Source organism: Schistocerca serialis, chromosome 1, assembly GCF_023864345.2.
Source record: "Schistocerca serialis cubense isolate TAMUIC-IGC-003099 chromosome 1, iqSchSeri2.2, whole genome shotgun sequence".
NCBI lineage: Eukaryota > Metazoa > Arthropoda > Insecta > Orthoptera > Acrididae > Schistocerca > Schistocerca serialis.
In genome coordinates, this window is record NC_064638.1 from 896,515,515 (window position 1) to 896,803,872 (window position 288,358).

Here is a 288,358-nt window from a genome sequence, read left to right on the forward strand (position 1 = left end):
AGCACTTTCAGAAGCCTGGAAAACAGTGTATATCGCCCAATGTGAGTGCCTGTGAGATTTCGCCTGATTTCATGCAACCCACACAACGTAACTGTCATGCATTTCCATCTTCGTGAGAATCCCCGGCCGCACAGTGCAGAAGCAATGAGGATGTTCCTGTTGCCCACCATACAGCCCGGGCTTGGCTCCCTCAGAGTTTCTTCTCTGGTCACAAGAACCGCTGGATACGAAGACAACATTTTGGCGGGGACAGAAAGCTACAGACCAATCTAGAGAATTGGTAACAAGCACAGGTGGCTGCCTTCTGTGACGAGGTCATTGGAAAGTTGGTACAATACTACGATAAATGTCAAAGTCAGAGCGGCGAATGTGTAGAGGAGTAGTTGTTTGATTTTCACTGTGATTTATATTTCGAGACCGATCGGGACCTACTTGCCAAACAGCTGTCATACAACATCTGTAGAGCTGCGTATCACAAACTAGAGCTAAGCGCCGACTGAAACTGTGATGTGGGCTGTGTGTTCCTCAGAAGCTGCTTCTGGCCAAATAGCGGCTTGAGGAGAATAATTGCATTCTCCAGGGGCAGACATTTACTGCCCTGAGAAAGAGCAGAGCGAGGAGGCGGTGATTTACAACGTTGGAAGCCATAGAACTCCTATAGGGTGGACAGTGCGGGCACGAAGTTACACAGTGGAGAACGAAAAAAATTTTCAGGAGAGTATACCTGGTGAAAAAGTGTCAGGGCCAGATCAAGGCAACGGGAGAAGAGTGCTCTCTCCAATACTACAGCTACACCAAGGTCAATTTCTGTTCATCAGTACATACTTCCACATCCATTTATGAATCTCATTGACAAGTGGAGAGTATTTCTGGTTAAAAATTCTCAACCCAAGTCTTATGCTCACTGGCAGTACTAATTGTATACGTCATTCGTAAACTTATATTCTGGATTTGTCATGATTTGTGTAATAATAAAATTTCTAAGTTCAGTTACCGTAACATTGCTTCAAAATAAGGAAAGATAACATTATTTGTCACATGCTGTAGGATTGTGCCTCGCTTGATGTCAATCTTGTGGAACACGATTCTTCCTATTCCCTTCTTTCCATGAATTCTACCATTCACCTCTTCTTTCCGACAGTAACAGAACTTAGATTGAGGTGCTTTTCCAATCTTAACAGGATACACTATCCTCTCTGTCTCATCCATACAACTTCGTCGCGTGCTGCATCTCGTAAGGAAATGTCTTTATGCTGACGAACAAATCAGAATATTTGGAACCATCTGAAAAAACTGGCATTAATTTATGGACACGTAGTGATATACGAAATCTAATAAAAACTGGTTTCGTAAAAATGCTGTCCTACTGTAAATAAACAGGCCATGTGGTGATGTAATGTGACTAGCAACGTGCCTCCGAAAGCGTGAGGCCTTGTTACCAGGTCACATGCCACACAGATGCGGGAAAGACTGACTCCCAGCTGTTGGACACGGTTCGGATTCAGCAAGTCGTCACTGTAGGACCTAAAATGAAAAGCTGTAAGATTTTTGGTTCAACACGCGCTCGTTTAAGAGTAAAACCATCCCTTAAAGTTATGAGACGCAATCGACTGATGATTGACGGTATCGATAAATCACTGAAAACTGAACATATTTAGCACCATATCTGGCGGTCTGAAAACGCATATTTTCCTCGAAATCGATGAAAGAAAGTTTGTTAATGACATTGTCATTGTGTCAGAAACAGCAAAGAACTTGGAAGAGTTATTGAATGGAATGGACGTTGTCTTGGAGGATATAATGGGAACATCAATAAAAGCGAAACAAGGATAATGGAATGTAATCTGTGATGCCGGAAATGCATATCCTCCTATTTCCATCTATTGTACTATGATTTTTTTCCTTGTTTTGTTACCTCAAGATATGACATTTCTGTGTCTTTATATATTGTCATTGTTTTACTATTTGTATATATATATATATATATATATATATATATATATATATATATATATATATATATATATATAAGGGCAGTTCAATAAGTAATGCAACACATTTTTTTTCTCGGCCAATTTTGGTTGAAAAAACCGGAAATTTCTTGTGGAGTATTTTCAAACATTCCCGCTTCGTCTCGTATAGTTTCATTGACTTCCGACAGGTGGCAGCGCTGTACGGAGCTGTTAAAATGGCGTCTGTAACGGATGTGCGTTGCAAACAACGGGCAGTGATCGAGTTTCTTTTAGTGGAAAACCAGGGCATCTCAGATATTTATAGGCGCTTGCAGAATGTCTACGGTGATCTGGCAGTGGACAAAAGCACGGTGAGTCATTGGGCAAAGCGTGTGTCATCGTCGCCGCGAGGTCAAGCAAGACTGACTGATCTCCCGCGTGCGGGCCGGTCGTGCACAGCTGTGACTTCTGCAATGGCGGAGCGTGCGAACACACTCGTTCGAGATGATCGACGGATCACCATCAAACAACTCAATGCTCAACTTGACATCTCTGTTGGTAGTGCTGTCACAATTGTTCACCAGTTGGGATATTCAAAGGTTTGTCCCCGCTGCGTCCCTCGTTGTCCAACTGAACACCATAAAGAGCAAAGGAGAACCGTCTGTGCGGAATTGCTTGCTCGTCATGTGGCTGAGGGTGACAATTTCTTGTCAAAGATTGTTACAGGCGATGAAACATTGGTTCATCACTTCGAACCTGATACAAAACGGCAATCAATGGAGTGGCGCCACACCCACTCCCCTGCCAAGAAAAAGTTTAAAGCCAGAACTATAGACCTATTCTGTTCGATGTCCTTCCCCATGGTCAAACGATCAACTCTGAAGTGTATTGTGCTACTCTTCAGAAATTGAAGAAACGACTTCAGCGTGTTCGTAGGCACAAAAATCTGAACGAACTTCTCCTTCTTCATGACAACGCAAGACCTCACACAAGTCTTCGCACCTGAGAGGAGCTCACAAAACTTCAGTGGACTGTTCTTCCTCATGCACCCTACAGCCCCGATCTCGCACCGTCGGATTTCCATATGTTTGGCCCAATGAAGGACGCAATCCGTGGGAGGCACTACGCGGATGATGAAGAAGTTATTGATGCCGTACGACGTTGGCTCCAGCATCGACCAGTGGAATGGTACCGTGCAGGCATACAGGCCCTCATTTCAAGGTGGCGTAAGGCCGTAGCATTGAATGGAGATTACGTTGAAAAATAGTGTTGTGTAGCTAAAAGATTGGGGAATAACCTGGTGTACTTCAATGATGAATAAAACAACCCCTGTTTCAGAAAAAAAAATGTGTTGCATTACTTATTGAACTGCCCTCGTATATATATATATATATATATATATATATATATATATATATATATATATACATATATATATATATATATATACATATATATATATATATGCATTTATGTCGATGCGTGATTGGTTTGTTTTGTAAATATTATTTGTATTTTTACGCTGTGTCTTGCCTAGGGAAAACTATGCTATCGAACGAATACATCGATAGGTCGTGTGGAGAATCAAAGGGTTTAGGATCTTTGGTAGTGTTAACTCTGCCACTCTGCCGCATGGAGCGCGGGCAGAGGGGGTCTGGCTGGAGTAGTGCGGTTGAGCAGGTGTGTTGTGTGACGCTCCCGCGAGTTGCCGCGCTTTCGGGGTTTCAAAATGGTTCAAATGGCTCTGAGCACTATGGGACTCAACTGCTGAGGTCATTAGTCCCCTAGAACTTAGAACTAGTTAAACCTAACTAACCTAAAGACATCACAAACATCCATGCCCGAGGCAGGATTCGAACCTGCGACCGTAGCTGTCTTACGGTTCCAGACTGCAGCGCCTTTAACCGCACGGCCACTTCGGCCGGCCTTTTCGGGGTTTGGCAGCATGTAATTGCGCTCGACTTGCTATGATAGTTTCTGACACGGTGTCGCGGACGGGAAGCATTAGCTGGCGCACATCAAGAGCCCGTTTCGCCTGGTGACCGTGTCGAGAAGGAGGCGCGCCAACATCCAGCTTCTGCAACAGCGACGGCCGACAATGAGTGACTGTCGCCACCTCCTCGATCGACGGCTTAAAACCTTCAATCAACCAACAAGGAAGACTGGAAGCACGTAAAGTTTTAGAACTGCATGGCAGACCTCAGCTTTTAAAACTGTTGCATCACAAAAATGCAGCAACTTAGCATGAACCTTTGCTGCTCATTGTCCCAAATGCATTACCAAGTAGGGTCCCTTCCTTTTCTGGAATGAACCCGAGTGTCATTGAAATTCATACGCCAGCATTAAAGTAATATCATTCCATTTCACTGCTTTAATTTCAAAGTTCAGTTAAAGTATTCATAGCTGGCTACAATATTTAGATTACACAAGCAGAAATTAAGTGTGCGAGTTTTGTTAGCATATTTTAGCTTATCTGTGACTGCAACTCAGCTTGGTGCGTACTAAATGTTACTATTGTTAATAGTCCAGAATCATTTAATTCAAGTTCAAAGTTAAATCTCTTATTTCTAAATTGCGTAGATTGAAGTAGCTTTTGAAATGATTGTTGAGGTAGCCCAAGACTAACCTTATTTTATCGAATTTCGTAGTGTTTCAGAAACAAATTTTAGTCACTAAATTAACTTTCAATTTTCCGGTTTTATTAATTCTTTTGCTAAATTAAGTCAGAGTGTAGCGAAATTTATTACTTCTGACAAACTCAGTTTTCACACAACACGTGTCGACCTTCAGTTGCCACGCTTTTAGTGCTAATTATATGTGCAATAACCTTTCTTTTTCAGTTATTATAGTAGTTGTCCATAGGACTGGCGACCGTAATTTTCCCCAAATCTCAAATATCTAATTAACGCCAATTAATTGTTAACGTGACGACCGCACATTTACTTTCTTTATTAATTTTACTCTTTTCTCAAAATTAATTTCCACCAATTTCATTTGCTTTTTTCCTTTCATTTAGATGTAACCCTTTCCTCCCTCTTTACCGACAGATTAACTTCGGTGACGATAGCTTTTCCCAAATTTCCATTAGGTACACGCGGTTTAATTTTTCACTGTCATTAAGGTCGATAAGTGAGGGGGAGGTTACAAGACGAATTTAGTCGGATGAAGCCGAGGATATTAGATTAGGAAGAGAGACACTAAAATTTGGGCAGCAAAATAACTGATGATGGCCGACATACAGGATCTGAAATGTAGACTTGCAATGACAAGGGAAATATTTCTTGAAGAAGAAAAATTTTTTAATATCGATTACAGATTTAAGTGCTAAGAAGCTTTCCTGAAAGTATTTATCTGGAGTATAGCCATGTATGGAAGCGAAACATGGACAAAGAACAGTTTAGACAAGAATCCTTTGAAATGTGCTACAGAAGAATGCTGAAAATTACGTAGGCAGATCACGTAACTAATGAGGAGAGAGTGAATAGAATTGGGGGAGAAAAGAAATTTGTGGCGCAACCTGACTAGAAAAAAGGTTAGTTTGATAGGAAACCTTCTGCAATATGAAGGGATCACTAGTTTAGTATCGGAGGAAAGTGTGGGGGGTAAAAATGGAGAGGGAGACCAAGAACTGAGTACACTGAGCAGATTCGGAAGGATGTAGGTTGCAGTAGTTATTTGGAGGTGAAGAGGCTCGCACTGGATAGACTACCATGGAGAGCTGCATCAAAACAGCCTTCGCACTGAAGATCACCTCAATATATACATATATAAGTACAAGTGCAGTTAACACACACATAATGAAATAACCTTTCCTAACTTCAACGGTCACAAGTACTTAAAACTTGAAAACAGTTTTTAAAGTTCATTTTAAGTAAGGTTCGAGTATCACTGCTTGAAACATTTATTGATTATTATGACACACAATATGGTGTGAACTGTCAAAAAATTACAGAAAATATCCATATTATCCCAAAATATTACGCCACACAGTATAAAATAGCACAAAATCGATGTGAAATCTGTAGTTTACAATTTCACGTGAAATGTAACAAGAACAGTTACCAGATACAGTCGCACCAGATGATATATATATACGTCAGGACAACGTAGACGTACTTGAAAGTGGAAATCTTTCGAAAAAGCTGTCATAATAATCAATAAATGTTTTAAACATTGATACTGGAACCTTACTTAAAATCTCTTTCAAGACATGCATTTCACTGCAAGCCCAGTAATCAAGAGAGTTTTTAAAGTATGATAGCTGAATAAGCCACGGTGCTTTGTTTAAAATAATTTTCTAACGACTCAGAAAAATTTAAACACCAAAACGAGAAAGTACTGATTAGTCGTACTATAAGTTAACAGCAACAGCAGTCACCCATCAGCCGTCATCTGGTCGGGATTACACAGCAACGGCTAATAAAGGACAATGCTTTATTACAAGGGCGTGGAACAGGTATCATTTGATATTACGCTTAGGACTAATTACGGTTTATATTGTGCTGCACACTCAGTGAGCTCTTACTAAACCATAATACCACAGAGGAAACCAGGATGATGTAGACTGATAGGCTGCCTAGAACAAACAAAATAACCTCTTGAAAGAACGTAGTAAGGCAATACTCACCATTCTCTTGTCGACTACCGTGTAAGAATCACAGTGAGACCCAGTGCGACTTCAAATGTACAGCCTATCTGCCGTGCTATTCTTGCAACTGCACCTGACAAGGCGCACCGCTGCAGAAGTAAATCCGTCCACCTTGCCCTGGTTAGCGAACCTTGTCGAAGAATGGTGCCTCCTGACGGGAGACAGCCCTGTTGCCCACAGGATGCTACCAACTGCACTCCACTCTGCAGTAGGGCTCTTCTGGAATGGGCCAAACCCAGAGACAGCTGAACGCTCTTGTTGAGAGCACGGGGCTCACACTGCTCAGGGACCAAAGCACCACCGGCAGCTCCAAGAGCACTGTCGGTAAGGGGCACTACCCGCACCTCCATATCCTCCATCTTCCAGCTGCCACCTGGTGACAGCCATCGAAGATAGTGCACAATTATCTTACTCGCCACATGCTACATCGAAAAACCGTGCGCCACGACTCAGTGGCGCCTTGTCACAGTCCGTGAGGCTTCCCCCATCGGAGGTTCGAGTCCTCTCTCGGGCATGGGCGCGAGTGCTGTCCATAGCGTAAGTTAGGTTAAGTTAGATTAAGTAGTGTGTAGGCTTAAGGACCGCTGACCTCAGCTAGAGAAATTAGCTAGTGCTCAAGGATTTGTCACTGCTTGTATACGCGCTTACTGGACGAAATACATCACCTCCGTAAAAGAAGGCAAGAAGATACTAGCCGCTTTGAAGAGCTGTAACTGGGAAATATCTGGTACAAGCTGTTCATGTGTCTGGCACTGACGTTTGCCATGGCAGTGAAGTGACATGTATTTGCCAATAAGTGACACGAATTGAGAAGAATGGGTCAACGTGGAGACGTGATAGAACGGTACCGTTGACGTTTCTGGACACATCCATGACCTCACCGTGTCTGAGATTTCCCCATTTGTCGGTGTTTCATTGCGAACCGCCCAATGTATCTGTACAGTAATGTGTACCTTTCTCAGCCATGTAACACGGCGTGAGAAAACGACGTCAAAAATTGTAATCGACATCGGACTGGGATAAGCGTCACGCTTTGTCAACGGCTGTAGATTTCTAACCACCAGGAGTTGCTACTGTCAGTGAAAGCTGGAACATCTCAATATATCTACGAGCGAAAATTACTAAAGGAACGACATACAATGCACTTTCGGAGTCAGATTCTTCGCATTGTTCATCGCTCATAGCAGGACAAGTCTTCAGTAGTCCGAAAACACAGAACCTTCTTTCCACTTGACGCAAGGAGTCTAATGTACCGACGGTTCAATGAAGTGTTCAACTTGCAGTGTGTGGTGGGTGTAGCTCAAGTTGGAGGTGTGTATTGTGTATTGTAACTGGGGACCTAGAAACAACGGAGAGGCTTCGTCCCACTGTAGCCCTCAGCGGTTCACAACCTCACAACAGGCCACAGCAGTCCACCCACTCCACCGCCACCTCACACCGAATCCAGGGTTATTGTGCGGTTCGGCTCCCAGTGGAACTCCCCCTCCTCCTGGAACGTCTCATACCAGACGAGTGTAGCCTCAAATGTTTGCAGCCGCGCGGTCTGAGGCGCCTTGTCACAGTCCGTGTGGCTTCCCCCATCGGAGGTTCGAGTCCTCTCTCGGGCATGGGCGCGAGTGCTGTCCATAGCGTAAGTTAGGTTTAGTTAGATTAAGTAGTGTGTAGGCTTAAGGATCGTTGACCTCAGTAGTTTGGTCCCATAAGACCTTACCACAAATTTCCAATTTCCAAATGTTTACGTGGTAATTATGGTGTACGCGTACGTGGAGACAGTGTTTGCGCAGCAATCGCCGACGCAGTGTAACTGAGACGGAATAAGGGGAACCAGTCCGCATTCGCCGAGGCAGATGAAAAATCTGCCTTAAAAACCATTCACAGACTAGCAGGCACACCTCACCTCGACACTAATTCACCGGGCGGATTCGTGCCGGCGACCAGCACACCTTCCCGCTCGGGAAGCAGCGCGTTAGACCGCTCGTCTTGTCGGGCGGGCAAGTTGGAGGTACTTCCGTAATGTTTTCACTGCGAATTTCATACCATTACTTTAATCCACTCATTCCTATTACAGTGAACATAGCCACGATTTTTATTTCAACATCCAAGGTGACCAAATTTAGGATGACTACACTGTGGACTCTCGCGTCTTCCAGGATGACAACAACCATGTTCACAAGGTAGTACACTTACGATTCTGATTTGACGAACAGTCAATTATCTTCCATAGTCTGCAAATCAGTCGATCTTAATCCAATAGAAAATATCTATTTCGAGCAGCGAATGAAGCGTAACAGTCAACATGACAGCAATTTAGAAGCTCTAAGGGATATAACCATCAGTGAGGGGCTTCCTCTTCTAATGTTACTCCAGCTGCAGTTCTGTCAAATACTTCTCTTTATGAGCGTTTCATCGTAGTATGAGAGTCATATAGTTTTGCAGTGGATTAGCTTTGAATCGTCGAATCTCTTCCACCAATAAAGTCCAGTAAGGGATGTATATTGCAGATTTAACTGGATTTAGGAAGTGATGAAAACTTCGATGTTAGAACAATATTTTCCAACACACTGATGGAGCCTTTTAACAGCAGATGTATTTTCCCCAAGCATCTACAAAGATGTTCACACACAAGCTGTTTTCTACCAATATGACTCACAAAACAGCAGGTATTACAGACTTTGCGTCATTATGTTGGTTAAACTGTTACTGACTTCAAGTTCTTTGCACCGCTCAATATGTACCCCATCTTAACAATGTATATTCTTTGGCCTACAGTCAAAAACAATTGGATTTACTGATTTATAGTGAAAAGTTAACGATTTACAGTAAACTGTTAGTGAGATTTTAAAGACAAACTATGATTCATTCTAAATACATTTCTAGATACTGGTCTTTTGACTTTTGTGTGAAAATTCGGTTATGTAGTTACAATGACAATACCTATCGTAAAATCATTAATTACAGCTTGATTTCGCGTTGGCTTTTATTCCTAACATTGAGGTACAGTACAAAATGCGAAAACGGAATTTCCGGTTAAAGTTCTGTATGAAAATTTCGTAGTGTCATAGTGACTGAAAATCAATAGTGTTTACATCAGAATGTTCGAGAATCGTTAGTGAAAAAGTTAATTACACCTGATATAATTGATTTTCCCTTATTGACGTGATACATAAAGTGCACAAGTCGCGTTAAATACATCATATGACTGATAAATCTTCCAAAAGTCTATTTTTTGGTAAATTGAAATTTACGGATTTTGCTAATTATTTGTTTAATTATAGGATAGCTATTTCTCCTAAAATTTCTATGGAAATGTAATAATGCCGCCACCAGAACTAAATAAATTTTGTGGAAATTCACGGCAGTATGTTAATTCACATCAGATTTTCTAACTAATATAACTTTTTGTTAATTACAGTTAAATGATCTGAAATAATGTTATTGACTCGGCATATAAATGAACCACACTGTTTCATTTGCCAATAGAAATGAAGAAAACCATACGTTCTAACTGTCGTCCATTACATATTGTGGATCGGGTAATACACAATCTGCTAAATTTTTAGTGGTATCTAAGCATCCCTTAACTACCCTATAATTAGTCCTATTACAATTTGTAAAGGCGGTATTGCATAGTTTTAGCAGGATGTGTCCTGGATATAGTGAAATTTTTGTGCAGTGAGTTTACATATTACACAGTTCAGTGCACAATGCCTGACGAAAAGTACTTTGTGCTCTAGTTTTTTATACCGTTATCTGTTCCACTCTCATACTTGCTCTATTCACAAAGGAAGCGAAGGAAAAGTTGTTAGTACTCGTTTGCCTATGTACGAGCCTTAAACTTTCTTATTATTTCCTTAACGTGCTTAAACGAGGAGAAAGTTGGTAGTAATAAAATCGTTTTGTAATCAGTAGCAAATGCTGGTTCTCTAAACTTGCTGAACAGTGTTTCGACCGAGCGAGGTGGCGCAGTGGTTAACACACTAGACTCGCATTCGGGAGGACGACGGTTCAATCCCGCGTCCGGCCATCCTGATTTAGGTTTTCCGTGATTTCCCTAAATTGCTCCAGGCAAATTCCGGGATGGTTCCTTTGAAAGGGCACGGCCGGCTTCCTTTCCCGTCCTCTCCTAATGAGATGAGACCGATGACCTCGGAGTTTGGTCTCTTCCCCCAAACAACCCAACCAACAGTGTTTCGCGGAAAGCTCAAATTCCTTTCATAGATTCCCATCGAAGCTCACAAAGCATTTCCGTGGGGCTCTTGCAGCAATAGAACCAACCAGTAACAAATGTAGCTGCATGATTCTAAACTGCTGCGATGTCTGCCTTCAGTCTGACCTGGAGGAGATCAAAAACATCCGTGAAGTGCTTGTGAATCGGTCGTGCAAGCATTGTGCACACACTATCCTTCACAAGCGGGCTGCACGTTCTCAGAACTCACCTAATGGACCGCAGTAGACTGTTCTCCTTCCCTACAACTGGCCCCTCCTTTGCGTTGCGTTTCATGTCGTTTCCAACATTACATTTAGATATGTAACGCGTGACTTACTGAAGCAACATTCCATTAATATTGAATTCGAACATTAGAGGAATGTTTGTTCTAGTGTTCCACATTAAAGAAAGAGGGACAGTCAAATACAAACCAAACACTCGCCACAACGGGACTATGAAATGATTCCATTCAAAAGTAGTCACTACAAGCGTTAAGACATTTTACCCCCTGGGAAACGAGACGATCAATTCCTGTTTCGTAGAACGCAGTGGACTACACCAACTCCTGCTCTTGCTCGTACATCTATAATCGACCTCCACGCATGACACCATGTGAAAATCACATGGTGAAAGATCCGCGTTGTGCGGAGGACGTTGCAGTGTTTCCTAACCAAATGGCAGCATAGCCTTCGTGTGATTGGCAGCATGGGGGCGGACGTTATCGTGCAAAAGGATGATCCCTTCGAACAGGGTACCGACAGCTCGAAGGAGAAACATCAAAGCCAACAGTGAAAACATCTCTACCGTCAAAGAGATCCGAAGGTGTTCGCACAAGAACCAGTAAGGTCATGATGACTGTAGCGTTCCTCTAGCGTGGATCCACTTTGCAGAGAGTGCAACGCACTACAAAGTCAAAACGCCCAGGAATCAACATGTTTCCCGATGATGCGCGCCCCTACACTGCCAGTCCGATGTAGGCTACAGTTCAGCGATTTGGTTGGGAAACCCTGCAACATCGTCCGTACACTCCGGATCGTTCACCGTGTGATTTTCACACCTTTGGCGACCCGAAGAAACACGAGCGTGGACGCTTGTTTCAGTCGCACGAGGAAGTGCAGGAGGGGGTACTGTTGTGGATTCGTAAGCAGCCGACCGCTTTCTGCGAAACAGGAATTGATCATCTCGTGTCCCAGTGGGATGAATGTCTTAATGCATGCGGTTATTACTTTTGAATGGAATAATTTCATGATCCTGTTGTGGAAGGTGATCAGTTTCATTTGACTGTGCCTAATACGAGTGTAATCCCAACAGTAAGGTATATTTTTTTATAAGTACATAGACCTGTTTATTTCTACAGTGGTATACATCAGTCTACAGCTTGAACATTTAGCTATTTTTCGACATAATCACCATTTCTGTCGATGCATTTTTGTAGATGCTGTAGCAGTTTTTGCATGCCCATGTCATACGAGCTCGCCGCCATGCTTTTCGGAAAGTTACGAACCTCTTCTTTCACGTCGTCGTCGGAGCTGAATCGCTTTCCCGGCAAATGTTCTTTTAACCTAGGGCACAGGTGGTAGCCACTGGGCGCCAAATCAGGACTATAGGGTGGGTGGGTGATTATGTTCCACTTAAACTGTTGCAGGAGAGCAACGGTTTGCCGAGCGATGTGTGGCCAAGCTTTGTCATGGAGAATGTGTACGTCCTTGCTCAACATTCCTCTTCTCCGGTTCTGAGTTGCCCGTTTCAGTTTTTTCAGAGTCTCACAGTACCTGTCAGCGTTAATTGTGGTCGCAGCGATTCAGCTCCAACGACGAGGTGAAAGAATAAGTTCATAACTTTCTGAACAGCATGGCGGCGAGCTGGTATGACATGGGAATACAAAAACTACCGCAGCATCTAAAAAATGCATCGACAGAAATGGTGGTTATGTCGAAAAATAGCTAAATGTTCAGGCTGTAAACTGATGTAAACCATTGTAGATATAAACAGGTCGAAGTGCGTATAAAAAATAGGAGACCTTACTTTTGGGATTACCCTCGTAATAGGAATATCTAAGCCTTGTCATTTCATGATATCTTCACTGAGGACGTCTCCACGTCAGACCTCTTGTGAGAATCATGCGAGACGCTTGAGCAATGAAGAAAATGGAGAGGGTGGTGCTCCAGAAGTAGTGTGTGATAAGTTGGATAGCCGAAGAAGTTAAGGTGACTGCTCGTGTAAAGGGGAAAATCCGGGTTTGGATCCCAGTCCGGCACTTACTTTCACTTGTCGTCGAATTATTTCAATGGTATCATGAGGCTGATGTCGGCATTTCTCTTCCAACATAATATGTTTTTGTGGGGTCCTGTAGAAATATTCCACGCCAGTCGAATAGTTGTAGTAGCCGAGACGTGGGTGTGAGAGGTGGCAGGATTTGTAATGGTGCGCACGGCAGCCTTGAATTCAATCTGAACTTCTCAGCGGCGCTACCCAGTGAGGCCGTTGGACCTTGCAGGGAGCACTGTTGTCATTGCGTTGGCCGAGATGGGCAAATAATTGGCCTTGACGTTTCTCCTGCGAGAGTTCCACTAAACATCACTCAGCAGGATGGCATGCAGAGAGTCCGTTTCGCTGTGGTGGTGCGAGGGGCACTGACTGATTTGGCGCTGTGGACGTGTCATTGATGGAGTGGGAAATGTTGGGTTATCCTCCTGTGGAATTACATGTACTTTGGGTCAGCTTTTGTCCTAAGCTGTCTGATTGACCGCTGTTTCACTGATCACCAACGGCATCAAAGTCCTCTCGTTCTCTTCGTGAATCATGCCAGACTGGTGTCCGCCATGGTTCCTGCGCGCTCTGAAGCGACGTGCTACATCTAATGGAACGTGGCGCTCATCGTGATTTGCGGCCGTAGCGCACTGCAGCGGCAGTGCCCGGCTGCATCTCACGCGTCAGTCACACACTTCTTTCTTTACGAAAATGGTTACGAGTAAATTAGCTGTGTGAACTCTGTTAGCGATTGTTCACGAAGAATGTTCTGGACTCGTCAATGGCTTGAACAGTGGGTTACTGGAAGAGGAACACTATGCAATCCTGTATAACGATCTGAGATTCATACTATTCTTGAACCTAACTGAATCTCCATCCCATTTTCGGTTTTAAATAGAATATAGTAAAAGTATAGTGTCTAATGTCAGTAGGCGCATACATAATATCCGTACTCACGATATTGACAAAATGGTACTGAAACAGAGGATGACAGACTAATGGACGAAATACTAAATGTCTTTCTCCAAAGCTGTTTCACAGAAGAAGACTGCACAGTAGTTCCTTCTCTAGATTGTCACACAGATGTCAAGATAGTAGATATCGAAATAGATGACAAAGGGATAGAAAAACAATTAAAATCGCTCAAAAGAGGAAAGACCGCTGGACCTGATGGGATACCAGTTCGATTTTATACAGAGTACGCGAAGGAACTTGCCCCGCTTCTTGCACCGATGTACCGTAGGTCTCTAGAAAAGCGTAGCGTTCCAAAAGATTGGAAAAGGGCACAGGTCATCCGCGTTTACAAGAAGGGAAGTCTAACAGATGTGCAGAACTATAGGCCTGTATCTCTAACGTCGATCAGTTGTAGAATATTGGAACACGTATTATGTTCGAGTATAATGACTTTTCTGGAGACTAGAAATCTACTCTGTAGGAATCAGCATGGGTTTCGAAAAAGACAATCGTGTGAAACCCAGCTCGCGCTATTTGTCCACGTGACTCAGAGGGCCATAGAAACGGGTTCCCAGGTACAGGGTGTTTCAAAAATGACCGGTATATTTGAAACGGCAATAAAAACTAAACGAGCAGCGATAGAAATACACCGTTTGTTGCAATATGCTTGGGACAACAGTACAGTTTCAGGCGGACAAACTTTCGAAATTACAGTAGTTACAATTGTCAACAACAAGTGATGTGAAAGATATAGAAGACAACGCAGCCTGTGGGTGCGCCATTCTGTACGTTGTCTTTCTGCTGTAAGCGTGTGCTGTTCATAACGTGCAAGTGTGCTGTAGACATCATGGTTTATTCCATAGAACAGAGGATTTTTCTGGTGTTGGAATTCCACCGCCTAGAACACAGTGTTGTTGCAACAAGACGAAGTTTTCAACGGAGGTTTAATGTAACCAAAGGACCGAAAAGCGATACAATAAAGGATCTGTTTGAAAAATTTCGACGGACTGGGAACGTGACGGATGAACGTGCTGGAAAGGTAGGGCGACCGCGTACGGCAACCACAGAGGGCAACGCGCAGCTAGTGCAGCAGGTGATCCAACAGCAGCCTCGGGTTTCCGTTCGCCGTGTTGCAGCTGCGGTCCAAATGACGCCAACGTCCACGTATCGTCTCATGCGCCCGAGTTTACACCTCTATCCATACAAAATTCAAACGCGGCAACCCCTCAGCGCCGCTACCATTGCTGCACGAGAGACATTCGCTAACGATATAGTGCACAGGATTGATGACGGCGATATGCATGTGGGCAGCATTTGGTTTACTGACGAAGCTTATTTTTACCTGGACAGCTTCGTCAATAAACAGAACTGGCGCATATGGGGAACCGAAAAGCCCCATGTTGCAGTCCCATCGTCCCTGCATCCTCAAAAAGTACTGGTCTGGGCCGCCATTTCTTCCAAAGGAATCATTGGCCCATTTTTCAGATCACGCTATCTGGACATTCTTCGTGAATTTGTGGCGGTACAAACTGCCTTAGACGACACTGCGAACACCTCGTGGTTTATGCAAGATGGTGCCCGGCCACATCGCACGGCCGACGTCTTTAATTTCCTCAATGAATATTTCGATGATCGTGTGATTGCTTTGGGCTATCCGAAACATACAGGAGGCGGCGTGGATTGGCCTCCCTATTCGCCAGACATGAACCCCTGTGACTTCTTTCTGTGGGGACACTTGAAAGACCAGGTGTACCGCCAGAATCCAGAAACAATTGAACAGCTGAAGCAGTACATCTCATCTGTATGTGAAGCCATTCCGCCAGACACGTTGTCAAAGGTTTCGGGTAATTTCATTCAGAGGCTACGCCATATTATTGCTACGCATGGTGGATGTATGGAAAATATCGTACTATAGAGTTTCCCAGACCGCAGCGCCATCTGTTGTAGAAAATTGTAACTACTGTAATTTCGAAAGTTTGTCTGCCTGAAAATGTACTGTTGTCCCAAGCATATTGCAACAAACGGTGTATTTCTATCGCTGCTCGTTTAGTTTTTTTTGCCGTTTCAAATATACCGGTCATTTTTGAAACACCCTGTAGATGCCGTGTTTCTTGACTTCCGCAAGGCGTTTGTTACAGTTCTCCCGGTAATTTAATAAACAAAGTAAGAGCATATGGACTATCAGACCAATTGTGTGGCTGGATTGAAGAGTTCCTAGATAACAGAACGCAGCATGTCATTCTCAATGGAGAGAAGTCTTCCGAAGTAAGAGTGATTTCAGGTGTGCCGCAGGGGAGTGTCGTAGGAGCGTTGCTATTCACAATATATGTATATAAATGACCTTGTGGGTAACATCGGAAGTTCACTGAGGCTTTTTGCGGTTGATGCTGTAGTATATCGAGAGGTTGTAACAATGTTGTACTGAAATGCAGGAGGATCTGCAACGAATTGACGCATGGTGCAGGGAATAGCAATTGAATCTCAATGTAGACAAGTGTAATGTGCTGCGAATACATAGAAAGAAAGATCCTTTATCATTTAGCTATAATATAGCAGGTCAACAACTGGAAGCAGTTAATTCAATAAATTATCTGGGAGTAGGCATTAGGAGTGATTTAAAATGGAATGACCATATAAAATTAATCCTCGGCAAAGCAGATGCCAGACAGATTCATCGGAAGAATCCTAAGGAAATGCAGTCCGAAAACAAAGGAAGTAGGTTACAGTACACTTGTTCGCCAACTGCTTGAATACTACTCGTGTGGGATCCGTATCACATAGGGTTGATAGAAGAGATAGAGATCCAACAGAGAGCAGCACGCTTCCTTACAAGATCATTTAGTAATCGCGAAAGCGTTACGGAAATGGAAGACTCTGCAAGAGAAACGCTCAGTAGCTCGGTACGGACTATTGTTGAAGTTTCGAAGACATACCTTCACCGAGGAGTCGAACAGTATATTACTCCCTCCTAGCGAAGAGACCATGAGGATAAGATCAGAGGCATACCGACAATCTTCCTTTCTATGAACAATACGAGACTGGAATAGAAGGGAGAACCGATAGAGGTACTCAAGGTACCCTCTTCTCACGAGGTCGGAAAGTGGATCTTATACCTCAATTTTCAAGGACTACGTCTATTTTGCTAGATGCATTGCTGCAGAAAGAAAGGAATGCAATTAGTAGCTCATCATTTGAGTGTTCAACATTTTCACTTTTCCGTTTCTTGGAGAACGCTGACTTCATATCACGTGACCCATAGCTATTCATTCGGAACACATACTTCAAATGATTGATTTCGGAATCCAAGTGGTCCCCGTCAGAAACAGTTTTTGCTCTGAGTACCAGTGTATCGAAAGCTGCTGCTCTGTGTACTAGATGGCGAATACTGTAGGTTTTAAGTTATAAATCAGTGTGCATCGGCTTGCGCTAGTCTAAATGGTCGAGGTATCCACCCGACTTTCGTTGTCTCAAACGTTTAAAAATAATAGTTTTCCCTTTTATGTCTCGATGGTGAACTGGGTGTTTGGGTGCGGACTCTTCATATGTTCATAGAAGTGCTCCAGAGCTTCTACGCTGTGTGAATAGGCGATAAAATGGTGGCCAACATAGCAATAAAATAAAGATGACTAAGGGGAGCCAAATTTAATGCATGTTCCTCGAAATATTGCTCTCTTTTGTGGTGTTGCAATTTTTATGATAATGAGCGTAGATTACATTTGCAGTAGAATGAGATTTTCACTCTGCAGGGGAGTGTGCGCTGTTATGAAACTTCCTGACAGATTAAAATTGTGTGCCGGACCGAGACTCGAACTCGGGACCTTTGCCTTTCACGGGGAAGTGCTCTACCAACCGAGCTACCCAGGCACGACTCACGCCCTGTCCTCACAGCTTTACTTCTGCCATTACCTCGTCTCCTACATTCCAAACTTAACAGAAGCTCTCCTGCGAACCTTGCAGAACTAGCACTCCTGAAAGAAAGGATATTGCGGGGACATGGCTTAGCCACAGCCTAGGGGATGTTTCCAGAATGAGATTTTCACTTTGCAGCGGAGTGTGCGTTGTTATGAAACTTCCTGGCAGATTAAAACTGCTCGCGAATGGCAAAGTTCCCGAGTTAGAGTCTCGGTCCTGCACACAGTTTTAATCTGCCAGGAAGTTTTACACTTGCAGCATGTTGCTAGTACACTTACGTTTACCGCACCTGAAGTGACTATTAACGGAGCCGGTTTCAGAAGGCGCTGTTCCATCATTAGGTGTATGCAATTCGGTGAGTCAGACCTTTGCCCTAGGACGCAGCACAATCTCTTCCAGTATTCATAACGTCAATAAAGACATTTAGATCTCGTCAGTTGTGACGTATTCGGAGTACAACACAGTGGTAAGCAGCTGCCGCGACATCTACAGTCTCAGTATGAAGACAACATAGCTGTCTTCCTAGATCCTCCCACACTTCCTCGCGTATCAAAGACTGACACTGCCTCCTAGCGGGACTGCGTTCTCAGAGTCGAGTAACACGGCAATAAAGCGCCCTGGGTCGCCCACGTTAAGCCGTGCTGATTAATTCCAGCTGTCGGCGGTTCCTCTCAGCTGCCGCGCTTTATGCGACAACACGCCCTTTTGTGTGGTATTGGTCTCAGAGCGCGCCGTTGTCAGCCGTCGTTCTGCTCCGTGCCCGCAGAGCCAGCAGCGGCGCAGCCGATACTGCGAGATCCTCTCAGCTCCAGCCACGGCCGTCAACTTACTTGTAAGGTGTCAGGTAAATCCAACACCTTCAATGAAAACCCTGACATGATAGCAAATCCGACAGTATGTCACATAGTTCCGAATAAATCGTGACATTAAATTAACCAAAGTAATACGATCAACGAGTGAGCAAATGGAATACCACAGACTAACACAAGAACGCCTAAATGCATGTCATACCTTCCCACCGTGAAACAGACGCAGTTCCGAGGGGAGAAACGATAACAGAAGCCGAGAGCAGAATCGTGTAGGCTAGGAGGCCCTACGATAAGGGACGGACACCCACGTCGCCAGTCGACCGCCAGGACCACCCCCGCAACGAAAAATGCCTTGGTTTTAATTATGCCCATCCCAAATTCTGTATCATTTCAGTGGCAGTCATTCACCTATTTCGCGATAATACAAAACGTGCTGTCTTTCTGTGAACTTTTTCAAATGTGTGTGAATTTCTAAGGGACCAAACTGCTTAGGTCATCGGTCCCTAGAGCTATACACTAGTTAAATTAACTTTAACTTATGTTAAGAACAACACACATATCCATGCCCGAGGGAGGACTCGAACCTCCGGCGGGAGTGGGAACTTTTTCGATGTCCTCCGTCAGTCCTATCCGGTAAGGATCCCACACCTTGCAGCAGTATTCTAAAAGAGGGTGGACAAGCGTAATGTAGGCAGTCTCCTTAGTAGGTCTGTTACATTTGCTAAGTGACCTAAGTGTGTTCCTTCCAGTTTGGGTAATTAGGCTAAGAAGAGATTGCCTTCTAGTAGAGGCAATGGAAGGTTTCGTTCCGGGAAAGAGAGGGAAGGTTCAAAAAATGGTTCAAATGGCTCTGAGCACTATGGGACTAACGGCTGTGGTCATCAGTCCCCTAGAACTTAGAACTACTTAAACCTAACTAACCTAAGGACATCACACACATCCATGCCCGAGGCAAGAATCGAACCTGCGACCGTAGCAGTCGCGCGGTTCCGGACTACGCGCCTAGAACCGCGAGACCACCGCGGGCGGCAAGAGAGGGAAGGGCAGAAGAAGGTTCCCGATGCTGGATGATGTCAGCAGGCCACAAAGAGGGTACCAAAGAATAAAGAGGAACGCAGAAGACAGAGAAGCATGGAGGGCTATGTAGTCAAAACCTGTCGCAAGGCAGATAATCCGATAATGATGTCGATGATGATGCAATTGTTGCTCCAAGGTATTTATTGAATTTACGGCCTTTAGATTTGACTCATTTATCGTTTAACCGAAATTTAACGGATTCTTCTTAACACTCATGTGAATGATCTCACATTTTTCGTTATTGTGAGTCACCATACAGATATCTTTCCTAAATCGTTTTGCAATTTGTTTTGATCTTCTGATGACTTTACTAGTCGATAAACGAAAGCGTCATCTGCAAACAACCTAAGCCACCTGCTCAGATTGTCTCCCAAAGCGCTTATATAGATAAGAAACAACAAAGGGCCTATAACACTACCTTGGAGAACGCCAGAAACCACCTCCGTTTTACTCGATGACTTTCGGTCAGTTACTACTAACTGTGACCGCTCTGACAGGAAATCACGAATTCAGTCACATAAGTGAGACGGTATTCCATAAGCACGCATTTTCACTGAAAGCCGCTTTTGTGGTATAGTGTCAAAAGCCTTCCGGAAATCCAGAAATACCGAATCTTTTTGAAACCCCTTGTTAATAGCACTCAACATTTCGTGAGAGTAAAGAGCTCGTTGCATTTCACAAGAACAGATTTTTCTAAATCTGTGTTGACTGTGTCAATAGACTGTTCTCTTCGAGGTAATTCATAATGTTCGAACACTATATATGTTTCAGAATCCTGCTGCGTATCGATGTCAATGATATGGGCCTGTAATTTGCTGGATTACTCCTACTACCTTTCTTGAATATTGGTGTGATCCCTGCAACTTCCCAGATATTTCGTCGAGCGAAAGCTTGTGTATGATTATGGGGCTATTGGATGAGCATACTCTGAAAGGAACCTAATTGGTATACAGTCTGGCCCAGAATATGTCGGCTCCCAGCTGCTTAAGTAACAGAACGTCGGTGAATTTCTTTCCTTACATTAGCCACATCTTTGCCCATGTTTTTTCTTTTAATCCTATAACAGCCAAGGCATGCCACTTTTTGTTTCTGTAAAAAACTAAGAGGGATCTAGTAGAACATAAACTCAATAAACTTGAACGAATCACGACAAGAGGGTGGCGCTGTAATCGCTGAGTTTCTTCCAACTGGTGCCATGACGTTGTGATGATCTTTAGTATAGACGCTTTGTCTTGTAATAAAGAAATGGGTGCTTGAAGCTACAGCCACTCTGGAGTATGTTGAGATGACTGCTCGTTTGCACTTCCTTTGTATGACTGTATTTCGCAGCACATCAAATACGATATATAGTTTGCAGTATGCGGTCAATATTCTTTCCTTGTTCGACTTCACAGTTTTTTATAGAACACACGGTAATAAAGTTCCAATCACTGTTCGGTCGTGTGGGGTTGCAAGTTGCTAACTCCATCGATTTTCCGCTCATTAAATAATTTAATGGGCGTTGGTGTGACTTTAGGCATATTTTTCTTGTCTTTTGTAGATGTATGATCATGCAAAGCCATGTATTCCATTGAAAGTCACTTATATGCGGAAATATGGGAGACATTTTATTGATTTTCTGAAAAAGGTAGTATATTATTCACTACTCACATAATTCTTGATTCTTACGAACTTCTTTTCACTCCTCTTATATTTATTCAACTCTTTGTAAGTATTCAATTAAAAATTACTTTCTCGAACGAATTACATTTCGTTTGAACTATATTTCAAGTAGAGAGAGAGAGAGAGAGAGAGAGAGAGAGAGAGAGAGACAAGAAACTGCCTTCTGCATAATGACCCTTCCTTATTTTTAAATGAAATTTTCAGCTATCCAGGTAAATTCGTGTCGCTACGGACCTTCAAGGCACATGGTTGCAGTCACGGAGACTACTATATTTGACTACCACACTAACTCAAAATTTCAATTTAGTTGTTGTTGCATACAGGATACAAACATATTTGCATTAAATGAATAGTGCCTTTAATGTGTAGCTGACATACACATACCGTGAGTATCTAGAAGAGATGTTTTGTAAGGACTATGGTCTGTTTTTTCTGGGTTTATCTCTTGTTAACCACCATCAGCTTTAATTGTTCCGTTGCGCTGTGAGACAGTTCCTTGTCGAAAATAAAGTCGGATTTTGTTTGTTCACTTACGTGGCATATTTCACATAAAAGGGTAAAGATCAGGCCGTTAAAAAAGGGGTCATTGTCTTGTGTGAACTGTCTGGTTAAAGTTTAAGTTAGTGACGGGTTTAAATATTGAGAGTTTACACTTAATTCTGAAATACGGGACTAAGCGGCGGCGGAGAGAGAGCTGTTCAGTTTTGTGAAACATTATCGTAGTTTGCTAGAGAAACTTTATACCTCTCGTGCAAATGCGTTTCCAATGGACGGTTCCGCACGCAGCCACTGCGTCACGTGACGCCCCAGGCGATCAGTTCTTTCTGCATCGATATAATAGCTAGATCACCCGTACTGAAAACCACACCCGCATGCCCAGAGAGGGTCTGACAGCACGTCAAAATAAATTAGCTATGACAGGATGTTGCACACTGAGAACGAGAATTCACCTGGTATATATTATACAGCGATACAGATAGCCGTACCGTAGGTGCAACCACAACGGAGGGGTATCTGTTGAGAGGCCAGACAAACGTGTGGTTCCTGAAGAGGGGCAGCAGCCTTTTCAGTAGTTGCAAGGGCAACAGTCTGGATGATTGACTGATCTGGCCTTGTAACAATAACCAAAATGGCATTGCCGTGCCGGTACTGCGAACGGCTGAAAGCAAGGGGAAACTACATACGTAATTTTTCCCGAGGGCATGCAGCTTTACTGTATGATTACATGATGATGGCGTCCTCTTGGGTAAAATATTCCGGAGGTAAAATAGTCCCCCATTCGGATCTCCGGGCGGGGACTACTCAAGAGGATGTCGTTATCAGGAGAAAGAAAACTGGCGTTCTACGGATCGGAGCGTGGAATGTCAGATCCCTTAATCGGGCAGGTAGGTTAGAAAATTTAAAAAGGGAAATGGATAGGTTGAAGTTAGATATAGTGGGAATTAGTGAAGTTCGGTGGCAGGAGGAACAAGACTTCTGGTGAGGTGACTAGAGGGTTATAAACACAAAATCAAATAGGGGTAATGCAGGAGTAGGTTTAATAATGAATAGGAAAATAGGAATGCGGGTAAGCTACTACAAACAGCATAGTGAACGCATTATTGTGGCCAAGATAGATACGAAGCCCACACCTACTACAGTAGTACAAGTTTATATGCCAACTAGCTCTGCAGATGACGAAGAAATTGAAGAAATGTATGATGAAATAAAAGAAATTATTCAGATTGTGAAGGGAGACGAAAATTTAATAGTCATGGGTGACTGGAATTCGAGTGTAGGAAAAGGGAGAGAAGGAAACATAGTAGGTGAATATGGGTTGGGGGACAGAAATGAAAGAGGAAGCCGCCTGGTAGAATTTTGCACAGAGCACAACATAATCATAGCTAACACTTGGTTCAAGAATCATGAAAGAAGGTTGTATACATGGAAGAACCCTGGAGATACTAAAAGGTATCAGATAGATTATATAATGGTAAGACAGAGATTTAGGAACCAGGTTTTAAATTGTAAGACATTTCCAGGGGCAGATGTGGACTCTGACCACAATCTATTTGTTATGACCTGTAGATTAAAACTGAAGAAACTGCAAAAAGGTGGGAATTTAAGGAGATGGGACCTGGATAAACTAAAAGAACCAGAGGTTGTACAGAGATTCAGGGAGAGCATAAGGGAGCAATTGACAGGAATGGTGGAAATAAATACAGTAGAAGAAGAATGGGTAGCTTTGAGGGATGAAGTAGTGAAGGCAGCAGAGGATCAAGTAGGTAAAAAGACGAGGGTTAGTAGAAATCCTTGGGTAACAGAAGAAATATTGAATTTAATTGATGAAAGGAGAAAATATAAAAATGCAGTAAGTGAAACAGGCAAAAAGGAATACAAACGTCTCAAAAATGAGATCGACAGGAAGTGCAAAATGGCTAAGCAGGGATGGCTAGAGGACAAATGTAAGGATGTAGAGGCCTAACTCACTAGGGGTAAGATAGATACCGCCTACAGGAAAATTAAAGAGACTTTTGGAGATAAGAGAACGACTTGTATGAATATCAAGAGCTCAGATGGAAATCCAGTTCTAAGCAAAGAAGGGAAAGCAGAAAGGTGGAAGGAGTATATAGAGGGTCTATACAAGGGCGATGTACTTGAGGACAATATTATGGAAATGGAAGAGGATGTAGATGAAGATGAAATGGGAGATATGATACTGCGTGAAGAGTTTGACAGAGCACTGAAAGACCTGAGTCGAAACAAAGCCCCCGGAGTAGACAATATTCCATTGGAACTACTGACGGCCGTGGGAGAGCCAGTCCTGACAAAACTCTACCATCTGGTGAGGAAGATGTATGAGACAGGCGAAGTAACCTCAGACTTCAAGAAGAATATAATAATTCCAATCCCAAAGAAAGCAGGTGTTGACAGATGTGAAAATTACCGAACTATCAGCTTAATAAGTCACAGCTGCAAAATACTAACACGAATTCTTTACAGACGAATGGAAAAACTAGTAGAAGCCAACCTCGGGGAAGATCAGTTTGGATTCCGTAGAAACACTGGAACACGTGAGGCAATACTGACCTTACGACTTATCTTAGAAGAAAGATTAAGGAAAGGCAAACCTACGTTTCTAGCATTTGTAGACTTAGAGAAAGCTTTTGACAATGTTGACTGGAATACTCTCTTTCAAATTCTGAAGGTGGCAGGGGTAAAATACAGGGATCGAAAGGCTATTTACAAGTTGTACAGAAACCTGATGGCAGTTATAAGAGTCGAGGGACATGAAAGGGAAGCAATATTGAGCAAGCAGTAAAGGAAATAAAAGAAAAATTCGGAGCAGGTATTAAAATTCATGGAGAAGAAATAAAAAATTTGAGGTTCGCCGATGACATTGTAATTCTGTCAGAGACAGCAAAGGACTTGGAAGAGCAGTTGAATGGAATGGACAGTGTCTTGAAAGGAGGATATAAGATGAACATCAACAAAAGCAAAACAAGGATAATGGAATGTAGTCTAATTAAGTCGGGTGATGCTGAGGGAATTAGATTAGGAAATGAGATACTTAAAGTAGTAAAGGAGTTTTGCTATTTGGGGAGCAAAATAACTGATGATGGTCGAAGTAGAGAGGATATAAAATGTAGGCTGGCAATGGCAATGAAAGCGTTTCTGAAGAAGAGAAATTTGTTAACATCGAGTATTGATTTAAGTGTCAGGAAGTCATTTCTGAAAGTATTTGTATGGAGTGTAGCCATGTATGGAAGTGAAACATGGACGATAAATAGTTTGGACAAGAAGAGAATAGAAGCTTTCGAAATGTGGTGCTACAGAAGAATGCTGAAGATTAGATGGGTAGATCACATAACTAATGAGGAAGTATTGAATAGGATTGGGGAGAAGAGAAGTTTGTGGCGCAACTTGACCGGAAGAAGGGATCGGTTGGTAGGACATGTTCTGAGGCATCAAGGGATCACCAATTTAGTATTGGAGGGGAGCGTGGAGGGTAAAAATCGTAGAGGGAGACCAAGAGATGAATACACTAAGCACAATTCAGAAGGATGTAGGTTGGAGTAGGTACTGGGAGATGAAAAAGCTTGCACAGGATAGAGTAGCATGGAGAGCTGCATCAAACCAGTCTCAGGACTGAAGACCACAACAACAACAAACATATTATACAAAGAATTCAAAGTTCTCGACTGAGCCACTGGAATGTTTCTGTTTGAATAATTAATGAAATATGCACCAAACGTTTAATTAATGCTAAAAGACATTAAGAATAAATTTTCTCTGTGTAAATAAATCTGTAAAGGAAGGTGAAAAGGTCATGATTTAATAAAGGGGATGTATTTTTGTGCTGTTCCGATAATGTTCCAGAAAAATGCTTATATATCTAAACTTGATTTAAAAAAAAAACTCTCTGTAATACAAGTTGAAGGCAGTAGCTGTAATTTAATTTGGACTACATAAAAGCAAGAGCTGTGATCTCTCTCTCTCTCTCTCTCTCTCTCTCTCTCTCTCTCGTTTTCGATGTCTGTTTCATAAAACGCAAGTGTCTCTCTCTTATATGTAGCTTTTGGTTAAATAATTATGTTAATTTAATTATAATAGCCGTATTTGGACCAAGAAACCTATTTTATTCTTTCATTAATGTCACATCTCAATTTATTAAGTTGTATTTTAGAACTTTTTCAGGCTGCAGCGAAGGAGAGCTACCGACGGATTGTTTGGTGGCCACAATTGAACGTTACTAGTGTTCAATTGACTATTACTTTATCAAACTTTTATTTAGGCGTCCCTGAGAGCTCTTTTACCGATATTTTCTATCCGTATTCGGGCAATGTAATTAAGGAAACGTATTTTTGAGATCGGTCACTGGCCTCTAAACAATGCCGTCGGTCAATGTTCTCATCGGCCTGATGCGAATCTGCTGGATGGCGGAATGGAGTTTATTAAACGAGTAAAAATTTTCTCTCCGTCATTCTATCCTTTTAGGAGCATGACCACCAGCAGGAGTGATTAAGAAGTTTTATAACACTACTATTCTTTTTAAATATCAGTAGTGTAGTGTTGGCAGAAGAGCCAACACTGTTTCTAGAGGAGGCCGAAATGCACGCGTTTAATTACACGCTGACTGGCGTGAGGTCTGAAGCAGGACAATATCTTGAGAATTGCAAATAAAGTACGTAGTTGATGTAATACTTAACTTTAATCCACAATTGTAGAACATCTCTCGTTACTGTACATGCTTCATAATAATTATCAATTGAATACGGCGCCTTGCTAGGTTGTAGCAAATGTAGCTGAAGGCTATGCTAACTATCGTCTCGGCAAATGAGAGCGTATTTGTCAGTGAACCATTGCTATGAACGTCGGCTGTACAACTAGGGCGAGTGCTAGTACGTCTCTAGATCTGCCGTGTGGTGGCGCTCGGTCTGCGATCACTGACAGTGGCGACACGCGGGTCCGACGTATACTAATGGACCGCGGCCGATTTAAAGGCTACCACCTAGCAAGTGTGGTGTCTGGCGGTGACACCACAAGTAGTATTATCTTGGTGCAGCCAACGTGTTGCTCGAACAAAAGATTGTATGATATTTCGTGCCTGTTTTGTTATTTACCATTTGTATCAGGCCGATAATCTGTTTAAATCACTTGTAGCACAAAAGGATTTCTGTGAAATCTCTACTGGCAAAAACACCTAATCACTACTAATTTTTTTTTCCTTTATCTGTTTCTGTTGGATCCTATAGTGTTATAGATCCATATAAACACTATAATTTTTAAAACTTTTATATTTGCTGGTGGTACATCTAGTAATACATACAGATTTTCCTATAAATATAGCAAAATGGCTCTCAACACGGCTGTGCCATCATTGAGGGCTACGTGTTGTCATTGTATTAAATGTGTACGCTATTATATTGTTTTCGGCCTCAAACGCTTTTTGAAAAGCGACGTTTCTTATATGGTACTATATTCCCCAATTTAAATTATCTAATTAAGAAGCGTTTCAAGACACACAATAATTGTCTAGCTACTGCAAAGTAGTGCACTGGAGGAGGACTGTAAAGTTTTGCCTTAGAGTAGAAAATATAATGTAAGAACCGTAATAAAGAGAACGGCAACCACTCAGTGCAGCCAGAGAGTGGGCCAAGTACCATTTGGGGATTAAAAACAGCGATTCGTTCCCAAAATTAATGAAATTCCATGTAAAGCCAAATTTTAATCAATGATATTACACGACTGAGAAGGAAAAATATTCTCTTAACAAGAGGACAGTCACGAATGTCTAGTTTCTTCTCGCCGTAGTCACTGAGTTGCCCCCATCACACTAAAAGCTTTACTAGATGTGACTTGTTTCTGTACTGTGCTTTAGCCGACAGAGTGTTTGAGGTGTCGAGATACGAATGAAGTGGCTCATTGGGCGAAATTGAAGCCAATTCACAGATGGTTTGGACTTATTTCAGATGATTTTGTTCCTGATGTATAAACGACGTCGGCGCGGTAACTACTGTGGCAGCTTGAACTAACAATAGTAAACAATAGACGTGCATTGGATCAGTCAGTTACGAGAATGCAGTATTAAATAATGGACGTGCACCGTAGTGTGGCTACGTTGTTTTGTCTCAACTCACAATTGAGCAACATCTCTGAATCAAGTGCTCAAGACATTGTCCATAAGGTTTTGAAGATGACTCCCGGATAAAAAACGAATCGCGGATCCCTGGCGCTACTTTATTGAAATGATACACACGAACACTTCTTTTCTTGGAAACAAATTTTCACTGGTGACAAGACTTGGCGTTATTAATACGATGAGAGGCACCCACATGCCTTGCTCATACTGTGGCATCAAGCAGTCAGGCCTGCAAGATGAGTGGTTTGCCAAGCGAGTGAATTCTTCCTTAATTTATCGAGTAACATGAATTCTCGTATCTTATTATTTAGTTACAAATTACTCTCCTGTATGAATAATACGCAACGGAAACACGCATCTGACTATCAGTGATTTATAGAACTCTGACTGTACACTACGCACTGGCAATACCACATTTACTTTTTGTCTTTTATTTAACGGCTTTTATTAACACGTGGCCATCCCACTGAATACGAATGGCGCACACATTATAAATTCGGGACATTATGACAACATACAATTCAATGAAAAAGGCCACCAATCTCTTTCTTTTCACTATCTGATTTATTCCTAAACACACAAATTCTACAACCTACAACAATATCACATGAGAAATTCCGCCCAGTGGGCAAGGCTTTACATTAGTGAATCTCTATATTATGGTCTCGTAATTTATTTAAGGCTACAGTGCACTTTCTGGATAGGATGGTGGATCTTTTATTATACCTCACACTTCGACTCTCACAATCATCATCACGAAACTTTCCTCCAGATCGAGCGATACAGAAGGAACAAGCATAACCCACAAATCTTTTGAAACTACCTTGCTACTCCCCCATGCAAACCACACATACCCAAATTACATGACATACACCACACAACAATATGAAATACTACACAAAGAATGGTTACAACATTATCACTTTCAGCTTTCCCACTTCAATCAATATTTATCCCAGTTTCACACGACACTGCCCCACTTTGTAATTCTACTTTCCTACTGTGAACTCTGGAGATATATGCACGTCTTCCTGTGCAATGCAAGCCAAGTGGCGTTGCTGGATAGACGGCCGACTCACCTTGATTCTCTCTCAGAGTTTAAATCTAGCGTCACACGGAATCATATCACACAATTTAATATTAAGCACATACGCGAGTCCTCATCCGATACCATGGACGAGTACGTCTCTTTATCCTTCTGTCTCATACACAGTTTGAGACTCACACAGTACTCACCACGTGGAAGTACTCGTCTCTAATTTCAAGTCCTGCACACGCCATTTCTTAAATATTTCAACTTATGGTACACACGCTATTTCTTAAATATTTCAACTTAATGTACACACGCTAGTAATTCAGCTTAACTTAAGCACACGGAAGTATTTCAACTTAATGCTACACGTGGTTTCATTGTGACCGTTGGTCACTTCCGAAGATTCCTACAATCCCATTAATATTACCTGCCTGGCATTTAATTATCCCCACAAAAGTTCCTGAAATAGAGAAATTAATATTTCAAACTACTCTTAAATATTCCACATGCATACCATGTCTCCATTCTTTCCTCATTACGGAGCACAACTAAAACAGGTCTTAACAGCACAAGATCCAGCGGCAGAGTGCCGAAACATGGCCGTTCTCTAGGTCCTCTCGCACCTGTGTCGAGGTGGGGGAAGCACCTTGCTATCGTATTGGTCAGCCACAATTCAGACGCCCAAAGCTCTGGTAAATTTCATCTCTTTGGTCCCACCAAAGGTGGCCAAAGGATCGACTCAAAGATGATCATATATTCACATTCACTATCTGCGGTTAGCAGACGACCATACATTTATTCATTTCACAGATCTCACCAAACTGGATGTAGGGATTTAATTTGTGGGAGTGCACATGTGATCAATTAAATAAATAAATTGTCATTCTTTCCCATACTGGTATCCGGCTTCGCTGTATTAATTGAAATTGAGTTATTTTACAAAAAAAATGTGTTCTTCTGACAAAAATAATGAAGTATGTTGTACCTATTTTCAATGTCGGGTGGTACTGTACCCTTTCAACGAACCTAACACAAAACGACGCCATGCAGAATTGGTTCTCATCGTTCACCAAGGCCGAAGAATATATATCTTACATTCTAATTTCGTCTAAGACCGAAGAAGGTACGAATGTGACGCGCGATTTGAACAACCCAAAGAAGGACTTTTGCGACAGTTCATATGGGTGAGTGAACGATCTGTGCGTTGTACTCAAGTGAGGGGAGACTATGTGGAACACTTGAAACTTTAAAATCAACTTAACTTCTCTCAGTTTTTTTTATCCCGCCTCGAAACTTTTTGGTCTGATGGGTATATAATTTTTATATTAAATAAATGCAAGTGTATTTTTAAAACAATTTTAGGCACACTTGAAACTCTGTACATTGCTTTACTTTCCAACAAATAATTTTCATCAAAATTAAGGCACTTATGATAATGAGCAGCAAATATCTGAACTCCATTCTCATAAAAATTGGCCACTAGATTCTCTAAGCTCTGCTGACCGGCTGTTTTGATGTCGTGGCATTGATCACCTGTAGGTGTTTGAGCATAGCAACTGGCAGTAATTACTGGGCTAATCTTGCACTGTGCAAGGATATTCAAACTAATGCCTACTCCGGGATCTGTATTCGTGGTACAAAAGCGTAAGGATGACTGCTGGTAGTTTAGACGTCCTTCAAGGTGTTAAAGGGACATAAAAATAGATAGTGACAGTGTGTAAAACAAGAATAAATCAACATAAAGCAAATCATACGGAATTGTCACGTAGTGCAGGTCGTCAGTTGGCAAAGATTCTGATAAAACTACTGAAGTTATGGAAGTTGAACTACGCTGAAAGTTACGTACATATTTTCATGGGGCTGCCAACATATTTCAGCGTCGTCGTAAAACAAAAGCCATCTTCGTTATAAGCTACAATTCTAATAAAATCTGAAGTAAAATATACATAATTAGAAGATTGAAATTAATACATGTTAATCAATGTACAGATCAGTAACTGTTTTTCCGTTTTGAGCTTACTGCAATTTAATGAAAATTTTGCACCAGATTCGTTACCCTTTTATTTATAAAGCATACTGCGTGGTTGTTCTGCAAATTGATTTCATATGTCTCTACAGTTTTCGTTGTTTCATTTTACAAACAGCGTTTTGTTTATAAAGGTGGAGTGGTAGCTACGTACGGCGTTTCTCCACATGTTCTCCAAACAAAGTGTGTTCAAAATGTTGTGTGAAATCTTATGGGACTTAACTGCTAAGGTCATCAGTCCCTAAGCTTACACACTACTTAACCTGAATGATCCTAAGGACATACACACACACACTCATGCCCGAGGGAGGACTCGAACTTCGGCCGGGACCAGCCGCACAGTCCATTACTGCAGCGCCCCAGACCGCTCCGCTAATCCCATGCGGCTATTCTCCAAACCACTGCTTCTTACTTCCGTGCTATTTTTAATCCAAAACAATCAAAAATATACAAACATATTTATCCAATTTGAGGACTAACCACGGAAGAAGATAAATAAGAGAAACGCGTCTGGTGTAAAAATTATCTTTAATTAAATTGTAGTAAGCTCAAGACGGAAAAAAAATCAATAATTACTGATTTTATCAGCTGTTGCGAAAGATGGCCCTGAAAACAAAGCTGTAATGTACAGATGCTTAAACGTACAAACTTACAAACGACGAAATGAAGGTGGGCACAAGGGGCACCGCCTGTAGCAGGTTGAGCGTGGAGCTTTGCTGAGCTGTTTCTGCACGTTGCAACCTGCCCGTACGCAGACAACATAACAAGTAGGCCTGTTCACTTTTTATAGAATCAGGGAGACATCAGGCATTCTACGTTTAGCACAAGACGTCGTATGTACTGCTCATTCAGAATCTTGCCTGGAACTTTCCTCTCCTCTCAATACATTTCAACCTCCTGCAGCTCATGTAGATACCGCTCCTTGTCGGGCTGGTGGGGGTTCTCTACGTTTCTGTCCACGTCAGACGATGCGTGATTGTTGACATATCTGTGCCCAGTGTGATTTTGTTCTGTGTGTTATTTGAAACACCTTCTTGACCGCCTCCGTAGCTGAGTGGTCAGCACGGCTGCGATGTTGTTGACCAGAGTTCGATTCCCGGTACTGCCAGAGATTATTCGTCGGTGGCAGGACTGTTGCACAGTACACACAGCCTCGTAAGGCCACCCAATAGAGCTACGCGATCGGTTAGTAGCGGTTCCTCGGTCAAGAAACCCCGGCATTGCCTGGAAGAGCGGTGTGTTGACCAGACGCCCCTTCATGCCGCGCCTGATGACGCCGTTTACAGAGGATGACACAACTGTCGGTCGCATTCGAATGTTCTCACTAGGGCCGCAACGCGGATCTTTACCTTACCTCTACATTTTTCTTGCTGTCTACATAATGTACTATTTTTGACAGTCACCACACGTGATACTTTGTTTGTACATGTAATATTGTCTTACACTTTGTTCTACAATTTTTCTGTTCCGCAGGCAAGTTTTAATTTAGTTTGAAGTAAAGAGTTTTCAGTGTTGTCAGACGTTAGATCTTGATGTCATACGGATGAAATTACAAGGAAGTCGTATGGCTTGAATGATTCGGAGACCATGAAGGGGAGGTTCAGCCGCCTAGTTAGAAACATTTTTCCTGGCTTCAGCGTCCCCATCTGACGGTTGGATCACCATCAACAGTGTCGCATAGTCTCACTTCACCGAACACTGCGGAGAGTTTTGGAATTTAATACAGGACATTGGCACCAAGGCGATCAGGGAGTTTTCGCCACCGCTGCTCTGCTGCAAAGCGGAATATTGTCAACAGTACGCGACGCACTCAGGCGGTCAGTCATTCAAGTACTAGCCACGCCCGACCGTTCCTTAACTTCGGTGATCTGACAGGTCTGTGGTAACCACCTCGATACGGCTACTGAACTTTTTTTTCATTCTGAATTAACAAAACAGAAAATAGACATAAAGTGTGTTTGTCTTTCTATTCAGTGGACTTTTGCCTCCACTTACGCTTTTCTCCTGGTTACTTTTGAAAGTCTGTCTTCCAACCAACCATTGATAGCAAAACACAAGCAGATACTAAATATGCGAACCAGTGGGCAGGGGTGATACATTTACAGGACGATGGCATCACGCGCTAGCTGGTAAATCATTGGAGCCTGGTGACAATTGTACTGGATGAAACGCTGATTTAAGCGTCTGACACGAAGAGGCGACAGGCGGCGTTCAGTTTCTAACATTCTGCATGGTGTCTGTCTGTTCTAAGTCGTGTCTCCCTTCCAATTTCGCGCAACGACGCTCAGCGTGTTTAGGGAATTAACTAATTTGAACCTGGGACCTGTTGCTGGTAAGGAAACGCCAGACCACACATGACATGTAGAGTTCAGAAGAGTTCAGACTAGCGATGATATAATCAAATACTTATTGATTTCAGCGTCAGCTTCACTGCACTCCCTGTAAAAGAGTACTAACTAAATTTAGTGGAAGGCTTTCCTATTTTTAGTTAGCTGGTAAAATAACGTCGAAAAAGCAGTTAAGTTTACCACTGGAAATTTTATTCTACTCACAAAACATTGTTTATAAATTGCACTATTGATAATAGGAAATATTTTAATACAGGATGATAAAAACCAACTGCGTTCAACAAAAATGTGAACGAATATTCCATGAATGGGTTTCCAAGTGACCTGTGACATGATCTCGGGAAATTCAGCTGGCTCTGTTCCTCCATGAGATCCACATCGCTGTAGACATAAGCGTTCCGGTTGATGCCGTGTTTGACTTCAAGAACGCATATGACCAGTCCCGCAGTGCCGTTTAGTGAAAATATTCGAGCTTACCTAGTAGAGGACTGGACTTGCTATTGGATTCAGGACTTCCATGCATAAAAAACTCAACACGTTGATCTTAACGGAACAAAATCGACAGACGTAAATATAATTTCAAAAGGAGTACTCGAAGGAAGTGTGATAGGACCGTTACTGTGTACAGTTTATACAAATGACACAGTAGAAGGCGTCGGAAGATGTTTAAGACTGTTCGCAGATGATACGGTTGTCTATAAGAAAGTAGCAAGCTAGAAGACAGTATCGATTTGCAGAATGACTTGAGAATATCGATGAATGTTGGAGGGAAGTGGCAGTTGACCTTGAACGTAAATAAATGTAACATATTACACATACACAGGCGAATAAATCCACTATTGTACAGCGACATTATTGACCATAAATTTATGGAAACACTATGTGCCGTAAAATATCTAGGAGTAAAGTATCTGCCTTAAAATATCTATTCCGCCTTAAGTGGAATATTCACTACACAAAACAAATAGTAGGTGAAACTGATGCCAGACAGATTCATATGAAGAATCTTAAGGAAATGAAACTCATCCACGAAGAAAGTGGCTTGCAAACCACTTCATCAATCTGCAACACTTACCAGCCTATGTGAAGAGTTACAGAAAATCCTACGAAGAGAGCTGCGTTTCGTAGCGGGAACGTTTAGTCGGTGTGAGAGCGATGCAGAGATGCTATTTCAGTGGCAGACACTACTAGAAAGGCGTTGTGCATCACAGACATATTTGTTAATGAAATGCAAAGAGAGTCTTTCTGGGAACAATAGGACAACATATTAATTCGTCTCATAGACGTCTCGGGAAGTGAGGTAACTGGAGAGATTAGACCAAATGTAGATAGTTACCGACAATCATTCTCCCCACGTGATATTCGTGAATGGAACACTGATGGAGGAATCAGCTAGTGTAGCAGAAGTACCCTCTGGTAGACTATCAGGTGGTTTGAAGAGGATTTATGTAGGTTGCGGGCTTTCAAAAATAATAAATGATGTGGTGTGGCCCTCACCTACGTACCCTCAGACTCAGAGTTGAAATACTAAAAGTTTTGGCTGGTATCGTTGTCTAGGGGCTGGGATACGCAGTTGCCGCATTACAAGCCAAATACTGCTGAGTATACAGGATACAACGTGAATATACACATGAAACGAAAGGTCGAAGGTTCCTATCATTTGGCAGTTGCGAATTTCGAATTTTCTCTAGAAATTTGTAAATGAAAGATTGCAATTAAATAAATTCTGCAGGTACTATTTTAACGAAGTCGCAATGTACCAACGGTTTCCTTCAGCAGCAGAAGTAGTACTGATGACTCTAAAGAAAATAAATAAATAATGACAAGGGACGAACGATTTTTGCACGTGTTTGACATTTCGCAGAGCAACGAGTCTGAAATCTGAGCCTCATACTCTGCAGATTCCAACGTCGGACAGAGCCGGCAACCTGTTTCCCAGCTAATATTCCGACCACAAACAGACGTGGCGCCCAAGTTAATTATAGCCTCCTCTGTTCGCAAACACGGGAACATGCGTTTCAACGTTTCACCGGAACGTATAACAGGCTCCTCGTGGTCAGACTCCTCAAATATGATTGTACACGTTTCTCAAATTTGTTCGAGAATCATGGTGCAAGAAGGGGTATAAGCTCTCAGAGCTGGTCTCTTGCTAGTCACTAAACTAATTAGCGCTGCACTTTCACATGTAGTGTTTCTAATATTATGTATTGAATGTGTGCATGACTATAAGCCTTAAATCTGTTACTTCACTAGAGTGAGACCGAAAGCTGCTTCGTTGTGCTCATAAGTCGCTGTTAAAGAAGTTTTTCAAACAGAGCCTAATGTGTCAGCAATATCGTACCAGACAAATGAAAACTTTATTTTAGCAGTATCACATTGCTTTGTATTGTATGGCCTGTAGTAATTTTAAAAGAAAATACATAAATAACGTAAAAAATAAAAAAAATCAGTAGCATCCTAAAAATCTATCCAACCTACAGCCCAAAAATATTCCTGCGAATTTACGATGCATATTGCATTCATGACTTCCAGGAATTAATAGAACGTCAAGGTTCTGACACAGGTTTAGTTTTGTCAATGTACACGGCATTCAGTCACATGTTTTCGACGAAAAAATAAAAGAAACTAAGCGTATTTTGTAGCCCTTCACCGAAGATAGACGTTTCTCATAAATTTGAAAATAAAATCAATAATCTAGAGCTGTTTTTATTAGTTTCCATAGAAATACGTGTATTCAGTTGTAAAACTTCCTATTTACGTCTTTATCTCTGCACTCTTCCGCAGCCACTCACTGATTTCTACCTGCATGTATAAGGAAAAAATCTCTCCCGTATTTGCATTCGATGCCGGGAGATTTCAATAGAAGAAGGAATGAATGCACCGATATGCCATCACAATAACCAACCCGGTTTGCCGAGCGCGTTAATGTTCCGCTTCTGGATGTCGGGGAGGCGAACCTGTCCCGGAACAAATCCGATTAACATATGAACGACGAGAGCTGGTGAGCCGGCCGGCCTGGATATGGTTTTTAGGCGGTTTTCCACATCCCACTAGCTGAATACCAAGTTCGTACCCATGTCCCGTCTCTGAGACAAGCTACACATACTTTTAAAAAAGTTTCACACATTTGCACACAGGAATAATTCTTAACTTAGACAGATGGGATACACAAATTCAATTTTGGGGACGAATAAGTCATTACTGAAGTAGCATGTATCTAGGAGGTAGGGTGCTGAACATAAAGAAAACAATCTTTGTTACGAGGGCTCGGAAGTGTAACATAGCAGTGTGTAACGTAGCTATCTCAGTGCGTCAGAAACAGCGTGCTGTAATGGAGTTTCTAATCGCGGGAAACGAGCCTTGAACTGTAACCCATGGAAAAACGTAAGCTGTATACGGTGATGACTTTACCGACATCAGTAATGCGCATTTCGTCCTCGTAATGACGTACCAGTGGTGTTGACCTGATGCTGACCTCAACCTAGCTACATCCGGTTTTGTTAAAGAACGCCTTCGAGCATTTCATTTTGATAGTGATGAAGCAGTGCAAAGGTGAGGTTGCGGTTGTCAAAAAAGTCAAACATTCTACAGTGACGGTATCAGGAAACTGGTCTCTCGTTGGGATGAATGTGTTCATTGCCAGGATGACTATGTTGAGAAATATGTACGTAGACATGGAAAATAAAGCTTTGGAATCTTAATTAAGTTTGTTTTCTACAGAAAGCTGTAACATATTTCACATAAAAATTTCGGAAGCATTACTTTTCAGTATGCCCTCGTATTCCAAAGAGGCCAGATTTAATATCAGCAAAGGTGAGGAATACTTATTCGCCACATAATCCAAGTTTAATATAAACAGTGAAGAACCATTAAGCTCACGGGAATATCCCAATTAAAAATTTAAATTGCAGTTTCTGCAATAGTACAGTGAATTCCTTCTTTGTAAACCAAAACGTCGGCTATTGATGTAATTTTTCGTTCCGTATATTTAGGTCCTAGTTCCATCTAGCTTTGCAGTGCAGAGGAATACAAAGTTAAAGTGATGTACTAGGGGAGATCGGAAAGTATGTTACATATTATTATGGCAGGCAAATTACTGTTACTTAATACTGCACTACACGTCCAGGCGAAACAGTACACGGCACTATTTTTCAACATTTCCACCAAGTGTCTATTAACTAATGTCGGTCCATTCTCCTTATTGTTGAGTTCGTCGACAATAGAGATTGGCTCCTTGGTCACGGCACAATTCGAGAACCGCAATGTGAAAGTGCTTATCACTGGAAAACCTACTATCGCTGCGAATCAGCTTCTCTGGACAAAGTCGTCTGTGATGAATGTCAGTGACCTTATTTCCCGATCATCATCAACCACCTCTTTACGACATTGATCAAAACATTGGCAACATTTCACTATGGTTGGATGTGACGTGGCATTTGGTCAATATAGTGTCAGAATTTTCCGGTGGGTCTGAGTGTAATTTAGACGTTTTCCTGCAAGAATCGTACTGCCCCGCTTACTGCAGTTTTTGAGTACGTTTCCAGTTACCGCCCCATTTCATTCGCACAGTGTGATGCACCTGTTAACAGTGTCTGCGGGGAACCCACATTATGTACTCTCTTCTTATAACTTACCGGTCTTGTTGCACATTCATCTTAGAATTGGAGGATATGTGTCATCTCTTTCTGAAGTTTCCACATTGTTAGAGACGATAAAGAATATAATGGAAATGACGTTTGTTTCTCGTTCCACTCTCTCAAGATCTAAACAAATATGCAGTCTGCCTTCCACGTAGAACTATTAGAGAAGGACATACAATTCGATAATGTGATGCGCCACCCACAATGTCACTTCATAAAGCCATGTTCGGACAGGAGGGTCACCTGTTGTAAATAGAGGCTTTGGTTATGGGTACCACATCAACGAAAGAAACGGTGGACAGTAGATATTATGTATTTTTTAATACACACATAAAAATACGTTTTGCATCATCTCTGTTCCGAGAGCTCTGGAACCTGTACAGAAAATTTGAATAGAGACGAACATAAACACCATTTCCGCCCTTTTTATTGCTCATGAAAACCACACATTGCATGTTGTGCCACTCTACAGCGAGACCTTCGGAGTTATTGGTCCAGATTCCTGTACACACTGGTACCTCTAATACCCAGTAGCACGTACTCTTGCATTGATGCATGCCTGTATTCGTCGTGGCATACTATCCACAAGTTTATCAAGGCACTGTTGGTCCGTATTGTCCTACTCCTCAATGACGATTCGGCTTAGATCACTCAGAGTGGTTGGTGGGTCACGTCGTCGATAAACAGCCTTTTTCAATCCATCCCAGGCATGTTCGATAGGGTTCATGTCTGGAGCACGTGCTGGCCACTCTAGTCGACCGATGTTGTTGGCCGGCCGGTGTGGCCGTGCGGTTCTACGTGCTTCAGTGTGGAACCGCGTGGCCGCTACTGTCGCAAGTTCGAATCCTGCCTCGGGCATGGATGTGTGTGATGTCCTTAGGTTAGTTAGGTTTAAGTAGTTCTAGGTTCTAGGGGACTGATGACCTCAGATGTTAAGTCCCATAGTGCTCAGAGCCATTTGAACCATTGAACCGATATTGTTATCCTGAAGGAAGTCGTTCACAAGATGTGCACGAGGGGGGTGCGAATGGGTCGTCCATGAAGATTAATGCCAATGTGCTGCCGATATGGTTGCACTATCGGTCAGAGGATGACATTCACTTATCGTACAGCCGTTACGGCGCCGTCCATGATCACCAGTGGCCTACGTCGGCCCCACGTAATGCCACCCCAAAACAGCAGGGAACCGCCACCTTGCTGCACTCGCTGGACAGTGCGACTAAAGGTCGGGACACACACGTCCGGGCCGTGTCAGGGCCGAGCATCGGACGAGTGACGGCCGTACTCCGGTCCGTTCCTGCAGGGGCCACACATGACCGGGGCACGTCCGTGTCTGTGTTGTTCCTTGTAGCGACTCGGACGCGGTGAGCTGTGTTTCTGTTTGTGAAAGCTGTAAAACATGTTCACTAATTTTCGTAATAGTGAATTAGGACTTGCTTTAGACGAAGAGGAAAACGAACGAAGGCAAACAAGAAGAAGAAAATTATGGATCCACAGTGCCTGGAAAACAAGACCAGTACAGGGAGAGTTTCGAACACTATTTTCTCACCTCGTAGATGATGAGACTAAGTTTTATGAATATTTTAGGATGACGCAGTACACCTTCTGTGAACTTTTAAAGAAACTAGAACCAAGGCTGAGAAAAAATGACACGTTCTGGAGAGTATCAGTTTCACCCAAAGAACGACTGGCTGTTTCTTTACGGTACACAGAACACAAATAAATAAGAAGTTTTAAGGACAGCATTTTTATTTTATTACTTTAGTAATTGAAAGATAAATACATAAGTTAGTAAATAATACAGTTAAATTTCTACTACCCTAAGAAAAACAAATGAGGACTATTCAGTGAATTAGTTTCTGAAGCTGATGAGGATGCAGGGGAACTTGGAGGATGATGGCTTTGGTTATTTATATACGAATTGTGCGAATCCCTTTGCAGGTCCAAAAGCTGCTGTGTAGGTTCTGTTGACTCGTTTCCCACAGGTGAAGGATATGGTGTTGAAACAGATTTTGCTGAGGAATTGGAGGATGATGGAGTGAATTGATGGACTGATACGTCATTCATGAGTTGCTTCAGTTCAAAGTCTTGTACAATTGAAAAAATCCTACTTTTAGCTTGATGAAACAGTAGTGGATGCAATGATTTTAGGGCTGGTGCTATACCAGCCAAAAAAGCGTCAACTGGGTTTTGTATATCTCTCTGTTTTTCAGCTTTTTTTTCTGCCAAAATGTAAGCCATGAGCTGGCTTGATGCAGATTCTTGTGGTTTAACCTCACGCTGAAATTTTCGTTTCAGTGGTGGTTTCATAAACGTGTTCTTCTTTGAAGTGACGGACGAATGAGCTGAGGGCGTCTGGGAATGCCGAGTGCGCTCTATCAAATTCTCTGTTTCACTATCCTGGGTTTTAATGATCCATTCTTCATCTGCAATGTCTTCTTGTGTAGACAATTTTTCGTTTTCAACAATCGACTGCTCCTCTTGGGAATCTGTATTTGATTCTTGTTTATGCTCATTATTGTCTTGCGTGTAAGGAACATTGGAAACTGTTTCTCGTTCTACCATGTAAGGTAGCAGGAACGTTAAGAGATCTTCATACTTGTATTTATGTTGATGAACAGCAGCTTGTCCTGAAACAGTTTTCATTTTCTGCAAGGTCTTCCTTAGTTGGTCACGAACAGATGCCCATTTTTTTTTTTTTTGCATTCCTCTATTCCACCTGTAGCAAAAATATTTTTAATCGCGTATTTATATTACAATGTTTAAAATGCTGCAAATATTTTATAGATTATACAGTATTTCTCATCTTATACATTCAATTTTTTTCAGGTTCCTTGCTACAGGAGATTCCTTTAAAACTATTTCCTTCAGCTACAAGTTGGGAAAATCCACAGTTGCAGCTATCGTCCATGACACCTCTAGAACAGTTATCGATTTATTGTTAGAAGAGGTGATGCCTGTGCCGAATGAAGAAAAATGGAATGCTATAGCTGAGGAGTTTTGGACAAAATGGCAGTTTCCAAACTGCATTGGATCTTTAGATGGAAAGCACGTAACAATACAGGCTCCAAACAACTCAGGAAGTCTCTATTGGAATTACAAAAAAACATATTCCATTGTGCTTCTTGCTCTGGTTGACCCATGTTATAATTTTATTGCAATAGACGTGGGAGCGTACGGAAAAACTCTGATGGAGGCATTCTAGTAAATTCAAATCTTGGGAAGTCATTGGAAAACAATACGCTTAGCGTCCCAAAGAGTAAAACTTTACCCAGAACTGATGTTGAACTTCCAATGGTAATTGTAGGCGATGAAGCTTTCCCTCTCAAAACATACTTGATGCGACCATATCCTGGCAGGAACTTAACAAATGACAAGGCTATATTTAATTATCGTTTGAGTCGGGCAAGAAGAATATCCGAAAATGCATTCGGTATATTGCAACAGAAATTTCGAATATTTAGAAGAATCCTTCAGGGAGATCCTAATAACCTTACAATGATTGTGACGGCTGCGTGTGTACTGTACAACTTTATTCGAAAAATGGAAGGTTATAGGGTGTCCGAACAGAGGATGGATCAAACGGAAACTGCTGAGGGATCCGGAAGTTCATCAAATCTTCGAAACCTACCTCGAATTCGTGGGAGATCAACAGATGCTGCATTTGCTGTACGAGAACAACTCAAAAAATTCCTGAACTCTCCACAAGGGACTGTGGAATGGCAAGAACATGTCGCCTTGGCGATATAACGATGACATAAACCAAACATCTGTTTGTAAAATAAAAAGTAAATAAATATCTTTCGGGTATTAAAACTTGTATAGTTTTTATCTTACCTTTGGCTTGTAGATCTGTTGCAATTGTCTTCCAAACTCTGTCTTTGTACTCGATATTCCTGTAATTTTCACTTCCCTGATCGTAAAGAACAGGAAACTTACGAACTTCCTCTATTAGTCGTTCCACATCCATGTTTTGTACACAGAACAGTTTTGCGCAGTTGCACAGCTCACAAGACAACCCCACCGTCAGGCCGTGTCCGTCACGTGAAAATTTAAACACGGCGAATCCCGCCCGGCCCGGCCCCGGCCCGTTGACGTTCCCCGTGCACGGCCCGGTCAAGTAGGGCCCGCTGCATTTGTTTTAATGTTGTATTTCGTAGTCCGGGTGACGGCCGATACTCGGACGTGTCTCGGCACGGACACGGTCCTGACATGTGTGTCCCGACCTTAAGGCGTTCAGCCTGACGGGTTGCCTCCAGACACGTCTCCGACGATTGCCTGGTTGAAGGCATATGCGACACTCATCGGTGAAGAGAACGTGATGCCGATTCTGAGCGGTCCATTTGGCATGTTGTTGGGCCCACCTGTACCGCGCTGCATGGTGTCGTGGTTGCAAAGATGGACCACGCCATGGACGTCGGCAGTGTAGTTGCGCATCTTGTAGCCTACTGTTCACAGTTTGAGTCGTGGCTGCACGAAAAGCATTATTCCACATGGTGGCGTTGCTGTCAGGATTCCTCGGAGCCATAATCCATAGGTAGCGGTCATCCACTGCACTGGTATCCCTTTTTGGGCGGCCTGAGCGAGGCATGTCATCTACAGTTTCTGTTTCTCTGTATCTCCTCCATGTCCGAACAACATCGCTTTGGTTCACTCCGAGACGCCTGGACACTTGCCTTGCTGAGAGCCTTTCCTGGCACAAAGTAACAATGCGGACGCGATCGAACCGCGGTATTGACCGTCTAGGCAAGGTTGAACTACAGACAACACGAGCCGTGTACCTCCTTCCTGATGGAATGACTGGAACTAATCGGCTGTCGGACCTCCTCCGTCTAATAGGCGGTGCTCATGCATTGTTGTAAACATCTCTGGGCGGGTTTAGTGACATCTCTGAACAGTCAAAGGGACTGTGTCTGTGAGACAATATCCACAGTCAACGTCTATCTTCAGGAGTTCTGGGAACTGGGGTGATGGAAAACTATTTTCTAATGTGTGTAGTTTGAACGGTTTATACCAGCAGAGTTACACCCTGTCCTTCATCCTATCTGACTTTCAGGAAGATGTTATCATCGTTTCGTAGCAAATTATTGCGTATTTCGGCCGGAACTTAATCACACAATTCGACAGCTACATATCTGTTGTGCACAAACTATGTTGCACATGCTCAGTTGAGGTTGCTTCGTAGCAGTAGTATCGATTTTATTTCCTGTTACATTCACATATGAAATAAGTGAAAACTGCACGTGTGCATGCATCTATATGCGACCTGATCTTTCTTATTTTCGTCATCGTTGCATGACGCAGTCCATGGTGGCATGTGGACTGTCGCACTTTTTTCCAATACTATTGGTTTTCTCAATTTACGCATCGTGGTTTTAGGGAGAACAACGCAGCCTTTATCCCATGATACCCATTACACTACACGAGTATCTCTGTTGCGCTTCCGTATGAAGTTTATCAACCTGTTACGATCTCTAAATAATCATTACCTATATCACGTCTATGTCCCATAACGCAGTTTGTCTCAAAAATACTTTTGCAAACTCTGGGGCTAGGTTCCTTACACTAAAGTAGGAAAAGATATCTGGTAAAAGGGGCCTAAAAATTCACTTGTTCGCCTTCGTTAATGTGAAATACATCTCTTCTACTGAAACAGTATTCATAACTGTTGAGGTACGCATTTTAGAGCCCATGTTTACGGAATTTTTCGCGTTTGGGTTCATACAGTCTCCTTCCAAAAGGTAGAAAGCAAGGAGCTTGCAGTAGAAGAGATTTGTTTCGTGCTACCGAAGTTGAATAAGCTCTCAAGATACGAATTTTAGAGTTCACGTTTACTAGATTTTTTTTCTCGTTTTGATATAAGGGAGCTATCCTCGAAGTTCGTAAAAGTATTTTTGGAACACCCTGTTTGTCGTTTTTTACTGTCACGATACGACGTTAATCAGTAATCTTGTAATAGAATGTTGTCGGCTTTCTTGTTGTCGGCTTTCTTGTTGTCGTTATGTAACCAAAACTGTCATTCTTTACATCAAGTAGAAATTTTGTGCAAGTCTTTCTGCATTTCCTTACGATCGGCCAACGTCGTTAGGCACTAGTAGACTACAGCATTGTCAGTGAACAATGTGATAGTGCTGCTTGCTCTATCGGATAAAAGGAGTATGCATATAGAGAACATCGTATTAGGATTTCTTGCGGTGCCTCCGATGGTACTTTAGTTTCTATTGAGCATTCGCCATTCAGCATACTATACTGGATTCTCTTAGTAAAAATTTCGTCAACATAACTGCACAACTGTGAAGATACTCTATACTAACTTATCTTGGTTATTAGTCGAATAGCATGGTACAGTGGCGGAAGCCTTTCGGAAATCTAGAAAAACAGAATGTAATTGTTCAGTTGCAGTCAAAGACTTCGTATGTGAATAAAGCAAGCTGTGTTTCCCACAAGGGGACTCTCCCGAATCCATGCTGACTCTTCAGTCATCCAGGAACACGATGTTTGGGCTCAGGATATACCCTAGGACTCAGAAATAGACGGACTTTAGTGTTATTGGGGTAGCCGGCCGGAGTGATCGAGCCATTCTAGGCGCCACAGTCTGGAACCGCGCGACCGCTACGGTCGCAGGTTCGAATGCGGCCTCGGGAATGGACGTGTGTATGTCCTTAGGTTAGTTAGGTTTAAGTAGTTCTAAGTTCTAGGGAACTGATGACCATAGATGTTAAGTCCCATAGTGCTCAGAGCCATTTGAACCATTTGTTATTGGGTTATTGTTCTGTAAATCTGTGCATCTCGTTATTTACTGTTCGTGTCGTCTTCGTTAACTCTCATGTAAGCACTAGTGCACTGTACTCTTATTCAGACAAGTAAGACAGTTCTCTACGAAAGAATTTTTGATAAATGTGATCTAGGAACGGGAATAATTTCACAGCAAATTCAATGTAAAATTTAAATTATCTGGAAAAAAAGCATTGACACGGTTGGGACACAGTAGGCACTGAAGACACAATAGGCTCTATGGCATAAAGAATGTTGTACCTGGAAAAAGCCAAATAAAGCCGAAAAGGATAATGTTTTTTATCATCGCACGAATTAACATCCAACGGTACAGAGTGTCTGGAACGCGGATGTAACGTCGCTGAGAACAGAGGTTAGTAAATCAGATGGAGTATTTCCAATATGATTGTTTTAAAAGGAATAAAGCGTTATGTAGCCCATTTCTAAAGAACAGGAATAATAATAACACTAGTACCCTAATACGTAGAAATGTTTGTTTATTTATTTGTTCTTCTTCTATGCTTCCCTATATCAATTATGCAATGGCGATGAAACTTGGGTGATCCCACGAACGTTTCTGTAGGTTTGAGAACCACATACCATCCATAAGGGTGAAGGTGAAAGGGAACGTCTGAAGCAATTTCGACCAAAGTTCCTACACGCATGACTCATCATAGGTATAATTATTTGTACAAAAATATCGTAGTGGTGTTATACATCAACGACCCTTGAAGGTGAGATTGAGAAGACTTGACGAGTAAAAATATTCAATAATGATTGGTATTAGCATCAAATAAATAGTTTTAGGGATCGATGGACTCATTAGCAACAGTCTCTGGTTTTTCACCAGTAGAGTTGGGGCATGATGGAGAGCTGCAAAGAAAGTAACATATCAGCATCTCTAATGCCTGAAAGAACTGCTACCAAAACTGGTTGCTACAAATACCACTTGCATTCTGGAAAAAACAAAAATTGCTGTGACAGTTTGATACTTCTAGTATCCTTCCCACTGAGGGTTTGGGGTGACAGGCGCGACATTAAAGCGTAACGCAAGAACGGCTGAAGCAATTTCAACCAATTTTGGGATATACATGACTCACCACTTTGTAAGGAGTGTGTCAGAACTCTCCATTACATTAAATAATATATCCAACTTAACGCTATTTTTTGCTTTGTGTAAGCACCCAGATATTGATAGTAACAATCTGAGGACGAAACATGGGTGTGAGATTCTAAGCATTATTGTGAGACGAGGTCAGTTTGCGAGAGTGGAACATTAGTGTAGGTCGAGAGCTCGGAGACAGAAGACGTGTCACGCTGCCCTGAAGTCGGTGGTGGCAGATCTTATCACACTCAAGGCCTGATTTCATTTACATAGCCAGGAGAGATTTAGATAGCTTAAATACGCTTGAAGATGGAATTCAAGGTAAAATTCGCAAGCACAGCTCAAAAGCAATTGCAGTATTGGGCTCGTGATTGTTAGACCGAGTTTGCAATAATCCCATGTTTTACTTGTCAGTCAAAGAAGCCTCCTTATCCTCCAAATAATAATAATTATTCTCCACATCTAAATAATATGCTGTGGTTATTAAATGTTAATGTAACTTTGAAGTGGAAATAATTTGTTAATCTGACATTTAGTCACTATTGACACAAATGTCACTGTCATTGGCATTATTAATACTTGTTCATGATGATTCTGAAGTTTTAAGACTTAATTAATGAAATCCCTTCTCAAAACTTTTTTAGTAGTTAACAGGACCCAAGCAAATTCCTTTTTATTAAATTCATTCTTAGTAACAATAAGCTTTAGTCGCTGCAGCTGCATGCTGCTGCGCATTGCTGTAGACTACATGGAAAAAGGCAGTTATCCAAGAAGGTGAGTAGGGCCGAAACAGAAACACTGACACACCACAACATGTCATTTACTCTAGTCCAGAAAATTCCGTTGCACAAGTCAGGTTCTGTGTCTCGTATAAATTCTTTTTCATAAACGCAGTCAGATAGCTTTCCAAATGTAAGTTTCAAGTTTTTCATGTAAGGATCTGTTGAGGGCTTAAATGACAGTGAAACTGACACTCATACAACACGCACAAGGTGTTATGCACGTTAGATTCCGTTTACTGAGGTTGCTTATCGAGTCCAATTTCACAGACAAACATAGGCAATATTGGCGTAGCTGAGCTACAGATATTGGTTGCATGTACTTTACAACATCAATAAAAAATACTATGGGAGTAAGGTACCCGTGCTGTCTCTAGGGATGGAGATGAGAAGGTGTGACACGTAGAAACATCCGAAAACAGTCTTGATATTTCTTTCCTGCAACTAGTTGTCTCGGAATGCTTTAAAAGTACGAAGAGCAATGTGTATCTTACTGGAGTTGTTCAATGCATCAACCACATCGTGAAAATGAACGATGCCGTGAGTCAATAATTCTGTCATCGTGTTTCGGGGCCAAAAATCACCGCACACGGCTGAATACCACGGATGCATTTAATATACTCTCTAGAATGGCGTGGTGTAAAACACCGGACAATACGACAGCTATCAGCGACAGTCAATTTTCTCGAAACGTCAATTAGTTACTAGCGGAATTACATGTTTCCTCAGAATTCAGATAAAACTGGGTGGCAAAATTCGTTTGAAATATGTTCAATAACGTATGTGAAATAAACACACACACTGAAGTGATAAAAGTCATGGGATAACGATATGCGCATATACACATGGCGGCAAAATCGCGTACACAAGTTACAAAAGGGCGCGCACTGGCTGATCTGCCATTTGTACTCAGGTAATTCATGCGAAAAAGTTTCCGACGTGATTATGGCTGTACGACGGAAATTAACAGACTTTGAACGCGGAATGGCAGTTGGAGCTAGACGTATGGGTCATTCCATTTCGGAAATCGTTAGGGAATCCAATATTCCGAGCTCTACGATGTCAAGAGTGTGCCGATAATACCAACTTTCGGGCATTGCCTCTTACCAAGGACAGCGCTGGGGCCGACGGCGTTCACTTAACGACCGAGAGCAGTGGCGTTTGCGTGGAGCTGTCAGTAATAATAACCAAGCAACACAGAGTGAAATAACCATAGAAAACAATGTGCGACGTGCGGCGAACGTACCCATTAGTACATTCCCGTGAAATTCGGCTTTGATGGGCTGTGGCAGCAGACGAATGACACGCTTGCCTTCGCTAGCAGCACGAAATCTCCTGCAGCTCCTCTACTGGCCGTTCACATTGCTGCTCATAGCCTTCAAAAAAGTTCGGTTGCAGCCAGGAATTCACTGCAGGCAACAACAAACAAAAACTGGCACTTAAAGAGCAACAGGTATTGGTAGTAAATTACTAAGCAAGTAGCAGTTACAGAGTAGCACATAACGTCCCAATACTCTCTATGCTATATTTAACCCCTACATTGCGGATTCCGTTGGGGGAACGCTTTCGAGATAAGCCTGAGAAGTCAGGGACATCATTGTACTCGTGAGAGTTCTGTTGAGGAGATAGAGATGGTTCTTTGCGATGTTTTCTTACGAAATGGCGATGTCGAATGTAGCTTGCAGCATTTATCAGGCTACTATGAACCTTTACCCTGAAACAGTTTCTCCCCCCTCGCAAAATTGTGGCGCTTTATCGTGGGCGTCACAACGCGTCTCTGTCCTCTGTCAAAGGTAATGAGCAGCAAAACTAGACAAGTGCCTAACCTACAGGAATGTAGCTGAGCGACGCCTTCAACAAGCGCCGATGTTTCGACATGGCACACACTGTCATTTTCAAGGTACAAATATAGAAAAGGAGAAATTGCTGCCGGCCGTAGTCACCGAGCGGTTCTAGGCGTTGCAGTCTGGAACCGCGCGACCGCTACGGTCGCAGGTTCGAATCCTGCCTCGGGCGTGGATGTGTGTGATGTCCTTAGGTTAGTTAGGTTTAAGTAGTTCTAGGTTCTAGGGGACTGATGACCGCAGCAGTTAAGTCCCATAGTGCTCAGAGCCATTTGAACGATTTTTTGAGAAATTGCTAAAATCTCTCACAATGGTCGTATCATACGTCGGATTGCGGCATCCTGTTATGCAGTATGTAAGTTATCTGGTTATATTTGTGTATTTACTCTCAAATTTTTCTTTGATGGGGGAATTTTATGTAGCCATGCAGATGTCGAAATAAAATTAATGTTAAAAAAATGAAACTCACCAGAGCGTTAGTCGTAATGAGGGCATCAATATTTTGTGGGACTAAAAATCTGATCTGAATGTGGAACCTCTTTCTTCGTTATCTGACTCGAGTGAGCGTTCACGCACACGTCTTGACGCGTGGCAACACCGGCTTAAGTCGCTCGGTTGAGTAATGTCCTCCATAACGACTGGGCAGTTGATCTCGACCTTAAGCACCTGAAAATTTCAGTTTAATTATGCGGTGGGGATACCTCCAAAACATGTTTCTGTTCTACAGAATTTGTTTGGTAGGCACTTTATTGGCGAAACCAGCTCCTTGTACACCACACTCAGTGTACTGTGCTATTTATGGGTTTTTAGATGCCGTTCCGCTAATATATATACTAATAACAAAACTGTAAAACCGTCATGTCTGTACACTGAAAACATTCACCAAAATATTAGTGCACTTGATGTAGCGAGTTGTAACAGAGTACAATAACACTACCTGTAAAAATTCGGTTGTCGCTCTGTCTCTTTGAACACGCTAATCTCCATAACTACTAGACGGAATTTCGTGGTGTTTTGACAGGTAGTTTGAGTTTAGCTTGAAGCAACATGTAGGTTTTATTACACCAAAAACGGATAAAGGAAAAAAGCTATATCTTAATTTAAAGTTTTAGGAGTCTGCTAAACTTAGTACTTCGGATGTTTACCGATCATCACGGAGCAGTGCACCTAAGAACGAACAGATGGCGCTGATATTTTTTTTGCCTCAATGACAAAGTTTCTGTGAGTGACAGAATTAAGTTCCAGAATCCTATGTGTGCGGATACAAAGTAACACTGGATTTTATTCACCAGGCTATACAGATTGCTGATTCCACATGATGTATTAAAGACTTGACGACATTACTTTGCTTCTTTCGACAGGTTTTATTTATATTTGACTTCTTGGCCAGAAAACGAATTTATTAAACTTTCTTTGTGATTTTGGTGCCTACTAATTAGTAATTACATTTTAGTTTACTTTTGTAAAAAAAGTTCTTAGAAAATGGCAAAGTCTCATTATACTAAAACGGTTAAAAGACTGAGGACTATGCGCTCTCAAGATTCCAACGAAGATCGTGAGGCAAGACTTGCTGCAGCTCGAGAACCTCGAGAATATCAGCCTTTAACTCGCTCTTCGGAAATACCTTCCGAAAGAGAGGCGCGTTGTGCTATATCTCATTTCTCACTACACACAATAAACAAATTGTCCAGCCATGTATACTTAGAGCTAAAATAATGTCGACCTATGAAATACATCTACATTTTCCATATTTCGAAGATATAAGTCCCATTAACGGAAAAATGTTACCGATCCTAATTTAGGTTAGAAATTAAAAACTCCATTTTGTGTGTATATTGTGCTACACTAGCTCCTTTGTCTTCTTCATGGAAACACCAATGGACAAAAGAATTAAGAAGGTAGAGTTCGTTTCAGAAAGACTAATACAACTTCCACAAACTATGTCTTCTATGCGACTGATGATATAAACCTGTAGTGGAATTCTATTTAAGCGTCGAACTTGTCGCCAGTTATAAGTTGCCGGTTAATGTGGGTAGCTAGCATTTTGGATCATTACCCAAAGTGCGCAGCGTCTATATAACGATAACACAGTCATAAAATTTGCCGAAAATTTTTGTATTCAACGTTACGGAGCTACACCATACCTGCATGATAGAGCGCTTTTTAATAATGAGCTACTTCAACGTTGGATCGCACGTAAGAGATGTGGCGACCTCGGATTGCATCTTTGGGGGTCTAAAGTCGTCTCATGTCAAGGCATATGAACTTTTTGTGAGATTCTTTGAAAGGCTTCCACCAGCTTTCAATGAAGTGCGAGACTGCGTAGCAACAGCAGCAAATGCAGTATCTTAAGACATAATCACGAGAGTGTAGGTGGAGGGCCCATGGAAGATTTGCGGAAAGTAAGTGAAAACTTTGATTGTAAACATAAAAATTCAACCAAAGTTTCAACCTTGTTTCATGTCGAATACATAGTTTGCTGAAATCGTATGAATCTTCTTCAAATACACTATATATATACACCGTCTCTCATAGAAGTGAAGCACGTAGAAGGAGAGCGATCGAAATGAAACTCCACTGTTTGACCGGGTCTGTGATGCTATTGCAGTGATTACTACAGTAGTATCAAATTTACCAAGAACTTGGCAGTATGAGCCCACGTATCAGTACGACGTTGCACCCACCGTGGCCTCGATGGATGGGCTGGTTTGGCTGGGAAGGATGTCAAAAAGTTGTTGTCTCCTCTCCTGAGGCAAAATGGCCCACAACTGTTGTAAATACTTCTTGATATCGTGGAGGGAGGGAAAGGACGTCCGAGCTGGTGCCAGATATGTTCTTCTGGGGACATATATCTGAGGACTTTTAAAGGGTGTCATATTCGTCGTTGAATGTGGAAATTATTTCACAATTGCAATTTCGGCCTTTGGGCCGTTACCAAGTGGCACTACAAAAGGTTTTTCTCCGGTATATGTCAGACTTCAAAATCCTGCGGGATGTAAACAGTGAGTTAGAACATTGATAGCGATTTATGTGAAGGATGTTAACATTCGTAACAGTTCACATCATTTCACGATGTACAGATCTTCGCACTCGTTTGATGCTACCGTTTCTACAGTGAAAAGGCTTAGTTTTGACACTGAGGATTTTAAAATCTGACATCTGCTGAAACAAAAACTTTAGCAGTATCATTTGATAATGAGACAAAGGCTGAAACTGCGATTGTGAAACTAATAATTTCTGCAATCAACGGCAGATATGATATCCTTTGACATGTTCTACATGATTGTGAACCCCAGCCATGAGAAGGTAAACAGATCCGAGAATCTTGTTGGTTATCGAAATACCTCAGCATTATGCAGGCAGTTCACGGAGAACTTGCTAAGAGTGGACGAGCATTATCCTGTTGAAAAATGGCGCAACCGTACTGTCTCATGAAAGGTAACACATGAGGATACAAGATCGGTGACATACTGTGCCGTCAGAGTTCCTTCAATCTCTCCAGCTGTGACATGAAACAGCTACGGTCGCAGATTCGAATCCTGCCTCGGGCATGGATGTGTGTGATGTTCTTAGGTTAGTTAGGTTTAAGTAGTTCTAAGTTCCAGGGGACTGATGACCTCAGATGTAAAGACCTATAGTGCTCAGAGCCATTTGAACCATTTGTGACCTGAAATCATACTCATCGCCGTAAACAATGTATTCATCAGCAGTCAACGCTTCGCCATCACGGCACCACTCCAAATGCAGCCCTTTGTATTGTGGTGTCAACGGTAGTATATGACTGGCACGGCCATTTCCTCGTCCGGTTTTTCGTGCTCTGTGGTACGTGATGAGTCAAAATGTTTCTGGGAGCCCAATACTCGTTCTCGGATGGCTAGCTCATATGTGAAGGCGTTCTGATATGATTAGTACACAATACGCCGATCATGCCTTTTGACGGTCAACCGGAACTTTGACGATGTGTTTGCCTGCCCTCACGTTCCCAAACAGCCCAACGCTGAGCCACTGTTACATCCGAATGCTCCACAAATCTGGATACTGAACGATTCGACCAGACGGCACGATGGAGAGCCACAACAAAGCCTCCTTCAAAATCTGTCAGGAGCTGATAACGTTGTCTCACACGAGTGAGCGGCATCCTCGTGTCCTTCACAGTGATCATTCAATTTATGAACCTGTTCACGCCCGTTTTACATCCTACCAGGCCTGGTAAAAGCACTAAACACGAACACACTAACTCCAATGAATGATTTACATATCCTTCGGTGATATGTACGTGTACGAAAGTACTTTGATATCCGACCATATCTTCTGGGTGCTTCATTTCTTCTGTCAGACATTGTAATTGTCGACAAAGCTCCACTGACACTGGTAAGAAAGCAGTGCGCAGGCAGCCACTCCTACTTGTGACACGACTTCAGTACGCAAACAAGATATACGTATAGTAACCGCTTATTTGCAGGATCGCTCAGATACAAGCAGCTTTTCAGTGCTAAACGGCTGAGAAGAAAATTCCCTGAGATGGTAAGGAGCGGTGTCCGGCCCAGGTGTGCTTTACGCGGGTCTTTTAATTAGAACGCTATAGCAGAGCGCTCGCATATTAAGTGGGCGCTCTCAGGAGGTGGTTTATAAATCACACGGACAACGCCGCGCCCCTGCTCTTAATTACGTTCTCAGCAAAGCTAGCGGCGGTGGGCGCCTAGGGGGGTGGGTGTGGGTAGGGGGGAGCTGTTGCTGTGCTGGCGCGCGCGGAAACAGCCGGTAGAGATTTTTTATACGCGCCTCACTGTTTACTTAATTACTAGCCGCTCGTGGGGCGAAACAGCAACTGCACACAACACACTCTCAGCAGGTCGCGCCGTAGCAAATGTTTCGCGTGTGGCTCTCTCGTGTGGACAGAATCAGCACTAAATACTCAGCAGGTGGCGGCCGACAGAATAGGGTCAATGTTTAATATTCACCTTCCATTTTATTAGGTTTTAGACCTGTTTCTGAAAGAAAGAGGCAGTTGGGTTTTCACATCAGGTCGACGGCAAAATCACTGGAGACGAAATACAACATCGGATATGAGGAGACTCGTGAAAAGTATCGATAGCATCCTTCACAATGGAAATATTAAAGGCATAGGCCTTATTTGATTTGGAGAAACCGCGAAAGCCTAAATATCTTTCAACATATTTCAGACGTGCATCCAGGATAGTATTATTTCTAAATACGGATCGCCAGATGTCAATTAGCGTTCTATTCCACCCAAATATCACTCGAGCGCCATAACCGTTACCTAATTCGGACCCTTTTTTATGTTTCGTCAGTCGCATCAGAAGGTTTAATTAAAAAGGATTCAAGTTAATTAATTCTCACATGAAGCCTCCTGCCAGATTAAAACTGTGTGCCGGACCGAGACTCGAGCTCAGAGCAAGTGCTCTACCAGCTCAGTTGATAGAGCACTTGCCCGCGAAAGGCAAAGGTCCCGAGTTCGAGTCTCGGTCCGGCACACAGTTTTAATCTACCAGGAAGTTTCATATCAGCGCACACTCCGCTGCAGACTGAAGATTTCATTCTGGAAACATCCCCCAGGCTCTGGTAAAGCCATGTATCCGTAATATCGTTTCTTACAGAAGTGCTAGTTCTGCAAGCATCGCAGGAGAGCTTCTGTGAAGTTTAAAGGGTAGGAGACCGTGATACTGGCGGAACTGAAGCTGTGAGGACGAGTCGTCAGTCATGCTTGGTTAGCTGAGTTGGTATAGCACTTGTCCGTGAAAGGCAGAGATCCCGAGTTCGAGTCTCGATCCGGCACACAGTTTTAATCTGCCAGGAAGTTTCATATCAGCGCACACTCCGCTTCATAGTGAAAGTTTTATTCTGGAATTCTCACATATTAGGCTCCATATGCAATGTATGTCCAGTCCAGTGTACAATACTAACGAAGACATTACTATCCCCAGTGAATAAGAGAAAGATTTACACGCAATAATGAATGTAATGAACAGTCTTCTGAGCACAGAACATCGATTGAGAGTAAACCGAAGAAAGATAAAAGTGATGACGAACAGCCACAATTGGATTACCATTAAAACTGGGGACCACGAGGCTGATGAAGCGAAGAAATTTTGTTACCCTGAAAGCAAAGTATTGCAAGATGTAAGAAGGAGAGAGGACATAAAAGAGCGTCACGGGCAAAGTGGCATACAGGCCGAAAGAAGATTACTAGTGTCAAATACTGGCCTTAATTCGAGGAAGAAATTTCTTACAATGAACATATGGAGTACGGCATTGTGTGGAAAGAAACTATGTACTGTGGGGAAACCAGAGATGAAGAATATCGAAGCCTTCGTGTTGTAGCGCTATAATGAGGCTGAAAATCAAGTGGACTAGTGGGATTAAAAGTGAGAAACTTCGATTAAAAGTGAGAAACTTCTCAACAGAAATGGCGAGGAAAGGATATGTGTGACTGACAAGAAGAAGAGACAGGATGATAGGTCATGTATTAAGACATCACGGAATAACTTCGATGACTGTAAAACAGTAGAAGAAGATAGAAACTTGAATGGATTCAACAAGTAATTGAGGATTTTGGTGTAAGTGCTACTCTGGGATGAACATAGGAGAGGAAGTTGTGGCGGGTAGCATGAAACTAGTTAGATTACTGAAAATACCCTCTGCCTTCCTCCCCTCTTCCCCGCCCGCCACCCCTCCTCGGCCCCTGCCAAAAGATAAAAGTAGACGACGGTTTTAATCAGCCGGGCGACCAGGGTGTGTCAACATTTTCATGCAATAAACATCAGTACGTGCTTCATCTGTCACTTCTTAGCTGAATATGAGATGTATCCCAGATGAACTGTTCTTTAGGTATCCTTAAAGGGAACATATTTTAAATCATCTTCAGTTATGTGTGAGATCGGTTTAATCAGCCGGTATGTCTGTAGCCAGGCATTCAATGCTAAACTCTTAGCATGTGAATTTTCTGCAGGTGGCAGACGGGAATTGAAGGTGAGTGTCATGGAACTGAATCAGTGGTAATCAGTCGTTTAATATACAGGGTGTTTAGAGAAGGAGTCGCACATTGTTACTATTCCCTGGAAGGATCCTTGTCCAATCATATGTTAAGAAACGAGGTAATTGAAGTACATGGGAACATCAGTAAATACCATACGGGCTATTAATAAAACGAGCCCAAATTGCTACAGAAATTGGGCCTTACTACTTATGTCTGTAATATTGGCTGTCTTCGGTTTGGCGTTCATTTGTGGTTTCTATTTGTCCTTATTTGTGTACCTATAAGGAGATGTCACCTACTTGACATCATATTCTGAGAAACGAAAACACACTTGCAAGATATCAGTCCCAAAAATCGATCCCGCGCAAAAATTTGGGTTATGTTTGTGATAGTGCACAGTTATGACCTTCTGAAAGTACAGTTTTCGAACTTTTATGCACACCAGTTGTTTATAACTCGTTCCGCTCAATTGCCGACTGCATCCACCTAATGCCCAGAAGGGGAGAGCGGACACATCTGCCCAACGTGCATAATTCTGCGGCTCTCACTCGTCGCTGACCAATCGAAGCATTATCGCGGGCACAGGCGCGTAGGGTGGGGATGCGACGAAAATTGTCCATTCGGACGCGTGCCGGCCCAATACAAGAAAATCGTAAGCTTGGCGAGGGTACTGCATTGTCTTAACGTAGCCGCAGGATAAAAATGTTCACTTTATTAAACAGGACATGAGAGGTTACGTAACCGTAGCCAATAACAGTCATTGTGAAATACTGCCTTAACAAAAGATGCTGTGTTGAACAGACTTGCTGGTGGTATTTAAAAGAAGTGGGAATATGAAGTGGTAATTTAGTTGGGAGAAATTTAAGCACGCCCTTCTATGATTACTAAATATCTACAGAAGAGAGCTTCCAAATTCGAGACGTGACAGTATTTGATTAGTAGAATCGCTTTGTTGGTGTAGCATTTTCTAGTAAACTAATTCGTTTGTTATGTTCGTTGGCTAGACGCAAAATTATTTTCATGAAACGTACATGAAAGTGTTCATTACGGCTGTGTTGAAAGAGATACACAGTTTCCAGTTATTAACGCTCAGTGCCAAAATGAAAATCGTGGAGCACTGCTTGTTCATAAAGAAGCGTAACTGGAATGAACAGATATAAATGTATGGATAGTCGAGAGTTCTCAAGCATTACAGCCGCCACTGCTTATAAAATATCCATTGGGGAAAATGCGTTTTGATGTGTGCAGCAATCTCCGACGTTTTCACGTAGTAGGTGGCGTGGGATTCCTAAACGTTGCTCTGAGCTGATAAATACGAGGGCAAAATATGGGCCGGCCGTTGTGGCCAAGCGGTTCTAAACGCTTCAGTCTGGAACCGCGCGACCGCTACGGTCGTAGGTTCGAATCCTACCCGGGGCATGGGTGTGTGTGATATCTTTAGGTTAGTTAGGTTTAAGTAGTTCAAAGTTCTAGGCGACTGATGACCTCAGATTTTAAGTCCCATAATGCTCAGAGGCATTTGATCCATTTTTGCAAAAAATGGACAGTTCGCCGCCCAAGAAATGCTGTGTTGCCCAAGAACTATAGTATGACGTATTAAGGATCTGGAGGATCAAGTCAAGAGTGAAGTGAAAGACGCAATTGTTAAAAATCAATGTTCAATGAATTGCGATATCTGGACGGGCAACTATAGAAAGACACTTTATTGTACTATCACGTCGTGTTGTATTGATAAGTCAACGGACAAATGTAAACAAAAAAAGCAGTGTACTTTTAACTACAAGTTTTCCCAATGTTGCTAAGACTGGTGAACATATCATTGCAGATATGTATGAACAAATGGCAGAATTACAGAATAACTAATACTAAGACAGCTACTTTCGTTACAGATCAAGGGATTAACGTCGAAACATGAAGAAAGATCTAGCAGCGCATAAACGTCTTCTATGTGTGGTGTAGTGTGCTAATATAGCACTGAGGCAAACATTCAATGAAATTTTCTTAATGAATGAAATTCCTGTAGTATCTGACCCCATCCTAACCGTACGTAAACTGGTAAGCTTCATGAAATGTTCTGGCTTAGTAGGGAGATTAGAGGAAACCTTATACCAGGATGGAGAAACTAGGTTGAACAATGTGTACGTGATGTTAGACTCATTTCATTTACTGAAAGACCAAATAGAGGGTGTTTTGCGTTATTCAGCCAAATACGAAATGATGACGCCATATCATAACGTCACTATGAAAAGAATAATTTTCAAGGAGGTCACGGACGATCTCAAAGGCGAAAATGAGCTAACACAAAAATTTGTAATGCCGTGGATTTTGAAATGGTTAGATCTCTGCTAAGGTGGAGTAAATGATGTGACAGCGTGCAAACTAAGGGAAAGGACAGACCTCTTTGTAAAATAGGAAGTTTTAAATTAACTACATGGTGTCCGTTCCATGGCAACGTTCTTGCAAACCCTGGTTGAAGCAACTATCAGTTTAGAACGAGGAAAGAAGAGAAAGCTTTCATCAAGACAAGCAGTAAAAGTTAAATACCGTTGATTCGAATGTAATCGAAAATTTCATGCCATTTTCTCAAACCAAATATCTCAAAATTGGCGAACATCCAGCCCCAAATTGAAAAATGAATTGTTGAGAAATATGTAAACATGGCGAGTCAAATGATGTTTCTGTACGCCCGCCAGTAGTGCCTCTAGTGAAAGAAATTATAGTAAGACAGGAATTGTAGTGACTCAGAAAAGAAGTTGTGTAGAGTCGGAATGCGTTAATGATATTCTTTGCATCCATAGCAATACGATAATTGAAACAAGCTAAATTTGCAACGTAAAAAAGGCGGCTGACAACAGCTGATTACCTGAGAGATTGTATACGACATCTAATATAGGTTGAGAAGTGAAAAGTAATGTTTGCACAATTGTGCAGTGGATATCGCAAAGCACGTTTTAAATAATATGAATTATTGTTTAAATATGGTACGAGCGGAGGAACAGAATCAACTGTAGTGCAATATTTTCGGAATATGGGATACATGAACTACGATTTCAGATTAATTTGTCGAACTGTATTGTACATTATTCCTGTTGACTGAGTATTTTTCTTTAATCAAAGGGATTTACCGCTGTGTAATATGTGTATGTATGTGTGCGTATTGTACTGGGGACTTAGAAATGACGGAGAGGCTTCGTCCCGCCGTAGCCCTCAGTGGTTCACAAACCCACAACAGGCCACAGCAGTCCACCCATCCCACCGTCGCCCCATACCCCAAACCCCAAATGTTTGCGTGGTAGAGTAATTATGGTGTACGCCTACGTGGAAACAGTGTTTGTGCAAAAATCGCGTGTATAGTGTAACTGAGGCGGAATAATGGGAACCAGCCCGCATTCGCCGAGGCAGGAGGAAAACCACCTTAAAACCCATCCACCCCGGACCTTGACGCTAAGCCGCCGGGCGGATTCGTGCCGAGGACCAGCACGCCTTCCCGCTTGGGAAGCAGTGCGTTAGACCGTAGGGCTAGCCGGCCGGGTGTTGTGTACTATAGTCGTTCACATTTCCGGCGTAGGGGAAAATTTGGTAGTGCATAACAGGCAACTTTTTCAATAAATTGAAGATTAATTTCAAAGTACAGTTTTGTATGGCGATCATATCCCCAGCCGCTGGTTTAAATGTTTCTTTTTTTTTGTTGTTGTTGTCGTCGCTCTACTGTTGGTACAACAATACAGTATTTGGTTGTTCACATAATTTATTCGTCTTTCTTGAGTTAAAGTATCGTCAGCGCAATTTTCTTTCGGCTTTAGCAAAAGGTCGATCCAGCTTTACGTACGTCTGTTGTTGTGATTTGTGTACATTTACTTGGAACACGCAACACACACAAAATTGCAAAGCTGTGATGGTGAACAGTTAGGTATAAATCGATGACAAATCATGACTATGTGCAGTGAGCAAGTACATTTTCTTCTTCTTCTTCTTCTTCTTCTTTTCTTTTCACCGATTACAGGACTCGTAGACCACGTGCTGCATCAACGATCTGCCTGCATCTTCTTTTATCGCTCGCTATCTGTCTGCATTCTGTAAGCAGTCCGCCCCCGGTAGCTGAGTGACAGCCGGCACGGTAGCTCAGCGTGTTCGGTCAGAGGGCTACGTGCCCTCTGTAATAAAAAAACTGAGTTAATCGATCATCAACGAACTTAAACGGATGTCTTACGACGTCCGCCCCGAGCAGATGCAACGAACAAAAGCGAACAAAATTGTGCCGTCACGGTAGCTCAGCGTAAACATTGGACGGTTGGACAGTGGAGAAACGCTGTGTGGAGTGACGAATCACGGTACATAATGTGGCGATCCGATGGCAGCGTGTGGGTGTGGCGAAGCCCGGTGAACGTCATCTGCCAGCGTGTGTACTGCCAACAGTAAAATTCGGAGGCGGTAGTGTTATGGTGTGATCGTGTTTTCCATGGAGGGGGCTTGCACCCCTTGTTGGTTTGCGTGGCACTGTAACAGCACAGGCCTACTTTTATGTTTTAAGCACATTATTGCTTCCCACTATCGAAGAGCAATTGAGGGATGGCGATTGCATCTTTTAACACGATCGAGCACCTGTTCATAATCCACGACCTGTGGCGGAGTGATTACACGACAATAACCCCCCTGTAATGGACTGGCCTGCACAGAGTCCTGACCTGAATCCTACAGATCACCTTTGGGGTGTTTTGTAACGCCGACTTCGTGCTAGGTCTCACCGACCGACATCGATACCTCTCCTCAGTGCAGCACTCCGTGAAGAAAGAGTTGCCATTCCCCAAGAAACCTTACAGCACCTGATTGAACATATGCCTGTGAGAGTGGAAGCTATCATGAAGTCTACGGGTGGGCCAACAGCATTTTCCATTCCAGCATTACCAATGGAGGCCTCCACAAACTTGTAAGTCATTTTCAGCCAGATGTCCGGATACCATTGATAACATAGTGTAGGGAGGTAGATGCCTAGTTTTCCTTGCTACTGCAAGAAATGACCTGGTGTTACTCCACAATGGTCGTGTCTTCATGTAGTAAAGCGTTTTCAGTCTTCATTCCCCGATTTACCATAAGGTTTCACGATTTCCCTTATAGATTCTGATTCTAAAAATAGCATTGTTACGGGAAAATTTGACCGTTCTACTTTGTAATTACTTGGTTTGAATTCGTTCATAAGGCTCAGTTCTGATTCGTTCGGTCGAAATGTATGTCACGTCTTCCAAAACGTATTCATACATGCCAGCCCAACCGAGCGAGGTGTCGCAGTGGTTAGCACAGTGGACTCGCATTCGGGAGGACGACGGTTCAATCCCGCGTCCGGCCATCCTGATTTGGGTTTTCTGTGATTTCCGTAAATCGCTCCAGGCAAATGCCGAGATGGGTCCTTTGAAAGGGCACGGCCGACCTCCTTCCCCGTCCTTCCCTAATCCAATGAGACCGATGACCTCGCTGTTTGGTCTCTTCCCATAACCAATCCAATCCATGCCATCCAACAACCTGATGTGTCACACACGCATGTTACTTACTACGGGGTGTTGAAAAAGTCTCTTCGCAGTGCTGTATGACTGTTAGCCACACGTGCTCTATGATTGTTCACCTGCCTGGCTTACTTCCCTTCAAGTGGACGAAAATATGTGAGTAAAAATGAATATTCAATAAATTAATAACTTGTATTTCACTGAGTTGCATTTCGGTATATTCACTTTGGCATACAGCACGCGCGGTTAACAATAATACGGCACTGCGGAGAGACTCTTTGAACACCCCGTGGTATATACTAAGGAGCCAAAACATTACGACCACCTGCTTAACAGCTTGTTTGTCCATCTTTGCAGGGATGCGACAGTCTGCTGGTAGATTTGTGGTGGTATGTGGCATTAAATGTCTACGCACAGGTCCTGTAATTCACGTATACAGGGTGTTACAAAAAGGTACGGCCAAACTTTCAGGAAACATTCCTCACACACAAATAAAGAAAAGATGTTATGTGGACATGTGTCCGGAAACGCTTAATTTCCATGTTAGAGCTCATTTTAGTTTCGTCAGTATGTACTGTACTTCCTCGATTCACCGCCAGTTGGCCCAATTGAAGGAAGGTAATGTTGACTTCGGTGCTTGTGTTGGCATGCGAGTCATTGCTCTACAGTACTAGCATTGTTAGTGATGTCTTGATTGGGCCCCATGTTCTTCCACCTACGCTCAATGGAGCACGTTATCATGATTTCATACGGGATACTCTACCTGTGCTGCTAGAACATGTGCCTTTACAAGTACGACACAACATGTGGCTCATGCACGATGGAGCTCCTGCACATTTCAGTCGAAGTGTTCGTACGCTTCTCAACAACACATTCGGTGACCGATGGATTGGTAGAGGCGGACCAATTCCATGGCCTCCACGCTCTTCTGACCTCAACCCTCTTGACTTTCATTTATAGGGGCATTTGAAAGCTCTTGTCTACACAACCCCGGTACCAAATGTAGAGACTGTTCGTGCTCGTATTGTGGACGGCTGTGATACAGTACGCCATTCTCCAGGGCTGCATCAGCGCATCAGGGATTCCATGCGACGGAGGGTGGATGCATGTATCCTCGCTAACGGAGGACATTTTGAACATTTCCTGTAACAAAGTGTTTGAAGTCACGCTGGTACGTTCTGTTGCTGTGTGTTTCCATTCCATGATTAATGTGATTTGAAGAGAAGTAATAAAATGAGCTCTAACATGGAAAGTAAGCGTTTCCGGACACATGTCCACATAACATATTTTCTTTCTTTGTGTGTGTGTTTCCTGAAACTTTGGCCGTACCTTTTTGTAACACCCTGTATAACGAGCCGCTGATTTGCGTACGCGCTGATGGCCCTCGTTAACGACCAGGATGGTTCAAAAATGGCTCTGAGCACTATGGGACTCAACTGCTGTGGTCATTAGTCCCCTAGAACTTAGAACTACTTAAACCTAACTAACCTAAGGACATCACACACATCCATGCCCGAGGCAGGATTCGAACCTGCGACCGTAGCAGTCGCACGGTTCCGGACTGCGCGCCTAGAACAGCGAGACCACCGCGGCCGGCGACCAGGATGGAATCCATAGGATTTAAATCAGGCAGATTTGGTCATAGTGACAATAACGTGACTTCACTACATAGCTCCTAAAAACCACTGTGGCACTGTTCTGGCTCCGAGACACGGACAGTTATATTGCTGAAAGATGACACCGCTGTTGGGGAGACATAAAGAGTGAAGGGATGAAGACGGTTCGTATTGTCAGCGTGTGTTCGATTACTACCACAGGTCCCATGAAAACTCCCACCAGCCTGCGTCCGTGGCGCTCTGCTCGTTTCGAGCCGCCGTTGGCCGAGACGACGGCGTTTGTGGAAACGACAATCGACCAAGTGCAGCAAAAATGTGATTCACTCGAAGAGCCGACACGTTTCCATTGATCAACGGTCCAATCCCGGTGGCCCCACGCCCATTTCATTCGTAATTGACGATTTAGTTGGGTCAGCACGAGAATCCGTGGGGGAGTGGTCTGCTGTGGAGCTTCATGTTCAACAGTGTACGATGAACGGCGTGATCCGAAACACTTATGCACGCACCAGCGTAGTGCTCTTCCGGCGGAAATGCCACAAGTCACTATCTGTCCTGCTTTACAAAGCAGACAAGTCTCTGAACCCTACAGTGTGTGAGGAGTCTTGGACGTGCAATTAATGATCGCCCAGTGGTAATTTCACTATCCTACCTCTTTCTGTAGATGCTCATGATAGTAACATTCGACCAGATTCTCCGTTTCCGAGATACTTCTTCACAGGCTCTGCGCAATAATAATGTGCTCTTCGCCAAAGTCACTTATCTCAATGATCTCAATGGATTTCTTCATTTTCAGCCCATATCTTCGCTAGGGTGATCTCCCCTCCTTGTCTGCTCCGTTTACATACTTTCATTACCGCATCACGTGCGCGAAACGGTGCCCTGAATCGCTTCATGGTTCCTTAGAAAGGACACGGTCAACTCCCTTCCTCATGCTTCCCTAATGCTCTGGGACCGATGACCTCGATGTTTGTTCCTCTCTCCCAAAATTAACCATCGAACCTTAAAAATACGAGGTCAAATTGGTGAAGGTCAAATCGGTGACAATTCAAAAATGCTTCAAATGGCTCTGTGCACTATGGGACTTAACATCTATGGTCATCAGTCCCCTAGAACTTAGAACTACTTAAACCTAACTAACTTGAGGACATCACACACATCAATTCCCGAGGCAGGATTCGAACCTGCGACCGTAGCGGTCACGCGGTTCCAGACTGAAGCGCCTAGAACCGCACCGCCACACCTGCCGGCTGGTGACATTTCCTTGCAAGTCCTCTGCTATTCTCCTCACAGATATAGCGACACTATTCTATATCATCCATTCCGTACGTACCATATTGAGGTTTTATTGGCATCATAAAGGGATTACTGATTCCGTGGAGCGTGTAAAACGTAAATAGTAAAGCTGAGTTACGTGATTCCGTGCGCAAAACGGCAGAGGTATTATTCTGCTACGGTTTACCTATCGCGTTGTTTGACAGGCACGTGCTATGCATGCTGAAGACATCATCTTAGACAAATTTTCATCAGGTTTTTTTAGCAACTTGCAGAATCGGTATCACCCGCAATGCGGTGTACCTGGCACAGTTCTCACACGGCACGTGAACAACAGGTGTTTCGATGAGTAGGTGATATTGTAAGAAGCCTTTGGTCACAAGACCACCATGCAGATTCTGACTCAGCCGGAGCGCTGAAGATCCAAAGTTCACAGCCTACATTTTATAACAATTAGGTCGGATCCACTTAGACTTAATGAAGTACCACTGACCCTGAGAGACCATGGAGTCGAGGCATCAGGTTCGCTTTGGTATCAAACAGTTATTCTCGATTCTTTAAATAATTGAACTCACGTGTACAAAACAGCTTCAAACGTCTGATCACCTTGCAAACGAGTTAACTCGTTACAAATTTTAATTCAAGCATATAACCGATAAAAGGTTTTAGGAAAGGATTCATTTTGCAATTAAATTTTGTGGGAAGACAATAAGTGCATTCATTATGGAACACAGGAGGAATATAATCTGAGTAATTTGCGGTATATTTCTGCCGTAGCAAATGTGTTATGCATTTCCGTGTTTATTACGTAATATCTCCTGAACTATTCGTCGCACAACGGTAAAGTTTTGCGGATACATAAAAGTGATATATTTAAATACTATCTACAAATAGTGTTGCGTTTAGAGGTACACTGAAGGGATGCAGTTGGTTCAGAGCTGTCAGCGTGTCTTCAGTTATTTAAGGGCTCATCTGCACGCGAAAGCGATAATATAATTTTTTCGCGCTGTCAAAGAGATGATGTGAAGCGCTATCGATAAACGAACGTAGTTGCTGTGAAAAAAAAAAAAAAAAAAAAAAAAAAAAAAAAAAAAAAAAAAAAAAAAAACAGGAAGCGTTTTAATAGTGGACTTCAGCTGTGACTCGTCTCACTGTACGGAGAGTGGTGAGGTAATCTGTTTCTGTACAAACGCTATTTATCATTGCTCTGTAACTCCGGACATTTTGTTAAATAGTGAACATTGGCAGATTTAAAGAGGCGCATCGACGTACTCATTGATATTAACGTACTACCAATCAAAAATTATTATTTATATGTGTCTATTTATAACTTATGTGATTTATTGAATATATATTTCATTACTCTGTATGTACTTTTTCATTTTAGTAGTTTTAACAATGACGTAAGCGGCTGCGACATGGCTGAAGTTTGTGTGCAATCTGATGGAAAATTATAAAGTCCTAGTATAAAAGAATCAATTTTAGTGCAAGAAGTCCGATATTTCACACTGTAATGCAAAAATGATTAGCAAAAGCACGACGTTAGCCAACAATGTCATTGTTCGCGCGCCAGACAATAATATTGTTTAATCTTAATACTTTGCTATACTATTGATTATCTGAGCTATATTTTCATCCTCACTCGCAGAAGCAAATTATTAATATTATTTTTAATTACTACACAAGGTCCAATGCAATCGCAGGAGAAAGTATCCCACCAGTATGCATCCGCGACGAGCTGCACGTTTTGAGCCGCAGTTGACCTCGATGTGTTTGTGAAGACGACATTGTGCAGCAAAAATGTGATTCACCCGAACAGCCGACACGTGTCCATCGACTGACGACCCAATTACGATGGTCCCGTGCCCACTGCAGTCGTAACTGACCATGTCGTTGGGTCACCATCTGAACACGTATGGGTGGTCTGATGTGGAACTCATTTTCAACCATGTACAATGAACGGCATGCTCCGAAACACTTGTGGGTGCACCAGCATTCTGCTCTCAGACAGAAATGCCATCTATCCTATTCTGCATACAGACAAGCCTCCGAACCCCAAGTTCTGTGAAGAGCAGCAGACGTCCAACCATTTAACGCGTAATGGTAATTTCACTGTCCTTATCCCTCTTTCTGTAGATGCTCACGACAGTGGCAAGTGACCATTCGACCAGCTTCACCGTTTTCGAGATACTAGTTTACAGACACTGCGTAATAATAATCCGCCCTTTGTCGGAGTCGCTTATCTCAATAATTTCCCCATTTCCAGCTCATATCTTCGCTAGATGGTCCTCCCTTCGTGTCTGTTCCGTTTACATACTTTCGTTACTGCGTTACGTGCCCACAACAGCACCAGGTGCCATTCAGCGTCGCGGTGGGCAGAGGTCATAATGTTTTTTTCTGATAAGTGTAGTGGTAAGGAAGCAATAAAACGTCGTACCTGACGCTGATGTGTGACTGCATGAACAACGAAAATGTAGTAATCGACAAACTTGCTTCCTTTCATCATTTTGTAAGGTGTGTCAACAAGTTTTCATAAAGGCTTGAAATCGTGTCGCTAAGTGCTCTAATTCCCAATGTTGGATGTATATATCCCAGGTATTTGCGCGCCGTCACTTAATTATCTCAAGACAAACACACAGTTTCTAACTATAATATTTGCCTTATTATGTGAAACTTTTAACAAGATATTAAACTTTCAAATGACTAGATGAAGCATTTAAAATTTTTAACTTCTATCAGTTATTAAGAGAGTTATTCAAAAGCAAATTTTCGTTGCCACGGCAAGCCGTTCAAGGCTCATGGATACCGGTTTAGTAATACAGGTATGTGGGCAGAAATTATGAGTGTCATAGTCGTAGAGCCATACAGTTTTAAGGGAAGTAACAACAAGTGATGTTTATCACAAAGTTCTGTGTGACAAATTATTCGCACTACTGGCGAAAGTCGTTCTTGCAGGAAGACAATGGACAGGATTTTTTGCACTTCGTACGACAGTATGTAACACAAACGTTTAATGAGTGATGAATTGGTCGAACAGGTCCAGTAACATGGCCTTTCGCTCACGCGATCTTAAATTCCTTAAGTTTTTGGCTGTTTTGACATTTCAGTGTATCGGCGTATTCACCGATCATCGACGCTGTGCATACGTTATTCGCGCGTATGACTCATGTATGCCACCAATTAATTAGGGCTGGCAGAAGTGTTAGATTGACTTGGTGAGTCTCTGAGAAATAAACAAATTTTAACGACGTTAAGAACTTCCTACAACGTCGGCAGGTAGACGGCTACCATAGGTAGAGTTTCCTACACTTACAATAGTACCTCTTTCCGGTTATACGTTTATAGGTCTATTATCTAGTTGTGACAATTTCTGTCTCTTGTAACAGTATAAGACACTTCTTTTATGAACTTTCATGATATCAACTGATATTATACACACGTATTTCAACCAGTCCACTTCTTAGCGCGCTACCGAGAAAGGATCTTCCAAGAGACTGCTTCCAGTAATTCAGCGTGATCCTTTGCCGTGGAAATTTTTTACATCTAGATCATAGGTAGACATGCGAACTTACTTTTCCTCTTCGAATCCTTGCTGGATATTAACACTTTGCCGTCCAGACGTCTCGTACAAATTTATTCGCTCGGAGCTGGCAGCGCTGATTCGGATTACTTGGCTTGTCGCCGGCCGTTCTTGAGATTATCGGGAGATTTTAAATTGTTGCGTTTTACTAATCACATCGTAACTTCTCGTAAGTACTCAACCCTGATCCCCTACTTTCGGAGATAACCATACATAAATAAATACAAAATTTTCTTTGTTTCATATATTTGTTTATTTGCATTGTCTCTGGGACTTAGAATTTCTCTTTCATATATTATGCAGCTAAACAGTCTCCAAGATGTAACACAACTCCACAAGACTTGCACGTTAAGTTTGTTGCTTTTTTTTGCTTTTGTTTTTTGTTTTTGGAACATACATGGCAGTTTCTTCGTTTTCGTTTATTCGTTTCGGAAATACGTAGGCCTATTAGTTGGTGTTGCTTTACGTGACCGTAAAGTCTATCAACTGGATCATGATGAGACGTACACGATGTAGTGACAATCTCCAAGTTTTGCTCTGCAGCATCATCGTAAATAATTGTACACTTGACAGCAAAAAAAGTGGGTCACGCCTGAATTCCAACCTGTAGGCTGCACCTGAATGTATGCAACCAGCGTAGCATATCTGTGTTGCACATCGTCGCAACCCTCCACAGTACAGTCGTTGTAAGATACACAATGGGTACCGCTAGGGACTACTAGAGAACACCGGTCTTTATGACAGTCCATCCAAATGTAAAGCAACACCACGATAGTACAGAAGTGATCAGACAGTCATTAACGTTTGTAAACTAAACTTAATTACAATAAGTGATATTTCAAACATTACGGGACAACTAATTTTGTCACACAAATCGTTCAGCAATCCTTAGGCACAATTAAATATTTGAGACAGTATATGGATTTATAAAGTTGTATGGCAAGTGGAAACAAATTCTTTGCTATCTAAAATGTTTACCAAACACATGCTGAACGTCGTTCAACGTTCAACGGGGAGTGGTTTCGCATCAACTTAATGTAATACTAAGCTGTTAAAAGAAAACGTGATCAATGGCGGCAAGCACTCTACGGAAATCCCAACATTAACAGCGAATCACAAGTAATATCATTGTTCACATTACTCATCAACAACTACTTGTACACAAAGACCAACGTCTTCGTTCTGGATACGGATGCAAACACAGAACGTAAAGCCATTGTTAACCAAGCAAAGCTTTGTGCCTTATCGAGACTCGATCACTAGGCAGAAAGAGACGTCAAATATTGACGTTTGCACCAGTATCAGTTATAAATTCTCAACTAGAACATAAATGACGATAATGTTTGTACGAAACCAGGAACCCTAACATGACAATTGCCTTCTTGGTAATTAACCTCGAAAGAAGTTGTATATTGTTGCATTATCAAGGAACAAAGGATGCACATGTTTAAAATTGAAATGCCATCATGTAATGCTGATGACAAGGATGCGAACCCAGCACCTAACCGGATTGTAAAATCAGAATGTAGATATCACAGTTTGTCACCAGTAGTGAGGTTGGAACCTTAAATGACGACTGAAGTTGTATTGCCTGATCGGGATTCGAACCCGACGCCTACCGTCGTCGTTGTCTAACCAGGAACAGACGAGAAATGTCCAATGTTAGTCCACCATTAGCGAGATGTGCGCACGTTTAACTAGAAAAAAGGCGACGAAAACGTCTATTCTGACTGAGAGTCGAACGCCGCACACATGGTTATGAAGTTACGTTAATAATCAAATTCTTATTCAGTAGTAGCTAGGGGTAGCGTGCTTAGTTGCAAACCTTAAGGCCTTTCGCATCCCTAGTAACGTGTTGCCTAATATCTGCAATATCATAGTGTTAATTTACAAGTGGATTGACTGCCGTAAAGAGCAATGTTCTCTAGTAGTCGTGTATCATTGAGATGTAAATGAAGTGCTTCAGCAGAAAGTAATTTCCGTCGTGCAGCACGTATTGTTTCAGAGACACTGAGTACATGTTATAAGTGCACAAAACGTGTATTACATACTGCGTATATACTATTATTTTGAGAAGCTGCCGCCAAACCTGTTTACTTTTACATTCCGCTTAGTTGTCGTGGTTGAATACACGTTTTCTTAAGGCTACATCTAATTCAGAGCGCTTACAAGAAAGAATAGTTTCCTGCGTCATGCTATTGATAGCTAGGTGAAATATTTTGTGGTAGCTATGTTTAAAATGAATGTATTTTTGAACTTGTTCGTTAAATATTTGAATGAATCGTCAAATGTGGGTGTGCCTGCACATGTTGTAGCATAATATCTGTAGCTGCGTTAGTTTATACTACAGACTTGGGTAGGTTAGCCGCGGCTCGCGAGCTACGGGCCAGCCAGGTTGTCCAGGCGAGACAGAAGTGAGCGAGCTGGCGGTGGCGTTGGTGGGCCAGCAGCCCGGGACGAGCCAGCACAGCTGCGCCGCATGCCTCTGCCGCTCCGTTTGACGTAAATATGTTTACCTCCTCTCCTGGCATCAGCATAAGAGCGGCAAGCAAAAATACACATCAGGCTGTCTGCCGTAATGGCTCACTGGGAGAGGTCTATTCGGGATAGAGTCGTCGCTCTCATTGAAGAAGGAGGATGTTCCATCAGAGAAGCTGGCAGATGGTATGGCGTACCACATACCACTGCAACGAGATGGCGGAGGATCTGCCTTGAAAGAGGCACCACCAACTGGGCTCAGGCAGGAAGAGAGAGATCCCACAGCAGGAAGACAGGGACCTAGTGTCTAGGAGCAGAGAAAATCCCTTTCTGAACGCGAAGCAGTTGCGGTGGGAGACCAACTTCCCAGGCTCCAGTGACACGATTCGCAGAAGGCTGAGGGACGCTAGACTGCATGCACGATAATCCGCCGTGAAACAAGAGCTCAGCGAAGACAACGTTTTATACCGGCTAGCATTTGCGGAGCTCCACCTGAGGGCGTCGTGGGACAACGTCATTTTCACTGATGAAAAGGTGTTTTCCATCAGTAACGACGGTCCACGAATCGTTTGCAGGCCGCAAGGGACGCGCCATCGACGCAAATATGTAACCACGACGAGAAGAAGTGGCCGGCTGGGGTAGGATTTCTGCGAGAGGGGCGGGAATTCTTCATAGGATAGAAGGAACTTTGGACGGCGTGCAGTATGCCCACATACTGGAAAATATGATGCTTCCGTCAGTGCGAATGCTGTACGCAGGAGGGGACGTCACACTGCAAGAGGACCATTCTCCCATTCACAAGTCTGCATTTGTTCAGCATCGGCTCTCCACGATTGGCGTCAACGTCAAGGACTGGCCGCCACGGGCGGCTGATATGAACCCCATGGAAACCATGTGGGCTGAGGTCGCCGGAACATTAATAGAGAACTGGCCACGAAACCAATCAACTACTGCGGACGCTCTTTGGGACGGCGTCCTGGAAGCCTGGGAGGGAGTTGCTTCTTCAGGCTGTTACGTCCGATGGCTTATACATTCTATGCCAAGACGCATGATAGAATACAAAATAATGAAAGATTCTGGATAAAATATTAGAGTCCTTAAAATGTTTTGTTATGCCTTCTTTTTCGTCATTTTTCCTCATTGGGAGCTAGTGGAAGATCGCGTGGCAACAGAAAAGATGGGTTAGTTTTCCTTTGAGTTGCCTTGGTTTCTTTTGAATATACAGTTTGTTAAATATTCTATTTTGATTTCATTTATACTCTGTCTAGATATTTACAAACTAATCAGCGTGGATGGACTCTGTCACAGTAGTTTTTGTTATTTCAAATACATCTCTCTCTTCCCCTCCATCCATGAATACACCCTCCGTCCTCCACACAATATGCAAACGATTTCATGTTATGTTTACTCGTTGTTAATATCTCCTCTATTCTCTCTCACACTCTCTCTCTCTGACACTGTCGCCGTAAGTGCCCTTCTGTTCCATTCCCCCAAAACTTTATAAACAAATCTAGCGGTTTCCATTGACGCTACATTTTCTCTTTTAATTGCTGCTGTCTTTACTCTCTATCGTTCCTCTCCACACCTAGGAAACCGTATTCTTTGATCTCCCCATCCATATAACCAATTCTTCGTTCTGAAAACAGTCCTTCCTTATGTCTCGGTCCTAAGATAAAACATCTAAGTAAGCAATACTTTGCAGGCATTTCACGCTTATATTTTGCACTTCTGCACTTCTATCCATTCCCAGATCCCGCCCTCCTTCCTGTTACCCGTCCCTTGACATCTGCATCTACATTCTAACGAATACACTGCGATTCAGAATTATGTGCTTGGCAGGGGCTTCCGTGGTCTGTTGGAATAATTTTGTATTGATGTGTAAAACGTGTAGGTTCACATCTCACGTCAGGCGTAGATTTGTAACACACACAAGTAACTCTCTTGCACCCCTAGTAACGCCAGTAAGCTCCGTAGTTCAATATCCGCAGTAAAGATAACATCCGTTCGCTGCCGACAGGGGCAGAGCGGCATTCGTTTGAGCTATGACAGATGGAGAAACCCCGGAAGGCAGAGACTCTGTCACCAGCAATCCGTCGTAAACTAGAAAACGTATTTCATTTAATGAACCAATGGCCATGTAAGTTCACAAGGCTCTTACTTTATTTGAAACTGAGACACTGAAAATTGCGGTGCTGGATTGGGATTCGAATTCGATTTCACTGCGTTCCCCAAGATTGAAACTCTTATAGGCCTCCTCGAAAGGCACTTATCTGGCTTAATATCCTGATCAGCACAAAATATTCATTACTTCATTTCAAGCCCTAGCATGTGCACAGCGAACTACTAGTGAAAAATATTTGCATTTTCAGCGTCTCTTCGTGCGTTGCCAGCTGTAATGTGTTCGCTTCAACTCACAGCCACATGATGAGCTTTTTATCACAACATTAGAAGATCAAACGTTTCCTTACATTTTTCAAGTTCAAACAGTCCTCTCCATCCTACTGGCGAAAACGTATTTGGGTTTGTGTTCGTTGTGATCACCACCGACGATATGTTGTGGATTCAACTTCTAGCCAGCAGAGTATTTTCCATCACATCACTGAAAGTACAAACATGCCACTCCTAGCTATTTGATTGTTAAAGTGTTTTCATGACCAAGTGTGCGGGGTTTGAATTCCATTCAGCACAGAACTTTCCGTCGCCTGACGTCTAGCTAAACATGCGAACATCTCGCTACTGGTGAACCAACAACAGCTATTGATCGTCTGTTCCTGGCTAGAAAACGACGGCGCTAGATGCTGGATTCGAATCCCAGTCAGGCAAAACGAATTCTATCGTCATTTAAGGTTCCAACATCACGCTATTGGTGAAAACATTTGATATTTAACTTCTGATTTTACATACTTCGTTAACAATCCGATTAGGTGCTGGGTTCGCATCCCTGTCACAAGCTTTACATGATGGCATTTCAATTTTAAACATGAGTGAAACCATATTAAACGTCATTGGGGGTAATTCCCAGGAAGGTAACTGTTATGACAGGATTCCCAGTTCAGTACAAACATTTTCGTCGTTTATTTTTAGGATCTGAATTGATAACTGATACTGGTGCAAACGTCTATACTTCACGTCTCTTATGCCTAGTGATCGGGTCTCAATAAGGCACAAACAGAGCTTCACTTAGTTAGCAATGGCTACAGGTGCTGGGTTTGAATCCAGGTCCAGAACGACAACTTTGGTCATGTCATTTAAAGATCAAATTTGTGTACACGTAGCTGTTGATGTGTTACGAGAACAATGATATTACTGGTGATTCGCTGTTAATATTGAGATTTATGTAGAGAGCTTGCTGCCGTAAATCGCGTTTTTTTATTGGTTCGTCCAATATCTGGTTTCCAGAGCCACTCGCCGTTGAGCGACGTTCAGCACGTAGATGGAAAACTTTTTCGAGAGCGAAAAAATTTTTTGCAATTACCATGCAGCTTTGTAACTCCATATATTGTCTCAAGTATTTAGTTTTTACTAAGGATTACTGTACGATATATGTAAAATAATCTGTTTTCTCAGAACTTTTGGAATGTCACTTGTCATAATTAAGATTAGTTTATGAGTGTTACGGGGTGTCTTACCGCTAAGAACGTGTTTTCTAATATGTTTTGTGTGATGGTATTAGTTGACGCTTAGACTGACTGCCATAAAGACGTTTGGTCTCTAGTAGTCACTTGCGGTACCAATTGTGTGTAGTCAAACGACTGTACCCCACGGGGTTTTCGTGTTTAGAGGACCTGCAACACAGATACGTTATGTTGGTTGTATTCACCATTGGCCCACTTTTTTTGCTGTCAAGTGTACATCTATTTCGTCTGTCATGATGAAAGGGCACAGGTACTTATAAAAAGAAAGACCTTGTGGACGTGTGTATCTTATTGTTACCTAAGCAAAACACCAACAGAATGTAAAAGATACTGAAGTGCTGTCGCCGGCCACTGTGCAGTACTATACTCACTACACCACTGTGATGTCGCCGGCCACTGAGCGACACTATGCACACGACGCCATTGTAGTGTCGCCGGTCGTTGACCGCTATTTCACGAACGTCACCACTCTGGTGTCGCCGGACGGCAGAGGGTTAATGTCATTGCATTTCAACAACTGTACTTATCTTCTAAGCAGTGATGAAATATGACCTTGAACACATTGTCAGTGCACATACTCTCATACATCACGTATGCAATACACAAGCAAGGTAGTTAAAATGTTTGTAGCCCTCGAACCAAATGGCTAATTGAATCGAACTCCAGCAGCGATGTAAGCTGAAAATAATGGGGGAATTAAAACAATGATTTATGTGTACGCCTTCTCCAGGCAGACTCTACTTTACTGAAAGTAACCGAACACTGATTGCTGTTATTGTTAACAGTGGCGGAAGTTGTAACTTCTGGTTCGACAAGTGGACAGAAATTTCCAGTACACATTCTAGTTGCTGCAACGCGGCACAATACAAATCAAATAATGATCCGTTATCAGCTACAGAGATGCAAGGGAGAATACGAAGAGCTTACTGCTGCGAGTGGCATTTCAGTAAACTTTGGCCCCACCTTGAATATTAAATGACAACTCCGGCGTTAACACTTATTAATAACTGACATTACGTCTGGGATTTACTTTCTCTGTGTAACTGGAAAAAAACATAATCTGTTATTTACTTTCTCCGTGTAACTGGAAAACCGGAATAAGTAGTGACGTGTATTTTAAAGTGCGTTCTTTCCGTTCCAAACGCGTATAAAAGTGTAACAAAGACAGCTTTGTATATTAAACTGTATCTTATACGACTTACTACCCACAAATCCTGCACTGTTCCGCCAACATGATTATTAGCTTTCAATGCTTCAGTCGTCTTGTCTTATCTCTCTCTCAACGTAGCAGAATTGTTTCGCTTCTTTCGCTACTTTATCATTGGCAATTTTTCCTTCTTTTTATCCTTGAGCAGTATTAAGCGCACATTACACTGTCCATCATCTTACAAGGAGAAAGCATAGTTTTCATCACACCAGAAGCATTATGTAGTCTGCGAACCTTAGCACTGGTATGTGTTCCTGTAGAACTTTAAATTCTCCTACGCAATTTTCTTTGACTTCCTTCACTGCTTGTTACACGTATAATTGAACAAATGTTATACTAACATGCAACACTGCCTCACACTGTTCTTAACACGAAGTTATACTACTCTAAACCGTCCAATTTTATAGCTCCCACTTGTGTTTCATAAACAATTAAATATATGCTTTGGCAGCAATCTTCCAAGGATTCCTGATGTCTTATTGCATCCAGCGATGAGGAAGCTCTTTTCTATGTCCACAAATGCAGCGTGATTTTTCCTCATTTCGTTTTCTAAAGCAAAGTACAATGTCAGAATTGGTTTAATGTTACTTTTGCCATTCTTGAAACAAAACCAGTCTTACGGAGTACGTCTTTAATCAATTTTATTCTGATTACTCTGGTCGGCATACTAATCGTCCGATAGACTAAAAACCTGACAGAGTAATCATTCGATGATTTTCGTACTCATCCGCACATACAGGGTGACAATTACTGAACTACATGAAATAAACTTTTCTTAACTTCTCAACGGTTTGCGTTAGGACTAACTGCAAGGTTGGACGTGAGGCGTGATGAGTATTAGTATGGTTTGGTTTAGTGGCGAAGATCACTTTCATTTGGATGGGCCAATAAGCAAAACTGGCGCATGTTGAGGACTGGGAATCTGCATTTCACTGACGAGAAGTGACTGTGTGATGTGCAACGTACAATCACAGTATAATCGGTGCGATATTCCTCGGTGGGTCTTGGAGAATTTCTCTATTTATCTGCGCCACATCATCGCCAATGATGGCAAGCACGTCGAACATGTCATTACCTAAGTCCTATCATCTGTAGTGACGTTTACACGTTTAATAACGTGTGTTCACACCGTATTTTGTAACTAATTTACTTTTTTTTAACATAGTTCAATAGTTGTCACCCTGTATCCTCTATGCTAACACACGCACTGCTGGCGCACACAGGTTAGTAAAAAAAAATGTCTCTGAGCACTAGGGGGTTTAACATCTGAGATCATCAGTCCCCTAGAACTTAGAACTACTTATACCTAACTAACCTAAGGACATCACACACATCCATGGCCGAGGCAGGATTGGAACCAGCGCCGTAGCAGTCGCGCGGTTCTGGACTGAAGCACCTAGAACCGTTCGGCCGCTCAGGTTAGTACTTCAAGGTGAAATACACATCAGCAGTTCTGTATTACGTATGTTTAATTTTATTAACATATGTACATCGATGAACCATGGACCTTGCTGTTGGTGGGGAGGCTTGTGTGCCTCAGCGATACAGATAGCCGTACCGTAGGTGCAACCACAACGGAGGGGTATCTGTTGAGAGGCCAGACAAATGTGTGGTTCCTGAAGAGGGGCAGCAGCCTTTTCAGTAGTTGCAAGGGCAACAGTCTGGATGATTGACTGACCTGGCCTTGTAACAATAACCAAAACGGCCTTGCTGTGCCGGTACTGCGAACGGCTGAAAGCAAGGGGAAACTACAGCCGTAATTTTTCCCGAGGGCATGCAGCTTTACTGTATGATTACATGATGATGGCGTCCTCTTGGGTAAAATATTCCGGAGGTAAAATAGTCCCCCATTCGGATCTCCGGGCGGGGACTACTCAAGAGGATGTCGTTATCAGGAGAAAGAAAACTGGCTTTCTACGGATCGGAGCGTGGAATGTCAGATCCCTTAATCGGGCAGGTAGGTTAGAAAATTTAAAAAGGGAAATGGATAGGTTGAAGTTAGATATAGTGGGAATTAGTGAAGTTCGGTGGCAGGAGGAGCAAGACTTCTGGTCAGGTGACTACAGGGTTATAAACACAAAATCAAATAGTGGTAATGCAGGAGTAGGTTTAATAATGAATAGGAAAATAGGAATGCGGGTAAGCTACTACAAACAGCATAGTGAACGCATTATTGTGGCCAAGATAGATACGAAGCCCACACCTACTACAGTAGTACAAGTTTATATGCCAACTAGCTCTGCAGATGACGAAGAAATTGAAGAAATGTATGATGAAATAAAAGAAATTATTCAGATTGTGAAGGGAGACGAAAATTTAATAGTCATGGGTGACTGGAATTCGAGTGTAGGAAAAGGGAGAGAAGGAAACATAGTAGGTGAATATGGATTGGGGGACAGAAATGAAAGAGGAAGCCGCCTGGTAGAATTTTGCACAGAGCACAACATAATCATAACTAACACTTGGTTTAAGAATCATGAAAGAAGGTTGTATACATGGAAGAACCCTGGAGATACTAAAAGGTATCAGATAGATTATATAATGGTAAGACAGAGATTTAGGAACCAGGTTTTAAATTGTAAGACATTTCCAGGGGCAGATGTGGACTCTGACCACAATCTATTGGTTATGACCTGTAGATTAAAACTGAAGAAACTGCAAAAAGGTGGGAATTTAAGGAGGTGGGACCTGGATAAACTAAAAGAACCAGAGGTTGTACAGAGATTCAGGGAGAGCATAAGGGAGCAATTGACAGGAATGGGGGAAATAAATACAGTAGAAGAAGAATGGGTAGCTTTGAGGGATGAAGTAGTGAAGGCAGCAGAGGATCAAGTAGGTAAAAAGACGAGGGCTAGTAGAAATCCTTGGGTAACAGAAGAAATATTGAATTTAATTGATGAAAGGAGAAAATATAAAAATGCAGTAAGTGAAACAGGCAAAAAGGAATACAAACGTCTCAAAAATGAGATCGACAGGAAGTGCAAAATGGCTAAGCAGGGATGGCTAGAGGACAAATGTAAGGATGTAGAGGCCTATCTCACTAGGGGTAAGATAGATACCGCCTACAGGAAAATTAAAGACACCTTTGGAGATAAGAGATCGACTTGTATGAATATCAAGAGCTCAGATGGAAACCCAGTTCTAAGCAAAGAAGGGAAAGCAGAAAGGTGGAAGGAGTATATAGAGGGTCTATACAAGGGCAATGTACTTGAGGACAATATTATGGAAATGGAAGAGGATGTAGATGAAGATGAAATGGGAGATATGATACTGCGTGAAGAGTTTGACAGAGCACTGAAAGACCTGAGTCGAAACAAGGCCCCCGGAGTAGACAATATTCCATTGGAACTACTGACGGCCGTGGGAGAGCCAGTCCTGACAAAACTCTACCATCTGGTGAGCAAGATGTATGAAACAGGCGAAATACCCTCAGACTTCAAGAAGAATATAATAATTCCAATCCCAAAGAAAGCAGGTGTTGACAGATGTGAAAATTACCGAACTATCAGCTTAATAAGTCACAGCTGCAAAATACTAACACGAATTCTTTACAGACGAATGGAAAAACTAGTAGAAGCCAACCTCGGGGAAGATCAGTTTGGATTCCGTAGAAACACTGGAACACGTGAAGCAATACTGACCTTACGAGTTATCTTAGAAGAAAGATTAAGGAAAGGCAAACCTACGTTTCTAGCATTTGTAGACTTAGAGAAAGCTTTTGACAATGTTGACTGGAATACTCTCTTTCAAATTCTAAAGGTGGCAGGGGTAAAATACAGGGAGCGAAAGGCTATTTACAATTTGTACAGAAACCAGATGGCAGTTGTAAGGGTCGAGGGACATGAAAGGGAAGCAATGGTTGGGAAGGGAGTAAGACAGGGTTGTAGCCTCTCCCCGATGTTGTTCAATGTGTATATTGAGCAAGCAGTAAAGGAAACAAAAGAAAAATTCGGAGTAGGTATTAAAATTCATGGAGAAGAAGTAAAAACTTTGAGGTTCGCCGATGACATTGTAATTCTGTCAGAGACAGCAAAGGACTTGGAAGAGCAGTTGAATGGAATGGACAGTGTCTTGAAAGGAGGATATAAGATGAACATCAACAAAAGCAAAACAAGGATAATGGAATGTAGTCTAATTAAGTCTGGTGATGCTGAGGGAATTAGATTAGGAAATGAGGCACTTAAAGTAGTAAAGGAGTTTTGCTATTTGGGGAGCAAAATAACTGATGATGGTCGAAGTAGAGAGGATATAAAATGTAGGCTGGCAATGGCAAGGAAAGCGTTTCTGAAGAAGAGAAATTTGTTAACATCCAGTATTGAATTAAGTGTCAGGAAGTCATTTCTGAAAGTATTCGTATGGAGTGTAGCCATGTATGGAAGTGAAACATGGACGATAAATAGTTTGGACAAGAAGAGAATAGAAGCTTTCGAAATGTGGTGCTACAGAAGAATGCTGAAGATTAGATGGGTAGATCACATAACTAATGAGGAAGTATTGAATAGGATTGGGGAGAAGAGAAGTTTGTGGCACAACTTGACCAGAAGAAGGGATCGGTTGGTAGGACATGTTCTGAGGCATCAAGGGATCAGCAATTTAGTATTGGAGGGCAGCGTGGAGGGTAAAAGTCGTAGAGGGAGACCAAGAGATGAATACACTAAGCAGATTCAGAAGGATGTAGGTTGCAGTAGGTACTGGGAGATGAAAAAGCTTGCACAGGATAGAGTAGCATGGAGAGCTGCATCAAACCAGTCTCAGGACTGAAGACCACAACAACAACATGTACATCGATTGCAGCAACAACGAAAATGGGGATTTTCTGTCCATTTACCTTACAATTGTGTAGTCGCAATTTCAGTTCACTGGAGGTTGGTTGTGAAGTGATTGCGCTGTGTGTGTGTGTGTGTGTGTGTGTGTGCGTGAGAGAGAGAGAGAGAGAGAGAGAGAGAGAGAGAGAGAGAGAGAGAGAAAGAGAGAAAGAGAGAGTGTGTGGATGTGTATTTTACCGTACAGATTATTCTAGCATACAGATCTGTTAGTATTATGTTTGAGGGTGAAAACCATTCTCTTAATAGTTAGGGCATCTAAATAAACTCTCATATCTTAACGTAGAAGACTGTGCATATCCATTTATGGAGGGTTTTTGCTTTGATGTGTACACTTGTGTGTGGAATACACACATAAAAATAAATAGAAATGGCGATTATATACTGATAGATACTGCAACTCATGGTCTTGGAGGGTCATGAGGAAGGCGCTCACTTTTTCAGCCGTGGATTTACACGTTATGTTGCCATGTTGGCACATGCAGTGTCGGTGTGTCACACCATTCAATCCACTTCTCAGTTAGTACTGTAAGATATATAATATGTGTGTAACTCAGGTGGTGACAATGTGTAAATACACATCGTATCAGCGTGTTGGACTTCTCAATGTCGCAAAATAACACAGCGCCCAACTAGCGTTGGAGGGTGTACAATACAGAGTCCGCCAGTGGAATGTATACACTCTTTGTTAGGCTCTATCGAGATATCGATATTGTCGTTCGATTTGAGTTACGAGTGCGTTGTAGGGGGTCTTTGGCTCAACAGCATTTAGTATTTTGATCTCGGTATTGAGATAACAAGATGGCTGGAGCACACTTGGCATTCGAAAAACGAAAATGTAATGTGAAGTGGTTTTTCAAGTTTTATAATGCCGTTGAAGCGCAACGTCAGTGGAAGCGGAGTCTGAACCCGCCTCACAATTAAAAGCATCATTGGCAAGTTTGAATTGAATGGAATGATTTGTGATATTCTCAAAGGAAGATCAAGATGACAGCGTACAGCTACGTGTCCTGCTTCGTCGGCTCTCGTGTTGGAAACGTTTACTAATTCTCCAGAGAAGTCTGCTACCCAATGCGCACGTGAAGTATGGGTTGACAGTATAAGTGTACGAAGAATTCTGAAAGCTGCAAAGTAGAATGTTTACATTCCATGATTACTGCACGTGATTAATAATGACGATGCTGAACGCGAATGCAGTTTTACGAATGGTATCAACAACTGATGACGAACAATTTGTAACGTAGGTAGTGTGGAGTGACGAGGCACAATTTAAAATTATTGGAACCGTGAACCGGCATAACAGTGTGTACTGGGAACCTGAAAATCCGCATGTTTATGTGGATAATGCGGTCAGTCTACCAGGGGTTCATGTGTGGTGTGGACTATCATCTATGGGCTTAGTAGGACCCTTTTTCTTTGATGCTACTGTCACTGGAGAAGTGTACCTGGAAATGTTACGCACAACAATTTTGTCAGGTATACGTGCGCTTTATGCAGCTGATGAAGAGGTATTCTACCAACAGGACGGGGCGCCACTACACTGCCACCTAGCCATACGAGCTTTCCTGGATGACAATTTTCCGGGGCACTGGATTGGACGAAGAGCGCCGATTGAATTCCCTCCACCGTCAGCAGATCTAACATCTATGGTCAAACTTTTGAGGAACTGTGAAAGATAACATCTATCGACGTAAGTCAAGCACGCTGTAGGAACTTCGCCAGGAGATTACAGCCACATGTAGAACGATATCCGCTGTAACATTGACTGACGTAGTTGCGGCGACCGCTCGTCGTTCTGTTATGTGTTTAGCTGCAAACGGTGAACGTTTTGGACATGTACAGTAACCATGTGCTAAATTTAAGGTTGTACAACATATATGATCAACTATTAAATGTAAAATAACTAATACTTTTCGTTTCTTAAAGTGTGTATACATTTTCTGGCGGACTCTGTATATCACTAAAATAAGATACTGAAGTGTGCATACACAGACAGTGTAAAAGCAACGTAACACGACCTTAACAGCCCGATAGTAATGTCACTGTTCTTTGATAAATAATTCAAAGCAGATTTCCTGAGTTCCAGCAGTTCCCTTGACTAACACTTTCCGCTATTGTATAAACTGTGCATCGACGTCATTCTTTTATATTGTTCAGGTACCTTACCTTGGCAATTTTTTAACTCTGCTCCACACTACAGCGAATGACAGAATTCATATCATTGGAATAATCTGTTGCAACAAATATCCTCACCCATTTGTTACAACAAGTACCAATACCCAGTGCTCTAACTATAGAGCGCTGTACTGGAATGGACAGCATACTGCCGGAAAGCAGTGGAGCCTTTTCATCCTCTCAATAATGCGAAGTGCAAACAGCAAAAAATAATAGCACTGATGCACTGGAATTATAATTTGGGGGGGGGGGGGGGGGAGTGAGCTGGCACGCCATTGGTTGAGACATTAGTCTACAGGGGCACCGCAGTGATTGGTAGCCAGCACAGTGGTGCAGACGTTATACGGCTGGTCGGCCTCCTACTACCCTCCCTCTCCTTTCCCTGCCTGTCCCTGGGGTACCTAGATGGGTGTCGCTAGTGGCCTTGAATGAGAGATGCACAATTACGTATGCTATACTACGACACCTCTACACTTTTTTGGTGGTGTTCATGCTAACCAGAACATACGCTGATACTCTGCTAGAATTCCCCATGAGAAACCTCTGAAATAATTATTTGGCTTAGTAGCTAATCCTGGAGAAAACCAGGGTGAACTTGATGTCTAACAATAATTTTCGGAGCCTTTTTAGGGGTAGCCCTCCGAGTATTTTAATATAAGGGTCACATGGTGTCGGGTGTCTCGTTGAAGTGAAATTACATTCCGTTTGATTTTTTAACTCCACCTATCTTTGTATCTATATCGGACCGAAAACTTCCGCTCAATAGAGTAAAAGTCGACTGTATGTCCGTTTAGAAATAGTTCCGTTCACTCACGTTGTTGGCTGTTCACAACAATACTGCTCACTTCATCCTTCACCCTCAAGCTTACAAATAACACTGTTCGAGTCTGTCTCGAGATTCCGGTTAGTACTGACACACAGTGGCATGGATGAGTTCACTGATGATACATTGGTCGATACGCACGTCGTGTATGTTGAGTTCTTCCAGTGTTTCATCTGGGGATTAATACATTATTCTGTGTTTTGGCGATTACTGTATCGGAGGTTTTTTCATAGAAAAAAGGTAACTGTAGTAGCAAAGCATATAAATCAAAATTATATTGTTACTGTGTTTCCACCCATCCAAGGCCACGTGATCCTTGTATTAAAATAAACAGAAAATATCCCTGAACTAGTTCCAAAATTCGAATTCACTCAGTATTAAGTGGTTCCAGAAAAACAGACGACGTAGACTCTTTATTTTGCCACAAAGTTTTTGCGTAGCAGTTATCACTGGCGACAGCACTTCGCCCTGGAACATTTCCCAACGTACCTTACTGGGTGATAGAGTGCTGTGTGACAAAAGGAAGCGCGTCGCGACCCATCTGTTGCAGCTGTCGTTGCCGATCCAGCGGAATAATGTGGTGACGTGCCTGCGTTTATCGACAGGTAGAGACGAAAGAGGAAAGAACAGAGGTCGCAAAGGTTCCACCGTAATTCTGCCACAGAGAACCAGACAATTCATGGCGGCGCTTTTTAGTTCTTGTTCTCTTGTGGTGTGTCGCCGGTTTTTGAATATGTTTCATCACGTGCATGCGGAGCAGACAACAGCAGTGGTGTGAAAGGTAAAGAGCAATGCACAGTACTCATCGAAAACACGCTCCTAACTGAAACGATAATGAACTTTTAAGCCCTTCCCTATGTCAGGTGAAGTAAGTGTCCTACAATTTTCAGTAGCAGGTGCATCAGACGACTTACACGTAAAGATAGAGAGTCTTTTAATTTGCTGGGGGGTGGGGGTGGGTTGAGTAGATACATTGGAGAACTTACATTGAAAGTATTGAAGTTATAGTCAGTATTTCACATATAAATATTCGGAATTCCTAGTCAAGCTGGTTATTGAACATTTGAATAATAAGAAGGTTCCTATATGGTAAAGAATCTTGACAGAGTAAGTTGATTATACTTAATGTTCAATTACAATTTTGAAACGGAACCAATTTTCTGGCATGATTCCCCCATAGTGGAAACTGACTAAGTAATTTTAGTGACCATGCATCCACAGGGGCCACGGGGATTTCATTGAAAAGTTTCTGAAGGAAAGAGTTCAATAAGTTTTAACCAGGAATATTCAGCTGAGGGACTGAAGTATAAGGCCACAAAGCATATTCCTAACTGAAAATGAAATTTGTAGGCAAACCACAAGTATCGTAAATTTGAATTGTTTTGCAACGAATTTTCAACATCCTACATTTCACACAAAACATAAAGTACGCACTTTATGCAACGAAATTTTTATTAATGTTTAAGATTATTTTTATTAATGTTAAATAAATTTTCATATATAGCTGGTGGCAATAGTGTTGTTTGTACCGTTGTGTAGTTTCTAATTAATGTGAAACTAGAATGAGAAAATAAGAAACAGATACTAAGTGCCACCCAAACACAATTATGACCTATCCCAACTCGACATTTGATGTTCGCGGTAAAAAAGTATATTTCAGTAACTTTACAATGACGAAGTTATGAATATGTTTGCATGAACTGTTGTTTAGAGTAACAAATTCTTCATTGGAGTCATGTGAGGCCACCATTTTCTTCGAGTCACATCGAAGGAGACCGCAGTTTCTTATTTTTCCCCAGTTAGTAGATGCCTTCCAAAATCTATTGCCCAAATACGTAGGCGGAAGGTAAATATCAACCCTAAAACACAAGCACTTAACAAAACTACTAGATCAGGCTTGAAACATGTACTTAACAAAACTACTAGATTTCATGCCTGAAGTGAACAGAGGATGTACTTAATGAAAATGATGATAACAAACATGTATAGAGAGACATAGTCTTAGCTTCAAAGAAAGGAAACAATTTAGTGCATTGGCAGGACTAATACCAATTGTCGTGGAAGGGTATTACGATCTTCTTAACGTTATTTACAGGATAGGCAACTCCATATGGACGATTACAGTTAATCTCAAATACCAAGAAGTAATAATCAATGGCGTAGTTATTTAACGATACCGAAAATAACACAATGAAGACTTCTTCCTACTTTTCATTGAGAAGGTGAGAGCTTGAATGCTATCGATGTTCAAGGATGTGTCAGTCACAAATGGGTATCACCATATACTTGGGCACATGATTCTAAATCGTTCACAGAGGTATGCTGATTTTCGTTACAATTTGAACCAATATGTGCTGCGGGAAGCTACCGTATATACAAACGTGGCTTAAAAGTGATACTACGTACAAGAAACGAAAGTGATGGGCGTAAAATGCATATATTAACTTAAGAACATGCAGTGATTTAACAATATATATGAAAAAGCGTATTGAAACAACAGATCTCCATTATACAGAGTCCCATGCGCGGCTACACAGATATAATGCCGCAAACACCCAGGCAGTGTAGCCAGTCAAAAATGGTTTTCTGTACTTTGGGAGAAAGTAGCGGACTGACGAAAGGCGCGGTTGTCCGCTTGTGAAATAAGTCGGCGCAAGTAGCCAAAGTGTTTCATTATAAAACATGACTAATACGAATTGATCAAAACTGTAATTTTCAGACTACTAGCGGTACATCACCGTTAAAAATAATAAGTGTCATTTTACCTTGAACGGCAACACAATTCATTCGACTAAGCAATGTAATTAAATAATCATTTGATATTTATTGAAGGTATCACACGCTACCTTTCCAGTCGAAGAAGAGGAATGACTATGATTTCATATTCTCATCATTGGTGGTGGAGAACGCTGTTCGCAAGTATGGATGCGCCATTAATCACTGTCTCTGCAGAGTTGTAGAAATCACGGGAATCTAAACCTGACTGAATGTGTACCTATTCAGCCTGCAAACGTCTCCAATATCTTGACCACTCGAACACCCTCCTAGGGATTCCAGGTCGATTCTGCCGTTTACTTCAGTTGTTACGTAATCGTCCCACACGGTTCTAGCTGGAAGCTGTCACTACCGTGGACGCAAAATAAGCTTAGAATTCTGGACGTGACCTGATAGAGCCTGTCATGCTAACATGTAGACCATAGAGTATTCAAAATGGGAACTGTGACTGCAAAGTACAAGGTCCCAGAAGTAGCACCTGGCTGTAGGGATCAGCCATAATTAGTAACAACAGAGATTTCTAATAACGACTAAGGCACATCGCACAATAACTATTTCCGAAATCTCTCGTTCAGTAAGCTCTACAGTGAGATTATTGATGCGCCAACTACTGTCTTACGATGTAACATCTGCAGTAGCATCTCAGCAGAATATTTCCTGTTCGGCAATAAACAGAAACTAAAATGACACGATAAAACGAACGAGCCCCTTATAGTGGCCTATTTATTTGTAGAAGAGTTTGAGGACACGATACTGGACACGGCAGGCCTCAAACCAACGCTCTACTGTAGAAAGACAAATTTGTGGTGGAGCTTCACGGAAAGGCTGAGTTGCTGCGGGTTTTGAAACATCTGAATTCCATCCAAGCAAGTAGGCAACTTATCGTGGGTTATTGAAAGAGATGACTACCTCCCGTTTATGGGAATTTTCGTTCGTCACAAAGGGGGTGGTACACGTACTATACTGCACACTCATGCTCTCGAATCTATATTTACATGTGAGCAGTTGCCGTCATCGTTCAGAAACCTCTTGTGTCCTTAACTATATTGCTTCCTAAACTTAAGTGTGTTGGGCACACAGCGTCTACTGGATAAATTCACACGCATGAAGAACATCTTGAAAGCGAAAGGATATCCCCAGCAACAGATTCTCAAGGCATTTAACTATGCAGGTACGCGATCAGGAACACGAGGATGGGTCTTTCAACTCTGATTCTGTCTAATAACGTAGCTTCTTCCTCAATGATAAGCCGGAACCTCGAGAAATGCCGTGTCTACTCCTACATCTACACGATTGCTCTGCAGTTCCCAATTAAGTGCCTGGAAGGGGGTTCATCAAACCACGTTCACGCTATTTCTCTACCGTTCCACTGTCGAACAACGCGCGGGAAAACCGAACATTTAAATATTTCCGTATGGCCTCTGATTTTTTTCTTTGTTATGATGATCACGAGGAGAAAGTTGGTGTCTGAAATTTCGTGAGAAGGTCCTCTCGCAATGGAAAAACAGAAAAAAACCCTTATTTTCATTATTGCCACCCTAATTCGCGTATCATATCCGTGGCACCATCTCCCTTATTTGTGATAATACAAAACGAGCTGCCCTTCTTTGAACTTTTACGTCTGTCAGTCCTATCTGATACAGACCCCACACCACACAGCAACGTGGTCTTCCACCCTTCTATGAAATCCGCTACCTCACCGGTCCTCTGAAGAATGACGTATTGCTGCTAAAGATGGAAATTTCCTTGTGAATGTTGTGACAGTTTATAAAGTGTCCAAATAATACGAACCGTTCGATGAGAGATGCATTAAGCACTGCTTATACGTGTACACGCTGGAGCCAGTCACGTTAACATTGACGGAACATTCGATTGAAATGGGTCACTCTGTGGACTGCAGTGACGTGACATGATAATTAAATCAAGACGCTAAGCTGTCGACAGGCGTTGATATACATCAACGTGGACAGTTGAAAATGTGTGCCCCGACCGGAACTCCAACCCGGGATCTCCTGCTTACATGTCAGACGCTCTAACCACCGAGGGCATAGAGGATAGCGCGACTACAGGCATTTATTCCTTACATGATCTCCGTGAGACTCACATTCCCAACTTACTGTCCACACACTACATTCGTAGTGCCCCTGCCCATTACACTCATTACTCGCGGCAGACAATCTTACCGAGTCCCGTAAGAGTTCGGGCAATGCGTGAGCATCCAGCACAGAAGAAGGAGGTCAATGGCCGGTTAGACTTAACTATATGGAGATGGTATCTGTTGTTCCGGACACGTCCGAAGGCACAGATATCATCTTCATGCAGTGACGATAGTTGTTTGCTTCCTCTTGTCGTGACTGTGCTGTCGGTAGTGAAGATACATCGAGTAAGATCTCAACTATCTGAGCGCTGTCTCTACCTGCCACAACAGGCGCACATCTAAATTGCAAGTCTCTTCGCTTCCGACCAGCATCTACGGCAAGGACATGCAAGCGCAGTGTATGCGTGGTGCAGCTTACAATGCTGTTCTTGACACACCACCACCACTGACTCGACGCTGGCCAGCGTTGCTGCCAACACCGCCTCCATCGCAAGAAGCGGCAGAAGCAGGTGCCTGCGCGCCGAAATCTTGCTAGAGACTGCACGCCAGAGAAAACAGCTCCATGCCGCTCCACTCAGACCGCCGTCCGCGCCGATGCTGCACTCAGTCGTCCCAGAGCAGCCACTATGGTCAGTGAGGACTTACTGCCCTCGTCGCCTCTGTTTCTGCCGTCCTTGACAGGGTGCCTCACCTTGCCGAGTTGCTTCAGGAAGCCTGAAATGCAGCGTTGTCGACTACCGAGAGTGCTAAGACGGCTGCACTCCAGCCGGTGCTATGAGCACGTTCCGAACACCGTCGACGCCGGAAGCCAACTACATCAGGAAACCAGCAACCATCGAGCTGTCAGCACAGCTGCTTGCCTGAAGAGCCAACTACCTGAGAAGGCCACAAGACCAGCCTCCTGTGTCAATGACCAGTAGATCGCCAGCTAGGGTGAAATGATGAGCGAGTTGCGGCAAACAAGGAAGCTATCGCAACACGGGGGAACGACTGAGAGAAGCATAATGACGTCGTGGAAGCCGAGAGATACCATCACACTAGCGACAAAGCAGAGTCGGCCACGTCGAAAATCGACCTGTCGTGCCTTGTTTTTGCGTGCGCTTGTCTTTGCCTGAAGGGCGTCCACGGGCGGCTTCTAGGAAGTCTCTGGCGAGCTCGTTCTCTCCCAGACATCCCGCAGAGAAGGCAGGCGGTTCTTAGCTGGAAAGCTCGTAGAGCGTGCGGAGCACCTGTCGGTCCCGTAGTCAGCTGCATCGCAGGAAGAGGGGCCTTTTCCACTGCAGCCTAAAGACAATTATAGTCTACGTGCCTCCGTGGCATGGCAAGCTGCCTGTTTACTTCTCTCCATTAATAGCCAGTGAAAGGCTCAAGCTGTTCTTACGTTTTTGCAGTGCAGCAGTATGTTGCAACTGCAATTTCGACATGTTGTACCAGCCGACTGGTTTGTAAGATGCGCAAACTTGGGTAATGTTCGTTAACTGGGCGCACCTCTGAGAGAAGCCGATACCCGCTAATCATCTGGCTACTTAAATCATTTGATTTCTTGACAAAGTCCAACCTCTCCTGGTAAAACTTGGTTCTTATTACATGCTTGCTGTTTATTGCGTGGGTCCTTTGGTGAGACAAGTGAGTAAGGACATACAATGAGATATTCGGTAAATTTTTGCTACTGTGAAGGGAGAAAAGTTTGATGTGATGTATCATACATTGAAATAATGTTATTTCGTGAGGCATGACAGGCAGATGGTTCTTAACACAACAGCGAATGTTGCCTGACAGTAAGGAATTTATGTACCAAGTTTGAATCAAATAGATGCAGTGATTTAGGACGAGATATTGAACATACATACACTCATACGTACATATGTATACATACTCGCGTATATACATAGATCCATTTTTGTAACATGTATGGATTAATGAATACAATATATTGAGCATTATTTCGGTCTCTTTGCAACCTAAGAAATGGAGAAAACCGAAAATTTAATTAAATAAAGTTTCCACATAGGCACTCGAACCCAAGACCATGGAGTTATCGTTATGCACTCTTTTAGCTACGCCATCCGCTGCCTGAATACTAAGCTAATATAAATGGTTCATCTCTCGCATGATCCGCGCCAAAAATAGTATTTTTTCTAAACGCTTGACAGTCTGGAACTCGAACTTCCGTATCTTTCGTCTGTGGCCGAGCGCTGCATACACCGTAAATGACGGTGATGACGAACAGGTGCTGTCTCCTGGTGAGGTATTAAGTATCACACTTCCCGACAGTGGTTACACCCTACATGCTCATGTAAGTATTTAAATTACCTTTCATTTTCCCACTGAATATTCCCGTTACTGCACGGCTTTAAACTACCGTCCTGTAACAGTTCACGGTGGTGATAACAACTGGTTAAATAATGATACATCCTGTTAACGAATGTTTATAAGAATGACGATGCCGAATTCCCCACAGATTTCGTGTTTAACTATGTACATGATGCGCGGATAGACCGATACACATTCACTATTCCCCTACCATTCCGCGGAAAGTTTCCAAAACATTTTATCAACATCTACAAACTGTTGATGTATTTTGGTGCGACGCGACAGCATACGGCCGTTCCACGCGAAACCAGAACAACGCCTTCCTCTTCTTACACAAAGGTGCGTGAACGGCAGCGCTTGCGTACTGTTGACCGAAACATTTAGACAATGCCTCCAGTAGGTAAAGGCTCTCAGCCAGTGCTGCTCCAGAGAACCAGCGATGCGTTACCGATCCTTGACTACGTCATACCACTATCGATTCTAGTGCTCCGTACAGAAATCGTAGCAAACGACAATTTTATGAAAGGGAAACCTGTGTATACATGTGGCTGATGCGACACAGATGACGGTCTGCTGGTCCTCAGAGAGTAATTTTGGATTTTATGAGATTAGATTAGATTAGATTAATTATTCATTCCATGTACACATAAAAGAGGGAATCCTCCTGGGTGTGGAACATGTCAGATAAACACATTACAAATATGTAATTAGAAAAATTTAGTTTCATTAATTTTAATGATCCTCGAGCACACCTCCATTCATAGACGTATCAATTCATTATGAGTGCAAGGATACCCAAACTACGTATTGGATAGTGACTAGTAACAAGTGTACCCGTGAATGTATTATAGTTAGAATGTCAACCAGCTTTATACAATTGTTTCTCTATTTGAAGTACGAGAAAAAAACTTGCAAACCAGCGACTATTGACTACACATCTGAAGAATTAGAAAAACCCATATAAATTCCGTCTGCTCTCGGGGACCCTATGTCGTAACACGCTGCACACCTGCTGCCTACGGTATCTAACTAAATTCCCTTTACAGACTTTGAGGACTTGTAGTGTGGACACTATAGCATCTCCGTAAGCGTACTGTTCTCTCACTACAAGCAAAATACCACAACACACATTGTTCTCTGACTCCTGCTGCTTGTCGTCTGGGTACACTCACGAGTAGGACTCTAAGAGACGACAACAGCGACAACAGACGTCAGGACATATTCGGTACGTCCTTACCCTGCTGCAGTACACGCGATCACCTACACGCATTACCCGCGCAAGTAGGTCTGCCTCCGATGCCACAACGGTCTCATAAATCATGTGACTCCAGAGGCTGCAGTCTAGCGGGTTCAAGTCAAGGAGAACGTGCAGCCCAAGCTATAGAGCCGTCACGACCTATCAACTGTTGCCAAAATCGTTGGACCAGAGGATATCTGACTGCACGTGAAAAATGAGTTGGTGGCCACGGTGGTGGAATCACGTGTTCTGAGTCATTTGCAGTGGCACATTTATCAAGAGCCCATGAAATACACCGTCAAGGAAACGCAAGTAAGTGCCACACTTGAGAGGTCGCTGAAGGACGTATGGCCCAACCACACGTCCACCCAGGAACTCCGCACAAATCTTCTGACCGAGTCGTTTCTGAAACTCATGACAGCACGCAGCATACAGTTTTTCATCAGCCTACACGTGACTCTTCTGGGACTTGGTGCTCCCCGATACACACGATCGGACAGCGGAGGAGTGGTACTCAAGCGTCAACTTTAGGTTACAATATCTCCGGATGTAATTAACATTTTACAATGCAACAAACGGCACTGATTACGTATTTGTTTATATGTTCAGATGTGCTAACAAAACTAACGGGGTTCCATTTAAAAAAACGTAGGTTTGTGTTAAAAAACATACTTCCGTGCATTTTTTTATGGTTTGTATTAACCAATTACACTAGCCCCTCTCCTCACGTTCGGTCTGTGGAATCGATTCGTCAGTATTTGATGTGGTTTACGAAATATATCCAGCGGTAATGTTAGGTGACTCACCCTGTATATATCATTATCGTTACTGATACTGTGATCTATCGATCAGCAACGTTGACGCTCATTTTGGACAGTCTGGCCGTGGCGACAACACAGAATAGCTGTTCTGAGAAATTCTTGAGCCGAGCGCAAGTGCAGGTATGCAGTTGTATCTAAAATTTGATTGCCGCCAGAAGGGACAGAGCACGGGCGATGCTGGAGTGTGGGGGCCCGTGTGGACGTCGGGACACGTGACCGCTGGGGCAGCACCGAGCGAACAAGGAGCAACACTGGAGACAATACCATGCACGATGCAGAACAGGAAGTACACCACAGAACACAGTAGCCGGTGTCTGCCCGAGAGAGAGCATGATGTGTGGTGTGGTTGCCTCATCAAGCTGAGGGTTACGGGCCTAACTACCAGTTCTGTTGTTCCATAACTGGTGATGATCCGTCAAATTCCGTTTCCTGTAGAGGCAACTGTGTTCACAAGGTGTCGGATTCTCTGCTGTTTGGCTTGACTGTTAGCCTAGACAAGTTCAAGTATGCGAGTGTAGAGTGTGCCTCGAGTATTTTGGTAGGCTGTGCGATCGTGTGTAGGTCATTCGGGTTAACATGCTCCAGGAGCCCCTAAGGCTCCGAGCTGTTAACTTGTTACCCCTTCCGTGATAATTTGGCCAGTCATTACGGCCGTGACTTACTTCAGTGCTAAATTGTTTCACTACTGTTTCTTACGCTTGCTGAAGTTAAATAATTGCTTTATTGGTGTTCGATTCTCGTGGGACACGTTGCTGAAACTTTTGGTGTAAGTGATTGTATCATTATGATATTAAGTTCATTGTGTTCCTTTCACTGTTACAGAACCTGCTTGTACATTATGTCTCATAAGGTGGCTCTGCACGGGGAGTGGCACAAGGGTGCATTTTATTTGGGTGCTGATAAAGAAGACTGACATATGTCTGTTACGAGGGAACCAACGTCACCTTCATGACCAAGTGCCACTCGATGTTTGTCTACCGGGCTGAGTACAGGAGCAGGTACCTTTTCAACCATTCACTTTATTTAATGTTTATTTCATGTGATGTTGTGATGTAAGCTTGAGGTTTTGGTAATTGTGATGTCTGGCCAGATTACTAGAAGTTGTACAACTGTGGAGTGGCTTGGTTCTTAAGGATTGTTACCAAGGTTTTATAAATGCCATTTGTCGTCAGTTTAACTAACTGAATCCTTTTCCTGTATCATGGTTTTGCTAATGGTTTACGCTAAATTTTGGAGTAATTGTCTAGCATTTTTGAATGGTGGTAGGAAGGTACTAGACATCGCAGCAGTGGCTGGTTATTTTATGTTGGCGTTAGGAAGTTTCTTTAAAATTTTGAATGCCACATGCCACCAATTCAGGCCAGCTAAAGATTGTGATTTATAAGGATTCTTTGTCAATTCACTTGGGTCTGTAAATAAGTTTTTCTATTATTTGAAAGGCTAAATGTGAAAGGGCGGAGGCTCATACTTCTTTAACGAATTTTGGTGTCTGTTTTTACTATATATTGATGTTAGGTAGTTCAAGAAACAAAGTACGAAAATATTTACATGTTGACATTCAATAAAGGTTTGTAAGTAAAGATTTTAATGGTAATGCGCAGTGCAATACCTCCTACGAGCCTTTGTATCCTAGCTACCCTGCGCAACCACACTGGGTCCACATCAGTTACTATTATTTATATGTTTTACGTGTTTCATCAAACCAATGTTCCGTGTTATCTAAGTAATCCTTCAATGTATAGAATTTATTACGTAATAAGAACTTGCTAACTGTCTTTTAAAACAACCTTGTTTTATTAGCCTCTCTAAACACGTTGGTCAATTAAATTGGAGTTTTATTCCTTGATATAAAATGCCGTTTCTATTACAACTTCGAACATGGCTGACGTTTGCAGCAACCGTATACACGAATTTGAAAAATATGTAAAAATCAGGCAACCGGTTGCATAGGTTTTCTATATACCTTGACCAGGTTTCGTCACCTCTAAGTGTGACTTCGTCAGAATGTAAGGTAATTACATGAAGAACATATCGCCAAAGATATGTTCTTCATGTAATTACCTTACATTCTGACGAAGTCACACTTAGAGGTGACGAAACCTGGTCAAGGTATATAGAAAACCTATGCAACCGGTTGCCTGATTTTTACATATTTTTCAAAAAGAAGCTGTTTCTAGGTGTATGTCGAGTCTAGCTCTTGTTCCATGGTCATGGACAGATATGTTCTTGCAGTAATTATCAATGTTATTTCTGGCGTGGACAACGGATTAGTAAACCCAGTGTTTAAATGAAACTTCCTGCCAGATTAAAACGGTGTGCCGGACCGAGACTCGAACTCGGGACCTTTGCCCTTCGCGGGCAAGTGGTAGAGCACTTGCCCGCGAAAGGCAAAGGTCCCGAGTTCGAGTCTCGGTCTGGCACACAGTTTTAATCTGGCAGGAAGTTTCATATCAGCGCACACTCCGCTGCAGAGTGAAAATCTCGTTTCAGTGTTTAAATGTTCACAACGTGCCTATTATTATTATTATTCCCATGGCTCTTCACCACAGCTGTAAATCACATTTGTGCATCTGTTTCCAGGAAAAAATTCCATAGCTAAGAACTGAATGACTAAGTGTACATCTGAAGAGCATGTAACCAAGAAGCACTAGGTCTTACAGACTGACGGAAGGCCACTAAGAGCATAACATTGCAGGCGTACAGGCCGTGGTCGATATATAAAACCACTATCTGACGTTTACTCTATTGTTACGGGAGACATCTTCGGAGGTAAAACGGCAGCTGCCATTTATATATCGGCCACTGCCTCACAGGCCTAATGTTTTAAGTAAAATTCAGAATCCGTTAGTTTAGAGTTTCAAAATCTGCGAACAACTGACCCATTCATCTTTTGACGAAGAATGTACCACGTATCATAACTGCATGTCCTATTAAGTTTTCGATATCAATCTACGTTATGTAACAGAGAATACATAACGTAACATAATGGCTCCCATTGCGACGAATTTGAAATTTGGCTCAAAGAAGAATCTAATCTTCCTATGTAAAGTTATAAAAGCATAGCCACAGGCTCAGTGACGCTTCAAATAGCAATGTGTCGACACATACGAGAAAAAGACAAGAGCTTAGAAATTTGTTAGAGGTGTAAGATGGATTAATGAACTCACAATTGTATCAAATTTCTTCACGATGCTGACGAATACCTTCGTGGACGCGTCGTAAGATGTCAAGCACGTCACACTCCACTTTACCCACATTCCACCCTTTCTTTTGATGCTTCTGTCGACTGAGGTCTGATTGGCGACGCCCAGCATTGAAATCGCGAGGTTTTCTCTTGGAAGGCCGAGGAACACGTTTCAGACTCACCGTCGTCCAGAATGGACACGAAAAGGTCTCAGGGAGTGGCATAAGAGCTTCAATGAAACCACCCCCTTCCCTCGAGGCAGCATTGTCACACATTTTGTTGTTGAAAACGACAGTTTGAGATGAGATTAGCAATATGACGACGGTTTTTACACCCTTTGATACTGCCGACATCCCCCAAACGATTCACACCTTCTCTAACGATATCGTCGGCGAGCAGCCGAACAGAATGGGATCGTACCGCTTTGAAGTGAAGTGAGATCACAATTTTTTCTCTGGTGCACACCATTCGACTTAATTTGTAAACGAATCAGAGAAGCCAAGGGTGCTTATGCATTTTCAGGCCCCGACTTCGCGCCCTCCTGTGACGTGATCACGGAGAGTATCAATAAAACGGAAAAATGTTCCATCTAAGAGCACCCAATTGAGTAATACCTTCGGTGCCTCCCACCCGCCTATTTTGTACGCTTTAAAAATGTACTTGTACAGAGTCAACCTGTGACGGAATCCTCGGCACTTGTACAAGATGGTTGGAGGTTGTTTGGGGAGTAGACCGGACAGCGAGGTCTCATCATATTAGGAGGAGAAGGAAGTCGGCCGTATCCTTTCAGAGGAACCATTACGGCATTTGCCTGGAGCGATTGAGGGAAATAACGGAAAACCTAAATCAGGATAGCCGGACGCGGGGTTGATCCGTCGTCGTCCCGAATGCGAGTCCAGTGTGCTAGCCACTGCGCCACCTCGCCCGGTATTGCACAAGACACGCAACCCCTCGACACTGATTCAGTGTGCCTACCAGCAAGTGCAAGAGCAGCAGCGTAGCCTGCCTGCGGATCCTAGGACTTTCTTCACGAGTTGTCTCTTTACTTTTTAAAGTGCTCAATAAACGTGGGCAGGTGCCACTGACGGTATAGTCAGACTGGGTGATATCGGAGGAACCCTTTGCCCTTTCGTTTTCTTCACGCATGTGTTAAGCGCGCGAAACAGAGGGTCTGAAGAAACATAAGCACATTTTGCTGCTTTGTTTCGCGATCAGATTTCGTCGGATAGTTTTTAACGGTACCAAGTGCTTCCACCCTGTACACCAGAGGAAAAATTGTGCTCGCATTGCCCTCTACACGGGCGCGATCTCGTCCAGTGTAGTTTCTGGGCCACGATCTCCTTAAAAAAGGCTCGAATGGTCCGGAAGGTGTCGTGAGTGTCAAAAGTTGTCACAACCATCGTCCTGGTATTGAAAGTTGTCGTTTTTGACAGTGACTTCCATCGCGGAGGCATCAAATGAAGGGATGAAATGTAGGTAAGACGGGGAGTGACGACCTTCGCATCATATGATACGTCCATAATGGAGTTGGGCAGTATTAAGGTGAAACTTGTTGCCAATGTGATGTAATTTACCCTCCTAACATCTCACACAAACTCCTGGGTTGTGGCTCTTTCTTTGCACACGTCGACATCTTGCTGTTCGAAGCCTCGGTGAGATCGAGGTCGTAGGACGCCACGCTTTTGTACCGTTACACAGGAAGGTTGTAGGCATCTTTGACTCAAATTTCAAACTTATGCGTAGCAATGGGAGACAATTTTGGGGTATAAAATCTGTAATTGTGTTGCGAAGTATACTTTCCCATAAGCGACCGTTCACTACGCATCTGATGGATAGTAGAAATCACTGTATTAACCCTAGGACGCCTGATGGGGAGGGTTCGTTGAACCCACAATTTTTTTATGTGCCCTGCTTTTGCCCGAATAACTTTCATACTACATATTCCCTTTGAGTTATTGTTTCTTGGCTATTTTATGAAACGTTAGTGTCAATATAATTTATAGAAAATTCCTGCTTGAAAGGAAAAAACAATAAACTTATTATGGGTCCAACAACCCCCCCCTCCCCCCCATTAGGCTTCCATGCTATAGAAAATTTCCCTTAGTAGGATTTCGTATTTCTCATTTCTACAACAATGCAAGTTAGTTTCTTGTTGGTTGGTATTCTTGATATTCACAACAATCGGTTTACTTTCAGAGGAAGTGACTGTTGATGTCAGTCAGCTGTTATTTATCTTGTATTAAGAAGTTTGCTGGCCCGCTTCTTCCAAACGTGAGTGTGTTCGAAATTCACTGTACGACCTGTCACTTCCAATAGGAAAAAAGAAGAGAGACCTGGCGGCTTTTCAACATGCCACCAGCAGCCCGCCGCCAGCTTGGCGCTCCGCGGCCACCGCAGGTAGTGGCAGGTTCAGCGGGCACGGCGGCCGTAAGACACGCCGATATTGAGCGGTCGCTGCCTCGATTGCTCAAAACAGCGCGGCCCTTAAAAAATTCACCCAGTCCCGGCTGCTGTGAAATGCATGAACCGCGTGGCTGTCGACACGAGGAGAAATGGGGAGGCCGGACTGAGCCGAACCGAACTGACAGCGCGCCCACCGCAGCGCAGCTCGCCGCAAATAACTCTCCTTTGACGGACCCGCTGAATCTCGTGAATGGCGTTATTAGCTGATAAATATTTATATCCCACTCTGCTTTGATCTGGCTTTCTGAGAGGTAGTTTTATCGACGAAGAAGGGACTGCAATCTGACCCTACAGCTGTACCTTATAGCAAAAGAACGCCTTATTTCAGAGGTTACAATCCGCTCTGCCTCTTTGCAGACGTCGGAGAAACCTGAGCGATCCTCTGACTCTCAGAACAATGAGAATCACTTAGCGCTTTCTTGAAGTATAATTCCAGAGACTTCCCAAAGGAAGCTGGTGATAACTGAAGAACCATAGGTGTAATGTCTGTCATTAAATCAGTTACGAAGCTCCGAAACGCTTGGCTCTGTGACAGTCGACGTGCAGATGAGTTTCTAGGACAAAATAATTCGTAAGACACCTCCAAAAAAGCCATAAAGCAACGACAATTTAATACTATTGTAGAAAATTTGGTTACTGTTATTGGTGCGAGAGAAAGTTCGTTATGTATTTCTTTGTATTATCATAAATTATTTGGTCGGTGAGTGTGGGATGCTACAGAGTATCTACTGTATACACGGTCTTCCGAAACTGTTTCTTGTAGTTAACTCAGGACACAGACAAAAAAATATAATACCAATCCCAAAGATAGCGGGTGTTGACATGTGAAAATTACCGAACTATCAGTTTAATAACCCACGGCGGCAAAATACTAACATGAATTCTGTACAGACGAATGGAAAAACTGGTAGAAGCCGACCTCGGGGAAGATCAGTTTGGAATCCGTAGAAATGCTGGAAAACGTGTGGCAATACTAACCCCACTACTCATCTTAGAAAATAGATTAAGGAAAGGCAAACCTACATTTCTAGCATTTGTGGACTTAGAGAAAGTTTTTGACAATGTTGACTGGAATACTCTCTTTCAAATTCTGATGGTGGTACGGGTAAAATACAGGGAGCAAAAGGCTATTTACAATTTGTACAGAAACCAGATGGCAGTCATAAGAGTCGAGGGGCATGAAAGGGAAGCAGTGGTTGGGAAGGGAGTGAGACAGGGTTGTAGCCTATCCCCGACGTTATTCAATCTCTATATTGAGCAAGCAGTAAAGGAAACAAAGAACAAAAAATTCGGAGTAGGAATTAAAATCCATGGAGAAGAAATAAACTTTGATGTTCGCCGATGACATTGTAATTCTGTCAGAGACAGCAAATGACCTGCAAGAGCAGCTGAACGTAATGGACAGTGTCTTGAAAGGAGGATATAAGCTGAACATCAACAAAAGCAAAACGAGGATAATGAAATGTAGTCGAATTAAATCGGGTAATGTTGCGGGAGTTAGGAAATGAGACGCTAAAAGTAGTAAATGAGTTTTGCTATTTGGGGAGCAAAATAACTGATGATGGTCGAAGTACAGAGGATAAAATGTAGACTGGCAATGGCAAGGAAAGCGTTTCTGAAGAAGAGAAATTTATTAACATCGAGTATAGATTTAAATGTCAGGAAGTCGTTTCTCAAAGTATTTGTATGGAGTGTAGCCATGTATGGAAGTGAAACGTGGACAATAAATAGTTTAGAGAAGAAGGGAATAGAAGCTTTAGAAATGTGCTGCCACAGATGCTGCTGAAGATTAGATGGGTAGATCACATAACTAATGAGGAGGTATTGAACAGAATTGCAGAAAAGAGAAATTTGTGTGCACAATTTGAGTAGAAGAAGGGATCGGTTGGTAGGGCATATTCTGAGGCATCAAGGGATCACCAATTTAGTATTGGAGGTCAGAATGGAGGGTAAAAATCTTAGAGGGAGACCAAGAGATTAATACACTAAACAGATTCAGAAGGATATAGGTTGCAATAGGTACTGGGAGATGTAGAACCTTGCACAGGATAGAGTAACATGAGGAGTTGCATCAAACCAGTCTCTGGACTGAAGACCACGAAAACAACATGGTACATATGGTCCTTGACGTCAGTTTCTGGTGCTAGGGACCAATTAGACAGAATGTATTTTAGGATGCTAATTACGGTAGTGTAATTCACACGAACTGCTTGGATGCTCGACCACTGACTGTATGCACGCAATATATCGTCGAACGATTTTCTTTCGTGTCGTTCGAAGATTCCTGGCAGATCTCCAATGCTACCAAAGGCAACGACAGTTCTAGCGACGAGGTTTTCTTCTGTTTCCATAACGGTTTCATGCACCAACTGCTTTGTGGGCCCCACAGACAAAGAAGTCCATACATGTGAGGTCACCTGACCTTTGTGGCCAGGCGACAGAGCCACTTCGGCCGATCAGTCGATTTCCAAAGATGGCTCTCCGATGATTCTTTACAGCAATGCTGAAATGGGCTGGCACCAAATTGTGCTGGAAGTACATCCTTTGCTAACATTCGGTGGTACATCCTACAGCAGTTCTGGCAACACATGTTCCACGAAGATGCCATACCTACCTCTGCGTTCTCAGAGGCGGAATCACCGAGAATGCTGGTCCATAGATTAACAACGAATCGCTGTTGATGAGCAGTCGGGTACTTCCAGAATTCACATGTGCCCATCGTGGGAACTGTGGATATAGATACAGCCGTCACAACTAAACAAAGCCTCGTCTGTGGACAGGACCTCAGCCGGAAACAAAGTGTGTAGGGCGAACTGTTGTGCGAATTGAGTTGGGGAAAACCTTCAGGTGCTAGTTTTGAAAATAAAAAGGATAAAGCTGCTGGACATGTAAGAAATTCCACTCACGTCCATATCTGACGTTATCTATGTGCACAGTACGTCGTGTACTTGCAGATCGAGTGTCTGTAACATGTCGCAGACTCTCGTTTCCCATTTCGGGATTTCGCACGGTTCCTACCTGTATCATGCATACTTGCACGGAAAGTGCCTGTTTTACGTAGGAGGCGATGTAGACATCCGAATGTTTGGCGTCGTGGAACACATCGGCTGGAAAAGGCTACGATACCCTCTCACTGCAGCTCGTCCATTTCCATTCACGGACGCGTATACCAGATGCATGTCAGCCGCTTCATAAACTGCTCCAGGTTCACTGTTGTTGTAACAAGGCAGTAGTGATTGTGACTGGATCAGAGCGTTTACAAGGTATCCACAGTTGTTTCCACAAGGCGGTGATGCTTGCGAATGAATCGGTGTGTGTCTAAGCAGATCTTAGAGCCAGCGACCCAAACAAAGAGCAGTTTTGAATGTCACCATACATTCCCGGTCACGACATCAGCACATCAGATTTTGTCAGCACCACTAATAAAATGTTCCCTAACCTTACAAGCTGACTTAAGAGACCATACGTTGCTTTTCTAAATATATTTGTTTTGATTTTCTCTACCTCCAGCATTAATTTGGACGAATAGTTTCGGAACACGCTGTATTACTAAACGGCTAATACGGGGCGCAGTTACGGTTACAGATTGCCTATGTAGCGGCTGCTTTCAATGTCTGATACAGTTATTGGCGGAATTTAAATACGTAAAATGATGTTATAATTTAGTGACCGAGTGCTACAGCGTTACAGTCAAGTGTTACAGTTAGAAACTGAGTATGCCTTGAGGCAGCGTAAATCGTGAAGCACAAACCGACCTCATTATATTCATTGAGTGCTTGAGAATGAGAACACTTAGCGACTCCCAACACACTTCACAAATAATTTCGTACCTTCACAAAACTTTTTTTCGTCCCACATAATGACGAAATGAATAAAGTTTAACGCTTACTGATTTTGTTTGTTCATGCTGTAAAACTGCAACACTGGTATCACGTTTCAATTTATTATTTATTTGCTACTAACTCTACTCGCAACACATTTTGCAGACCGTACAATATACCACTGAAATTACCTGCAAAATTATATCACTGAACGACATGTGTTATGAGGTATAAGGATTCCGAAGATATAGACTGGAAATTATTTCTCTACAAAACCGAAATTTCGCTATGTCGCGCGTGCTCTAGACCACTGGGTAACTAGAAACAAACAAATGAAAAGTCATATTTCCGCCCGCGAATATCGATCTCGCTGATGTAACAGCTTAAAAATCATCCCTATTAAATTAAGGTGTTTCTCATGTATAGAGGACAAGGAAACGTCTCTTTAAACTGCTAGATGCACGCCCCACAATCGATCTTCTCTCAACTAGACGCAAAATGTGCACAAGCAGCCAACCAAAAAATTTACGTGGGAGGGAAATCATCAGTCACGTGACATAGCCTGCGTTCTACTCTTATACAACCTCTTGTTCTGTATGTGGTTTAAGGCACTGTCTACTAGTGATCGTTAATGGTAAACCTGTAGGTCATCAGAGGACGTCTTTCTCATGTGTGATGAAACATGACACATTCCTCTACAATAACTCTGATTTATGTGATAACCTCCCTCCCCCCCCCCCCCCCCCCCCCCCATCGCATCTTGGGTGTAAAATCAAGACTTCGGCGTCATAACTAAGTTAGCGAGAGGTGCTTATGAGGCGCTGCAGCCCCCGTGTCACTTTGCCCGACGTAAGTGCTGTTTACAGAGGTAATGACGGAATGACCTGTAGTTTTCGCATGTTGGACGCTGCTGCTATGCGTTTACCTGTTTCCTTGTAAGATGTATTCGCCGTTACTAACGATCATTTTATATAGGGCTCATGCATGTACAGTATAATTTCTGAACACTGATCGGATGTGAACAGTGGGCGCCATACATCTCCAGAAAACCGTATTGTACTCGTATTACACAGAGTCAACGTTTTAAGGAAGTAGTTTTTTTTTCGTTTTACAGTTCGAAAAGATAGTTTATAGTAGAGAAATCGGGAAGAAGGATGTATGTCCTAAGCTTGAAATATATTTCATACATTGGAATATTGTTGTTGTTGTTGTTGTTGTGGTCTTCAGTCCAGAAACTGGTTTGATGCAGCTCTCCATTGTACTCTATCCTGTGCAAGCTTCTTCATCTGCCAGTACCTACTGCAACCTACATCCTTCTGAATCTGTTTAGTGTATTCATCTCTTTGTCTCCCTCTACGATTTTTACCCTCCGCGCTGCCCTCCAATACTAAATTGGTGATCCCTTGATGCCTCAGAACATGTCCTACCAACCGATCCCATCTTCTAGTCAAGTTGTGCCAGAAATTTCTCTTCTCCACAATCCTATTCAATACCTCCTTATTATTTATGTGCTCTACCCATCTAATCTTCAGCATCCTTCTGTAGCACCACACTTCGAAAGCTTCTATTCTCTTTTTGTCTAAACTACAGGGTTATTACAAATGATTGAAACGATTTCACAGCTCTACAATAACTTTATTATTTGAGATATTTTCACAATGCTTTGCACACACATACAAAAACTCAAAAAGTTTTTTAGGCATTCACAAATGTTCGATATGTGCCCCTTTAGTGATTCGGCAGACATCAAGCCGATAATCAAGTTCCTCCCACACTCGGCGCAGCATGTCCCCATCAATGAGTCCGAAAGCATCGTTTATGCGAGCTCGCAGTTCTGGCACGTTTCTTGGTAGAGGAGGTTTAAACACTGAATCTTTCACATAAGCCCGCAGAAAGAAATCGCATGGGGTTAAGTCGGGAGAGCGTGGAGGCCATGACATGAATTGCTGATCATGATCTCCACCACGACCGATCCATCGGTTTTCCAATCTCCTGTTTAAGAAATGCCGAACATCATGATGGAAGTGCGGTGGACCTCCATCCTGCTGAAAGATGAAGTCGGCGCAGTCGGTCTCCAGTTGTGGCATGAGCCAATTTTCCAGCATGTGCAGATACACGTGTCCTGTAACGTTTTTTTCGCAGAAGAAAAAGGGGCCGTAAACTTTAAACCGTGAGATTGCACAAAACACGTTAACTTTTGGTGAATTGTGAATTTGCTGCACGAATGCGTGATGATTCTCTACCGCCCAGATTCGCACATTGTGTCTGTTCGCTTCACCATTTAGAAGAAATGTTGCTTCAACACTGAAAACAAGTTTCGCACTGAACGCATCCTCTTCCATGAGCTGTTGCAACCGCGCCGAAAATTCAAAGCGTTTGACTTTGTCATCGGGTGTCAGAGCTTGTGGCAATTGTAAACGGTAAGGCTTCTGCTTTAGCCGTTTCCGTAAGATTTTCCAAACCGTCGGCTGTGGTACGTTTAGCTCCCTGCTTGCTTTATTCGTCGACTTCCGCGGGCTACGCGTGAAACTTGCCCGCACGTGTTCAACCGTTTCTTCGCTCACTGCAGGCCGACCCGTTGATTTCCCCTTCCAGAGGCATCCAGAAGCTTTAAACTGCGCATACCATCGCCGAAAGGAGTTAGCAGTTGGTGGATCTTTGTTGAACTTCGTCCTGAAATGTCGTTGCACTGTTACGACTGACTGATGTGAGTGCATTTCAAGCACGACACACGCTATCTCGGTTCCTGTCGCCATTTTGTCCTACTGCGCTCTCGACCGCTCTGGCGGCAGAAACGTGAAGTGCGGCTTCAGCCGAACAAAACTTTATGAGTTTTTCTACCATCTGTAGTGTGTCGTGACCATATGTCAATGAATGGAGCTACAGTTAATTTATGAAATCGCTTCAATCATTTGTAATAGCCCTGTATTTATCATCCTCGTTTTACTTCCATACACTCCACACTTTCAGAAATGACTTCCTGTCACTTAAATCTATACTCAATGTTAACAAATTTCTTCTCTTCAGAAACGCTTTTCTTGTCATTGCCAGTCTACATTTTATATCTCCTCTACTCCGACCATCCTCAGTTATTTTGCTCCCCAAATAGCAAAACTCATTTACTACCTTAAAAGTCTCATTTCCTAATCTAATTCCCGCTGCATCACCCGATTTAATTCGACTACATTGCATTATTCTCGTTTTGCTTTTGTTGATGTTCATCTTATATCCTCCTCTCAAGACACTGTCCATTCCGTTCAGCTGCTCTTCCAGGTCCTGTGCTGTCCCTGACAACTACAATGTCATCGGTGAACCTCAATGTTTTAATTTTTTCCCCTTGGATTTTAATTCCTACTCCGAATTTTTCTTTTGTTTCCTTTACTGCCTGCTCAATATACAGATTGAATAACATCAGGGATAGGCTACAATCCTGAGGTATAAGGATTCATAAAAGTCGACGTGGTGAAAAACTAACTTTTTCTTAAAACGAAGAGCAAATTATCCGGACGCTACTCTCCAGTGTCTGATAATGACAGCAATTAACAACTTCAAACATAATTTCAAACCCTTTGTAAACATTTTCTCGCTTATAAGCTTAATCTCAAGTATTTCACACATTAAGTTATTCTTGAGGTCATCATATGTTTGATGCTGTTTTATATGTGGGTGTGCGATTCTGCAGAGACTCAGGGCTGAGATGTTTACTGGCTGCGTCTTATCAGTTCGACAGTTGTTAAGAAACATTTTTAATCGCTGTTTTCCTTCATATTTATATCAAGAGAATTACCACTGTAATAAAGGAAATACGGAATTTTTGAGCAGAGTAAGGCAGTTTACGTAACTATCATTCGCGATGAAGTTTGATTTTCAGATTTCTTAAGTTTCCATGCATGTTCAGGGTAGGGTGGAGCTGACTGACACAATTCGGCCTTGAATATAACGCATGTGCAGTAGCTTGACTGGCAAAGAGGTGAAAAGGAGAGAATGCCAATTCGTATGTCAGTAGCAATAGAACCTTTCAGCGTATAACGTCATACTGCCTCAGTTCGTCGTGACAGAAGTGCAACGTTCTATCAAGCGGCGCTTTTATGTAGGTGGCATGGTCAAGTGCCGTCTCAGCGTAGGGTTCGGGCTTGGGGGAAGAAGTTTAAAGACAATTTCAGTGTTTCCGATGAGTAGAATGGAGCTCCGACAGCAGTGCGCACGCCCAAAGCGCACTCCCGAAAACTCGAAGACAGTGAGGGATGCTTTTAAATGTAGTCCTCGACACTTGCAATCCAGCAGTTTCGGATTTCGTGCCTGAGTCGAAGAAGTTTATGTTGACTGCTCAAGGCGATCAAATTTCATCCTTACTAACTTCAGACTGCAGAGAAAGGTAATAGTCCTCGATGCTTGGCGCGCCCATAGACTCTCCCTTCAGGAGTAAGTCGAAGAAATTTATGTTCAATGTTTAATGAGATCAAGTTCCATCCTTAAAAACTTTAGATTCCGGAGACACGTAATCCCATAGACAAGGGAGGCCTAGTTACTTTCTACATCGTCATGACTGACGTACTAGGCGAAAGCCTGATTTCTTGAATAGTTTGTTCATGTCTGACGAAGCCCATTTTCATCTTTCGGGCTTCGTCAACGAACAGAACTGGTCTTTGTGAACCGTAAAGAGCTGCATGAAAAGTCGTTGCGCTCTCTTGCAGTGACAGTTGAGGGTGGATTCGGTGATGTTTGGGAATCTAGGCTCATATTTTCTTGAGAGTGAAGATGGAGACACAGTGATTATTAATTCAGAATATTATGTCATTATATTGTAAAACTTCGTTCAACCTTACTTTAGAGTGCTTGGCATTGACCCGAAGGCCGTATACTTGCATCATGATGGACACAGCATGGCCGTTGCTTGTGTAATGTTAATAACTGTTATCTCTCGTTCTGGACATCGCTTGGCTTGCTTGGTCACCCGATTCTACTGTCTGAGATGTTTTCCTATATCCGGAGACGTATAGTGAATATTCGAGAACTCAAACAAGCCATTGCTGATGAGACTCTGATTATTGTCAGTGACCTAAGGAGTCACGTTTACTAAAGCTTCCGAAAGTGCGTGCAACAGTGTGTTGTTTTAAACTGAGTCAATCTTTCTGACATAATTTTCAAGAAATAAGCTTCTAAGCTTTGCATAGTTAATTACTTCTGTCCGTATGTTTATAGAATATTTCATTATATCTTTTCCTTTTCTATTTCACAACTAATAAAAATCTGAAATGCATTAGAGCACGGCACCTCCAAAAAGTTAGAAGATTAAACATTAATTCCTTCCTGTCATATGAATAGTTTAAGTTGGCTTATTTATTTTACAATTCATTTAGCGAACATCGCCAAGATTATGCGCAGCAATTGATCATCCCACATGCTGTTGTTGTTGTGGTCTTCGGTTAAGAGACTGGTTTGATGCAGCTCTCCATGCTACTGTCTCCTGCGCAAGCTTCTTCATCTCCCACTACCTACTGCAGCCTACATCCATCTGAATCTGCTTACTATATTCACCTCTTGGTGTCCCTCTACAATTTTTACGCTTAACGCTTCCCTCCAATACTAAACTGGTGACCCCTTGATGCCTCAGAACGTGTCCTACCAACAGATCCCTTATTATAGTCAGGTTGTGCTACAAATTCATCTTCTCCCCAATTCTATTCAGTGCCGGCTCGTTAGTTACGTGATCTACCCATCTAATCTTCAGCATTCCTCTCTACCACATTTCGAAATTTTCTCTTCTTGCCTAAACTAGTTATCTTCCATACATGGCTACACTCCATACAAACACTTTCATAAAAGACTTTCTGACACTTACATCTATACTCGATGTTAACAAATTTATCTTCTTCAGAAACGCATTCGTTGCCATAGCTCGTCTACATTTTACATCCTTCCTATTTCGACAGTCATCAGTTATTTTGCTTCCCATATAGCTAAACTCATTTCCTACTTTAAGTGTCTCATTTCCTGATCTAATTCCCTCGCCATCACCTGATTTAATTCAACTACATTCCATTATCCTCGTTTTGCTTTTGTATCCATCTTTCAAGACACTGTCCATTCCGTTCAGCTGCTCTTCCAGGTCCTTTGCTGTCTCTGACTGAATTGCAATGTCGTCGGCATAACTCAGAAATTTTTCTTCTTCTCCATCGATTTTAATTCCTACTCCAAATTTATCTTTTGTTTTCTTTATTGCTTGCTCAGTATACAGATTGAATAACATCTGAGATAGGCTACAACCCTATCACACTCCCTTCTCGACAACTGCTTCCCTTTCTTCCCCTCGAATCTTATAACTGCCATCTGATTTCTGTACAAACTGTAAATAGTCTTTCGCTCCCTGTATTTTGCACCTGCCAGCTTCTGAATTTGGAAGAGAATATGCCAGTCAACATTGTCACAAGCTTTCTCTAACTCTACAAATGCTAGAAACGTAAGTTGTTCAAACAGAAACTGCAAGCTTTCTCTTCAGACAGTTAGCACGTAGAGCACCTCTGGCTGAAAGTCAGAAGAATACTTACCAAAGTTTTGGAAAAAATATACACGTGAAGAACACCAACAATATCATAATGCTCATTAAGAAGCACCGCCTACACAAAAGTTAGTAATTAAACGCTTTTAGACGAGGTGAGATCCGAAATGTGATACAAGAAATCCAAAGATGAAATATTGGATCAGGTCCTGAAGTTATCCTTCACAAGCGCAATCAAAGGATTGTTGCCAAATTCAATTATGTACCGTTGCCAACATAAGTGACATAATAGTCAATACTAGTGGTACTGGAAAGCAACCTGCATTGCTACGCTTTATAAACGTCCCTCATTCAGATGCGATCTTTAATAAATCGTGTACAGAAGTTGCCAGTGAGTTAACTCTTGACCACAGTTTACCGAATATCCCTTGAGCAGAGATATGTTCCCCGTGACTGGAAAAGAGAAATGGGCCATATACTTCTATATATGAAAAAGAAGTAAACATTCACAGACTTAACGGGCGTTGGGAGGAGATCCTGGACATACACATGGACACTTTATACGTACAGTATGTAATAAGTGTAGATATTTCTATTGGTGACTGAGGATGGTGTACTGAACAACATTACATCAGTATTTACACCATTTTTAGACTAATAGTCACTACAAGTCGTATATTTTTAGGTTAGTCATTGCCTCCAGTACATGTGGTAAGAGCAAGCGATTAATGGTTATATCCCGCTGGGCAACAGCTCGGATGTTGAAGTGTAGGTTTGTGGATGGCAAATACTGTAGTTAGTTTATACTGACAGGCATAGTCCACTTAAGGGTGTAGTACAGTTGTGCAGAAAACATCAAGTAATAACGCTTGTGATGCGTTTGTGGCGAGACAATTTAATGCAGATAAAAAACAAGCAACACACTGTTATGTGTACATTTTAAGGTATCAATCATAAAAATATCTGCACTTACACCCATTACATTCATACAGTGTTACACCCTGTTTAACAGATATGATACACGACTATTTGCTGGAAACTTTTACGTTCGCTGACTAGCTGTAGAAGGAAACTCTTGCCAAAAAGTGAAAAAGTTCAGGTTAGCGTAATGTGTTCTGAAGCGTCTAGATATAGGTAACATTCCACAACAGAGGAAAAGTGTAAGGGTAAACGATGATTAGAATAATTTAGATATGGTACAGGACATTAGAATTCAAGGGATTAGCACAAGACAGAAGTATTTTGAGGACGGTAATGTGACAATCGAATGACAGATGATGTTGATTAGATGAAAACGTTGCTAGTCAATTGCAATGTGAACTTAAAGCATAAAGTAGAGCCAAAGTAGAGCCATAGGTTTATTGCTGATCCATATAAGGAAGCTGTGATGCCTGATCCCGTTTGCATCACAAGCAGTATGAAGAATATTCCACACAAAAAATTCTCGCCAACAAATATCGTTAACAAACCGAATGCGTTGAACAAAAATATCTCAAATGATAAGTATTAAAAATGAAGGAAAGATGATGCGGTAATAAGTTGAGCTTTTGATTTCATGGAGAAAATAGTAATCTTATTCCAAAAAGGGATTCCAAAAGGGTTATTTTCTAAATCAGGGGAAAGGACACTCTGGTGCGTGAACGCAAACACGCACGTAAAAGCACTGGCGCTGTTTTACGTGGAGCGGATTACAAAATGGGATTAGCGATTTCATTTTCAGTGTTTTTAGTAGTAGGAAGAAGGAAGGAAGCTTCTCGGTAACGAGCGGCCGAGTCCGTTAAAATATCCGCTAATGAGTAAAGCAAATATATTTATCTCTACTATGAAGCTTTAAGGCTACAGAGCTCTGTTTGTAATTGGCTCAGCATAAACGACAGAGCGAAATGCCAACAACTCTTACAAATTTGGGATAACGCGTCCACAATCGATAGCAAACTATTATGTTATAAAATATTAGGTTGGTGGATAAGTTCGGAGAGTTTTTGTTTTGCATGCTGGTATTACAATTGCTATGGTTTTATTTGTGGATTACAATTTTCTGCTTGCTATTTGAGTTTACATATTTTCATTTTATCATTTGGAGGTACTGAGTGAGGCTTTGGACGCTAGAAAATAAATTACCAAGTGGCGAAATTGGTTCGAAATATTCTGCTGTTTGAGTTGATAGAGAGATGACAGGAGGGGAGGCACCTAGAAACATTTGCGCCGTGTGGGGGGGATAATGCCATTGGACAGAGGACGCCAAGAAAATGGTTTTCTGGTTTCGAGGAGGATCGTTTTGACATTATTAACTATCCGCGTTCAGCAAGACCTTCAGGGTTCGATGAAGATCCTTTAAATGCATTTATCCTCAGTAATTCACGACATTATACTCTAAAACTGGCAGATGTGATTACCTTTCATTATTGCACCGTCGTGCGACATTTGCAAGCAATTGGGAAGGCTCAAAAATCGGGTGATGGGTAGCGCATGCTCTAAACCAAACTCACAAAATCTCCGGGTGGTCTTATGTGCGTTTCTATTTTCTCTCCATCAAAAAATGGTTCAAATGGCTCTGAGCACTATGGGACTTAACATCTGAGGTCATCAGTCCCTTATAACTTAGAACTACTAAAACCTAACTAACCTAAGGACATCACACACATCCATGCCCGTGGCAAGATTCGAACCTGCGACTGTAGCGGTCGCGCGGTTCCAGACTGAAGCGCCTAGAACCGCTCGGCCACACCGGCCGGCTTTCTCTCCATCAATTGGCTCGTGAACAACGCGAGCGACTCCTATGCTGTGGCGTTACTGGTGACGAAAAATGGTGTCTTTATGCTAACATAAGGATAAGAAGGGAATGGTTGAGCCTAAACACGACAGCAGATATATATCTGTTGCATTGGTTTTGTTAACAAAAATCGCCTTTTTGTTGCACTGTAATTTATTTCTCCCAGATGTGTTTAGCCATTTTTAACTCTAAGGCATCTTCAGTGGGATCTAGAACGATACAATTTTGTTTTGACATATATTATTTTTAGATTATAAAACAGTCGCATTTTTCGTAAGTAGGTAATTACTTATAGTTCTTCGTGTTTTTTGGATCTGGTCTGGAGGTCGTATACCACATCATTTACGATACATAAGCTCATTTTTATTTCCTGAACTTTTTAATTTTCATTGTTCATTTTGTTTAATCTTATTTTCTGGTGCACTATTACTCTTCTGCCACTAGTAATAGATGTTAGTTCGAAAACTGTGCTTTTAAGGACGTAAATATTGTGTGTTCGCTATGTGTCTCATCCTGTTTTGTTTGTTTACCTACATGTTGCCAACCTAACGAAATATATGCTGAAAACAAACTTCTATTCATGATGTTTGTATCTGTGTTCATGTGTATGAGAGAGAGAGAGAGAGAGAGAGAGAGAGAGAGAGAGAGAGAGAGAGAGAGAGGGAGAGAGAGAGATTTAAAGAGTGTGAATGTGTATTTGTGTGTGTGTGTGTCTGTGTGTGTGTGTGTGTGATGGGGTGAGGAGGGAGGGGGTTGGTTATTATTCATCGTAAGCTATAGAATGTTGAACATGAATGTAATAGCTGTCAGAGAATGGTTGACAGCTGTGGTGATCAGCTTATTTGAGTTTTAGTCGAAATGCTCTATGGAGAGGTTTGAGGAAAAGTGAGTGGAAAATTGTTGTATGATATTATTATTATTATGATAATGATCCTCTTTTGGAATGTTATTCTGTTATTTATTATATTTGTGTCCCCAATCGTCGAACCCCCACGATCACAAAAACAGGCAGTACTTCGACATATGCTGCATAGGCTCAACACAATGCTACTCGCCAAAGAAAACTACAAAAAAGAACTGAATATAAAAATATTGACAGCCCAAAAAATGGTTACAATAGTAACATAGTCACAAAGCTAAACAACAAAATTAAAAGTGAAATAAAAGCAGAAAGCAGCAAACCACAGATAATAACACAACGGAACCCGTTACCATTACAACTACTCAGAAAATCAGAAAAATATGGAAGAAAACACAAATGGCACACAAGTACATACAAACAGAAACTCGCACATAAAATCATCAACTTTTTCAAATGTCAGAGACTATACTCGTACATGAAATACAAAGATTCTCTGAAAAAATACACTATAGAACTGACAAAAAACAGACATATGCCAGGCAGAAAGCAGGTAAATGTCAGTTACAGTGTACGACTTGTGATGGCAGATACATACGACAAACAGCAAAACATTTCATGTCAGATACAAAGAACACATGAGAGGGTGAAAGTATTGGACAAACCACTCCAAATTTGCAGAACACCTAAGAGAACATAATCACAAAGCCAACCACTAGAGAAGAAGACTCGAAAATAATTAGAGTCAGCAATAAAAAATTCTTCCTAAATCTGCAAGAAAATTATCACATACAGAAATCTAAATCAGAAAAGAAAACCTTGTTGAATGATTGGTACACATGCCAAACAATTCATTATTTACACTAATATATAAAATAAAAGAATAACACTCCAAAAGAGGATTGTCATAATAATAATAATATCACCCAACAACTTTCCAGTCACTTCTCCATGAGCCGCCCCACAGACCATTTAAATCGATATCTCAGTCAGCTGATCACCAAACCTAACAACCACTCTGAGAGCTATTACATTTGTATTCAGCACTCTACAGTTCACATTGAATGAACTCTAACACCCTCCACCCCCACCCCCTTTTCACATACACGCAAAAATACGTATGAACACTCCTTAGCTCTCTCTCTATGTCTGTTACACACATATAAACATCGTGAATAGACGTTAGTTTTCTGCATATACTTCGTTATGTCGGCAACACACAGGTAAACAAACAGGTTGAGACACATAGTGAACTTGCAACACTTACGTCTTTGAAAACACAGTTTTCAAGCAAATATCTATAACTAGTGGCAGAAGAGTAACGATGCACCACAAAAATAAGGGCAAAGAAGATAAACAGTGTGAAGGAAAGAGATCGAAATATAAAATTTTGCTTATGTATTGTAAATGAAGTGGTAGTGCGACCTCCAGACCAGGTAAGAGGAAATGCATATGCCAACCAAAAACGCGATATTAGAAATGAAAGCCCGTTTCCTCAATATATTCTTCATATGTACATATGTACCAACAGAAGATGCAGAATCGGTGGAAAAAGATGTCTTCTATGAGCAACTGAAGCAGGAAATAGCAAGGCTGGCAAAGCATGATGTTAAGGTGGTTGTAGGGGACTTAAGTGCTCAGGTAGGAAAAGATATCGCATGCAGCAAAACAGCTGGTAAGGAGAGTCTGCACGATGTTTATAAAGATAATGGTATCAGACTAACTGACTTTTCCATGATTATTAAAAGCACATGGATGCAAAGAAGGATATAAGGAAAGTTACATGGAACTCCCGAAATGGGATCACAAAAAATCAGATTGATCACATATTCATAGATAGACGACATGCTTCAGATAAATTACAAAGTGGATAGCTGTCGTGGTGCAGATGGAGATAGCAATCATTATTTCGTAACAATCAAATACAGACAGACCAAGAAAGCAATCACACAAAGGTTTGATGATAGTAAGTTAAAAAATGATGAAAAGTACAGTACAACAGTATAAAACTATCTTGACAAATAGACTTATTGAAGCCAAAGAACGGGGAGGAGAGGATATTGAAGAAAATGAGAAACGGTTAAAGGAATAATACATGAGACAGCTAAAACTTTACTAGGTAGAAAGAAGCAATCGACAACCCAGAGCTGGTTTGATGACGACTGTAGGAGGAAGATAGAAGAAAGAAATGAGTCAAGAAAAAGAATGTTGTAGAGGAGGACTAGAGGTACTTTAGAAGAATTCCAGGCGAAGCGAAGGGAACCAGATAAATTTATGTATTCAACTTGAAAAACTATTGTAATTTTTAATTTAGTTGTGTTTTTTTTTTTAAGTTCATTCGAATATAAATTACAGTGCAGCAAGAAAATGCGGTTTATGTTTACAAAACAAATATTTCTGTGCTTGCTGCGGAGGACAGCCTCGTAAACAAACTACACTCCTGGAAATTGAAATAAGAACACCGTGAATTCATTGTCCCAGGAAGGGGAAACTTTATTGACACATTCCTGGGGTCAGATACATCACATGATCACACTGACAGAACCACAGGCACATAGACACAGGCAACAGAGCATGCACAATGTCGGCACTAGTACAGTGTATATCCACCTTTCGCAGCAATGCAGGCTGCTATTCTCCCATGGAGACGATCGTAGCGATCCTGGATGTAGTCCTGTGGAACGGCTTGCCATGCCATTTCCACCTGGCGCCTCAGTTGGACCAGCGTTCGTGCTGGACGTGCAGACCGCGTGAGACGACGCTTCATCCAGTCCCAAACATGCTCAATGGGGGACAGATCCGGAGATCTTGCTGGCCAGGGTAGTTGACTTACACCTTCTAGAGCACGCTGGGTGGCACGGGATACATGCGGACGTGCATTGTCCTGTTGGAACAGCAAGTTCCCTTGCCGGTCTAGGGATGGTAGAACGATGGGTTCGATGACGGTTTGGGTGTACCGTGCACTATTCAGTGTCCCCTCGACGATCACCAGTGGTGTACGGCCAGTGTAGGAGATCGCTCCCCACACCATGATGCCGGGTGTTGGCCCTGTGTGCCTCGGTCGTATGCAGTCCTGATTGTGGCGCTCACCTGCACGGCACCAAACACGCATACGACCATCATTGGCACCAAGGCAGAAGCGACTCTCATCGCTGAAGACGACACGTCTCCATTCGTCGCTCCATTCACGCCTGTCGCGACACCACTGGAGGCGGGCTGCACGATGTTGGGGCGTGAGCGGAAGACGGCCTAACGGTGTGCGGGACCGTAGCCCAGCTTCATGGAGACGGTTGCGAATAGTCCTCGCCGATACCCCAGGAGCAACAGTGTCCCTAATTTGCTGGGAAGTGGCGGTGCGGTCCCCTACGGCACTGCGTAGGATCCTACGGTCTTGGCGTGCATCCGTGCGTCGCTGCGGTCTGGTCCCAGGTCGACGGGCACGTGCACCTTCCGCCGACCACTGGCGGCAACATCGATGTACTGTGGAGACCTCACGCCCCACGTGTTGAGCAATTCGGCGGTACGTCCACCCGGCCTCCCGCATGCCCACTATACGCCCTCGCTCAAAGTCCGTCAGCTGCACATACGGTTCACGTCCACGCTGTCGCGGCATGCTACCAGTGTTAAAGACTGCGATGGAGCTCCGTATGCCACGGCAAACTGGCTGACACTGACGGCGGCGGTGCACAAATGCTGCGCAGCTAGCGCCATTCGACGGCCAACACCGCGGTTCCTGGTGTGTCCGCTGTGCCGTGCGTGTGATCATTGCTTGTACAGCCCTCTCGCAGTGTCCGGAGCAAGTATGGTGGGTCTGACACACCGGTGTCAATGTGTTCTTTTTTCCATTTCCTGGAGTGTAGTTATATCTGTTGTGTTTACTAAGGTTATGAAAAAACACCACGAACTTATGCACCAACAGAATAAAAGAGATGTTATTGAGGCAACCTCATCTGAAACAATATTTTAAAATACAAAGTAACATGGCTAAAATACATGTGCTACCACTGGTATGAAGAACAATATCAGAGGATATAATCGTTTCGAAACATGGAGTCACATGCCTATACACAGAATAGTTGGTACAGTTGAAATACTCTATGATGGGTTGATATGAACAAGCAGCTGCCATGAACAGTGAAAGAGTAGCTCAGATGATACTAATTTCAAGACTGTAGAACCTCGTTTTAGTTAGAAATATCCGAATTTGTGTTATCTTCTCAGTCTAGATTTGAACAGATGTTGGAAGTTCAGTTAGCTAACTAAGTAAATCAATTTTTCTTCCTATTTCTGTCAATAGGGTGCTACTATTTGGGTGAGGGAGTACAATATAAAACATTTGGACTTACCGCTTGATGGTGCTTTTGTGAGACGATATCGTTTTTTACTGTACATTGTTGCTATGAAATGCGGAATTATAGGATATAGTATAATTCAGTCAAGTTTTGTACAATGGATATGTCAGAGACCATTTATTGGAGGTAGTATTGGAACATTATAAAATCAGATGACTTAACATGTCGAGATGAAACGTTCGTAACGATTTTCACGTCTTCGTTTTGACAATGGTAGGAACCAGCAACTCCACCAGCCAATAATCTGCAACCAACGTTGTTTCTACTGCTGACAGTGGTCACTGGACTTGTTCATGGAAATGTTTTGACTTTTAGGCTGGAAGACTTTGTTACGGACTTCTCTATTCACTATGAAGTGAATTGTTGATCTTAGTAGAATTAGCCATCAAAGAAAAATATTTACATTCAGAAAGGTAGTATCGAAACCCCTCCATGAACCATGGACCTTGCCGTTGGTGGGGAGGCATGCGTGCCTCAGAGATACAGATGGCCGTACCATAGGTGCAACCACAATGGAGGGGTATCTGTTGAGATCCCAGACAAACATGTGGTTCTTGAAGAGGGGTAGCAGGTGAATACAGGGTTATAAATACAAAATCAAACAGGGGTTATGCAGGAGTAGGTTTAATAGTGAATAAAAAAATAGTAATACGGGTAAGCTACAACAAACAGCACAGTGAGCGCATTATTGTGGCCAAGATAGACACGAAGCCCACACCTACTACATTAGTACAAGTTTATATGCCAACTAGCACTGCAGATGATGAAAAAATCGATGACATGTATGTTGAGATAAAAGAAATTATTCAGGTAGTGAAGGGAGGCAAAAATTTAATAGCCATGTGTGACTGGAATTCTAGAGTAGGAAGAAGAAGAGAAGGAATCGTAGTAGATGAATATGGAATGGGAGTAAGGAATGAAAGAGGAAGCCGCCTCGTAGAATTTTGCACGGAGCGTAACGTAATCATAGCTAACACGTGGTTCAAGAATCATGAAAGAAGGTTGTATATATGGAAGAAGCCTGAAGATACTGGAAGGACTCGGACAAATTTTGTAATGGTAAGACAGAGATTGAGGAACCAGGTTTTAAATTGGTTGACATTTCCAGGGGAGATGTGGACATGTAGATTAAAACTGGAGAAACTGCAAAAAGGTGGAAATTTATGATGATGGGACATGGATAAAGTGAAAGAACCAAAGGTTAGACAGACACATTAGAGAACGATTGACAAGAATGGGGGGAAGAAACACAGTACAAGACGAATGGGTAGCTTTGAGGGATGAAGTAGTGACAGCAGAAGAAGACCAAGTAGATAAAAAGACGAGGGCTAGTAGAAATCCTTGGGTAACAGAAGAAATATTGAAGTTAATTGATGTAAGGAGAGAATATAAAAATGCAGTAAATGAAGCAGGCAAAAAGGAATACAAACGTCTCAAAAATGAGATCGACAGGAAGTGCAAAGTGGCTAAGCAGGGATGTCTAGAGGGCAAATGTAAAGATGTAGAGGCTTATCTCACTAGGGGTAAGATAGATACTGCCTACAGGAAAATTAAGAGCCCTTTGGAGAAAAGAGAGCCATTTGTCTGTATATCAAGAGCTCAGATGGAAACCCAGTTCTAAGAAAAAAGGGAAAGGAGAAAGGTGGAAGGAGTATATAGAGGGTCTATACAAGGTCGATATACTTGAGGACAATATTATGGAAATGGAAGAGGAGGTAGATGAAGATGAAATGGGAGATACGATGCTGTGTGAAGAGTTAGACAGAGCAATGAAAGACCTGGTTCGAAACAAGACCCCGGGAGTAGACAACATTCCATTAGAACTACTGACGGCCTTGAGAGAGCCAGTGCTGACAAAAAACTACCATCTGGTGAGCAAGATATACGACACAGGCGAAATACCCTCAGACTTTAAGAAGAATATAATAATTCCAATTCCAAAGAAAGCAGGTGTTGACAGATGTGAAAATTACCGATCTATCAGTTTAATAAGTCACAGCTGCAAAATACTAACACGATTTCTTTACAGACGAATGGAAAATCTGGTAGAAGGTGACCTCGGGGAAGATCAGTTTGGATTCCATAGAAATATTGGAACACGTGAGGCAATACTGACCTTACGACTTAGAAGAAAGATTAAGGGAAGGCAAAAATACATTTCTAGCATTTGCAGACTTAGAGAAAACTTTTGACAATGTTGACTGGAATACTCTCTTTCAAAATCCTAAGGGTGGCAGGGGTAAAATACAGGGAGCGAAAGGCTATTTATAATTTGTACAGAAACCAGATGGTAGTTATAAGAGTCGAGAGGCATGAAAGGGAAGAAGTGTTTGGGAAGGGAGTGAGATCGGGTTGTAGCCTCTCCCTGATGTTATTCAATCTGTATATTGAGCAAGCATTAAAGGAAACAAAATAAATATTCGGAGTAGGTATTAAAATCCATGGAGAAGAAATAAAAACTTTAGCGTTCGCTGATGACATTGTAATTCTGTCAGAGACAGCAAAGGACTTGGAAGAGCAGTGGAAGGAAATGGACAGTGTCTTGAAAGAAGGATATAAGATGAACATCAGCAAAAGCAAAACGAGGATAATGGAATGTATTCGAATTAAGTCGGGTGATGCTGAGGGAATCAGATTAGGAAATGAGACACTTAAAGTAGTAAATGAATTTTGGTATTTGGGGAGCAAAATAACTGATGGTGTTCGAAGTAGAGAGGATATAAAATGTAGACAAGCAATGGCAAGGAATGCGTTTCTGAAGAAGAGAAATTTGTTAACATTGAGTATAGATTTAAATGTCAGAGAAGTCTTTTCCTAAAGTATTTGTATGGAGTGTAGCCTTGTATGGAAGTGAAACGTGGACGATAAATTTTTATACAAGTAGAGAATAGAAGCTTCCGAAATGTGGTGTTACAGAAGAATGCTGAATGTTAGATGGGTAGATCACGTAGCTAATGAGGAGGTATTGAATAGGACTGGGGAGAAGAGGAGTTTGTGGCACAACTTGACAAGAAGAAGGGACTGGTTGGTAGGACATGTTCTGAGGCATCAAGGGATCACAAATTTAGCATTGGAGGGCAACATGGAGGGTAAAAATGTAGAGGGAGACCAAGAGATGAATACACTAAGCAGATTCAGAAAGATGTAGGTTGCAGGATACAGTAGCATGGAGAACTGCAACAAATCAGTCTCAGGACTTGTAAAATGTCAGGCAAATCCAACACCTTCCATGAAAACCCTGACATGATAAGCAAATCCAGCAGTATGTCACATAGCTCAGAATAAATCGTGACATTAAATTAACCAAAGTAATACGATCAACGAGTGATCAAATGGAGTACCACAGACTAACACAAGTATGCCTAAATGCATGTCATACCTTCCCACCGTGAAACAGACGCAGTTCCGAGGGGCGAAGCGAGAACAGAAGCCGAGAGGAGAACCGTGTTAAGCTAGAAGGCCCTACGATAAGGAACCCAGGTCGCCAGCCAACCACCAGGCCCACTCCCCCGCCCATGTTAAAAGATAGAGCCCTCCAGAAGAACAGTATAGATCTTACGATAACACTAAAAGGGCCACACCAGCTGCAAGTTTTAGCGTGAGACTCTTACGTGTCTCTGTTACGTTGCAAACGTTAAAAACATTGCCCCACCACGAAAAGTATAACGTTTCTCATTGGATAGACAGAACTTTTGTAGGCGGAGCTTAATGTTAACATTGAGACCTTGATTGGCCAGATGAAAACACAGCCATATAGTTTTTTTTTAAACCAACTTCAGTAAACTGTAGTAAGGAGAAGTTAGGAGAGAGTTGCTTCTGAGACAGCGAGCTGTATGGAGCTGCGCCGCCCGCCACCCCCTGACACTGCCTAACCAACGACAAGGTAATGAACGCACACGATGACGCATAACAGCGCACTCAGAACTGCAGAAGTCTCATCTGTTACACCCCTTCTTACGTAATACTAGTGTCGATCGTCAATTAAATCTCATGGTATTCACATTTGCTACGTGAAGTAAAAATCTGAAACGCGATGATTTTTCTGTTATATATTTATTGAGAAGCCACATCAGCCACTGTAATTTACGACAAGATAGATAAGTAATTAAAGATAATTGAGGGTCACTGTAGACCATTTTGATAGTTTTCTCTTTTATGAAACTTAACTTAAATCTAGATTATAGATGTGATATGGCATAGGTCATGCTTCGATCCATTGTAGTACTTGGAAACCCATTCAGGAAATATTCGTTCACATTTTTGTTGAACGCAGTTGGTTTTTATCTTCCTGTATTAAAACATTTCCTTTTATCAATAGTGCAATTTATAAACAATGTTTTCTGAGTAGAATAAAATTTCCAACTGTAAACTTAACTGCTTTTTCGACGTTGTTTTACCAGCTAACTAAAAATAGGAAACCTTTGAACCCCTTCCACTAAATTTAGTTAGTATTATCTTTTACAGGGAGTGCAATGGAGCTGACGTTGAAATCATTAAGTATTTGGTTATTTCATCGCTAGTCTCAGTGAACATTTCTGAACTCTACATGTCATGTTTGGTCTGGCGTCTCCTTACCAGCAACAGGTCCCAGGTTCAAACTAGTCAATTCCCTAAAAAACACGCTCAGAGCGTCGTTGCGCGAAAGTGGTAGGGAGACACGACTTAGAACAAACAGACACCACGCAGAATGTTAGAGACTGAAGACCACAACAACAACAAAAAAGTATCGAAACATCACAGCTTTATTTATCCACTTCATGTCAGCGGCAGATCTACAGAAGACAAAATTCCCAAAGTGGAGATGAGTGTTAGAAATTTCGTCACGCACTGCCGGTCACTACAGTTGCTAGATCAGGATGTGTAGCCGCTCGGGGTAGCCGCGCGTTCATGGGCGTCTTATCACAGTCCTCGCGGCTCCCTCCATCGGAGTTTCGAGTCCTCCCTCTAGCTTGGGTGTGTGTGTCGTCCTTAATGCAAGTTACATTACGTTAGATTAGGTCGTGTGTAAGCTTAGGGTCCGATGACCTCAGCAATTTGGTCCCATAATACCTTACCACAAATTTCCAACTTTTTTCAGGATTTATATCACACAAAAAAATTTTATTTTTAGTGCGTTTGCAGCATGCAGGAAGAACACATGAATCTGCAGATGTTTTGATAGTATACAGAGCGCGAAATCAACTATAAAGAGCTGCTATCTTCAGCAGAAATAACAGCTCTAACCTCACTGGTTATCGAGCCGCACTTAGCTTGGATGACAGACAGCTGTATGTTATCCTATGCTGCGCCAAATCTGTGTCAGAGTTCCATGACATGCAGTGGCTGACTAGTGGAAGCGTGCGAGTCTATTGGTAGCCCATTACCAGATTCAATAAAAATTTACTGGGTTTGTGACCGCACTATCAACAAAAAAGGTCGCTTGTAATAGGGACCGAAACGTCGGTAGTTGTATATATTGACAATGCGGTCACAAACCCAGAAAAATTTTATTGAATGTGACAATGGCCGCGGAAGCCTATGTTTACTATCACCGGATGCTTCCAGTGAGTGGGAAGTTTGGATGGTTGGCAAGGCGCAGTCGAACCCCCTAACTATCGTGTTAGATCAGGACAGCACAGGAAACACTCGGTCTTGCGATATCTCCTTGAGAGATTGCGTCACGGAGATCTCGAAGGCAGGACACAGCCGCCGGCCTTAAACATGATTGCTGTGAAAATTACGGGGTATGTGAACCAGATGTGATCGTAATTTGTAAGTAATGGCACCACATACCATGATGCTATGTGCTGGATCCTTTTGGTGGCGTATGCACGTCAGCCAACATTCGTCCTCCTCGAAATCTGCACACACGGATGCGTCCATCATGATAATGTTCGCGGGAGATGGACTAGTCTGAAAAGATGATGTGATGCCACTCATTCTCAGAGTGTTTTTGTTGGGCGCACCTCTGGGTGTGGGAGCTGAGATGGCGTTAAGTTCGGACCTCCTGAACCTGTTGATTCCATATCCGCGTAATAGACGGGAGAAACAGTCCGGTTGCAGTATCGTAGAATGATAAAACGATACTGCCACTGGCGAATTCCAACACTTGTTCTTAGACATTTCTGTTCTTACAACACTCAATTCACGATTTCACAAACAAGCAAAATTCAAACGCGGTTCCTGAATGAGACCCGTACTGCGTAATCTTTCATTGTACATAGCATGTAGATGGGGGGGTATTCGTATTTCATTTCTGCGACCTGGATCATATGCTAATCATTTACACATTCAAATGTATTATGCCAGTTTGACGTTTGTTGGACGACGTCTTCACAATGTTATAATCTTATTGGCCAATGAATGAATTACCAGCGATAACTGAAGCGTGAAGAAGAGGAGACTAAGGAGAAGCCGCGCGTGACTATCCGAGGGGTTTGGGCGCTACAGTTAGGGACTGTGGGTCTGGTCCCGGCGGAGGTTCGAATCCTCCCTCGTTCATGGGTGGGTGCGTTTGTCCTTAGGATAATTTAGGTTAAGTAGAGTGTAAGCTTAGGGACTGATGACGTTAGAAGCTAATTCCTATAAGTTTTCACACACACACACACACACACACACACACACACACACACACACACAAACACACACACTAAGGAGAAATAAATAAAATTTTCGGGCGTTCTCTGATCCTAGAGGTGGGCTGTAGAATTAACTCTGTATTTGAATTCAAAATTCAATAATAATGATCTACAGTATATAATCATGTCTGTGTTATCCAAGAACACACTTTTCGTAATATTTTATGTCCTTTGTCTTACATTTTCAACGGCTGGTAGGTAATCTTCAGTTACTGTAATACACACTGCAGTCTTCAGTCAATAGAGTGTTCCATCGGCGACAACAAATTGGATGTTGCGGCTGCCCTGTGCAGAATAACTCTTTTGTTGAACTAAATACAGGGAAGCATCAGCGTTCAGTATGTTATCAATGTTGTAACGATGTGCTCAGTAAAGTTTCCAATATGTATTACGGTAAATGAAGGTGGACGAAAGCCCGTAATGCATATTAGCTTAAATAAAACCACATGAAAAAGTGACTGCTTGCTGTATTTCTTAAAATAATATAATACTCAGCAAGGGAGATTGTTGTTGTTGTTGTTGTTGTGGTCTGCAGTCCAGAAACTGGTTTGGTGCAGCTCTCCATGCTACTCTCTCCTGTGCAAGCTTCTTCGTCTCCCAGTACCTACTGCAACCTACACCCTTCTGAATCTGTTTAGTGTATTCATCTCTTGGCCTCCCTCTACGATTTTTACCCTTCACGCTGCACCCCAATACTAAATTGGTGATCAATTAATGCCCCATAATATGTCCTATCAAGTGATCCCTTCTTCTAGTAAAGTTGTGCCACGAATTTCTCTTCTTCCGAATTCTATTCAATACCTTCTCGTTAGATACGTGATCTACCCATCTAATCATCATTTTTCTGAAGCACCACATTTCGAAAGCTTCTATTCTCTTCTTGTCTAAACTATTTATCGTCCACTTTTCTCTTCCATACATGGCTACACTCCATACAAATACTTTCAGAAACGACTTCCTGACACTTAAATCTGTACTCGATGTTAACAAATTTCTCTTCTTCAGAAACGTTTTCCTTGCCATTGCCAGTCTACATTTTATATCCTCTCTACTTCGATCATCATCAGTTATTTTGCTCCCCAAATAGTAAAACTCCTTTACTACTTTAAGTGTCTCATTTCCCAATCTAATTCCCTCAGCATCACCCGACTTAATTCGACTACATTCCATTATCCTCGTTTTGCTTTTGCTGATGTTCATCTTATACCCTCCTTTCAAGACACTGTCATTCCGTTCAATTGCTTTTCCAAGTCCTTTGCTGTCTCTGACAGAATTACAATGTCATCGGCCAACCTTAAAGTTTTTATTTCTTCTCCATGGATTTTAATACCCACTCCGAATCTTTCTTATGTTTCCTTTCCTGCTTGCTCAATATATAGATTGAATAACATCAGGGAGAGGCCACAACCCTGTCTCACTCCCTCATCAACCACTGCTTCCCTTTCATGCCCCTCGACTCTTATAACTGCCATCTGGTTTCTGCACAATTTATAAATAGCCTTTCGATCCCTGTATTTTACCGCTGCCACCTTCAGAATTCGAAAGAGAGTATTCCAATCAACATCGTCAAAAGCTTTCTCTAAGTCTACAAATGCTATTAATGTCGGTTTGCCTTTCCTTAATCTATTTTCTAAGATACTTCGTAGGGTCAGTATTGCCTCACGTGTTCCAACATTTCTACGAAATCGACACTGATCTTCCCCGAGGTCGGCTTTTACCAGTTTTGCATTCGTCTGTAAAGAATTCGTGTTAGTATTTTGCAGCCGCGGCTTATTAAACTGATAGTTCGCTAATTTTCACATCTGTCAACACCTGCTTTCTTTGGGATTGTAATTATTACATTCTTCCTGAAGTCTGAGGGTATTTCGCCTGTCTCATACATCTTGCTCACCAGATGGTAGAGGTTTGTCAGGGCTGGCTCTCCCAAGACTACCAGTAGTTCTAATGTAATGTTGTCTACTCCCGGGGCCTTCTTTCGACTTATGTCTTTCATTGCTCTGTCAAAGTCTTCACGCAGTATGATATCTCTCATTTCATCTTCATCTACCTCCTATTCCATATCCATAATGTTGTCCTCAAGAACATCGCCCTTGTATAGACCCTCTATATACACCTTCCACCTTTCTGCTTTCCCTTCTTTGCTTAGAACTGGGTTCCCATCTGAGCTCTTGATATTCATGCAAGTGGTTCTCTACTCTTCAAAGCTCTCTTCAATTTTCCTGTAGGCAGTATCTATCTTACCCCTAGTGAGATAAGGCTCTACATCTTTACATTTGTACTCTAACCATCCCTGCTTAGACATTTTGCACATGCTGTCGATCTTATTTTCGAGACGTTTGTATTCCTTTTTTGCTTGCTTCGTTTACTGCATTTTTATTTTTTCTCCTTTCATCAATTAAATCCAATATCTCTTCTGTTGCCCAAGGGGTTCTATTAGCCCTCGTTTTTTTACCTACTAGATCCTCTGCTGCTTTCACTGTTTCATCTCTGAAAGCTACTCATTCATCTTCTACTGTATTTCTTTACCCCATTCTTCTCAATCGTTCCCTAATGCTCTGCCTGAAACTACAACCTTTGGTTCTTTCAAATTATCCAGGTCCCATATCCTTAAATTCTCTTCTTTTTGCAGTTTCTTCAGTTTTAATCGACAGTTCAAAACCAATAGATTGTGGTCAGAGTCCACATCTGCCCCAGGAAATGTCTTTCAGTTTAAAATCTGGTTCCTAAATCTCTGTCTTACCATTATATAAACTATCTGACACCTTCCATTATCTTCAGGCTTCTTCCATGTATACAACCTTCTTTGATGATTCTTGAACCAAGTGTTAAGTATGATTAAGTTATGCTCTGTGCAAAATTCTACCAGGCAGCTTCCTCTTTCATTCCATACTCCCATTCCACATTCACATATTACGTTTCCTTCTCTTCCTTTTCGTAATATCGAATTCCAGTCACCCATGACAATTAAATTTTCGTCTTTCTTCATTATCTGAATAATTTATTTTATCTCATCATATATTTCATTAATTTCTTCGGCATCTGCAGAACTAGTTGGCATATAAACTTGTACTACTGTGGTAGGCGTGGGCGTCGTATCTATCTTGGCCACAATAATGTGTTCACTATGCTGTTTGTGGTAGCTTACCCGCATTCCTATTTTTTATTCATTATTAAACCTACTCCTGCATTACACCTATTTGATTCTGTATTTATAACCCTGTATTCACCTGACCAGAAGTCTTGTTCCACCTGCCACCGAACTTCACTAATTCCCATTATATCTAACTTTAACCTATCCATTTCCCTTTTTAAATTTTCTAACCTACCTGCCCAATTAAGGCATCTGACATTCCACGCTCCGACCCGTAGAACGCGAGTTTTCTTTCTCCTGATAACAACGTCCTCTTGAGTAATCCCCGCCCGGAGTTTCGAATGGGGGACTATTTTACCTCCGTAATATTTTACCGAAGATTTCGCCATCATCATTTAACCATACGGCTGTAGTTTCTCCTTGCTTTCAGCCGTTCGCAGTACCAGCACAGCAAGGCCGTTTTGATTAGCGTTACAAGGCCAGATCAGTCAATCATCCAGACTGTTGCCCCTGCAACTCCTGAAAAGGCTGCTGCCCCTCTTCAGGAACCACACGTTTGTTTTGCCTCTCAACAGATACCCCTCCGTTGTGGTTGCACCTACAGTACGGCCATCTGTATCGCTGAGGCAGGCATGCCTCCCCACCAACGGCAAGGTCCATGGTTCAGGGGGGGGGGGGGGGGGATTGGAGGGGGGGGGGAGGGGCAACGGAGCTTGTCAACCACTAAAATGGAAAAATTACCGTAACATATTTTTGACAGAGCTGTTCAGTGCACTTCCTAATTTGATTTCATGAACAGTTCCTGAATCGATGCTGGTACGAGTACTTTGTGGTCATGATCACGGACATCTTGTTGACGGGCAGGGTGCCTTGCCCTTCTGATGTAGGTTCCTCGTCGTTTCGCTACCGTCAATATTGTAGTAGTTTCTTAAAACGGCCGCGGCCGTTTTCAATCTCACACTTGTCTAATATCTAGTGTCAACGGGACCTTAACAGCCAACTTTCCTTAGCTCTCCACCTACATTTGATCGAGCAGGTGCATGATGTTGTTAGGTCGCTAAATTATGTGATTTTGTTGAGTCACATCACGAACGATGAACGCTCAGATACTGCTTCAGTTTTTGGACATGTTCTTAACTTCTCATCTGGTCGTTGAATAAATATCGTGTTAAAACAATATCTATGATCAGTCACTGAACACTATCATGAAGAAAAGTGTTGGGAAGCCCTGTGGCTTACACTGTGTACGAGAAATCACATGAGTTGTTCAAATGGTTCAAACGGCTCTGAGCACTACGGGACTTAACATCTGAGGTCATCAGTCCCCTAGAACGTAGAACTACTTAAACCTAACTAACTTAAGGACATCACACAAATCCATGCCCGAGGCAGGATTCGAACCTGCGGCCGTAGCGGTCGCGCGGTTCCAAACTGAAGCGCCTAGAACCGCTCGGTTACAGCGGCCGGCATGAGTTGTTATCGTTATTAAAAAGAAGTCTTTTATACTGTTGATGATAATTGCACGAAAACGCAATTCCACCAGAATTTTTCGATTACAGTCAAACATTAGTATGCCATGACGTCAGCAAGTGCTGTTATTTTAAATTTTGGTTGTAGAAATTGAGTTCGCCAGAACACGATGTATACATTCTGCCCGTTTAGGAACTTCAGAAAAATGATGTACCTACACAAAAATTAGAAAATGTTTTAAACGTGTAAATTTGTGAGTTTTCTTCGAAATTTTTTGTTTACACGCCTATAGCAGCGGTGTTAACGGCTCTCAGTCGGGAATGACGATGTTACACAAAGGTCAGAGGATACCTGCTGGCGCAGAGCGGCAGAAATTTGGCGTACCAGAGCTACAACAAAACGACATCGATTTATGCTCGGGATTCTGTGTCACGGCGCGCTGACAATGACTGCACACAAAAAATTTTCAATTTTGTTTATTTACTTAACAGGTCTCGTGGGACGATGGAGCCAGAGTTAGTTGTTCATGGGACGAGTCACTACGTAGTTTACAGAAAACGCATTAGAAAACTTGGAAACAAACGCATAAATTTTTACCTGTTGTACAGTGAAAAGTTCCCAATTACAGCGACGAAGGCTAATACGCGATAAGAGTATGGCACAAGGAAGCATTTAAACTTAGATTTGAGTACCTGTGCTTTATCACTCAGGTTTCTTCAGTTCTTCTACAACGCTATTGGAAAAGAAGCCTGCTGAGTAGTGCACATTTTTTATGAATTGCTTAAGGAAGTGCTGTCTAAGTGCACAAACACATCCATCTGGTCTTAAGTGAATGAATGTATGAATGTTGTTGTTTATTCTGAAAGATTCAGTACTGACAGAGACAAAGCCCATAATGGAATATGTGTACAGAGCAGCGTCATGTGTCCGAAAACCTGAACAACGGCCTACACGAAGGTAGCAGACTAACAACGCTGATCAGTGTGACCGCCATTTCCTTTCCAAACAAGATAAACTTCCCATCCAACCCCCCTCAGATTTAGTGGTAAGATGACCCAGCGGATAACCATAAATAACTGAACACAGATCAAGCAAGAAAACAGGAAGAAGGCGTACTGAACTGTAAAAAAAAGCAAAATAGAAATAGTGAATGGTCCGAGCTAACGAAATGAAATATTCATCAAACAACAGCAACCACAACGTCGGGTTAAGTAGTCACGGTGTAGGACGACGAAGCGGACGAGTGTTGTTCAAGACTCCCTCCCGTCATTTTTTTTTTCCACAACGTTACGAATTTTCCGTCCGGTCATTGAAATGTTTGTTCTCTTTCTGTAGTATTGACAACTGTCATACTATACATTATTTATACATTGAAGCGCCAAAGATACCGGTGTAGGCATGCTTATTCAAATACAGATATATGTAAACAAGCATAATACGGCACTGCGGGCGTTGTAAGGCAAGTGTCTGGGGCAGTTGTTACATCGGTTACTGCTGCTACAATGGCAGGTTATCAAGATTTAAGTGAGTTTGAACGTGGTGTTATAATCGGCGCAGGAGCGATGGGACACAGCATCTCCGAGGTACCGATGAAATGGGGATTTACCCATACGACCATTTCACGAGTGTAAACGAAAACCTCCGACATTTCTGCGGCTGGAAAAAGAATCCTTCAACAACGGGACCAACGCGACTGAAGAGTATCGTTCAACGTGACAGAAGTGCAACTCTTCCGCAAATTGCTGCGGATTTCAATAGGGTGGGGTATGAACAACTGTCAGAGTGCGAACCATTCAACGAAACATAATCGATATAGTGTACCCTTGATAACTGAAGGACGTAAGGCTTTTCACGTCCCCTTGGCCCGTCGACATCGACACCGACGTTGGACCAGTCATGACTGGAAACATGTTGCCTCGTCGGAAGAGTCGTGTTTCAAATTGTACCTAGCGGATGAACGTTTACGGGTATGGAGACAGCCTCATCAACCTATGGACCCTGCATGTCAGCAGGAGACCGTTCAAGCTGATTGAGGCTTCGTAATGGTGTGGGACGTGTGCCGTTGGAGTGGTAAGGGTCCCTTGATACGTCTTCATACGACTCTGACAAGTGACACATACGTAAGCATCCTGTCAGATCACCTGCATCCATTCATGTCCATTATGCATTACGACGGACTTGGGCATTTCCAGTAGGACAATGCGAAACCCCACACGTCAGAACTGGGTCCAGGAGCATTCTTCGTAGTTTAAAAACTTCTGCTGGCCACCAAACTCCCCAAAAATGGACATTACTGAGCATATCTGGGGTGCCTTACAACGTGCTGTTCAGAAGAGATCTCCATCCCTCGTACTCTTACGGATTTATGGACAGTCCTGCAGGATTCATGGTGTCAGTTCCTTCCAGCACTGCTTCAGACATTAGTCGACTCCATGCCACGTCTTGTTGCAGCACCTCTGCACGATCGCGGTTGCCCTAGACGATACTGGGAGTGTGTACCATTTTCTTTGACTCTTGAGTGTAGAATATGAGTCATCTCATAAGTATACATTACCGTCTTAAGTAAACGTGATGAACAGTGAGAACATCCGAGATACCACATAGACGTCTCACGGAAATGAAAACGACAGATAAACGGGTGTGAACTATTTACAAAAAGGAATTCAAGAACCCAAACTTCCAACACGAAACGCAATTTCAAAAACGTTAAAAACATATGTTTCGACAGAGCACTGAGAAACTGTGTGATTATGAAACGGTTGCTTTCATTTGTTGCAGTTTATGTGACAAGCTTTTATGTTTCCATGATTTCCTTGGGAGCGATCACACTTTCATTTATAGGAACACCTAAATCGGGCAAGGAGGCATATCTCACTCACTTACCAGGTCTACAAATTAGGTGCGTCGGTAAGAGACTCCTACCATATGACATACATACTGTCACTAATGCCGTGTATGACACACCAGACGTGTTTTCCGGTGTAGGGTTCTGCTGACTTGTCATCTTGTCCTCAAGCGTTTGTGGTACCCATTCTAAAACCACTTCTTTTCGGTTGTTAATATAGTAGTTGTGCAGAATCATCGGTTCCTTCCTTACACCTCGCTGTTGCAGACGGACTTTACACCGCGACATAAACAAAAATTTGAATAGAGTGAACAGCGGGGAGGGTGGAAAGAAATAAGTGGCACAAGGAAGGTTTGAACAAGGTTCGGTTGATTGACATCTTGAACAGCTACCCACGACATCATCGTTGCTTTAGATTGCTCTATATTGCACTTCTTGTCCTTGGACCCTTCAGTGTTTCTATTTTGCTTTTTTTTTCGTAGTTCTGTACACCTTTTTCCTGTTTTCATACTTGATCAGTGTTCAGTTTTTTACATGCTGCCCACTGGGCCCTCCTAACACCAAACCTGAGGGGTGGGTGGTGGTGGTGGTGGGTGGGGGGGGGGGGGGGTGCGATTGGCAGTTTCCCTTGTAAGATTATTGTTGGTGAGAGCGAACTGTTGCATAAAACATTCTCGAGCTTCTTGCCACTTCAACTCAGGATAAAACATCGAACTTTTGATCACCTCCATCGTCTTCGTCAGCAGCAACTGTCTGTCTAAACTGCTGCTGACAGGCTTATTTGTACAGCGTCTTTAATTATAGAATCTTAGTATGTAGGAGCCTGGGGCAAAGCTTCTGTTAAGTCAAATAAGATTTTGTGTTTGTTTGTAAGACACTGCTCGCCAACTACAGATAACTGCAGTTCTCGGCCTCTCAATTCACAGCTCTACAAACAAACACGAAATATTTTTTGACGAAAGAAACGTTTGGTCTACATACTTGGACTATGTAATTAAAGAAGCTGTAGAAATAAGAGTGTGTGTGACAGCGGATCTACTCTTAGCGATGGATATAAACGAGATGTCGATGCAGACAATGTGCAGAGACATTTGTCGCAATATTTGCTCTACTGCGGGAGCCGTGAGATCACCAGTACAGAGTTTGACACCATCTGCGACAGCATCACGTAATTACCGAGCAATCGCAAGACGTCAGAAGGCTATACAAGGCCACCGTAGCAGCAGTGTAGACAGTTGCTTCTGAGGAAGCCTATAGAAGTATTCTTCGAAAGCTCGAGATTTTTTCCTGAATAGACGCGGAAAAACGTCCGCGAATGTCTCGTACAATATTTTTGGTTAGTTCACAGAGTTGGCTCAAAGTATACCACTGGTCGAGATAATAGTGCGAATGTAACCAATGTAGCAAGTGTTCACACTTCAGTTTCAGAGGGATCGTAGTTCGTTCATATAGTGATGTTTCCAACAAAGGCTTCCATCTACCCTCAGTTCTGAAAATTTAAAATGGTCGCCTTGATATTTGACCACCTTGGTGTTATAAATATTTACATTTACAAGCATTTATTGTCCGAAACTGAATGCACTGCGTTTTGTTGAAATTCATTAATCTGTTCTCTGAAGGCCTCTATCTGATGTTGGTCACTGTGTTACTAGGTACTTCATTTATATTATGTTTCACGCCTTTTGCAGTAACACTTGTGTCAACTGCTAAGACAAAACTATTCAAGTCGTCTTTCATGTTTAGTGGCGGATCATTGATATGTGTCAAAATCGACAGGTAGTGTGTTGAAACAAATCAGTGGCGGTAAACTTTGAGTATTAGTCAATCATTTTGACTTCAGTGTTGACGTAAATGAATTCGAATAGGTACAGGGAAATGTTTGTTTAGTTTATTGCTTTGGCTCATAACAAATCTACACAGAAATTTAAGATGATCTCAAAGCGCCAAGCGTTTTTGGATTTCAGATCTTCTGGAACATCAATTTATTGAAAATAGGTTTTTATATACCTTGAAACATTCTAAATTTAACCTGCCTCAGAAAAAGTTTTGAAAATTTATTTATTTGTCTTAGCAGAGTAGAAACTGCATTCAGTCAATATTAAAGCAAGGACTGTAACTGAAGAAGTGGAAAACAATTTAAAGGTAGGTTATCTGAAATTAAATTCGTTTTACCAGGTATTAAGCTAAATGACATCGCCAGATGTTCACACATTCTTGAAGAATTATTACAAACGATTCTTTCAGCAGAATATATCATTCAGTTTACAAGATTCATTTAGCCGTGAAACAAATGGTCAAGGAAATACATTCGTATTTCATATTTCTTTCACTAGCCATTACTAACCGAAGTGTATTTGTTAACTGTAATAAATATTAATTTCTTAAAGTTTACTACGTTTTGCGACTGAAGTGTTCATGGAACGCATTAATAGGGAATTTTCGGGACGGTGTATTGAGTTTAGTAATTCCTTTCACTGATTACTACATTCTCCAGATGTAACCTCTGTGGACATTTATATTTGGGGCTGCTTGAAAGACCGCATTAAGTTATGTTTGAAGAATGATTATACACAAGAATTGTTAGCTACTATTCATACAGAAGTCTTACAGTTTGTGTTCAATACAGAATTTCAACGCAGTACAGTTCCAGTATCGCACTATTATATAAACATTATGCAAAATCTTTTGTAAACCATGCAAGGAAATTGTGAAGGGGCTGCAGAACATCAACGTGGGAAGAATTACAAAGTATAATCACAAGAATCGATTACAAATAAACTGCTGTTCTTACATTATATTAATTATCTAACATTTTATTTGAATTACGAGACATAATTAATCTTTTATGCGCATGCTACAAGCACTGGCACTAACCGCTGTATCAATCCATCCTTCGGTTCGGTGATCAAAAGAACAAGACGATATACATCCTGTAAGTGAATTAAGTTTAATAAGCCACAGCTGCAAAATACTAACGTGAATTCTTTACAGATGAATGGAAAAACTGATAGAAGCCAACCTCGGGGAAGACCCATTGGGACTCCGTAGAAATATTGGAACACGTGAGGGAATACTGACCCTACTACTTATCTTAGAAGAAAGATTAAGGAAAGACAAACCTACGTTTCTAGCATTTGTAGACTTAGAGAAAGCTTTTGACAATGTTGATTGGAATACTCTCTTTAAAATTATGAAGGTGGCAGGGGTAAAATATAGGGAGCGAAAGGCTATTTACAATTTGTACAGAAACCAGATGGCAGTCATAAGAGTCGAGGGACATGAAAGGGAAGCAGTGGTTGGGAAGGGAGTGAGACAGGGTTGTAGCCTATCCCCGATGTTATTCAATCTGTATATTGAGCAAGCAATAAAGGAAACAAAAGAAAAGTTCGGAGAAGGTATTAAAATCCATGGAGAAGAAATAAAGACTTTGCTGTTCGCCGATGACATTGTAATTCTGTCAGACACAGGAAAGGACTTGGAAGAGCAGTTGAACGGAATGGACAGTGTCTTGAAAGGAGGGTATAAGATGAACATCAACAAAAGCAAAACGAGGATAATGGAATGTAGTCTAATTAAGTCGGTTGATGCTGAGGGAATTAGATTAGGAAATGAGGCACTTAAAGTAGTAAAGGAGTTTTGCTATTTGGGGAGCAAAATAACTGATGATGATCGAAGTAGAGAGGATATAAAATGTAGACTGGCAATGAGAAGGAAAGCGTTTCTGAAGAAGAGAAATTTGTTAACATCGAGTATAGATTTAAATGTCAGGAAGTCGTTACTGAAAGTATTTGTATGAAGTGTAGCCATGTATGGAAGTGAAACGTGGACGATAACCAGTTTAGACAAGAAGAGAATAGAAGCTTTCGAAATGTGGTGCTACACAAGAATGCTGAAGATTAGATGGGTAGATCACATAACTAATGAAGAGGTATTGAATAGAGTTGGGGAGAAGAGGAGCTTGTGGCACAACTTAACTAGAAGAAGGGATCGGTTGGTAGGACATGTCCTGAGACATCGAGGGATCACCAGTTTAGTATTGGAGGGCAGCGGGGAGGGTAAAAATCGTAGAGGGAGACCAAGAGATGAATACACTAAGCAGATTCAGAAGGATGTAGGCTGCAGTAGGTACCGGGAGATGAAGAAGCTTGCACAGGATAGAGTAGCATGGAGAGCTGCATCAAACCAGTCTCAGGACTGAAGACCACAACAACAACAACAAATGAATTCCTTCTATCTTCACCTGTTTGGGCAATTGTGCTATTTATGAACATGATAAATGCTACATTTGTGTCAAGCATCGAAGTACTACAAGCTGCGCAGCAAAATACCGTCACTATAGTAGCTGATAAGTCCAAATACTGCCTTGTTATAGCAAGTTAGACTGGTCTGAAACTGTGGTGCATAATATTTTCTGGAATTTTAAGGTTTTAAATAACTTTTGGCTCTGCTGATGTATTAACGAATGCACTATTTTTTGGGGATGGGGAAGTATTGGTAACAATAAAGGGCCTTTAACGAATATCTTTATTATGACACGAGCAATAAAGAGGGTAATACGTCTCTTATGCACTATCTGACCTTACAACCATTTTTATTTTCATGTTTACGCTCTGTTATGAATGAAGCTGTGAAATCAGAACAGTGTAACATTCCCACTGTGTTTAGAGGATATGTTAATCGCCAAAAGGAGCTGACACTATTACTAGACTTGTCAAATCTAGATAACTACTGTTTAGTAAGCCATCTATACCCTTTCACGTTCTGAGAAGAAAAGACAGATGTTTAAAAAAGTAGATTAAGCGATTCACAAGGGCATAAAATAGAATAATAAGAATATTTTGAAAATTGGTAACTGAAATATTCAAGGATAAAACTGGGAGAATTAAGAACTAAAACAACCTTTTAGTCTAAATTCGTCTAAGATCTATACATACAGAAAAGAAATCGAGACTCATGTTTCCTGGAATGGTGGAATTCTTCCAGCAAGATTAAATTCTACAGAGTGTATCTAACAAGGACAGCAGTGTACACACTAGCAGAAGTTGAAAAAGAAAGTGAACTCATTAACAAAATTTGCTAAAGATATTAATATTGCATAGTGGTCTCGACGCAAGAGTGAAAAAAACCGCGTTTTCTTGCGATACTTTGTGAACATACGAGTACTATCAACGAAAATGTAAAAAGACTAACAAATTTAGAGACTTAATGTTTTAAGTCTCTAAATTTGTTAGTGAAAACATAGTTTAACACCACATGGAATGCTACTATATGAGAACTTTGCTATCTCAAAATTCTCACTCTGTAACAGATTGAACAATAGCAAATCATAAAACACGTAATTCCATAATAGAGGCTACAGACATTATGAACCAGAAACAAACTATTTCTTTACTAGTAGCAGCCTGTTCACTCCATTCAAGATAATTAAAAATGAATTGAGAGTAAAGACCGAAGGAAAAGGAATAACTGGGATCAAGGTATCAGAAGAAGAAAGCATAAAACGTTGAATCACAGAATTTTGAAGTGACACAAAAGATAAATGGTGCTCCATCTATGAAATTCTGATACAAGCAGAACCTGAAACTTCGTTAGACTTATATGGCAACAAAAGAAATATCTGAGAATTTGGGACGATGAAATTGCTGCATATATGAGAATAGTGTGAGAAGTTTTCCAAAGTTACTCAGCAATTGGATTATTGAAGACAAAATATTATACGAAAGCTGGAGAACCACAATAAAAAGAGCAGCTATAAAAGTTGAGAAAAAAGGATTGATTTTATTTGTAGAATAGAAGAACATCTATCGATGACTGGCACAAAAGCATAGAAAATATTAAAACACTTAAGTGAATTTAATAAGTCTAGTAGAAACATTTACGTGTTTAATAAAGAAACATGTAATTTTTTTCCAAAATTCAAAGTCAATAACTGAAGAGAGTCCTGAAATTTCGAAATCAAACAATGATTTGCTTTCAAATATGTCTGAGGAGGAATTAAGCAGAGAACTGAAATTCACAAAAAATAATAAAGCATCAGGTGGAGACTGTCTTCATACTGAGCTGTTTAATATGCTGATTATAGCCGAAAATTAAAATTTCTTAGAGTGTTCAACAAAACGTGGGCAGACTGTGGTGTTGAGACACCTTTGCAGTAGACTATAGTCATACCTATTATCAGTACAGGAAACACTGAAGACTGAAAATTACAGATATATGAGGTGTATAAACAGAAGATGGAATTTTTGTAGCAGAGTGATTACTGAACTTACAAGGAATCCTTTTAGTGTGAGGTTGCAAAAGGCCAACGATGTTTACTGCATTCGACGCAAGTACAATATTGGCTGCTGACGTCAACAGGGGGCGGGACTGGGGGTATCCAAGAGTAAGCACAGCATGAGGCTACGGAGCGCATTTTAACTCCTTAGTCGACGAATACCCGCAACAGTAATACAATGGTAGCGGTGTTGATGCAAAGCAGAGAAACTTCAATGATAAACAAAGCAGACACTGCATTATATCTACAACAGCAGTTGCCGAAATTGACATTTCGTCAGAAAGGAACAACAAGTAATTTCGCAGAGTGAGAAAGAAGTGACAGAAGAAATATTAATGTTTCTGCAAGATGAGTCGTGGAACGTGTGCAGACAATGCATATGATGTGTACAATGATGACGATGTGTGCTTAACAAGTGAAAAAATGAAATGAACAGATTTGTAATAAATCCGCACTGCAGCATGAACGTTTACCGAAACTATGGACATTCAAGGGAAGACAAGGCGCGCATGTTACAGAAACTGGTGTTCGCGCCTTTCATGGATGTTCGGTAAATTTACGGGATGCGCAATATAGTGATCTACTACGTGATGCACCTCAAACTGCATGCGACACAGATACAGTGATTTCAAGGGAAGTAGTGGATAGTTACCTAATTTCAAACAGTACTGGCAGACGTAAGATAACGAAACCTGAACACAAAGCATCAACCTGACGATGCACAGAAAACTGCGGAATCGATCCGAAAATTTATAGATGAGATAAACTGACTTTCCCATCACTGAGTAAGAAATTTGTTTGCAACTCGACCAGTCGGTATTTGAAGGGTAACTGCATATGAAAGCAACCGAGGAAATTAGAGGTTCCAAGAGATTTATATCAAGATCAACTAACATCAGTACCCTAACGTATTCGCTTATAATCATGCTGACTGTTAATCCGAATGGTAAATTGGCTGATTTAGTGTGCGGCGAGAAGTTGGAGGTGCTCTGCTCCTTACGATACTTTCTCGTGTGCGTGATCCTGCAATTGCAGCAAGCAAGACTGGGAAAATGCTCGAAAGAGGCTACAGCTATGGTATGAGCACTACTTTGAACAATAGCTGGTCAAAATAACTTGCTTTTGCTTGGTTACTGATGTGTGCTCCTTTGGAGCAAACTATCCCTCCTGAAAAGTATATGACATTGGAGATCATAGCACCTGGAACCACTGGACAAATTTAGCCTCTGGATGTTTTTTTTTCCGCGTCTGTGACACGTATTATCACACTGTCTGCAGCTACTCCTTAAAGCATAGCCAGTTTCACGAAAAGCTCCACGACAGACTTTTTCGCTTTCGGTTGCATTTGCATGCCACACATTCCATCAGTTCTCATCAGCCCGTTACACGAATATTATTCTATACAAATTCTTTAAGAGTGAATACCTAGCTGAACGTCCTGCGCGGTTTGTAGCTTCCAAGGAGTTCACCTCCGATCTTGATGGTGCGAACCTTTTCATTCGGCATTCATGGCGCAAGTTAATGGTTTGTTTTCAACATTTCTTGAATGTTGCCGGTGTCCATTTTGTGAAGTGTAATACGTACATCCCATAGACGGTTGATATTTGCACCTCCCGCACGGTCATCTTTCGCCGCCCTCCTGACACACATTGTGAGTCATTAGCAGTTAATATTTCTTGTGTCAATATAATACTTTCAAATGAGCCCTACTAAAGATTAAACTTACGACATCCCACTCAATGGATTCCTTGTCAGAACTCACGAACAAAACTGTTGGGTGAATAACATAATGGTTTTAGGAGAGGTCTTGTGCCAATGAGAATTTTGCACTATAAATTTTAACTGAAAAGCGTAAAAAATTAATAAAAAAACGTCTATTGTGTTCATAAATTATAATAAATTATTTGTCTGTACCAGAAATTCAGAAGACTTCACCTGAACGTTCATAAAGCCACATAACACACAAAATTCACTACCATTATGTAAATTTACAGTATCATTCCTGGTCCCAGAGAATATGCCTTAAAATAATAAGCGAAACCCGTCTGGAACAAATAAAATACATTGCAGTAAGAAAAGGTGGTTTTTATTTCCAAAAGGAATAGAAGAAAATTTATAAATAATTTCGCAGTTGTATGTCTAATCAGTTCATTCAATAAATTAATAAACTGCATATAGAAATTAAGATATCCACGAATTAGGCACAGAACCGTCAGAATATAAATCAATCAACTGTTATATAAGACAGTGTTACTCTGTATAACAAATTTTATTTAACACCAATAACAGTGTAATTAATGGTGACATTTAGCTTCTCCGCAGTAACACCTCAGATACCATCGATGGAAAAAAATCGCAGCACCAAGAAGGAGTTGTTCTAGATAAACGAAAGTTGTAGGAATGTTTCTATATGACAGTGTTACTCTATATAACAAATTTTATTTAACACCCATAACAGTGTAATTAATGGTGACATTTAGCTTCTCCGCAGTAACACCTCAGATACCATCGATGGAAAAAAATCGCAGCACCAAGGAGGAGTTGTGCTAGATAAACGAAAGTTGTAGGAATGTTTCTACATCCGAAATATGACGTCTGTTCAAATTTCACGCATGTCGGGTAACAGCGTTTCTAATAACGTCACTACGAGGGTGCAAACCAGGTTTGCTTTAAATACACGCTCTATCGGTCGTGAGCGCTTGTTACCAATGCGACTGGACACGGTGAGTTGATGTTAGTCAGAAATACCTTTAAGGCCACAAACACGCCGTCATCAACATCTCGCTGAGTTTGAACAAGGTCGTGTAATAGGGCCACTAGAAGATGGGTGATCCTTCTGCGATACTGCAGAAAGACTTGGCCACTGTGGACGATTGCTGGCAGTGGTTGTCACGGGAACGTACGGTCCCAAGAAGAGCGCGCTTTGGACGGCCACGTGGAGCGAACGAGAGGGAAGAACGTCGTGTTCAGCGTATGGTTCTGGCTCATCGTACAGCATCTGCAGCAACAATTTGAGCAGCAGTTTTCACCGTAGTGGCACTCTTACGAAAAGGTTACTTCAAGAACAGCTCCCAGGCAGGAGACCTGTAGCGTGCATCCCACTGACCCCAAACAACAACCATTTAAGACTTCAGTGGTGTCAAGCGAGGGATCATTGGAGGGAAAGGTGGAATTCTGTGGTGTTTTCTGATGAAAGCTGGATCTGCCTCGGTGCCACTGGCGGCCGTGTGTTGGTTAGAAGGAGGCCAGCTCACGACCTGCACCCAACCTGTCTGAATGCTTATGGTCTGGGGTGCGATTTCGTTTGACAGCGGGAACTCTATCAGTTGTGTAGAAATGCATGATCAACATTCCAGGGGGTGTTTTCTAACAGGATAACGCTAGCTCACATACCATATTGTAACCCAACATACTCTACTAAGTGTTGACATGTTGCCTCGGCCTGCTCGTTCACCAGATCTGTCTCCAATCGAGCACACATGGGACGTCATCATTCGACAACTACTGCGTCATCCACAAAGGATATTAGCCAAACCTGTATTTTCTAATCTAGTGCTACAGGCATGGAACTCCGTCCCACGAATTGACACCCAGCACCTCAACGACACATGCATGCTGTTTGTATGATTGCATTCAACATTCTACCGAGTACTCTGATTATTAATGTATCCCCATTTACATTGACTCACGCTTACACTTTCTATGATCTTGCAATGCTAATCACGAAAAAACCGTATGTTAGAAAAATGTATTCCAGAAATTTCATTACTCTACATTAATTATTTTTTGGCGTTGCGATTTTTTATTCGTCAGTGCATATGCAGATGGTCAGTCTCTATTTGGTAATATACGGACCACCGTCAAAATTTTACAGAAAAACGTTGTAATTTAATGTCCCAATAACAAAACGTAAGGTCAAGGTCTTGAAAGAAAATTGCCTATCACAGACTAAAATTGTATGGACAGTTCATTAATAGGTTAAACCATTTCTTTTAATAATAATTTGGCGACACATATTATCCAAATACATACATAATCCAAAACTGCAGTAGTGCATTTGGAATAATTACTCACGTTTTCAAAGGAACAAAAGTCCAAAACCACGTAATGTGTATATTAACTCCTCAAAGATGCTCAGCAAGACCAGCCTCCTGTTTTGGAAGCGAATCATGTACGAGACAAAAACAAGAGAGGAAACGTTTAAGAGCCAATGAAAGGAAATATCTGAGGGATACTTTTGGATCTACGTCTACATCTGCATGAACTCTGCATTTCACAATTAAGTGCCTGCCAGAGAGTATATCGAAAAACCTTTGAGCTACTTATCAACCGTTCCATTCTCGAACAAGTCGCTGGAAAAACGAACACTTCACAAAATTTTTACGTCTTATCTCTGATTTCTCTTATTTTATTATGATGATCATTTCTTCCTATATAGGTGTACGCCAACAAAATATTTTCACATTCTGAGAAGAAAGTTGGTGAGTGAAATTTCCCCAGATGTCCTGCCTGAGCGAAAAACGCCTTTGTTTTGATTACTGCCACAGCAATGCCTGTATCATATCAGTGGTATCTATCCCATATTTCACGATAATACTAAATGTCCTGCCCTTCTTTGAAATTTTCCGATGTCCTCCGTCAATCCTACCTGATGCGGATCCCATACCGCACAACCATACTCCAGAGAAGTTAGACAAGAGTAGTGTAACCAATCTCTTCAGTGGACCCGGTGCATTTTCTATGTGTTCTGTCAGTAAATTGCAGTCTTTGATTTGGTTTCCCCACAAGGTTATCTGCGGGATCCTTCCAATTTAACTAATTGTAATCCCTAAGCATTTAGCTGAGTTTACAGCTTTCAGATTTGTATGATTTACTGTGTAACTGAAATTTAATGGATTCTTTTTAGCGTTCATGCGTTTGACTTCATATTTTTCATGACTTACAGGCAATTTCCACTTTTTGCACCATACAGACATCGTGTCTAAATCATTTTTCAATTCGTTTTGATCATCTGACGACTGTGCATGACGGTAAGTGACAACATCACCCCCCAAAAAATCTAAGAGGGCTTCTCAGATTGTCTCCTAAATGGTTTACGTAGATCAGGAACAGCAGAGGGCCTATAACATTTTCTTGGGGTTGCTAGATATTACTTCTGACTTACTCGATGACTTTTCGTCAGTTATTACGAACTGTGAACTTTTCTGACAAGAAATCACGAATGCAGTCACACAACTAAGACTATACTCCGTAACTACGAAGTTTAATGAGAAGTCTCTTCTGAGGAACGTTGTGAACTCCATCTGGAAATTTTAAAAAATGGAATAAATTTGACGTTCCATGTCAATAGCACTCGTTACTTTGTGGGAGTAAAGTGTTAGTTGTATTTCGCAAGAACATATTTCCTGAATCCATGTTGGCTTTTAGTCAATAAATAGCTTTCTTCGAGGTAATTCATAATGATCGAGTACAATGTGTATTCCAAAATCCTACTGCAAATCGACATTAGTGATAAGGGTCTGCCATTTAAAGGATTACTCTTTTTTCCTTTCTTGAGTACTGGTGTGACTTACGCAACTTTCCAGTCTTTGGGTACGGATCTTTCTACGATCCAGCGGTTGTATATGACTGCTGAGTATGCAGCTATTGTATCAGCATACTTTGAAAGGAATATGGCTGGTATACAAACTGTACCGGAATCCTTGCCTTCCTTTACTGTTTTAAGCTCCTACATGTAAGTTGCTCATGTTGACAGCCGTTCTTGGTTCGAATTATGGAGTATTTAATTCGTCTTCTTTTATGAATAAAATTCGGGAAACCATGTTTAGTAAACCTGTTCAGTGGCACTTTCAACAGTAACATCACCATTGTTATCACATAGTGGAGTTACTGATTGCGACATTCCACTGGTATACTTTACACACGATCAGAATCTCTTTGGGTTTTCTGCCAGATTTAGAGACACTGTTTCGTTGCGGAAACTATTTAAAGCCTCTCACATTGAAATTCGCGCTAAATTTCGACTTCTGAAAATCTTCGCCGGTCTTGAATGTTTAGCGTTCTTTTAAATTTGGCATGATTTTTTCGTTGCTTCTGCAATAGCGTTTTGGCCTGTCCAGTGTGCCTCAGGAGATCGGTACCATCCCTTACTATTTGTTTGGTATATATCTCTCAATTACCGTCAATACTATTTCTTTCGATTCAAGCCACATCTAGTCTACACTTATATAATGAGTTTGGAAGAAGTGGAGAAAAACTCTTAGAAAAGTGTCAAGCGAATTTTTATATGATTTTCTTTAAATAGATCCGTTTTGCTTTATTTTTGGTGGGCATGGGTGTTACGATATTCAGTCCAGCTACAACAACCTTGTGGTCTCTAATCCCTGTGTCTGTCATGATGCTCCCTATCTGTTCAGGATTATTTGTTGCTGGGAAGTCAAGTACGTTTTGCAACCATTTATACTTCGAGCCGTCCCCTGAACTAATTGTTCAAAATAATTTTCTGAGAAGGCATTAAATACAATTTATGACGACATTTCATGCCTACCACCGTCTGACAACATATATTTTCGCCAACATATGGAGGATGGATTGAAGTCACCACCAACTGTTGTATGAGTGGTTTATCTCTTTAAAATGACACTCAAGTTACCTTTGAATTGTTCAGCAACAGTACCATCTGAGTTGGCGATCGGTAAAAGAAGCCAATTATTAATTTGTTCCGATTGTTAAATATAATCTCTACCCATACTAACTCACAGGAAGTAGCTACTTAAATTGCACTACAAGGTAAACTTCTCCCGACAGCAATAAATACTCCACGACCAACTGTATTTAATCTGTCCTTCAAAAACATGGTCAGGTTCTGCTTAAAAATTTCGTTGAACTTTATATATGTAGACAATAAATTTATTTAAAGTATAGTGAAGGAAAATCCTGGAAATTCTACGTTATAGGTGCTATCGGTAAAACTGGCTTCTTCATGTTAGAAGAATGAAACATCACAGATTGCCATTATAAATTCTGAATTCATACTGAGAGGAAAGAGATCAATGAGTTGGACATGTATCAAATGAAATGGGACTGTAACAGGAAACTATGCCTTTCAATTGGAAGAACAATGATGATGATGGGGATTCATGAAACATTAATCAAAACATTATTTTCAAAGAAATCTAAGCAGAATGGTCTATAACTAACAACATACATAATTATTACACTATACATTTGTATTTCGAAACTGTTCTCTGACATAATATTTCAAAATAGTGATTCTATAACTCATTTCCAAATACACAGATTAAATTAATTTCTCATTTTTAGTGATCTGTGGCTATAATAACGCATACTGTAGATGTAACTTATTTTAAGGTGTTTCGTTGATTGATATATCTGTTTTCATCGTGTGAACAGAGATTAATTGGCAAATTACTCAAAAATACGTTTTTCTTATTAATGCCAAATTTCAAATGTTGTATCCTTTACTCACCAGATAGGATTCTTGACTCCCAGCTATGTCTGACACTATAGTACCAACACGGGGCGTCTCTTTCGTCATTTAATGACTATCGAGACCCTCCTGCTCATTCTTACATACGCTAGATTTCTTGTAGCATGTAGTATTAATTGCAACCGATGGAGAACAGCTTTATCAACTTTGTGCAGCCTGCAAGCACTACTACAGGAAGGGCACGAAATATCTCTATCTTTCTTTGTATTTTGCAATAGTTAATGTGAATAAAAGTTATTCTTTTACGTTTATGAAGTTATAGCTAGGTTTTTCATAGCAATAAAATATTGTCAAGTTCATCTGTTAGCTGTAGTGTATAAAAATCAGAAGAGTGAACTATGACGCCATCTGTATCTTTACACATTTAATTTTCTATTATCGTTGGGTCTAAAGAATTCCATCGTAGAACATGGTTCTATGCAGAATACAGCAAGGAATATCCGACGATGTCCTTCCTTCTCTTTTAATGGTACCATTGCAAGAGAATTATGAGCTGTCGAATACATCAAGTGTTGGAAACGAAACAGACAATTTACTTGTTGCAGTTTCTCCGTGTGCAGTTTCATCAGTGTATACGCTTTTCATTATTAAAATATTAACGACAAACAGGACGGTAATAATTCAGATGGTAATAACTTCAATTTCTAAACTGATACTGTCAATGCACCTTTTACCTCTGGAAGTACTGGACCGAAGGAATTTCTTGAATCTGATTGCCACTGGAAGAAGAAAAAGGTTCTGCAGATACTGCCAGAATATAATCAGTCAAAAGTAAGGGTAATTGTGTGGACTTCACTTACTACCGCTCGGAAAGGCTAGTGACCACATGATTACTGTAATTAGCTCTGAAATGAACTACTGTTTTCACTTTTGTGCCGACAGCTGCTGTCCACGAGTTACTTTGCAATTACAAGTTCCCGACCAACTTTTTTTAACGCATTGATAAAACCTATTACTGAAGACATAACTTTCCAGTCAAATATGTATACAACAAAGAAAGAAAAGAATCTAAAACCGGAAGAGTTAGTTTGCTTCATGGGAATCAGTTTTCTTATAGGTAGTAAAAGCCTGCTATCGTGGAAGCACTATTGGATAACAAGTTCAAATTTAGATTTAAATGTAGTGGCAAACGCGATTTCTAGAAACAGATCTGATGAAATTTGAAAACTTTTATATTCAAATAACAACACTCCAGTTTCCACAAAACAATAAATACCAAGTCTATAAATTACATCCTATCATCAGCTTACTAAAGAGAAGATTTTCTTTGCTGTATAGTACAACACGACAAATTAGTCTAGATGAATCAGTAAGCTTATGCACAGGAAGAAGCACGTTAATACAGAACAATAATATGAAACCCATAAAACGACGCTACACACATGCATTATACTTGAGCAGAAAGGCAGGATGTTAACTTTTCTTGTTTAAGAGGGTAACGGTGAAGAAAGTTAAGATATCAGACATTTGTTCTTTGATGTACGTGTAAACAAAGCATTCTCTGGAAAGGTAAGGCATTTTTTAAAAGTATTTGCTAAAAATCAAAATTGATACATAGACCGAGTCTGCTTCATTTACTTCGCTGTATCAGCATAAAAAAGTGTGATTAACAAAGCTAAATATTTTTGAATTTGATTAACATTTTGGAAAACATTCAACAGCATATCTAAACTATTTTTTTATAAGTTTATGCTGTCCAAGTGACAAAAACCTCTTTTTTCCTGTGCTCTGGCAGGTATAAAGTTTTGATTTTGTGAACTAAGATGCTGGTTGACATATATACAAAAGAATTTGCTAAGGACAGTAGTAGGTAATATGTCTAATTCTTTGATTGTGACTGTGCAGCATGTTATGGAGTCCACGCAAGTAGTAATTCACGGAAAACGCTTTTGAACTTGACCTTGACTTAAGTAGTAACTAAAATAATGTGTCATGTGGTATGGTAATGAACAAAATATGTGATGTTTCTTATTTTAATGTAGTCCATATCTGATGACATCCGCATTTGCAAGTAATAATATGTTTCACTGCGACAGGTGTACAGGTTGCTCTAAAATGATCGTTACAACTTTGATCATATATGTTTCAGAAATGCGGATGGTATAAATGTGCAATATGTAGCACAATGTTCACACACGCACACACACACACACACACACACACACACACACACACACACACACCCTTTCTTTCTTTTATTTTTGCATCTTAGTTACTGACGCAAATGGCACTCCTCCCCCCCCTCCCTCCCCAATCCCCCACAGGTAGTACAGAGTGAAATATGGTTGATGCAGATGTTCTGTGGTAGTTTTGTCTAAACAGTCACACAAGATTTTTTCGTAGTGCAATATGTAGATCCCTGTAGTCAGTATAGTCCATTCTCTAACGCTAAATGAAAACTGGAGACAGTATTCTCAAATGCCAATGACTGCACTTCTAATTACTCATTCTTCTCCTTTCCTTTTAATATACTAAGGAAGACCTGTTATTTCTGCAGGCTTACGGGCTTTAGTTAGCTTGTGCACGGCAGGTATCTTAGGAGGGGCAGAATGTTACAAAATTGTTCGATACTGTAAGCTGTCTCCTTGTAGGCACAGAACAGGCAAATGGCAGCTCCACAGCAGGAGTGCGGGAGAGGGTTGACTGCATTTCATAGAAACGGCATTGTGTGAGGAGCTAAAAGTAGTTCCTTTTGGCTCTATGAAATCTGAAGGCCACGTTAAAACACAGAGATTCAGACCATGGGACCAACCAGTGGACGCTACAGTGCCACGCAGGATTCTTTTTTTTTTGTAAATCCAAGTAAGAGGTTCTATGATTGGCTCAAAGTAATTATTTCGGTAGAAAGCACATTGTGCTACGTATGCCCATGCCCATATATAATGCTTTTGGTTGGACGTGGCTGGAAATGTGTCATACAGGGGAAAGATTTTCTGCTTTCTCTCTCGCACCACACCATTATCTGTCAACCAATTCAAAATCTGCTAGGGTTGGAAATTGTTAAACTTGTGGTGGACATACAATACGCTAGAAGAGAGCCATTTGCGCGTTGTTCTCTTCCAGACGCTCGCCTTGCCCTTCTACACGGCGGTATCACTGCATTTTAACGCCTCCATTAGGAAGGCGAGGCGCGGCCGACAACATCTGTTAGCGGGTGCTCACTTTCGAGGAACACAGGTAGACCTGCAGAAAGGCAGAACTCGGAAGATATGCTGCAGTTGGTTGGCGATATCCTGACACTGTCAGAACGAGCTAAGTTTAGTAGAGTGAAGCAGAGAAGAGACCAGCGGGAGAGAAATCGAAGAGAACACACTTTCACTAGGGACATAGAAGAGCAGACTTGCTCCATGTCATGGCAGAGAAATGCTGAGAGGAATACCTCGGACTTAGAGCAAAGTACAGAGGCCGATCTGCACTCTGAATTTCTAGCCACTACTGCAGCCATCTTCTACATTCACATCATTTAAGTGATAAGCATAAGCCATCTATGAATCCACTGTGGCGAGGGGGGAAGGGGGGAGCACGAAGCTAGTTAATATGCTCATTGTACAGATTTAACATTCGCATTCACATTTTTGCTGTCATTGGCCTACCCGTGACGTAGTTTGATATTATGCTTTCATGTATCCACAGTATAGTTTGTATTTGCAATCTCATGTCCAGTTATTAAACGTTTATATGCTTGGTATAGTGGGTAAATCATTTTTTTCGTGTTTTAGGGCAATAAAGCAAATTGTTATAATGACTACTAGTTTCCTTTTGTAGTCTGATAAATCCTTAATTAATATATCATTGTGAGGTGTGGTATCCATATTTTCATGCTTAATTGAGTCACCCCTAGTAATTTTCTTTTAACAAGACGTTAGGAATCGTATGACATTATATTTCTTAAATTTGATGCTCATAAGGGGAGGTTCCCTCCCCTGTATTTAACTGAGGATCGGATCTGTAGTGCCTTAGCCGGCCGGGGTGGCCGAGCGGTTCTAGGCGCAACCGCTACGATCGCAGGTTCGAATCCTGACTTGGGCATGGATATGAGTAATGTCCTTAGATTAGTTAGGTTTAAGTAGTTCTAAGTTCTAGGGGACTGATGACCTCAGAAGTCCCATAGTGCTCAGAGCCATTTGAACCTTTTTTTTTTTGTAGTGTCTTAGGGGTATGTGAAACAGCTCAACTGACATCATGCAGAGACCAAATGTAACATCCAGGTCGATGGGAACTTCCGGACACACTACAGAAGCACACCATGTAACATCTGATCATCAGAGAGTGCTACACGAGGTTCAAGGCATCGGGACGTGTTATGGACGTGTTCTGGGTGTTTGTGCATGCGTGCCAAATACACTAGTCAAGCATATTGAGACCTGCATCTGCCACCAATCACTGAGACTGAAGCTTCATGCCTGCGAGGTGCAGCTGGTGCCTACGCTTCGACAGGCCAAAGCACTAAGCATTTGAAACTTGGATTCTCAGTCGTACTATCCATGACCCAGACTATCTGAAAAAGGTGATGTTCAAAGATGAAGCTTGATTACATTTGTCAGGATAAGTAAACAGCACAGTATGAGAATCAGGGGTATTGAAAATTTCCACGTTTGTGTGGAAGCTACGTGCAACAGTATAAAAGTAAACATGTAGTATGGACTGCTTCGTGGCTGGTCTTCAATACGGAACTGGAACAGATTGCATTTCTACATATCGAAGAACTGCTACGTGACATCTTGGTGCAGCAGCAAGGTGCTCCATCACACTGGGCGCCTATCCTTAGGAAGGCTTTGCAGGGCACATTTCCAGGTCACTGGATTAACAGAGGAGGATCAGGGCCCTGGCCCGCAACGTTCCCAAACACAATCACACTACAATTTTTTCTTTGAGGCATTGTTAACGATACAGTGTACCAGACTCCAGTGCGGGACCTACAGGTACTGCCAACTCTCATCAGTGCAGCAATTGCTCGCGTTAGTGAACCGTGGACCTTGCCGTTGGTGGGAAGCCTTGGGCGCCTCAGCGATACAGATAGCCATACCTTAGATGCAACCATAACGGAGGCGTATCTGTTGAGAGGCCAGACAAACATGTCGTTCCTGAAGAGGGGCAGCAGCCTTTTGAGTAATAACAGGGGCAACAGTCGGGATGATTGATTGATCTCGCCTTGTAACATTAATCAAAACGGCCTTGCTGTGCTGGTACTGCGAGGCTGTAAACAAGAGTAAACTTCTTTTCTTTTTTTGGTCATCAGTCTTCTGACTTGTTTGATGCTGTGCTAACCTCTTCATCTCAGAGTAGCACTTGGAACCTACGTCCTCAATTATTTGCTGGATGTATTCCACTCTCTCTACACATTTTTTGCCCTCGGGCAGCTGCTATTACCATGGAAGTCATTCCCTCATGTTTTAACAGATGTCCTATCATCCTGTCCCTTCTCCTTATCTGTTTTCCACATGTTCCTTTGCTCTCCGACTCTGCGCAGAACATCCTCATTCCTTACCTTATCAGCACAGCTAATTTTCAACATTCGTCTGTAGGACCACATCTCAAATGCTTCGATTCTCGTCTGTTCCGGTTTTATCACGGTGATGTTTCACTTCCATACATACAGTTCAGGTCTACATACCAACGTCGCAAGCCGGAGATGAAGAGATAGAGAAAGTGAACGATATTGAGAGGGTCATACAGTATGTTGAGGGCGATGAAATTCTAATAGTCATGGGAGACTAGCATGCTGTTGTAGGGGTAGGAGTGGAAGAAAAGGTTACAGTAGAATATGGGCTTGGGACAAGGACTGAGAGAGGAGAAGGACTAATTGAGTTCTGTAACAAGTTCCAGCCAGTAATAGCGAATACTCTGCTCAAGAATCACAAGAGGAGGAGGTATACTTGGAAAAGGCCGGGTGATACGGGAAGGTCTGAGCTAGATTACTTCATGGTCAGACAGTGATTCCGAAATCACATACTAGATTGCAAGGTGTACCCAGGAGCACATATAGACAGATCACAATATAGTAGAGACGAAGAGTAGGCTGAAGTCCAAGACATTAATCAGGAAGAATCAATACCAAAGAAGTGGGATATGGAAGTACTAAGGAATGACGAGATATGGTTGAAATTCTCTAAGGCTATAGATACAGCAGTAAGGAATAGCTCAGTAGACAGTACAGTTGAAGAGGAATGGACATCTCTAAAAAGGGCCATCACAGAAGTTGGGAGGGAAAACATAGGTACAAAGAAGGTAGCTGCGAAGAAACCATGGGTAACAGAAGAAATACTTAAATTGAGCGATGTTGCCTTCTGCATTATCATGTCGTTGATCATTGCCGAATCTTCCGCCTTGGGAACAGTTTGCCACCCCTAGGACATGGGAGTCCCCTGAACCCCTATCCACTCCTCCTACCTCTTTGACAACGCAGTTGGTAGAATGAGGGTAATTTCTTATGCGGGAAGTCTTTGGCAGCCAATGCTGATTATACATCAAAATTTAAGAAGCTGCGGGATTCGAACTCGAGACAGAAGACGTTTTTGATTACGATTGAAAGACGCTACCGCTAGACCCCTAGAAACTACAACCGCAATTTTTGCCGAGGGCATGCAATGATGATGGCGTCCTCTTGAGTAAAATACTCCGGAGGTAAAATATTCTCCGATTCGGGCCTCCGTGTGGAAACTACTCAGGTGGATGTCGTTATCATGAGACAGAAAACTGGCGTTCTACGGATCGGAGAGTGGAACGGCAGATCACTTAATCGAGCATATAGGTTAGAAAATTTATAAAGGGAAATGGAATGGTAAAAGCTACTGTAGATATAGTGGGAATTAGTGAAGTTTGGTGTCTATAGGGTTATAAATACAAAATCAAATTGGGGTAATGCAGGAGTAGGTTTAATAATGAAAAAGAAAACAGGAGTGCGGGTAAGCTAATACGAACAGGATAGTTCAAATGGTTCAAATGGCTCTGAGCACTATGGAACTTAATATCTGAGGTCATCAGTCCTCTAGAACTTAGAACTACTTAAACTGGACTAACCTAAGGACATCACACATATCCATGTCCGAGGCAGGATTCGAACCTGCGACTGTAGCGGTGGTGTGGTTCCAGACTGAAGCACCTAGAACCGCTCGGACACCCCGGCCGGCCTAAACAGAATAGTGAATGCGTTATTGTAGCCAAGATAGACACGGAGCCCACGGCTATCACAGAGTTTATATGCCAACTAGCCTCGCAGATGAATGTATGATGAGATAAAAGAAATTATTCAGATAGTGAAGGGAGATGAAAATTTAATACTCATGGGGGACTGGAAACCGATAGCAGGAAAAGGAAGAGAAAGAAAAGTAGTTGGAAAATATGGAATGAGGGTAAGAAATGAAAGAGGAAGCCGCTTGGTAGAATTTAGCAAAAAACATATCTTAATCATAACTAACAGTTCAAGAATCATGAAAGAAGATTGTTACGTGGAAGAGGCCTGGAGACACTGTAAGGTTTCAGATACATTATATAATTGTAAGACAGAGATTTAGAGCCCAGTTTTTAAATTGTAAGACATTTCCAGGGGCAGATGTCGACTCTGACCACAATTTATTGGTTATGAACTGTAGATTAAAACTGAAGAAACTGCAAAAAGGTAGAAATTTAAGGAGGTGGGACATGGATAAACTCAAAGAACCAAAGGTTTTAAAGAGTTTCAGAGAGACCATTAGGGAACGGTTGAGAATAACGGGGGAAAGAAACACAATAGAAGACGAATGGGTAACTTTGAGTGATTAAATAGTGAAGGCAGCAGAGGACCAAGTAGGTAAAATGAGGAGGGCTAGTAGAAATCCTTGGGTACCAGGAGAGATATTGAATTTAATGGATGAAAGGAGAAAATATAAAAATCCAATAAATGAAGCAGACAAAAAGGAGTACAAACGTCTCAAAAATGAGATCGACAGGAAGCGCAAAATGGCTAAGCACGGATGGCTAGACGACAAATGTAAGGATGTAGAGACATATATCACTAGGTTGGTTGGTTGGTTTGGGGAAGGAAACCAGACAGCGTGGTCATCGGTCTCATCGGATTAGGGAAGGATGGGGAAGGAAGTCGGCCGTGCCCTTTCAGAGGAACCATCCCGGCATTTGCCTGGAGTGATTTAGGGAAATCACGGAAAACCTAAATCAGGAGGGCCGGACGCGAGATTGAACCGTCGTCCTTCCGAATGCGAGTCCAGTGTCTAACCACTGCGCCACCTCGCTCGGTATATAACTAGGGATAAGATAGATACTCCCTACATGAAAATTAGAGAGCTTTGGAGAAAAGAGAACCATTTGTATCAATATCAAGAGCTCAGATAGAAAACCAGTTCTAAACAAAGAAGGGAAGGCAGAAAGTTGGAAGGAATATATAGAGGGTCTATACAAAGGCGATGTACTTGAGGGCAATATTATTGAAATGAAGAGGACGTAGATGAAGATGAGATGGGAGATACGATACTGTGGGAAGAATTTGACAGAGCAATGAAACACCTAATTCGAAACAAGGCCCCGGGAGTAGACAACATTCCATTAGGGCTACTGATAGCCTTGACAAAACTTTACCAACTGGTGAGCAAGATATAAGAGACAGGCGAAATACCCTCAGACTTAAAGAAGGCTACAGTAATTCCAATCCCTGAGACAGCAAGAGTTTATAAGTATGAAAAATACCGAACTATCAGTTTAATAAGTCACGACTACAAAGTACTAGCACGAATTCTTTACAGACGAATGTGAAATACTGGTAGAGGCAGACCTCGCCGAAGATCAGTTTTGATTCCCTAGAAATGTGGGAACACGTGAGGCAATACTGTACCTACGAATTTATCATAAAGCTTTTGTCGTTGTTGGCTGGAATGCTCTCTTTCAAATTCTGAAGGTGGCAGAGGTCAAATACAGGGAGCGAAAGGCTATTTACAATTTGTACAGAAGCACGTATGTTGAGCAAGCAGTAAAGCAAATAAAAGAAAAATTTTGAGGAGGAATTAAAATCCAGGAAGAAGAAATAAAAACTTTGAGATTTTCCGACGACATTGTAATTCTATAAGAGACGGCAAAGGGCCTGGAAGAGGATCTGAACGAAACGGACAATGTCTTGAAATGAGGATATAAGATGAACATCAACAAAAGTAAACTGAGGAAGTGGAATGTATTCGAATTAAATGAGGGGATGGTGAGCTAGTTAAATTAGGAAATCAGACACTGTAAGTAGTAGATGGGTTTTGCTATTTGGGGAGCATAATAACTGAGAGGATATAAAATGTAGACTGCCAATGGCAAGGAAAGCGTTTCTGAAGAAGAGGTGTTTGCTAACATCGAGTATAGATTTAAGTGTCAAGAAGTCTTTTCTGAAAGTATTTGTATGGAGTGTAGAGGTTTGCTAACACAGGAAGCCTTTTCTGAAAGTATTTTTATGGAGTGTAGCTATGAATGGAAGTGAAACATGGACGATAAATAGTTTAGACAAGAAGAGATTAGAAGCTTTCGAAATGTGGTGCTACAGAAGAATGCTGAAGATTAAATGGGTAGATCACGTAACTAATCAGGAGGTACTGAATAAAAATTTGGAATAGCCGGAATTTGTGGCACAACTTGACTTGAAGAAGGGATCGGTTGATAGGACACGTTCTGAGGCATCAAGAGGTCAAAAATTTAGTTCTGGAGGGAAGCACGGCGGGTAAAATTAGCAGAGGGAGTTAAGGCATGAATACACTAAACAGATTCAGAAGAATGTAGTTTGCAGTAGTTACTCGGAGATGACGAAGCTTGCACAGGACAGAGTAGCATTGAGAGCTGCATCAAACTAGTCTCAGGCCTGAAGACCTCAACAACAACAACAACAATCAGGACATGGCAGGTCAAGCATGAGGGGAAACGGAATACCAACAGACAGGGTGCACACTTTGAACTATGTTAAACGGCTAAATGTTAGCTCAGTGTGAACATTAATACCAGAAACGTCACCTTTATGCCTATCCCCATTTCTAAAAGTAAGTGATGAAATTTTTAAAGGTAATTTTTGGATATCCTTATACTGAAGTATGTTCATCTGAGCTGAAACTGTTGCCATGCCGCAACCCAAGAATTAAGCAGTGTCCGGTTCCTCTACCTGCGCGCCGTAATGCTTCATTATAACACCAAACACACTTGTAGAAAGTGTCTCGCTGTGGAGAAGCCGTTTTTATAGTGGGCAAAACGACAGTGCATTGTTATACTGGAGCTGCAGCCGCACAGAAATCGCCCACTGGAACGGCGCCAGAAAACTTCCTGGGCGCAGCACAGTCATACGGCTAGCGCAGATCGCCAGTAAAAGCTTGGCCGGCGCCTGCGCCCGCACGTTGGGGGACCGTGTATTTCCAAACAATGCGGCGGACGCACAATACTGTAGAGGCGGCGCCGATGCCGCGATATTCGGTTCCAGGCGCTCGCTCGCCCTTCTGTACGGCGGCGTCGCAGCATTTTAAGGCTTCCATTAGGAGGCGAGGCGCAGCCGGCACAACTTGCTGTTAGCGGGTGCTCGCTTTCGAGGAACACCGGTAGGCCCGCAGGCAGCCAGAGCGAATGAAGCAGCAAGTGGCGACGCGGCGCCCGGAACAGAAAGCAGAAGTAAAACGGGGGAGGCGGACGCGCAGAGTGGTCGCTACCGCTGTTGCCTCCAGGCCGCAAGCGTTCTCGGAGACGCTCAATTTTTCTCTTACTCGGGCGTTGGAAAAAGCGGGAATGCTGCTTTCCCGCTAATGTTTTTTGTACAAGCCGTGCTTCATTCCTCCTCCTTATGTATTAAGGTAGGTAGCTTGCCATATTCGTGTTAAGTAAATTCCATGCCATGATTCGCAGGTAGTCCCTCAAGTGAATTGTTAACTTGGATAATTTATGCCCACACCAAAAAAATTAGGATCGAAATTTGTTAACTTTCGTTTGCTTGCATTAAGAACATACTTCTTAAAGAGGTTATCATGTGTTAATAGGATCCAGAATACGAAAAATTTAAAAATACAGTGAAACTGACTAGATTACATGATTTTAAAAAGGTGAACACAAAGTACTCCACCCCCCTTTCCCTGCCAATTGGCCGGCCGTTGTGGCCGAGCGGTTCTAGGCGTTTCAGTCTGGAACCGCGCGACCGCTACGGTCGAAGGTTCGAATCTTGCCTCGGTCATGGATGTGTGTGAAGTCCTTAGGTTAGTTAGGTTTAAGTAGTTCTATGTTCTAGGGGACTGATGACCTCAGATGTTAAGTCCCATAGTGCTCAGAGCCGTTTGAACCAACCTGCCAATTGGTATTGCCAGGGTTAAGCCGTCTCTTCGAAAGTTCTTTCAATTGGTCGCCATTTCTCTGACTTGGGCAGTATTAACCTACCTCAGTAATCCTAACAGGGAAAGAGCACCTACAGTTTAATATGGAATCAGAACAATGTGTTGTTCGTGGCGTATGTTCACTCACTGACTGGTGAAAGCTTGCATAAAGCCAAACGGAAAAGTTGTGGCTTCTAACTGGGAGTTGATCCTGATACCTCATGTTCTCGAGTCTCGCACTTTACCACTAGATCACTGTGCAATGAAATTAAAACTTCGCAGCCCGTTTCTATTTACATTCAACCGGCCAGTCACGCCTCCTAGATCAGGCTTCCTATTCCGGCGAGAGAACGTGTGTGGCAGTTTGAAGGCAGATACACTCCAAGGTTCCCTCGGATGGCATGAACCAGTGGAAGAGAGTTCACAGGAGGGCTGCCATTGCACTCAGCTTCGCCTCACATTTGCACCACCACCATGTCACGCTGTCTGTGTGGTAGGAGGGGGAAGAGGAGCAAACTGCAAACGCCCCACATTTAAATGGCAGTTCAGTCGCACTGCATACGACTTGGTTTTGTATTTCACATTTATCAACAGCACGGATCACAAACAAAACAAATTTTCAGTGTTATTTACATATTTTTGGCGTGCTGAAGACACAATACAAATTTTATTTGTTATTTCCTGTCGGTATATGTTGCACAGTCAGTTGCGCTGATTTCCGCGCTCAGGTTGCCACGTAATAGTGACTTATTTAGAGTCATAATCGAAAAAAAAGGTCTTTCACGCTTTTGTAGCCTCATTACGGAGACATGGGAGCTCTACCTGAGGAAAGCAATGTAGACGTCCTGGACAGTTTTAACGTTGAAAGATATGTCATTAAAACGGGAATTACATAGCAGGTTAACAAAATAGATCTGTACTTACACTGGGGCGATTTCAACTGAAAAGCCAAACTTTCTCGAAAACAGCTCAATGACAGACATAAGATTAGCACAGTCCTCAAAATGTTCAGGAAACAATCTCTGTGACTGTTTAAAGGCCACAATGAATTGTGCAAAGTTCGTGTTTTCTTTAATGACAGTGAGCTTAGGGAACTGGTCTATGTTTGTCAGCATGTATCCCGTCTACAACTTGACTTTCTCTTCAAATGCATCCCCATCAAGTCACAAAGAACTTTCTCGCCTAGCAATGTCTCACTGCAGTCAAACGCATGGCATCCTATCTATTCAGGATTTCTTACTGTTTCTTCTTGGTTCTAGCACAAGTTGTATGTTACCGTAGCACATTCCTACTGATCTTAGAATTTGTAAAGTCTCTTAGAATTTTAAGTTGTTGATATTTCTTCCACAATCTTATGAACTTATCTTTATTTTTCTCAAATCTCACGTTCATTATGGAGCACAACGTTACGATTACCCCTCTGGTACCGTTTGCTTACCTCTGTCCAAAATGATTGTCATCTAAGCGTTCGTCAGTTTTCTCTTACATTCTTCTGTGCTGTATTCTTGTCAGCAACTTGGATGTGTAATAGGTATCGCACTTATCAGCTCTTGCTGCCTTCATAATTATAGGGTCATATCTTTCCAAACGTCTGACAGTATAAGCCAGTCTCGGAGATTCTATACACTAACTTCTACAATAGTTTGTTTGTAAGTTTCCCCCGTAATTTAAGAAATTCCGATAGAAATCTATAACTTCTATTGTATTTAATCTCAAATCGTATTAAAATATTTTAAATTGTAACTCTAATACTGCATACCCTGTGTCTTCCGTATCTACCTCTATCACGTCATCAGCCAAATCATCACCTTCACAGTGTTCTCAGTGATGGACAGAACAGAAGCCTTTTATATCTATAATTCCATGAGCGAGACGACTGTTTGATGATAACGTTTCAGAGTAGACACACAGCCAACTCCTACTAGAATCAGAAATATGCGAGTAGGGGGTTAACGAGAAGGGGCCGTTGCGCTGCAGGAGCAGGAAGTTGGGGATTTGGATCAAACGGGAAGCGTATCCCGAGAGCCGAAGCGATAAGCCAACCGCTCTAGAGAAATGGAGAATCCAGGTGTAATGTCCTGTGCTGCTGGAAGTTATTATTGCCTTCCTATCCCTTTCCCATTACCTTTCCATTCCTTTCGCCTAAATTATTCATATACACGTATATCCGCCAGACCGGACACCGCTCATACATAAACTGAGAAAGTGGTATAGGCGTGCGTATTCATATACAGAGATATGTAAACAGGCAGAATACGTCTCTGCGTTCGGCAATGCCTATATAAGACAAGTCTGTGGTGCAGTGTGAGTATGAAAGTGGTGTTATAGTCGGCGCACGAGCGATGGAACACACCATCTCCGAGGTAGCGATGAAGTGGGGATATTCCCGTACGACCATTTCACGAGTATACAGTGAATATCAAGAATCCGGTAACGATCAAGTTTCCCGCATCGCTGCGACCGGAAAAAATCCTACAACATCAGGACCGACGACGAGTGAAGAGAATCGTTCAACGTAACAGAAGAGCAACCCTTCCGCAAATTGATTCAGATTTGAATGCCATCAACGAACGTCATCGTACGAACCATTCAATGAAACATCATCGATATAGGCTTTCGGAACCCAAGACCCACTCGTGCACCCTTGACAACTGCACGACACAAAGTTTTACGCCTCGCCTGGGCCCGTCAACACCGACAATGGGCTGTTATGGCATGCTGCCTGGTCGGACGAGTCTCGTTTCAAATTGTATCGAGCAGGTGGACGTGTACGGGTATGAAGACAACCTCATGAATCCATGGACCCTGCATGTCAGCAGGGGACTGTTCAAGCTGGTGGAAGCTTTGTAATGGTGTGAGCCGCGTGGAACTAGCGTGATATGGGAACCCTGAAACGTCTAGATACCACTCTGACATGTGACACATATGTAAGCATCCTGTCTGATCACCTGCATCCGTTCATGTCCACTGTGCATTCCGATGGACTTGGGCAATTCCAGGAGGACAATGCGACACCCCAAACGTCCAGAATTGCTACATAGTGGCTCCAGGAACAATCTTCTGACTTTAAATACTTCCGCTGGCCATCAAAATTCCCAGACACGAACATTATTGAGCAAATCTTGGATGCCTTGCAACGTGCTGTTCAGAAGAGATTTCCCCCCCCCCCCCCCGTACTCTTACGGATTTATGGACAGACCTACTGGATTCATGGTGTCAGTTCCTTCCAGCACTACTTCAGACATTAGTCGAATCTATGTCACGTGATGTAGCGGCCCTTCTGCACGCTCGCGGGGGCCCTACATGGTATTAGGCAGGTGTACCTGTTTCGTTGGCTCTTCAGTGTGTAAATGCATGATTGTTCTTTTTAGAGATGTCCACTGCTCCTCCACTGAATTCTCTGCTGTGGTATTGGTTACCGCAGTATCCAGTCTTTTGCGAACTGCAAACACACCTCGTCCTTCCTTAATGTAGTCATATCTTGAGATAATTTTATAGTGCTGAATTAAAAACGTGGCATCTCTGTTCGTATTAATAACGTCAAATGGCTGCATACAGCACTGGAATATGTGTGCCGTATAATATCAACATAATTTATCTTAAAATTACTAAGTGTATGGTTACCAATCGTTTGGGGAACAACTTGTTTTGTATATTTCCTGTCAAAATTAGTGCTTGGGGAATGTTATGTTTACAAAGTCACTGAATCAGTTACGTAAAAAAATGGAAATTGCAGAATTTAGCCTCTTCTTGGACAAGTTTATGCGGACGACCGTGGCTATTAGGAACGTGCTGGGTGCCACATGGTTCCAGAAAAAGGATTTGGTCTATGATTTGTCCTTTTAGGGTGGGCCTCTGCGATCACTGTGGCCGAGTTAACCGAGCAACTTTGTCAGATGATGGGGGAGCAATTGAAACTCTCATCAACAGTACGCAGACTAGTGGCTACGCTTAATCATTATGAAACTATGACAACTGATTTCATGTTTTAAACAAAAGAGAGAGGAAGGAACGAGGTACTGAATGAACTGCAGGAAACGACTATGCACGTAGGTGTCGTTATTTTCTTTTTTAATTTAATTTAATCGTATGGTGATTTTATACGATATACAGTTGATATACAGTTATGACCTGTAGATTAAAACTGAAGAAACTGCAAAAAGGTGGGAATTTAAGGAGATGGGACCTGGATAAACTGACTAAACCAGAGGTTGTAGAGAGTTTCAGGGAGAGCATAAGGGAACAATTGACAGGAATGGGGGAAAGAAATACAGTAGAAGAAGAATGGGTAGCTTTGAGGGATGAAGTAGTGAAGGCAGCAGAGGATCAAGTAGGTAAAAAGACGAGGGATAGTAGAAATCCTTGGGTAACAGAAAAAAATATTGAATTTAATAGGTAAAAGGAGAAAACATAAAAATGCAGTAAATGAAGCAGGCAAAAAGGAATACAAACGTCTCAAAAATGAGATCGACAGGAAGTGCAAAATGGCTAAGCAAGGATGGCTAGAGGGCAAATGTAAGGATGTAGAGGCTTATCTCACTAGGGGTAAGATAGATACTGCCTACAGGAAAATTAAAGAGACCTTTGGAGATAAGAGAACGACTTGTATGAATATCAAGAGCTCAGATGGAAACCCAGTTCTAAGCAAAGAAGGGAAAGCAGAAAGGTGGAAGGAGTATATAGAGGGTCTATACAAGGGCGATGTACTTGAGGACAACATTATGGAAATGGAAGAGGATGTAGAAGAAGATGAAATGGGAGATACGATACTGCGTGAAGATTTGACAGAGCACTAAAAGACCTGAGTCGAAACAAGGCCCCCGGAGTAGACAACATTCCACTAGAATATAATAATTCCAATCCCAAAGAAAGCAGGTGTTGACAGATGTGAAAATTACCGAACTATCAGTTTAATAAGTCACAGCTGCAAAATACTAACACGAATTCTTTACAGACGAATGGAAAAACTAGTAGAAGCCAACATCGGGGAAGATCAGTTTGAATTCCGTAGATACACTGAAACACGTGAGGCAGTACTGACCTTACGACTTATCTTAGAAGAAAGATTAAGGAAAGGCAAACCTACGTTTCTAGCATTTGTAGACTTAGAGAAAGCTTTTGACAATGTTGAATACTCTCTTTCAAATTCTAAAGGTGGCAGGGGTAAAATACAGAGAGCGAAAGGCTATTTACAATTTGTACATAAACCAGATGGCAGTTGTAAGAGTCGAGGGACATGAAAGGAAATCAGTGGTTGGGAAGGGAGTGAGACAGGGTTGTAGCCTCTCCCCGATGTCATTCAATCTATATATTGAACAAGCAGTAAAGGAAACAAAAGAAAAATTCAGAGTGGGTATTAAGATCCATGGAGAAGAAATAAAAACTTTGGGGTTCGCCGATGACATTGTAATTCTGTCAGAGACAGCAAAGGACTTGGAAGAGCAGTTGAATGGAATGGACAGTGTTTTGAAAGGAGGATATAAGATGAACATCAATAAAAGCAAAACGAGGATAATGGAATGTAGTCGAATTAAGTCGGGTGATGCTGAGGGAATTAGATTAGGAAATGAGACACTTAAAGTAGTAAAGAAGTTTTGCTATTTGGGGAGCAAAATGACTGATGATAATCGAAGTAGAGAGGATATAAAATGTAGACTGGCAATGGCAAGGAAAGCGTTTCTGAGGAAGAGAAATTTGTTAACATCGAGTATAGATTTAAGTGTCAGGAAGTCATTTCTGAGAGTATTTGTATGGAGTGTAGCCATGTATGGAAGTGAAACATGGACGATAAATAGTTTGGACAAGAAGAGAATAGAAGATTTCGAAATGTGGTGCTACAGAAGAATGCTGAAGATTAGATGGGTAGATCACATAACTAATGAGGAAGTATTGAATAGGATTGGGGAGAAGAGAAGTTTGTGGCACAACTTGACCAGAAGAAGGGATCGGTTGGTAGGACATGTTCTGAGGCATCAAGGGATCACCAATTTAGTATTGGAGGGCAGCGTGGAGGGTAAAAATCGTAGAGGGAGACCAAGAGATGAATACAGTAAGCAGATTCAGAAGGATGTAGGCTGCAGTAGGTACTGGGAGATGAAGAAGCTTGCACAGGATAGAGTAGCATGGAGAGCTGCATCAAACCAGTCTCTGGACTGAAGACCACAACAACAACAACAGTTGATATAAGGCAAATGATTTTATACTATAAACATATAAAACAAGATTGTCTGTGTTTTTCAACCAGTTAATTAAGCTGGGTGTGAGAGTGAACAAGTCTTTGGGAATTTCAGGGTATGAATGAAGTGGACAGCGATGGACTAAATGTTCAATTGTCTGCTCTTCTTGATTACATTCACACATTGGTTAAATGGTCCAATCCTATTTGTACCGCGGCCGAGCGGTTCTAGGCGCTACAATCTGGAACTGCGCGACCGCTACGGTCTCAGGTTCGAATCCTGCCCCGGGCGTGGATGTGTGTGATGTCCTTAGGTTTGTTCGGTTTAAGTAGTTCTAAGTCTAGGGGACTGATGACCTCAGAAGTTGAGTCCCATAGTGCTCAGAGCCATTTGAACCATTTGAACCCATTTGTGTCTGACGTAGTGAAACAACCATGTCCAGTCCTTAACCTGCTAAGGCGGCACCAAACTTTCCTAGGTAGGTCAAAACCTTTTGGCTTCTTTGTGGGATCAAGGTGATGGGCTCTTGTTCCCAATGTTTTTGTTGACCGTTCATGCTTCCAGCTTTCATTTAGATCAAAACCATCCTCGATGAGTTGTCCTGCAGTAACACTTTCTGGTCTTCTTGATCGTAATCGTTGCTGTGGCGGATGGCAGAATTCCTGGTGCAGTGGTATAGAAGGTGCTGCAGAGATTTTCTTGGCCTCCATTAGTAGAGCTTGTTTCCGCCTTAAGTGAGGTGGAGGGATGTGGCTCAGTACATGTAACCAGTGGCATGGGGTTGATTTGATGGAATCAGTTATGCAGCGCATTGTGTTGTTAAGTTTTGCGTTTGTCTTCTTCACATGTATACTTTCCAACCAGACAGGCGCAGAGCACTCGGCAGCAGAGTACACAAGACTAATGCCAGTTAAACGCAGCCAGTCAGCAGAGGTTCCCCAGGTGGTACCACTGAGCTTGTGTAGTATGTTGTTCCTTGCAGCAACTTTATGAGAAAGCATGGTGATGTGCTCTTTGTGGCTCAGGGTTCTATCTAGAGTGATTCCGAGATATTTTCGGAAAGTATTGTACCTCAACGTTTGTCCATTGAGCAGAACCCTTGGTTTGTAGTTCGCAGCACGATTCACTAGATGGAAAAAAGAGACTTCAGTTTTTGATGTGGTTGGGATAAATCTCTACGTCTTAAAGAAAGTTGACATCTTCTCCAGATCCTCCGTAAGAATTCGTTCACCATATTCGAAATTACTGCTCTGTGCTACCAGTGCGATGTCATCACCATAGATGAATTTAGTTGATATTGTGGTTGGTAAATCATTAATGTACACTACTGGCCTTTAAAATTGCTACACCAAGAAGAAATGCAGATGATATACGGGTATTCATTGGGCAAATATATTATACTAGTACTGACATGTGATTACATTTTCACGCAGTTTGGGTGCATAGATCCTGAGAAATCAGTACCCTGAACAATCATCTCTGGACGTAATAACGCCCTTGATAAGCCTGGGCATTGAGTCAAACTGAACTTGGATGGCGTGTACTGGTACAGCTACCCATGCAGCTTCAACGCGATACCACAGTTCATCAAGAGTAGTGACTGGTGTACTGTCACGAGCCAGTTGCACCGCCACCACTGACCAGACGTTTTCAGTTGGTGAGAGATCTGGAGAATGTGCTGGCCAGGGCAGCAGTCGAACATTTTCTGTATCCAGAAAGGCCCGTACAGGACCTGCAACATGCGGACGTGCATTATCCTGCTGAAATTTAGGGTTTCGCAGGGATCGAATGAATGGTAGGGCCACGGGTCATAACACATCTGAAATGTAACGTCCACTGTTCAAAGTGCCGTCAAACCGAACAAGACGTGACCGAGGCGTGTAACCAATGGCACCCCATACCATCACGCCGGTTGATACGCCTGTATGGCAATGACAAATCCGCGCTTCCTATGTGCATTCACCGCGTTGTCGTCAAACACGGATGAGACCATCGTGATGCTGTAAACAGAACCTGGATTCATCCGAAAAAATGATGTTTTGCCATTCGTGCACCCAGGTTCGTCGTTGGGTACACCATCGCCCCCGTCCCTGTCTGCGATGCAGAGTCAAGGGTAACCGCAGCCATGGCCTCCGAGGTGATAGTCCATGCTGCTGGAAACTTCGTAGAACTGTTCGTTCAGATGTTTGTTGTCTTGCAAACGTTCCCATCTGTTGACTCAGGGATCGAAACGTGGCTGCACGATCCGTTAAGGCCATGCGGATAAGATGCCTGCCTATTCGACTGCTAGTGATACGAGGCCTTTGTGATCCAGCACGGCGTTTCCTATTACCCTCCTGAACCCTCCGATTCCATATTCTGCTAACAGTCATTGGATCTGGACCAACGCGAGCAGCAATATCGCGATACGATAAACCGCAATCGCGATAGGCTACAATCCGACCTTTATCAAAGTCGGAAACGTGATGGTACGCATTTCTCCTCCCTACACGAGGCATCACAACAACGTTTCACCAGGCAACGCCGGTCAACTGCTGTTTGTGTATGAGAAATCGGTTGGAAACTTTCCTCATGTCAGCTCGTTGTAGGTGTCGCCACCGGCGCCAACCTTGTGTGAATGCTCTGAAAAGCTAATCATTTGCATATCACAGCATCTTCTTTCTGTCGGCTAAATTTCGCGTCTGTAGCCCGTCATCTTCCTGGTGTAGCAATTTTAATGGCCAGTAGTGTATAAATTGAATAGTGATGGGGCTAAAAAAGATCCCTGTGGTAGTCCATTATTTAGTTTCAGTTTGTGACTTTTAGAGCTGCCTAGAAACACTTCAAATTGATTTCACTAAGCGTGTTGAATATTAGATCCACAAGAATAGGTGTTGTTGTTATAGTTCAATTCTTTTATCTTGGCGGCTCGCGCATGCCCGCCCAGACGCGGGAGATTGCTGCGTTGCCAGTTGCACACGACGCACGCGCCAAGAGAAGCAGCGTAATAGTATAGCATAGTTCGCAAGCTTACGTTTAGGGGGGAGCGCGCAGTTCATGAAGTAAAGCCACCACGGCCGCATTAACCCTTTCGCTGCTACAGAGACGTGCTCCGCGCATTCCGCGCTGTGCGCGATTTTGTCACTCCACTGCTCGCCTTTGCTGACACATGATGTTCCGACTGGTTTGACACCCTTATCATTCGATTCCACAAAAACTATTTGGTCCAAAAATTAGATTTTTACACACTTTATTGACTGATACCTTCCCCCATAAATGACTTAATTTTGTTTCGATGTTCAACGCAGTTATTATGCAGCATTAAATATTGTAAACCATTGCACGAAATTTTGAAGAGTTTGCAGAGGTAAAAGTCCATAGAGTATACTCTCCGTATGGCCGATTTTAGTTGCCACAATGTTGCAAATGAAATGTTGACAAGATACCTAAATTTCATATAAAATTTACTGTATAACAATATCTCATTTAATTTAAGTACCACATAGGTGTCGTATTTAATATTGAGAAATATTCCATCTTTCGCGACTGTAACAAAAGTTTTATTTACACCGTGAACGTTTGGCTTTATTTTAAAGCACTTCAATCAATCAAAAGGAAGTAGACAAAATACATTAAACAAAACTGTGTACTTACAAAAACACTAGAACTTGAATATACCGTCTATCAGTGAAGTGCTCTGAGCTATGTCAAATATAATTTTTGTGTGTGGCACACACAAACAGCATTTATTTGCTGAAACACTGATCAGCTGACACAAACGTTGACTATAGTGTTACCGCAGCACAGAACTACGAAAGGTGACTTGGCAATGGAGGAGACAAAATACTGTCCACTGAAGATGCTTCAAAAGAGAGAAACGCGTCTGGTCTAAATAAGTCGCTTATTACAGTTGCAGAAGAGGAATATATTTCAATACCATTGGTAAAACTGCAGCTGTGGAACAAAAACAAGAAAGAGAACATGAGTACCCTTGTGTATGTGCCATACCTTTCATTTATTGACGTGCTTTAAAATAAAGCCAAATGCGCCCGGTGTAAATAAAACTTTTATTGCAGTCGTGAAAGACGGAATATTTCTCAATATTACATACGACACCTACGTGGTACTTAAATTAAATGAGATATTGCTATACAGTAAATTTTATATGAAATTTAGGTATCTTGTCCACATTTCAAAAATGGCTCTGAGCACTATGGGACTTAACATCTATGGTCATCAGTCCCCTAGAACTTAGAACTACTTAAACCTAACTAACCTAAGGACATCACACAACACCCAGCCATCATGAGGCAGAGAAAATCCCTGACCCCGCCGGGAATCGAACCCGGGAACTGTCCACATTTCATTCTCAACATTGTGGCAAGTAAAATCGACCATACGGAAAGTATACGCTATGGACTTTTACCTCTGCAGACTGCGTTGAACATCGAAACAAAATTAAGTCATTTATAGGGGGAAGGTATCAATCAAGAAGGCGTGTAAAAATCAAATTTTTGGGCCAAATAGTTTTTGTGAAATCGAATGATAAGTGTGTCAAAGCAGTGGGAACACCGTGTGTCTGCACAGGCGAGCAGTGCAGTGATGACAAAATCGCGCACAGCGCGGAATGCGGGGAGCACGTGTCTACAGCAGCGAAAAGGTTAATGAAGAGACAATGCACTAGAAATTTCAAAAAAATTGCATTCAAACGAATAAAATTCGTGAATTAAGACACTTCGATACTGTTTCTAAATAAAGAAAATATTATGTACCGCACAAGGTTTAAACTCGTCACTTTTTGTTTACCAACCCAACCCCTTAACCGTTACGCTAATGCAGCTCGTTGTACGTTAGAACTCCACGAGATACAATACAACTCCACGAGGACTCTAACAACACGTCACGCAAAATACTGACAAACACTGTTGGTATGACTATGAATTACTCACATTTCGAAGTACAATAGGAAATAAACAATTACCGCTGTTCTTTACTGCGAAAAAGCGGTTCGTGAGATTGATACAAACACCTTTCCTTGCTATCGCCTGAATTAGGAGTCTTATGGCTTGTTTGGTTTAATTAATTAATAGAATATGAAGCAACTGGTACAAAGAATGCTTTTTCCAAACTTTCTATAAAAGAAAGTCTTCTATCAAGACATTGCTTTTGTTCTATTACTTTATTTATGACTGAACATTTCTGAAACTGAAGACACTCGTCCATGCTCTGCTCTGCAGTCGAGATCTGGCAAAGTCGTTCTCTGTTCATTGGCTGACTGTGTTTTGTGACGTCAGATGCGCAGAACGAATCTAAACTCGGCCGCCAACATAAATGACGCGCACTTTAGTGATTTGTTATCAGTGTTATACTTGCGTAATGTTTGGATGGTACCAAATGTAAGAAGTGGATGCCATCAGTTAAGTGGGCAAGAAAGAGGTACGAGAAGTGGAAAGCAGAATATGAAGAGTGCAGTTTGATAGTTTAAGACATCCATCAGCAGGCAAGTCGAATTACCTCGAGACCATAAGACGTCTGTACTATCTAGTGACATTAAACAATCAGAAACAGCTGTGCAGCTGGTAGGTTGTAGATACTTTCTTTTAACTGAAGGAGAAGGAGGATAATGGAAAGGAAACGGAAGGAACTGTTGATGTCAGCTGCACTGGGACTCTTTGTGAAATCAACGGCGATGAGCGGAAATATGAGCTTGACAGGGACTTGAACCCAGCACCTCCTGCTTACTAGGCAGCTGCGTCAACAGCTGCACCTCTCAGACACAGTGTTTATGACAACTGCGCGGACTATTCCTGGCACGTCTCTCGGCCGACCCACATTTCCATCCAGCTCAACCTATCCACGGTCCCTCTCAATGTCCTCCATGCTCGCTACTTTCAGATTCCAGATTCCCGCAGGAGGTCGAACGTAACTGTGCTCCGCACTGAAGATGGTGGAATCATTGACCATCAAGGAGAATCAACTATAGGAATGCATGGTGTTTATTATTTTGGACAAGTTCGAAAGAACAGACACTACGTGGAGTCCACAGCTGTGATACATTTGATAAAATTGAATGTGGAGGGGGAGAAAGTGAAGAAAAGGAAGAAACTATTGATGTCAATTCCTTTGCGACTCTGTGGTATCTGTGGCGACTTGAGGCAGACCGGGACTCGTACCTAGGATCCTGGGATCTCCTGCTTAGCAGGAAGTTGCGTTAAAGACTGTGCCATCCAGGCAAACTGTTTATCGCAGTTTTGCACACTATCGCGGTACCTGTGATCGTCTTTGATTAAGAATCACAACTTCAGTCTCTTGTTCGAGCCCTGCCACCGATCATTAGCAATGGTGGCCGAAGAATTCGGGCGTAAGAAGTCACTATCATTCAGTTAACGGCCTTGTCAAACAGGGACAAAGAGCGGAAAGAGGTTCAGGGCACTGTCCTGCCCTTTTGGTTGCAAACTGCCCAAAAATGTTCTAATGTGTGTGAAATCTTAACTGCTAAGATCATCAGTCCGTAAGCTTACACACTACTTAACCTAAACTATCCTAAGGACAAACACACACACCCATGCCCGAGGGAGGACTCGAACCTACGCCGGGAACAGCCGCGCAGGCCATGCTGCAGCGCCCAAGACCGCTCACTTAATCCCGCGCGGCTGCAAACTGCCCCTAAAAGCGGAAGAATCAGCGACGATCAACGGCATAAGGATACAGAATATAATAGAAAACACTGCCTTAAAGGCCTAATGAGTATCCACAGAACATGTGACCTCTAATTGAACAAGTGTCATGATCATTGGCAAAAGATTCCAGACTAGCTCCCATTCGGATCTTCAGGGGGAGACTGGCAAGATGGAGGTGACCACGAGAAAAAGATTCAATAAATAGGAAAAGGATAACGTTCTGCGTGTCGGGGCTTGGAATGTCAGAAGTATGAATGTGGCAGGGAAGCTAGAAAATCTGAAAATGGAAATTCTAAGGCTGACTCTAGATATAATTGGGGCCAGTGAAGTGAAATGGAAAGAAGACAATGGTTTCTGGTCAGATGTGTATAGGCAAATATCATCAGCAGCAGAAAATGGTGTAACAGGAGTAGGATTCGTTATGAATAGGAAGGTAGGGCAGAGAGAGAGAGAGAGAGAGAGAGAGAGAGAGAGAGAGAGTAATAGCACAGAGAGAGAGAGAGAGAGTTGCTGTGAACGGTTCTGTGAAAGAATGGTTCTGATCAGAATCGACAGAAAACCAACACCGGCAACTATAATTCAGGTATACATGCCGACGTCGCTAGCGGTAGATGAAGAGATAGAGAGAGTAAATGAGGACAAAGAACGCGTCGTTCAGTATGTAAAGGGAGACGAAACTCTGTTGGTTATTGGGGATTGGAATGCGGTTGTAGGGGAAGGAGCTGAAGAAAATGTTATGGGAGAATGTGGGTTTTGTACTAGAGGAGAAATACTAATCGGGTTCTACAATATATTTCAGCTAGTTATAGCGAATACTTTGTTCAAGAATTACTAGAGGAGGAGGTAGACTTGGAAAAGGTGGGGAGATAAGGAAATATTACTGTTAGCTTATATCATGGTCAGGCAGATATACAGAAACCACATACTGGATTTTAAGGCATATCAGGAGCACATACAGACTCAAATCACATTTTAGTAGTGATGAAGAGTATGCTGAGGTTTAAGACATTAGTCAGGAAGAATCAATACTAGTCAAGAAAAATCAGTGCCCAAAGAAGTGGGGTACAGAATTACTAGGGAACGAGGATGTGAGCTTGAATTTCTCTGAGGCTACAGACAAATCTTACCACAGGGAATAGCTCAGTAGGAGCTTCAGGTACATCTCTAATAAGCTGAAAAAAGAACCATAGCTACAAAGAAGGTAACTGCGAAGAAACCATGGGTAGCGCAAGAAATACTCCAACTTGTTGATGCAAGAAGGAAGTACAAAAACGTTCAGGAAAATTCAGGTATACAGACGTACAAGTCACGTAGGAATGATGTCAACAGGACGTACAGGGAACGTAAGGCGAAACACCAGCAAGAAAAATATGAAGAAATCGAAAAAGAAATTACTGTCGGAATCACTGACTCAGCATAGAGTCAGTGGAGTTGGACAATTATGTTCCACCTCCTGCGGGAGTCTGAAAGTAGCGAGCATGAAGGTCACGGACAGGAACTGCAGGTAGATGGCGCTGGGTGCGAATGTCGGTCGGGTGACAGGCGTGCCAAGATAGTCTGAGCAATTGCGGTAAACGCTGTGTCCGGGTGTACAGTGGTTATCGCAACTGTCCTGAAAGTAGGAGATCTGTGTTCGAATCCCGCTCTGACACAAATTTTCACTCGTCGCCACTGATTCTGCATAAAGTTCCGATATATCTGACATCAACATTTCCTTTCCTTTCCTTCCCATCCGTTCCAGCTTCAGTTAATGATATGTATCAAAGCTATGGATTCCACGTGGTGTTTGTTCTTTCAGACACGCCCAAAAGAAAAGATACCACGCATTCATATAAAATTTATTTGTATTTCTATTTGACAGAGGCAGGTTGGACAAATGCAGCTGGTATTACTCTTGAACACGTTACGGTCTAAGCTTCCTGGTGTCGTTATGTGCTTTTGCCTGTCTTTGAACATAGGTAGGTTGATGTTCTCCCGTTGTGGATGTGGCGTTTGTTGTTGTCCAGTCTCCGCGGCCCTAAGTGACGACAAAGGAGTGTTACGCACAAAGGCCTACCTCTGCAGGACGTTTCCGTATCTCGTTTGTATTGGTACCATAGTGGCAGGTACTGTGTTCAATCCTTGTCTGGAAACCCACCCTACCGGTCGCGCCTGTCTGGGTCCGGAACGATTTTCCGGTCAGTGGGCTCATACTGAAGCACGAAGGCTAGGGTAGCTTTCCAAGATGGCGCGAGGCAGCGGAAGAGATACTACTATTTGGATGTTGATGATGTTTGGTTTGTGGGGCTCTCAACTGCGCGGTAGTCACCGCCCATACAAAGTCACAATTTTTACATAGTGCAATTTTTACGCAGTCCAGTCTTGCCACTGTCACTAATGATGATGATGATGATGAAATGATGAGGACAACACAAGAACCCAGTCCCTGGGCAGAGAAAATCCCCAACCACACCGGGAATTTAGTCCTGGAGCCCGTGATCTAGAGGCAGCAACGCCAGTTGCGGTCTATTATTTGGAGCGCCATTCGTAACATGGACTGGGGCTGAGACCGTGGTTGCTGGGGACAGCAATAGTTAAGTGTATTAAAATGTATCTTTCACCAAGGGGAAAAAGGTGAGCACTAATGCCTGAGAGCCGCAAGAAGTTACCTATAATCAGAAAGCAACTTACCGAAATAGCGTGTCGGGCAATGGGTAATGCTGGCCATCCCTTATATCACAAATCGGAAAACTAAAAAGTTCGTTTCGCTGTATTAAGGACCCCACGAAGCAGTAGAAACGATCTCACCTGTTAACATGAAACTGAAACTCCTAACACACTGCACAGTAGTGTACACAGGGTGTATTCGTTGATTTAAAGGGACGCCAGAGATTCTGCCTCCATTATCTGTAATAACTTACGAACAGGGAAGGGGCACCGCTGAAATGAAAAGAATGAAAGGTAAGATGAGGCAAGTGAAACAGGATACGCTTATCGTTATTCCAACTCACCCAAATGCCTAAGGTCACGAGGTATCTTTGAGCTGAAGATAGAAGAGTTTCATGAATTTTTATTTTTTCTTATTGATCATTAGGGGTCTGGGTGATTGTACATTGTTGTTTTTTTTCTGTTTTCAGAAATATCAAATGATAGATGGCGCTACTATTATGAAAAAGGATCTCTAGTGACGTTTTATTTAGCATGAGGGCACTTTTGAGTGAAATTCTTATTTACGCTGTGGTTAATGGTAGTGGAAACTTAGAGTATTTGGTCGTGTGGGGAACATACGATATGTTAGTTATTTTGCGATGGGTGTACGTTTGGTTGATGTGAAAATAGTTGTCCAATCTGCGCTGGCTTGTGATAAGTACGTTGCAAGTGAGTACGAGTGAGTGTATGTATGCGCGTTTGCTATGGACATATAGTTTTAAGGCCGAAGAATCTTTATAACATGTGTCTGAAAGGCAGTGGCTTTCAGAATGAGAATATTCTATTTATCGGGAACGTAACTTTACATAAATGGAATTATATGGTTTTCGTTTTTAATCAATCGTATGATAGATGCACACTTCTTCAGCCGCATTGACATTTACTCTGAGTCACATACGGCCCAAAGCATTCATATTTGCATCGGGCCGCCACACTAAAAGTGATGTTTACCCTGAGCACACTAAGAGCTCACGTAGGACGACTGAAGGTGTAAATAAATGTACTTACTACAGTGCCTCTGTTGCATTCAACTATTAAACAGGAATTAGGAGGCCAAATTCGTCGAAGGAAGGAAGAATGTAAGGAACTAAACGGAGCCTATTGCCAGAGAGGCGAGTTCCGGGCAGAGACCGCCGCAGCCAACGACTTGCGCCTGACACAGCACCCCCAGCCTACATCCATGAGGCTATGATTGCGACCACGGACACTCACCAACCTTCGAGCAGCTACCACATAACAGAGGAATGCAACACGAGTCCTTTCCGATGATAAGCTCCAGACAGCAGTGGTTACGAGCACTGCGACCAGCCAGCGACTATCGGACAGTTGGGCTGTGCTATGACGCTCGGCCTGTGTCAGACGCTCCCATGAAGACGAAGTACCCGTGTCGTAGCCGCCACACCAGTCACAGCACCTCGAACTTCGACTGTCGTGTGACCACCCAGCACTAGGCAGCTCAGCACGCGTCTACTCGCCGCAGTTCAGCAGCATTCACATGTTCCGCGTCTCAAACTGAGGTACAACCAGCTGTGAGCCACTGGGTCCTAATATAGCCGGCCGTAGCCGTCCATCCTCCGGTGGAGGGTTCACAGCGTCTGGTTCCTCTGCTATCTTCTCTGTGACAGCGGCAGGTGTCGCGTCTGGGCCTGCACACGTGGTGGTTATGGTACTCGAGACGTTGGCGGGGCCCTGACAATGTGTCAGCGGGCACGAGCTACCGCTGTGACGTCGACATGCAAGGAAAAGCCATGGCGGCGTATTTTCCGCACTCGTCGAAGACACCAAAGATCTACAATATTACTTGAAGAGCTGTATTTTCAAGTAATATTATAAATTTCGTCTACGGTTGCTGCATTATCGGCCATGTTCAAAATTGTAACACCAAAGATCAGCACCCATGACCATGAAGATTGAGTATAATAAGTACTAAAGGGCCTTCTTATCGACGTGCTGCCTTCTTCTGCTGCACCTACACCGATTCCGGTAGTGGATCACCTGCGTACACCAAGCCGTCCCGTCTATTTATCACATAACCGTCACATCATTATTTTTATAATCGACGTTGTTTTAACGTAATAATATCAGAAAAAATGCTCTAGTTATTTGCATGATTCTAAGTGAGGTGGCCTAGTGCTTAGGGTAGTGGATTCTCACTCTGGAGAACGGTTGTTCAGTTTCTCACTTATTACCCATCCACCTTACAGTTTTCTTTGCTTTCCCTAAATCCCTTAAGGAAAAGTTCTGGTCGAGAGGCACGAAAAATGGATGAAGTTTAGAACTTTCTATTTGTTAAAATGAGGGTTTTACGACGTTATTTTGCATACAATAGAGTACAAATAAATGTCGTTTGATTAGGGCCTCCCGTCGGGTTGACCGTTCGCCGGGTGCCGTGAAAACAATATTTTCATCTCATAACAAATTAGAAATAGCGGATGTGCCTCGCTGTGCGTCCTAGTTTAGGCGAAGCGTACTACAAACTCTTTACTATTTCTGAAATCCTTAATAAATGGAAATTCTTAAATTGTAATTAATTTGGGCAGCTGTCACGATAGTGTTTTGAAAAAAATCTTGAAAACAAAAAATTGCGACTATTTGAAAAATATGTCGATCACTTGGCATGTTTATTTAAGGTCATATGTTTAAAAATATAATTAAAATTGAGATAGAAAAGCTCTTTCTGGGTTCCCTAAATTTAATTATCTTTTATTTAAGAAAATCAAGTGAATCGGTTAATCTTTCGAGGCTCGAGAGCACTTCGCACGCTGAAAAATATTATTTTCAGAAAAACGCGTTTAAAGTTACAGTAACAAAAAATGTTTCAAAACGTACGTTTAACCTCGTGTCCGAGTACCATAGAGGCATCCTTGTTCTTCCTCAGACAATCTCTGGGTCAGAATAAGGTGCTTTTTCAATCCTCGTTCTTTTAATAGACTGAGATATTTCTTGCTCCGCTTCGGCCACACATTTCTTGTCAGGTAACAACTCGAAGTTGTTGCTATTCGTCCCCATGGCGATTCCTAACCGTTCATAGTCTTCAGAATAGATGAGTGACCTTCGCTGACTATATTGCAGCTATATATGCTGCTATTTCAACAGTTTTTGCCGCAGAGTGAAGATGTATCGTTTTTAGTTTCCAAATGCACACGCTGAAGCGCTCTTTGTCATTTTTCGTATTGGCATCAATGCACCTTTTAACCAAATCTTCATTGGACAGAAATCCGTATTTCGTTTTGGACCTATTTCATTGAGTGCCTATAATTGTGTATATTTCGATCAGTGGACAATTCTGTTTAGCATGCTTAACTTCTACTATACTTTCACAAACAAAATGTCCTTTTGTAGGCGTAATCTATATTCTTCAGGGATGGAAATTACGTAAAACTAAATACATTTTTTCATGGGTTTCTATCAGAACCTCCCATTCAGGCAAATACCTTTGAGTGGTTCTTTGAAAACGACTCAAATCATATGTGTAGCATCACTCCTTCCCCAACAATTCTACCTCCTGGTCCGACCATTAGCTCTGCAATTCAACCCTACCAAGGCGCTGGCAACTTTTGTAGGATGACCATACTTCTTTTCTGCACCATGATATCTATTCGATTAACTAAAACACTAAAATATTTTGGACTAACCCTCAACCATAAACTAATGTGGGAGCTGCATTTATTAATCATCCAAAAAAAAAGACCACAGTGGACAAAAACGACTAAAACTGTTGTATATCTCCACAATGTTCCACACCAAAGACTCAATCAGACCCATCGTCTCTTATACCAAAGTCACCTGGATTTCCTCTCCATTACAATTTCAATTATTCCCTCCAAATCCTCGAACGCTATTCACTACGCCTCGTCTTCTACATCCTTCTACTCTCTCCCTGTGGCATCCTGTATGAACTTATTAAATTCCCCTCTCTACTGTTCTACATGGGACATTTTCGGATACCTTACCCACCCCACAAACTTGACACCACCCACCCAATCATTTCACGAAATAAGGCCGTTTCGAGTTTGTAGTGTGTTGTTTTACGGATTTCGTCAGCTCGACGATGATAGCAATTCAGTGACCTTTATTTCATAGAAATACAAGGCATGACATTAAGCTGAGATCTTACTATCCCCATTTATTGCCAAAGATTATCTACCCACACGTGTGACTGGCTAACTGCGTTTTCAAAAATTCAAGTAAGATTCATGGATTATGTATTTCTTTTGGATAACTCACACGTATATGAATTACACAAACCTAGGTGTAACAGTACCGCACTGCGATCATTACGCAACACTGGATTACATCTGCCCGTATTTAAAACAGACACTTTTTAAACAGTTGTAGTAGGCCTTTAAGAGCATTACTTTTCCTGTTATAAGTATAATACTTGATCCAAAAGGCGAGCGTAAGAAGATGCTCTTCACTTCGCAAAAGTCAGAGATTCCATCAAAATTTAGTTATCCTAATCGATAGAATTATTTTTTTACTTTATCCTCAATAACTGAGCTCTGATTTTCTGAGTAATAGCTTGCTACCAAAATTTCTAATCGCCTTCTATGAGACTACCTATGATTGGGACGTCATTAAGCGTACGTTATCTTAAAATACATCACTGACTTTGATATTTTCCCAGAAGCACATATCTATCCTTCTGATAAACTGCAAAACTTTTGTTTTCTTTTCGATTCAAAATCTTATAAAGTTAAATCCACAATATTGTGTAACATTGCAAACAACTTATGTAAAATGAAAATTGTAAAGATAGCGAAGCTCCTTTTACTTACAATTTCGCGATTAAAGGGAGCAAAGGTAGTTCCCACTCCTTAATGTCATGAATGGTAGCTATTTCTCAACAGCTGTTAAGATTTTTAACAAGATGATTAATATTTTTCTATTATGTCTTGTACCAAGTTTAATCTCTAGCTGGAATCAGGAATATTTACTTTCGTGTTACTATCGATTTATGTGAGTAGTTCTTCTCCTAAAGAAAATATTAAATAACTAGCTGATAAACCCGACATTTCTGGGTACTCATTTTGTCAGTATTGTATTATAAACTAAAACTTTGTTTGTAGTGTGATTTCGATGATAGCGAAGAAATTTCCTTTCCATGTATTCGTACAACACCTTTGAAATTATGAAATAGTCGTACAAAAAAAAAAATACGCATACAAGTGTTTAAGTATAGTATTCATTGTTTTTCTGCACTTTGTGTGATTTTGTATACGTTTCTACGGCAAAGTCTCTTCATGGTTCTATAGACGGCTGTTGTTTTTGCCTGCTGCCGTTTCAGCTTTGTCGTCGAAAGATGTCAAAAGCGCTTCCGCCGGCCATCAGAGATTTCATTAAGCTGACTCGACTGTATGATTGTCTTAGTAGTAAAAAATAAATCTGTTAAAACATGTTACATGATAGGGCAGTTTTTACGCATCTCAGTTTTTATGACGTCATATCTCACGAACTATGTTTCATATAGCGACATACAACACAGGGCAAATAAAAGTGGCCCGGAGATTAGAGTTCCAGGGTACAAAGAAACACGGCAGAGGAAAGGAAATACAATACTAGCATGACTATAACAAATGTTGAAAGTGACCACCATTCATCTCTTGAACTTTTGGGCCCTTGTCAGCGAGTTGCTGAAGGCAGATCGAAGTTAGACTGCTGGAATTGCTACAGTGCCATCCGAAGGGTTCTGCTTCAGTCACTGGAGGTTATGAGGGTTGCTGCAACACACTTTAGAGTTGAGGCCTCCGCACACAAAGTAATCACACACTGACAGCTCAGGTGGCCCGAGTGGCCAGTTAGGGCCGTGAGCAGACCGACCTCCGCTAACAGCTCTGCCAGGCGTGAAGGCTTGCTAAATGTACTCCAAGCTTCGACTGGCTGTATGGGCAGTTGCTCCAAACTGTTAAAAGCAACGGTAGCTGTTTTCCTCCTCCGTTAATGCTGCCGAAAATCGTATCCACTCGTATCGACCATTTTTATTTGCCCCACCCTGTATTTGGGTAGGCACATTCAGAGGCATATGTGGAAACTGTCTGCAAAACCTGTTGCAAATATAGTAGCAAAGATGCAATAAATTTAAGTGTCATGTACAATGCGGCATCTTTTCCCGCATCGCAGTATTTCTGACGTCATATCTTCTGAACTATGTGTGGTACCATGATATAGTTTCTAGATGCAGTTAGCAGCATGTATGGATACTTTCTGCGAAATTCATAGCGAACGCAGTGAGTAGCACAGAAGTAATAAATTTAAACATGATGCGTGATGTGTCAGATTTTCACGCGTCTCAGTTTTTATGATGTTATATCTCCTGAACTATGTGTGGTCTGTAAAATTTGTCGCGAATTCCGTTATTAGGGGAGAAGTAGTGAACTATTACATGATGCCTCGCACGGTACTTTTACTGCATGAAAAGCATCTTGTTATAGGGGTTGTCAAGGAGAAAAATTTTCGCAAAAGTTTGATATTGTGTGTAAAGTTTGTTGCAATGTGCTCTCATTCTCAAATGTTGAATGAATAAAGTCTGGGGATACACGGGTCGCGAGCTATGCTTCCTTTTCACCACTTACTCACACCCCCTTGATAGGTTAATTGGTTATTATGCCTGCAGTTGTTGTCAGCTGACACTAAGGTACGCGTCTACTTAGTTGAAAAACACACACAATCACATTTTTTATAATACATATGGATTCACTGAACAATTACAAGCATAGACATTACATCTGAGAACTATCTCAGTTTAGGTTTAATCAGACCTTTAAATTCAGTGAAAGTGTTCTTTAATTTTGTATTAATGTAGAGCAAACTAATCCTTCACGTTACCTTCTATCTCTATTACATGCTTTCAAATTAATCACTTTTATTCTTTTAATATTCAGTTAGTATTACTTGTTTCTTGTGCGTGTAACAGTCTCTTTTATTAATGACTTTCAGTTTAAAATCACTCATAGTTGTAACATCTTTCTTACAGATAAAAATTTCTCAGGTTTGAAGACAGGGTTGAAAGAATTAAACGGCCACTTCTTTCTCGAGCATTCACTGCTCACTGATGTCAATAACCAGTTATTGAGACTGTACCTTCAAACCATCAGTTAATGGGATAACCTCTTCCGTACAAAAACGCTACCTACACCGAACCACTCTTTATTCAGCTGGAACTCGATAGGTACCATGAAGATAAAAATCAGTAGCTCTCCCTCATGATGACTGGGTGTTGTGTTATGTCCTTAGGTTAGTTGGGTTTAAGTAGTTCTCAGTTCTAGGGGACTGATGACCATAGATGTTAAGTCCCATAGTGCTCAGAGCCATTTGAACCATTTACACCAAAATCAGTATAATTAATAATCTAACTTTCCCCACAATATTGTCCACAATACCTAGTACCAGCGAATAGTGTGAAATGAATTTCTCTATAAAATATTTTCATACACTGACCAAGATATCCGCAGGATTTCCCCAGTTATTGTGGATAACTCTACATTCGCTTTTATTCTCCGTGGTACCTAAAATTTTTCCTGCAGTCGGAAAATACTTCAAAGAATTCAGCACCAATGCATTAACAGTAAAATACCGTCCAACGATCATGACTACAGGTTGAGAACTCAGCCACAAGCAGAACTAGATAAGAAGTGTGTAGGAAAAGTCGTGTGTATTGAGGCATGCGACGAATCAATAGGTCGCGTCACGTTCTCAAGTCTGTTCACGTTTGGGCAGTCCAACTAATTTTCAACATTCGTCTATAACACCACATCTCAAATGCTTCGATTCTCTTCTGTTCCGGTTTTCTCACAGTCCATGTTTCACTACCATACAATGCTGTACTCCAGACGTACATCCTCAGAAATTTCTTCCTCAAATTAAGGCCGGTATTTGATATTAGTAGACTTCTTTTCGCCAGAAATGCCTTTTTTGCCATAGCGAGTCTGCTTTTGATGTCCTCCTTGCTCCGTCCGTCATTGGTTATTTTACTGCCTAGGTAGCAGAATTCCTTAACTTCGTGACCATCAATCCTGATGTTAAGTTTCTCGCCGTTCTCATTTCCACTACTTCTCATTGCCTTCGTCTTTCTCCAATTTACTCTCAAACCATACTGTGTACTCATTAGACTGTTCATTCCGTTCAGTAGATCATTTAATTCTTCTTCACTTTCACTCAGGATAGCAATGTCATCAGCGAATCGTATCATTGATACCTTTCTTTTATTTCCATCATTGCTTCCTCGATGTACAGATTGAAGAGTAGGGGCGAAAGGCTACAGCGTTGTCTTACACCCTTCTTAATACGAGCACTTCGTTCTCGATCGTCCACTCTTATTATTCCCTCTTGGTTGTTGTACATATTGTATATGACCCGTCTCTCCCTATAGCTTACCCCTACTTTTTTCAGAATTTCGAACAGCTTGCACCATTTTATATTGTCGAACGCTTTTTCCAGGTCGACAAATCCTATGAAAGTGTCTTGCTCTTTCTTTAGCCGTGCTTCCATTATTAGCCGTAACGTCAGAATTGCCTCTCTCGTTCCTTTACTTTTCCTAAAGCCAAACTGATCGTCACCTAGCGCATTCTCAATTTTCTTTTCCATTCTTCTGTATATTATTCTTGTAAGCAGCTTCGATGCATGAGCTGTTAAGCTGATTGTGCGATAATTCTCGCACTTGTCAGCTCTTGCGTCTTCGGAATTGTGTGGATGATGCTTTTCCGAAAGTCAGATGGTACATCGCCGGACTCATATATTCTACACACCAACGTGAATAGTCGTTTTGTTGCCACTTCCCCCAATGATTTTAGAAATTCTGATGGAATGTTATCTATCCCTTCTGCCTTATTTGACCGTAAGTCCTCCAAAGCTCTTTTAAATTCCGATTCTAATACTGGATCCCCTATCTCTTCTAAATCGACTACTGTTTCTTCTTCTATCACATCAGACAAATCTTCACCCTCATAGAGGCTTTCAATGAATTATTTCCACCTATCTGCTCTCTCCTCTGCATTTAATAGTGAAATTCCCGTTGCACTCTTAATGTTACCACCGTTGCTGTCCTTCCGACAATCATATCTTTTTCGATGTCTTCACATTTTTCCTCCAGCCATTTCGTCTCAGCTTCCCTGCACTTCCTATTTATTTCATTCCTCAGCGACTTGTATTTCTGTATTCCTGATTTTCCCGGAACATGTTTGTACTTCCTCCTTTCATCAATCAACTGAAGTATTTCTTCTGTTACCCATGGTTTCTTCGCGGCTACCTTCTTTGTACCTATGTTTTCCTTCCCAACTTCTGTGATGGCCCTTTTTAGAGATGTCCATTCCTCTTCAACTGTACTGCCTACTGCGCTATTCCTTATTGCTGTATCTATATTGTTAGAGAACTTCAAACGTATCTCGTCATTCCTTAGTACTTCCGTATCCCACTTATTTGCGTATTGATTCTTCCTGACTAATGTCTTGAACTTCAGCCTACTCTTTATCACTACTACATCGTGATCTGAGTCTATATCTGCTCCTGGGTGCGCCTTACAATCCAGTATCTGATTTCGGAATCTCTGTCTGACCATGATGTAATCTAATTGAAATCTTCCCGTATCTCCCGGCCTTTTCCAAGTATACCTCCTCCTCTTGTGTTTCTTGAACAGGGTATTCGCTATTACTAGCTGAAACTTGTTACAGAACTCAATTAGTCTTTCTCCTCTTTCATTCCTTGCCCCAAGCCCATATTCTCCTGTAACCTTTTCTTCTACTCCTTCCCCTACAATTGCTTTCCAGTCGCCCATGACTATTAGATTTTCGTCCCCCTTGACATACTGCATTACCCTTTCAATATCCTCATACACTTTCTCTATCTGTTCATCTTCAGCTTGCGACGTCGGCATGTATACCTGAATTATCGTTGTCGGTGTTGGTCTGCTGTCGATTCTGATCATAACAACCCGGTCACTGAACTGTTCACAGTAACACACCCTCTGCCCTACCTTCCTATTCATAACGAATCCTACACCTGTTGTACCATTTTCTGCTGCTGTTGATATTACCCGATACTCATCTGACCAGAAATCCTTGTCTTCATTCCACTTCACTTCGCTGACCACTACTATATCTAGATTGAGCTTTTGTACTTCCCTTTTCAGATTTTCTAGTTTCCCTACCACGTTCAAGCTTCTGACATTCCACGCCCCGACTCGTAGAACGTTATCCTTTCGTTGATTATTCAATCTTTTTCTCGTGGTAACCTCCTTCCTTGGCAGTCCCCTCCTGGAGATCCGAATGGGGGACTATTCCGGAATCTTTTGCCAATGGAGACATCATCATGACACTTGTTCAATTACAGGCCACATTTCCTGTGGATACACGTTACGTGTCTTTAATGCAGTGGTTTCCATTGCCTTCTGCATCATCATGTCGTTGATCGTTGCTGATTCTTCCACCTTTAGGGGCAATTTCCCACCCCTAGGACAAGAGAGTGCCCTGAACCTCTATCCGCTCCTCCGCCCTCTTTGACAAGGCCGTTGGCAGAATGAGGCTGACTTCTTATGCCGGAAGTCTTCGGCCGCCAATGCTGATTATTTATCAAAATTTAGGCAGTGGCGGGGACCGATCCCGAGACCGAGGATGTTTTGATTATGAATCAAAGACGTTACCCCTAGACCACGGGTACCCGCTGGTATCCGCTGGTACGCTTGAATTTGAAACTCGGTAATAGTTAACTTTGCTCAAAAGAACACTGCCTGAATTTACGTCAGTGACCAGGGCAGGTAACTAGAACACTAACGTCCACAAAACAGAAAATTCCAATGGTGCACTCCAATCTTAATCGACGAAAATAGTTAATTACACGGCATGGGGGCTAAATCTCAGCAGTAGAACCACTTGGTGTTTCTCACAGGAAAACCTCCCAAACAGGAAACCACCGAAATGAACCACCACAACACGAATAGACTTGGCTTGGGTAGTTGAAACCACTACTCATCTTTGACGTCCTGGGTCGCTGAACCACGAAGCTCGTAGCGATCGGACAGCTCCACACGCGGTCCGACACTGCACAGGGGCTGCCAGCGGCCCCAGCCGGCTGACTGCACCGTGCGTTGGTAGCTTCCGTCGGCCGCAACAACAGACCGGCTGACTCCAGACCCCCTTGTCGGAAACTATATGCACCAAACCAAAGATATTACATTGCACAAATATCGATACACATCACTGCTGTCACACATAGAAGGAAGAAGAACCACGACGTAAGTGCGACAAGGGCGGGAAACCAAACGCAGATTGACGGCCAAGTTCATGAAAATGCATAGTTGGGAGAAAGCACGGCTCAATACCCATGCTTCTTTCTCATTTAAGGTCAATGTGAATTCAAAGTTATCATCAAACATCAGTCTTCTAATGTCCAGTCCGACAAAGACGCCTTCTTTTAGTTTAGCTTCTGGAAGGTGTGAAAACTTTTGACAGAGATACTTAAAACATGGTCCATCTTTAGGGAAAGCCTTCACAAACTGTTTCACTAGGCATAACTTTATGTGTAGAGCTGGCAGGAGTACGTTTCTCGGATCTACAAGGTTTTTGCGTAAAATTTACTTGTCACTAGGTTTTAAAGACACCCTCTTAGGCCAGTTCTTTCTGCACCAGTGTTGATCTCTAGCCCTACTGTCCCATTCAACAAGAAACATGGAAATTTGGTAAAGCCACCTTGCTGACCGAGGAGGATCCATGTTATTTTTAGATCGCCACATACTCATCCAACCATGAGCAGAATAGCCAGTTTTATGTAGCACTATTTCTAGGTTTTCATAACTTTCTTTCATATGTACAGAATGTCCAACAAGTACAGAGGCATACATGTTATCATCGTGTAGTAAAACAACCTATAAACTAGTTTTGGATGAACCAATAAACAGCTTCTAGTTGAAAAAACTTGGAAAATTGCTGCTCTCTCTTTTTATACATGTATATGCTGGTTCCAACTGCCAATAAGTTCTTTTCTTTTAATCTACAGCGAAGCAATTCAGCTCTTTCTTCCATTAAGCCCAGATCCCTAACCATATCGTTACGCTCGGTCTATTTGGGCTCTAGACTTTCTGTATTACAATGTAATTCATCATCATCTGGTTCATGTAAATTAGATTGTACATCAGAAAATATTTCTGTCTGGTGGTTCAGGAACCGGCAAGTCTACACCATGCAACCTTCACCCATCCATTTCCATGGTCATTATCACCTGCATTATCAATAGTAAAGTTGAAAACAGCACCCATAAAAACTGAAGGGCCGTGTAAATACACTTGACAGCTTGTAGGTTGTGCTACTAATTCAACATCGTCTACTGCTTTGTTAGCAGTAAGACACGAACGTCTTTTCCCCATGTAGTAACGCCGCTTGATAAGTCTCCGTGCTGCTGTTCGTGCTGCTGCCCGGTCGGCAGGCGGATGGCGGATGGAAGTTTAGGGTAGCTTATTACCTTCTTGTTTTTCGAATTATGACCAGTAATGTCAACACTGCAAAAGTAGCAATCATTGGAATGACTTCTTGGCTCCCTCCGTATCATAGGAGCAGCAAATCTAAATGCTTTTTTCTCCTTTTATGACCATTTTCTCAAGTCTTCAACACACACATAACATATCTTATGGGGCGCTCAAGATTTAATTTTCATCACCAAGTTTATATCCAAGGTATGATAGATAAACCTTTTTCACAAAGTCTGCAATGCTTCTTTGGTGTTTTTAATCACGAATTCACCGCAGATATAACAAAAACTGCCAACAGAGTTTTGACAACCACGATTAGACATTATACTGAGCACAGTACAGTTAGGTTGACAGTAAACAAAATGCCATCTCTTAGCTCAAAAGTAGAATCGACCTTTTTTGCCATAAAATGTTTTTCAGCAGCGCTAAGAACGTCATCTTCATTCATTACACCTCCTTTTTAAATTATTAACTATATAAAAGCTTTAAAATTCTTTAAAAAAACGCTTAATTTAATAAATTAATAGAAAATGGTAGGTGATACACTTTTTTAAGTATCATATTTGGATCTCCCACCCTAAAAATATAAGAATAAGGTATTTTCAGCAAAAAGTTTTTCCATTGTTGGTCTGTTTTTCATCCCTTGTTGTTAGCTACACTAACTTTTACAGTCTCATCTAATTATCAGTAGTCCTACTACTCCGCCACGCTTGCACCAATATGTCCCCGCAATCTTACACCCATATACTCTTCACATACTACCACAACGATATCGCTTCAGTCTACCTGGCCATTAAATATCTCCAGAGATATACTCCCCTTTTCAGCTTCAATAGAATACTGCCCTCCAGTTCATTCGCATACCCCTCTTCGTCCCTCCATGTACAGATGCTTGTTTTGGAGTCCTCTTCTCAATTCCTTAATCCTAAACACATTTCAAAATACTCTACCTCCAAAACCCTCCTCAGATACTATTCACTCTCTGTACTTACATTAAAGAGAGAGGCTCGGTCTTTATAAAGACTGTCGAAAATTGACTATATTAAAAAAAATTGACCGTATTTTACTCAAAATTTTCAATGCACATTCACCTTTTTGTAAAAATATACATATTTTATATTTTTATATAGCTTGCTCCCGGTTGTGTAGCAGCGACGTAATGACGACAGACCACCCTCGCCCTGACAGGCGAGGGATTGAATAACAACAAAGGAAAGAATTCAGATAGCATCAGCATGTTCTAGATCCATCTGGAAGCACTGACGCAGAGCTCACAGCTAGAAGACTGTATCTTGTATTGGTGTTTTGATCACTAGGCAGGCTAGTGCCCCAAGTGTATTACGTAAACTTTAGGAAGTTAAACAGTGAACACAAATATAAGCGAAACCTGCACTCTGCAAAGGTGAAATTTTTCACTTATCTGGCGTGCTCGTCATAAGCGAGCAGCCTTACCGATATTATATTTCAAAATAGCGGAAAACAACATTACACGACGATTAACAACTTCATACCAACAGCTGCACAGCTTATCCAATAGAGATCAAAATTTATTCCGTCACCAGGATTTGAGTGACTCGCTATTTACGAGTCGCACATCAGCTCACATGTAAATGTCAGTAACTCTGATACCCAGGCAGCTATAATACGAGGGCCTTTCAACAAGTAAATCAACACATTATTTTTCTCGGACAATTTCGGTTGAAAAAATATACCATTTGTTGTAGGACGTCATGAAATATTAACACTTCAGCCCCTATAGTTCTACGAAGTTCCGGCAGCTAGCTGCATAATTCATGGCTTTCAAAATAGCGTCTTTAACGGAGGTGTGTTCCAAACTGAAAGCTGCCATTCAGTGTCTTTTGACGGAAAACCAGAGCATCACAGATATTTATAGGCGTTTGCAGAATATCTACGGAGACTTGGCAGTGAATAAAAGGAACGGTGAGTTGTTGAGCGAATCGAATGTCATCACTGCAACAATGTCTCGCAAACGTGTTCGATCTCCTTCGTGACAGCCGGCTGCACACTAATGTAACTGCAATGTTAGAACGTGGGGACACTCACATTTGAAGTGATAAACGAGTGACAGTCAGTATTTCGCTGCTAAACTAGACATATATGTTTGTAGTAGTGACACATTTCTCCACCAGTTGAGGTACTCATAAGTGTGTGCCCACTGGTTTCCTCGTCGCCTAACAGAAGACCACAAAGAGCAATGATGGACCGTCTGTGTGCAGTTACTTGTGCCTTACGATGCTGATCATGACAGTTTTCTATCGAGCATCATCATAGGCGTTGAAACATGAGTTCATAACTTCGAACCGGAAACAAAATTACAATCGAAGAAAAAATTCTCCGTCTGTAAAGTCATGGAAATGGTCTTATGGGACTCTGAAGGGGTTATTCTGCTTGATGTCCTCCCTCATGGTGCGGTGATCAATTCTGAAATGTACTGTGTCACCCTCAGTAAACTGAAGAAACGATTTCAGCCTGTTCTTCACCACAAAAATGGAAACGAATTTCCACTTCTCCATGACAGCACAAGGCCTCACACAAGTGCGTATGTACCCAAGAGGAGCTCACGATACTTCATTGGACTATTCTTTGTCAGCCACCCTACAGCCCAGGTCTCGCACCTTTCATATTCCAGCTGTTTGGCCCGATGAAGGGTACAATTTGCGGGAAGCAGTACGTCGATGCTGGCGAGGTTATTGATGCAGCAAGACGTTGGCTCCAACGTCGACCTGTAGATTGACATCATGTGGACATACAGGTTCACCCAGTAAGGTCACGAAATGCCGTCGCACCCAACGGAGATTACATTGAAAAATAGGGGTTTGTAGCGAAAGGAGTGTGGAATAATATGATGTACTGGAATCCTGAATAAAATCAGAAAAAAATGTGTTGCATTGTTTATTGAACGCCCTCGCAGTTCATCAGATGTGTATTCCTCTTAATCAACGGGGAACGTGTCGGCGTCGAACGAGGAGACAGTGACGTCCGTCAGAGCAACTAGGTGACGCCCACGTGACACGGGCACTACTGGTACGCCCACGGCCGGACTCGCAATAGGCGCAATAAAAAAGAAGTGCAGGGCCAGGCAGCAACACAGCAGCACACGCAGGGGAAGAGCGCGCTGCCCGCCGCACGTCCCCTGGCGCGGACACACGAATATAAATCACCTCGTTACGCGCTCTCTTCCCTGTCGTTTGTTTCCTTGCCGCTTTTTCATGGACTTCCACCGAGAGCGGACGCGCAGTGCCGGAATTAAACATCTGTCGCGGACAGGTGAAGAGCTCTCGCAAAAAACTGCAGTTTCCACGTACACGCAATGGTAACGGACGCACTGGTAGTTGAAAGTGCTTGACAGTAGCATACCTGCTATTGTCTTGTAAATGAGTAAGCGAGGCAGGTGTCTTTGTTAATTGTACCCAAGTTTACCAACTCATCCAGCACTTAAATATATAAGGCTGTCCCTCGTAAGCTTCATCAGACGCCTTTCTCTGGTGTTTCCACAGATATCTGCCATTTCTGTTTTGCTGAATATAGTGGGAGTGAAGGCAAAAACTGCTCGTCATGTCTTCCATTCGACCATCAGTGCCAGCGCAAAGAATTTATTTGTTTCCTGTTGGAAACAAAATGGTTTTCAAAATGGAATTTTACGCGAACATTCGATAGAGCAATCCCAACATAGTCTAGTGGGATATTTGTTGTGTCGATACCTATTAACAGTCACCGTAAAACATGAAGATCGAGTACTCCAACACCGACACAGCACCACCCTAGTCCGCACTGACTGCTATTGCCAAGAAGCAGCTCTGCTGAGTCGCTGATGACGTAATGCCTATTCTTCATGTCTTACCGTCGCCCTAGGCTAACTCGGTGTCGCTGCAGTGAATGGCTAGCTAATTTTTCGCTCGTTGTGTTTGTAATGAGAAGGAAATTGACATTTTCTGTCGACCCTGGGCATCGCATGAAAGACTTCATCAGCAGTGTTTGTTTGGTCGGACTCCAGTTACACATTGCACGAACGAAATTGCAGATATCTGACGAAACGTCAGAGACAATTCGCCTAATGACTCTTAGGAGACACGCCCGGTTTATCTATTAGGTAGGACTTCCTTCTTTCAGTGCTCAGTCCCAGGATTGACTGGCAGCAATTTAGTTAGCAGCAGCATCTTTCGCAGCAGATATTCAGTCTTCACGTCTGCCGTCTTTATTTCTGTGTGGGAATTAAAGTCCTTTATAGTGTCAGCTAGGCAGTTGATTTGTGGCCTTCTTTTAGGCCGTTTCCATTGCTACACCTATCTGAGAAAGCATTGAATTCCCTTACCAAATCGCATTAGTATTCATGACTTTAGGCTGTGGGTGGAGTGGCGGACATACGGAGGTAAAGACAACGACATCACTCACAGTTTGAACAAATACAACACTTCATTTAACAAAACAAGCAAAAAAATGTGACAAGTCATTAAACCACTGCAGCTTAGTGACTCAGTGAGGTTATAGTAACGTATCATTGCAAGAAAACTTTACTACAATTGTTTGGATTATCTCTCTTAAATGGTTGAAGCTCTTAGTTTAAAGTGAGAATTATTTATATCTGTTAAGTTGATTCATTTAACAGCTGTGGAAGCAAACAAAATTCAGAATCTTAAAAATTTTGGTTTAAATCTCTTACTAGTTGCATCAACAAATATGAAGTTCAACTCTTAATAAAAGTACCTAAATTATGTGGCTTCGGAAAAATGTCCGTGGTTAAATTTAACATTAAAGGAGACACAACAATAAGAAAATGCTTAAGCGCATTGTTTAGTGTGACAAGGCTCCGTACCAAGCCACAGTTACGTTTCAGTCAGGTAGAACGCCGACGCCGCTGCCTGGGAAACAACGCGCGGCAAGGCAAATTAATCGTCGGGTGGAACAGACAGAGAACTACCAGGATCCATAAAAACTACAGTTAGATTACACAATTACAGGCCGATTGGCACACAAAGCAATACAATACACCGTTAGCAGGAGGCCCAGAAGGGGGGTGATAGTGAAAGGGCCAGGCTCAACCGACAAGACCTAATCATACAGAAGGGTTTTTGAGATTAGTCAGTAGCCACAATAAAACTGACCACGTATTAAATAATTTCAAGAGATCATTTCATAACACTCCAGACAACGATGATCTGAAATAAGCGGCCTAAATATTTCGCCCAATTAGCTCCAGAATTATAATTACTGCTTGGTCGAATTTTCAAGGAGCTATTACTATCAATAAACAGTTAGGATAATTCGGGCTGCAACTTATGGCCATTAGCAAATGGTAAACAGTAGACCTCTAGAAATCCAACTTAACGCCATGCTCATACTCAAGTCGTAGTTTACTGACAACCATGAACCCACTATAAACGATTAACGAGCGGCCAAGAAAGCTTAATCATTATGCTTACTTGAAACTAATTATATAGTTAACAGGGAGAGATTTCTACAGTTCAACTCTTAAAAAGAACCCACAATAAGACGGCCATAACAGCCTGTACCTCAATACCAATTAAACAAGCAGAATACTATTTTATATCCACGAAGTTGTAGGGGAAGGAGTAGAAGAAAAGGTTACAGGAGAATAGGGGCTTGGGACAAGGAATGAAAGAGGAGAAAGACTAATTGAGTTCTGTAACAAGTTTCAGCTAGTAATTCAAGAATCACAAGAGGAGGAGGTATACTTGGAAAAGGCCGGGAGATACGGGAAGATTTCAATTAGATTACATCATGGTCAGACAGAGATTCAGAAATCAGATACTGGATTTTAAGGCGTACCCAGGAGCAGATACAGACTCAGATCACAATATAGTAGTGATGAAGAGTAGGCTGAAGTTCAAGACATTAGTCAGGAAGAATCAATACACAAAGAAGTGGGATACGGAAGTACTAAGGAATGACGAGATACGTTTGAAGTTCTCTAACGCTATAGATACAGCAATAAGGAATAGCGCAGTAGGCAGTACAGTTGAAGTGGAATGGACATCTCTAAAAAGGGCCATAATAGAAGTTGGGAACCATGGGAACCATGGGAACAGAAGAAATACTTCAGTTGATTGATGAAAGGAGGAAGTACAAACATGTTCCGGGAAAATCAGGAATACAGTAATACAAGTCGCTGAGGAATGAAATAAATAGGAAGTGCAGGGAAGCTAAGATGAAATGGCTGCAGGAAAAATGTGAAGACATCGAAAAAGATATGATTGTCGGAAGGACAGACTCAGCATACAGGAAAGTCAAAACAACCTTTGGTGACATTAAAAGCAACGGTGGTAACATTAAGAGTGCAACGGGAATTCCACTGTTAAATGCAGAGGAGAGAGCAGATATGTGGAAAGAATACATTGAAAGCCTCTATGAGGGTGAAGATTTGTCTGATGTGATAGAAGAAGAAACAGGAGTCGATTTAGAAGAGATGGGGGATCCAGTATTAGAATCGGAATTTAAAAGACCTTTGGAGGGCTTACGGTCAAATAAGGCAGAAGGGATAGATAAAATTTCATCAGAATTTCTAAAATCATTGGGGGAAGTGGCAACAAAACGACTATTCAGGTTGGTGTGTTGAATATATGAGTCTGGCGATATACCATCTGACTTTCGGAAAAGCATCATCCACACAATTCCGAAGACGGCAAGAGCTGACAAGAGCGAGAATTATCGCACAATCAGCTTAACAGCTCAAGCATCGAAGCTGCTTACAAGAATAATATACAGAAGAATGGAAAAGAAAATTGAGAATGCGCTAGGTGACGATCAGTTTGGCTTTAGGAAAAGTAAAGGAACGAGAGAGGCAATTCTGACGTTATGGCTAATTATGGAAGCAAGGCTAAAGAAAAATCAAGACACTTTCATAGGATTTGTCGACCTGGAAAAAGCGTTCGACAATATAAAATGGTGCAAGCTGTTCGAAATTCTGAAAAAAGTAGGGGTAAGCTATAGGGAGAGACGGGTCATATACAATATGTACAACAACCAAGAGGGAATAATAAGAGTGGACGATCGAGAACGAAGTGCTCGTATTAAGAAGGGTGTAAGACAACGCTGTAGCCTTTCGCCCCTACTCTTCAATCTGTACATCGAGGAAGCAATGATGGAAATAAAAGAAAGGTATCAATGATACGATTCGCTGATGACATTGCTATCCTGAGTGAAAGTGAAGAAGAATTAAATGATCTACTGAACGGAATGAACAGTCTAATGAGTACACAGTATGGTTTGAGAGTAAATTGGAGAAAGACGAAGGCAATGAGAAGTAGTGGAAATGAGAACGGCGAGAAACTTAACATCAGGATTGATGGTCACGAAGTTAAGGAATTCTGCTACCTAGGCAGTAAAATAACCAATGACGGACGGAGCAAGGAGGACATCAAAAGCAGACTCGCTATGGCAAAAAAGGCATTTCTGGCGAAAAGAAGTCTACTAATATCAAATACCGGCCTTAATTTGAGGAAGAAATTTCTGAGGATGTACGTCTGGAGTACAGCATTGTATGGTAGTGAAACATGGACTGTGGGAAAACCGGAACAGAGGAGAATCGAAGCATTTGAGATGTTGAAAATTAGGTGGACTGATAAGGTAAGGAATGAGGAGGTTCTGCGGAGAATCGGAGAGGAAAGGAATATGTGGAGAACACTGATAAGGAGAAGGGACAGGATGATAGGACATCTGCTAAGACATGAGGGAATGACTTCCATGGTACTAGAGGGAGCTGTAGAGGGCAAAAACTGTAGAGGAAGACAGAGATTGGAATACGTCAAGCAAATAATTGAGAACGTAGGTTGCAAGTGCTATTCTGAGATGAAGCGGTTAGCACAGGAAAGAAACTCGTGGCAACAAACCAGTCAGTAGACTGATGACCAAAAAAAAAAAAAGAATCCACGAATTCACTCGGGAGTACTAAAATTTAGTGTAGGCTCATTCTTTTATCTATTCTGATGGAACGCCTTGCGGCCCAGCACACAACAACTGCACACAATTTAACGGCCGTAACATGCATACAACATGTCAAGGCAGGTGACGGCCGCATATACACGTTTCAGGTTGTTCCTTACTTCCCGAGAAATAGCCCGGCAGGCACAAAGAGGGGGCGCGGCTCGCTCCCGATCATCCAAAACACCTGCCACTTGTTGACGTAATGCCTGGACGCTTTTGTCTCGGTATCTCCAGCCGACGCTAGCTATATTTCTGTCGGTTCGCCAACGCTATCATGGTCAACTATGACGTCAGCAGAGACGGAGCACAAGTTTCGATTACGAAAGGATGAGGCAGGAAGCGGTCGAGACCTTTTCAAAGGGATCATTCCGCCATTTTCCTGGATCGACTGAGGTAACCCGTGGAAAATCTAAATCTGGCCGATCGGCGATGTGAACCGGCGTACTCCCGAATGCGAGTCCAGTATGCTAACTTCTGCACCACTTTCTCGGTCACCAGCGCGAGTTGTTCGCACTCTCGAAGGTTAATAACCCGTTGCTGGTAGGGACTTCTCTCTTACACCTCGCTCCACCAACACCTTTCTCACAAATTCACACTTACGAGTAATCACTCCGAATTTTCATCTGAAAACATTTCAGGCTTTTCAAATGAAACAAACATTATTAACATTCTACAGCTTTACTCTTCATGCCTACAAATTTCTTTCTCTACATAGTCACCCTGGGAACGATTTCTCCCAACGAGAGACCAATTTGTTGATACCGTCACTATAGAATGCTTGACTTCGTTGAGGAGCAGCTTCACCTTCTCTTGAACCACTTCATCTCTAGCAAAGTGAAGTCTTCTGAGATGTTCTTCAAGTTTTGGAAACAGATGAAAATCGGTTGGGGCCAAGTCGGCACTATATGGGGGATGATAGATGACACTGAACCCCAGGACTTGGATTCATGCACATGTCGCAGTGTCCTTGTGCTGTCTGGTATTGTCATGCTGAAGGAGAAGATATCCCATATGAGGACGAACTCTTGGAATTCGAAACTCGATGACTGCACGCTGTTTCTCATGCACCGGAACTGTTACGTTACACGCTGCCATGTTACACGGCCGGCCGGGGTGGCCGAGCGGTTCTAGGCGCTACAGTATGGAAGAGCGCGACTGCTACGGTCGCAGGTTCGAATCCTGCCTCGGGCATGGACGTGTGTGATGTCCTTAGGTTAGTTAGAGTTAAGTAGTTCTAAGTTCTAGGGAACTGATGACCGCAGAATTTTAAGTCCTATAGTGCTCAGAGCCATTTGAACCATGTTACACACTGCATTTTGAAGTCCGCTAGCGGCAGAGGGCTGCAAATATCTAGACTCAGTAATAATGATGTGGAATGTTAATAACGTTCGTTTCATTTCAAAAACTTTAAGAGTTTACACATTTAAAAATCTGAAGCATTACTTTTCAGTGCGCTTCGTACGTATGACAAAACGTGTAAAATGAGGTATCACACACGTAACAACGAAACAGACACTGGAAGTATGACGTCCGACGAATGCCTAGTGGATAGACGAAAGTTAATTTAAAATGGGATACTTAAACATCGGCGGATAGACTATGTCTGGAATTTTCATGCTACAGGTTCCATAAAAGCTTGAAAAGCATATATTAGGGAAAAAAATAAACAGAGAAGTAAGTGCAGATGCGAAAATACCTGTGAAATATATGAATTGTGAAGACATGTATGAAGCAAATGAAACTCAAACAAGGGAAACGCGGTAAGTACACCGACCTCAGTTTGTACTTAAGTAAATGAACTATTCCTCTGAATAAAACAATATGCATGCAGTGACGAAGAAACGCACTTCGATAGTGCGTTGCTCAAGCGTTTATAGTGAAACTATAGATACTATGGCCACAAAGATCAAGTGTTTGCAGAATGAGATTTTCACTCTGCAGGAGAGCTTCTGTAAAGTTTGGAAGGTAGGAGACGAGGTACTGGCAGAAGTTAAGCTGTGAGTACCGGGCGTGAGTCGTGCTTCGCTAGCTCAGATGGTAGAGCACTTGCCGGCGAAAGGCAAAGGTCTCGAGTTCGAGTCTCGGTCGGGCACGCAGTTTTAATCTGTCAGGAAGTTTCATCAAGTGTTTGCTTGGAAAGTTACCAAATGATGTTTTCGAAAAAACGTGTAATGTACTTGTCCCTAAATTACGGCGCTCGAATGGCTTTGATCTCCTCTACAGCCTGCCACTCGGCACATTGGTAACAAATTTTAAAACGAGTTAAATTTCAAAGAACGTCATGACTTACCGTCAAAAGGTGCTCTTTAATTTCTCTATTAGACAACCAGGTTCGGTCCACAGACATTCAACAGGTTCATAAAGAAATACATGATACTAGGCGATAACACTAATGTCATCAAATAATAAAATCCTTGAATTCGTCGCTGTTGTCAAATAGTAAAATATAAGACCGTCAGTTATAAAAATGTGCCAAGCAGTGCACTCATTCGTCTTACATTAACAGTCAGAGTGAACGCGGGTACTCCACATACATTCTTATGACTGACCGTGTAATATTTCACTATTTGACAACAGTGACGTATTCATAGATCTTTCAGTTTACTAAACGCCCTTCACTTTATCTACTAGAATGATGCAAATGATTTTATGAGCCTAATGGTGGTCTGTTTACCGAAACTGGTTGTTGGATAAAGATAGTTTATCAGCACCTCTTAGCGATAAATCATTTCTTTCTTCAAATATTTACGAACAGTGGGGCACTCAAAATATATTTAGTTACAGTTTAAAAGCTGTGTTTTTTTTAAAAGTAATCACCTTACAAAGCTAAAACGGTTTAAGCTCTGTAACATCTACAGCGTTCGGAATACTTATTTGGTAAGTATTTGAATAATTTATCTGACAGATACATTATCACGCGTGCTTATAAATTTGATTTTGTGTGTATGTGTGTGTGTGTGTGTGTGTGTGTGTGTGTGTGTATATGTGTCTATGCGTGTGTGAAGGAAAGAGGGAGAGAGAGAGAGAGAGAGAGAGAGAGAGAGAAGAGAGAGAGAGAGAGACTGGCTCGAATTTCCCTGCGGTGGCTGGCAGTTCGCGAGCAGTATTCCATCACAGCGGGGCTGTCTTACGGCTGACGAGACACGAATCGCGCTTCGTTGCGTCTGATCGATGGCTCGCATTGGAACCTGTCGACACGTGAACACACTCTCGCCACGTAAGCGTTCCAGCAGCAGTATCTGGTTACTCAGAGAACCTCGCCGCTTGCCGCATTTTCAGGGCTTCGCTCAGTTAGCGATCAGACTGAAACAGCCACTTTAACCTTCGTAATTCTGTGAGATGGCAAGTACCGTACTCAGCAGTCATCCTCTCTGCTTGAATAATTTTGCTGGGCCAAAGAGACAATCTCTAGCCTTCTTTTAGTCTTAGAATAGTGTAATTTCGATGTATGTACGGTGTGTTCCATTCGTCTTTCCCAACACAAGTAACGTTTTCCCAGAAGCGAAATAAAAAATATGTCAAGCAAATATTGTTTAAATGCCAGGGGGATATTAACCAGCTTGATTGTTTATGTTGTAACTTTGTTCGCTACGGTGATTTTTTAACCTTCTCGTGGTTGATGGGAAACGTATGTCCCACTAAAGCGATATGCAGTTTAGAAACATCTATATCTAATATCTGTATGGTGGTACCAAGCAGCGAGATGCCTTCGTAATTTGGAAAGAAAATACGGACCATTGGACGGAAATATAGAAAGCGGTGAACGATGAAATGGGGTGGCGCGTGTTTATAAAAGGTGCAGTGCGTTTGTTTCTCGAAAATCAGATCAAGCGGCGATCTTCTTCATTCTAAGATTGGGTGAAGCAACTAACCGTAATTCTCTTACACGATACACATTGAAACTTCCTGGCAGATCAAAACTTTTCACCGGACTGAGACTCGAGACCTTCGTCTTTCGTAGGCAAGTGCTCTACCGACTGAGATTTTCAAGTACAACTTACGTCCCGTCCTCACAGCTTTACTTCCGCCAGTACCTCGTTTCCAATCTTCCAAACTTCACTAAAGCTCTCCTGTGAACCTTTACAAGGCTATCACTCCAGGAAGAAAGGATACTGCGGAGACAGGGCTTAGCCACAACCTCTAGAATGTTTCTAGAATGTAGTTTTTACTCTGCAGCGGAATGGGGTGATATGATACTTCCTGGCAGATCAAAACTGTTTAATCTGCCAGGAAGTTTCATATCTGTGCCCATTCCGCTGCAGAGTGAAAATTTCATTCTGGAACCATACACATTGTTTGGAAATTTTGCTACTTACCTCAGTAGTGGGGAATACATGCATCAGAAAAATTCACAGAATGTAGAAAATTTTGGGGTGAGAAATGTCAAACCAGTTTTCATATGTTATGTGGAAAATGTGTGTGTGATATTTCATATTATTCATTGTAAGGAAAATAAATGTGATTTGCAACTGATTTGCTACACACTTCTCACAATAGCCATACTGATAAACCATTCTAACATTAAAATTTTAGCTCTGAAAATCGGATGACTACATGGAATCAAGGCTCTAGTTATGTTCGTGGGAGACATACGCCACACATTACCGATTTTTTAAATCGGTCAGCTTAAAAAAAATGTTATAGTGGAACGACAGGACAGTTTTCACATTTTAATTTTCAAACATACGCAAAGTAAATTTTAACAATTTTTATTCAGTAATCCATTTCCTCTCTTCAAGACATATTCAAAACCGTATAACTCTGTGCCACTACAGTAAACATGACGTTGTTAAAAACCTGACATAATACTGACTTTGACCCTCATAAACTAGCACGTAGTTAATGTAATCGGTCCACTTTCTGGGGTTGATAGTAAAATGGTTGAAATGGCTCTGAGCACTGTGGGACTTAACATCTGAAGTCATCAGTCCCCTAGAACTTAGAACTACTTAAACCTAACTATCCTAAGGATATCACACACATCCATGCCAGGGGCAGGATTCGAACCAGCGACCGTAGCAGTCGCGCGGTTCCGGACTGAGCGCCTAGATGCAGCCAGTTGCCATGAAGGAACGTGGCTAGTTGGTTGTTGTGTCGAACAGCAATGTGTCAGGTCCCTCATGTGTAAAGTATAGCTTGCTTTGCCGCAGGTACTGTATTTACTTGAATACTTTAAAAGATTTGGCCCGAGGAAGGCGTTTGTGTTTCAGTGTAGTAAACCAAGTGACTTTCGAAAGTTTGTAACAAAATATCGTGCGAAATGTTTTTAAACTTAATTGACGTTGCAGGTCTCTGTACTGTCACATTTATGATTTGAAAGCTTATGAGAAGTTTTGAGAACTTTAGTCTAAGTCAGCATAAATCAGTTTTAGGAATTCCCTGCAATTTAAGGATTAAACAGATTATTTCAGAACTTTTGATGGTTAATAATTTAATTTTGTTTTAAAATTCAATTTTGTTGCTTTAAATTATGAAGGTCGTTCAATAAGAAATGCAACACATTTTACTTGGCCAATTTCGGTTAAGAAATGCGAAATTCGTTATGTGAGATCGTGAAATATTCCTGCTTCAGCCCCTATAGTTTCAGAAAGTTACGATAGGTGGCGGTGCAACACGCAGCCTTCAAAATGGTGTCTGTAGCGGAGGTGCGTTCCAAGCGGAGAGCTGTCATTGAGTTTCCTTTGGTAGAAAATCAGAGCATCGCGGATATACATGGGCGCTTGGAGAATGCATAGGGAGACCTGGCAGTGAACAAAAGCACGGTGAATCTTTGGCCGAGGTGTCTATCATCATAGCAACAAGGTCGCGCAAACCTCTCTGATCACCGGCGTGTCGGCCGTTCGCATACAGCTGTGACTGCAGCAATGCTGTAACGTGCGAACACTCATATCCGAGGTGGACGACGGATGCGGACGAACTTCTCCTTCTCCATGACAACGTAAATGCTCACACAAGTCTAGGCATCTGAGAGCAGCTCACAAAACTTCATTGGACTCTTCTTCCTCATCCACCCTACAGCCCGAAACTCGGATCTTTCGACTTCCATCTGTTTGGCCCAATGAAGGATGCACTGCGCGGGAAGCAGTATGCGGATAATGTGGAGGTTATAGATTCAGCAAGATGTCGGCTCCACCGTCGGCCAGTAGAGTGATATCATGCAGACGTTCAAACCCTAAGGTGCCGTAAGGCCGTCACATTAAACGGAGATTGTGTTAAAAAGTACGGTTTTGTAGCGAAAAGACTGAAGAATAATATGATGTATTGACTCCTGAATAAACACAACCTGTTGTTGTTGTTGTGGTCTTCAGTCCCGAGACTGGTTTGATGCAGCTCTCCATGCTACTCTATCCTGTGCAAGCTTCTTCATCTCCTAGTAACTACTGCAGCCTACATCCTTCTGAATCTGATTAGTGTATTCATCTCTTGGTCTCCCTCTACGATTTTTACCCTCCACGCTGCCCTCCAATACTAAACTGGTGATCCCTCGATCTTTCAGAATATGTCCTACCAACCGATCCCTTCTTCCAGTCAAGTTGTGCCACAAGCTCCTCTTCTCCCCAATTCTATTCAATACCTCCTCATTAGTTATGTGATCTACCCATCAAATCTTCAGCATTCTTCTGTAGCACCACATTTCGAAACATTCTATTCTCTTCTTGTCTAAACTATTTATCGTCAACGTTTCACATCCATACAAAGCTACACTCCATGCAAATACTTTCAGGAACGTCTTCCTGACATTTAAATCTATACTCGATGTTAACAAATTTTTCTTCTTCAGAAACGCTTTCCTTGCCCTTGCCATTCTACATTTTATATCCTCTCTACTTCGACATCATCAGTTATTTTGCTCCCCAAATAGCAAAACTTCTTTACTACTTTAAGTGTCTCATTTCCTAATCTAATTTCCTTAGCATCACCCTACTTAATTCGACTACATTCAATTATCCTAGTTTCGCTTTTGCTAATGTTCATCTTATACCTTCCTTTCAAGACACTGTCTATTCCGTTCAGCTGCTCTTCCAAGTCCTTTGCTGTCTCTGACACAATTACAATGTCATCGGCAAACCTCAAAGTTTTTATTACTTCTCCATGGATTTTAATACCTACTCCGAATTTTTCTTTTGTTTCCTTCACTGCTTGCTCAACATACAGATTGAATAACATCGGGGATAGGCTACAACCCTGTCTCACTCCCTTCCCAACCACTGCTTCCCTTTCATGTCCCTCTGGTTTATGTACAAATTGTAAATAGCCTTTCGCTCCCTGTATTTTACCCCTGCCACCTTCAGAATTTGAAAGAGAGAATTCCAGTCAAGATTGTCAAACGCTTTCTCTAAGTCTACAAATGCTAGAAACGTAGGTTTGCCTTTCCTTAATCTAGCTTCTAAGATAAGTCGTAGGGTCAGTATTGCCTCACGTGTTCCAATATTTCTACGGAATCCAAACTGGTCTTCCCCGAGGTCGACTTCTACTAGTTTTTCCATTCGTCGGTAAGGAATTCGCGTTAGCATTTTGCAGCTGTGGCTTATTAAACTGATTGTTCGGTAATTTTCACATCTGTCAAGACCTGCTTTCTTTGGGATTGGTATTATTATATTCATCTTGAAATCTGAGGGTATTTCGCCTGTCTCATACATCTTGCACACCAGATGGTAGAGTTTCGTCAGGACTGGCTCTCCCAAGGCCGTCAGTAGTTCTAATGGAATGTTGTCTACTCCCGGGGCCTTGTTTCGACTCAGATTTTTCAGCGCTCTGCCAAACTCTTCACGCAGTATCGTAACTCCCATTTCATCTTCATCTACATCCTCTTCCATTTCCATAATATTGTCCTCAAGTACATCGCCCTTGTATATACCCTCTATATACTCCTTCCACCTTTCTGCTTTCCCTTCTTTGCTTAGAACTGGGTTTCCATCTGAGCTCTTGATATTCATACAAGTGGTTCTCTTTGCTCCAAAGGTCTCTTTAATTTTCCTGTAGGCAATATCTATCTTACCACTGGTGAGATGAGCTTCTACATCCTTCCATTTGTGCTCTAGCCATCCCTGCTTAGCCATTTTGCACTTCTTGTCGATCTCATTTTTGAGACGTTTGTATTCCTTTTAGCCTGCTTCATTTACTACATTTTTATATTTTGTCCTTTCATCAATTAAATTCAATATTTCTTCTGTTACCCAAGGAGTTCTACTAGCTCTTGTCTTTTTACCTACTTGATCCTCTGCTATCTTCATTATTTCATCTCTCAAAGCTACCCATTCTTCTTCTGCCGTATTTCTTTCCCCCATTCTTGTCAATCGTTCCCTAATGCTCTCCCTGAAGCTCTCTACAACCTCTGGTTCTTTCAGTTTATCCAGGTCCCATCTCCTTAAATTCGCACCTTTTTGCAGTTTCTTCAGTTTTAATCCACAGTTCATAACCCATAGATTGTGGTCAGCGTCCACATCTGCCCCTGGAAATGTCTTACAATTTAAAACCTGGTTCCTAAATCTCTGCCTTACCATTGTATAATCTATCTGATACCTTCTAGTATCTCCAGGGTTCTTCCATCTATACAACCTTCTTTCATGATTCTTGAACCAAATGTTAGCTATGATTAAGTTATGCTCTGCGCAAAATTCTACCAGGCGGCTTCCTCTTTCATTTCTTGGCCCCAATCCATATTCACCTAGTATGTTTCCTTCTCTCCCTTTTCCTACTCTCGAATTCCAGTCACCCATGACTACTTTCAGAAAATTATGTGTTGCATTACTTATTGAATGCCTCCCTTGTATAAGAGAAAGAGCTGTCCAAGAAATAATCAAAAGATATTCTACAGTCTGGGTCTTTAATGTTCAATAATGTTTTAAATGAACGTTGTACATATTAATCATTATACCAGCACCTATCCTATTCCACAAGCTTTACTCTACTTATGAAAAAGCAGACCTTGATTATGGACTGTAGTGTCATTATTTTCCTTTTATTGTGGCTGAAGGTAGGCCTAATGCTACACAGGCAGAGGAACTGTACATAAAGATCATGACAAGAACTCACCCTCCGAAGCGATGCTTTTCGTCCTTCTGTGACGCTTGAGAAAATGGGAAATTTCAACCAAATGAGACACAGTTATAGTAAAACTCGCACAGACAACGCTGCTGGAGTTTCCCCAATAATGAATTCATGTGAGACTCTAAAGCAACTTGTAAGTTGGGTCGCCAATCCTGGTGACAGCAGCAAGTGTGTTTGTAAGTGCTCGTGCTCAGATAAATGATAAATATTGAAATAACAGTTATGTAAGTGAATATAACATAGGATATAAGTATTCTGTGCCATGTACATGAGGTTTAACTTTTTTTATAGGTATTACGACAAGATACTTAAGGTTCACAAGTGCATGTAATCGCGTATTTCGGCCTAGGCTTTCTTTTCTTTAAATTTTAGTTGCAACAAACAGGGACGGGGGTTTTAATTATTTCGGCTCAACAGAAACCAAACAATTTCTTGTACTCTAAGGAGAGATGGGGTAGATTTAAAATTCCTGGATTCGTGAAACTTGTTCAGTATTTCGTGTCTTTAGGCCTATGTTGTCAGATTCAATCAGTACTCTTACCTGTTGATTCTAGTTTTATTAGCGTAGTTTACCATGAGTGAAAAACTCAGGACTTGCTGTACTTTTATTAGGTCTGCCGTGTAATGTGATGGTTGCAGTAGCTTATCCGTTGGGGGGTTATATGGCTTAAGTAATGTGAAAATAAACGAGGCTCTGTACTGGTACTGCGAGGTATGCAGCAGGGATCGGAAAATCATGAAACAGGAGGAGAAGGTTGTAGTCCTTCAACGTGAACTAGGCAACAGACGGAAAGTTCTGGACAAGTGAAGGAGAGAAATGGATAAAAAGAGGTGGTAACTGGCTACAGGTAATAGAGGGAGCGGACATAGGAACTTCTTAGACAGTGTTGACTTTAATGTGGGAAAAAGATTTGATCTGTTGCCCCAGTTAGAAATGGATGCGTCGCACATAGAAGTAGCTGTAAGAAGATACAACAAACTTTCCAAAATAATTTGAGGAATAAAAAGGTAGAAATGTCTGTAAAAGTAAGGGAGTGTTGTTACTAGGTAGTTGACATGGTAGGTGTGTTAATCGACTGGTGCAGGACAATCTATGTCGAGAGTACCAGGTCATAAACGTTTTAAGACCTAGTGTTATTCTGGATGAGGTGATAGGATCATTACGCATAGATTTTACATAGGAAGATATCATAGCGGTTGTAGGAGGGACGCGTAATAGTGCTCACAGGGTGGTGAAGACAGCATCAGCAAAGAAGCAAACCGTTGTGGGGTTTGCGTCTGGTTTTGGATGCCATGATCAACCTCACTACAACTACTCCACCAGGAGAGTTAATATGAAGTTCGAAAGCCTGCTTGTATGAGATATGGCGTCTCACGTTGGACTGGCTTGTTTGGAACTTATACGTGGTGGGGCGGGGGGGTGGGGGTGGGGTTGGGAGGGGGGGGACAGCACTGCAACTCGTCCACCAGGAGAGTTAATATGAAGTTCGAAAGCCCGCTTGTATGAGATATGGCGTCTCACGCTGGTTTCTTTCTTTGGAACTTATACGTGGGGGGGGGGGGGGGGGGGGGGGATGCACTATGCGTAGTAAAAGAAAGGGAAATCGCTCTGGGCTAATAGCAGATAACGCAACGGGGAGAGGATGGTAACGAAGATTTGCGTGTATAGGGCGCTCAACGGCGCGGTTGTGTGCCTGTACAATGTCCCAATACAGTATCACAATTTTCCCGAATGATGATGAAAGGTAAGGACAACACAAACACCCAGTCCCCTGGCGGGAAAATTCCCCGACCCCGCTGGAAATCAAAGCCGGGTCCCCGTGATCCAGAGGTGGCAACGCTAACAGCTAGACCACTGGCTGCAGATCGAGGTAGTGGGTGGAGGGGGGGGGGGGGGGGCAGCACTGTGAGAGGCAAAAAGACTGCCCGACCCGAATAATTTAGAGTCGAAAAACAGAACATTGCGCATGCTCAAGATCAGAAGAGCAAGGGTGTATGGAGCTTCAGCTCGGTGTTTGAATAGACAAATAGAAGCAGTATAATATTTAGGATACAATGTATGTCGAGATTCGTTGCAATTTAACCCATCGTATCATGTCTTTTGAACATCATTATTCGAGCACGTAGAGACAGTTGAAATATAAGAACTCTAAGGCGGTAAAATTGTTACGACGAGAGTTTCACATTTGTTTGAATGGTCACTTCCTTAGTTTTCCTTTAACAGAGTAGCAACGAGGACGTGCTGTTTTCGTTCTCCCCGCGGAGTGGGCGCTCGTATTTGTTTACTCAGTGCTCGGCCGTTCCACGCGAGCCGAATTAAGCATCTAGATCAGAATGGCGATACCAATACAGAAAATCGACGCTCAAATTTACCTACCAAAGCGAATTTGCACGGCCAGAAGCACTCGAAGAACGATTTTAACGAAAGGAGGTGAAAATCTCGGCGACCGACATCATCGGTATACATTTATGCATTGTGAGCAGTGTACCATATATCAAGGTCATCACTATTCAACATGTGACCAGCTCCTTTGGGAAACAAAACAATGCCTCCGGTTCCGCCACACTGATGGAAATGTGGGTACTGTGGACCTCGATCACGCTGGTTTGGGACTCCATACGAGCTTTGAACTTCCATTTGAACTCCCAGCAGAAGAAGACGAGTCGGATTTTTGCACCTACAGCCCCTGCAGCCATGTCGCAGAAAAATGGACACAGTTGCGAACCTAGCCTGTCCTGAAAGACGTTCGTCAGGTCAGAATTGAACTTAAAAACATGTCCCCTCATACCTCTATGTCGGCGGTTGCCGAGCCATTGTCATTGACAGTGGACAACCACGAATATGTTTCGAATGTAGAAAGGACTGCCCCTACTGTCCGGATGCATCACCGAACTGTCGCCTGCGGACGTGGTGCCGCCGTCGCAGCTGACTGTCTACCGTGAATTTTGTTGCCATCCTCACAGCTGCTGCCTCTTCACCGTGGCATCCGACACTCCCTGATGACCTAACGCAGCATCTTCTTATGCGGCGAGACGATGAAACACACCTTTTATGTGTCACGGACTCCACTCGGATGTCCATGACGATAAACTGGCGATAGAGTCGTTGATCGTGCCAAATGCGGCCTTTGTGCCACCGCGTTGTGGGTCGCTGCCCTTCGTCTGACACAGCAGGGAATACCAGAAAGCAGCGCCCCCCAAGGCGCCATAAGCGAAGACGCAGAGCAACTTCAGACCATCTCGATGACACGGCAGCATTGTCACTTTTAGTGGAGATTACGCAGGACGACATTGAGCGCGTGTAGATAGTGATGTACTTAACAAATCACCCGGACCAGATGGACTGTCACTCGAATTCCATCGGGCTTTGCACGTCCTGTTGACACCGCGTTTGATTACCGTATACCGAGAGCTGATGTGCAGAGGCTTGTGCGTGCCGCTTGCCTTCGCCGAAGCACTACTCATCCCAGTACGCAGTTTTGTGCCTCCCACGCGGACGGTAGGTAGATGGACGTACGAGGGGTCTCTTGACAAACTGGCATTCGGTTGGACAAGGATGTCCAGGCTCCATGATATTTTACGCGATCCCGCTAGAACCGCTCATAGGAGGGTTGAAACGCAGACTTTCGGGGATTATGTTGAGGGAACAAACCTTCCACTGAAGAGTGTATTTTGACACTAAAAAGCGTTTGTACCCAAAAAATGGCACATATAATTACAAACCATGTAGAAAGCTAATCCAACGGAAATAGAGAGTTTTTTAAACTTCGTTAAGAAACAAGAGTGGCAAGATGTTTATTGTGCCGATAACATAGACGACAAATATAATGCTTTCCTTAACACATTTCACATGCTCTTTGAGAGTTGCTTTCCATTAGAGCGTTCTAAACGGGGTACCAGCAGTAAAAAGCAGTCTGGTTGGCCGACTAGTGGCATAAGGATATCACGTAGAACAAAGTGAAAAATGTTTAAATGTGTGTGAAGTCTTATGGGACTTAACTGCTAAGGTCATCAGTCCCTAGGCTTACACACTACTTAACCTAAATTATCCTAAGGACAATCACACACACCTATGCCCGAGGGAGGGCTCGAACCTCCGCCGGTACCAGCCGCACCTGAACAAAGTGTGATTGATATCAAAATATTAGAAGTACTCACAATCAAGCTACAGTAGACAATTATAAACAGTATTGTAAAGTGCTTAAAAATGTTATTAGGAAGGCAAAGAGTATGTTGTACGCAAATAGAATAGCTAATTCACAGGATAAAATTAAAACCATATGGTTAGTTGTAAAGGAAGTCTCTGATCAACTGGAAGAACTGAAGCCGGCATCCATCCTGCCGCCTGTAACGATTGCGCACGTCATTTCGATAGGTGCCCTCCTTTCTAGCTCGGAAGGCGAGAAGCATCTATTGTTTGCTGCTGAGATCCATACCTCTCAATGTGACTGAGAGTAAAAACCCGGCCGCACTATGACCTGTCGTGTGTAGGGCAGTAATGCAACCTTTCCTCCCTACAAGGTTACGGGCAACCTGGTGCGTTGTGGTCAACCGGAAATACCTGACTCGACACAGGTTGAATGCAATTGGGCTGACGAATTCTCCCCTCTGCCCACAGTGCCACCTCCTGGAAACTGACGAACATCGCTTCACATGTGGGACAGCATTTGACGTAGGGATGCAGCCAACTGCAGGTGGTGGCTCATGTCGATACCAACGACGTGTGTCGCTTTGGATCGGAGCAGATTCTGTCTGGTTTCGGGCGGCTAGCGGAAATGGTAAAGACTGGCAGTATTGCTTCCGAGATTAAGGCGGAGCTCACCATCTGCAGCATCGTCGATAGAGTCCACTGTGGTCCTTTGGTACAGAGTCGAGTGGGGGGTCTGAATCGGAGGCTCAGGCGGTTCTTGTTACCGTGTAGGCAGCAGATTCCTTGACTTGTGCCATCGGATGGTGGGTTTCCGGGTTCCGCTCAATAGGAGGAGTCCACTACACACAGGAGGCGGCTACACGGGTAGCGGAGGCGGTGTAAAAGGGACTAAGTGGTTTTTTAGGTTAGAGGGTCTCAGGGAACCACAGAAGTGGCGTCAGAACGTGGGCAGGTAGAACACGGTACGGTAGCTGTAGAAATGATTGGTATTGTAGTTGTAAATTGTCGTAGCTGTGTTGGGAAAGAACCAGAGCTCCAAGCTCTAATAGAAAGCACTGAAGCTCAAAAAGTTGTAGGTACAGAGAACTGGCTAAAGCCGAAAATAAGTTCAACCGAAATTTTTTCAAACGATCTAACAGTGTTCAGAAAGGATAGATTAAATATAGTTGGTGGTGGAGTATTTATTGCTGTCAGAGATAGTTTGCCTTGTAGCGAAATTGAAGTAGACAGTTCATGTGAAATAGTATGGGTACAGGCTATACCTGACAAACGGACTAAACTATTAATTGAATCGTTTTACCGACCCCCCGACTCAGAGACAAAGTTGCTGAACATTTCAAAGAAAACTTTAATTTCAAATAAGTACCCCGCTCAAACAATTATAGTCGGTGGTGACTTCAATCTACCCTCGATATGCTGGAAAAATTATACGTTTAAAGCCGGAGGCAGGCATAAAACATCATCCGAAATTGTACTGAATGCTTTCACAGAAAATTATTTTGAACATTTAGTTCATGAGCCCAATGCTCTTACCGCCTTTGTAAGAGACAGTCTTCACTCCTTCCGATCTGATCATGTAAGTGTAGAAGAGTTGTGGAATTTTTTCAAAGCGATAGTATCAACAGCAATTGAGAGATATATATACCACATAATAAGTGATGGTTCTGATCCCCCATGCTACATAAAACGGGTCAGATCGTTGTTGCAGAAGCAACGAAAAAAGCATGCTAAATTTAAAAGAACGCAAAATCCCCAAGTTTGGCAAAGTTTTACAGAAGTTCGAAATATGTCGCGTACTTCATTGCGAGATGCTTTTAATAATTTCTACAAAGAAATTCTGTCTCGAAATCTGGCAGAAAACCCAAAGAGATTCTGGTCATACATAAAGCACACCAGTGGCAAGACGCAATCAATACCTTCACTGCGCGATAACAACGGTGAAGTCACTGATGACAGTGCCACTAAAGCAGAGTTATTAAACACGGTTTTCCGAAAGTACTTCAACTTCACCAAAGAAGACGAAGTAAATATTCCTGAATTCCAATCAAGAACAACTGCCAAGATGAGAAACATAAAAGTAGATATCCTCGGTGTAACAAAGCAGCTTAAATCACTTAATAACGGCAAGGCCTCCGGTCCAGATTGTATACCAGTCAGGTTCCTCTCAGAGTATGCTGATAAAATAGCTCCATATTTAGGAATTACATATAACCACTCGCTCACCGAAAGATTCGTACCTAAAGCCTGGAAAATTGCTCAAGCCACACCAATACTCAAAAAGGGAAGTAGATTGGAGTAATCCGCTGAATTACAGGCCTATATCACTAACGTCGATTTGCAGTAGGGTTTTAGAACATATACTGGATTCGAACATTATGAAGTACCTCGAAGAAAACGATTTATTGACATATAGTAAGCACGGATTCAGAAAATATCGCTCTTGTGAAACACAACTAGCTCTTTATACTCATGAAGTAATAAGTGCTATCGACAAGGGATGTCAAATTGATTACATATTTTTAGATCTCCAGAAGGCTTTCGACACCGTTCCTCACAAGCGTCTTCTAATCAAACTGCGTGCCTACGGAGTATCGCCTCAGTTGTGCGACTGGATTCATGATTTCCTGTCAGGAAGGTCACAGTTCGTAGTAATAGACGGAAAGTCATCGAGTAAAACAGAAGTAATATCCGGCGTTCGCCAAGGAAGTGTTATAGGCCCTCTATTGTTCCTGATCTATATTAACGACGTAAGAGACAATCTGAGTAGCCGTCTTAGATGTTGCTGTCATTTACCGTCTTGTAAAGTCATCAGATTATCAAAACGACTTGCAAAATTGATTTAGATAAGATATCTGTATGGTGCGAAAAGTGGCAACTGGCCCTGAATAAAGAAAAGTTCGAAGTTATTCACATGAGTACTAAACGAAATCAGCTAAATTTCGATTACGTGATAAGTCACACAAATCTGAGGGCTGTAATTTCAACTAAATACTTAGGGATTACAATTACAAATAACCTAAATTGGGACGATCACATAGATAATATTGTGGGTAGAGCAAACCAAAGACTGCGATTCAATGGCAGAACACTTAGAAGGTGCAACACGTCTACCAAAGAGACTGCTTACTCTACGCTTGTCCGCCATATTCTGGAGTACTGCTGTGCGGTGTTGGATCCACATCAGGTGGGACTGACGGACGACATCGAAAAAGTACAAAGAGGCCAGCTCGTTTTGTATTATCACGAATATGATACGTGAATTGGAGTGGCAATCATTAAAACAAATACGTTTTTCGTTGCGACGGGTTCTTCTCATGAAATTTCAATCACTAGTTTTCTCCTCCGATTGCGGAAACATTCTGTTGGCACCCACCTGCATAGGGAGAAATGATCATCACGATAAAATAAGAGAAATCAGTGTTCGAACGGAAAAATTTAAGTGCTCGTCTTTCCCGCGTGTCGTTCGAGAGTGGAACCGTAGAGGGACAGCATGAAGGTGGTTCATTGAACCCTCTGCGAGACACTTTATTGTAAATAGCAGAGTAATCACGTAGATGTAGATGGTGCAGAAGATGATCGCCTGTTACCTTCGTGCCTCCTCCACACGATATACCTCTGCCTTCTCCTGGGCCCAGAGGATAGTTACTTTCCCACCAAGAAAACCCATACTATCACATGGTTTAAAGGCATGTCCAGTTATTACTCATTATGCGATGATGAGAAGATGGTTTTGACTATTGGCAATATCTCCAAGATAATCAAAGCACACTTGAGCACACTCCTCTCTATCAACAACTCTTCACAAATTATTTGTGCAGCGTCACCAAAAAAAAAAAAACCGTGGCAGTAGGGGTGTACTGAGCAGAAGATTCCCATAGTGGACCTTGACTCGAGGCGAAACAGTTGTCGACCTGATAGCAATGAACAGTGTCTGCAATTGGGAAGCGCGCATGGAATTGCATGATGGATTTGTTTTTCATCATCATTTTGATTTCCTTTGATCCTGTGGTCGCTTTTAAGCAATACGACCGTATGATTTTCCATTCTCTTAATTTTTATTAGATGTTTTGAGTCCATCCTTGTGTTGATAGGTAGAACGACGAAGTAAATGTAGTTAAAAAGAAATTAATTCTTACTGAGACGATTTATGCTCTTTAATTTGTTTACTATTTGTTTCTCACTAGAAATAAGTGACTTTCAAAAAAGGCGGTCATAAGAAAATGGCTGGGCGAACAGGCTGACAGTTAACGAAATTAAATGACGAGCGTTCGAATCTAACTGGATTCAACTGTCTTTCTTTTTTATTTAGACCAGCGCAGGTAATATTTAATATTTTAATTCACTACGAACTGTGCAGTTGTAGGCTTTTCTAGGCTCCACATTCTTTCAAAAGATTCCATTTTATGATAGTCTTATCTTTAAACAAACAAACAAATGGTCATAGTAAAAACGTTGAAAAGAGTTGTATTTATTTGTAATTACTTCGACCGCCGCCTAGTATCATGTAGGAGAAATGTGTCAGTTGATTGGCATATGTCATATGTCTGCTTCAATATGACTGATGTGAATGTACGCGAGCGAATAATTGCTCTCTTTGAAAACGGTGCTGGTGCATTTGTGGCAGGGCGTCGGTATGGTGATGATGCTTCCACAGTAAGGAGATGCATTAGGCGATTTACAGATAATGGTGAGGTATCGAGACGTCCAGTACCTGGAAGACCACTAGTCTCTACACGGAGAAGGCAAAGAATTGGTTAGGCCGGCGCTGAATGCCCCTTTGTCAATCATCCGGGTACTAAGGAGAGCTTCACATTTCCTGGACTCGTCGAGAACTGCTCGCAGAAGTTTAAAGAACCACGGAGTCAGGTCCTGCTGCTCTCTTACCAAAGAACCGTGGATAGACTAGAAATTATGAGTTCATGAGAAGATGTCGATTAGAGGAACGTCAGTTTCTTCGACGGGTGCATAACTGAGTCTACGAGCAGAGGTCCTGCTCATACACTCCTGGAAATTGAAATAAGAACACCGTGAATTCATTGTCCCAGGAAGGGGAAACTTTATTGACACATTCCTGGGGTCAGATACATCACATGATCACACTGACAGAACCACAGGCACATAGACACAGGCAACAGAGCATGCACAATGTCGGCTCTAGTACAGTGTATATCCACCTTTCGCAGCAATGCAGGCTGCTATTCTCCCATGGAGACGATCGTAGAGATGCTGGATGTAGTCCTGTGGAACGGCTTGCCATGCCATTTCCACCTGGCGCCTCAGTTGGACCAGCGTTCGTGCTGGACGTGCAGACCGCGTGAGACGACGCTTCATCCAGTCCCAAACATGCTCAATGGGGGACAGATCCGGAGATCTTGCTGACCAGGGTAGTTGACTTACACCTTCTAGAGCACGTTGGGTGGCACGGGATACATGCGGACGTGCATTGTCCTGTTGGAACAGCAAGTTCCCTTGCCGGTCTAGGAATGGTAGAACGATGGGTTCGATGACGGTTTGGATGTACCGTGCACTATTCAGTGTCCCCTCGACGATCACCAGTGGTGTACGGCCAGTGTAGGAGATCGCTCCCCACACCATGATGCCGGGTGTTGGCCCTGTGTGCCTCGGTCGTATGCAGTCCTGATTGTGGCGCTCACTTGCACGGCGCCAAACACGCATACGACCATCATTGGCACCAAGGCAGAAGCGACTCTCATCGCTGAAGACGACACGTCTCCATTCGTCCCTCCATTCACGCCTGTCGCGACACCACTGGAGGCGGGCTGCACGATGTTGGGGCGTGAGCGGAAGACGGCCTAACGGTGTGCGGGACCGTAGCCCAGCTTCATGGAGACGGTTGCGAATGGTCCTCGCCGATACCCCAGGAGCAACAGTGTCCCTAATTTGCTGGGAAGTGGCGGTGCGGTCCCCTACGGCACTGCGTAGGATCCTACGGTCTTGGCGTGCATCCGTGCGTCGCTACGGTCCGGTCCCAGGTCGACGGGCACGTGCACCTTCCGCCGACCACTGGCGACAACATCGATGTACTGTGGAGACCTCACGCCCCACGTGTTGAGCAATTCGGCGGTACGTCCACCCGGCCTCCCGCATGCTCACTATACGCCCTCGCTCAAAGTCCGTCAACTGCACATACGGTTCACGTCCACGCTGTCGCGGCATGCTACCAGTGTTAAAGACTGCGATGGAGCTCCGTATGCCACGGCAAACTGGCTGAAACTGACGGCGGCGGTGCACAAATGCTGCGCAGCTAGCGCCATTCGACGGCCAACACCGCGGTTCCTGGTGTGTCCGCTGTGCCGTGCGTGTGATCATTGCTTGTTCAGCCCTCTCGCAGTGTCCGGAGCAAGTATGGTGGGTCTGACACACCGGTGTCAATGTGTTCTTTTTTCCATTTCCAGGAGTGTATTTACCGCACAGATGGGCAACGATACGACGCACTCTTCGTGGCTACACGCGCTACAAGCGAACGCATAAGTGCGGAAATGTTGGGGCAGGATGTTTTAAACGGGTGAAGGAACTATGGAGCATATCAAAGGCAAGTTCAGTTCGGAATGTTATGAACATTCCCTTGGAAATGTAATCATCTCTGGAGCTCGACTTTGGTTCCCAGAAGGACATCTCACTAACCAACATGATAATCGTCCATGTCACACTAGCATTTTTGATTCAGTGCTGGTTTCAAATGAGGGAGAGTGTTATTCAACTGCCTCAATCCCATAGAGCACGCATGGACTCAAGAAAATTCTGTGGGACACATGGCCAGGCCTTCTTACGGGAACTGTGAATGCACGGGGGGTTTGGTTCACTCCTCGTGGAAGGGAACTGCCATGGATGAGGGCTTTTCCCATAGACTTGTAAATTGTATGCCTTGAAGGATCCAAGCCAATGGGATGTGGACAACGTACTGAAACTATATGTACACTAATTTTCAATTCATTTTATTTTTCTGTATTTGTACTTTTACTGGAGGTAAGATGAATATCACCCTCCAAAAAAATTATTTGTGTCATTATTGAAGGTCAGATGAATATCACTCTCGAAGGAAGATTATTTTTATTTTCATGCGAAGTCAGATTAACATCACCCTCCAAGGATGATTATTATTGTTGTTACGAGAGGTCAGATATTACCTTCCAAGGAAGATTATTTTTAGACATCAAATTCATCATATTATACTATTTACTGAATAGAATACTGAAAAAGTAAGAAAGAAAGAAAAAATAATTTAAAAACAAAATATAAATAAAGTACGAAACACTTGCTTCGTAGTTAAAGAAAAGGTCCACGGAGAGATCCGATCCGATTTACAATACAGGCAACAGTACAGGGCGCTAACACGCTAGCAAGGAGATACCAATGTCTTCCTTCTAGCACATCCCTAAACAGGCCTACCGTAGTTAAATAACGAATATGAAACTGGAAACAACATACTGGAACGCGCATCCGCTCGTTCGCGTAAACCACGCTTAACGACTTACAAAAATATGCCAATCAGCTGATACGTTTCTCTTAGCTGAAAAATATAGACACTCCAGTTGTTTGTCGAAGTAATTACAAATAAATATATCCATTGTCAATATTTTTCTGTGGCCATTCGTCTGTTTGTTTAAAGCTTGGGCTATTATAAAATGGAATCTTTTCAAAGAATGTGGAACTTAGGAAAGCCTACAACTGGACAATTTGTAGCAAATTAATGTTTATATTACCTGCACAGGTATAAACAAAGAAAGACAGTTGACTCCATTTAGATTCCAACGATCGTAATTTACTTTCGTAAACCGTCAGCCTCTCCATTCAACCATTAAAATACAAGTGAAACGTTTGTCGTCACGGAGTTCTTATATTTCAAACGTTTCTACGTGCTCGAATAAAGATTTTCAAAAGAAATGATACGATGAATTACATTGCAAATGAATCTCGACGTATACTGTATTCAAACTATTATATGGCTTCTATTTGACGTTGCGAACACCAAGCTGAAGCTGTACATACCTCTAGAGTTGTGAACACTGTCCATTCAGAGCTTGGGCTCGAGCAATGCTCTGTTATTGGACTCTAAATTATTCGGACAATATTTTTGCCTCTTATTATACAAAAGGTAAAAATAGTGGTTATAAGTGTCTGAGGAAAACCTTTATTAAAGACGGGAGGGAAGAAGGAAACGCATTTTAAGAGATCTTAGGGTCGAAGGAAACACTCAGTTTGAGAAGACAGCTGAACTTCAACAGATTTTAACTTATAGCTGCTATGATGAAGGATCTTAACAAAAAATATTCGTAAATATACAGATTTATTTTCCAGGACTCAAAAGCAAAACTGATGAACTACTAATTTATATCTGATAAATTAAATTCTTCTAAACCAAATGAAGCCGTCTGCTTCATGTGACCACAAGCACAGATATGTCCAACGTTTCACGTTTTGAGTTAGCTTCTTACCTCTGTAGAGTGGACATGGGAAGAGGTGAAGTTGCCCCATTTATTATAGGCTGCCTTGAATTTAGGAAATTGATATTAATTAATTCTATCTAAAGCAGCGTTTATAAGCATGTACAACATAATTGGAATTCTGTAATAAATCCTTCATAATAGTAACTATAAACTGAGTACTTGTAGGAAGTTCAAAAGTTAAAACCTGTTCATAATTCATCTAGCTAGTGATTTTTCCATAGGTTTTATGATAAATTTTCCCCATACACGTTTATTACAGCCACTAACATTGTCATTCAGGGTAATTCCTACAGTAAATTTTCTAATACAGGAAACTGGATACTCTAACACATCCATTGATACTATGTTAATAGATAAATCGAAGAAAATCATATCGCAAAACCAATAATCAACAGTCTATCAGATCATGACAGGAGTAAATACCAAGCAAGCTAAAATGTCTACTAAATCTGAGTACACGAGAGTAGATTACCTACAAAAAACTGAATATTTTAGGGAGCTGCTCAAAAATAAGTGGAGAAAGTTTACAGCGGTCGTGACATGAATGAAAAATACGACGTATTCGTTAACGAAGTCATGCTCTTGTTTGAAAATAGTTTCCCCCGAAAGGTAGTTCAGCTTTAATAGAAGTCTACAACAAAATCACGAATTTCTCAAGGAACAAAGGTATCTTGTAGGGCAAAAAGGAAAGTTTACCTTTAGCCAGGACCTGCTTCAATGTAGATAATGTATCTCACTACCAACAATATTGCATAATATTAAGAAAAGTAATCCGGACGTTTCAGCAAATGCACTATAAGAACAAAAAATAGCAACATCAGCGAATAGAAGACAAACACTATGAGATGTAGTGAAAGACGAGTATAGTAGAATTATAAATGAGCAGAAGCAGACAACTATAAAAGTAGATGTTACGGTGGTAACAGACAGGTATAGTGTGGCAAATCTTCCTAAGAAATATTTTCTATCTGTTACCGATAGTAAGGGACTGTCAGGGTCAGTACATAACGCATTAGAATACATGAGACTAGCCTTTACAAATAACTTCGTTTACATAAATATGACACATTAAAAAATACTTTCATAATTAGTCTACTGCTTATGATAAAATATCGACATATTTAATTGAAGAATGTTCTTATGAGTTTAACTAGATCTTAAATTATCTGTGCGATTAGTGTCTTATCACCGTAGCATTTGCTGACTGGCTGAAGTATGCTGAAATTAAACCTCTGTTCAAAAAGAGGGTAATGAAATGCCTTCAAACTACAGAACAGTTCCATTTTGACAGTATTTTCGAAAATTTTAGAAAAGGTAATGTACAGGTGGCTTCCTACTCACATTACCACGTATATTATACTAACAAGGGAACCTCCCCATCGCAACCCCCTCAGATTTAGTTATAAGTTGGCACAGTGGATAGACCTTGAAAAACTGAACAGAGATCAATCGAGAAAACAGGAAGAAGTTGAGTGGAACTATGAAAAAAATAAGCAAAATATACAAACTGAGTAGTCCAAGCAAAGATAACCAACATCAAGGACATTATCAGCTCAGGAGCGTCGTGGTCCCGTGGTTAGCGTGAGCAACTGCGGAGCGAGAGGTCCTTGGTTCAAGTCCTCCCTCGTGTGAAAATTTTAATTTCTTTATCTTCGCAAAGTTATGATCTGTCCATTCGTTCATTGACGTCTCTGTTCACTGTAATAAGTTTAGTGTCTGCGTTTTGCGACCGCACCGCAAAACCGTGCGATTAGTAGACGAAAGGACGTGCCTCTCCAATGGGAACCGAAAACATTTGATCGCAAGGTCATAGGTCAACCGATTCCTCCACAGGAAAACATGTCTGATATATTCTATAGGACACTGGTGACGGAATGTGCGTCACATGACAGGAATATGTTGTCGACCCACCTAACTTGTACACTTGGCGAATGGGTAAAAAGATTCTTCTACGTTGCCCAATTTAGGTTTTCTTGTGGATGTGATAATTACTCCCAAAAAAGAGATGAAAACATAAGAGTTTGTCACATAAACTGCAACAAATGAATCCAACAGTTTCACAGTCGCACACTTTTCCCTGTACTCTGTCAAAACATATGTTTCTAACGTTTTCAAATTTTTCCATGTGTAGGCCGTCAAATCCTGCATATGTCCAAGCAAATCTGAACATGTCCTGGAATTTTGGAGAGCGAAGTTGATTATGTGTGAGTGCCTGAACTTTGATAATTGACTGAAAATAAAAATTAAACTTTTCGCTCGAAAAAAGACTTAAACCAAGGACCTCTCGTTCCGCAACTGCTCACGCTAACCACGGGACCACGGCGCTCCTGAGTTCAGTTTGCCCTTGATGTTGCCTATCTTCCGCATGGACTACTCAGTTTGCATACTTTGCTTATTTTTTCATAGTTCCACACAACTTCTTCCTGTTTTCTCGATTGATCTGTGTTCAGTTTTTCAAGGCCTATCCACTGTGCAACTTATAACTAAATCTGAGGGGGGTGCGATGGGGGGGTTCCCTTGTAAGGTACAGTTTGGGTTTATGAAGGGTTCCGATCGACACTGAGGAGGCCATTATAACATATAGCGAGATGTAGTTATTCGTTAGTTAATTACAAGTTTCAGGTGTTTTCTGTGATTTGCCATAGGAATTTGACTGCGAGAACGACAACATCTTTTTAAATAGAATATTGTGGTGTCACTGAGAACGCCGAAAAATGGTTCGAGTCATATCTCGCAAAGAGGAAACAAACGCTGTCATTACGAGAGACCAGTATCAGTCATGATCAGATTGGGAAGAACTACAAGTGGTGTCAAGAGTCCATCTTAGGCTCATCGATTTTTCTTGCGTAAATTAAAGACCTCTCATCAGTTACATTGCCAGGTGAATAGTTTTTGTGTATGTAGTATGGCAATAAACAGCAAGGCGAGCAAGTCTAGCGTAATTTTAGATATGGCTACTAATAACATTTCGTGGACATTAATGAATGGTATATAGCGAACTCGTCGTCGCTGAACTTTTAAAAAACTCACCACATGCTCCTCAGAGCAAGTAAGAGGTTTACAACCAGCCTATGAATAAAACATGAAGAAGCGCAGGTAGAAGAGATTGACGGTTTTAAATTCCTGGGATTTACAACTTGATTATAAATTCAGTTGGGAGAAGCTTAGCGCAGAGCCGCTGAAACACCTAAACAAATCTTTACTTGCAATGCGAACGTTGTCATAGCTGATATAAAAATTAAAAAAAAGTGTCATGTTTTGTTTTATTTCGTTCCGTTACATTCCATACTGTATCGTACTCTTCAAGTCATAGAACAGTTTTCAGAGCTTGCAATAAGCATTATTTGTGTAATTAGTGCTTCTCAGTATACTAATTCCACAATAAAATTTGTTTGAAGTACTATTAAGAAACATCTCAGTTGACAAAATCAATACTATGTTCAACAATGATTTGTTTGAGGACTAAAAGAAGACTTACTTTTGCACTAAAGGCGGTAGGAGTTTCAGGAACACACATTTTCAGTAACTTGCCAGCAACCGTAAAAAGTTTAGCTACAAATGAGGTTCAGCTTATAGAAGTATGAAAGACTTACTTATGGAAAACTCATTCTACGCCACTGGCTAATTTCTGAACAGAACCCCCCCCCCATGAACCATGGACCTTGCCGTTGGTGGGGAGGCTTGCGTGCCTCAGCGATACAGATAGCCGTACCGTAGGTGCAACCACAACGGAGGGGTATCTGTTGAGAGGCCAGACAAACGTGTGGTTCCTGAAGAGGGGCAGCAGCCTTTTCAGTAGTTGCAAGGGCAACAGTCTGGATGATTGACTGATCTGGCCTTGTAACAATAACCAAAACGGCCTTGCTGTGCTGGTACTGCGAACGGCTGAAAGCAAAGGGAAACTACAGCCGTAATTTTTCCCGAGGGCATGCAGCTTTACTGTATGATTACATGATGATGGCGTCCTCTTGGGTAAAATATTCCGGAGGTAAAATAGTCCCCCATTCGGATCTCCGGGAGGGGACTACTCAAGAGGATGTCGTTATCAGGAGAAAGAAAACTGGCGTTCTACGGATCGGAGCGTGGAATGTCAGATCCCTTAATCGGGCAGGTAGGTTAGAAAATTTAAAAAGGGAAATGGATAGGTTGAAGTTAGATATAGTGGGAATTAGTGAAGTTCGGTGGCAGGAGGAACAAGACTTCTGGTCAGGTGACTACAGGGTTATAAACACAAAATCAAATATGGGTAATGCAGGAGTAGGTTTAATAATGAATAGGAAAATAGGAATGCGGGTAAGCTACTACAAACAGCATAGTGAACGCATTATTGTGGCCAAGATAGATACGAAGCCCACACCTACTACAGTAGTACAAGTTTATATGCCAACTAGCTCTGCAGATGACGAAGAAATTGAAGAAATGTATGATGAAATAAAAGAAATTATTCAGATTGTGAATGGAGACGAAAATTTAATAGTCATGGGTGACTGGAATTCGAGTGTAGGAAAAGGGAGAGAAGGAAACATAGTAGGTGAATTTGGATTGGGGGACAGAAATGAAAGAGGAAGCCGCCTGGTAGAATTTTGCACAGAGCACAACATAATCATAAGTAACACTTGGTTTAAGAATCATGAAAGAAGGTTGTATACATGGAAGAACCCTGGAGATACTAAAAGGTATCAGATAGATTATATAATGGTAAGACAGAGATTTAGGAACCAGGTTTTAAATTGTAGGACATTTTCAGGGGCAGATGTGGACTCTGACCACAATCTATTGGTTATAACCTGTAGATTAAAACTGAAGAAACTGTAAAAAGGTGGGAATTTAAGGAGATGGGACCTGGATAAACTAAAAGAACCAGAGGCTGTACAGAGATTCAGGGAGAGCATAAGGGAGCAATTGACAGGAATGGGGGAAATAAATAAAGTAGAAGAAGAATGGGTAGCTTTGAGGGATGAAGTAGTGAAGGCAGCAGAGGATCAAGTAGGTAAAAAGACGAGGGCTAGTAGAAATCCTTGGGTAACAGAAGAAATATTGAATTTAATTGATGAAAGGAGAAAATATAAAAATGCAGTAAGTGAAACAGGCAAAAAGGAATACAAACGTCTCAAAAATGATATCGACAGGAAGTGCAAAATGGCTAAGCAGGGATGGCTAGAGGACAAATGTAAGGATGTAGAGGCCTATCTCACTAGGGGTAAGATAGATACCGCCTACAGGAAAATTAAAGAGACCTTTGGAGATAAGAGAACGACTTGTATGAATATCAAGAGCTCAGATGGAAACCCAGTTCTAAGCAAAGAAGGGAAAGCAGAAAGGTGGAAGGAGTATATAGAGGGTCTATACAAGGGCGATGTACTTGAGGACAATATTATGGAAATGGAAGAGGATGTAGATGAAGATGAAATGGGAGATATGATACTGCGTGAAGAGTTTGACAGAGCACTGAAAGACCTGAGTCGAAACAAGGCCCCCGGAGTAGACAATATTCCATTGGAACTACTGACGGCCGTGGGAGAGCCAGTCCTGACAAAACTCTACCATCTGGTGAGCAAGATGTATGAAACAGGCGAAATACCCTCAGACTTCAAGAAGAATATAATAATTCCAATCCCAAAGAAAGCAGGTGTTGACAGATGTGAAAATTACCGAACTATCAGCTTAATAAGTCACAGCTGCAAAATACTAACACGAATTCTTTACAGACGAATGGAAAAACTAGTAGAAGCCAACCTCGGGGAAGATCAGTTTGGATTCCGTAGAAACACCGGAACATGTGAGGCAATACTGACCTTACGACTTATCTTAGAAGAAAGATTAAGGAAAGGCAAACCTACGTTTCTAGCATTTGTAGGCTTAGAGAAAGCTTTTGACAATGTTGACTGGAATACTCTCTTTCAAATTCTAAAGGTGGCAGGGGTAAAATACAGGGAGCGAAAGGCTATTTACAATTTGTACAGAAACCAGATGGCAGTTATAAGAGTCGAGGGACATGAAAGGGAAGCAGTGGTTGGGAAGGGAGTAAGACAGGGTTGTAGCCTGTCCCCGATGTTGTTCAATCTGTATATTGAGCAAGCAGTAAAGGAAACAAAAGAAAAATTCGGAGTGGGTATTAAAATTCATGGAGAAGAAATAAAAACTTTGAGGTTTGCCGATGACATTGTAATTCTGTCAGAGACAGCAAAGGACTTGGAAGAGCAGTTGAATGGAATGGACAGTGTCTTGAAAGGAGGATATAAGATGAACATCAACAAAAGCAAAACAAGGATAATGGAATGTAGTCTAATTAAGTCGGGTGATGCTGAGGGAATTAGATTAGGAAATGAGGCACTTAAAGTAGTAAAGGAGTTTTGCTATTTGGGGAGCAAAATAACTGATGATGGTCGAAGTAGAGAGGATATAAAATGTAGGCTGGCAATGGCAAGGAAAGCGTTTCTGAAGAAGAGAAATTTGTTAACATCCAGTATTGATTTAAGTGTCAGGAAGTCATTTCTGAAAGTATTCGTATGGAGTTATAAAATAAATAAAATAAAATAAAATATTATAAAATATTAATTATTTTTATCTGTCTGATTGGCTCTCCTATGAGTCGTCAGGTTTTGATTATTCGGTATCAGACGCTTGACAATGGCTTTTTCGTAAAGGCAATGTTACTCGTAGTTGACCGTGAAATAAAACTGAAATAATCGGACTTCGTAATTAAATCGATTCCAAAGACTGCTGCGGTAGGTGCGGACTCATAAACTAAATCTCAATATTACAATAATTTGCCAGCCATGCCAAAACGTCGTACAGAGGTGATTGTCTACTAAACAAAAAATTACACAGTTAGTTAAATCAGATATATTCAATGAATAAGCCTACAGTTCATAATCCTACTTACTTTTATAAATATAAATTCTTTACAGAATCGAGTGCCTAGTATGGTTGCAACTCGCAGTAATTTTCTATATCATGAAATATGGCGGTGTGCCAGACAATAAACTAAAATACGTGCTTCTCGCACCACTTCAACGAGAGCTCTCCTCTTTTCTTAATCAAACATACGAGTAACGTGGTTCTGTTTTTGTTTTATCAGCGACACAGCGCTGCAGTTGTGTGCCATAGGCTTTATTTATTTGTCACTGATTATTTATTTAATTAATATCTTGCGTTTCCGAGGAAACTCACGCTCGGCATGCAAATGTGCCTTTATATTGCCCCCTGAATTGCGAGGCGAAAGGACACGCCTGCAGGCGAGCAATTCACCTAAAGGCACAAGAAAATCTAAGTTATCTACAACTATTTACATGACGTACATTATACACATTATATACAAAATTTGAATGACGCGCGTGCGCCGAAAAAGTTCTTATGTAGGCAAAACAGAGTGCGCGCATGCGCAGAAGCGTCTGTGTAACTACGGCACTGCCGTTATTTCGTAAATTTAGATCACGCGGCACAGTATTGCAGTTCATATTGTTCGTGTGCGCGCGCATTTCTTAGTCGTTGCACAAAGAAAATATTCCACCAAGATTACATATGAAGACTACATTCTATGACAGGTAACTTAGTTTTAAAATTACAATATTTGTTATAATACAATACAACTTTAGATTGTTGAATGTTCTTAGTTACATAGCATTGCAATGAAATGCTTCAACGAAAAATGCTCTGTTGTTTCAGGTGCGTTGACCTATACACATGGTGTCGTTATCACAGTTCATATTCATCTGCTGCACAATAATTTTTTTACAGGTTAGTATCGTCGTGGTAAAGTTTTTTTTTGATCACAGTAACATCGTTGTATAACAACGTGATTGATACATCAGCATGTCCATTTCCTATTTCCATTATAGTCGTTGTGATGCAGTTCGTTGTGACAAAAAGCATTGTTTATTACAGATCAGACGTGACCCGTCGAGTAATTGGTCCACGTGCAGTTCGTTTTTTTTTTTTTTTTTTTTTTTTTTTTTTTTTTTTTTTTTTTTTTTTACATTCCGTGGAAGCTTGGTTGCAGAACCTCGAACGGCACATAGCTGGCGTCGATCCTTGGACAGTCCAGGTAAGAGTGTCCGTCACATTTCGAGAACATTTCATTCCCTGAAGTTCCAACCAAAATTCTTCCACCCGTCGTGTTGTTTTCTGGACAGGCACTTTGTGTCCATTTAATCCAGTTAAGATCTTGAAGTTGGGTACTGTAGTAATGTCACTAGACGATGCACGAATTATTCACTTCACATTTTCAGTTTTTTGCTGAATATAGCTCACCTAAATGTTCGTTAATGTCCGTGAACAGAGGTTCACTATGCAATGTCTTTTTGGCACTCGTTTTGTTCAAATTTTTACATGATACATCAGTTAAAAAAATAAGTAATACATACACACGTCACATATTTTCTTAGCATAACCATAATACAGTTGCACATAAACATGTTTACATCATCATTACATAGCTATAGGTTATTACATTGTGTCACATTTGATTACATGAATTGCAGATATTTACATCCTCTTTAGCGGTTTTGCTGGGATATTATCGATGTTTTTTTTTGTGATGTCATCTGAAATTAAGATAGGTTAGACACAACATTCATTACATCAGTAGGCAAGACCAGGCGTTTTCACTACTCAATAAATATTCAAAATAGTAAGAGAGAGAAAATGTTCGATTCCTCGCGTTTTGTGCGTGTGTGTAGTGTGTCTGTGTGGCCTTGACTACTGGTAGATGCTTTTCTTGCTGAGAGATGTGCGTCTAATCTATTTCTCGAAGTAAAAGATCGCTTCACAGATGACGTCTGTCGGTTCGTCAGGTGTCATAGCAAGTCAGTGGTACCTACAGTCACAAATGTTCCGTGAAAAATTTATATATCATTCACTGCTACGTAATCATAAATTTTACTTTAATATTCAGTCTTCTCGGTGGTGCCGCGGCGTTGAAAGATAAGTTCTTCTGTCTTCAACTGCGACTCTGGAACGCTGAAATGAAAATTTCTATACTACTTATTATCTGTGTTGTAGCAACAGAGTTTTTCGAGTTGCTTAGCAATATTTTGATGGGTTTGACTTTTACATTATTCAGCATGAAATGCTCTAAGATCTCGGTGTGCGTATAGCCCAATAATTTTGTTAGTTCTACGATGTTGTAACAGATACGCACCAGGGTGCGGTATGTTAACAATTATATAAGGTCCTTCATATAGCAGACGCCACTTAGCGTTGCGTCGTTTGAGTGCAACAGATTTATGATGAGTACGAAGTAGTACAAGCATTCCTACCTCGAATTTTTGTTTTCTTTTTATTATGTTTCTGTGATGTTTGTTTCGTATCTGTGCGTGATGTGTCAGCGTAGTCAATACTTCTTTTATTTTCTGTTCAGGTGTGATTTCCTTGTCTGACAACTTAGGTAATGGTTCTATCCACTGATCGTTCTGTTTGCAATTGAACATGATCTCGTTAGGTGTGTAATTTGTATTGTAAATATTTAAGTTATTGTGTACGTCTTCGAAAAGACTTAGGTAGGACACCCAATTAGTATGTTTTGATGAAATATAGGTCCTCATGAAACGGTTTAATTCTCGGAAAAGTCTCTCGGTCGCGTTACATTGTGGACTAAACCTCGAAATAAATATACTTTTAATGTTATTGTCCTTCAAGAAATTTCTCCATTTGTACCCAGAGTAGTATGCTGCATTATCTGACAGAATTGCTTTAGGTTTTCCCACGTGCGTCAGGTAATCACTTGAGAATCTTCGTATTATAGCATTTGCAGTGGCGGATTTTAAAGCATAAAGTTTTACGTGTTTAGAAAATATATCGTAAAAAGCTAAGATATATTTGACACCTCCAGAGCTTGCTGGATGCGGTCCACTGATGTCAGTACATAGAATTTCCAGGGGTCTACCAGGTAAAATAGAATGTAAATCTGTTTTTGTGGATAAATTCTGAGGTTTTGATTTTTGACATATGACACATGTTTTTAGTTCCCTGTAAATTTTTCTTCTCATATTGCTAAAATAACAGTATGTACTGAGCTTTGCCAAACACTTTTTCGTCCCATAATGACCCCAAACTAAGTGTGTGTGCCAAATTAGATTACGTTCAGACTCTTTGGGAATGCATACACACCAGTTAGTAGCATTTGGATGTCGGCGATAAAATAACACATCATTGTGTAACTTGTAATACTTAGTCAAAGGATGGTTGTGTTTTTCTACCAGTAACGTTATTATCTTATACCAGTGAGGATCAGATTTTTGTAATTCAGCCATGTTTCTGCACATATCAATATAATATTGGTGATACTGCTTGTCTTGCATTAAGAGAATCCTGTAGTCATTTATATTTTCTAAGTCACTGTTGGTATCATTCATACCTTGTGGAAGTCTAGACAAAGTGTCTGCAATGGTGTTGTCCTTACCTCTTATGTACTTAATTTCAAAAGAGTAGTTCTGAAGTGTAACTGCCCATCGTGATAGTCTAGGATGTACAAGTTTACAAGTTAACAAAAATGTCAGGGCCTGGTGATCGGTGTAAATTACCGTATGTTTTCCAAATAAATAATAATTGAATTTCTTGAATGCCCATACTATGGAAAGTGTTTCTAACTCAGTAGTGGAGTATGTACGCTCACATTCAGTTAGAGTGCGACTCGCAAACCCAATAATTCTTATCTGTTCCTCCTCTTTATTCTTTACAACTTGAAATAAGCAACAGCCCAAGCCAGTACGTGAAGCGTCACAAGTCATACAAAAATCTAAATTGAAATCTGGATGGCTCAAAATGTTAGCATTCACTAAAGCATGTTTAATTGTATTAAAGTCATTCTGGCACTGTTCCGACCAGATCCAAACTTGATTCCTTCTGAGTAGATTTAGCAGATGTTTACTGTTCAAAAGTGGTTGTGGCAAAAAACGTCTGAAAAATGAACATAGCCCAAGGAATGATTTTAACTGCTTTTTAGTTCGAGGGCTAGGAAAGTTTCTGATAGCATCTAATTTACTGGGATCCGGACGTATGCCCTGTGAATTAATGATATGTCCTAAATACTTTATCTCACTGCAACCAAATTTTGATTTTCTTAGGTTGGCTGTGACTCCAGCTTGTGCAAATTTTTCTAAAATTCCTTGAAGTGTGTCAACGTGTTCATTCCAGGATTGTGTAGCTATCAGTATATCATCTACATAGTGTGTGACTGTCTCAACTAAATCGTCGCCAAGCACGGTATCCAGGGCTGTAATGAATACCCCAGAGCTGACATTCAGTCCGAAGGGTAGAACACAAAACTGATAGGTTCGCCCCCCGAACATAAATGCAGTATATTTCCGAGAATCAGGAGTGATACCCACCTGCCAAAACGAATTAGCGAGATCTATTGTGGAAAAATATTTTGCATCTAGAAATTTCTGTAATTGCTCTTCTAAATTTTCAGGTTTTGTGTGAACCGGTAAAATTATTTCATTAATAGCTCGTGCGTCTAACACTAACCTAATGCTTCCATTTGATTTTTTGACAACAAGTAGAGGACTACAGTAAGGTGAGGTGGATGGTTCAATGACCTTCCAGTCTAACATTTGTTTTAATTCTTGCCACACAGCAGGTCGTTGAGATAACGGTACGTTATATGTCTTATGGTAGAAGATCTTGTGAGGCTTAACTTCAATCTTGTACACATACGTGTTGATAACACCTAATCGTTTGGTAAAAACTTGTAAATATTTGGATAACACTTCCTGTAGTTTTATACGTTCATGTACACTGAGAGCTGTAGCTTCACTTATCTTATGATCAAGCAATGTTTTCAAGTCCATTAGCTCTCTGTCAGATGAGTGTGTTTGCATGTCTTGAATGTCTTTGTCAAGTACTAACTGTACCTTGTACCCTGTACAGTGTTTGTCATGCTTTAGAGTTCTCCTGTCCAAATCAATAATAATTACACTGCCTTTATCATTTAAAATACATTTACCTTTGGAGAAGTCTATAATGCAGTCCTTCTCGCTCATAATATCTATTCCTAATATGCAATTTGTCACAAGGTTTTGTACAACCAGGAATGGCCATTGTACGGTTCCATTACCTATTTTAACCTTTACAAAAACTTGCTTCGTAACCCTACATGACTTATTACCTAGTGCAGTAGTTATTTTACAGTTTTGGGCAGGAAACTCAGGCACAGGTTCCAATTCACACATCTTTTTATAAAAATTAAAAGATAAAACGCTCACAGCTGCACCTGTATCTAGGATAATAGTAGTTGGAATCCCACCTACTACACCAGTAGTGGATGCTAAAACAATTTCATTTGTGTTTAAACGACATTGTGTACTGTCTTGTAAAAGTTCATCTGATATATTGTTATTGTGGTTGTATCTTATAAATAAAACAGGTAGTTTTTGTTTAGAATTACTCGGCATATCATTATTCTGTTGTTCAAGTGTGGTGTCAAATAACTGATTAACATTGAAGCCGCCCCCCAAGGATTCTTCAGCCACGACCTGGGGCAAAGTAGTGACTGTTTCTAGTTTGTTGGATTAGCATTCGTACTAGGTACTGACACAGATTGAGGTTGTGCATCAGGTGTCATTTCTATTATATTCACATTCGGATATTGCCTATTATGATCTCCAAACTTTTGCGGTTGTTGTTGCTGTTGCGCATTATAACTTACCTGTCGGTCGTAAGGTATGCTCCAATTTTGTCCTGGTGGCTGCTGTGGTAAAGCAGTGTTTGAATGAAAGTATTGATCGCTACGAGTCCAGCCTTGATGCTGTCTTGGCTCGTAGTTATTATTTCTATTTCTGTTTGTGTTTTTGTTGTTACATTTGTATCCGTTGTTACCGTTGTTGTTATTACCGCGGTGCCTTTTGTATGGATTGCCGCATGAAATGTTATTACTGTTGTAACTATTGTTCGTATTGGAATACGCGTGTTGATTTTGATTTCCGTACTGAGACGGCATGTGAGTTTGCTGTTTTTGTTGTACCGCGTATCCAACTGTGGGCGCGCCAGAATTGTGTTGGCAAGCCTGTATGTTTTGCATACCACTAGTGTAAACATTGTGGCTGCTGTTTTGCCGCGCGAAGCGCTGATCTTCAAGTAACATGTCAACCGAATCTAAAGCTGTTAAAAAATAATCTGAATCGTCATCCGGGATATGTAGAAGTTTTTCCTTAATGTTGAAAGGCAATTTGGCCTTCAACGCTCGGAGTATATCACGCGTTGCGACTGGTTCGTCTAAAAAATGTCCCATGTTCAAGTATTTTTCAAAATATCTGCGTAAGTTACCATTTTTACTGTTAAAAGTTTCAGGTTCTAAAATTTGTCTCCTGAGTCGCTCCTGGACGGATTGCGACCAGAATTTGTTCAGAAAGGCACGCTCAAACTCACTGTACGTGGTACATACGTCAGCTTGACTGTATGCCCAGACAGCAGCATCGCCTTGGATGTAACCGACAATATATGAAATCTTTTTCCGGTCACTCCAAGTGCGTGGAAATGCGTTACTAAAAGATTTAAGAAAAATCACCGGATGAATGGTTCGTTTCTCTGGGATAAAAGCCTGAAATTGCCTGTGTTTTATTAAGCTTTCTTCTTCCTTTGCATTATGATATGGATTTGTTCCACTGTAATTACTGCAATGCTCAGCTGGCGAGTAAATACGATAATGTTGCTGTGGTTTACCATGATAATAGCTTGTGTTTGTGGTTGCACGTCGTGGTATGTGTTGTAGTCGTGGTGTGTTTTGTTCTTGTGTGTTTGTCGTGTGCGGTATGTGTGCGTCATACTCGAATGTATATTGGTTTCTGAACTGTACATTTTGACTGATATTTTCGTTACATTCAGACTGTGGTTGATCGGTGAATTGTCTCATGGGTGCAGTGACGGATTGTACTGCGTCACTAATCAGCTGTTTGTTATTAGTGATGTATTCCGCTACGGAGTCGTGCACAATTGTTGGTAAATTTTCACGTATGCATCTATCAAAATGTTTGTCTTTGTTCTCTACCCAATCATGAAATTCTTTATTAATATTTTGAAAATGAGCTGTGGCATCAGATTGTAAGATGTCAGTCAGGTGTTGTTCAACATCGTCAAATTTATTCTGCACGTCAGTAATTCGTTTTTCAAGGTTGTCGTGTACTGAAGGATATGTTTGAATTTGTTCAGTAAGAGCTTCACACGTGACATTAAGGTTTTTTAATTGTGTCTGTAAAAGTGCTACGTCATTTGTAGTCTTTTCTTGTCTCGTATTAAGCTTGGAAAATTTCGTACTGAGTTCAGTCATCTGTTCGGTCAGTGTGGCGTCTATAAGTTCCACACGTTTACACAAAGTGTCATTACATGCCTTGATTGTTATGAGATCAGATTTAATTTCGTCATTTTGTGTCTTTAAGGTTGCCATGTTTTCCGCGTTCTGCATCCTTAAGGTTGCCATATTTTCTGCGTTTTGTTTCATTAGCATTTGTAACATGTTGGCAATGTTTACTGTTTGCAAGGTCTCTGCCCCCGCCGCGTCATTAGACGTGACGTCATGTATTAACATGGGCTCTGACTGAGACTTTGAAATTTTTGTGGTGGACGGCCTATTGTCAAAATTTCCGTTGACACTTGCGTCAATATTTGATGTATCGTCACTACCGGTTGCTGTCGTAAAGTCATTTTCTAACATTTGTCTCTCGTCCGAGTCGGATTGCGTCTGAATAGTACGTCTTTGCTGTTCCATTTTTGCGTATTGTTTTCTAGTTATTACCATGCCACACGTGATATATATTTCAAGAAATTAATGTTTGACACTGGTTTTAAAATAAAATGCAGTTGAGCATGAATCGGTCGTAGCAACAATGGCTGTCTGTTAATTTAAAAATATAAACTGAATTTGAGATTATTGGTAATGGCTGCTGGCCATGTTACATGATATCGTACAGAAGTCGGCCATATTGTACACTCGTGTATTGGTATTGTTGCATACGTTATTGTTTAAGGAAAAATACTGAGAATGGAATTTATCACTGAAACTGTTATGCGGAAAAGAAACACTACAGAATTTTACTGAAAAGCTAATACACTGAATTATACGTCTGGTCAAGCCTGCTAATGCAAAGATGCTGCGTCTTACCTTATTTTGCTGGAAGCTTCTTTGCGTCTTCCCGCAAAATTTTATAATTGGCAAATATCTTCTGATTTTTTTTTTTATTTCTCATATAGTCAAGTCCAGGACCAGAAGGTTGATTTTTCACATGAAACAAAGAGAACAATGTAACAAATGACAAAATAACAAGTCCGACACGCAGTCGCCAATATAAAATAAATAAAATAAAATAAAATATTATAAAATATTAATTATTTTTATCTGTCTGATTGGCTCTCCTATGAGTCGTCAGGTTTTGATTATTCGGTATCAGACGCTTGACAATGGCTTTTTCGTAAAGGCAATGTTACTCGTAGTTGACCGTGAAATAAAACTGAAATAATCGGACTTCGTAATTAAATCGATTCCAAAGACTGCTGCGGTAGGTGCGGACTCATAAACTAAATCTCAATATTACAATAATTTGCCAGCCATGCCAAAACGTCGTACAGAGGTGATTGTCTACTAAACAAAAAATTACACAGTTAGTTAAATCAGATATATTCAATGAATAAGCCTACAGTTCATAATCCTACTTACTTTTATAAATATAAATTCTTTACAGAATCGAGTGCCTAGTATGGTTGCAACTCGCAGTAATTTTCTATATCATGAAATATGGCGGTGTGCCAGACAATAAACTAAAATACGTGCTTCTCGCACCACTTCAACGAGAGCTCTCCTCTTTTCTTAATCAAACATACGAGTAACGTGGTTCTGTTTTTGTTTTATCAGCGACACAGCGCTGCAGTTGTGTGCCATAGGCTTTATTTATTTGTCACTGATTATTTATTTAATTAATATCTTGCGTTTCCGAGGAAACTCACGCTCGGCATGCAAATGTGCCTTTATAGAGTGTAGCCATGTATGGAAGTGAAACATGGACGATAAATAGTTTGGACAAGAAGAGAATAGAAGCTTTCGAAATGTGGTGCTACAGAAGAATGCTGAAGATTAGATGGGTAGATCACATAACTAATGAGGAAGTATTGAATAGGATTGGGGAGAAGAGAAGTTTGTGGTACAACTTGACCAGAAGAAGGGATCGGTTGGTGGGACATGTTCTGAGGCATCAAGGGATCACCAATTTAGTATTGGAGGGCAGCGTGGAGGGTAAAAATCGTAGGGGGAGACCAAGAGATGAATACATAAGCAGATTCAGAAGGATGTAGGTTGCAGTAAGTACTGGGAGATGAAAAAGCTTGCACAGGATAGAGTAGCATGGAGAGCTGCATCAAACCAGTCTCAGGACTGTAGACCACCACAACAACAACAACAACAATCGGTTGATGTAACCTAATATTATTATTGTTGTTATTATTACCATACTTTTATTTAGATCATATAGTTTGGAAGTATCTGAGTTTTCCTTGTAAACGAAGACCTCCTCAGTATGCTTCTATGGAACGAATGCATAATCTAATCTATATGCCAATAATAGCACACAGTTCTTTGTTATCTTTTGGACGAAGTGCTGCTTGGTACAGTAACGTCGATTAAATATTTAGATGTAACGTTTGCAAAGCGTTATGAAACGGAAGATGCATGTAAGGATTTTAGTAGGAAAGTAAATGAGCAACTTCGATAGGAAAATGGTGGTTCACCTGTAAAGGACACCGCCTGCAGAACAGTAGTGTCACCCACTGTTGAGTACTTCTCGACTGTTTGGGATTCCCACCAGGTCGGATTGAAGGATGTCATCGAAGCAATACAGAAGCGGGATGCTAGATTTGTTTCCAGTACGTTCGTTCAGCATGAGAGTTTCGGAGATGTTTCGTAAACAAATGGTAATCTTTGGATGGAAGACGACAAATTATTCACAGAATAATGTTGAGGAGATCTAGAGAACCGACATTTCTGTGTGCAGAAAGATTCACGTAAGGATCACGAAGATGAGAAATTAGTGGTCGTATGGAGATATACAGTCATTTTTGTCACGATCTCTTTTCGAGTGGAACAGGAGAGGGAATGAGTAGTAGTGGTACAAGATATCCGCCGCCAAGCGTCATACGGCGGCTTGTGGAGTACGTATGTTGATGGAGATTTTGATGGTACAAACTCATAGATTTCCAGCACATGTCGAACAGAGGATTGACGTGTAGGTCTCCTGACTTAACTACTCTGGAACTCTGGAGGTTACTCTTTGGAGGTATGTGTTTATGGGGGGGGGGGGTACAAAAGACACAGCCTATCACAATATCCCAACTCCAGAACAAATGCAGGACTGTACCGAGCTTGCTTGTAATGCTACCGTTTGGACAACACTGTAAGCAGCGGAGAATTCTTTCATCCAACGCGTGAACCAGTGTATCATTGTCCTTGGCCACCAGTCTAAGCACCTTGGATAAAAACTGAACCCTGCCCGAACATCTCATTAAGGCCCAGCAGTATCCAGCGGACGCCGTCTCGTCCTCAGCCCACAGGCGTCACCGGATGCTGATACGGAGGGGCATGTCGACAACACTCCGCTCTCCTGGTCGTATGTCAGCTTACGAGACCGAAAAACCTTAGAATGTTTCATTCTTTTTCGTTCCCATAATGCACTAAAGTACTACATATTGGTAATTATATCCCCATTTCTGTTTGAAAAATAGTTCAAATGGCTCTGAGCACTATGGGACTTAACATGTGAGGTCATCAGTCCCCTAGAACTTAGAACTACTTCAACCTAACTAACCTAAGGACATCACACATATCCATGCCCGAGGCAGGATTCGAACCTGCGACCGTAGCGGTCGTGCGGTTCCAGACTGAAGCGCCTAGAACCGCTCGGCCACACCGGCCGGCATTTGTGTTTCTTATTGGCTTGGATTTTGTGTTTACAATAATACGTGACACGTTTTTGAACAGGTCTTGAGGAGAGGAAGTGCCTTACAAAATAATGAGCGTATGGTATCGTTGGCCGGGAGTCCTGATCCGGGGAAGTTCGGCCACCAAATGCAAGTCTTATTTCAGTCGACGCCACGTTGGGCGACTTGCATGCTGGTGATGAGGATGAGATGAGGATGAAGAAACCCAGTACCAAAGCTGAGAAAATCTCCAAACTGGCCTGGATCGAACCCGGGCCCTCTTGCGTGGGAGGCGAGCACGTTACCGCCCAGCTAATCAGGCGGACTTTACCAAATAATAAGCGCAGGACACTATTTAAAAAAGAGGTATTAATTTTCATATCTTCCAAGCCATCCTAGTTATAAGTGACTGTCGAAAGGTTTCCGTTCGAAGACCACGCAATCCATAAAAGCCAATCTAGCAAAGTAGCCTTGGGCATTGCGGCAATCATCCCACTAATCCACTAGGTTGAAGATCCCCCGTGGTAATATTCCGTATCCTGCAGCATGAAGAAGTCCGTAACTGCCTACTGCACATCTTCATCCGACAGGAAACGTCAACTTACAAGGCCTTCTTTAGGGGACCGAATGCGTGATGATCGCATGAGAAGAGATCAGGGCTGTAGGGCAGGTGTCTGGCTGTCTCACATTTGTCCGCAGTGGATGAGGCGGCCCTCCCAGATCGACCGGAGGTTATTTCGGTCTGTGACCAGCACGGGACTTGTGACACCATCTTAAAACGGTGATTTGAGACAGACATGTTGGTCCATACACAGTCTTCACTCACTGACAATTGTGTACCAGTGTTTTCTTTCGGCAGCAGAGAAGAGAATAACACCACGTTGCTTATGTTTGGACGCATCTGGTACTAACGTTACCGTCGTTCGCGTTCCTGCGTTTATCGCACGCGCATCAGAAAGACACGAGTGACACAAATCCGGTGCGTACATGTCGGTGCTTATACACACATGATGTCGGAGTCACGCTACGTTCCAGCAATGCCCTCAAATGGAAACGCTTTGATCGCCCCTTATACACTACTGGCCATAAAAATTGCTACACCACGTAGATGACGTGTTACAGACGTGAAATTTAACCGACGTGAATAAGATTCCGTGATATGCAAATGATTAGCTTTTCAGAGCATTCACACAAGGTTGGCGCCGGTGGCGACACCTACAACGTGCTGATATGAGGAAAGTTTCCAACCGATTTTTCATACACAAACAGCAGTTGACCGGCCTTGCCTGGTGAAACGATGTTGTGATGCCTCGTCTAAGGAGGAGAAATGCGTACCATCACGTTTCCGACTTTGATAAAAATCGGATTGTAGCCTATCGCGATTGTGGTTTATCGTATCGCGACATTGCAGCTCGCGTTGGTCGAGATCCAATGACAGTTAGCAGAATATAGAATCGATGGGTTCAAGAGGGTAATACGCAACGCCGTGTTGGATCCCAACGGCCTCGTATAACTAGCAATCGAGATGACAGGCATCTTATCTGCATGGCTGTAACGGATCGTGCAGCCACGTCTCGAGCCCTGAGTCAACAGATGGGGACGTTTACAAGACAACAACCATCTGCACGAACAGTTCGACGACGTTTGCAGCAGCATGGACTACAAGCTCGGAGACCACGGCTGCGGTTACCCTTGACGCTGCATCACAGACAGGAGCGCCTGCGATGCTGTACTCAACGACGAACCTGGGTGCAAGAATGACAAAACGTCATTTTTTCGGATGAATCCATGTTCTGTTTACAGCATCATGATGGTCGCATCCGTGTTTGGCGGCTTCGTGGTGAACGCACATTGGAAGCGTGTATTCGTCATCGCCATACTGGCGTATCACCCGGCGTGATGGTATCGGGTGCCATTGGTTACACGTCTCGATCACCTCTTGTTCGCATTGACAGAACTTTGAACAGTGGACGTTACATTTCAGATGTGTTACGATCCGTGGCTCTGCCCTTCATTCGATCCCTGGGAAACCCTACATTTCAGCAGGCTAATGCACGACCGCATGTTGCAGGTCCTGTACGGGCCTTTCTGGATGCAGAAAATGTTCGACTGCTGCCCTGGCCAGCACATTCTCCAGATCTCTCACCAACTGAAAAGCCTGGTCAATGGTGGCCGAGCAACTGGCTCGTCACAACACGCCAGTCATTACTCCTGATGAACTGTGTTATCGTGTTGAAGCTGCATGGGCAGCAGTACCTGTACACGCCATCCAAGCTCTGTTTGACTCAATGCCCAGGCGTATCAAGGTCGTTGTTACGGCCAGCGGTGGTTGTTCTGGGTACTGATTTCTCAGGATCTATGCACCCAAATTGTGTGAAAATGTAATCACATGTCAGTTCTAGTACAATATATTTGTCCAATGAATACCCATTTATCATCTGCATTTCTTCTTGGTGTAGCAATTTTAATGGCCAGTAGTGTAGAACGAAAACAACCACGCTGGGTAAAGTCTGACTCCCTCCCACCCCACGGTCCAAAAGACCTTTGCTTGATACATATTTTTATTTTGATTCTAGATGTAGTCTTCAAGATCAGTAGGGGTTTGCATACAGGCAATATTGTATTGCAGCACCTAGCACCACCCCACTCCCCAACCACAACTTCCCCTTAATATTATCGATAACATTTAATATAATGAATCCTCTTACGGATATTTTTTCACATTTTTGGACTTTCATCTCATTACAAAATTTGAATTTTCCGAATAAAATGATATACAGCGTGTCCCATTTATCCTGACCATCCTAAGTAACTGTTTGCCCAGATGCAAATTCCGAAACCTTTCAAGCAAATGTTCTTTAGCCCTCAGGGGGACATCAATCAACATGATTGCCGTCGTTGTAGCGTGTGTTTTACAAAAAAGAACAGCGGTATGACTGTTAAATGTCACCCTGTATTTTTGTTTGGTAATTCATTTCCTCTTCTAAATACCTATTCAAAAATGTATCACAGTTTACCATGCACTGAAACTTAACGTTATTAATTACGTAACACAACACTGACGTTGACGCTCCCAGCGCCTAGTGCAGGTACTCGGGATAATGGAGCATATCCACGTACTGACGTTGACACAGGAAAAACGTAAACATGAGTAGAACGCACGCCAGTCATTCCGTCAATCATAGTCATTTGAAGAGTTGTGTGAGTAGAATGTACACCAACGAGGAGAAGGTAGAGATGCTAATCATCTATGGGGGATGTAAGTTAGCAGAACAGTAATTGCAATACTGTTTTCTTATGTACTGGTACATATAGTAGAGTAGTTTAGTCCTTTTAAATACTGTTGTGTTGAGTAGGAATACAGTAGAGGCTGCAGTACCTAGAAACTGCAGCGATATAATGTTTCTTTTATTGTTGTTGTTGTTGTTGTTGTTGTTGAAGGTAGGCGAAATGCTACGCAGGCAGCGGAACTGTACCGAGAGCGATGCCCTGACAGGAACCCACCCTCTCGACGGATGTTTTCGCGTCTTGTTGCAACGCTTCAGGAAACGGGAAGTATCAACACACGACAATGCAATCGTCGTAGCACTCGCGCAGACGAAGCTGCCGAAGTTACTTTTCTCGCTTCCGTTGCTATGAATCCACATGTCAGCAAAAGACAGTTTGAACACGAGATTAGCATTCCTAAAATTAGTCTACATCGTATTCTTACACGACACCGGTTCTATTCCTACCATGTACATCTACATCAAGAGTTGCATGGGAATGATTTTCAGAATCGTGTACAATTCTGTCAGTGGGCACAGCAGCAAATCTTCGCCAAACCGAACTTCTTCCCGAATGTTCTATTTACCGATGAATGTTCCTTCTCAAACAAAGGACAGGTAAATACAAGGAACATACATTATTGGTCCAGCGACAACCCAAGACGGCTTAGACAGGTGGAACATCAGCGTTAATGGAGAGTTAACGTCTGTTGTGGGATGCTTGGTACTACAATTATTGACCTTATTTCACCTCAGATGAATTCTTCCTCCTCTTCTGGATGAAGTGCCACTAAGAACCAAATGCTTATGTGGTATCAACAGGATGGATGTCGAGCACATAATGCCTTGCTTGCAAGTCATGTTCTGAACCAAAGGTATCCTGCCAGATCGATTGGTCGAGGAGGAACAGTTACTTGGCCTACTAGGTCTCCTGATTTAAATCCTCTGGACTTTTTTCTTTGGGGATTCATTAAAGACGTTGTCTATCGCGATATTCCAACAACTCCAGACGATGTGCAGGAACGTATCGTGCTTGCTTGTAATTCTCTTCAACAGGCAACGCTGGAAGCAGTAAATAATTCTTTCATTCATTTTAGAATTCAGGTAATTGTAAAGATAATTGTTTTGAAGTACATGTTACGAAGTTTTATCGATTGAGAGCTACTGGCAAAGGATACACTGCAGCAGAAATAATGTGTGCCGTGATGAATATACCAGGGGCACCTCGTAAAATCAACAAGTATGCAGGATTTATTGGATCTGCTGTGGAATCTGTTGCATGTGAGTCAATGAAGCTGCCAGCGAAGCTGTTGAAATAAATAATGGTATGACTGACATACCAGTAGCTTTTGATGAGACTTGGCAGCAGCACAGCACAGTTCTAAGCGTTCTGTTGCTACTGTGACCATTGTGGATACTGGAAAGGTAATAGTTTTCCAGATTTTAACCAAACATTGTTATAAGTGTAAATCTGGGAATGAAGAAGGGCACATCTGTAACATAAATTGTAAAGGAACAAGTGGTGGTATGGAGGCCTCTGCAGCAACTGAAATTTTTAGTCTATCTGTGAACGAAAGGGGAGTGTGTTACACTAAGTTCTTAAGTGATGGAGACTCAAGAGCATATAACAGTGTAGTAACCGCTCAGCCTTATGGTGAGAAGATTACACAAAACTGGAATGTGTTGGTCATATCCAGAAGAGGATGGGCACCAGGTTGAGGAAGTTGAAACGAAGTTTGAGAAACAAGAAACTTTCTGGTGGAAAAACCATAAGAGACAAGCTGACAGACAAAATGATTGATGAACTACAGAGTATTATGGGATGGCCGTTAGAAATGACACTGAGTATTTGTTGAAAATTAAGCAGGCGGTATGGACCACCTTTTTCCACAGACTGTCAGCTGATGAAATACCAGTACACCACCTTTGCCCCCCTGGACTTGATTCATGGTGCGGCAATTGCCTCAATGCCCAGTACTGAAACAGTTCATATAGCCATAAACATTCTATCCCAGGAACAGTTATGGATATCATAAAACCTATTAACAGAGACCTGGAAAATCCTGAGTTACTGAAGAAGTGTCTGCATGGACACACTCAAAATCCCAATGAATCGTCCAATAATCTTATATGGACTTGCTTACCAAAAAATGTTTTCGGTGGAATTAAGACACTAACGTGGGGGGTCAGAGATGTTTTTATTGCTTTTAATTATGACAACATTGGTAGAGTGAAAATGGTACAGCGTATGGGAATTGATCCTGCAGTAAACTGCATCACGGAACTTGAACGGATGGACAAGGTTCGCATTGATAAAGCAGAGTATGCAGCACATTTGGCCACTATGAAGTCCCGAGAGAAGAAAGAAGAAAAAACATGGAAAAAGATAAAGAGGATGATATACAATATGGTGCAGGGTACTTCTGAGTGACGAAAAATAAAAAAAGATTAAGCATATATTGAGTTACAGTCCTTTTAAACTTTAGAAGACATTCCCGAAAATTTACATTTTCTGTTGCATTTTTCCCTAAATCTCAGAAACAACTTCGAGTAGAGTACTAAAATTTTCAGGTAGTAATAATATACATATCCTGAGTCTACGGAACTAAAAGAAGAACATAATGTTATGTATAATTGAAATTATTTATAGTAATATGCATAAAAAATACACAAAATTTTAACCGTGTGATTAAATAATTCAATTTCCGAAAACAATGACTGAAATGCAATTATTGTATTTCAGCAGACATAACATACAGTTTAATGTCCTGTAAAAGTTTCATGTCAATGGCTACAGTAGTTCCTGAAATACATAGAAGCCAGGTCACTAAATTTAACATTGTGCGGATAGAGCGTTCCAACTCCCCTTAAGTTTCTTTCTTTATAATTGTACCATATATAAAGCTTAATGTCATTAGCCTAATCGCTACAAGACCACTTGGATGCATCCTCAGTAGAAGCACTGACAAATTCTCGACTATATCATCACCAGGCAATGTGATAAAAAGGTTATTCTTGTTACCATGTACGCAGGGGATGTCGATGCGTGATAAACGGATCATTAGCACGTTTCCGTTGACTGAGGATCTCAGTCTGTCTCAAACCAAAAAGATCTGTCCACAACCTGCCCAGACGGAAATTCGACACACCTGAACTTAAAATTAAATCGATTGCTACATATTACAGAAATGCAATTCTGAAGCAAGCTGGGTAGTCATTCAGTCAGCACTAATATTGCAAATTAGGAATGGGTCACACTTCAGAAGGTCATTACTGAGTGAGCTGAAGAATCAATTGGTTTTGTGAAAATCAAGACAAGACCAGTTTGATGAAAATGATGAAGAAATTATGGTTCTGATCAATGCCAAACGAGAAGCCCATGTATCGCTTCTTCAAGATCCGTCTTCCAGTGTGAATTTCATTTCATGGAACTTAAGGGGAAATGTCAGGCACAAATTGAGGGAAATCAAAAATAACTGGCGGCAACAAAAAGCCGAAAAACTGCCATAATTATGTGATGCCCGTGTTCTGCAAAACTTCTATGCCGGCATAAAGGAGTTATACAGCCCATTTCGAGCCTAATCGAGATTACTAAAAACTGATGACAACTACATTACTTTAACTGAGAATGAAAAAATCTTAGACCGCTGGAAGGAACATTATCCTGCGCTTTTAAATCGTGCCTCCAATGTTGCCGAGGACTTTCTGTATAACGTCCCTTAGCAACCCCAACAACCATGGATGATACTTCCACCCACTCACAGAGACTTCGTCAAAGCACTCAATCAGTTAAGACTAAGAAAGGCACCTGGTCCAGATAACATTCCTTTGGAACTGACACAGAATGGAGGTACACCCTTGAAGACTAGACTTTTTACACTGACACTCTTAATTTGGAGACCTCGAGAAGTACCTGATGACTTAAAGAATGCTACCATCATCACTATCTTCAATAAAGGCGACTGAAGTATACGTGGGAACTATCGTGATATCTCGCTGTTGTCAGTTTCAGATAAAATTCTTGCAAGAATTCTATTAAATAGGCTCCCAATTTTTTCGGAGAAGATTTTTCTAGAATCACAGTGCTGCTTCGGAAGCTCCAGAGACACAACATATATCATATTTTGTGCCAGACAACTCCAACTAAAATACAGAGACCAACAGAAGCCTCTATACTTAGTTTTCTATGACTTGCAAAAAGCCTTTGATTCAGTGCCCAGGTCAGTCATAAGGAAGGTACTAAGACACTTTGGATGTCCTTAGCACTATGTGAATCTGGTTCAAGCTCTACTTGATGGCTTGTCTGGGCAGGTTCTTCATGGTAATGGTGTACTGGGTTTGATTCCAGTAACTCAGGATTTGAAACCAAGCTGTGCGCTTGCTCCAACCCTCTTTGCTCTGTATATGGCTGCCATGCTGTATAACTCATCTGCAAACAACCAAGGTACGGAGATTAAATTTCGTTTTGATGGAGTTGTCTTCAATCTTGCAAGACTTCTTTCACAAAGACGTAATCAGGTCATCTGCGTGTCGGTATTACAGTATTCTGGCGACACTGCATCTCCTGCTCTAACACCGACAGAGTAACAACCGCCAGTCAAATTTTTTTAAACTGAATGTGATTGCTTTGGTATTACCATCAATACGGGAAAAACGAAGGTGCTCCCACGACCTGCCCCAGGATTAACTCTCCCTGACTTCAATATCTATATCCTAGGCAGAACACTGGAGTAGGTTGGGCACTTTTCATATTTCTGAAGCATCTTGCCTAACAAAGTGTACCTGCGAACAAAATGTTGATGAAAGAACTGGAGCTGCCCATGCAGCATTTGGATGGTTAACTCACATAGTCTACATAAATAAAGACCGAAAGCTGCACACCAAACTTATGGTTTACACAGCTGTTGTAATTTCTACGCACCTGTATGGCTGTGAAACTTGGACACTCTATCGCCGTGATATCAAGAAATTTTAACGCTTCGACCAACAAAAAGTCATGAACATCTTCAACATTAAATGACAGTTCATGTGAAACACACTGCTTTTCCCAAGAAGACGCATCTAAGCAGCACTGAGGCAACCATTATCGCTCATCAACTGAGATGGTTAGGCCATGCGCGTCACGTGAGTGACACAAGGCTTCCCCGGCAAATCCATTATGCTGATTAGACTTGATGGAGCCCAACTCATGAGCTTTAGATCATGAAGACAACTGGCATAAACATACAAATATGTGAAGGATGTGCTGTGGCCCTATTACTGTGGAGGAACACTACATCAAAGTGTGTCAACATTTTTGAAGGAGAACGCCGCAGACACGAAGAGGCCAAGCGACAAGAAAGGAAGCTCCGTCAATTACAACCCCAGCCTCCTCCAACCATTCAGTGAGATGTATGTAGACGCATGTTTTACGCCAGGATTGGCCTGTCAGCTACTGCAAAGGCATCCAGAAGTTGAACTGAAATGCTCATAACATGCAGGAAGAAGCTGTGTAAACTCAAAATCGAGTTGCAGATGACAATTAGCAGCTAAATCACCTCACATCGCGGAAAGGAATGCGGTTCAAGAAAGGTATCCTGTCTGCGCAAACTTGTCAGCCTCCCCTTTTAATATTTACGTCATCTTCATTCTTCTGTCATATACATCAAATACTTCTAGTAACCAACAAGAAAAAATAACCTCAGAAAAATTCTTATACATCACGAAATATATCCTGCAACTACGAAAAAGCATTACACGCTTTCTGGTACTGACATCCAAGAGAAACCAGGCATTCCTTTACTTTAATCTACATGTTTACTATATTATTGTGTTATCATTATCATCTAAATCAGTAAAAAGGAATTGTGAAACTTTGTCCAAAATAATAGTCTCCATTTTCTCTTCTGCAAGCTTTGAAACGTCCTTTGCGTAATTGATGAAAATCATGATTCAATAAATTCAGGGGTATTCAGAGAATTAGTACTTTTTGCATCAAAAATTAGATTCAGATTTGGAGAACAACTTAGAGACCAATAGAGTCTTCAGAGATGTTCTTGACACAATTCAGATACTTGACTGTCTTCTACAAAAGAGGCAAGAGTAAAAATTATAAAAGCTTCCTTTATAGCTCTCCTGGTTGATGACGTAACAGATTTTCTGGAACTCTGTCCAGTAGATCTTTTTCTACCTCACATACGGCATGGAGAAATATTTGAGCTTTTGGCAATTCTTAATTCCAGAAAGTAAAAATGCAGATGGCATATCACAAGGCATTTTAGAATAACACGACAGTTCTTACAAGGACACGGACAAAAACTGACAGCTCGTACATATGATGGTGCAGATGTAACGAAAACAAGAAAAGCAGGAATTTTAGGACAAGTAAAGTGAGTTTACGGTAGTACACAATTCATTCAGTGTTATATAAATCAATTTAGTTTATTAATACAAAATTCAGCAAGAATTACAGGAAACGCAACAATATTTTTCTCTGACATTCAAGTTATTCCAGTATTCTTCTGAAATTACCGTAGCGTGTGTCCATTCTCAAGAAGCATGTGTACATCATCATTCCACGTCCATTTGCTAAAAAGTGGAATTTCAACAGAAGTACCACAGATTTCATAAAAATTTGCAATCTTTATAAATAGACTCACTAAAATGCAGTAGAAAACAATGTAGAAACAACATGAATTTTGAAATATCTGACATGATAATTTCATATTTTGATTAGAACGCCTTCATAAGATAATCACTCAGTTTTGAAATAATTTACAACTAAATGCCATACCTAGAAATAAGTGTATTTAAAGGTAATGAAAACACAACAATATTCAAAACTGCTATTTTAGAAATAAAAAAAATCTCGAAGTACTCCAAGAATACCTGAAAGACACATGGTAGAAGCTCTGGAGTGTGTGACTGTACCTCCATCTAATTTTAGCTATGAGCCACCACTGGTTAAATTAAATGACACATCATATAAGAGCTCTAACTTAAGCGTCAAGCAGCTGTCACTTTTACAAAGATCGATTAAGAATTTCAATTCATTACATGAGATTTCAAGATGGGTGGGCACTTTGATAATCGAGAAAATCTCTACGAAAATAAACTGTAAATTTTATTAACGCATGCTGGTGTTGGCAAGATTGGTCTTAGTGATGAAGCAGTTGACAGTTTTGACTTTTGACGAGCATCTTGCTGAAACAGTGTGATGTAGAGTACGCAGAAAAAATGAGTTTAGTTTCTTAAGCAATTTCAGTTGAAATTGCACATTCACGAAGGTAAAACCTTGAGTTTTCAGTAACACGTACTTCTAATTTCTTGTTTCATGAGTTTAAACGCATCCACAGAAAGATAAAAGAGGAGTTGCGCTCTGGCTGATCGTGAGGTACAACACAGGAAATAGCTGAAAAATTTCGGGAAATTGTAATACAGAATGTAAGTGCATAACACTGCTGTAATCAGATCTGAAATTAACGTGTACTACATATCATCCAAAAGCAACTGGATATGCAATGACTCACTGAAATTATCGCTGATATTAAAAACGGGATACGGAAGCTGTAATGTTACGATAAGATAATTAACTTTTACCTCTCAAATTTCTAGAGTCAGAAGCTAAGTCTGAGACGTTATCTGCTGATGTCAGTTGCATCCAGTCGTAAGCTCTTAAGCACTGTGGACGTGGTTGTATCCTTGCACCACACATTGCAGAGAATTTTCAACGATAAATAGAAGAGGCCACCGGTATTTCACTAGGAAGAAGTTAGAGTAAGGGTAAAAAATAATACGAGTAGAATGCTGGTACGAGCTGTAGGAAATAATACGCATCTGCACATCACAAGCACACCTAATCCCATCTTCACAACCAAGCCATAACAGGGATCGGAATGACAAAAGCGTGGTTGCGGGCGGTATAACAAATTGTACCAAATTACAACCTCAAATATTAACTAGGGAGACAGAATAACGTAAGAACAAAGAAATACGATTTAGCAGGAATGTAGTCTTACTTGAAGTAAAAACTCGTGAAAAATATACCTTGTAGATGAGCAAGAAAATATATATGTTCATATTATATAACTACCCAGTGACCAGCTAAGAATTCTGCATAGTTACAGACGGGTGTCGGGCTCCAAGCTGGCACACGGCTGCTCATCACATCCACGTTTGTTCACCAAAACGTCCCGAAAGAGTCTCTCAACTGGAACATGGAGGTGCCCCGATCATCAGAAATTTTGATGTCCGAATTATGGCGACTAAATTAAAAACGTTATCTATTGTTCAAGCGTGAATGAGACCTACGCAGACCGACTATGTGGATGAACCGCGTTCCTTATAAACATCTTCCAAATACAATCGTAAAGGTACTACGTTTTGAAAAACTAAGCAAAATAATAGTAACAGGATACCGGCCCGCCGGGTTGGCCGTGCGGTCTAACACACGGCTTTCCGGGCGGGAAGGAACGCCTGGTCCCCGGCACGAATCCGCCCGGCGGACTTGTGTCGAGGTCCGGTGAGCCAGCCAGTCTGTGGATGGTTTTTAGGCGGCTTTCCATCTGCCACGGCGAATGCGGGCTGGTTCCCCTTATTCCGCCTCAGCTACACTACGTCGGCGATTGCTGTGCAAACAAGTTCTCCACGTACGCGTACACCAACATTACTCTACCACGCAAACATAGGCGTTACACTCGTCTGGTGTGAGACGTTTCCTGGGGGAGGGGGAGGGAGAGGGGCGGGTCCACCGGGGGCCGAAAAGCACAATAACCCTGGGTTTGGTGTGGGGCGGCGGAGAGGTGGACTGCGGTAGACGTCGTGGGGTTGTGGACCACTGCGGCTGCGGCGGGGACGGAGCCTCTCCGTCGTTTCTGGGCCCCCGGTTAACACACAATACAATACATACAACAGGATACCGCTGAATCATAATCAGTATACTATTGTTGAAAGAGGAAGGGTAGTTTTGAGAAACTCTCCGTACTGTACAATAAAGTGGGTTACAAGAACTAGTAGGCAATGTGAAAGCTGTGAAAAAGTTGTGCAGTGACACCCTGCTGAAGAGACAGCCACTTTAAACGAGCAGTAAAGTTACTGAAGACAAAAATGGTGAGTGATTACAGAGCGGCATGTGGATTGCACATGAAATACGAGCACCAAATAGCTCCACTGTCGATAGTGAATACAATGTATATTGCACTAAGTGGAAAAATTCAGGAGCTTAAAGTATGCCTATTCATTTTTCCTGGGCGTGGAAGGGAAAGGAGGTGGTGGTCATCGTTCTTCGGCTTAGTTTGAAATGGCGTGCCAAAAAATCATGTTTTTCAACCTCTACATCTCAGAGCAGCACTGATATCCAATGCCATGTGCTGCAACATACAAATTATTCTACATCTACATCTACATCTACATGGATATTCTGCAAATCACATTTAAGTGCCTGGCGAAGGGTTCATCGAACCACATTCACAATTCTCTATTATTCCAATCTCGTATAGCGCGTGGAAAGAATAAACAGCCATATCTCTCCGTACGAGCTCTGATTTCCATTATTTTATAGTGGTGATCGTTCCCCCCTATGTAGGTCGGTGTGAACAAAATATTCTCGCATGCGGAGGAGAAAGTTGGTGATTGGAATTTCGTGAGATGGTTCCGTCGCAACGAGAAACGACCAAATCCTGTATCATTTCTATGACACTCTGTACCATATTTCGCGATAATACAAAACGTGCTTCCCTTCTTCGAAATTTTTCGATGTACACCGTCAGTCCTCTCTGGTAAGGATCCCACACCGCGCAGCAGTATTCTAAAAGAGGTCGGACAAGTGTAGTGCAGGCAGTCTGCTTAGTAGGTCTGTTACATTTTCTAAGTGTCCTGCCAATAAAACGCAGTCTTTGGTTAGACTTCCCCGTAATATTTTCTGTGTGTTGCTTCCAATTTAAGTTGTTCGTAATTGTAATACCTATGTATTTGTTGAGTTTACGTCTTTTAGATTAAACTGATTTATCGTGTAAATGAAGTTTAACGAGTTCCTTTTAGCACTCATGTGTATGACCTCACACTTTTCATTATTTAGGGTCAACTGACACTTTTCGCACAATTTAGATATCTTTTCTGAATCATTTTGCAGTTTGTTTTGATGTTATGATGACTTTGTTAGTCGATATACGACAGCGTCATCTGCAAACAACCGAGGACGGCTGCTCAGATTGTCTCCCAAATCGTTTATGCAGATAAGGAACAGCAAAGGACCTATAACACTACTTTTGGGAACGCCAGGAATGATTTATGTTTTGCTCGATGACTTTCCGTCAATTACTACGAGCTGTGACCTCTCTGAGAGGAAATCACAAATTCAGTCACATAACTGAGACGATATTCCATAAGCACGGAATTTCACTACGAGCTGCTTGTGTGGTACAGTGTCAAAGGCCTTCCGGAAGTCCAGAAATACAATCGATCTGAAATCCCATGTCAATAGCACTCAGCACCTCATGTGAATAAAGAGCTAGTTGTGTTTCACAGGAATGATGTTTTCTACACCCATGTTGACTATGTGTCACGCCAAATTAAGCTATTTGTGTACAAAATGCACTGTATCCTTCTTTTAGCGATACCCAGGAACAACGACATGGATGTAGTAGAATGATGTTCCCATGGGGTGCTTCATTAGTGTGAGTTGGCTTCCCTCTCACATGTTGGGGTGCTTAATTAAGTAAATTAGCCACAAAGAAATTATTCAAAATTATCCCCATTTGCTTCAATGGATAAATTCAATCGTCTGCAAAAGTTGTTCACAGTTTTGAGCTGCACATCCCATGGTATGACTGCACACGCTCTTCAAATCTGTTGCTCCATATCGTTTCCGGTTGTGGGCTGTCTTTCATAAACAATATTTTTTAATTAACCCAACAAGGAAAAGATCAGGATATGTTACGTCTGGTGAACATGGAGGCCACTGAATTGGTCCTCTGCGACCTATCCACCGATCAGGGTACCGTAAATTTAAAACGTTCCGCACATTTTTAGCATAATGGGGAGCTGTTCCATCCTGTTGGAACCACATTCGTTGCCTAGTTTCGAAATCAACATCTTCTATTAGATCCAACAAATCATCGAGGAGAAGTTGTAAATAAAATTCCCCAGTAACATTTCGGTCAAAAAAATACGGTCCAATCAAGTAACCGTTTAAATTTCCACACCAGACCATTAAGGATCATTTGCGTTGATTGTCAGTGGATCTGTGCCAGTGTAGATTGACAGAGGAACAAATAATGACAATCATGACGATTTAATTCGCCATCGTTTTTGAATGTGGCTTCATCGGTGAACATAATATATCTAAAACAATTCTTTGTCACCTCGTATTATTTCCAAGGCCCATTGGCAGAAATGCAAACGTATTTGCATATATTTTGGCGTTAATGGCTTTGTCAGTGTGATATGATACGCTTGATACTCATGTGCCTTCAAAATCCTCGAGACAGTTGATTTTGGTATTCCAGTTTGTCTGTGAATTTCACGACTACTAATTTCGGGATCCAGTTGAACACAAGTGATAAGGGTAAGGGTATGAGCATCATTTTCATTGTATTCGCAATGACGAGGTGTATGATGCATGTATCAATTTCGAGCTCGTTGGGTGCAATTTCGAATAATGTTTTCCCTTGGAAGTCGTCTGTTTGGCAAACGATCCACTTACAATTGCACAGCTGCAGTATAATTGTTATGGCATTCACCTGAATTTAACATCATATCAACAGTCTCTGTAGGAGGATTGTGAGCCATGTTTCGGGTTAAGAATAATTTACTTTCGTCAGTTGATGTTTACGGTTCACAATCTGAAAGTGAAGTGACGTCTGATCGCATTGCACTGACCATTATACTGAGCCATAGTTCGCAGTTTGGCCATGGTAGCGCCACAGTCGGGTGAGTAATGCAATTGTGAGGAGTTCCCTAACAAGATTTTAATACCATTCCGGCTCCCTAAATCAAAAACTGTGGCGGGTAGGATACATTTTCTAATAAAATAGCTTAATTTGGCATAATGAAAGAATTGGTGCACATTTGGTATCTATTTGATGCGTCCTTCTCAGATCATTCTAAATAAATCGGAGTTCTTCCACAATTTTAATGTTTCTCGATTTCAGCGACATCTTTCAATGGTTTAAAAAATATTTCAGACCAAACTTGATTACTTTTTTATGGATAATCCAAATCTGCAATAAAAATGGTGGTTTCCATTTAAGATTTAAAAGTTGTACCCCGCCCCACCCAAGGGGGCGGAGGCTGGGAATCACGGTAGTATCATTTTATGTCCCCCTTTGAGCTTACTAACTTGTGTCACACACTATTTTTACCCGATGTATAGTTTTCGAGATAATCTCATCCGAAACTTCAGATGGACCACCTTGTATGTTCCAAACTCCTGCTGCCTATCGATGTTAATGATATGGGCTTGTTATTAAGTGGATTACTCCTACTACCTATCTTGAACATTGGTGTGACCTGTGCAACTTTCCAGTCTTTGGGTACGGATAGTTCGTCGAGCGAACGGTTATATATGATTGTCAAGTATGGAGTTAATGCATCAGCATGATCTGAAAGGAACCTAATTGGCATACGGTCTGGACCAGAAAACTTGCTTTTAATAAGTGATTTAAGTTGCTTCACTACTCCGAGGATATTTACTTCTACGTTACTTATGTTGGCAGCTGTTCTTCTTTTGTGAAGGCATTTCGGAAGGCTGTGTTTAGTAATTCTGCAGCACTGTCTTCGATAGTATCTCCATTGCTATCGGGCAGAGAAAGCATTGTTTGTTTCTTGCCGCTAACATACTTCACATACGACCAGAATCTGTTTGAGTTTTCTGCCAAGTTTCGATACTATTACAAGCATCTCGCATTGAAGTCCGCGCTAAATTTCGATTTTCTGTAAAAGATCGCCAATCTTGCTGATTTAGCGTCTGTATGAATCTGGCATGTTTGTTTCGTTGTTTCTGTAACAGTGTTTTGACGAGTTTTGTGTACCGAGGAGGATCAGCTCCGTCGTTTGTTAATTTATATGGTATAAATCTTTCAGTTGCTTCCGAAACTATTTCTTTGAATCCAAGCCACATCTGGGCTACACTTAAACTATTAATTTGGAAGGAGTGGAGATTGTCTCTCAGGAAGGCGTCAAGTGGAATTTTATCTGTTTTTTTGAGTAGGTGTATTTTTCGTTTATTTTTGGAGGATTTGGGGCTACAGTATTCATCCTCGCTACGATAAACCTGTGTTCACTAATCGGTGTATCCATTTTGATGCTCGTTATTAACTCAGGATTATTTGTTGGTAAGAGATCAATTTGGACTTTTCGCCGTTTTCCACAACATTGAAAAAGCTTGTTTTGCATTCCTTCGTAAAATTAACGCCTACATTTTCTCTCTTACGATAAAAGGTAAAGGATCACACAAGATCGCATGCCACGGCTTTAATGACACTTGTACGGAAGGCTCGTGCTGTTACATAGACCGAGACCTGCAGATTTATTTGCAGGTGAACAAGCATCGCATGGTAAACACTTGCTCCATTGTAAATGGTTATTTTGATGGTCGATGGGATATCGCTATAATGTTGCAATAGTGCAGAAGCATCTTCTTCTACACCGCTAACGGTTCGCACAAGCAGAGACAGAAAACCTCAGAAATGATAAGAGACAAAACGAAAGGCAGCATTCATGAGCAAAACAGATCGCCAAGCGGTTAACTCGGAGGACTCTCTCTCTGTCAATGTCGAGTCCGACATGGACGAAGAAGGAAGCTTCCCTACACCCCCTCTAAAGGTCAGTGCACTTCAACAGGGGAAAGGAAATTTTCACCGTTGACTGGAACATCAATGGATGCAGGAACCACACAGAGTGCTTACAAATCTTACTGCTGGAGAGATTGCTACGCAAATGCCTATAACTGAGCTACAAAGCTTCTGTCTTGGCTGTCCATCATAGTGAACTACGGGAATACAGTCGCATGTGATTACAAATAAAGTAGCCTCTGGCTGCAAGAATGATCTATAATTTCTTATTTCTTTAAAGCCTATATCATTATACTGCTTGTGTGATCTGTACTATTATATAAATGGGAAATCTTGTTTCCAGAAATCTTGAAAACTTATTGACCAATTTACTTCAGATTTCTACATGATACACCACCAAAAATTTGGAGTGATCTATATGGGGTATAAGTGCAGACACTTTTACTGGAGACTGACGACAGTGTACTGAATAACATTAAATCATTGCATCAGTATTTACATCATTTACAGCCTGTTAGAGCTATTGGGAGTAGTATGTTTTTAGGTTGGCTAGTACCCCCAAGTACATATTTCATGAGCAAGCCATTAATGCTAATTTTCCCCAGGCAGCATGTGAGGTATTGAAGTGTGGACACGTGGACGCAAAACTTTTGTGTATATTAACAGGTGTTACTGCAGTTACGTCCATGCACAGGTATTAATTTATGTGACGTTCTTGTTATATAATACAACCTACATCCATCTGAAAGGTTAACAATTGCGCAACAATGTGAAGTAACACAGTCAAAAAGTTCTTGGATGATTAACTTATTTACTTGCTAAGTTTTTAAAGCTCTTTCTCTTCAATAAATCATGCCACACCTCTGAAACTGTAACCATTTGTTGTCTGTACGTGTACATTCCGATAATTCCTTCGTGATGCGTCTTATAGTGTATGTGCTGTGTTGTTTTCGTCCTTGCAGTCGGCTTTAACTACGATGGCAGGGCATTTAAACAACAGCAAAAAATTTTCAACACTGTCAATTAGGTTAGTTGTAAACTTACATGAAGTGGTAGTTCCGGAAACTAGCCCATATTCTCGCCACACAGCACCTAAAAACCTAAAAATGTATATTCTAAAGTTATATATTTCTTTCGGGTACAAAGATGTTACCTTAATACAATAAAACCAAGAAATTAAATTAAAGGAATCTGCTTCATTCATATTCTATGTTGTTGTTGTTGTGGTCTGCAGTCCTGAGGCTGGTTTGATGCAGCTCTCCATGCTACTCTATCCTGTGCAAGCTTCTTCATCTCCCAGTACCTACTGCAACCAACATCCTTCTGAATCTGCTTAGCGTATTCATCTCTTGGTCTCCCTCTACGATTTTTACCCTCCACGCTGCCCTCCAATACTAAACTGGTGATCCCTTGATGCCTCAGAACATGTTCTACCAACCGATCCCTTCTTCTAGTCAAGTTGTGCCCCAAACTTCTCTTTTCCCCAATCCTATTCAATACTTCCTCACATACTCATGTGATCTACCCATTTAATATTCAGCATTCTTCTGAAGCACCACATTTCGAAAGCTTCTATTCTCTTCTTGTCCAAACTATGTATCGTCCATGTTTCACTTCCATACATGGCTACACTCCATACAAATACTTTCAGTAACGACTTCCTGACACTTAAACCTATACTCGATGTTAACAAATTTCTCTTCTTCAGATATGCTTTCCTTGCCATTGCCAGTCTACATTTTATATCCTCTCTACTTCGACCATCATCAGTTATTTTGCTCCCCAAATAGCAAAACTCCTTTACTACTTTAAGTGTCACATTTTCCAATCTAATTCCCTCAGCATCACCCGACTTAATTCGACTACATTCCATTATCCTTGTTTTGCTTTTGTTGATATTCATCTTATATCCTCCTTTCAAGACACTATCCATTCCGTTCAACTGCTCTTCCAAGTCCTTTGCTGTCTCAATGTCATCGGCGATCCTCAACGTTTTTATTTCTTCTACATGGATTTTAATACCTACTCCGAATTTTTCTTTTGTTTCCTTCACTGCTTGCTCAATATACAGATTGAATAACATCGGGGAGACACTACTACCCTGTCTCAGTCGCTTCCCAACCACTGCTTCCCTTTCATATCCCTCGACTCTTATAACTGCCATCTGGTTTCTGTACAAATTTGTAATAGCTTTTCGCTCCCTGTATTTTACCCCTGCCACCTTCAGAATTTGAAAGAGAGTATTCCAGTCAACATTGTCAAAAGCTTCCTCTAAGTCTACAAATGCTAGGAACGTAGGTTTACCTTTCCTTAATCTGGCTTCTAAGATAAGTCGTAGGGTCAGTATTGCCTCATGTGTTCCGATATTTTTACGGAATCCAAACTGATATTCCCCAAGACTGGCTTCTACTAGTTTTTCCATTCGTCTGTAAAGAATTCGCGTTAGTATTTTGCAGCTGTGGCTTATTAATCTGATTGTTCGGTAATTTTCACATCTGTCAAGACCTGCTTTCTTTGGGATTGGAATTATTATATTCTTCTTGAAGTCTGAGGGTATTTCGCCTATCTCATACATCTTGCTCACCAGATGGTAGAGTTTTGTCGGGACTGGCTCTCCCAAGGCTATCGGTAGTTCTAATGGAATGTTGTCTACTCCTGGAGCTTTGTTGCGACTCAGGTCTTTCAGCGCTATGTCAAACTCTTCACGCAGTATCGTAACTCCCATTTCATCTTCATCTAGATCCTCTTCCATTTCCATAATATTGTCCTCAAGTACATCGCCCCTGTATAGACCCTCTATATACTCCTTCCACCTTTCTGCTTTCCCTTCTTTGCTTAGAACTGGGTTTCAATCAGAGCTCTTGATGTTCATACAAGTGGTTCTCTTATATCCAAAGGTCTCTTTAGTTTTCCTGTAGGCAGTATCTATCTTACCCCTAGTGAGATAAGCCTCTACATCCTTACATTTGTCCTCTAGCCATCCCTGCTTAGCCATTTTGCACTTCCTGTCGATCTCATTTTTGAGACGTTTGTATTTCTTTTTGCCTGCTTCATTTACTGCGTTTGTATATTTTCTCCTTTCATCAATTAAATTAAATATTTCTTCTGTTATCCAAGGTGTTCTACTAGGTCTTGTCATTTTACCTACTTGATCCTCTGCTACCTTCACTATTTCATCTTTCAAAGCTACCCATTCTTCTTCTACCGTATTTCTTTCCACCATTCTTGTTAATCGTTCCCTAATGCTCTCCCTGAAGCTCTCTACAACCTCTGGTTCTTTCAGTTTATCCAGGTCCCATCTCCTTAAATTCCCACCTTTTGCAGTTTCTTCAATTTTTATCTACAGTTCATAACCAATAGATTGTGGTCAGAGTCCACGTTTGCCCCTGGAAATGTCTTATTCTATGTATTTTATTATAATTTCGAATTAAATATCCTCAAACTGGGCGAAGTAGCAACGAGGATTCGAAATTTGCGCCCTGAGATAATCCCAGGGCAAACCCAAATTAAGAAGTATATCCGATGTCCATGCTCATTCACAAATTGTGAATCACTACCGATGTCACTACTGCGTATATAATTATAAACCATCCTTACAGCCAGAGTTTGCTCTGTTCACAATTGCTACAAAGATTTTGATGGTATAGGGCTTAGATATTTTTGCACTATACGCGAATGATGGGTCTTGTGTTGAGAGATCACAAAACAGCATGAACGCAGATGAATAGGAAAAATAATCCTGTAATGTTTGAATACTCCATTAGTATTGTAGTACTTGACACAGTCTCGTCGATTAAATATTTGGGCGTAACATTGCACAGCGATATGAAGTGGGACAAGCATGTAATGGCAGTTGTGGGGAAGGCGGATAGCCGTCTTTGGTTCATTGGTAGAATTTTCGGAAGATGTGGTTCATCTGTAAAGGAGACCGCTTATAAAACACTAATACGACCGAGCGTTTGGGATCCCTATCAGGCCGGATTGAGGGAGGACATAGAAGCAATTCAGAGCCGGGCTGCTAGATTTGTTACTGGTAGGTTTGATCATTATGCGAGTGTTACGGAAATGCGTCAGGAACTCGGGTGGGAGTCTCTAGAGGAAAGGAGGCGTTCTTTTCGTGAATCGCTACTGAGGAAATTTAGAGAACCAGCATTTGAGGCTGACTGCAGTACAATTTTACTGCTGCCAACTTACATTTCGCGGAAAGACCACAAAGATAAGATACGAGAGATTAGGTCTCGTACAGAGGCATATAGGCAGTCATTTTTCCCTCGTTCCGTTTGGGAGTGGAACAGGAAGAGAAGGTGCTAGTTGTGGTACGAGGTAGCCTCCACCACGCACCGTATGGTGGATTGTGGGGTATGTATGTAGATAAAGATGTAGATATGTTTATGAGAGCTACCTTTTCAGACTCGTCACCCCATCATCCACTCACAAACAGTTAAAACAGTTATCATAAGATTACAATGTGGTATCTACTGCCAGTACATGGTCCGTCACAGGGAGGGTATCATAATTTTAACTAAAAAAATACCTGACCAGTTCTACTCCTCGGAGATTTTTATGTGTACATTAGTCTCTGGAGACCCATCAGTGGACATCTCTTGAACAGTATCTTCTCAGACAACATACCAATCTTGAACAGAAGCTAACTGTTGGACTTCGGGGCGGCATCAGGATCGTTTTCAGGGCGACCATTCTTTTCGCTCGCCTTTTCATAATCTCAATTACTGCCTATCTAACATCATGAAAATACCTCAGTCTCCCATTTTTATTAACAAAGTGCCGTCCTCTACAATATGGTAAGAACACCACATATCTGATAAATAATATCGGGTACCTTTTTATTTTATGATGTCATCAGCTGAAAAGTGTATTATTTCATAACTATTACTGTCGTTCAACATACTGAAAAAATAGTTCACGGATGACCCACTCGTTCAAAATAAATTTCTTACTGTATCTGACAACCTTAATGTTGAGCACCCTAAACTCGAACAACAACTGGAGTTGCTTGCCCGACCTACACTTTATTCTTAAAGTTGTCCGGAATGCTTTACATTTATTCTTACACTTTACGCATTAAAGTATAGCCTTGACGGAGGCCATTTCTAGGAGTTAATTTTTTATCAAAAATGTAAGTAGCGTTTTAACCAGAATTCTCAAATTAATTAGCATTTATGTTCTGAAGCAAGTGCTAGTACTGTTTCACGGCGACTGAAAGCAAAGAGGTACACACCAGGATTATATCTTCGTGTATCCAGGAGTATTAAGTTTAATGGACATTGTTGTTATAAATTTGTCGCACTGTGTACACGAAAACAAGTTTATAATCTCTTGACCAAAACTTTTAAGCGAGCTATGAACATTAATTCCACGATGGCTGTTAGCAAAGAGATACACATAAGGATTATATCTTTGTGGGTTCAGGTTCATTAAGTTTAATGGATGCTGTTGTTATGAATTTATCACACTGTATACAAGAAAACAAGTTAAATTTATAGTCTATTGATCAAAAGTTTGAAACGAGCTAAGAACATTAATAAAGACGATGCACATTTTCCGCAGGTTGCTTGAAGTCTAGATGCTCCAGCACAGTTAATATATGAGAGTTCTCCACCACGGCTACACGGAGAACTTAGGCAGATATATCAGAGAACTTGAGGATAGCTCGCGGGGAGTTTGTTGGTTTGTTACTCATGATAAATGAACCGTACCACGGTGTAGTTGTATGTTCGTAGCAGACGGCAAACGTCTGCAACGAGCGTGCCTGGTAGCCAACGTTGTTACGCACTTATACGTCGAATGTCAGTAAGATACTGCCGTCAATTTTTCAGATCTCTAAGTGAGGTGGCGATTTCATCTCTGCGCACACTGTTTAGGAGACTGACATAGCAGTCTTATTCCGGTGCACTGAACATTGTTCCGCGTCTCTACGTTGCGTGGGCATCAGCGTCATCACTGATACATAATTAGGTCTCAGAAATGAACATTTCGGCATGTGGAGCAGTCAACAGTTTCCAGACAACACTATAATAGGCTATATCTTCTAATCGGCAGAGTCCTTACTTGGAAGCTGAACGCTATCTTTAATCAGAAAGTTCTCTTCAATTTATTTTTGTACTAAGATATCATTCTTGAAATGAACCACTCTTGCAAAACGTCGAAAGAGAATAGAATCTGAGAGTTTGAGATATGCTGCTAAAAATTAAGTGGATGAATAAGGCCGGCCGCTGTGGCCGAACGGTTCTAGGCGCTTCAGTCTGTAATCGCGCTGCTGCTACAGTCGCAGGTTCGAAACTTGCCTAGGCTATGGCTGTGTATGATGTCTTTAGGTTAGTTAGGTTTAAGTAGTTCTATGTCTAGCGAACTGATGACCAAAGATGTTAAATCCCATAGTGCTTGGAGCCATTTGATAAGATAAGGAACACGGAAGTTGTCGGCAGAATCGGCCCACTAATGGAACGTATGGAAAGGATTGGCAAGAGGAAGTGACTGGATGACAGACATCAGGGAATAACCTCGGAGTAAGAAAGGGAACTGTACACGGTAGATCTGTAAGGTAAGTCAGAAATTCGAATGCATTAAACAAAAAATTGATGGCAAGGGTTTGCACTGAGATGAAGTGGTTGACACACGACAGGAACTAGTGGCAAGCCGCATCAAAGCAGTGAAAAGACTGATGAATATTGGGAGAAAGAAATTTAATCTGTGGGGAGAGAATATCGCGGTTATTCGAGTCTATATTTGCTCTTGGATGTTCCTCAGAATATTGTATCTGGTTTCGTAACCTCAGTATGAACATGATGTAATCCAACAGGAAAATCTCCGTATCTCAAGGACTTTTCCAATATATCTCTCAATCTTGGGATTTTTACAGTGTCTTTAGTATTAGTACCTGAAATTTATTTGCAGAACTCGATGGTCTATTGCTCCTCTCTCATACTTACTACCAGTGCCATATTCCTCCATAACTCTTCCTCCTATTTCTTCCCCTACAACCGCTTTCCAGTTCCCTAATATTATTCAATTTGCTTCTCCATTTGCATGTGGAGTTACCCGTTCAGTACAGCAGTACGCTTCCCGTACATCTTAGTCCTCTAATTCCGACATCAGCACGCATACGTGAGGTATAGTTGATGGTCTTGCTTTGCTGTCGAATGTGATGAGCACAGTCCTTATTATTGAACTGTTCACAGTAACTCACTCTTTGCCCTACCTTCCCAGTCATAACTAAATCTACTCCCTTTGTACCATTTTCTGCCTCTTATCCTAAATTCGTCTGAACAGAAACCCTTATCTTCTTCCCATTTCACTTCACTAATTCCCACTAGATCTAGACTGGGCCGTTGCATTTTCCTTTACAGGTTTTCTAACTACCCTATCAACTTCCAACTTCTGATATTTCACGCTCCGACTTATAGAACGTTATCCTTTCGTTAGTTATTCAGTGTTTTTCTTGTGGTCACCTCCCTCTTGCCAGACCTCTCTCTGAGATCCGATTAGGCCACCAATTCGGAATCGTCTGCCAGTGAAGAGATCATCATAACACTTCTTTTTCAATTACGGGTCACATGTCCTGTGGATACAGATCGTGTGTCTTTCATTCACTGCTTCCCATTGCCTTTGACGCCTTTATAACGTTGATCATAGCAGATTCTTCCACCTTTAGGGGGAGTTTCCCATCCCAAGGGCAAAGTGCCTGAATCTCTGTCCGCTTCTCCGCCCTATTTGACGAGGCCGTTGCCAGAACGAAAGTGACTTCTTATATTGTAAGCTTACGGCCACCGTTGCTGATGATTTCTGTCTAAATTTTAAGCAGTGGTTGGGCTCTAACACGGGACTCACAACGTTTTTATTACTTGTTGAAGACGTACGCGTAGTCTACTAAAGCTTGTGCTGAAATACCAAAGCCTATCTGGAAGATACTCGATAGTAAACGATTATTGCGCCGAGGATGCCGGGCACTCTGTATAAATAGTAAAACTCTCTCTCTCTATCTATCTCTCTTTCTCTTTCTCGCTCTGCACGTACATGTGGTTGACTGATGCCATTTTTGTTTTTCGTCATTTGTCTTTTGACAGGTTTGATGCGGCACGAATTCCTCTCCTGTGCTAACCTATTTATTTCATAGTAGCCCTTGCAACCTACGTCCACAATTATTTGCCGGATTTATTACAAGGCCGGCCGTTGTAGCCGAGCGGTTCTAGGCGCTTCAGTCTGGATCCGCGCGACCGCTACGGTCGCAGGTTCGAATCCTGCCTCGGGCATGGATGTGTGTGATGTCCTTAGGTTAGTTAGGTTTAAGTAGTTCTAAGTTCTAGGGGACTGATGACCTTAGATGTTAAGTCCCATAGTGCTCAGAGCCATTTGAACCATTTATTACAATCTCTGTCTTCCTCGACGGTGTTTGACCTCTACAGCTCCCCCTAGTACCATGGAAGTCATTCTCTCATGCACTATCACCCTGTGACTTCTCCTAATCAGTGTTCCTTTCCTCTCAGATTCTGTGAAGAGCCTCCTCATTTCTTCCCTTATTAGTTCACCTAATTTCAACATTCGTCTGTAGCACCACATTTCAAGTGCTTCGATTCTCTTCTGTTCCAGTTTTCCCATAGTCCATGTTTCACTACCATACAATGCTATACTCCAGACGTACATTCTCAGAAATTTCTTCCTCATATTAAGGCCGATATTCGATATTAGTAGACTTCCCTTGGCCAGGATTGCCCTTTTTGTCATTGCTGACTGCTTTTGATGCCCTTCTTGCGCCGTTCGTCATTGGTTATTTTACTGCCTAGGTAGCAGAATTCCTTAAGGTCATCTACTTAATGACTAACAGTCCTGATGTTTTCCCGCTGTTCTCATTTCTACTACTTCTCATTACCTTCTTATTCAATTCACTCTCAATCCCTACTCTGTAGTCATTAGACTGTTCATTCCGTTCAGAAGATCATGTAATTCTTCTTCACTTTCAGTCAAGTTAACAATGTCATTAGCTAATCTTATCAGTGATATCGTTTCACCTTGAATTTTAATTCCAATCCTGAACCTTTCTTTTATTTCCATCATTGCTTCCTCAATGTACAGGTTGAACAGTAGGGGTGAAAGGATACATCCTTGTCTTACAACCTTTTTAATACGAGCACTTCGTTCTTCGTCGTCCACTATTATTATTATTCCCTCTTGGTTGTCGTACATATTGCATATGACCCGTTTCTCCCTATAGTTTACCCCCATTTTTTTCAGAATTTCGAACATCTTGCACCATTTTACATTGTCGAACGCTTTTTCCAGGTCCACCGATCCTATGAACGTGTCTTGATTTTTCTTTAGTCTTGCTTTCTTTATTAATCGCAACGTCAGCATTGCCTCTCTCGTGTCTATACTTTTCCTAAAGCCACACTGATCGCTATTTAGCACAATTTTCAATTCTATTCTTCTGTATATTATTCTTGTCATCAGCTTGGATGCATGAGCTGATAAGCTGATTGTGCGGTAATTCTCGCACCGGTCAACTATTGCTGTCTTCGGAGTTGTGTGTATGATATTTTTCCGAAAGTCAGATGGTATATCGCCAGACTCATATATTCTTCTCACCAACGTGAATAGTCGTTTTGTTGCCACTTCCCCCAATGATTTTAGAAATTCTGATGGAATGTTATCTATCCCTTCTGCCTTATTTGACCGTAAGTCCTCCAAAGCTCTTTTAATTTCGGATTCTAATACTGAATGCCCTATATCTTTTAAATCGACTCTTGTTTCTTATTCTATCACATCAGACAGATCTTCCCCCTCATAGAGGCTTTCAATATATTCTTTCCACCTATCCGCTTTTCTGCCTTTAACAGTGGGTGCCTTTAACAGTGGGATTCCCGTTGCACCCTTAATGTTATCACTCTTGCTTTTAATGTCACCAAAGGTTGTTTTGACTTTCCTGTATGCTGAGTCTGTCCTTCCGACAGTCATTTGATTTTCGATGTCTTCACATTTTTCCTGCAGCCATTTCGTCTTACCTTCCCTGTACTTCCTATTTATTTTATTCCTTAGCGACTTGTATTTCTGTATTCCTGAGTTTCCCGGAACATTCTTGTACCACCTCCTTTCATCGATCAGTTGAAGTAATTCTTCTGTTACCCATGGTTTCTTCGTAATTACCTTCTTTGTATCTATGTTTTCCTTCCCAACTTCTGTGATGGTTCTTTTTAGATATATCCATTCCTTTCAGCAGTACTGCCTACTAAGTTATTTCTTATTGCTGTATCTATAGCGTTAGAGAACTTCAACCGTATCTCGTCATTCCTTAATACTTCCGTATCTTACTTCTTTGCGTATTGATCCTTCCGGACTAGTGTCTTAAACTTCAGCGTACTCTTCATCACTACTATATTGTGATCTGAGTCTGTATCTGCTCCTGAGTGCCATCAATAATTCAGTATCTGATCTCGGAATCTCTGTCTGACCACGATGTAAGGTAACTGAAATCCTCCCGTATCACCTGTCCTTTTCTAAGTGTACCTTCTCCTCTTCTGATTCTTGAACGGATTATTCTCGATTACTCATCATCATCATCAGTTATCTGCTATATTAGCAGGTCCTTTGCCTCTCCATTTTCTGCGATCCATTGCTTCCTTCTTAAGGCTGCTGTATGTTGTACCGTCCATCATGTCATCCAGTATCTGGAATCTCTTCCTTCCTCGCTTCCTTTTCCCTTCTACATAACCTTCTAAAACTGTTTTTATCAGTCCGTCATTCTTTCTTAATATATGCCCAATCCAATTTCTTTTTCTTCTCTTTATTACATCTAGTAACTGCCGTTTCTCTCCCACTCTTCTCAGTACCTCTTCATTTTTTACTCTGTCCATCCAACTTATTCCTTCCATCTTCCGCCATGTCCAGATCTCAAAAGCCTCCAGCCTTTCTCTGTCTTTTTTCCTCATAGTCCATGTTTCAGCGCCATATAGAAGAACACTCCATACAAGACATTTTATGAGTCTCTTTCTGAGTTCTCTGTCCATACCGCTGCAGAAGATTCTCCTTTTCTTATAAAACGCCTCTTTTGCCATTGCTATCCTTGTTTTAATTTCTGTGGTGCACTTCCAGTCGGTGTCTATCCTGCTTCCAAGATACTTAAAATTTTGAACCTGTTCTAGTTTTTCTCCATTCAGCACAATTTTTAGTTCCTTATTTCCTCCTATTGCCAATACTTTTGTTTTATTTGTGTTAATTTTCATTCCATATTTTTTTCCGTTAGTTGCAATGGTGTCCACCAAATCCTGTAATTCTTTTTCCCCTGTGGCTAGAAGGACCATGTCATCAGCAAATCTCAAGCACCCTACTCTTCTTCCTCCAATTTCTACTCCTTTGTCATCTAATGAGCATTGGTCAATCATATTTTCCAAGTACAGGTTGAAAAGAGTAGGTGATAAACAGCATCCTTGTCTTACTCCTTTCCCTAGTCTGATCCAGTTTGTACTTTCTCCTCTCACTTTAACTGAAACTTTTTGATTAAGGTACAATGAGTTTATAAGTCTTCTGGTTTTCCAGTCCACTCTCTTTTCCCTCATAATAGTCGCCAGCTTGTCCCAAACCACATTGTCAAATGCCTTTTCTAAATCGATGAAGCACATATATAGGTCTCTTCCTTTTTCAATAAACCTTTCTCCTAAGATTCGTAGGAGCCCTATTGCATCTCTGGTGCCCGTATTCCGTCTAAAGCCAAACTGCTCCTCGCCGAGATTCTCCTCTATTACTTTTTCAAGTCTTTTATTAATTATTCTTAACATCACTTTGGCTGCATGTGAAATGAGGCTGATTGTCCTGTGCTCGCTGCATTTCTTGGTTCCTTGTTTTTTTCGGCAATGGAATCATTACTGTTGTCAAAAAGTCCTCAGGCCATTCACCACTGTCATATATTTTATTACATAACCTCAATATTTCTCTTATTCCATTGTGGTTCAAGCATTTTAGTATTTCTCCCGGTATTGTATCTGTACCTACTGCTTTGCCATTTTTCATTGCAGCAATAGCAGACTTTACTTCTTCCATTATGATGGTCGGTCCTTTCTCTTCATCACTTACACTGTTGTGTGATTCAAGTTCCAGAGTTTCTGGTTTGCTATTTGTGTCATATAGCTCTTTTATATATTCTTCCCATCTCTGGAGGACATCGTCACGATCTTTATACACTACCTCTTCGTCTTTACTCAAAATTTCCATAGTAGCACGTCCTGCTCTGTTTTGTTACCATGTCATAGTCTTTACTCTGTTGTATAGTAAGTCGTATCTTCCTTTCCTGTCCAGTTCTTCAATTTCATCACATTCCTCTTTTAGCCATTTTTTCCTAGCCTGCTCTGTTTCTCTTCGCAGTTCGTTATTTAACCTTCGGTATATCTTTCTTGCATCTTCAGTGTTCTTGTTTTTCAATTTTCTTCTCTCCTCCATCTTGGAAATCATTTCTTGTGTGACCCATGGTTTTTTTGACCTTTTCCCTTTTACATATCCTATATTTTGCTGTCCTGCTTTAATGATTCCTTCTTTCAGCATATTCCAGTACTCGTTGGCATTATCAGGTGCTTCTTTGTCTCGTAATGTGTTTAGAAAGTCCCGAGACAGCATTTCTGTAATTTGTTCTTTGTTGGACCTTATCTTCTCTAGATCCCATTTCTTCACCATTGTCGCCTTTTTCAGTTTTTTCATTCTTATTTCTATTTCTGCCATAAGTAAGTTGTGGTCACTATTAATATCTGCACCTGGTAATGTGTGCACCTTCTTGATTCCATTCCTGTATCTTTCTTCTACCAGTATAAAATCGATTTGGTTTCTATATTTATCCCCTGGTGATTTCCAAGTGTAGAGCCTCCTCTTATGGTTCTTGAACCATGTGTTTGCCACTATCAGCTGCCTTTCCCTGCAGAAGTCAATTAACCATTCACCTCTGTCATTTCTCTTTCCAAGACCATGACTGCCTACTATGTTTCCCTCTTTCCCTTCTCCCACAATGGCGTTCCAGTCTCCCATTACTATTTTGCAGCATTTTTTATTTTCGTCCATTATTCTCTCTATTACATTGTACGTTTCCTCTACAATTTGGTCATCATGTTCTGAAGTTGGCATATACACCTGGACAATCAGTAAATCTTTTTGTGCTCCTTTCAGCCTTACACCAATAACCCGGTCATTTGCATAGCCTACATATTCCACACATTTAGCCAATTCCTTTGTCATAATCATTCCTACTCCATTAATTCCTTTTACTTCTCCTCCTGAGTAGTAGAATACATATTCATCTGACTGCAACTCTCCATGTCCATTCCATCTTACTTCAGCAACTCCTACGAGGTCCATATGATTCTTTTCCATCTCTCTTTTAAGGTTTTCTAGTTTTCCTGCTTGTAGCAGAGTTCTGACATTCCAGGTACCAATTCTCGTTTTGATTTTTTGCCTCCTTTCAAGTTGTCCCCCCCGGAGATCCGAATGGGGGACTATTTTATCTCCGGACACTGATTTAACATGAGAGGAAGCCATTTTTTGTGCATAAAATGGAGACTGCATTATGCAGGGAAGATAATCTGCGGTGGTATTCCGTTGCCTTCCGCAGTTCTGGAGGCCGCCCCTAACATGGGATACAGACGCCTTTTGCAGCCGCCCGCTCCGGGTCAGACGCTGCATGAGAAGTATAGGTTGGAAAATGAAAGACCCCTAGCCCTCGAAACCTAATAGCGTCAGGGTCGGAAAAGAACAAGAGCTGGCCGAGGGTGGCCAGATAGGAAAGATAAGAGTGAGGAGCCTGGCATAAGTAAGTGGAAGCAATGCCAGGACTCAGCTCGGGGCCCCGTGGTCGCCAGCCACGTATCACTAGGTGTGACTCCCTGAGGTGTCTCGATTACTAGCTGGAACTTATTACAGAACTCAGTCTTCTCATCTCTCATTCATTTTCCCAAGCCCATATTCTCCTGTAACCATTTCTTCTACTCCTTCCCCTACAACTGCATTCCAGTCCCCCATGACTATTAGATTTTCATCCCCCTTTACATACTGTATTACCCCTTCAATATCCTCATACACTTTCTCTATCTCTTCATCTTCAGCTTGCGACGTCGGTATGTATACCTCATCTATCGTTGTCGGTGTAGGTTTGCTGTCGATTCTGACAAGAACAACCCTTTCACTGAACTCTTCACAGTAACACACTTTCTGCCCTACCTTCCTATTCATAACATATCCTACTTCCGTTTATATAATTTTCTGCTACTGTTGATGTTACCCTATACTCGTCTGATCAGAAATCCTTGTCTTCTTTCCACTTCACTTCACCGACGCCTACTATATCTAGATTGAGCCTTTGCATTTCTCTTTTCAGGTTTTCTAGTTTCCCTACGACGTTCAAGCTTCTGACATTCCACGCCCCAACTCGTATTACGTTATCCTGTCGTTGATTATTCAATATTTTTCTCACTTTCCCCTCGGTAGTCCCCTCCCGTAGATCCGAATGGGGGACTATTCCGGAATCTTTCCCCAATGGAGAGGTCATCATTACACTTCTTCAGTTACAGGCTACATGTCCTATGGATACACGTTACTTGTCTTGAATGCAGTGTTTTCCATTGCCTTCTGCATCCTCATGCCGTTGGTCGTTGCTGATGCCTTTAGGTGCAGTTTCCCACCCCTAGGACGAGAGAGCGCCCTGAACCTCTGTTCACTGCTCCGCCCTCTTTGACAAGGCCGTTGGCAAAATGAGGCTGACTTCTTATGCCGGAAAGCCACCATATTGCGGAGGAAACCACATTATAAACAACCGTGTAAGCTTGAGATACTTCCAACATGCTGGACGGGAAGTAAAAATAATTTAACTTTCACTATTCCCAACGATTTTCGGTGATAAAACTTGTCACAAATTACCTGCTCAGTCTGTCGTTGTACGAAAATATGCAGTTTCAAACATAGTACAGTACGCTAAAGTGAACAGATGTAAGTGCTTTTCGATTTGTGTCTGTATCGCGCAACACAATGGAAGTCACGGGGTTTCACCTGAGCAAAGCCTGGGAGCCAGCCTTGGCGGCACTAAGGAGTCGTCAGCTGCAGATTAGCAACCGCACCGAGTCAACGCAGATGGGAAACCTTAGCGCAGATGCTTAAATCGCGCGCCAAAACCTCACGCGCGCGAACGGGGTACGTCGCTCCCGGCCGCATTTTCCCGCGCCACAGTGCGCTTCCGCAGACCGCGACCCGTTTCTCCAGCAGATGGCTCAGGTATTCGACGCGGTCTACGATTGGTCTTCGATGTCGTTATGCCCCCGCTGGCGCCTGCGCTGTTCCAGAAAGCCAACATATGAACTGGCGAGTTTCTCAGCGACGCGACAGTAGCACCTGAAGATGGCGTGCAGTTGTCTCACTGAATATTGTGCAGTTTTACAATATTATCCAGCGTAATTCCCGGGAACCTATCAAGCAGATGCAGCGCCGGGAAAGCCTCAAACAGCACACGTTGGAAGTCATTCATACGCCAGTGGAATTACTTACACGGCCAACAAGATAATTAGAGTCGCATGAGTCGATTTAGGTTATTGATTCTTAGTAGACATTTAAATATGTAAGTGATTCTCAAAATGAACTTTCATCTGCTCTTTGGGAATAATTTGAGGTCTTCTGCGTGATTAACAAACACGTTTATGGAGTTTCAAATAACAGAGATGAAGTTCATTCTGGAACGCATAAGGGTGAAAATCACTGGTCTCTGACTGCAGACGTTTGTTACTCGGTTTGTCCCCATGCAGTGTAAACAGTGACAATTCGTCCCGGTATTTGGTGAACGCTCATAGGCTCTGCGAAATCGTTATAACTTTTGCTACGCTGCGATCACAACCATGCGAGCGACTGCAGCCCCCCCCCCCCCCCCCCTGCTCCACAAACTTCGCAAAATCTGGCACTGAGTGTCGCAGTGGATAGTGAAGCACTTCAGCTACACCTCAGTGAAGTGATTAGCCACACAATCATCGCATCCCGCGACGCAGGCACACACCAACATGTTTCACGTGTCGATGCAACTACAGCAACAGCACAAAACGCCAACGGGGAGCGCGCAGGAGAGATCAACCAACCAGACAAAATGGAGAAAATGCTACATTTCGACACCACTCAGGAGGGTACCGCTCCCAAAAACATGTAAGTGGCACTGCTAACTTATGCACAACTACCGACCAAGGGCCTTGTTGAAAGTAGAAACAGGATCATTGGTAGGCTTCACTAAAGGCAATTGCTAGGCGCGAATGTGAGTCGATATTCAAGCACATAATCAATATTACGGCAGCAGAGATTAACAATGTCAGGATTAACTACCAACACGTTGATTCATCACTCCTCCTTAGTCAAAGCAAATTTTGTTGGCCATATTCCGGGGCTTTTCACTACTAAACAAGTATCATCGGTAATCTTGAAATCTCCCTTGCGGAGGACGAATTACTAACGGAAATGACATGTTGCTGCGAAGTTATTGCCATCAAGAAATTTAGTAGCATTATAATCCGGAATGAGCAAAAGTAACCAAATCAGTCAGTACTTTGTGTTTTGACCTTAAAACCGCTGTGATGGGAAACCTCCTAAGGCCTTCTTTTGCCCGGTGAGGTGAAGCAACTGCACGTGGCGTGGACTCAACGAGTCGTTAAAGTCCCTTACAAATATACTGAGCCATGCTGCCTCTGTGGCCGTCCATGATTGCGAAAGTGTTGCCGATGTAGGATTTGGTGCACGAACTGACGTCTCCGTTATGTATCATAAATGTTTGACGGGACACATGTCGGGTGGTCTGATCATTCGCTCGAACTGTCCAGAATGTTCTTCAAACCAATCCACACCAATCGCGAACAATTGTGAGCTGGTGACACGGAGTATATATATATATATATATATATATATATATATATATATATATATATATATATATATATATATATATCACTAACAGGCATCTCATCATAGGTCTTACCCCGTTTTATGAGCCTCAGCAGCAAATTTCTTCATATAAAACCAGAAAATTAAAACTTCCCGCAGATGATGAGAATTGCGCTCGTAAGTTGACATAACTTTAAGATGCAATCAAAAATAGACTTATATTTTGATGGCGTTATGTCCTCGAACGCCTAAGTTTACTGTATGACACTTGCGACCTACGACTTGCGCCACTAATGCCGTCTACTGCAAAACGCCGAAAGCAAAGTTGTACACCTAATATAGTGAGCCAAATCCCGAAATAGGCTATAAAATTATCCAGTGGAACACAAGTTCACTCAAAGCATACAAAGACAGCCTTCGACACTTTCTGATCGACACTAATGTAGACATTTGTGCCATCCAGAAAACATGGTTAAAACCGAACTAACCGGTGGCACTCCCGGGATGCTCTGTCATTAGAGAAGATAGAGATGTTGGCTACGGCGGTGCAGCATCGTTTTTTAAATATTTTAAAATGGTATTCACTGTTCCATTATCCACACCGGCACTGGCACTCAGCCTTATAACATTACAAATAGCGGGTAGCTGCCTGCGGATCAATGACCTCCATCTGAATTTGTTCTCTACATACAAAGCACGTAACGGCAGACTTTCCAGACAACAGTCATTTCCTCCGTCGGGAAACCATTTCTACTGCTCGGTGACTTTAACGGCCACCATACACTGTGGGGTCGCAGAAATGCCAACGCAATGGGAAAAATACTAGTGGAGTACTAGACTCCGAAAACCTTATAGTACTAATTGATGTCTCATCCGCATGAGTAGTCCGACCAAAAGAAGTACAGGCAACAGAATACTTGAACATAGCATCACCTGCTCTGCCCGCCAGAAGATTATTGGAAGTGACACCGGATACTTCAGGTTCAGATCACTTGCCAATTCAAATCATAATAAATTCGCAACATAGAGAGATTCTCAAACACGCAATCAGATAAGAAGCCAATTGGAACATATACGAAACATTACTGGGCCAAAAACTGGAATCGATCATCGAAACTGAGGTTCTAGAAAGAGATATGAGATCCTCGTATCGGTTAACAAGGAAGCCTCGATACCTCAAGAAAGACATTAACGGACTTCTCTTCGGCCACTAGCCTGTTGGCGGTATTCAGTTCTGAAGGAATCAAGGGAGGCATTGAGAAAATAGAAAAATTTCTCCAAAGATACAAACATTCTTGCTCTTAAAAAAGCACAAGCTACAGCCAAGAAAATATTCAAGTACAAAGAAAAGAAAATCGTTGCAAAATTTCAGCACTACGCTCTGCAAAGTAACATAAATAGTACGGTTTGGAATGTGATAAGGAACATATAAAAAGGTTGTCACAACGAACGGGTACACACCTCTTCCATCTGAAGAACTTTTAGAATATTTTTGTGTATGATAACCCTACCTGACGTAATGGACAACGAAGACGCGGAATATATTACACAACCTTATTTTTACTGGAAGAACTCCAGATTGCTCTCTCCCAACGATTATATTGTCTATCCAGTCTTACGGCACATCCCACACAAAGGGAAGCTGCTGCTGCTGCTCAAAATGTACAATACCGCATGGACACAAAAGATCAACGTCGACTCGCTGAAACGTGTCGTGTCGTCCTCATCCAAACGTCGCGAAAAAGATGTGATAAACCTGAGTCTTATTGACCTATGACATTATTACCGTGTTCAGCTAAGGTAAAGGAAAGGATTGTTAATCGGCGCTTAGCATGGCGGTGTGAAAACAAGAAATTATTACCGAAAAAACTACTTAGGTCAAAGTGAAATCCTTTAACGGTTAGTTATTGCCATAAAGCTAAATTTCTCTCAGAATAGTATAATAGTTGAGTTCATGGTCTTGATTTAAGCATACGTCAACATCGACTTGTCAATGTAAGGGAAAAATTTGGAGAAGCTCTAAATTCCAAAACCACTTGTGCGTAAAATTGTATGTTTTCCTTGCAATAGAAAGACAGTCATGTTGCACAGGATCCAGTGGAAGTACCAGAGGACTCCCGCAGGTCAGTATTGGCTCCCTTATTATTCAATCTCTGTACGGTAGGACTTCATGACGCCTTTGCCAGTGACAACCAAATATTGCAATACGCAAACGGCATATGCATATACTCTCTTCAGTTCTGTCATCTGAAAATGGACACCCGTCCCACACGCGTGCAAGAGTGGTGTACAGAAATTGACTTCTAAATCCCTGATAGGAAACCTACTCTTACGATGCTTACTCGCCGTAGGGTTCCACTTCCCCAAACAATGCAACTGGGGATATATACTTTTCCAGTTGCGGAAACAGCTCAATATTTATTTATTTACACGTCAAGTTCCGTGGGACCAAATTGAGGAGCAAATCTCGTGTCAGTAGATGAAATTACAACATAAAAGGAATAACAGATAAAAATAAATGTTTATGAATCACAAAAAAGTCGGTCCATAAGTTTAAGAAAATGCAATCAACAATACAACAAGAATCAGCTTAATTTTTCAAGGAACTCCTCGACAGAATAAAAGGAGTAAACCATGAGCAAACACTTCAGTTTCGATTTGAAAGCGCGTGGATTACTGCTAAGATTTTTGAATTCGAGTGTTAGCTTATTGAAAATGGATGCAGCAGTATACTGCACATCTTTCTGCACGAGACTTAAGGAAGTCCGATACAAATGCAGGTTTGATTTCTCCCGAGTATTAACTGAATGAAAGTTGCGTATTGTTGGGAATAAGTTAATACTGTTAACAAGAAATGACAGTAAGGAATATATATATATATATTGGGAGGTCAATGTAAAAATACCCAGACTCGTGAACATGGGTCGACAAGAGGTTCGTGAACTTACACCACTTCTTGTCCGAACCGCCCGTTTCTGAGCCAAAAATACCATACGAAATAAGCGAATGAAAATAAGCAAAGTAGACTAATTTTCGTGTTGAACGATCACTCACTTCAGATACCGTTTGAATAATAAAAATGGCAGCATTAGTCTTTGAACAAGATCCTGAATGTGGGCTTTCCACGACAGCTTACTATCCATCTGAACACCTTTCATTTTAACTGTTCAGTTCCAATAATCATATACCTATTCTGTGAAATCAAAACGTCAGGTCTTGTTGAATTGTGTGTTAGAAACTGTAAAAACTGAGTCTTACCGTGATTTTGCGTTAGTTCATTTTCTACAAGCCATGAACTTACGTCATGAACTGCACTATTAGAAACTGAGCCAATGTTGCAGACAACATCCTTTACTACCAAACTAGTGTCATCAGCGAACAGAAATATTTTAGAGTTACCCATAATACTAGAGGGTATAACCTATAAGGAACAGGAGTGGCCCGAACACTGATCCCTTGGTCACCCCCCACTTGACTGTACCCCACTCAGACCCCACATCACAGCCATCATTACTGTGAGTAATGACCTTTTGCTGTCTGTTGCTAAACTAAGAGTTGAACCAATTGTGAGCTAATCCCCGCATTCCGTAATGGTCCAATATATTGGGATGATGATCGATGACAGACTACAATAGGATTCTCATATCTGACAAATCATTATCAGATAGGGAAAAGCCCGCACTGCCATCAGAGCTATGACTGGATTACGGTGGGTCTCTGAGCGGCAGACAGGGATGAATAAGGACACGCAGTCGCTTCCCGAACGTGGACTTAGCCTGGGATTGGGTGACACGTTTCGTTACAAGGAATTTAGGCAGTTGACCGTTGTGAGAAGGAGACTTGATCTAGCAAAATTGTTAAAAATCCCTAGTGTGAGGTGTTTAACAACTAAGTTTATTGCTGAACTATTACATAGAAGAAGAAACAGGAGTCGATTTAGAAGAGACAGGGGATCCCGTATTAGAATCGGAATTTAAAAGGGCTTTGGAGGACTTACGGTCAAATAAGGCAGAAGGGATAGATAACATTCCATTTAAATTTCTAAAATCATTGGGAGAAGTGGCAACAAAACGACTATTCACGTTGGTGTGTAGAATATATGAGTCTGGCGACATACCATCTGACTTTCGGAAAAGCATCATCCACACAATTCCGAAGACGGCAAGAACTGACAAGTGCGAGAATTATCGGACAATCAGCTTAACAGCTCATGCATCGAAGCTGCTTACAAGAATAATATACAGAAGAATGGAAAAGGAAGCTGTTCGAGACTCTGAGAAAAGTAGGGGTAAGCTATAGGGAGAGAAGGGTCATATACAATATGTACAACAACCAAGAGGGAATAATAAGAGTGGACGATCAAGAACGAAGTACTCGTATTAAGAAGGGAGTAAGACAAGGCTGTAGCCTTTCGCCCCTACTCTTCAATCTGTACATCGAGGAAGCAATGATGGAAAAAAAAGAAAGGTTCAGGAGTGGAATAAAAATACAAGGTGAAAGGATATCAATGATACGATTCGCTGATGACATTGCTATCCTGAGTGAAAGTGAAGAAGAATTAAATGATCTGCTGAACGGAATGAACAGTCTAATGAGGACAAAGTATGGTTTGAGAGTAAATCGGAGAAAGACGAAGGTAATGAGAAGTAGTAGAAATGAGAACAGTGAGAAACTTAACATCAGGATTGATGGTCACGAAGTCAATGAAGTTAAGGAATTCTGCTACCCAGGCAGTAAAATAACCAATGACGGTCGGAGCAAGGAGGACATCAAAAGCAGACTCGCTATGGCAAAAAAAGACATTTCTGGCCAAGAGAAGTCTACTAATATCAAATACCGGCCTTAATTTGAGGAAGAAATTTCTGAGGATGTACGTCTGGAGTACAGCATTGTATGGTAGTGAAACATGGATTGTGGGAAAACCGAAACAGAAGAGAATCGAAGCATTTGAGATGTGGTGCTATAGACGAATGTTGAAAATTAGGTGGACTGATAAGGTAAGGAATGAGGAGGTTCTACGCAGAATCGGAGAGGAAAGGAATATGTGGAAAACACTGATAAGGAGAAGGGACATGATGATAGGACATCTGCTAAGACGTGAGGGAATGACTTCCATGGTACTAGAGGGAGCTGTAGAGGGCGAAAACTGTAGAGGAAGACAGAGATTGAGTGCTACTCTGAGATGAAGAGGTTAGCACAGGAAAGGAATCCGTGGCGGGCCGCATCAAACTAGTCAGCAGACTGATGAAAGAAAAAAAAAAAATTACAAGCCCAACCTATCTGCATGGATGAAAATGTCTCCACGTGGTGCCCGAGTCTCAAACACAGAGTCAGCACTGACTATCGCTGTTTCGTCTTCTTTAAGTTAAGCTGTTCGTGCTAACAAGACCTACACGACACACACTCTCCCACGGCTACCTAACATATCTCTAAGATCCCGTCAGATTATTACTTCCCTGCAGTTTCATTACGGCTAATCCGCACCCATAGTGTTTCTACTCACTTGTAACTGCTACTTCTAATAGCTGATCTTCTTTTTAATTTCTTTGCTCGGAGCATTCAGCTCCCGAGTTTTGTCCAGATTTCACTTTACCCCTCCGGCTTTTGCCATGACTCAATGTCTAAGACTTTTTATTATCTTACTGTCTCCGCACGCCATGTCTTCAGCACTTCTTCAGAGCTTGGGTGAAGAGGAAGATGAGTCTCTCTTAATATAATCACACACTGCGCGCTAAGCCCTCCGTTGGCTTCCCGTGACATAGCGTTGTCCCCAGCAAAGATCCTCACTCTGTCTCCGTCTCGTCCCACGGTTCTCTCTGTCTAGTAAGGAGTGCTGGTCACGCCAACTTACCATCAACGTAAGCTCAGTGCACTTTGACTGAACCCCTGCGATTGGACCACTTTCCAGTAATGCCTGTGGACTGTCTGTGTTCTTACAACGTATCTTAGTTGCGCCTGGCCAATGGACTGGTGTCTGGCCGGTCGTCTCGCTATCTGATCGCTTCCCAGTGGCTTCTCTGGCCTCGCCTAGGAATTTGACTTTATTCTTACTTTGTTAATAAGGTTAATATGGGATTTTCCTTTTCCCTGTTGAAGCGACATCTCCCCTACCAGGTAAACTCGCTTTACTATTCAAGAAGCGTCAATTAATTGAATTTTTATTCACAAAAAATTAAATGTACTTTCGGATTCACTTTTCATAGACATTTACGTTTTTATTATAAAATTTTCCTGAAAGAAAGCCCATATTTTTACAGTCAGACTTAATTTTCTTTCACCTTCACGTCTATTTCTGAACGGCACTGAGTCATATTGATCTTTTGCGCTTCTTTGATAAATTACTATCTCTTCTGTGTTTCTATTAAGATGTGTTCTGGATACAGAGGTTTCTGGACATTGGTTTACAAAACTGTTTCATGGAGATATTTTACCACAACAGTCATTGTCATCGCAGTATTTCCATAGATTTTTAAGCATTCTCGGCCTCATTTGCACTGTCTACGAGATGTTAGTATAATTGATACACTTAATGATATGCTCACATATGGACAGATGGAGTAATGTGTAAGATATATAAAATGTTTCAGCTCTTTTCCTGTATCTCAGCCATTTTCTGTTGGTCAGCTAGCCTCTTACCTGTTACTTTCAAATCATCGAGCTGTGTTACCACATGATCTGAAAGTCTCTAAGTTTGAGAAGAAATACTTCTCTTTCCGTCATATATTGTGCAACAATCAAATTCTAAGATTTTTTGCAGTATTGCGTCTATCTTTGTGATGTTCCTGTGAATATCTCTCTTTGTATGAACCCCTTTGTTCCACAACCTCTACACTTACTATAGTAGATTAATTTACCAAAATCTCTCAAGTCTTTAGGTGCTTTCTCCTACATAAAACTGTTAAACCTTCTTCTTCTGGAGTTACATATAACCAATCATTACTGCTTGAGTCAAAATACTCTGATTTACATATGCCATTCTCTTTACACAATCATTACGAATTTCATGTACTGGCTGAAGCAATTTTGCTTCACATTTTACCTGATCAAATGTTGAGAGTAGTGCAAACGTTTGTCTGCACAACCGCCTATACTACCTTAAATTCTTACACTTTAATTGTTGGTCTAACAGCTTTGTGTACTTCCTCTTAGCGTAGTCAGTTAACAAATACTGATTTTTGGCTGAATAAATACGCACATTCCTCTTGGCTGAGGAATATCTTTTGGTAATGCAAACATACTGTATAAATTGAAAACGTTATCATCTAACAAAGGAATATAGATTACGTACCCCAGTATACTTGTTGAAACAAAACCCTTTGAATCAATTACTATTAACAATAAGTATCTGGATGACTCAGCTACAGGAACAGGAAACCTGATATCTTTCAATTCACCTCGTATTAATCTGAAACACTTTACAGTCAATACAGGATTCATTATGTGAGTTGCAATATTCCCTTTTGCGCATTTACAGTTTCATTTATCATACCATTATTCGACCTGCCCAAATACAGCTGATAGTTACAATATTTGCTCACATAGAGTCACAAATGAAGTTATCCGCTTGAACCTACATCGTTTTCTTTCATATACGATTTCATGAAATTCTCTAGTGTTTCCAATCCTGATTTAAGTATGCACTCGTTTGACTCTAGTGGATAGACAGTTCGGTTTAATCATGTTAGTGTGGCCCTTACCCCTCCTATTTGTCCGTTTGTTAGTAACCCTTCTAAACTTCTCTCAATGTTATCTATGCGATCTTTGTAATATGTGACATCAGCTTCATCTAATCATCTGAAAAGTATTTTACACACCTGTCCTACGAAATCGGTGACATCTTTCTTTCTTCTTCTGGTCACATGCTTTATTGGCTGCTGCACCAGTTGATGAAGACTTATAATTTACTCTACGTGGTGTATTAATTGGTGGTCTAATAATTGACACTCTATTAACGCTATATTTAACTGCTGCGATATCTCAATATATCGTTGCACTGCTGCCTCGTCATACCTTCCTAGTTTTCAGAATTTCTGTTATAGCATCCATATTTACACATGTAAAAATTCTCCATGTCGTCCTATAAATTTCTACATGTCATATATTGTCATAATAGAATCCTGAAGACTTACCGATGTTAGTTACTTCGAAACCCGTGCTCATTTATTCTGCGTTGGAACTATGTTTAGTAGTAGTAGTAGTAACATTCTTCCTGCATGTACCATACCTCAAATTAGAAATACTGTTTCAGTCTGTTTACCTTTGTTTCTATTAATCTTTATTATTACATTCGTAGTCCCAAGCCATATTATAGCAAATAGCTCTCGTCTTTGTGAATCAAGCTTTCTAGATCTATCACACGTTACCGACTCATCGTAAAGCAACACTTCGCCTTCTTGGAACTCTCTCGGACTGTAGTTTCTGTCGTATTGCTGCTTACTGGTTTTTAAATTTTTTTACAGTTAATTCTTTTGGTATTCTGCGTGCTTCCAGCATTCTTACTTTTAGTCTGTTCAAGTGCAATTAATAATCGTAACTCACCTGCATTGATATTGTCGGAGTATTTCTGGTATATTCGCTTTCTTTCCATACAGTAATTCAAATGTTGTGTTTCCTACGCTACTGTGTGGTGCACTATTAAACACAAAAATTGCAAATTGCACCCACTTGCACCAAGAGCTTTAATCCCCTGTTACAAAATGTCTTAGATATTCGAAAAATGTTCACCTGCTACAGAATGCCTTAGATATTCGACAAGTGTTCGGTGACTCCTCTCTAGTGCACTGTTGGATTATGGTCTGTTAAAATAACTGATGGAATTCCATACGTTGTGCTATATGTTCAACAAACGCTGTGTCTGCATCCTGTCGTCCTATTGGTACTGCTAACGTAAATTTACTTAAATCGTCTTGGAGTGTCAACATATGTTTCTTACCTGTACTTGATATATCTAAGGCACCGGCTATTCAACACTTTACAAACACTATCCCAACTGTGTCTGTAATTTCTAAACACATTCTAGTTTTCACTCCTGCGAACTTATTCTTTGGATTCTTTTGACCTGACGGACACTTCCCTACAAAATACTCGATACCAAGACTTCATTCGGCGCCACAGCTTGTATGGCATTATTCTCTCTAGCGTCGTTTGCATTCCTTGGTGCCCTCTCAAGGATTACCATGCATGTCTCTCAATACACTTAGGAGCCAAAGAATCTGGTACACCAGCCTAATATCGTGTAGCGCAACCGCGAGCACGCAGAAGTGCCGCAACACGACGTGGCATGGACTTGACTATTGTCTGAGCAGTGGTAGAAGGAACTGACACCATGAATCCTGCAGCGCTGTCCATAAATCCGTAAGAGTATGAGGGGATGGAGATCTTCTGAACTGCACGTTGCAAGGCATTCCAAAAATGCTCAACAATGCTTGGGAAGTTTGGCGGCCAGCGGAAGTGTTTGATCTCAGAAGAGTGTTCCTGGAGCCATTCTGTAGCAATCCTGGACGTGTGGGGTGTCGCATTGTCCTGCTGGAATTGCCCAACTCCGTCGGAATGCATAATGGACGTGAATGGATGCAGGTGATCTGACCGGATGCTTACGTACGTTTCACCTGTCACGAGTCATATCTAGACGCATCAGGGGTCCCGTATCACTCCAGGCTGCACACGTCCAACACCATTACAGAGTCTCCGACAGCTTGAACAGTCCTCTTCTGCTTTGTGGAGTCCATGTATCCGCCCGATACAATTTGAAACGAGACTCGTCCGACCAGAAAACATGTTTCCTGTCATCAAGCCCATATCGATGATGTTCCGTTGAATAGTTCGCACGCTGACACTTCTTGATGGCCCAGCATTGAAATCTGCAGCTATTTGCGGAAGAGTTGCACTTGTTTCACGTTGTACGATTATCTTCAGTCGTCATTGGTCCCGTTCTTGATGGATCTTTTTCCGGTCGCAGTGATGTCGGAGATTTGTTTTACCGGATTCCTGGTATTCACTGTTAAATGGTCGTAGCTACCTCGGAGATGCAGTGTCCCATCGCTTGTGCTCCGACTATAACAACACGTTTAAAATCAATTAAATGTTGATAATCTACAATTGTAGCAGCAGTAACCGATTTAATAACTGCGCCAGACACTTGTTGTCCTATATAGACGTTGTCGACCGCAGCGCCGTATTCTGCCTGTTTACATATCACTGTATTTGAATACCCATGCCTATGCCAGCTTCTTTGGTGCTTGCATGTGTCTTCTCCTTTACTTGGGGACTAATTTCCTCTTGACTCTCAGATCCCCTTTTTACCTACGGGGTTTCTTATCGTTGCATACTCCCTGGGTTATTTTCCATACCTGCTTTTGCTTCAGAGTTTTCCTCTAACTCTTCGTAAGCATTTTCGTCTACTTACTCCTGTTCTCTGCGCCTAGAACTTCTCAGGGCATTACAATTCAGCCTTCCTGGTTTACCAATTATCTGAAAATCACACTCTTCAAGCTTCAATCTCCACTTGAAGAATCTAGAACTCGGTTCGTTAGCACTAAAGATCCATTTTAAAGGTTTTTTATCCGTTTTGCCACTGTGAACATTCATCCATATAGGTAGGGTCAGAACTGTTTAACTGCATAAACTATAGCCAATAATTCTTTCTCGGTGGCACTATAGTGCAAATCCGCCTCATTTAGTCATTTTGATGCGTATTCAGTGGGAAGGTTTTCGCCCATTTTCTTGTCTTGTGACAGAACTGCCCCCAAACCTGAGTTTGTCATGTCAATAGTCACTGTGAATGGGTTCTCGAAGTTATGGTTGTGAAGTAATGGTAAAGCACTCCGTCTTCAGGCCACAAGTGGCCCATCGGGACCATCCTACCGCCGTATCATGCGGATAGGAGGGGCATGTGGTCAGCACATCGCTCTCCCGGTCGTTACGATGGTTTTCTTTGACCGAAGCCGCTACTATTCGGTCGAGTAGCTCCTCCATTGGTATCACGAGGCTGAGTGCACCCCGAAAAATGGCAACAGCTCATGGCGGCCCGGATGGTCACCCATCCAAGTGCCGGCCACGCCCGACAGCGCTTAACTTCGGTGATCTGACGGAAACCGGTGTACCCACTGCGGCAAGGCCGTTACCAAGTAATGGTAAATTAACCAATTTTTCTTTCAGTCACTGAAACGCATTGTTTTCTTGTTCGCACCATCCATATTGTAATATCTTGGCTTGGGGCACTTTCACAATAAGTCAGTTAAATACACTCAAAAATAAGTTTATGTCCACAGATATAAGTTCTTTGATCCGTTAGCAGTTCAAAGCAAATAAGAACAGTCCTTCTAGAACATTAGGCAATGACTTTTTTGACATCTTAAAGTTCGTGGAAAACAACGCAAGCAATTATCTCATGAGACCATCTTCTGGAAATTTTCTTGCAGACGAAAGAGACTGTCTTCTCAGACATCCAAAGTAGGCAGGAAATTAGTCACATCTCACGAGCAATACAAGGAGTTCCAGCATCAGTGTCCACTGTCGGAGAAGTGGGTTGTGATGCGCGGTGTTCCAAGGTGGGAATACCGACGTCGAGTAGAGTCGGCGGCGTGATGCTGGCGATCTTCTAATTCTGGCGGCGGAGAAGGAGCTGCCAGCTGTTCGCCGGGAGAAGGCAGTTATACCAGTTATACCGCTATTGGTCTAGTGATGTGGCCACGGATTGGCTGAGGAAAATGGCTCGGCGGATGCAGCAAAAGGTCTGTAGATGTGGTAACCTCCACTCCTTTTGTGCGCGCCCTCTGAACTAGGCTGCTTCCTGCAGGTCATGCGAAGATCGGCTGACTTCAGCCAGTGAGCCTGCGGAGCTGGAGCGATGACCCGCATAGCGGTAGCACGTTGTGGGTTGGTGGCGTTGCAGGAGACACGCGACATACAATACTGGCCATTAAAATTGCTACACCAAGAAGAAATGCAAATGATAAACGGGTATTCATTGGACAAATATATTATACTAGAACTGACATGTGATTACTTTTCAAGCAATTTGGGTGCATAGATCGTGAGAAATCAGTACCCAGAACAACCACCTCTGGCCGTAATAACGGCCTTGACACGCCTGGGCATTGAGTCAAACAGAGCTTGGATGGCGTGTAAAGGTACAGCTGCCCATGCAGCTTCAACACGATAGCACAGTTCATCAAGAGAAGTTACTGGCGTATTGTGACGATCCAGTTGCTCGGCCACCATTGATCAGTCTTTTCAATTGGTGAGAGATCTGGAAAATGTGCTCGCCAGGGCAGCAGTCAAACATTTTCTGTATCCAGAAAGGCCCGTACAGGACCTGCAACACGCGGTTGTGCATTATCCTGCTGAAATGTAGGGTTTCGCAGGGATCGAATGAAGGGTAGAGCCACAGGTAGTAACACATATGAAATGTAACGCCCACTGTTCAAAGTGCCGTAAATGCGAACAAGAGGTGGCCAAGACGTGTAACCAGTGGCACCCCATACCATCAAGCAGGGTCATACGCCAGTATGGCGATGACAAATCCACGCTTCCAATGGCGTTCACCGCGATGTCGCGAAACACGGATTCGACCATCGTGATGCTGTAAACAGAACCTGAATTCATCCGAAAAAATTACGTTTTGCCATTCGTGCACCCAGGTTCATCGTTGAGTACACCATCGCAGGTGCTCCTGTCTGTTAGGCAGCCTCAAGCGTTACCGCAGCCATGGTCTCCGAGCTGATAGTCCAAGCTTCTGCAAACGTCGTCGAACTGTTTGTGCAGATGGTTGTAGTCTTGCAAATATCCCCACCTGTTGACTCAGGGATCGAGACGTGGCTGCACGATCCGTTACAGCCATACGGATAAGATGGCTGTCATCTCGACTGCTAGTGAGACGAAGCCGTTGGGATCCAGCATGGCGTTCCGTATGACCCTCCTGAACCCACCGATTTCATATTCTGCTAACAGTCATTGGATCTCGACCAACGCGAGCAGCAATGTCGCGATACGATAAACCGCAATCGCGATAGGCTACAGTCCGACCTTTATCAAAGTCGGAAACGTGATGGTGCGCATTTCTCCTCCTTACACGAGGCATCACAACAACGTTTCACCAGGCAACGCCGGTCAAATGCAGTTTGTGTATGAGAAATCGGTTGGAAGCTTTCCTCATGTCAGCACGTTGTAGGTGTCGCCACCGGTGCCAACCTTGTGTGAATGCTCTGAAAGGCTAATCATTTGCATATCACAGCATCTTCTTCCTGTCGGTTAAATTTCGCGTCTGTAGCACGTCATCTTCATGGTGTAGCAATTTTCATGGCCAGTACTGTATTATACTCCTTTCTTCGATGTCTCATGGACTGCCTTTACAAGTTTGCTAAATTTAGCAATGAATCTTAGATAATACCCAGTTAACACCAGCAACCGTTTCAACTCCTATGTTGTTCTTGGCTGATGGAGGAACTTTGCTTTCTACAAAAATGGTTCAAATGGCTCTGAGCACTATGGGACTCAACTGCTGAGGTCATTAGTCCCCTAGAACTTAGAACTAGTTAAACCTAACTAACCTAAGGACATCACAAACATCCATGCCCGAGGCAGGATTCGAACCTGCGACCGTAGCGGTCTTGAGGTTCCAGACTGCAGCGCCTTTGCTTTCTACACCTCATGTCCGTAATACAATGGCCTAAGAAGCTCACTTCCTTCCTTAGGAGAGTGCCTTTATGGTGTGGTGGAGTTTTTCCATGGAGGTGGCTTGCACCCCTTGTTGGTTTGCGTGGCACTCTCACAGAAAGGCACTAGACTGATGTTTTACGCATCTTCTTGCTTCCCACTGTTGAAGAGCAATTCGTGGATGCCGATTGAACCTTTCAACACGACCGAGCACCTGTTTATAATGCACGGCCTACGGCGGAGTGGGTGCACGACAATAAATCCCTGTAATGGACTGGCCTTCACAGAGCCCTGACCTGAATCCTATAGAACACCTTTGGGATCTTCTGGAACGCCGAATTCGTGCCAGGCCTCACCGACCGACATCGATACCTCTCCTCAATGCAGCACTCCGTGAAGAATGGGCTGCCATTCCCCAAGAAATCATCCATCACCTGACTGAAGGTATGCCTGCGACAGTGTAAGCTGTCATCAAGACTAATCGTGGGCCAACACTATATTGAATTCCGGCATTATCGATGTAAGGTGTCACGAACTTTTAAGTCATTTTCAGCCAGGTGTCCGAATACTTTTGATCACATAATGTAGCAGCGGTCTCATCCTTATCGAAGTGTGCTCCAGTACTCGACGAGGACGGCTGCTGAAACTGGAGATAATTCTTAGAATTATATTGCTTAGTGTGAGTAAGATGAACGGTGTTTTCTTTTAGTAATATTGACGGGTTGTATGCCAAGGTATCTCTCACACAACGTTGATATCTGCAAGTCTAAGGATATACGCTAATTGGTGTGACAAAGACATTTTATAGGTTGTATCATTCGAACAGACTGAACAGTATTGTGCGTATGGCGACGATTACATAGTGCCTTGTGCATCATGTTGCTATTTACAAACTTCATTGCAATTCAGTTGTTTTTTTTTTTTTCATTCCCGGCTAAACTGACTTTTGTATTATGGCTTATCACATTGCAGTTGACATAAATATTGTCTGTATTGTGGACGAAGTTGTGTGAAAGTGAAGGTATCTGGTCGCACACAACAGGAGGAGGTGTAGCCGGTTTGATTGCTGGACGTTTTTACTGGCCACGCCATTCCACTGTGACAGTTCTAGAGCCTTACAAAGAAAGTCTACGGTCGGTAGCGCGTAAATACCCAGATCATGCAATATTAGTTGAAAGCGGACTTATCCTACCGAGTTAGACTGGATGTCTATAGATTCATTGCAGGTAGTGCAGACCGAGAGTTGTGCGAAATGCTACTGAATATGTTTTTTGAACATTATCTTGAACAGCTAGTTCGGCATCCGACACGCAACAGAAATATCTTAGACTTTGTAGCCAAAATTGACCAGACATTATCGATAACATCGGTATAGAAACGGGTATTTGCACCATGATGTCACTATAGCAACTACAAGAACGAAAGTTAATCGATTCGTGGAGAAGGCTAGGAGAGTGTTTCTGCTAGATAGAGCAGATAAGCGGTTGTTACCATCCCACTTAGACAGTGAACTGATATCACTTAGTTCCAATGCGTTGGACGTAGAGAAACTATGGGCAAAGTTTAAGCAGATCGTAAAACGTGGTCTGGAGAATTATGTGCCTGCTAAGTGGATTAAGAACGAAAATACCCAACGTGGCTTAATAATGAAATTCGGAAAATGCCGAGGAAGCAGATAGACGACAAAGGTTAGTAGACATTCGTAAGTCTGTGAAAAGATCTATGGACGAAGCATACTACAGTCATCACCGTCAAAAGATCTGGTAGAGCACCCGAGGAGATTCTGGTCCTATGTAAAATTGCTAAGTGGTTCTAGGTTTCCATACTGTTCCTTGTTGACCAGCCTAGGGTGACAGTTGAACAAGGCAAAACGAAAACCGAAGATCTTCATTTCGTGTTCAGGAAATCGTTTACGGAGGAGAATCATAGAAACGTACCGTCATTTGATCATTGGGCAGACTTCCATGTGGACAACATAGTAAAAGCATCCCTGGCGTAGAGAAACAACTGAGAGATTTTAAAGGAAATAAGTCACCAACTCCGGATGGAGTCCCAAATTGGTTTCACAAAGAGCATTCAACAGCATTGTCCCTCTGCCAAGCTTACATTTATCGTGAATCTCTTGCCCAGTGCAAAGTCCCAAGCGACTGGAAGAAAGATCAGGTGACTCCTGTGTATAAGAAGAGTTAAAGAACCATCGCGCAAAATTACAGATCAATATCTAACTTCCGGTTGCTGCAGAATCATTAAACATATTCTCAGTTAGAGTATGGTAACTTTTCTTGTGGTCGAGAAGCTTATGTCTACGAACCAGCGTGGTTATAGAAAGCACCGCTAGTGCGTTACTCAGCTTGTGCGAACTATGGATAATGGGCAAGAGGAAGATTCCATAATTTCTAGAAAGTAGTTGGCACGGTGGCCCATTGCGGGCGTTAACGAAGGTACGTTCATATGGAACAGGTTCACAGATACGTGAGTAGCTCGAGCGATTTTTTTTACTTATAGAATCCAGTATGTTGTCCTCAACGGCGAACGTTCATCAGAGACAAGTGTAACATCAGGAGTGCTCCAGGGAAGTTGATAGGACCGCGGTTGTTATCTGTATACATTAATGATCTGGTGGACAGGGTGGACAACAATCTGCAGTTGTTCGCTGATGATGCGGTGGTGTACGGGAACATGTCTAAGTTGAGCGACTGTTGGAACATACAAAATGACACAGACACAATTTCGTGTTGGTAGGATGAATGTCAGCTGGCACTCAATGTGGAAAAATGTAAGTTATTGTAGATTAAAGGAAGACATCGAAGCATTCAGTAGGCGGGCTGCTAGATTTGTTACCGGCAGGTTTGAACAACACGTGTTACGGACATACTTCAGGATCTCAAAGGGGAACCCCTGGAGAGAAGGCGACCTTCTTTTCAAGGAACAGTACTGAGAAAATTTAGAGAACCAGCATTTGAAGCCGGCTGCAGATAATTCTGTTGTCTCCAAGATAAATTTTGCGCAAGTACCATAAAGATGAAATGCGAGAAATAAAAGGGCATACAGACAGTGGTTTTCCCCTCATTATATCTGCGAATGGGACAGGAAAGGAAATGACTAGCAATGGTACAGATGTAAAGTATACACAGACGAATGATTTTTGGCTTATGTGAAACAGAAACTCAAAAGGTTTTTTGTTATTCTGATTGTCCCAAGTGATATCATGGTAGCACAATAACGACCGTTCGAAAAATGCCTACAGTTTCTTTAGAAAGTATCTGTCATTTTAACGGAAAAGAATTCGAAACTCGGTACAGGAAGGAATCCCTTTGACAGCATTCGACGGTTCAGTGAAGTACATCAATTGCATCCAGAGAGTCATGATGAACATGAAGCATTCCACTGGCTAATCAAAGACAAGTCACGCCTGTAGAATGCCGGCTGGTGGCTCTCCTGCTTTCACGACCCATGCGCCTCTGGCGGGCCTCACAGGAGTTTCACATCCTTCGAGTGACTGCACAACTATACCTTTCGGAAAGGACCAAGTATCGTTCATACCCATTCTCTAAACAACGTGGCGATACCTGATGAAGTCAGGTTCCACTTTTACTCTATGGTAAAAAAACGTGATTGTAGCCAAATACGCGAGAGGAAAGCTGGGTGACATCCCTAATAGTACGAGAGCCCACGACCAAAGCGATGTCTCATCTTCTTACTACCAAAACCATACAAAATTGCTAGAGTAGATGATTCTGAACCCGACAAGGTGAGCAGTAAAGATAAAAAAGTCAAAGCTCTACGGGATATATAGATTCTTCCATTTTATTACGAATATGTTTGTTTTCAGACATTTTCGATGTCATCTATACTTCCAAAACAAAAAGAATGATCGAGCACTTGCTACCCTTCGAGAACTGCTACTTACTTGGTGCACTCCTGTCACGAACGCAGTAAGTTAGACGTTCGCATTTCGTAAAAGACTTGAAAAATACAAAATATAGAGAAGCTCTGGTTGAATGTTTAATTAATAATGCGGCACAACAGGACACGGAGCAGATTATAGCGAACACAGTCATCATTATTAAACACATGTGCTATGAATATTAGGTAGAATCTGGTATTTATCAAACAATTAAAGAAGATATAAATTGTCAGCAAAATGAGGAGGCAGGTACTAAGATCGTTTACCACGCTTGTCAAATCAGTTAATGATATGGCGTATCTAATCAGTGTTTAACACTGACAGTTTAATTATAATGTTTGGGAATATGAAATTTGTGAAAACTACCCTATATATGACGAAGGCTGTTGGTGCTGGTAGTTCTCGCATTTACATTGATTGTGTATGAAACAATCGGATTGCCCTAGCAAAATCTTTTTTTCTGCATTTCGTGCTATGACCGACTGCGATTACAATCCCCCATTCAATCTCAAGGTAATAAAGGCCACTGGGAACGTACTGAATGACGTACTGAATACACGTGAAAATTATACAATGAAAAGAAAACATTTTTACTAAACCAACGTATTAAATGAAAAGCGAACATTCTTCTACAGTACTGCATTTAAGATGTATCTAATTTTGAGCCTCGTAATCTATCACCGTGTAAAACAGAATTAGGATAGCGTTTATTGAAAATAAAATATATTTCACTAATATGGAGCAACCCTCCTACGAAAAATCTAACACACCTACGGCCCAAAGACTTCAGATGTGACAACGAGGGACATAATGGTTTTTCGTGATTCTCTGCTAGTCAACTACCAAAAATGAGCGACGTTATTTTAGACGAAGGATAAACATCAACAGAAGATATAGATGACATGAATTTCATTGTAAGAGTTTTATAAAGAAATGAGTGATTTTGAGTAATAATATTTGTTTTCTAAAGGAAGACTCTGAAGAAATCGATAATGGACTGGAGAGTGGTTTTGATGAGGACGATAGTGCAGATGAGTCGGGCAGTGATTAAAAACGTTCGTATTTTTCAGTTTCAATAAACCGTATCTTTTAAATTAAATCCCACTTTCTTTTTGTCCAATTTCTAGAAAAATTCCTTTTGTACGATGGTTTCGAGTAAGTCCAGTATTAATCATATCACAATTTGAGGGTTAAAGCTTGTTCATTGGCTTGCAACATGGACTTTCATACGCCTCAGTAGGATCTTGTAATGATTTCTGTGTATCGAGATGTCTGATCAGTAATGTGCTGCACTAAATTCATCTCTTATCAATTTTTTCTACATCTAGGCAACTTATTTTGTCGTGTCCAACAGTTTTCGAACATAATGCTTTATTCCTCAACGGTTAATTTTTTTGACATTTTCTTAACAGTCTCAAAATGCTTCTTGCCGATTAATTGACCAAAATCTATTATAGATTTTCAGACAGTTTTCTATGATTTCGTTTTTTGACTTGTTTTTTACTTTTTAAATGGTTCCCCAGCTCTGCGCTACGTTACAGGGGTCTGGGAAATGAGTTTTTATCTTAAATCTGTCATTCGCCTGTATGCAAATGAGACGTATTGCTATGACAGAAAATTATTTGACATTCTTGAAAATGTTGTTATAGCAGACGTGTCGCGAAAAATATTCTGAAATACGTGTCCCTTGGTTTACGGTAATTCTATCGCACTGCTCAGCTAAAACATTGTGACCACCTAACTAATAACCGGTGCGTCCACCTACGGCACTGATAACAGCGGCGAAGTGTCGTGGCATGGAAACAGTGAGGCCTTGATAGGCCGTTGGAGGGAGCTGGCACCACATCTGCGAACACAAGTCGCCCCTATTCCAGTAAATTCCAAAGAGGGGGACGATGAGCACTGAAGCCACGATTAGTCACGTCCCAGATGTGGTAGATCGGGTTCAGATCAGGTGCGTTGGGAGGCCAGCACTTCAACTGGAAGAAGCTACTGTGTTCCTGGAGCTACTTCATCACGGTCCTGGGCTTGTGACATGACGCATTAGCTTGTTGAAAAATGTCACTGCCGTAGAGAAACATGATCATCATGAAGCGGTTTACGTGGTCTGCAACTAGTCCACGATACTCCTTGACCTTGCACGAGCTCCACTGGATCCACAGCTGTCCACGTGTGTTTCCCAGAGCACAATGGAGCCGCCGCCGACCTGTCCCCGTCTCGCAGTGCAGGAGGCTAGGAGGTTCTCCCCTGGAAGACGATGGATTCGGCCCTTTTATCGGCAAGATGAAGAAGGCATCGGGATTCATCAGACCATGCGTCCCTCTGCCACTACGCCAACCTCTAGTGCCGTTGGTCACGTCCACTTTTGAGTAGTAGTTGCCAATGTCGTGATGTTAACATTAGCGCATGCATGCGTCGTAGGCTGCGGAGGCCCGTTGTTAGGAGTGTTCGCTGCGCTGTCTGTGCAGACACACCTGTACTCCGCCCAGCACTGAAATCTGATGTTAGCACCGCTACAGTTAGCCGCCTGTCCTGTTTTAACAATCTGCCCAGCCTACGACGTCGGGAATCTGTAATGAGTGGTAGCCGCCCAATTCCACGACGTCTGGACGCGGTTTCGTCTTGGTTTCGCCACGTGTTGAAGACACCACAGCACTCATCGAACACCCTAAAAGTCGTACAATTTTTGAAACGCTCGTGCCGAGCCTCCGAGCCATCACAAAATTAGAGAGATTGTGCATCTACCACATTCACTGATACTACATGCCCCGTGCGGGTATCTGACTAGCAGTCATTCATCTTGGACGGGTTTATATCGATCGTAGGTCGGTGGTCATAATGCGCTGAGTGATCAGTGTATGCTTTTGGCCATACTGTTATAAGTCTAAGGTTTTGGTCGTCGGCTCTCGTACTATAGGCAAAATTTATGTTGTTTGTAGTCAGTCGCATTGTTGGATTAGTCTTTTTATCCTAAAATCACATACACAGGTCACTAAATACTACAGGTTGTCTTAACTGATTGTTTCAAAATAACTGGACATGTACGTGGCCCGTCCGTCAACCAGATCTACATATACACCGCAATTCGCTGTACAGAGCGTTGCTGAGGGTACATCGTACCAGTATTAGCAGTTTCCTTTCCTATTCAGTTCGCATATGACTCAAGAAAAAGTGAATGGCTGCATCTCAGAATACAGGTCCTCTTAATTGGTTTCCAGAGCATTATGTCGTCTTTTTTCAAACATTCCTATTTAAGTTCTCCGAGCATTTCTGTTATACTTTCTTATGCGTAGTACCGTCCTGTTACGATCCTAGCAGAGCGTTTCTCAAGTCGTTCGATTTCTTCCATTAGCGTCCCCTAATACTGATTTTACGTGAACCTTCGAGTTTATATGATTTATTGGTGTTATCCTGGAACACTTATACGATGGTGTTTCTGCAGATAATTGTAATTTCGCCTGCGTAATGTGTAGCTGAAATTAGCCAAAACAAATGCTACCCATCACCTTCTTGAGACGCCCTATTTCCTAGAAAACCTCGGTTTGTTTCGAATTACAGAGAAAAATATTTTTAAGAAGAACTTAACGTGCCTATTCGACAGAGTAGTCCCACATCAGTCCAGCGCGATATCCGTTTGATAAGTATGTATTACCAGGGGCAAAAAAACAAGAAGAATAACCAGTAATTCAATAGCACTGCTACATGCGGTAGCTGCCAGCGAAAGTCAGGGTGCTGCTGTCGCTACTCGAGTACTGGTTGTTATTCATCATTTACTGACCCTGTTGGTCTTAGGTAAGTTCATAAGTTCATAGCCCTTTTGTTTTCCATGTAGGAATTCCGGTTGCTGTAGGTTTATTTGTCGATTGCTATTTTTTATCTGTAGCTCGCTGTTGCTATTTGAGTTTACATATTGTCATTTTGTCATTTGGAGATAGTGAGTGGAGCTGTGGACGTTAGAAAATGGACTACCAGGTGGAGATATCGGAACATTTAAGACATATTCTTTCGACTGAGTTCAATAGGGGGGTGACAGCAGTGGAGGCAGCCATAAACATTTCCGCAGTGTGTGAGGACACTGGACACAGCACGACATTAAACTGATTTTCTCGTTTTAAGGAGGGCCGTTTTCACATTAGTGACTCTCTGAGTTCAGGAAAATCTTCGTGGCTGGATGAAGATCGTTTAAACCATTAATCCATAATGATCCACGTCAGTGTAATCGAGAACTTGGAAATGTGATGAACTGTGATAATTCCGCCATCGTGTGACATTTGCATGCAACAGAGGAGGTTCAAAAATCGGGTGTATAGGTACCGCATGCTCTGACTCAAAGCCACAAAAATCAGCGGGTGGCCATTTGTGCCTCTGCTTGCTGGTAATTACTTGGCTTGTGAAGAACGTCGAACGTTCCTATCCTGTACTGTTACATGTTCCTCGTGGCGAGGAATGGTGTATTTATGCTTACATAAGGGAAAAAAGGAATAGTTGAGCCCAAGCAAAGCAGCAATTCCCTGTAAAAAGACGTACGCGCATTTACGAATGTCAAATGTCTGCTGCAACAGCGACGGTGTAGTCTAGTATAAATTGCTTTCCCCAGATGTAACTATCATTGCTGACGTTTATTGTCAACAGCTGAGACGTCTTACACACGCAGTCGAAGAACAACGAACGACCGGGAAGGCTGCGTGAAGTGGTGCTAATACACTTTAACCCCGGCCCACATTCTGCTAGGCTGACAAAAAACACTACACATGAGTTGTGTTGGAAAATCATTCCGCACCCACCTTATTCACCTGACCTTGCGCCTTCAGATTTTCACTTTTTCCGCTCTCTATCGAACAGCCTGCAAGGAACTTTCTTTCCGAATGAAAATGAGCTCCGAACATGAGTCGACGAGTTCTTCGTCTCAAAACCAAGTGATTGAAAAGTTGGCAGACAATTTTAAATGGTGAAGGAGAATATTTTATTGATGGCTGCAAGTATCTGTTACATAATGATTATAAAGATTCCGCCTCGATTGCAAATAGAAACCGGATGTTGACCTAGGTTTCGGCGCAGAACACCACGCCTTCTTCGGAACACACTAAAATTACAAACTGCGTAAAGATGCATGGTGCAACATTAATATATAACCCCCAAAAGGGCAAAAGACTCGCATAAAATGTAAAATAAACGGTACGTGTGTACCATGTCAATAGCTGTACTTAGCTCAAACGTAAGAAGCGTACTTCCCACTCCAGCCAACGTTGGGTGGGCCGCGGGCTCTCAGATGAAACTAAGGTGGCGCCGACAGCTAGGCTGTGACAATGTCAGAAAGGAACGCGCATTTGCAACTTGAGAAATCGTCTTCTTCCATGTGATTGGCATAAAATGTGTTACGAAAGCGATTCGATGACCGGGTCAAAAGTTAATTCGAGTGTATGTATAATGTCCTAGCTCCAGGACAATTTTATAGAGCTATAGAACGTGGATAGGCTGAAACTATATTGTCGGATAGCAAATTCCACGGATGGTCAAAACGTATGCAAGCAGGACAGACAAAATACCATCAGCTAGAAGCAGACTAAAAAAATGGGGGATGAATAACCCATTTTTGAATTATTTGGAGTCGGTCATAGTATTTGATGACTGTGCTTGGATAAGCGTTTTAAGTTACTATATAAATTCTAAGCGCTATTGACTAGAAAAGGGTCAAATTAGTATGACAGGCTTAATTTAATTGCGTGAAAGGGCGTACAACGTCGCCATCATCGCCCTTAACATCTAATGAGCGACAGAGGTCATTTTGAATAGAGCTATCGGATATGTACCAAAATAGTGTAAAAAGAACCTAAAGCTAAACTAGTTCCTTAAAATCATGTACTTGAGGTACTGAACCATGAGGCTTAATCAAGCGAGGTCTATGAACGCATATAGCATGGAACAGAAAAACTACCTTCATGTTCTAATAGCTGTTCGCGTGAAATGTCAAATAATGTAACGGGCTTAATATACATGCGTGGAAGGACGTACAACGTCGCTTTCATTGCCCTTATTATCTATTGACCGACAGAGGTCAAAGTGATTAGTGCTATCAGGTGTTACCAGAAGTGTATGCAAAGTTATGTGTATATGCGTGAAGAGACGTACGACGTCACTTCAACGCTTTTTAAAAAAAGGTTAAGGATTTATTTCCTGATTTCAGGCCAGAGCTCGGACTTGGAATGAGTATGACTAAAAACATTCTTGCATCACCATATTCAACTTGGATAATATAACTAAGTGGGAATGGCTATTTGGACCAGATTAGAAATATTGGAGCTTGTAAGAAGTG

General features: G+C 41.9%; 1 pseudogene; it reads right to left on the minus strand.

Moving 5' to 3' along the window:
• Window positions 1-275,488: 275,488 nt before the first annotated feature.
• LOC126428421 (5S ribosomal RNA) lies at window positions 275,489-275,606 on the minus strand (annotated as a pseudogene).
• Between the last annotated feature and the right edge of the window lie 12,752 nt (window positions 275,607-288,358).